The following is a 288,358-nucleotide window of genomic DNA, read 5'->3' as shown; positions in this document are numbered from 1 at the left end:
AGGAGCTAGTGCTGTAGAAGGGCTTTAACCACGTAAGGTTTTAAAAGTTCCTACCCTCTTGCAGCTTCTCAGGGCTGAAAGCAATGAGGAGTTTACAGCCCTCTCCTTGCCGTGGCAGAAGTGCACATTTCTAGGCTAAAGGATTACGAAATACCTGAACTTACTCAAGTTGCCAGTTTCAATACTTTGACATTTCCTGTCCTTGTGCAATTGCGGTAAAGATGAAAATTCTTCTGAGTCAGACTGTCAGTTAAATAAATAACAAGATGGCTGAAACCAAACATACAAGGCCTCGTCAGTTAAACCCCAGATTAAAATGGTCTTAGGAACAAAGTGGATGCTATCCGAGTAAAAATGCGGTTTATTACAGGCACCACATTTTTATTAAACACATACCTACTCCTTGATAACCTGTACAGAACATGAATAAAATCTGTTCGGAAGAACCCTTCTTAATACCCAGAATCAAAATTAGCTTCAAGGATTAACTTTTCCTTTTATAGAGCATTCAACTTTGAAAAATATAATTTATGCTAACCATCCTTGGCAGATTATCTTGCATTTAAACCTGTTCTGGGATGAGTTAGGGGCTCTGGAATTTTTGGTATGAAATGCAAAGTTAATGTCTTTTGATAAAAAGAACAGTCTAAACATATTTATGAAAGCATCTTTTTGATTTAAGCAGAAGAAATAATTACATTTGCTAGCGACTGATCTATTACAGTATCCACTCTGCGCTGACACTTAACTACGTAAAAGGTGCAGAGGAATCTATAATAAAAAAAAATAATCTGTGAAAATGCCTGTACCTGTTTCTAGTAGCATAAAGGTAGGTACTTACTCAGCAAGAGGGGACCAACCGTGCTACAAAAAGCCCCCAGCCCTCCTCTGTCCTCTCAGTTGGAAAACAAGTAGCAATAACTTCATAAACTTCGCCTTTGCAACACCAACCCCATGACAACATTTGCCTTTATTTTAAATAAGGCGTTTCAGCAGTAACTCTGCACACACCAGTAAGCGCCCAGTTCACTGCACGTATGACACACACGCCGCTGTCCCCCCAGCCCGGCCCTTGCTCACCGGAGGCACATGTCCCAGGCTTCTCGCCCCGGGCAGACAGGCTTCCACCTTTGTAGCCCCTTTTCCCTACCCTCCCGCCCCGTTACTGGTAGCAGCTCATACTGGGTGAGCAGACTGAGGGAGACAGACAGGGCAGAAATTCCAAGGGGAAAAATGACCGCCCCAAAGCCGTGTTTGCTGAGCAGGACTGAGCCCGCCCAGGTGCCGTCCCGCTGAGGCTGAGCTCTGCTGCTGTCCGAGTGAAAACCCTGATGCTCCTGAACTCTCCAGCCTAAACTGCTTTTTGGTGAGGCCACCTCATCGAAGGGCTCTTGCTCAGCTGCCTGGTTTTGTTTTGGGATTTCTCCTTGTAGAAGGCGATACACTGCACACTCTTCTTTCCTTTATGCTCCCACAGCAAACCATTAGTAAAGGTCCTTAATCTCCCTGCTTTTTCCTCAGCCCTCTTCTGAAAAGCTGTCAAGGCTTTTTTTAAAAGACATAATCTATCTTGGTGGTTTGTTTTTTTTTTTTTTGTTTTGTTTTAAGTGCTGAATTTAATAATTGCTGAGTTCAAACAGTTTGATAACTTCAAAAAGCTTTGGCTACAGAGCCTGCTACTGGTGTGTGTGAGTATACGTACATAGACTTTTTATGTATTATCTATATATACTTTTTTATATGTATGTTTGTGTGTGCGTGTGACAGATCACGTAGTTTCCATAGACACATAGCAAAGGCACTACACCTGAGATCCCTGTTGTTCCTCGGAAATACCAAGAATTACTTGTGTTGGCGATAAGCCCAGCATCACTGAACAGAAACCTGACCCAGGACGCAGGTATCCACAAGCTGCAGTAACGAAAGCCGGAGCAAGTTTTTCACAATAACAATCAGCCATTGGAATAGTCTCCCCAGGGAACGGTGGGTTCCCCAGCCCTGGACACTTTTAAGATTGTGCTGGGCCATCTCGTCTAGTCTGTGCTTTTGCCAAGAAAAGTTGGAGCAGATGATCCTTGAGGTCCCTTCCAACCTGGTATTCTACAATTCTATGACTGAAATACCAAAACTATACCTGGCCCTGCTGGTTGCTTCTAAAAAAACCTTGCAGCTGCTTGGCAGAGGTTGCGTAACCTTGGCAGTGATGACAGCAGTACTGGCTGCTGCACCCAGATGACAGTGACGTTGAATATGATCCATGCATTGTCTCTTCTAGAGTTAAACAACATTGCTTTGCCTCCCTAGAATGATTTACTGAACTCTGCTAACTGGCAGAGATAAAGTTCCTATTCTGTGTCTCTGGATAGCAGGAGCAGAGCAGCCTTCAGGCATCTTGCACTGTCTCTACCAACGTGTCCGGGAACCACCGTGTGCACAAACAAAACACCAGCTCATCCTACAACTCTACCTGTGGCACTGTCGGCACCAAGCACGGCCCCTGTGGCTCCAGCATCACCGACCAAGCACTAAGGAAGTTGTTCCTTACCTCCACACCCTGGGTGCTGCAGGATGAAGGGAACAGTGAGAGATGAAAACTGTCCGGAATATTGCAGCTTCTACCTGTCCTCTGTTTCTCGCCACATTGCTACACCGCTGTTCAACCACAGACCTGAAACTGTACCGTGCTTGACTAACACGAGATAAACATTTTTTTTTTTAAATTTTTTTTTCTTTTCTTTTTTGAATTGAAGCAGCCCATAAAGAGAGCGTGCAGGGAGGGGTTGTGACTGCTTTGTTTTGTGTTTTTTCTATAAAATAGTCAAGGAGAGATAAAGCAAGTAGAATTCAATGCAATGCATAACTCTAAATAAACATTTTGCCTATGTTTAGCCAGCAATGAAAGTAAGTAGGTCCAGAGATTTAAAACCCCCAGAAAATAATGGAACGCAGCCCAGTCCTACAAAAACATTGTTGAATTTGGAGCAAATGCCATGCAGAATTTTACCTCAGTGCAATACAGATATTTATTAGCTCTGTCGCTGTTCATAAATCTTAGAGACAGGGATTGACTGGGCATGTTTTTAAAAGTAAGTATTTGGTGTTTGTTCTTTTTTAATACCTGAAGCAAACCTAGATAGCATCTTTTAAAAATATCATTCAATTAAAATACTTGCCAATACATGCTTTGCACATAATCCATCACAAAAAGGTATTTGCAGAACACAATGAGAAAAGCAGCAAGTTCATTTCTAGTCTGTTCAGGTTTTGTGTTCGTCAGTGACTTTTCCAACCATTAACCATTTTCCTGTACAGCAGTAAACAACATGACTCACCTCTTTATCTTCTCCTCTTCCTCCCAGAGAGGGAACTGTGTGGAACACATTGTTTTGGTCATTCCATATACATTTGCTTTGCTGCTGTTTTTTTTTAATCTTTTTTGCTTGAGAAGGCAAAGAAATGCATCTCGCAGGTGGAACTGGAGGCTGAGGGTGTTGTATTTAAACTCTTAGGAGTGTCTTCTGCATTCTGGGACTGACCTCTAGGAAAGCCTTGTTTCACACAGAGCAGCATTACTTGATGCTTCTGTTGGGCCAGAGGCATGCAAGCTGTCAAAAATATCATTCCATCATCTTTTAGTCATCCTGGACCCAGGCCGCAGGTCAACTGAAAACACTAAGGCACTCAATATAGACTTTAATGTCAAAACCACTGTGAAATGGGAGAAAATGTTTGATACGATCCTGTCCTATGCTGCTATGTTTTATAAAAGGCAAAGTTTCCTAAGCAAAGTTTGCTGTATCACTGCAGCGTGAACAACTTAAGGCTAGGCGCTGTCAGAATGGGCCAGTCTTCAAACTAACCATCCACGGCAGAATGCGTTAATTGTAGCTTGTAATAGAACTGTGTATGACTAATAAATGAAAACATGCTTCTGTGCTACTGGTTTTAGTTGAGCAATCGTAAGCAGGTGTTTCCAAATAATAGTAGTTGTATCATGTTTGTCACTTCATCAAAATAATCTTCTGATCATCAAGAAATCCTGTGACCGGATTCAGCTTCAGCCCCTGTTCTTCATCCAGCAAGTTACCTTGCTTGGTGGTATTCCTAGGAGCTGGGTGTTGATGCAGTTACCTCTCGTTAGACCTCAGTATAAGCTGCTGACTTTTCAGCCCATATCCTCCTTCAGTTTAATGAGATCCACATATCACATCTAATGATAAAAGCGATGCTCATTTTACTGCCTTTCCTTTCCTGGCCCCTACCACTCTGAGGTGACTTAGCAGTATCACAGGGGGCACCACGGCAGTTGCTGCAGACATCCAGGAAACAGAGTATGAATTTCTATCCTCAACTACTGGCAGGAAGCCACTTAGCAGTGTTACTAAAAAAAATACACAGAAAAAGAAATACAGTTTGTAAGTTTTACCATAAAGGTCCTACCAAGTGCAGAAAACTGTTTTCTGCTGTATGAGTTAGTCACCTGCCTTTGGCCGAGGACTGAGAAGAGTTCGTACCAGCAACTGTGGGCTAATGCCTAGTAGGAAGAGTGGGTTTCTTTAGCAGTAGTCTGACAGTTCGGTGTTTGAAAGCAGAAGGAAGTGCTCCTGCAAATGAGGTGCTGGCTATATCCATGGGAAGCAGTCCTTACGTTTCCTGAATCTTAGGCCATGCTGAAACCCCTTGATTTGTGATTCCATTGGAGTATCTGCTGTTTGCTGGTAGGTGGAAGATACCCGACACTGAAGCTGTTTGAAACCTCGCATCCGTTGTGCTTCCCCTAATTCATTGTACTTGGGACTCGGGACTAATGAAGCCATTTACCAATCTGGAGAGCAGCTTCAGGCAGAATGCAGCAGCTTCAGGGGAAGCAATGGAAAAACAATCCCAGCACAGACCTTCCAGCCCGGACTGACACTGCTGAGCTTTTGATCCCTGCCACAGAAGAGCATCAAAATGAAGTATGCTGATGAACGAAGAGTAACAGTGGGCAATTCAAAATGTAACACATTGAAAAATGTATACAGTGACGACGTACCAGACCTTCCATTCACCCTTTAGCAAGCAAGGTGCTACTTTCCTTTAGTGAGTTCAGAATATTACAGTCCATACATCTTTGTTGCATCAGGAAGGTGAATATTCCTTACTGGTTGGGAGCTAAAAAGTCAGAGTGAAAGCACAGACTGCTTGATCGTGGCTAACGACAGAGTCCTCACCTGAAGATGAGGTCCACGCTGTGACTGGTGTCGGTGCTCGACCAAAGATCACTATGAAAATCTTAGTGTTTTCATTGCTGCAAGGAATCAGAGAAGCTGACTGCATATTGCACAGTACGCCCTTTGTGCAATGTATCTAACATCAGGCGAAGCTCAGTTGTGGGTGAAATTTCACTGAAAGTTTCAGTGAGTGAGGCCTTGAGAGATGAATCTACAGTCAGAAGGATTGTTCACTTTCTGCAAAGTATAATTTATGCTAATTTTCATGGCATTGCTTGCTTCAAAGATGCTAAGACTGCCAAAATATTTGAAAAGGACAGAACTGGAAGAAGAGGCGTTATATGCATGAAATAGAACAAGAATCTTTTTTATTCTATACAAAGAATGACTGAATTTTTACACTTAGGTTTTGATGTGCAGTATGTAAATAGCGTAACTGTTTATACTGAATTTTATCTGAGTTGAGAAATTTATCTGAGAAAGTCACTTTAAAAAAATGCATTCTTCATCTATGATTTTAACTTGGGCAGACTTTTATAAAGGATGTCTATTTTTAAGATAATGTAAGTTCTCCATGTTGAGGAACAGGTGGTTCTGTCTCCTTGCATGTTAATTCGCAAATATAAAACAATGTCATTTCCTTAAAGGAGGTAATAGCAGAGCTATAAACTGTCTATTTTCTCTTCAGCTGGGAACAATCGCTTTAGAAAGAATATTCACTGTGAGGTACATAGATATGAATCTTCTTGACAAGCATCTCCGTTGGAGAAGAAGGGCTGTCAGAAGACCTCCCATCTCCACATACCAGAATGGGTCATGGGGAAGAAGCTCTTGCAAAAGGGAGGTAGAAGTATGCCCCCAAAACCCACAGGCATATAAACGTATAAACATGGAGCTAACACAGAGAATGGTAAATACGAGTCAAGTACACGTTATGTCTGACTTCACCGGTTTTGCAGAAAAGCAGCAATTCTATGGCAGGCAGCACTGGAAAGCAGACTTAGCTCATTGCTCTATCCTCAAAGTCCCTGACACAGAAATTCCCCCCAAAGACCAATAAAGAGCAAAAAGATAAAGGGCTCTCCTTCGTAAAAAGCAGAGCGCTGTGCCAAGGGAGCCTACTCCAACCCCAGCTTCTTAACACAGGAAACATCGATCTCTTTAAACATGGACATCTCAAGTCAGGCAAACATTTGACCAATCATTTGAAGAAGGAATTGACTGTCACAGTAACTCCTGTACTGCTGTGCGGCCAATAAAATATTGCTGTTTCTTAAGTGACCTTCAAGGACTTGTGCTTTAGATTCGACATAAACTTCAGATCAGGTTTGTTCTGATGAAAAAACTGTTTCCTAAGGACCTCCTGTTTTAAAACTTGTCAAAGAAGCAGTGATGCAGTTTTATACTGTCAGCACCTTCCCCCTGCCCCAAATCCTCACTAAATCATTCAGCTGCTACGAGCAGCAGACTTGACATGAAAACCAAATTAAAGTCAAGATACTTGCACAAGGGAGACCATTTTTTTCACCAGCAAGTTTCTTATAGAAGCAAAAATGTGGCTGGTAAAAGCTAGTAAAGAGAAGCTTTCCATGCACAACTTGAAATGCCCAGGATTCAGAGCTCCTCCCTGCTGTGTTTCTTGTGCACCGAGATTTTCTTACACCATTTTGACTAAGTACGTACTTGGAAAAAGCGATGCTTCCTTCTCAACTGCTATCAGTATGAATTCAAACAAACATTTAGAGGTAACTGAGATTAAATCCATGAATCTTTAAAGTTTCGTTGTTTGGGTTTTGCCAGTCATTCCCCTTTATGTTGCAGCTTGCTTAGTAAATGTTGCGAATGCAAGAGAAAAGCACACGATTGAAAAATGAATTACACAGATGTAAGTATTCAAAAAGCCACGGTTGGAAAAACCAGTATTTTTCAGAGTTATGGTTGGTTTGAGAGGGTTTTTGCCATGTTATTACACTAGATTAATGTTTTATGCATCACCTTTAAAATTTTAAATTATTTGGTTTCTCACTGACTTGAAAGAGAAGGAAAAATAATTCTAAAGTGTCAGTAATTTTCTGCACCAAAGTTTGCAACAAACAGGACATCAAAGGAGAAAAAGTTACGACACTGCTGAGGCTCCGGAGTGCATTCCATTTTCTGGGGCGGATTTGGCTTGGTGCAGGGCAGCTTGAATTCTGAAATGTGTTCTTGTTTCCATGGAGTAATTCTTGTAGTTTTGTCTAAAACAAAAGCAGATCCACTCTGATGAATATATATATATATTTAAAACATTTTCGAGTTATCTTTATATTACTGTTATAAGCAAAACAACTGTAGACAGCAAAAAAGCCTTTCTTCACAAGCTCCTTTGTTGCCTACTCTAAAATACAAGGCATGTGTTCCTAGCCAAACAATGCAGCTCTTTGTTCTTTATTTGTAGTTCACTGTCTGGCAATTACCAGAAAAATATAGCTTAATAAGAAATTGAATCTGGCCCACTCACAAAATATTGAGTCCATATTAAATATCTGTAAATCTACTTAGTTTACATTCAGAAATTGGACTATTTTTCCCTGTTCTCAAAGTATAACTGACAAATTTGAATACAAAAATTTTAAGGATTTTTTTAAAAAAAATATTTCAATAAGATGAGCCTATCTTAATTCAGCAGATGGATTCCAAGGAAGCGGATAAGGGGGGCAGGGAGGGAAAGAGGGCAGCCTTTCCTGACCCAGAAGAGGGAAATACCCCATCTGCATCCTATGGCTGGCAACGATGTGTACTCTGTGTAGAAAATAAGGCCAGACAATCTGCTGCCCTAGAAACTTGGAAAGAGAAAGGGGCTAGACATGAGACTGCACCAGCTTCCAAGAAGCAGTTCACCAGCCTGGGGAAGGCTGACAGGGCTTCCTCCCCAAACATCTCCTGGCTGGCTCAGCAGTGTCATCTGCCTAGAGTTTCCAGTGGCTATGTCATGCTCTAAAGAACTTACAGAACTCTAAACGAGTTACAGAAACATTAAAAGAATCTGTATTTTCACGGAAAACCTAAAATATTTATAAAAAAAAAATTGCCTCTAGGACCACGTAGGAAGTGAAGATCCTATTTCATCGGAATTAACATGTCAGCTCCTGCAGGACGGATACAGAATCCAAATACCAAACCCGATTAGACACACTAATTTTCTTTTAGAAGATATTTGTCATCTTTACAGAAACGTAACATTAAGTACTAAACAGTCTGTATACCTTAAAAGCATTTCAGTTCAAAATTTGTAATTCCCATCACGCATGGAAGCAGGTACCTGTCACTATGGCAGTGGCAGTCTCTTTGGGAGAACAAGGAATTCCACACCCATCCTACACAAGCTTGTAATTTTAGGTATGCAACACCCAAGAGGCTGACTGTAAAAAGGGTGATCGGGTTCTGCTGTATGCTGATCTGAAACCCTTTGGAGTTTTTTTTCTTTAGATTAAGTAGATTTTTATCATGCAGATATTGTATTTCTCATCAGTAGGCTGATATTCTTGCTTGTACCTTAAAGTTGTACAAAGAGAAATATTTCCACGCATGACCAAGCCAAAACCGTTTCTCATCTCATTCCACTCTTTCTCCCAGAGTCGAAACATTCAAACCAGCAGCAGCATGTGGATTTAGGTCAAGCAAATCAAGCGTCATGCACAAGCCAAGTGCTCGCCTGCGCTCCTGCCAATTGCACACATCATTCTGTAGCCCTGACACCCAGCGCAGACAATGTGCTCTCCCTCTGGTGGCTGCAAAGACATTCAGCATTTTTAGCTGAAAGCTTATAAACCCCGAGCATTTTAATGCAGCGTAACAGCTACAGGTGGAAATGTAAAGGACTGCACTTTTGTTTTATGACTGATTGAAAAGAGGGGTGGTGGTGTGTGCGGTGCGTTTTTTTTGTGTATCATTACAGTTTCCATGAGTTCCCTGAGCACAGCAGGCCTGAGTATTAGCTTTTCATAAACTGAGTAACAATTTTTTAAGAGCTGCTGTCTGCTGGTGCACTTATTTAAGCCAAACACCTTCCCTCGAGGGGGCCTGTGACCACACAGAGCTGTCAGGGGAAAGGTGCAACGGCTGAGCAGCAAGTAACACAAGTACCAGCTGGAATGAGCAGCTCTGAGTCATTAATTTCTAGATCTCTTCTTAAGAGAGGTTTGAAGAAAGGAAATGAGGACAGGAGGAGAGGCGTGATTTAAGGAATGTGAAACCAATTGAAACACTTTCCACTGCATTTTGCTAATGCAATTTTTCTCTTAATATCTTCCACAAGTCTACAGAGAACCAGGCTCACAAGCCTAAGAGATTAAGAATTGCAATATTTTAATTTTTGTGTTGACAGGCTTTTGGCATAATCTTCGGTAGGCTGATTTCACCACTCTGTCTTACACAGTGGACTGACTTGGAGTAAAGCTCAACACACAGACTTCATCTGACCCCTCCAAAACTTTGGGCCAGACGTCAGTTTTGTAGCTGCTCACACCTGCGGCAGTGACCGGTGTGACTCTCTGACTTGGAAAGACGCAGACATCTGGACCCATTCAGGATCCAGGCAGAGAGGTGAACCACCCTGCTGCAGGATGCTTGAAGAGGGCGAGGATTGTTTGGTTTGGATTCCTCCCCTGCCCCTGAAATTTTGGCTCTGCAGAGAATTAAGGGCTCGGAGAGAGGCAAACCCCGTATTTAGTAATTTTGTAATAAAGAACATACACAGTCAAGTCCAATTATTCCTGATAAATCTCCTTTGCTAGAAAAATTGATCACACAAAAAAGTAAAAGCAGGTGTTTCAGTTGCCTTTCAGCTGCAGATGAAACAACACCAAGATACTAAATGCAACCCGAAGCATTACCTTAAATGTATTTCATCACGGAAAGAAAACAGCACTGCTAGCCACCAATCTGAGTAATGCTATTTTAGCCATAACTCAGGGCTTTGATTTAATTTAAGACATCTTTTATGAATAAGTAAATAGACTACAAAGTTTATTACATTTTGTTACACATGGGTTATTTCTTACTGAAGCCTTTGACATCCTATTAACATCTTAAATTTTTTTTTTCTCTTATCAGAATGAATGGGTAAGTCACAGGCTGACTGATCAGATAATGCCTACCACTAGAAAGGCCCAAACCAAAACTAACGCATGCATGCTTCCATGACATTAATGAAATGTTTGTGCTTCCCGCTAACCAGTAAAATACCATAAAATACCCATCAGACATCAGCACAGGCTTTTTACTTGCTTACTTTGCTCTTTCCAGTAGTTTTGTCGCTTCTTCTCTTCTATCCTGGTCTAGATAAAGTATCGCCAGCTCCAGCAAGGCATTTGGAATTAGATAATGGTCATATTTTATCTTCTTCTCACTGCATTGGAAAAGAAATAGCCTCAAGATCTTGAAATTATATGTTTCCCTCATTTAACAGCCCCAAACACAAATAAATAGGAGATTAGCTAAGATCAGAAGGAGCAATCAATCTCTGTTGCGACACTTGTCATGTTCTCTTCCAAAAGCTACCTTCCAGGTTATGCAAAATACACATTAAATAACCATCCTACACAACATGTTATTTCTCAGTATTACAAAACATTGCCTTTGTTAACACGGAAGTAGTAGAAAAGATGACAACATTATGAGCTCTATCCACGTGAATTGACAAAAAGAGATGCCATTCATTGCATGATGTATAGAAGTTCCAAGTATAATCATGCTGCCACCTGTCTCTGCAGACTACATTTGGCTTTTTGGGTACAGCTTCTTCATGTCTGGTAAGAGGAAGGGGATGAAAAGAGAGAAGTGGTATTTCAAAAATTTTATGCACCTATAGTCCCCCAAGAAGAAGATACCTCAGTTAACAGTGCAGATACGCAATTCTTCTTCCATACATGGCTAACAACACTGGCAATTAAAATGGCAATTCCTTGATATCAAAGCAACTGAAATAAATACTAAAGACACTGCAGTCCTCTCCCTTCTATTCATATTACAGTTGCATCTCGTCTTACTTGAAAGGAAGAGTTAGTAAGAAATTCAAGAGTTCTCCCATATGCCAGGTACAAAAACTTACTTTAAATAAATGTAATTAAAATGGTCTTCCGCTTCAGAGATCTTGCCCAAATGCTTGAGGCATAAGCCCTTTAACAGTTTTATCACACACTGGTCATCTGCTAGTAATTCTGTAGCTGCAAGATGAAGAAAACGGCACGCTTTAGAGCAGCAGAGACTTCCCTCCCTATAGGGAAACTTTTACATAGGTAGATGTGAGCACAATTCATTTTTTGGAACACAGTACACAAACCTCTTAATCTTATGCCTTTATTGCCCTTTAGTATGTATAGTTCTTCTCTTTCCCTGACTTCTCGTCACGTGACCTATTTGTATGCAAGTGTTTTATCACTTCTCCACCTTTGCTTGGCTGGACAAAAACATGCCAAGCTTTGCTACCTGCACCTCACATCCCCTCATCTTCTTAACATACCTTCTTTTCACCTCTTTTGAGTTTATGCTTATGAGTGCCCAGAGTCCTACCAGCCTTAGCAGTGCCTAGTTCAAAGTCATTCCTGTCAACACCCTTTCTCCATCAGAAATTTTGTGCATAATACATTTCAAAGAAAACATGTGGCTTTTTCATAGCTGTTCCATAAGGGCAGCTTAGCCTTAAAGTTTACAAGCAAAATCTTCAGCTTGCTTGCTCATTGCCAATTCATGAAATACTAACTAAAAAGAATTTCTGCCAAATGCGTGATACGATGTCTTGGGCTATTAAATGTTACCCTGTTCTCACTACTCTAAACCTCACCTGGATCTTCCAGCTGTTCAAATGCTGACACATACTGCATGAAACAGCTGTTTCCCTTTGGACTATGCAGTTGGAGGCCTTGGTCCTACAACTGGAGTCACTTTTACTGCTAAGTCCCACACAGGCCCCTACATACATGTGTCACCAAAGCAAATCCCAGGGAAGATGCCCAAAGACTATGCGGCAAACTGACATAGAGGGAAGAGGACAAAAGTTGACACACTATGTATGTGCACAGTGAGATGACTCAGGGCCACAGAAGAATTATTTCATAAGAATAAAATGAAGAGCAGATCAGTTGTCTCCTCTGGACTTCTGTCCCAAGAACACGTTCACACGCGTGTATTTCCTCTACTTGTAACATATGTTATGAACTGCCCTGGATTGTATAACCAAACGTTTAGGGACCTATCCTCGACGGAAATCTGATAGGCGTAACTGTACTTCTAGATGTTACTTCAACTAACAGACTTCCTTTTACACCACACATCGTCAGATTCATAACCTTACAGTGTTAGATTCTTGCATGTAACAGTAATACAGAGAAAATACAATAGTTTAGCTCTAAGCACTGTCATGGAAGCTCAAGGAAAGTATGATGCCTGGAAACAGCAAGTCACTATTTGGAACAGGTAATACTTTAGATTGTTGGTGTGTTTAACATATATCTCACTTTTCGATTACATGTGCTCATAGTGTTTTATAAACATGAATCAGCTTCTACAAATCTCTGAACGAAGCCAGCCTTATCCACAATTTACCAACTAAGAAAAAAAGGGAACAGAGAAATAATTCACTTATTCAAAATAATGTAACACAATGGGTGATGAAGAAGGTGAAAGGGTCAAAAGCCTTCTAAGATGTCACTTGCACTGAAAATACTTTTCTATTCTCTTTTTCCATTCATTAAAAAAGAGATAGCTTTAGCCAGTCTTTCAAGCAACTCTTTCAAATCTTGTGTAACTCAATGAGCATAGGAAGACCAAGGTCCTCGAAAAGACTGCAATGCAGTGACTTAGCCCATATTCCTTTGTCAACAGGGGCTTGATTCTTTTGCAGGAAGGTAGTATATAATAACAAGATCAAATATTTAGTAAGGGAAAACTTTGTGAGAAAAACTGTGCAGACTGGTTGCACTCCCGTAGGAGCTGGGAAAGACTGGCAAGAAATAAACATCGATTCAACCTTCTCAGGGATGGCTAATTAACAGACTGACAGTGATAGCAGAGCCTGTTCCAGTTCAATACTCTCTTATGCTCATTCACAGTGCAAAGAAAGCCCATCCCTGATGTCCCAGCTTTCTACTGTTGATGTCCCAGCACACAGTTGACACACAAATACCACTCAGCCCAAGGTCACATCATAAAATGACAGAAGTTTTAAAACACAAGACTGACCATTCTATATATCCTTCAAACCCACAATATATCTGAGAATAACAAAGCTTCATGATCCAAGTAACCAAGCCAATGCATATGCTGATTTTGAGCTACCAAAATAAACAGTCCTTTAATACATGTCACAAACTATTACTAATACACGTGTGTGGATGGAAAATCACTTGCTAGAATTGTAAGTTCTTGCTATATTAAAAAGGAAAAATATTCCTATCTGCATAAACAGTTCATGGTTTCATTATCTATGTTCCTCCTACGATCAGATTAACTTTACTAATGAGTGTCTCTATTCATAGATAATATCTTTAGCTATTGCACTGTAAAATACCTGTTTAAACCCTATCACTGATTACCTCTACTTCTTGCCAGTGCTTCTTCTGCTTCAATTAAAGTCTCCAACATGCCTTCTGTTAAGTTGGGACATTTTCCAATTACAGCATAGCCATTCCAGATATACATCATTTCCTAGGGTCAGGAAGAAATGACAGCATCATTAGTTACAATACTGGATAAATGTGGTTATCAAATACTTTAGTTTATCTCTGTATGATGAAAAAGGTACAGACTCCTTAAATAAACAGTCAGTTTGTCAAAACATATATTTTCATTGCAACTGAAAACCTGTTACAATGGTTTTCAGAACAAATTAGCCCTGGAAGACAACTAAAGAGCCAATTACTACACACAATGCAAGGAAGATTGCTTGCACAGAACGCAAACACAATCTCAGTTATAAATCAAGGCAAGTGCCAATAAACCAGACTTAGAACATTCATGGCACATGGCTAACCATCCCTTGATTAAGGTCTCCTCTTGTTTTCCAGTTCTATCCTACCAGAGCAGTAATAACTATAATTAACTACAATGTATTGCTTCCGCAGAAAAAATATGAGCACTCAGGTAACAAAACAAAACAAAAAGAAAACCAAACCCCCTACACTTTAAGCCAAACTTCACACAAACCAACAGAATTTTAGAACCAAACTGTAAACCCCTTAAATTTCTCAGGTTTGTCTGATGTTCCCATAGGAAGTTACGTCTTTCTTATTCAACTGTTCATAAAGTAAATTTTATTAAAAGGTATTGGTTTAACTCCTATTTATTATTAGGGTTCTCTCAGAGTATATCACCAGACAAAATGTGACCATTGCCACTAGCAATCACACAGTTAAAGATGGAAACACTACATAGACTTACAGCTGGTCCTCATGACAAGTTATTCCATTTATTTATATAGCCTAGTCTGTACTTGATAATTTAACGCTTTTCGATAAAATTTCTGGATAGAATAACTGACTTCTGGAACTACAGTACAAAAAGCTGTCAGGTTAGAATAGATGCAACAGCATGTTGTCCCCAGTCACCGTTGCTTTCACCGCCTGCTCTCGATTGATTGGAAAACCTGGGCAGAACTCCTGTACTTTGCGCAGATTTGTTAACAGGGTCTTGAAAGAGAAGTATTCAAACCACATTTATTCCAGGCTAAATCCCTGAGCTAAGGCTTGCTGGAGGACTCGCCTCTCCCAGCAAGTATCTTTACAAGGAAAAGGAAGATCCTAGGGATGAGATTCTGCATCCAGCCCCACACCCTCGGAGTGCTTTTCACTGTTGAGCTGCGGCATCTGCTGCCTCAGGAATGCAACTGCAGCAGGACCCAAGGACGCCACGCCCGGCCCTCCAAGGACAGAAACCTCTTCTGCTAAAATCCCACCAGAACAGCCCAGCCAAACCCCAGGCGTGTTACGCTCTACAGTCTCTGAAACCTGAAAGGCAAATCAAAGTAACCTAATTATTTCTGTCATTTCAGTCTTAAGACTTAGTGGAAAGCGGTCCCCAGCGAATACTCACGCTGCGCTGTAACAACTATATCTCTTCGAGCAGCGCTGTGTCACATACTCAGCTGGTGGGCTGAGAAATGACTACTCGCTGGTGTCTCCAAGAGGCTCTCCTTGTTCAGGCGTTTTCTTAAAAGAGTTTTTACTAATTATCCAACTGTTTCTCAAACACAACATCTCAAAGCACTGCAAATGCTAACACCACTGCACTTGGCAAACCTCTGGACCCCAAATGCTTTCGTGTTCTTTGAGGTGTTCTCTGCAGACAGATTTTTGTAAGTGCACCACGAGTGAGGCAACGGGTGCCTTATGCAGCTGTTCTCATCTGGCCACAGGGAACTGGCCAGCATTACAGGCAAAAAAGAGAGGAAAAAAAAAAAAAAAAAAAAAAAAAAGAATCAAAGCATGCAATGGTTTTCTGGAGTGGCTAAAGGATTTGTTTGTTTCAACCGGCACCCATGAGTTGCTCCGGAGAGCACCAAATTGCAAGCATTCAGGGGCACATTCAATAGATGCTTACATGCAGTCCCCAATTCCTGTATTGTTTCCTTGATTGCCCCCTCCCCCCTGTAACTTGTACCTTGAAATCTTCTTTTAGTAGTCTCAGTAAATGACACATGACAGAAGAGACCTAGGGCAAAGTTCCTCCAAAGGGAATCAAAAGAAAGCTGTTAGGAGCATGCTAGTCTGTAACCGGAATAATGAGTTACACATGCAACACATTTACGTGTCACAAACAACTGGCTTAGTTCCCTGTGGCTGGTGCATGCCCCAGTTTTACAGCATTCCTCGCATTCATTTGGCTTTGCTTTGGGAACATTCCAGTCTCCTGCAGAGGTTTTACCTTAGAAACACGGAAAGATACTATTCCAATTATCTCGGGTTTATTTCCATATATTAAAAAAATGTTAATAAGGGCAGGGAGGGGGGAGATATTTCTAACTTACCAAAGGTGGAACAGGCAAAGGGATGGGGTTTGAAGAAAGATACCGTCGAGCCTTCCGAATTGCAAACTTTTCTGTAGGCAGAGACTTCCCTGCAATTTTCAGTTTCAAACTGGGAACAATCCTGAAAGTTGAAAGGAAAACGTTAAGAATTTTTCCCTCTGTGAACCTCTGGGAAAAAAACCAAACATTAAAACTTAAAAAATATCAAAGAGAATCTAAAAAAGCTGTTACACACTGAGCTATTGCTACCTCTGGGGAAGCTAAGCAATACATATTCACAAAAGCTGTCTTTATGCAGGGCACGCATATCTCTAGGCTTCCTCTTTAATCAAGCAGGAGGAAGAGGGACTCCTCCCCACCCAAGGAGAAAATTAGATGATGCACCTAACTTACAAAGGGCCCATGTCTCATCACAGACTAAGAAAGAGGCAAGCTACCTTGCCTCTCATTCTCCCCAAACCCAAACCTATTCACTTTGTAATGGATTCCAAATCCAGTGAATTCTGCTTGTAATGATTACATAAGATATGGAGAACCTGAAAAAGTATCAATATAATGTAAGCACATAAAAAAGTGATACTTAGTAGAAAACCTGTAAAACCCAAAGCAATACATTTTCTTTTCCTCAGCAAGGTTTAGTCATTTTTGAGCTTAAACATTAAAATCAGGTTAACGCACTGTGTTGATAATGCATATATTCACTTGCACATTTAACTATTCCATATTCCTCTCAGACTCAAACCTCAAGAATCAAGTCGTACTGATGTCTCCACTAAGGAGGCACACATCTTGTCGCATAATCCATTGAAGGCTTTCATACCTTACATGCCATTTTGATTAAAGAAAACAACTGCAAAAGAATGTGAATATTACATGCAACAGCAGCAGCCACTGCATGGCTGACAGACCTAATATCCTACCCCTAAAGTACTTCCAGGCCAGGAGAAATCTGCTGTCTGCACTCAGGCTCCACTTTGGTCTGTTTCATTCTGCAATTTCTTATCAATCCAATGCTATTTGCGCAGATCTTCCAAACGGCACAATTAATTATTTTGCCTCTCTTCCCCCAACACTGTGACGTGAAGAGACAGGAAACTGTTGTAACTGGGAGTTAGCAAACATTACCTAAATAATTCAACTTTGCTGTCTCCAAAAGGACTGCAGTCATCTGGTCCAAACATACTGAGATAAGCAGCTTTCATGTAAATATAAGTGGCCTGCAAATGCAATCAAGAATATCTATACAGAAAAATGAATTTACAGCATCACCATTATTGATATAAAGCACAAAACAGCAACAAAGAGGAAGAAGTTCCTGCTTTTGCTCATAAACAGACATAATCTTACAAAATTTTAAGCGGGAAATATGTACTTTAGAACATGGAGTGTATTTTTTTTTTTATAAATAACTTGTTTACTTTGTATCGGTTTATAGTTTATGTCTAAATTCCAAGAACAAATGTTGTGCTTGTGTAAAGTGAATTTTTATCACTCTCAGGAATACATGCAAGGCAACTTATGAAAAAGTCATGCTCAGAGAAAAAAAAAAATACTACTTTATAGTTTATGTGTCCAGTCACAATTTGGCAGCATGTCTCAAATACCAGGTTCTAGAAAGCAGTTGCTGTCCTGGAGGGAAGAGGCACCCAAGAAAGCTGGTTAATATTAAAGGATCACCTCCTCCAAGCTCAGGAGCGAGGCATCCCAACAAAGAGGAAGCTGGGAAAAAAAGCAGGGAGGCATGGATGAACAGGGAGCTCCTGGACAAAATCAGACACAAAAAGGAAGCCTACAGAGGGTGGAAGCAAGGACAGGCAGCCTGGGAAGAATACAGAGAAACTGTCCAAGCAGCCCGTGACCAGGTTAGTAAAGCCAGAGCCCTGAGAGAATTAAATCTGGCCAGGGACGTCAAGGGAAAGAAAAGCTTCTACAGGTATGCTGGTGATAAAGGGAAGACTAGGGAGAATGTAGGCCTTCTCCAGAAGGAAACAGGAGACCTGGTTACCCGGGACATGGAGAAGGCTGAGGTACTCAAAGACTCCTTTGCCTCAGTCTTCACCAGCAAGTGCTCCAGCCACACTGCCCAAGGCAAAGGCAGGGACTGGGAGAATGTAGAGCTGCCCACTGTAGGAGATCAGGTTTGAGACCATCTAAGGAACCTGAAGGTGCACAGTCCATGGGAGCCCAGTGAGATCTGGCTGTGGGTCCCGAGGGAACTGGTGGATGAAGCGGCTAAGCCACTATCCATCATATTTGAGAAGTCGTGGCAGTCTGGTGAAGAATCCTGGGCTGCATCAAAAGAAGTGTGACCAGCAGGTCAAGGGAGGCGATTCTGCCCTTCTATTCTGCTCTCTTGAGACTCCACCTGCCGTGCTGCATTCAGCTCTGGGGCCCCAATAAGAGGGACATGGACCTGTTAGAGTGAGTCCAGAGGAGGCCACAAAGATGATCAGAGGCTGGAGCAGCTCTCCTGTGCAGACAGGCTGAGAGTTGGGGTTGTTCAGCCTGGAGAAAAGAAGGCTCACCTTACAGCCTTCCAGCACCTAAAGGGGGGCTACAGGAAAGCTGGAGAGGGACATTTTACAAGGGCATGTAGCAATAGGACAAGGGGGAACGGCTTCAAACTGAAAGAGGGGAGATTTAGATGAGATATTAGGAAGAAATTCTTTACTGTGAGGGTGGTGAGCCACTGGCACAGGTTGCCCAGAGCAGCTGTGGATGCCCCATCCCTGGAAGTGTTCAAGGCCAAGATGGATGGGGCTTGGAGCAACCTGGTCTAGTGGACAGTGTTGGAACTAGATGATCTTTTAAGGTCCGTTCCAACCCAAACCATTCTATGATCCTATGATGATTCTATGAAGGGTTTTATGTTTTTCAGATTATGAAAAGTATTGATTTCATAGGGGTTCCTGAGCAATCATAAATTCAGCAACCCAGGAAAGCAAAGCAGCAGAGGATGTTACAACTCTTGCAACGGCAGAGAATAACAGTTGGTGAGTTCTTGGTTACCACTTTAAGGAGTCTATAGTAACCGTAAGTTTCAGGTGTTTTTCAGACTATTTTAAGCTGTGATTATTTATTTACACTGGAATCTAACTGCATATACATGGCCATCTTTCATTTAGCTCACGTAGTTACTACTTTGCTACTGTCTTGTTGCACTGTAGATTACATTACAGAGAAGATGCATAGGAAGCATCTTCTCCACTTCTCTAAGGCCCCTGCAACATAGTATAAAAATCTACACACAGTTTAAAAGGACACATGTTAATATTAATCCCACAGCATTTCAGAATATTAAAGCTTTTAAGCCAGGTGGTGCTCTCCTGGCTGTGGGACTCAGACTAATGGACCTGCTGAACATGTTGCTGGAATCCCCTGGGAATCCATACTGCGTGGGAGCACAGAGAGAGTTGCTCTCACCTTATGTAGGCTTTTGTTCTACCTGGCCAATACATACAATGTGTAGTAGAAAAAAACAGAGAGATATCCTCCTCACACATAGCCTGATCACATTAAGAAGAAACAAACCTCCAACCAACCACCACCAACCCTGCCCTGGCCAGACTTAATCCCTTCTGACAGATTTCCCTGGGGCTCAGGAGAAGATGAAGGGAGGAAAGCTACCAGGAGGGTTCTAGATGGAAGAGCTTCTCCCTTTCGGATGCATGGGGCAAGGCACCTCTTCTAATTAGATTTATTATCCTGGAGGCACTATCATGGCTAACCTCACTCACCGCCAAATGAGCTTATATCCATGATGTAATGAAAGAAATAGCAACTTGTGCCATTAATTACAATGTGTTGATGACACAACCAGTCAATACACAGCAGAACATCTTTAACAAGCTGTTCTTCATCTACAAGTCAGGCCCAAAAGATTTTTGTTTGCCCACAATCTGTTCAGATTTGAATGTCTGCAATACACATTGTTCTAGAAGAGCCACAGCAGACCAGGTTTTGTTCTACAATCTTAATCTTCAAAGCTACAAAAGCTTCAAAGCTACAAAAAGTCAACTCAATCTGATTGAAAGTTAATAGACACTACAGGGCCTTCCAGTCTCCTGTTCTGCTTAACTTACCTTTGACCAAGTGTTTTCTTTGCTTAGCAGGTCTGCGTAGAAGAAAGCCATCTTCCACTGGCGCTTGTAGGTGAAGCACCACATGAGCTCCCAGTAACACATGTGATGAAACTGCTTCCAATATTGCTGAGCCTCGCAACATTCTTCATATCTATTAACTGCCTGAACAAAGAGATTTCCAAACACTGCCTTAATCATGTGTAAATGCTCATACACCAGTGCCATAATAGGCACTGGCACTCCATGATCTGCTGGCACAGCTCCTGCAATTTCCAAATTATTAACATCCCAGTATTCCCCAAAATCATGTTTGTTGGATTCACGCAAAAGATTCTTGGCTCCACAGTCATCCTGGTGTTAAGCAAGCTTACCCCTGCCACAGAGCTCCCCATTCCTGGAAGCTATATTAAGTTCTAAGCATAGGCAAAATGAAAGTTTGTGTCTAGGGAAATTAGGAAACTAAAGTCAGAGGACAAATGCTCAGCTGACATTTATTGCTGCAGCCCCACAGATTTCAAGGGAGCGACCACGCTGCACACCAGCTGATACTCTGTCTCAGAGTACTTTGGACAGGCATTTTTCACCTCCCTAATTCTCTCAAGTCTTGTATGGCTCTCCACTCAGACTGAAGGCAAATGATTACCACTGGATGTTATTAAAGCTACAGCTTTCTTCAGGATAGGAAAGACAACGAGAAAACCATGTCATTAATACTGATAGACCAGATTATCATGAGAAATTCAGAAGAGTAGCAAAATAAGCTGGTCAAACAAGCCAGTCAAAATAGTTTTCAAAATTCCTATTTGTAATTCATAAACTATAAATTACATATAAGGCCAAAGCCACAGGAAGCATAAGCCAAAAAAGGAAACATTGCTCCCAGAGGAGTTTTTCTAAAGCTTCTGAAACATAACTTTCCCAAGAGCAAAAGGATTACTTACCGCATCAATATTACCCTTTAGTGTTTCTATCCTGCCTGCAAAAAACAGGAATATGGCTCCCTGTAATAAATAATAATAAAAATACAAGTATTCTATAACAGTTTTCAAGCTGACCACACAGTCTAGATCTTTGTTATTTGGCAAGAAAACATTAAACGATCACACCAAACTAAATTATGATTCATTTTACCTTTGGATAGCGAGCCAAGTAAGGCTTAAGTAGTCTTTCTGCCTCCTCAACATTTCCTTTTCCTGTCCCTAGAATGCATAAAAATGCAAGTGATAAAAACAGTAAGAAAAAAGAAAAAAGAACAGGAATGCAAGGTACTGATTAACCATTCTCATCTGGCCAATAGGTAAGTTCCTCTCCCTGACAAGTAAGGCATAAATACAGGTTGGTATTGCACTAAGTCAGCAGGTGGGAAGACCTGAACAACATCATGCTTACTGACTTGAAAACTCACTTATGCATAGACAAACACGTTTTGTAAAACGCTTTAGCAGGAGATAACAGGTAAGTATGTCTCAGCGAGAAGGTATCACCTCCCAAAAAATTGAGGGATGACATATAAACATGAACAAAGTATTAAGGAAGCCATCACTTACAGCCATTATTTTAACCTCCCAAATATTGCACCTGACTACTAAAGACAGATTTAGTTCTCACAATTTCCTTTGCTATCCCCATCATTTCCCTTCTTATGTGTTAAACAAATCTCCATCTTGAAGATTAAGACACTCCCTTCAGTTATGACCACTACTGTAAAATTACTCGCGAATGAGTTATGTTTAATCTGGTCATGAACAAACTATTCACCAACAAACAGGTGACGGAATCATCTTTTTCCCCCTCCGTGTCCCACAAGAACTAATCAAATCCAAGAGTTATTATAAACAATCTTACCTAACACAAAGGTCATGAAAGTATGATAGCAAAGCAACAGCATGGTACACAGCACCGACCTAAAGCTGTATGATGATGCTCCTTCTTGAAGCTGCAGCAGACCATGCTCCTGTGCAAACAGAGGTGAGGAGGGCAAAGTATTGGAAAGGAGTCCAAGTTGTGTTTTGCTAGTTTGGTAACTTCTGCAGTGCCATCTACAGATTGCTCAATCACCAAATTCCCTAAATGCACTGACATACATTGCTTACATAGCAATCAAAGATGAAAATATACACATGAAGTTATCTAACAGTTTTTCATGAAGTTACAGCTTAGCCTGGAAAACATCAGGTGACAGAGCAGCAACCTGGGAGGTATTACATGATTAACATAAGAGAAAGTGAGCCAACTTATCACCAACACCCAAGTGCTGCTAAACAGCATTCCCGAAACAAAAACCAGTTTTGAAATGCAAGGCAAATAACACATATCGCCATTGCGCAGTGTATCCATGTTTGTTGTTATTCACTACATAAGCAAGTTAAAGATACCAAGGAAAAAAAATATCTGCAACCAGCAGGGCAAAAGATGACAGGTCAAAAGGCTGGGTTTTAAGTATGCTAAGAACAAAAGAAGCTTTGCAATGATGTTGGCTCACTACCACCAGTGGAAAAATATGATGAAAAGAAGAGTATTTCTGTTGCCTTTGGGGAGAACTAAAACAAATACAATGCTGTATTCATATCCAGTGAGAGCATGACTGATAACCAACCTTAAGGATTCAAGCTCCTGAGACAACAGCATTTAGCAGTCCATTATAGGACTGGTTCCATGGTATCAACAGCAAGAACATAAATATGCAAACATACTAAACATGAGATCTGCCTACTAGTAAATATGCACAGTAAGACATCCACTGTGAGCTGGGGAAAATTCTGCCTAAAAGTTAACACTGTAACTGCAATGGAAAGTTACTGGAACATGATGTATGTGACTATAAGGACATCCTTTCAAACCAACTACACTATAAATAGGGGCCCTGAGGAATATCTATCGGAGCCACTGCAGAAGGTATCAGAGAGAGCGCTCAGAGCATGACCTCAAAACAGATTTTCATCTTTTGGGCGTCCTTGCCGACAGAGGGATGTTACACTACCTCACCCTTACCACTTATTGTGTAAACCCAGAAGCCTGTAATTATATTCTAATTTTCATCATACATGTACTTTTTCACTTAACTAGTGTGTTTAAGTGTTTTCACATAAATCAGCTATTTTGTGTTGGTTTTTTTTTTTTTTTTTAAATCTTACCTTATTACATCAATTACTGTTCCAGGGAAAGGTACCATTAACACACATATTTGCATGTCAATTAGTACAACAACTAGCCAGGACAAAATAGTGAAAATTCTGACTTGCATGCCACTTCAAAAGAAATTAGAAGATAGTAAAATCATTACTGAAAATCAATGACTTAATGGAAATCAAGCACTCTGCAAAATAAAGCCAACTTCAATTTCTGCCAAGAGCAAAAAGTTTGATTGATACAGGTAAGTAACAAAATATGATCTATCCAGCTTCTTTAAACTGGCCAGATGAAAACCACAAATATTTGGATTTTTTAAAAAGAAGTACCACTACAACACTCTGAGGTAAAAGTAAGACAAAACATTCTGTGGAATGAATTTTGGCAGAAAAAAATTCCAAATTAGATTTCCAAAGTACATTTTTTTTGAAGAGAAAAATCTTCAGGCTGGATATTTCACTGAGCCTTCACTGACATCAGTACCAGGCCTTTACAGTGTTCGTTATCTTCCATAGAACATAAAAATACATATAAAATGAAGGCTGATCACATCTTTGAATAGCACAAAGAATGATACAGAAACAGATTTTATTAGTCATATAGAATAATTTAAGCTTTTGTCAAGTTGATCTCACTTATGTATTTTAGCCGCAGAAATGTATCTTAGTAGAGAGAACCACAAAGTTATTATCTATACGGACAAGGAACGCGACCCACACCCGCCTACATGGGACTGCATCCTGGAAAGCAGTAATTGTGAAGTCACTGGATTAAGAACATCTGTTCGTCAGAAGAGCGTTGCAAATCTGGCATATTTGGGCCTGAATTCCTAAGAGCAGTAGTTACACAGGAGGTACGGGAAGCTCACCAAGCCAGTTAGTTCACTCTGTGGTACGTTCATAATCCTATGCTGCCCAGTACAGGTGCTGAAGAATGCTTACTTTGCACTCTGCCACTTGAATACTCCAAACCTTCTATATTAAAGCAGCGTAATGAGTGGACACAGTGTGAAAAAGAGAGATCCAGAAGCAGTTGTTACTAGTACTACAATGCTTGCTTGTAGAAAAGGCTGTAACAAAGCTGCTTCTCCTCAAAAACACACTTGTGAACTGTTTCTGTTACGAGGAGATCCCCAGGAAGATGGGACGATGAAGGGTGTCGCTGGGAAACACGTTTTAGATCCCACGCTCAGCCAGCCAGCCCCCCTGGGCCCCCCCTGTGGCTGGTAGAGACAGAGTATTCCTGCAAGGCACAGAAGCCTAGGTCAGACAGCACGACACACCTTTACAAGCACCTACTCTTTCTCCGCAGGGAGCCTACGGAGATTAGCCGGCCAACCTAATCAGCTAGGTGAGGTGTCATGAGTTGGGCAATACCCCCATGTAATCCTCACCTGGGATCACATGGAGGATCTCAGAACCAGATCACAAGCAGCGACTACTTGAGCCTAAGGAGAAACTCTGTAAGCAAACTACACTCACTGGTGCCAGTCACTAAGTGACCATCCTGTATTTGTCAGGACACACCTTCTAACCATAACCAACCCAGAAGTATCTCCCACACCTGTGCCACAGGTGAAGCGAGCAATCCCAGAACACCAGGAATGAGCTTCTGAACAAAGTCGGAGCATATTTGCTACATATTTGAACAAAGTTCCAACCAGAAATATAAAACAGGTGTCAAGGCAATGAGTTCTAGTAATTTCTCCAAAATACTTAAATGCCATTAACACATTTAGCATTTGTTTTCACACAAAACGTAAATTACTCTGAAGGGCATAAGGTATAACACAGAGCAGGGAGCCATGACACTTCTTAGAGACAAATGTGATCCAATATGCTAACTCTCACCTTTCCGTGCCAGTTGCTCATAACATCCCACTACCTCTTCATTCCCCAGACTGCCACTACATTACATTCCATCAGTATCTCACTGACTTAATCCTTGTCCCAAGACATCCAGTGCTCTGGCGTTCACATGAGCAGTGGGGATTCCCAGAGCGAATGCAGGATGAACACAGACAATGCTCAAATCCATTATCAGACCACGCTGAGGCTGGTCTGTACTTATTTCAGCTGTCACTGCCCAGAATCCATCTACTTTCCTGAAGTGAAAGCTCTTTACTGGTATTTTTAAATGACTCTCTTAATTAGGGATCTTGACAATGAAAGCAAAGCAAAGTCCCATAACCTGATCACATGACTGCAGGCTTAGCAAGGAGGATCGTTACTACTAACAGCTTTTACGAAGAACTAATGAAACTGGTAGACAAGGCATATGAATGTATTGTTTCAAGTAATTTTAGATTTAATCTTCATTTAAAATTTGCAGAAGAGACCAAAACGCAATTCTGTTGGTGATAGTGGAAAAGTGAAGTCGATTTATTACAAATCGACACGTATTCTTCGGCTCAGCTGCTTTGGGAAAAATGTCCTCCCACATCAAAAAGTACAATCTGAAAGAAACTGGTTCCATCTCAAAGTTTCCCTGTCTTCACCTGAAATCAGGCTGTCATCTGACCCCCTGACAAACTGCACTTAACATATGGTGGGCTCATGTCAAACTTTTCTACAGTTTAGCAACACAGGATTTGAAATCATTTCCCAAATAAGAACAAGAGTAAATACTAGCCTGAGACCTGGTGGAGTCAGTGAGAAGGGTTCAGTGCTTTCATGGGAGATACTGCAAGGACCCTTCTGATCTGACACCAGAAGTTAGTTATTGTTAAACACACGAAGTCCAGATGGGACACACACTCCATCTATTGCCCAGTGAGTAAGGCAGGCATGCCTCACCAGCGCAGCATGCCCAGCGGTGTGTAATACATACCTCTGCCCACAAAACCTCATGAAATTGGGCAAAACTGCATTGAACCCCAATGCCCAAACACTGGCCCTACGCCACTGAACACAAACAAGCCTGTATTTTAACTAACGATACCGGTGAAAGGAGCTTGAACAGTGGGAAGGGCACAACTGGCACATCTTGGACTGGAAGGGAACAAAAAAGGCCTCAGGCTACTTTTATAATTTCTTGATCTTATCCTAGCTACTATTTTGAGACTCCAGACTGCTGTTAAGTTGATCATGTTGTCTACAGTGCCCACAAATGGCTTAGGAACTAACGAAGCTTTGGGCATGTCCTCATTTACCATCAGACGTGACATGTCCAAGAGACAGGAAGAGTCCCTAGGGGCAAATTTGTTGGCTTCAAGGCAGGTTAGTATCGTGGAAGATATCACAATGCAATTTTACATCCAGTTTTAACAAACACATGATCCACAACAAAAGCAAGCTGTCCCCCAGTGCACTGTAGCTCTCTCAGGTAACTGTAAACAGCCCAAGGCATTAATCACAGCTCTTTTGTTCTTTGCACAACCTGATGGTCACCACGAGCATTTAATGGAAAAGACTGCAAGATCAAACACAGATGTATTCCGAACTCCTTTCATCTGGATGGGGTGCAGCACATGGCACGCATCACTTTCGCTCTTCTCTGTCACTGTTCCTTTCACCCTCTAGACTCCTGCCTGTACTGCAGGGGACAGCTTCCTCTTGCAAGCTTTGGAAAACCACCACTGGAAAGGATGGCAACGGCAATTTTGCTTTTGGTTTTAGGCATCTGACTGACAAATGTTAAATGCAGAAAGCCTTTGTTGGGATGTTAAAATAAACGGCCACCAATGAGCTTTGATCAACATGTTTAAAATACTCCTTTTTTATGGTGCACAGACAACAGGTTTTTGCTTAAATTTATGGTAATCTAGGTCATGTCTCAGTGAGTTATTAAAAATCTGGAACAAGAGCTGACTCACCAACACAAATATCAGCCCACTCATAGCCATACAAGAAATCCCAGGGCCAAAAGAAAACAACAGAAATTCAATTAGAGGGACAATTTTCATCTGCAGTAATGAGTGTTCAGCAAAGTATTCTCAGAACTCTGCTGGTATATGAATTTGAATTGCCTTTACATTTCTAGAAGAATATTTTGCTTTAGATGTTCTTCATTTTTGTAACTGACAGGCAGAACTATTTGATTTTTGCCTCTACTGCCTGTGAAACAGCTCCTGGAAATTTCCAAGTTCTAATCCACATTCTGCCAGAAGCTCCTTGCTTTTAAACAAGATATTTTATTTTCATATAAATAATCATAAGATATAAGATCCTTCCTGTAAACAAATAAAATGGTGATGACACTCATTCACCTGTCACATAAGGTTGCAGCCCTGATTATGGAAACATTTTTCTCCTTGAAACTTGTTTTGTAAAGAGAAAGCATTACAAGAGAGTGACATTTTAACTTGTTTATACAGTTTTTGTTGTGTTTGCAGGACATCAAACATTTACCTTACCTAGCATTTAGGAAAGAAATGTGACTAGTGGTTTAGGTTAAACAAACTGTGTTTTCTTAATCCAGGAACCCAAATCTGAATGCATCTCATGTTCTGCTGGTAGAATGAGAGACAAGGGCAGGTGCAGGGTATCAAGGCCAAGATATTCTCATCAATTCAGCATCCTATTTTGAAACAAATCCACAAAAAACTAACACAGCACTTTGTGCACCTGTCCTGCAGAATAACTGAGGTTCATGTGAATTTATTGGTGCTTCATTACTGAACTTCTGTCCTTAAACTGCATGCACAAACAACACAGGTCAGACTGGTTACTCTCTAGGCAAAAAAGCACTTTTTCAGGCAAAGAGAATTTCGGTGCCACACTCAAGTTACCACTTGCTATTAAAGACATGGAGGAAAAAAAAATATCAGAAATGAAACTGAATTTCTTTTTTCCCAACTGGATGTCACACAGGAACCTGTCAGGGACACTCAGATACCATAATGACAGTAACTAATAAGTAAGCTAATATATTAAAGGTTAAGAATACACTTTTGACAATGGATTTCTAAGCACAAGCATACATCAGAAGACAAGTAACTAAAAAATATGTCAACATAATTGTATTTAACCATTGTATTTATGTTTCAGAACTGTAACATCCCTGAGCAATGGTATCACAACCTTCAAAGTGTACCAGTTCAGACAAAAACACAAAGGAAAACTGAGCTGCATGAAAGCATCAGTGCCAACGATGCGCACGTGTGATCCCAATTGGAGTGTTTCAGAGGGTTACAGCTAGCGTGAGGAAGAAGAGAGAAACTCCTGTCTCCATTTTTTAATTTCAGAGTGAGGGGAATGTACCAATACTATTTAGTTCACATTTACCTTGTTTCCAGAAAATCCAACAAACTCCAGTAATCTCAGAATCCGTGCAGGAAACATGGACAATGTCTATAGAAAGAAATGCAACAGTTATGCAGTAACTTAGACTTTCTGCCTCTCAGCTGCCAGCTGCCTCCTGATGATTTTCTGGGTAAATATATACACCTACTATATTTTGCATGCAATTTGAACATAAATATCTGTTTAATATAGGGACCTTGTGCCTCCAGGATTCCCCACACAGAAATACGTTTACACAGCACATGCTTAGTAACTCTACTACTTCTTGGATGTTTCAGATACTGGATGCATACCGCACATGACAGATTTGTCATTTGTGCAGTAAATATAACATTTGGGCATGTGCCAGACTCACACAAAGTCATGCAAGCAAGGAGAAGCACCAAGCACTTTCTGCAGCCCATCACCTGAATAACCACATCACCTCTCACCATCTCTCGGTCAATGCCTCTCTGACATAGCAGGAACCATCCTGTACCATTTCACCACCTGCTTTCCAACCAGAACACAAACACCAACGGCCAAAAGTGGCCTGAGCAGCAGCCCAGGCCCCATTCATGTCCCCTGTCCCACCAGCTGCCCTGCTAACAGCCAAGTCCCTGGTTGCTTCCCAAGTGCCTGTTAAACAGTGAGTGGAAGTCAACACACACAGGCAACAGCTGCTTCTGCGCAAGGCTTCTCCTGGCCCCCATCCCAGTGGGTCTCTTCTCATGAGATCGTAACATCTTCCCTTCCAAGTGCCTCCCAAACATTGGTCACTTGGCTAACGAACACCCTGATAATCTCCCCATGAAGATGCGTGAGCGGGTCCGCGCACACAAGGCGGTGTTGTCCATGCTGCAGGTAGTAGTCTCTTTTATTTCTAAAGTGTATTACTACCTGGTGTTCTTAGACCAGGCACTGGGATCCTGCAAGTGTCAGTGCATACACCTGATTTTAACCATATGATTAGTAACACTGATTAAACACATACTTAAGTTAGGATCATTTTCAGGAGGTTGCAGGACTTCAGCTCAAGAGAAGAACAGTTAGGACATACCAGATTAAATGCTCCAACTCCAAGTTTTACACCTCCCTCAAAATGAAGATGGTTCTCTCCTTTGACATAATGCGGAGACTGTATGAGACTGTCCAGCTCCCTGAAAACGCGCAAGATTCTGTTACTTTGTCAGTAAATAAAATGATTAATTACAATTCAGTAAGAAAGTAACCCAATTATCTCAAATGACATAGTAGTTCAAAAAAGGTCAATTTGCCATCTCATCCATGTGAACAACATTTTGTTGGACTTATCTACAAAACATTTATGTCACATTACTATCAATTTAAATATATGGAGTCCTGGAGATGAATTCCTGTCAAACAGATGCAGTATTTTTGCCTGAAAATATTTCTACAGTGGCTGCTGGGAGCAACACTAACCGTTACAACTGTAAGAAGATACGATGGGGCAATGCAGGAAGTTTAAACTAGCAAATTTGATTTGAGTTTCACAAATCCCTGGATTAGATGTTCTCTTTCTGTGCATGTTCATTCAAAAGAACATTTTGTTACCTACAGGAGAAGACAATTTTAAGAAATATTTTTAAACGGGCAGGTATAGCGGAATTTACTTTTCACTTATTCTTCTAACTTTCATAGATCTCAACTTTGTAGTGTTCCCTTGTAGTTTCCCTGTGTAATCCAGCTGGATTTGAATCTGTTTTGTCTCCAAGCTTTCTGTAGGTATGTGTTTTTCACACTACTATTTTAATTTATTTTGTTGATTAGTAGGAAAAGAAAAACACTGTCGTAATGGCAGCCATATACTTGTGTGCAGGCTGTCATGTTTTTATCTGCTGGTTGTTATCAACAGATATAGGACTATTCATTGTAATTGCAGCCTTTACAATGGACCTGCATTTAGAGTTGCCTTCAACCCACACAAATACAGACACTGTCACCTCTCTCCCTCTTTCAGTATACTTCTGGAGAAACTGGACTGGATGCTGTTTTGTGTCTGCTAGACATGTGACTTTTTGTGGCTGTTCTGAGCCCAGATTTAAAGTCCTAAAATAAAACAAAACATGATGCATATTTAGCTTTCAGTTTTTAAAATTATTCACATAAATCTGTACTACTGTGAAGTTTTCTGATACTTTTTATTCACTGTCAAGAAGCAAATGTTCCATTCTGAATTTTGTTCTATTTCATTCCATCTTTTTCCCTCCCTGAAAGAGAGTTTTAAAAATTGTATCTTTGCAACATTTACTCCTCCTGTCTTTGTAGTGTTACTGTTGTTGCAGATTATCAAGCAGTACTGCTGACAGTGGGGAAAGGAAAGATGACTTTTTTTATATCGGAAACTATGTTGTAAAAATACCGATCAATCAAAACAAGTGAAGTCCCATTTCCGTATTTCATTGTTTTCTCTGTAACCTGTTGCACCATGCTCTCACCAAAACGGCAAACAATTATTTCTTCCTACATCAAAGGTACAGTACAAAAAACACAACTGCCAATCTCACATACAAACTTTCCCTTTGTTAAAATACATGTTTTAATAATATGCAAGTTACTAGCATTCTTTTGCAGAAGACCACCTAAGGGCTACTAGATTTATAACACTTTGCTTTTACATATACTAATTTACTGTGGCACAACTGATTATGCTTCCCATGGTGTACATCTTAATGTAATTTTCAGAATTTACTACTGTACTTCAAAAGCTTTTGTGTATATTGAAAGTAGCTCTCCGTAACTTCCTAGATGAAAAGAAATCTGCTTAAGCAGATGTTTTTGGTTTGCAGACACTAAGTAATGGGCATATTGTGAGTTCAGATAAGCAACTCTGCTTATCATTTCCAATAGCACATGCTTTCTCTTTCGAGTAGAACAACTGCCATATTTAAATAGATTAAAAGCCCAGCTAAGCAAAAATTTCACTCAGACAGTGGTATATGCTTGGAAAAGCAACCTCTAGGAATTGTCTGTTCAGGGACTTCATGATGCAGAGAGACTGCATCTGCTCTACTATGCTAACTAGCCCCTGTAAATCTGTTTCCTGGAAATTTGTTTAATCTTTGTTTGAAGCCACTTACACTTTTCATTGCAAGCTCTTCAGTTTATTGTCTCGTAATTTTCTTTTAGTTTCATGCATTTATTATAGAATTACTTGTGCTTCAGCTACTGGTTTTGAATGTTCCAAAAAGTGCAGCTTGAACTATAAAGAAATGTCATTACTTGTGCCTAATGACTGCAAGACCTCCAAATTGTGCTATACAGACACAGAGCACTACATCATTTAGAAAAGTTATTTTTTGACATAATTTCAAGGATATAGTACTTGAAGTAGGCAAACCTTGGGAGTTAACAGCGTTAGGGTCCACTATCTTTACAATCCAAATCAACCATAATATCAATGTCCTTTGTTAGGCAAAGGAGGAATTTGTGTGGGCTGAGAAAGGCTATAGACATGAGGCCCACAATAAAGGCTGCAATAAATACAACAGTAATTAATTTGCAAATTGGACTATTCGACTGTCAGCATTTTTTACTGAAAGAATACACTTATTCACATCATCACTCTAACTTACCTGTATGTTTGGTAACTGTTTCGGACTTTGATGCCTCCTTTTATGAAGCTAACCATATTCTCATCCTGTTAGAATGGAAACAGGTTAGCAACATGGATTTGTAAGCACATAAAGGGCTTTTGTCTTCTTGAGATGAACGTGTCTTGAACATAACTGTCATGACACAGACAATGTAAGTCTCTGAGAAACAATACACAGATTTAGGATTTCCTTTCTATATTAAAATATTTTTCACTCTGTTCAAACATGTACACTTTATTTTGATGTCTTCTGTGATTAGTTTAGCCCTTGTGACCTCTGGACCATCTGAACTTGCAGTACTGAACACAGGTACAAAGCTAATGAGCGGCACCTAAGTTACATGCATTTGTGGCTCTTTCAAAAAATACCTTTCTGTCATTTGTCCCTCAGCACAGTTAAGGTCTGAGCATTTCCTGACTCAGCACCAGATACGAATAACTGCCCATCCTCAGGAGCCTACAGAATATAGTTACACATCCTAAAAAGGAACAAGGAAAAGTAAAGCTGTGCAGGATATGCTTTTTTCTGGTCTCAATACTCAAGTATCTATGAGATCCATACTAGCGTGATAACATGTTACATTACAAGCTATAACGCACCGAGAACTTACAGTAAAGCGTATCTGGGGGCCCTTAGTTTACAGTTGTAACCTGAAGAGAGAACTCTTCAGTCTTGAAACTTTCTGGTGTCAGTTTCTTGCCTCACTCATTGCATATAATCTGTCATTCTGGCTTGTTTTGATACTTGCTGTTACTTTGGGATAGGAAGACTACCTGTGATTTAGGAGATGATCTTTCTGTGATGGTATTTTAAGAGGCTGTATAAGGCATTGTGGAGAAAACAGCATAGGTTAGATGAACATTTGGCCCAATTGTGTTCATAGGTATGTAAACAGAGACAGAACCTGCCTCCAAGAGCTTTCCATCCTTCCGTAAGTCAGGAGGATAACTCAATCCAATCAAAGTTAGTTCAACATCTTCTGGACTTTGCTTTCTGTAAACTAGTATAGGAAGCCTAATGACCCGAACTGAAGAGCAGGGCTTACTCCTGCAGCCTGCAACACCACCACCAGCCTACGTCCTTTACAGTCATCCTTCAGCAACTTTATCAAGAATGATAACTGAGGACAGAAACTATAACCATAAATGAGCATGTAATTTCTGATGATACATCCCCAGAGACTTGAATCCCAATCACATGCAAAAGAAATAACCACAGAAAAATGGCTTTCCTTTTTCCTTTGTTCTGTAGAAAAAGAAAGTCAGGTTTTAACTAGCAGCTGGGGTGAGGTACAGCATACCTAACCGTATGTAAAGGTTCAGTTCTATTTTCCTTTGAATGGAAAATGGAAAGAGGAAAGAAGATGGTTTAAAAATGTTTAAGTTCAGAATACTCATGATACCAACAACAGAGATAAATAATGTGAGAATAGTACAGCCCTTGAAAAATCCTGAAACTAATTTTAATGTGTTTTCAACTGGATGTGGTCATTGACACTAAGCTTCAAATCTAACCCACTTCAATAGCTGTTGGAACCAAGTGCGTTTGTTTAATTTTTAAAACCAGTTCATGTGTTCATGAAAAATTAAACACAGAATAGAAGAGGAAGCAAATACACAGACATTCTTTATGCAGAACAGGACAAGAAATTATTTTCTTACTCTTAAATCTTTCACATACCTATAAATGCTTTTAAAAACAGACGCCTGTGAAAATAGTGCTTAAAAACAAGAGGCACTGCCTTGAAACACTCTTTTCTTACAGGCACAATGAAGAAGTTCTGAAAAACCTTGCTTCCATAGCTTCTGATATCAACCAAACTGTGCTCAGTGCTAGAGGCTACTAATCCCAAAGGATCCCAAAGGAATATGGAAATAGGTGGCTACACCCTGGCCACTTCAAAGTCCATCATCCTACCATAAAGTCACCATCGTCAGCACTCTAAAAACCTTCAGAAGAAACTACTCTGACTACTGTTTTTTCTATGAAGCAGTAGTTTCCCAGCAGAGGGGCACGGCAGATTGCTGAAAAGGGTTACATGGTTCATAAATTATCATAAACAACATAAATCAGAGCCCATCTGGCAACTCCCAACAACTATAAAATCACCACTTGCATTTCATTCTCAATCAGCATCTTTGATCCAAGAAGCAGAAGCCCTTTGTGAACGTGACTTTTATTATCCCTTCTGCAAAGATGGAGCAATCCCACTGTCATGTAGCAAGTACAGCCAAATCAGGAAGAAAAAAATCAGTTATTTCAACTATGATTAACAATCTAAATCGCAAGCTGAAGCCCAAGTAAGTATTGCTAATGTTGATCCATCAAAAAAATCAAGCTTCATTAGTACAGACAGATAAAATTCAAAGAAGAGGGAGAGATCTCCTTCTTTTAAAGACAGGCAGCACTGTTTAGCAAAAAGCATGTGTGGAGCCTATTAGCTATGCAGACCGTACTAGTTGTTCAAGAGCAAACAAGTGAGGAAGTAGCCTTGGGAAAGCAAACCAACCTGACTGAAACAAAAGTCTTGAAAGTCTTGCTTGCATTCTAGCATAGCACAGCTTCAATGACCATCTCTTTTTTTTTTTTTTTTTTTAATCCGATATCTCAGCACACAGTGTTTGAAAATCGGTGCTTACTGCCATTAATTGCACACATTCAAAAGGGACTGGAGAAGGGCATCATAGGGGACTCAGTGCTACGTGTATCAACATAAGGATTTTTAGATAATCATTAGGGATAAAAAAACCCACATTCTACTATCTCATCAGCAGATGGTCCAGATAAAATCCAGATTTAAAAATCCAGGTGAGACTCCTACACCACTAGGTCAAACTAGGGTCTTCTACCATTCCACTAATTTTAAGAAAAGAAACCTGTATAGTACGCACTTTTTTCTTCCCCCTCCAAAAAAGCCACACAGGAATCCATACCTGGAGGAATGTGAGTGCTGCTCTCTGAAGTAAACATTCAGCATAGCAGATTTCTGCATGGATTTCCTCTAGCATCACGTGACGAGGGTAAGAAAACAAATAAATCAGACACAAAGTAATTAAAAACCACTTATTAGCTCATTAATATAGATAGGAATAAGATCACAAAGCTCAAACTGAGAAAAATCTTTTCAAAATTTGCTATAGTGCTTAGTTCTAGACTGCTGAGGTAACCCCAAACAGAAATGACACACAGGTACAGAAACTTTACAGGAATTTCTCTGGTGCTTTCCAGGAATTCCTGGATCTAGAAACTTTCTAGACATTGGTAACACAGCAATTGCCAAGACACTGATCCAGCACATGCCAAATAATTGATTTTGTCAGTGAACTCACAATCTGCAAAAACACTCTGGGTGAACAATTCTACACAATTCAAACTGCAGATTGAAAAGAAAAAAAAAAAAAAAAAAAAAAAAAAGAAGAGGAAAACATTGTGTGTGTTAGGGACGACGTTACCTTCAGTGAAGTGTTCAAGGCTTTGCCTATGCACAAGGTTGTTGATAGAATCAGCTACTGTAGATTTCTTCCTAAATCTGTAGAAAAGTGAGTTTGGTCATTCTGAACATGAAGCATCAACAACAGAGAACCGTATCATTCAGCTGGCCACCCATACACTCACTAACATATTTCTAGTGCTCACCAAACCTCTGTCATGTTACCACACACACAAACTTCAGCATATTTCATACAGAACTTAGTCAGCGTGGTCCTCCTGGGATCCGTCTTTTACCTTTCACATGCAGAAATCTGCCTTGGTGAAGGAAGGGGACAAGGGTGCTTTTTGATTTATTTTCTGTGTGTGTACGTGCGCATGTGTGTACAGAAGTAGGAGTACAGTTGACTCAAAGACAGCTAGCTACAGTATAGCCATCACCAAATGGGAAGATCCTGCAGTGTCTGTAAACCGTAAATAACTTCCAGACAGTGCAGAACTGGGGCTACAGATATGACAAAAATCTAACTGGCAAAAAAAGATACTGCAGTAAACTGAAGTTTTCAAGACTAGACCACTGAAAACCCTGTTGACCTCATAACTGAACCTCCTTCAAGCAAGAGGCTGGACTAGAAGACCTCCTGATGTCCCTTCCAACCTCAGTTTTCCTATGATTCTATGAAATTACGTGTCCTTTTTTAGCCTTTATGTCTTTCAAAACTTTCCCATGAAGGGACTATTCATTGACTGAATTGCGCCACACTTACTTTTGACAGGTGGCTTGAGCTTCCTTCATTGTGTTTCCTGCATTCAGTATGTCCTGAGGATCAAACGTCATCATAGCTTGCATCTCCAGTATGGTGGCGTAAGTCAGCGCGTGATACATACTGTCTTTAGTTCTGAAAAAAACCACAAGATGCAAAGCACAGCTGATTTGATGGTATTATTACTTTTAAAAAACAAATACAAATACAATTCTAGAAGTGTATTTGCCTGATGATCAAGCTCTACATGAACTAGAAATCAAACACAAAGGACATGCAAATTAATCAAGAAACATTATAGACCGAGATTTGTATAGGAAATCATGCCTACCACTCTGGTTTCAATAACTGTGATAATATGTTCCAATCCTGAGGTGAGGATAGGTATTTAACATACATAAAGCACAGGAACTAACCATGTGGCTGACCGTTCAGGAATGACAGAATCGTGTGTGTTTGTTTGTTTTTTTACTGGTGTATTTAATGAATACTGCAACATGCGACACAAATCCAGACATTCTTCTAATTTAGGAGAGTTACTAAGGACAGACTCAAGGAGGTAAGTAATCCAATACTATAACCATGGTCAAAGTAGAATCTTCTTCAAACAAATCTTCCCAACAGAAGCATTCCAGTCTATGTCAAGCATTACAGCTTTTTCTTCCTCGCCCTTTCTGCTAACCCTCCACCCCAATCTGTTCAACTTCTGTATTATTCTTTGTGATTTCAGATGGTTCCCCTTTTGAAGAAAGCCAAAAACTTTGGTATTAGTGCAAGGAAAACAATTAACTCGCACATCCAGCCACTGCCAGCATCTTTCCTCTGGCAGGAAGAGGTGTTTATATATTGAACACATTTACAGCATTCAGCCAGTACCTATGTACAGTATAATCCTCTGCAAATGAATCAAAATACCTTCAGGCGTACAGGCCCAATAAAGATGACTTGGGAAATATGTTGAAGGGCAAGTTCAGATGGATTCCTGCCACAGAAACTCTCTGTTGACCTTGCTAATCCACCCCTGACAAACAGCACAACTTAGACAAATACTACTAAAGCGACAATTGCTATTTCAACTGTGTACACTTTTAGAATAGATTGGGTAGTTCTATATGGCAGGGAATATTCAAAAATACTTGCAGTCAAACAAGGATATCCTTTCAACAAAATCTCCACCCTCAGCACAGCTATCCTCAATACGTGTACTTCAGGTGGTTTTTTTCTCAAAACGAGACAATTCATTTTCTTTTTCTTTCAAGGAGGAAGTGCAGTGCCAGCAACGTGTCCTTGCCACAAATAGGGCTAGTGGGCTGCATTAAGAGCAGCGTTGCTGCCAGCAGGTCGCAGAAGATCCTTTCCCTCTGCTCAGCACTGCTGAGGCCACACCTGGAGTATTGCGTCCAGCTCCAGGCTCCTCAGTGCATGGACATACTCAAGAACGTCCAACGAAGGGCGATGAGGATGATTTAGGGACTGGAACATCTTTCCTATGAGGAAAGGCTGAGAGAGCTGGGACACTGTTCTGCCTGGAGAAGAGAAAGCTCAGGGGTTTCCTATAACACACATATATATATATACACACACACCTGAAGGGAGGATGCAAATGGGACAGAGCCAGACTCTTTTCATTGTGCTCAGTGACAGGACCAGAAGTCACAGGCAAAAACTCTGCCTGAACATCAGGAAACACACTTTTACTATTGGAATAACTGAGCACTGGCAAAGCTTGTCCAGAGAGCTTGTAGAGTCTCTATCCTTGGAGATACTCAAAAGCTGTCTGTACATGGTCCTGGGCAGCCATGTCCAGGGGGCCCTGCTTGAGCCTGTGACCTCCAGAGGTCTCTTCCAACCTCAAACACCCTGATTCCGTCGGTTTGTTTTAAGGGCAAAAGCCAAACTATAAAGACACCTCAATTCATTTAATTCCTCCCCGGAAATAGACTTGCCTTCCCCAGGTTTGGTATCTGTATTGAACTGAAGGATGATTTTAAGGATAATTTAAGACAATCCTACATTAATCAATGATCTAAGAACTCACTGTGATGACGTGGATCCCTTAAAGTTTTCTACCAATCCATACATTATTATGCATTAATTCTTTTGCTTGATGGAGTAAAACACCCTTAAGTATTTCTCAAGAGTCCCTGATGTTTGGTTAGTGCTTTCCAGAACCAAAACATAACATTGTCTACATCTAAAGTAACCCCCCCTAGATGACATTATGCAATAAAATCATCAAAGAAACATTCAAGTGATGATACGAACCTCACTTTCTCTGTATATATATATATTTTGAGATGTAGGGATTAAAATAATACCTAGCATTGGTGCAGACAGTGTTACACACATATCTGGTGCTTCCCTTGCCAGCCTTCATAGGATGATGGTTACTTTTTCCAATACACACGGCACACAGCAGGCTGAAGAAATTTGCAGTGTACATCTTTAAACTCCACTACAGTCTGTGTTTTGTGGCTGTCCTTAATTCCTAGTTGCCCTCATCATGTCCACAGTTTACCTAACAAGCTGGTCTAACCAACATCTAAACAATTTAGCAGAAAAGCCAGTTTGGGAAATCACCTACTGCCATAAGTGCTAGGAACTCCAGACTATGCTAACATCCATCTCATCTCCAACGTTAGAAGAACAGACATAGTAGGGAAATGAGTTTAAAATCCAGTGGAGTCAGGACAGAACTGTCTTGGCCTCCTATGTCAAGATTCTTTCAGTAAGCTGATAACGTAAGGTAGAAAATAAAAAAAGAGCATACTATAAAATGCCAGCCTGATAAAAGCGTTCCTGTTCATTTGATTAATCAGCCTCAACAGGTGCAGAAACACACACTTCATCTCATGTTAATATAAAACCCTTCCAAAGGTTCAAATTCAAAGCACAGGGAAGGCACTAAAATAGTTCCCTTCCAAAATTCTAGAAATTTGTTTTCAAAATCAAAGCAGATAAAAGATTAAATTCACTGCACTAAAAGGAAAATTGATACTTTTCACATATACATGGTGAAGGATTTCCCTCTCCAGTAATTTGCTTAATACCAAATCACCCCTGCCCTAACCAATGGTTTCATCTATTTTGCTATTAATAATTAATGTTTATCATTAGTAAACTGGTGTTTATCATTATTCAACTGGTATTTATCAACAATCATTAGTCAACTTGTATTTATCAACACTCAAATTATTCTTTTTTTTTTTCCAAGAGCTGGGATGTGGGTAAAAGTGCAACCAAATGTAACAGTTATCTACACTATTTATACTAACCATGCAAGTACTGTTGCCAATAACATCCTGGCATATTGCCAGAAGTTTTAAAGCCTGCATTTTATATGGATGGATACAGAATGAAACTTGACAGTTTTTTTTTTTTTTTTGTTCTTCTTTTGATTCCTCAGCAGCACTTTCCCCAGGACATTGTTGGATTTAACAAGCCTTTATGACATAAACACAACTAATATTCTGATTAATGACTTATCCCAGTACTTGGTATCACATGACTGCATAAGAGGATTATAAGTAATATCTTTAGGCAGTGATGGGAGTTATGCCACATGCTTGTTCTCCAACTACAGTGCAATCATTATCGTCTTGTAGCAGTGCGCTTTCTTGAGAGCTGTTGCAGAACGCTTTTATTCCTGCTTGAGGACAGTGACAGCTCTCCCCTCCAGCTGAAGTACGAGAATCAAAAACCTCGGCTTGGTTTGACTTCAGAATTAACCCAGGGGCTGGTATTTTTTGCCAAAAGCACAGTACCAAAAATATTTTTGTGGATCCTTTTACAGTAATCCAGCAGGCACGACATGCATCACCAGGTTACAGAAATCCCAGGTTTAAGTCCATGCCTTGATTTAGTATCAAGATGATTCTAACAAGTAAACCAAATTCAACAGTACAGAGTGAGAGAGACCCTCCCGCAGACCAGCCAGCAGTCCGTTCATCCAGGCGTACCCAACAGTGAGACATCAAAGCCCAAATCTAAACCACATCAGGAGAACGTGGTCCCCCAGAGCCTGAAGGCTTTCCTCACCTTTGATCAGAAGTTCCACCCACGTCTAAACAACCCGCTAGACCTATTGCTTGGGCTTCCATAAAACCTCTCTGTTTTGATGAATCGTTTTCCAATAAAAACCTGCTTCCTATGAAAACTCCCCACCAGTATTAAGTTCACAACTAGAAAAGACCACTCTGATCGGCCACCAGGAGGTTCGCTTGTTACCACAAGCCGCCAGAATGGTCTGGGTCTGGCCTATGCCAGAAAGCTGCAGTTCGAGAAGAGAAGCCCTGAGCCTTTTTGATCTAAGCCATTCTCCAAAATCCACAGTCTAGTAAGTTCTTCCATCTAGGAGGTGAAACCAACAATTAAGTCAGGTTTTGGCAGCAATGTATTTAATTACAAAGACTATAAAAGTCACATTCTTCTGGACTCCAGGCATAAAAGGAGGAAAACACCCCTAGAAATAATGACCTTCTTCATGTTCATGATATTCTTTACAATAAATAGCTAGCTTGAGCTTTCTGCAGAACTGTGCACCATCAAACACTGCCTAGAGCTTCACCCTACCTCCGTGTGCTTCCCCTTACTCTTTTCACTCCTCTCACTTTGACAATCACACACTACCTTTGTTACATTGGTTTCCAGAGAAAGCTCCTCCATCCCACTGAACAACCTCATACTTGCTTTTTTTCTACAGGGGTAAGAACATTTCACCACACTATGAAGACAGCCCTTACAAAAGGCTTCCATTCCTTAGTAACCTCTTTAGACTTTTTAAAGATCAGAATATATAAGATAACATTTAATACTGTAAATTAGTTTTATATTAAAAATTCCAGTGATAGTAAATAGTACCACAGAACTACACTATTCCAACAAGAGTTGCACAAATAACTAGCACAGCAGTAACACAATCTTTTCACACCTCCCTGAGACACTCCCACATCAAAGGACTGAACTTACCCCTTTCAAACAAGGTCATTCTAGAATTAATCTAGAATTAATAGAATTAAATAATCTAGAATTAATAATTCCACCAAACACCACCAAATGCTTTTTGGAGGCTATTTTCAGAATAATGTCAACTGCCTGGAATTAATCATTCTCATATTGTTCTGACAATATTGCAAGCAGCAACACAGATGTGTTGCAGCTCATCCAACGATCCAGACTACTCTGTGCCATGAATTTATTTTTATTATTTACCATTCTCCCAAGTGATTTGACATATGCAATCTACCAGGTGATTATGTCATACTTTCCTACAGGATAATTATTAAAATATTAAACATTTGTCTTGGGGAAGGGAAGGGGACATCTCACCAGAATCAACTCTTTCATTAACAATTACCTGTTTGCAGTTACATAAGGGCTAAAATTAGTCAGCTTTTCATCAATTTACTGCATGTACCTCCGAGTTGAGAAGGAAGATGAGATTTTTTTACCCCACTCCAGTGACTGGGCAGTTTCAGTGTCACTCATTGTCACAGTTAACAGGTTACATATTGAAAATCACTGCTGTGCTTGGTGACTGATTTTAAGAACTCTTTAAGAAATTCCTTATGTGAATACTTCATATAAAACATTCATTTAATTAAACTTAAAGCAGAAACCACAAGGAGTCCACTACTGTACTGTGATTGTTAATGACAATAAAAAGAAAACTGACTGTAAAACCTAAAAGGCGGCTGAGGAAACAGGAAAAGTTATGTAACACACAGCAAAAACACCAGATCAATTTTTTTTTATGAAACAAGATCTCTTCTTTATGATGGATTTGCTTTTCTAACAGGAAAAAAAGAGCTCTACCTCAACACAAGTCTAGACACCATCCTCAGATATTTATTTCTAAGCTGCTAGGAAAGATCTTCTGATTTTAACTCTCATACATTGCCAAATCTGCTCTCAGTTACACATGGTACAAATCAGTTGAAAATACACTTATTGTGGAAGCCAAATGTGAGTAATTTAGTGAATCTGCAATAATGTAATACAGAGCAGAGTATGTCCTACAACATAAGTGGCAAAGCTGCAAAATCTATGATATGAAATTCTTTACAAGCATGTAAAAACTGAAAGTATTTCTTTAAACAAAGATAGTATGTTTACGGACTGTGAAAACCAATTTCAAATCTCAGCACGCTAGAAGGCAATAGTGAGGAACTGATGACTCCTAAAGAAAATACTCAGTATTACCATATGTGCCCACTCTACAGCTCTTGTCATTCCCTAAAGAGATGGAGTGTGTCCATAATGGATATCATCTGTGGGGAAATTTAGCATCCTGTTTCTGCATTACACTCACGAAGACCATAAGTCTGTATTTTCCTCACTGCCAAAGGCAACAGGAATAAGGGCCTCCTCATAACAGCAGGCTAACATGAAAAATCAGTTCCAAAATGGTTTTGCAGTGTGGAATACAGTCAGGTACAAAACCAGAGCATCAGCTCGTGAAATATGTTCTGCAGAGCCCAATAAAAGGTGAATGAAAACCATATGCAACAAAAGAAAAATGGATTAACAGACACCACATCCCTACACACACCCTCCCTACCGTGGCCTCACTAGCTTCTGCAGTTTCGGAAACCTCCTTCAATAAAGCATCTCCCTATTTTATGCTAAGCACCGAGGAAGCATTTCCAGATGGGCACAGGGGCTCTACTGTCAGAATTTAATGAAACCACAGTTATTCTTCTTACCATTTTAATGATACCTTCTGATGACATAAAAACACAAACCAACACTGCTGTGAATAAAACCAGTATTATTAATATATCTGAGCCTACAATTCATCATGAATGTCACAGAGTGTAGTTCCATGGTTAAGCTACTGATTCTGACACTAAAGACTGAGGCTGGTATCTCAGCAAAGCAGGTATGTCATATTCACTATAGTTACCCCAATACATATCAAACACATACTACTGCATTACCTATGAATTTTACTCATTTCATATTCCAGTGGCCTGAAAGAAGGCATGATGTAATTTGCTGACAGCTCAAAAATAAATGGAGCAAACTGGGGGAAAAAATGCGAATCAACCACAGACTTCAACAAGCCAAGAGCACAGGTAACTTCAGGACAGGGTATGAAAAAATCACAGATGCTGTAACACAATGGTTTTTAAAAGCTATTTTATAACCACACTGCTTGCAGCTGGGCCACTCATTATATGCTGGGCTGCAATGCATTCAGGAAACAGAGTGCATGACCACTACACTGAACTGCAAAAGCTGTGAGAAAGTTTCTGCAAGTGGTTATTACAAAACAACAAAACCCCAAGAATTCATACCTAATGGCTCTAACCTGGCAATTCATGGTCAGTTGCTCATTTAGACACAAAGCTACAAATTCTCAAATTCTCACAGTGTACAGAAAAATATGGGGTGGGTGGGTCGGCCGGTGTGTGACAGAAGATTGTTTTTATTCTTCCAGGAACAAGAATCTCACATACTGTACTACAGCTGAGGGGCCACTTCTCTGGACAACAGTTCTGTACTTCTTGTACTTACCTCTGATCAATCTTGTTATTTACTCACCCAGCCATAAAGCACTTACTCTGTCTTCCCCCAGACTTAACACGTGAACTTACCACCCCCTTCTGAACTAAACCTATGCAGTCTTATCAACTGTGAGAACTAGCTGTCTCGTCAATTCTCCTGACAGACAGTGAAGCAAAGAAAAATAAACAGAGGAAAACTAGTAAAAGTAGCCAACTTACTTTGCTTGTAAAGAAGCCAAAGCATCCGAGAACTTGTTGTTAAGAAATAGATCCAGAGCTGCCATACATTCATGCAATGCCTTGTTGAGGTCTGATGTAGGTGACCTGCCAGAAGAAGAGAGAATAAACTCAGCACATCTGTCCTCCTTCTACCAGTGCATTACCGCTACGTTCGAACCCCGCCTTCTTCAGTTCTAGTCTTATGTATAATCTTACATATAATCTCATATATAATCTGCTATTCCTTTTCCAGCAATTGCAAAATATGAAAGTGACTTCCATTATGTTTGTGGGGATTTTTGTTTTGTTTTGTTTTAACTACACTCTTATCCTGTGGAAAGCAATTTAAGTTTTGTACTTGCTGAAAATAAAATAGACTGCACGTACTGTAAACAAGGACCCAGACATGCAGAAGTTACCATGTGGGAGCATGGTAATTTGATGAGCTCAGGAGTCAGGAACACAGAAGCACTGGGTGACAATGCACATCTGACTGAGCGTAAGGCTGACAGAGACTGCAGGCTAGTGACACGATGATCATGTTGTCACTTTAAGGATGAGACATTGCCAAACTGCATCAGATTATTGTATCGACTGCTGCTGGAACATCAGCTTCAGTTCAGCTCATGTCCAGTATGGCTCCTGACCAGTAGACCACTACAGACTTGCAGGTGAGTTTAAATTTCACATTGTGCATGCTCCTGGAATCATCACTGTCCCTATGAAGTGCTACTGCACTCAAACAAAAAACCTGCTGCTCCATCTCAGCTCAGAAGATTCTCAGTGGCTTACTCTAGCTGTACTTTCCTCCTGTACAACATTCAGATGTCAGCCTGACCTGTCACAAGGGTTCTCATCTGGTCTTTGGGTTACTGGCAACAGGATACTGCAGACGAGCCGAGTAAGTTTAGTTCAAGTTCATCACCACCAGAACTGCTGGACAAAAAAATCCACAGAAGGAACAGCAAGGCCTTGCACTAACGTTAAAGTCACCTGGCCAATGTTAAGAGAGTTGAAACATCTGCATCTAATGCTCAAAGAGTTATACTGCACTAGTATGTTGCATACAAGCCTGTACAAAAAGGCTCCCCCAACGAAGTACAAATATCCTCATCATGTTCTGCACTAGGAACAGCTGTAACTGATGTGATCTGTCTTGTGACTTTGAAACTATGTTACTTCCTTTAAAATAGCACAACATATAGCCTCCTGAAAGGAAAAACAGAAAGCAAAGTCCTGGTATCATCTCAAGGAAAAGACCGGGAGCACAGAACAAACCCATAGCATCAGTAATAACCACTGACTGCAGCAGTGGTTTGGTTTAGGTTTTAAGAATAATGACTGCAAAGAAAAAGAGCATAATTATATATATGAAGAACAGGATTATAAATTTGAGAGAAACATTATACGACATTGTTCATAGTGTCTGTTGTCATCACGCTTCAGATACACTGCAAATCCTTCCGCACCCAAGACACCCTCCAAGTGCTTTGCAAACATTGATTAACCAAGTCTTGGCATTTGTCCCATACAATAGGCAATATCATGTCCACCTAACCATTGTGAGCCTTACTTACTGTAACAATTAAAACTTTGCCAGTTACTGTTTACATGTATTACAATTCTTACCTGCCTTTTTTACAGGTCTGTGTTTCTGAACCAAATAGCATATTTAACACTATACAGAACATATTCTAAAACATTTTAAAATATTTAGACTAGTAACATTTTATGTGGGGTTTTTTTGTTTGTTTCTCGTCATGCAGGAGCATTACCCCATAATAAGTAGAAATAAACCTTTTCAAAATACTCCTTTGAAACAGAAAGATGGCAAAGAAAAAAATACTGCTGAAGCTCAAAGCACAAATAGGATATATTAATTACTCGGCATTTTTTCTGGAATAAGAATTATTAACACAGTGCCACCTTCAGCAGCAGCGAAAATAGAAGTTGCACACTTCCCTGATGCTCCAAGGAAACCTGACATTTCCTGTGGCTCCCAAGTAAAGGGCTAAGACCTGAACACAATGCACACCTTACATAAATGCTACAAATCAACGTTTGTTGCTGTTAACAACAGGGAAGAAATCCTTTAAACCAGAGAGTGCTAAGCATTTTAGCAAACTGATTAGTCATGCTTCAGTGGGCTGCAGATTCCCTCTTGCTCTCTCGACAGTAAGATCTGAGCTGCCTCTGAGCCAAATGGAAAATGCTGTGCACTGCTCTTACCTTTCTGTTAAACTTCTCGTGTTTTCTGACATAGTCATTTGTATGCCCGCTCAGCATTTAGGCACGAACATCCAGCGGCGGCAGCAGCACTCGGTGATACTTACCCAGCTCAGAGTGACAGTCACAGGGCGAGCACAGGCTGGGGCAGCGCCTGCCTGCGGTACCCCACCCTCTGATTGGTCACTACGGATGGCACGATGAGAGCTACGAGCATCGAGCACCACTGAGTCCCTTACAACATACTTCAAATGAGCCATGTGAGAGCCAGCCCGTGACACATGAAGCTCATGTATCAGTGGATACTACCAAACGTGGAAGGTGCAGTCAGCTGTCAGCCTATCTTTGATCTACAGACCTGCCTGACATCAGTGGCAGCATCAGCTGCCTCGCACTCAGTACAAACTAGGCAGAAGTCAAACATCCCTGTAATTACAGATCTGAAACAACAAAAATTACTGTATGTAGCTGTGGACCACGTCAGAAACCTATGAACCAGAATGGAGAGTCAAATGAGGCCAGCTGACATGCAGGAAAACTGAGGCAGTAATTGCTGTCAATGTGAGGAACAGACAGGTGAGGGAGACAAGAAAGGACCTCTTCCCAGCAAGGATTCTCCACAAAACACGCTTCAATCCACCAGTCAAACTGCTGCTTTTTGTTGGTTCCTGTAACTCTCGGAGGTAGTGAGGCTTTACATGTTCTTTGTAAAAATCTCACTTGGATGCCAAGCAAAATGAGGCAAGTTGGCATAGACAATTTAATCAGTTGAGTGAGCTCACCTGGCTGATTTTGCCCCAAATAAAATAATATATACTCCCAAACTGTTTTGCTGGCATGTCAGCGGTACTGGTCCTGCATGTAAGAAAGGCAGCTACAAGCAGCAAAAGCAGTCCCTTCTCCCATGGCAGCTGGACTGTGAAAGTTGATCATCTATGATCAGCTAAATTAGTTTCTCCAAGAGCATCTACTGTTAAAAATGATACTTCTCTGTTCTCCTATATACCGTCTTATTTGTTATGTTATGCAAAGCAGTACCAATAACAAAGGCATCAACTGATGAAGTACGACCCAAAAATGATAAACAAGCAAGGGATAATTTCAGGAAGATGCTCTGAAGATATTAACACACCTGATTGAATCTCTTGCTGTTTTTATGACATCCTGTACAGGAAAAGCCTGTGCTGCATTTGGTAGCAAAATTATCGTAATAGACCCACAGGCTGCCCCATTAACAACTCCATTACATGTTCCTAACAGCACCATGTACTTGGGCCACAGCAGGACATAAAAGACATTACCAGGTTGGTTTTATCTCCAGTTGGGTATAACTACTGGTTGCAACTTAAAATAGGCCAGGTTGCTTCCGTGGTAGGATTGTGAGCTACTCTGAAAAAATTATTCATCATTTTCACTAGCTTTTTATATAATATTTAACTGCACTGTATTTCTCCGAATAGTCTTTAAAGTTCTGTATGGTGAAGGCTCTGGCTGTTTCTGCCCAGTTCTTCAAGACTTGATTTGGTAAGTATTTATTTGAATACCACTTCTCTGGAAAACATATACCCAGATGACCTTCAGCATGCAACCTGTCTTTCCCTACACGTATCAGTATTTCCTTTTAACCAAGGAAAACAAATCTGAAAAATTAAGATCTGAAACCTTTCCAAATTTGGGCCACTTCCCCCTTGGTTTCAGAAGCTTCTTTCCTTTTTTGCTTTTTGGCAGCATGACTTGCAAGGACAGTCATATGGTTCTCACTGTGGTTTTATTATTTATGAACTTTGCCCTGGGGACCATGACTGGGGGTGCTTCACAAAACAGAATTATAGTATCTCCTGTGACTTAAGGTAAGACATGAACTCACTACTCCACTGCATCTCCCTTGTCTCTACTCAGAAGTGCAATTACCGGCAACATACTAGACAATGCCCTTTTTATTTAAAGATCAAATCCTTTTTATGCCAACAGCAATATCAAACAAAATGAATAAGGAGAACTAAGCAAAATTAAATTTCTGAGTATTAATGAAAAGTAAAGCATTTTCAAAAGTAAAGACTCATGTTTTCCATGATCAAAAGGAAGGGGAGAGAAGGCTTTTTTGAGCACGGGAGTCACCACATTTCCACATAGTTTTACTTCACTGTGTGCATGATGTTGACTGTTTTTTTACTGTAAGTTTGCAGCGCACATGCTTTATGACTTGCCATTGGGTTTTACAGATTTCTTCAATAAAAAGGGTCTTGAACCTTGTATTCTGCAAGTGCTGAACTACGGATGCATTTGACTTCAGTAATTATCAGAACTTTGCAAAAAAGGGGAAGTCTGAAGTTTATGCCTTCATAGTAATGCTTTTAATAGTAATTCAAGAACTCCTTCAGTATTGTGAGACATGGAAAGCAAGTTAAATCAGTCATATCCTAAAGTATGGATGAATTTCTCTGCCAAATCTACATTATCTGCATAAGTCAGGTGTGGTAGCTTGGGTAACTTCATTTGGAGGAAGCGAATAAAATACAGAGTCAAGCACAATTGAGCTAAACCAGTACTTGACGACAAACCACCAGAGAAGACCAAGTGCTAGTGACTCAGGAGTTGACTTTCTTCTCATTATCAGGAGACTGGGAATAGGGAGCAATGGACGCACACCCTGTTTTCCCAAATGCAGGCTAGTCCCAAACATGTAAAGCAAGTGAGATGCCAGAGCAGAGAGAAGAAGCATCTCATGGAATGATTATATTCCCAAAGAAACTTCTCAGCAAAATCTCTGTAACCATACTAGAGACCTTCTATCTCAGGGCCTTGAACAGCACCAGCGCAGCCGGGCTCAGTAATGACTGACACTGCTCTCTCATCTGATTCAGACACATCCACAAAGCTACTCTAGTGAACACCAGCCTGAGTGACCTGCTGATTGCTGCGACAGCTCCCCCCACACCGCACAGCTGGCTCCTGCTTCTGCTGTTACTCCATGGAGCATCCTCTTGCCACAAATAAGAAACCATTCAGCACCCAGCCTTACCACTGGAAGGCAAGCAGAACAGAGCTGTTTATCCGAAGGGCTACAATTTCAGCGCAGAAGTTTCCTGTTAAATAATTTTGTAGTATTTGCTCTTGATTTTATTTTATATTTAACAACGCGGACAGCACGGTGTTCTGGCCTCCTCTGCACCCTTTATGTCAAGGGCTGTCTGTGTAACATTCAGTTTCAATTTTTACATGATAATACTTATCTCATGCTGTTAAAAGGCCGCACAAACACTCACAGCACTGGCAGAAAGGACTGGGCTGAACTAACACATAATTTTGCAGCTACCTGCATCAATAGTGAATACACCTGGCAGCACACCTTACTACTACGATGGTGGAGAGCTCAGTATGTATAGAGAAATAACGAGCATTAGTCTCTCTATCTTTACAAACAGATTTAGAGACGGTTGCTTCTAGGCATGTTGTCAGAAAGAAAGTAATAAATTCCTAAACAACTTCTTTACAGAGTATGAAATAGAACTGAAAAGAGATTAGTCTCACATGCCCAAAGCAGCTTCATTTTTTCCGAAGAGGACAGTAAAATCATATTGCTCCCTACAAACACCATGCTACTCAGGCTATCGGACCCTCATCAGTGCTAACACTTCAACCATTCACAGATGTGGGGAGCAGCCCAAATCACATTTCCAAGGTCTAAATTTCAGTTCTTAACAAAAAAACCCAACAGCTAAAGACATCTCAAACACATGAACCTCAAACACCTCAACCAACCTGGCTGGCTGACACACAGCCCAATATGTATGGTAAATACCGTCACTGACACCAGGCATCCTTCCCATTGCACCTTTTCAAAAGTATCACCACTGAATACAGAAATTCTTGCCATGACACCGCTTTCCATTCTCATATTGCTAGCTAATCACAGAGATGTTAGGATTTACCAGGATACACCTGGGATTACTTCCTTTTCAAGTTTGCCACGCCATTCCTAAATCAATGACTACTACTCTTCTAAACAGACGACTGCTTTGAGCAACATTGTGTCACAATTTTTCTGAGCCTGACACTGAAAAAGATCTCTACATTCAAAGAAAACAAAAAGCACATCATTTGGGAAGAATTATTTTCCTCTTTTGCAAACATTTCCCAAACCACACGAGATCAGAAATAATCTTGGATGAACAGCGCTCTCATTACCATGAAAAGGAGAACCAGTAAGCAGTTCTCACAATAATTTGTCACTATTCAGGTTTTAGACAATACAGAAATGTCTTCATAATTCAAAAGCAAATAAGCTAATGCAAGAAAATGAATTCTGCCGTATCCTTTCCTGTTCTATGTGCCAAGCTACTAATACCTCAGCATCTATCTTTCTGTGTTCTTGAACACGTTTCTGGCCTGTGGCTAAGACTCCTTGGTGCTGCAGAAATGCTGCTACTTCTAACAGCAAAGCAATTGGAAAGGTTTAAATATTCATGTTCTCCAAATATTCTGCATAGAGACACAACAGTGATGCAGTTCTGGAATTCAGGATATCTTAGTATTTCATGCTGTCCATGGACAAGATGTACACGTACATGGTAGCAGACTATTTTTGAGGTCAACTCAGCTCTCAAACCACCAAGCTGTTGATGCCTTAGCCATGTCAAAGGTCTTTTGTTAAAAAGGTACTCAAGCTTTCAGTCATTCTGTGTCAGCGAAGGCTCACAAAACAAAGGGATGTGGCAAAGCAGTCAAGTGAGCAGAACAAAGTCCACAGAGTTGGTAGGATTGTGTTCTGCCCTTGGTTCCACCGCTGTTTAACTTGCACCAAGCAGGATCTAGGTTGCATTATATTCACAGCTCTCATCCTGTATCTGAATGGGCAAACAATGCAATAAATTCATTAAGATAAGTTTGTTCAGACAAATAAAAAGTGTTAGTGTCATTTTGCTCTTCCCTTTCCGTGTTGTACTGCCATGACTGCGCACAGAGGGCTAAATGCACCATTGTGGGTGATTATTCCCAGTCAGTAGAACTGTCTGCATCAAACAGAATGAAAAATATAGTCTGGCAAATTACAAATTATCAGCCTAAGCATCCTGGAACTGCATTAACCTAACAAATTAAAAATTAGCTCACACAGGGTCAAACTTGAAAGAAAACAAATACATCCAGCATTACAGAAATTTACAGGATCACTACAATTAAGAGTAATTTTTCATCATAAATCAGTCTGTATTAATACTTAGCAAGTTTTAAAAGCTCTTCTTTTTCACTTCAAATGCTCTACGACCTTTGTCACTTTGAAGGACAGATGTGATCAATATTTTGGGTTTTTTAAGAGTCTTAACGTCTTTAGACAACCTTATATGGCCCACTTGCTCATTTCTCAAAGTCCTCTAACTTTTCAGTTTTACTGTCTCTGGTCAATCTACGCTTCTGACACAGTTACTTTCAATTTTTAAAGGTCTAATCCTGTTCATATTAAAAATAACAAGAAATCCATGAGAGCTGCACTAGACCACTGTCATGCACTTGCAATGGTGTTGAGCACATTTAGGTACCCAGGAAACATAAAAGAAGCATTAAGCAAAATGTAAGCTCATGTCTGCCACATTCACGATAAGAAGTCAGACAATCCATGAGATTTGTTTTTTTAAGGACTGCAAGATCAGACTAGAGGTCTGTATTATTTCTGAAATAAGATTCAGCATGAATTCAAGGAGGGATGTTATGCAATTTCCCCTTTCGGATGGATTCTGCATTACCTAGCAATAACAAACGCTGACTGGTAGGTAACAAAATAGTTACCTATGCATCTTACCTCAGCGCTTTGTAATTCTGGTTTGTACTTTTTTACGCTGACTTACACTTCACTTCAGACTTCAGACGGAAGGGATGAAATAAACATTTTGGCCCAAAAGGCATTTTCCTGTAGTACTTAATCTGAGCTGAAAAGTTTCTTGGTTTGGTTTTTGTTTTTATTTGGATTGGGTTGTCTCGGGGGTTTTTTTGCATTAAATCTATGCAAAACGTTTTCAAAATAAAATAAATTACCCTGTAATATGTTTTATTGTAACTTAAAAAACAACAACCAACATGCTTTTGTTTCAATTGCATTGCTTGACAGTATTTTAGGCTCTCATAAAAAAGAAAAAAAAAAGGAACGACACAAAATAATTGAACAAATAGGGGATTGCTGCTTTGCCCTTAATCATTGCTTTACGTGAAATTTCAGATTCTATTTCCCTAAGAGCTTCCCACAAACTGACTTTGTATTTCAGAAGTCATCTGCAAAGCATACTTCACAGTACCTTGACCAATAACAATGCCACTTTCTCTCCAATGAAATAAAAATTCAAGCACAGCACTTCAATATGCCTTTGTAACTGTCTCGAACCTGCTTGTTGAATCAATACTCAAGAACAGAAAACAAAAAGCACTAGTAGCAAGTTTTCTTGGCACTCTATTTCTAAAGACATTTTGAAGAATTATTCTTAGGTACAATAGCTTCAAGAAGCAGACAGTTATTATTCTCACCATTTCAGAATGCAAAAACAACTAAGTGAGCTACCTGAGGATAAAAAGCCTAAAAAAAGCAAGGCTGAATTTGAACTTGGAATCTGAACAGTCTGGGATTTCTTTTTCTTTTTTTCTTTCTGACAAGAAATACAGATGTGTCAAAATTAAAAACTTTGATGCAGACATAGTGAGATTTCATCAACTCAGGATGTCAATTTTAGTTAGAGCCAAAGAGAGAGAAAGATAAAATTACATGCAACTCCAGTACAGCATTCCCTTTGATTTGCATTTGAGATTCAAGCTATTAAGTCAAGTATACCTGAATGACCACCCTAACATTCACACTCTGTTCTGGCAATTGTTTTTTCTACAAAAGATGACGCAAAGGTTTATTATCAAAGTGAAGACAAAAGCTGAATATCTGCAAAATGGGAGGTCATTTTTCATCACCCCTGCTCAAAAAATCTGGCAAGTTTTCAGTTCCAACCAGTCCACTAGACCATCATGTCCTCCAACTATGAGCTAATAATTTCAATCTATTCCTGAAACATATCTGAAACCTAAGCAAACTCAAGCTCAGCCCTGAGAAAACATGGGGTTTTAAAGGAGCATTTGAAGTAAAATGTGATCTACAATAAGGGAATATTTTTTTTTTCCAAAAATTAGCAAAAATCCTGATATATAAGTTTTCAACGTTTTGTAGTACAGTAACCAAAACACCTGAGGCACTTTCCACCCTGGTGCAATGGCACACTGGGCTGTGACAGCTGGTTCCAGTAGATGGAGCTGCGGAAAGGACACGAGGTCCCAGCACCACGTTCTCCAGCAGCTTCAGCAGCAGTCTGACTTTTGGGACAACCTGCCCAATAATCTAGCAAAATTCAGCAAACTCCTTCCTGCTTCTGAACATTTGTGCCAACCTTCTTCTGCACATTCAAAACCTTCTGAAGAGCAATCCAACGACAACCTCTCAGCCTTTGCTGCTGCTATTAGGGCAAACAGAAGACCTAGAAGTCATTTAATATCATTATTGTAAACATATGGCCCACCTTCCCATGCTGGACAGCAAAAAAACCCCGCCCCAAATTAAAAAAAAATAATTTGTTGGTTCATTGAAGAATTATCAAGACAGCTCATAGAAATAAATCTGTACAGAGCTATTACAAATACTAACACATGTATCATTTTGCATCATTGGCAGGTCTAACACACCGTACTTTTTAATCCCACAGGACTTTCCTGCTTTACGTGACCTCCTACCTCCATTCTCTGTTCTAACATTAATAGAGACACCACCAAAAAGTGAGCACTATTGTGTAGCTCATGTAACCTAAAGTTCAGGAAATATTTTTCATCATGGTTTCTGCAAACAAATGTCTCAGGCTGGTATTTGCTGTTTTCAACTTTAAGATGTAGGGGAAGCACGCAAGCAAAGACGGAGCGCACCAACACTTCATGGAAAGCCACAAACAGGACCCTTTACCACTCTTCCAGGCAGAGAAATGGTTTGCTGACCTCGCAAAAAACTGCACTAAGTTTCCAGTCCTGCACAGATGATAGTGCAGACTATTTCAACGGCCTTATGTCAAACAGGGAATCCGCAAACAGGCCTTTAACGCAGCCACGTCTAAAAGCGAGCGCACCGTCCCACCAGGAAAGAACAGCTTCTGAAGAAACAACTCCCTCACATGCAAACAACGGGAGTTTGTGTGTTTTAGGGGCAGAGGGAGCGCACACGTGGGCAGGAGAGGAGGAAGGGAAGCCATCCACCTGCAGCTGGCTCCGGAGGGCCAGCAAAGGCGGCGCCGAGCGCCCGGCTCTCCCGGCCCGGGTGGCTCCGGGAACGGGCCCCGGGCCGCCCCGCGCCCCGGCCGCACGGCCCGGCCCTCACACAGCACCGCGAACCAAAAGGAATTTGCGTAGAGCTGCTAAAGGCTCTCAGGACAGGTATGCAATTAGCTCAAGCTAATGGTTTTGTCTAAGCAATGAAAAAAAACCAACAAAACCCTGCAAGTGCAAGAACCAGTTTGTGCCCCGCCGGTAGCTGCGATGGGTGGGTAAGGGGAGGGAGGGACGGACGGAGCCGCCCCCCTGGACGGCGCCGCTCTGTGCCCGAAGGGCCCGGGTCCGCCCCGCCCGGTGGTCCCGGCCCCACGACCGCAGCGGGGGAGGCGCCGGCCGGCGGGCGTTCAGCGGGGCTCCCGACCCGACCCGCCGTCCCCGGAGCCAGGCGGGCAGCTTACCCGGGAAACCAGCCACCCTCACCCGCTCCGCCGGGGCACCGGCGCCTCCTGCCACCCGCCGCCCTGCTCCGGGATGGGCCTTCCCGCCGCGCCGCGCCCGCTTCCCACCCGGGACGGAGCGTTCCCGCGGCCGCGGGGCCCTTGGCCCGCCCCGCCGGGAGAGACCCCGCTGCCCCCGCGGCCTGAGGGAACGGCCGCGGCCCCCCCGCCCCCCCCGTACCGCGCGTCGCCGCTCCCGCTGTTGGCCGCGCGGGAGTCCATGGAGGCGTCGGGAAGGGCGGCCCCGGCTCCCGGAGCTGCGGGAGGGGAGGCCGGCGCCGAGGGCTGGCGGCGGTGCTCCTGCTGTTCCCCGATGCGGGCGGCAGCCGCAGCCACCTCGCATGGTGTGAAGCAGCGGCGAGCCTCGGCGCATGTTCGGGCAGGGCCGGGCCCCGGCGGAGGGGCCGCCCCCGCAGGTGAGCGGCTGCGGCAGCGCCCGCCCCGCCGCCCGCCCCGGACAGGCCGCGGGGGGTGCCTCGGGCACGGGTTACGGTGAGGCGGCTGGGACCGTCCGGCACGTCCCGCCGTGCCGGTGCAGGACGCGGGGCCGCCGCCGTGGGGGACAGCGGGTTTGCGCGGCTGCTGGCGGAGGAGAGGGAAGGGAGGAGGGAGGGAGGCCCGCCCTGAGCCCAGGCGGCCCCGCCGGCCGCCCGGGGGGAGTGCGCCTCAGTGCTGTTACCTGCTGCAGCCAGAGCCATTAACTCCTCCTGAGAAAGAACAGGAGCAAAATAAAACCCGTATTTAGCCAAGTTCTGAGTTACCCCGCACTCCCTTACCAGCCTGCTTCCAAGAAGTGTTTGCCCAGGTGGAGCCCTCAGCCGGCCACAACGCCCAGCGGGCCTTGCCTTTGCCATGCACCTGTATTTTAAAAAAAATTCTTCATAAACTGAGTTAAAAAGAAGTTAAACCAATTGAAATTAGAAACAGATACGCAATAGTGGGAAAAAAAAATGGTTCTGATTTGCCCATGATGTGGATTATACCAGCCCTGCAGCCCCAGGGTTCGGCGGTGAGGGGGCTGAGCAGCCTACGGCGGGGCGAGGAGGCCGAGGCACAGCACGCAGGGAGCGGCAGGGCAAACAGGAGGGCTGGGCTGGCATACGGAAACAATGGGCAAGTTAATGGGAACAAAGGGCGTGCTACGGTTAAAAAAAGAATTTATTAGCTGAACACTGAGAATGTGGCTCGTGATGTGCAGAAGGAGAGGCAGGCGGCGGGCCCACCGCACGCGCCAGTGCACGGGGCGCAGCTGTGGTGAGAGAGAAGCCCGAGACAGCTGATCAACTTAAGCATGACACTTTAGCATGACAACAGGCAAAAAAAAAATCATTATTTTCTTATTAAACATTTTAGATTCAACGAGAGATGTTTAGGTGCAACAATCTCAAACACTTAAGATCAATGAGGGATGCTGTAAGGAGCGGCGACAAGCACCTTCACACAGCTATTATGGTACAGGTGCAAACCCCACATTCTTCAGCATCAAATACCTAGTCACATACATCTCGGTTTTTGAATTGTGAAACTCATGCATTCCAGCTCACAGCTTTCATAATGGCGAGAGACTTGCTGTGTAGTTCTGCACTTTGGACACAGCCCATTTGCAACAGCCAGTCACATTTCACCTAAAGAACATTTTTTATTAAGAACCACCCTAGGATATACTCTAAATTGCTTTTTGCAGCTTCTAGGAACTCTATGTTTTAGGGACAAAGCTGAAAAAGCTAAAACAGAAGGACAAATTTGCATCCTTAGCTTAAACGCAATTCAAGTTAGTTACTCCCCTGAGCATATTATTGTATGTTCACTAACAGAATGATTATGCTTTTAATATCAGACAGAAAAATAAATATTTTAAGATAAATTAATAGCATATTAAGGAAAATGAGAGAATTTAATTCTATGACTCTAACATTCAACTAGTACTTTTACATACATCCTTTTCAGGATTCTGGGCCACTGGTTTCAACCTCAACCAAGTAATTTATTCAGTGAAAGTTATTACTGGGTGTGGGACCAAGATGGGATTCATACTCCAAACTCCTCAGAACTGTCTGGAACCTGAAGATCCTAGTCTATATTATAAAAGAGCATTTAAGAATAAAGAGCTATTAACAGAGCTTCAGATAAGTATTTAAATAATCTACAAGAAGGATTTTAGCTAAAAAATAAATTGAGCCTTTCAAAATTATTTTTTTTCTGTGTAAGTCACCACACCTGTTCATGTAACACCTCAAGAGAGACTGCATTCCGTGGGAAACAATCCTAAAGACCTTTTGGCTTTGAATACAAGAAATTAAATGCTACATAGTCTCAACAGAATAAATAATGATCTGTCCACACAGGAAAATCAGTCTAAGTGGATCAGGATGAATCCTTTCATTGACATGGGAACTGTCACTGACAGTTTGCAGACACTGTTACAAGGATCTCTTGCTGGCCAGTGCCAGGTGGGACAGACCTCTGAAGTCAAAAGGTAAGAATTTCACCCTGTATTATCACCAAAGTAAATCCTCCAGCAAATATCTTGTGCAAAGCAGCACTTTAAATTAAGTTAAATTAAATTAAGATTAAATTCCTAATCTGTTTCCAGTTATTTGTATAGTCCTGGCGTGCAACTGGCTGCTTATACTAACAGAGGAAACGCCTTATAAAACATCTCTCCTACCTATAGGATACACACAAGTAAAATGGGATAAAATTCATTTTACTCTCCACGAGACTGTCTTTCCAATTACAGTACTTACATAACATGCTATCAAACCCACTGCCTCTTAGAAAAGAGGAAACAGATTAGCATTAACAAGTGGTTTGTCCAAAATCATTTATTAAATCAGCAAGAGATAACTAGAAACAACATCCTGACCTCTTGAACACACATCCAAACAATGGAGCATTTCCCCCCTCTATCAGATAGCTACCTGATCACCTGCTTTAAAAACTAATGCTTTTTGTTTGCAGTTTAAAGTCTAAGGTCCTACCAGCTCTAGTTCTCTCAATTTCAGCACAACAGGAATTCTTAAGTATTCTGAGCAAGGATGGCAGGCAATGCAGCTGGTAGTCTATTTTTTGATATTCATGTTTCTTTAAACAGACTGCAGATGAAAATGACTTCTGTTTCAGGGTATTACTGACCTAGACTTGAGGGTTTGTCACCTGACAAATTAAAAATTCTTTCCCATCTTTTCTACGATAACAGACACAGGCCAAAATTCACTGTGAAGGTTCCCACAAAAAACCACAAGGGATTCTCATCCTCATCTATCAGTCCACAAGCGCAAGAGAAAAATATTTTTACTTTCTTTTTTCCCTTCCCTGACTTATCTCCACATAAGAAACTCCTTAACATTGTCCTGTCTTCCCTTCCTGCATGGGTACTGAGCTACAGTTCTGCAATGAGTGCAGGCAGCAGCTTTCTTCATTTTAGCCTCATAGCTCCCTGGAAGCACAATACTGCAGAGAGTTCAAGAATTCAGTAACACTCATAGAGATAACGAAAGCTCCACTCTACCTACCAAGACGGTAAGTTTCAAACTTGCGCCAAGAAAGTTCTTCAAAACTGTTGATTATCTGCTTTTAACTTGACATTGTCTTGTGTTTTATAATTGCACAAGGCAAACAAACCCTCTTCCTTGTTATGATAAAAAGTGGATGCATCTGAGAGCCAACCTTTGTGTTCACTCTAATTAACAGTGTAATTAAATTCAAGAGTATTCACTGACATGATATGGAACTCCATAAAGAGAAGATGTATGACTTCCATGGCTAATGTTTTGAACAGGCCCGTTCCTTTTCCAGTTTTAACCTTCTATAAATTAAACCTGTAGACTCTATGATATCTAAATATGTCATTCTATCAGTACTGCAAAACCACAAGGTTGCACTTCCGTGCACACAATCACTTTGAAGATTCAGGCTAAAGCATGACTAAAACATTCCCATACTGAAGTTATAATTTTGCTCAATATCCAAATTCAGAAACAGTCAAATAGCTAAATGAAACCATTGAGAAGTTAGTGGGGAAAAACACTTGGCCACATAGCTCTGACAGCCGGATGTTATTTCTGTGAAAAGGTGACAACCAGCAGGTGTGTCAGGTGGCAAAGGATGGCAACGAAGTCCACATAAACCAAAGAAACTAGTAAATCCAACATCAAGGTCTAACACAACAGCTTTTAAGTAGTAAGCAGAAGGGTTAGTATTCTCTGTGACAGAGAATACTGTCTCCTGGCTTAAAGTCCACCATGCTGAAGCAAATGGCATTTTAGGGAACTCCACTCAACCTGGTATGTCAGTTTCCTCATTAAGCACCTTTAATGCCATTTTATTCCTTGTCAATACTTCAGACAATGCAACAGACTTAACATTAATGCCCAGTATGTTCTTCCAATAGTTTCTAGTTAAGCTGCTTCAGCTACATTTCCAATGCAAGTTAACTCAATTGACCAATTAATCTGCTAGGCATTAGATAATCTCTTTACTCTTTTGAGTGCAATGCTATTCTGTGAATGCAATAGAAACTTTCACATGACACAGAACTTCACCATATAGGAAGTTAGAGAAAGGCAGTGAGAAGAGGATATCAGATTATTCAGGATGATTAGCAACCATCTTCAGTTTCATGACAAAGAGCTAAATGGACTGCACCCGCTTTGGAGGGGGGAGAGAGGGTTGAAAGCAGCACAATCCAAGGCAAAGTGTGCCCAAGACGGAAACTTGACGCGGCACAAAAGGAAAAAAGTGGAGAGCCCACAGAAGGTTTCAAATAGCCTCAAAATTGTGTGTGAACCTGGAAAAAATAATGAAGATATTACGTTGCCTAATCCAACTGATGTCTCATTAAAAGAAAATAGGCAAAGCAATTTAGGTCCACTTAAATGGGTATATTAAAACCTAACACTACTGTAACAAAAGGATCAAAGACACATGTAAATGGTTGTTGGGACTCCTAAACCTCTATTCCTTGGTACTCTATTCCTTGACATAGAGGAGATACTATGCTGCCAGACATACTTGGAACAATCACATATGCTGGGTCAAACTAAAGGTTTCTTAAGCCCAGTATGTTGACAGCAGCCAGTAAAGGACACTGACTTATCTTCACAGATAAATCTTAAGTATCTAAACATTTGGGCTTTGCAACCCTTGTACAGGCAAAAAAAATCCTTGGATGAGAACAGCCTCGGTTTTCTTTGAAGCTGCCACAACTCCTAATGAAGCCAGTGACAGCTGGGATTAGTGTGCACTTCAGCTGACCTCAAGATTCAGGGAACTTTTTTTCTCTAAAAATTAACCTGCTCCCATCAGACCACAAGTCAGAACAGTTTATACTGTTTGCATTACATTTACATGTCACTTTACAGCTCATGGCACCCTTTCGAAAAGATAGGCAAACAGGTCACACATATGTACTTAAACTTTATTTCTTCATAATTACAGGCTATTGTTAGAATTTTTAAACAAAAGGGAAGTCTATAAATAGAGGCTAATCCCACCTGAACAAATTTAAAAAAAACCAAAACAAACAGTTAAAACTTCATAAAGTAATGCCATTTAGCTCACAGCAGTGGTTTGTTGGTAGTCTGGGTAAAAGTACTATAGTCAGAGTCAGTAACATGAAATGTAACATCAAATGACTCAAAACTTTAAATTCCATAAAGGAAAGCAGGAATATATATATAATATATACATATAATATTGTGTTGGTCCACTGAGTATACATTTTTAACAAAAGATAAGAAAGTATGTAATCCAGTTAAGCATACGATTTGCAAGATTAGTGTACACTCATTACAAAGATGTATAGATAAGTTATTAACTATTTAATACTTGCAAAATTTTAAGTTACTTTTTTGAGCAGGTGTTTAAATGCTCATTTCCCAGTGCAAAAGAAAAAAAAATCCCAGTCCGGTTACCCATTTTTCCTGAAAAAATTGAAAAATACAAACTTGTGCAACAGCAGCATTGATAGGTAACGGGAAGAGCTTTAATATACTGAAGCATGGCCGAGTTCTCCCCCTTCCCTCCCCAGTGCTGTGTGTTGAAACACTTCCATTTCCTCTACAGAAATACCACAGGTTAAAAGTGCAAGAAAAAAACCCACAAACAACAAAACAATCTCTTGATGTTTATGCTGCTGCCATTTTTCTTAGATAGGGCAAAAAGATTATTCTTTGGGGAATTAATTTAATGAAACTGATTCTCCAGAAAAGAGTTCTTTCAAAATGAACAATAAGTTATTTTCATTAAGTTACTTTCATTAACATTCTATCAATCCTACTCTGACTCAGTGACCATTCAGAAATTATTCAGTTTAAGGTGCAACTATCAGTTGGCATTCAATAAATTACATATACAGAAAACAAACGTGGTAAAAAATAAAATAAAATCAGACTACCTGTTTTTTCTTTCTATTCTCAATCTTATTTCAAATTGAACTTATTAACTTGCCAGTTCAGCTGCATATTTCACAGGCAAAAGTGGCCCAAACAGCAGTGAGGTCTCACAATTTGACAGTCATCTTGGCAAACAGCAGATGCACGTGAATCTTCAACTTAACTGCTTTATAAAACAAAATAACAGGTCTGTTCTTAAAAACTATGACCATGCAAGAAAAGCATTAAAGTTTTCAGAAAGACACACCCTTTCTGACTTAGATTCCATGAAGATTGTTATTTCAAATCCAAAGGTAGAATCTTCAATAAAGAGAAAAATCTATATGCATACATATAAAATGAAGCACTCCACAACTCTGACATTACTAAAATCTCTTTAGAAGGACAAAAGGTTTCAAATGACTAACTGCTTGATGGGAGACAGTCAGCCACGACAGAATAATTGCTATATTCACTTTATGCTCAATTACCAACTGCTGACAGATTACAGTCCAACTACAATCTCACTATCTGCATTTTAAACTGATTTGCTTACAGCTGGGAAAGTACTTTGTTCGCCTGAAAACTTGAGAGAAACTGAATGCTAAACTTAACAGTTATTCAAACAATAACCAAAAGGATTGAATTCAGCAGAAACATTCACAACACTTTCAGAAATTAAAAACCTTTCATAGTTTTCTTGAATATATGTATTTTCTGATTAACATTTAAATACGTTAGGTATTCAGGAAGAGGGACAAAACAGTTGACGTAAGACAAAAATCTTATTCTAAACTTCATGCTTCTGATATTTCAGATTTACTGAGTGCAATAGCCAGTTCCAAGTCTTCTTGCTCTTGCTGTTTTAGTCTTGCCAATCTTTCTTTCTCTTCTCTCTCACTTTCCCTCTTAGCCCATTCAATCATGTCTTCCTCAGTAGAATACTGCATTTTTAAAAGACAAAATAAACCAGATTAATAATACAATGATAACCAACACTGCCCAAGTCCTTGATTTAAGGTACAATTATAGTTTTTTAAAAAAATTCTATATAGTCTAGTCTTCAAATATTACCTGTTTTTTAATTTTAATACACTATTAAGATTAGCTTAGTCTAAGGTTTAACATTTAAGAACTGCATTGAAGCCATCCAATTGATGTATTTTTATGAAATACGCCATGTTTCAAAAATTCTGTATTGTTTCAAAGAAGTTACTGAGTCAAAAGTGCTATAATTAAAATTTGATTTTATTTTGGATTAAAAACAGTCTATACAGGAAATATTTTGAATAAATCGGGAGAACATTTTGCAAAATACACCCCTATCCATACAGTGGGACATCCTGATTTACCCTTCTTTCATTAGAGGTGATTTTTCCAGGTGACAATGATTGCAAAGAATTAGCTGTAGAATGACTGTTTTAGTTGTGTAGACAGAAAATAATTCTGCCAAGAAACAGCAAAATAATAAGGTAACCATACGGTTAGAAGCCTAGTAGTAATACAGAGAAAAGTCAGTGTGATACAAGAGAAAAAAAAGCAACAAAAGAACCGATTATTTCCACGTATATTGATGTGAACAGAACGTGAACTAAATTTCTGCGGCACAATGATTATAAATCAGAGACAGTTAAGGGTATTAGGATAATCTTTTGTATTTTATTTAAGACAAAGTTTGTTTCTTGTCAGCATGCAGAAAAACTAAGAGGTAGGTGAAGCCCTTGTCTTCATGAATGTCCCCACGTTAAGTTTGAAACAGTTACAACATACTCCAGCTAGTTTCTGCTTTGAGCTGCTGCTTTGGCAAATAAATGTAGAAAAGCTTGAGTTTTCTCCATAGTTCACTTAGTATTTTCAGTAATTGCAGCTGGAAAGGAATACTTTTTCCTTCAAAAGACAATGAACATTTTTGCTTTCTCCTCCACATTTCACATTCTCTCCTCCAAACTGGCTTCTCAGTCCCTCTCACTAATAACAGCAATCAATAACAGCATTTCAGAAATTATCATGCTACAAGACACATCAACCAGTGCAAGTCAATTTTGAGAGCCTGTCAATCCTCAGTTTACTTCAATCAAGCATACAGTTTATTAGGCCTGAAAATAAAAAAAAGCAGTATGATCAAGATACTGTAAATGCAAATGGCATTTAACAGGTATCAAGCTTGAAAGTGAGATGATGCCTTTCAAAACTCCTACTTGCAAAAGCCCAAAAGAAAAAAATAACAGATATAGGCATGCACAAACCTTTAGATTTGCTTCTACTGCTTGGACACCACGACTTCTATGAAATGGATTCTGGTTATAAAGAGACACTTACTACTTTTTACTTCATTGTACATAAGTTTGGAATTTACTAGCCATTCAAAACTTCACCAAATTATATTTCATTAACTTACACTGTTATGAGGCTGTTTATCAATATTTCAGTACATTAAAATTATGACCAAACAGTTCAGTGACAGCTAAGTTAAACTCACACCTTTTAGTTTATTTTTAATTGGATTGTTATCAGTGTTCTTGTTTTAGATGCACAATTTAAATCTGCTGCATGCTTTAAGAAAACAGATAAACCCTAGAACACAGATATTTTAGAAGTCCTATTGTCTAAAAGCTAGGAGGCCTCCATGAAAACACTCACAAAACCAATGCAATTTAAACATTAAACTACAACATTTTGCAGTATTTTGTTTTAGGACAGCCTCAGCTGTAAATACTGTTTCAACTGGAAGCAAGATCCCTTTTGTACATGGGATATGTTTTAATATTTTAAATTAGACTGAAGACTTCAGTGTGAACAATTCAAAGCTGTCATTATACTGAAACAAATGTAAAAAGTGTTTACTCACAGTACTGAAGTTTGCAAAATTGTTGGGGTCAGCCTCTTTACTGATGCTGGTGGGAGCAAATGGATCACAGAATAGATCTGCTTCTTGTTCTTTGGGAATGTCTGGGGTAGGGAAAGGCTGAAATGGATCGCTCGGTTTAAAGGAATCTGAAGAGTCTATTTGATTGATAGGTCTTTTCCCTTAGATTAAAATGAATTTAAAATGAATTTAAGATAGCAGGTAATAACATGCCAAAAAAAAACAAATTCAAAAGCTACTTGGAATGCAACCTCTTCTAGTGAACTTAGTGGAGCTGCAATGACTTCAGAGGAAGGGTTGCCAATTTAAAAAAATCAGGGCATGGTCCGGTTTCTTAAAGGGTAATCAGGTGAAAAGGAACACACATATGTTAATGGTTCAAGAACACAGTTCTTGAATATACTAATTCTAAGGAATAATGAAAATACTAGTTATTTTGGGAAGGGATTTCTAACAGTTTTGAGCCCCTATTCTATCAGCACAGTATTTTTTTCTTCTGCTTATCAACTGCCAGTGATCATTCCAACAATGCTCTTTTATCATATTTGTTTGGATCAAGTTAACACAATTCCATTCAGAGACTAGAAATATATTTGTAAGTCCTTAAAACACTGTGTCCCCTCACTATGCTAACAGCTGGAATCTCTATAGTTTTTAAACTAACAGAACAAAGGAGTATGATAACAAGCAATCACAAGTTTAACTATTTTGTTAATCCTTGCCTAAGTAGTCGCATATGTAACAGAATCAGGCAAAAGCCCCCAGTTATCTTGTTCTTTTTTCAGCTTAACCCCAGTCAGCTTTCAACACCTTTCAGGACATTAACCCAAATTCTTCCAAGAACAGTTGAGATGAATTTCATCCCACCATTCTCTCCATATGTTACTGCTTACAGAAAAGGTTTCATTGCAGTTTCTTGCATTCAACTAGCAGGTTCAGCAGGTGCTTCTGTTGCCATTTTACATTAAAACTGCAGAATCTAACTCAAGTGCTTCTTATTTTACATATCACTGTTGCAAGTTAGTCTAAAAATTCTTCCATAGACCAAAAGAGATTCTAATTTGACAATGATTTAGAGAATACTCCCTCAGGAATATACGATTTACTTGCACACTTCCCAGGTAAGCTTGCCATGACAGCTCTCACTCACTGATCATGTTCTAATAGTGGCAAACAATGTATGTCTGTTTCTTGAATAATGTGGGAGAAGCAGCTCCATATGACATCCTGGGAATTTTATTTCTGCATGGGAAGGCTTAATAATTGTAAGAATACAAAACAGTCTCCAAATCTGCCCATTTTTTGGTGATATTTTTCATGAAATGGGGGTGTTTATAAGTATTTAGACAGGAAAGGGATTTCAGAAGCAAGTAAATAGCCCTTCTGCACGCTTTCCAGCAGTGTGAAGAATTAAGAGAAAGATATTGGGGCATTTATTTGAAAAATAAATGTTTTGAATCACACCAAGGCAGTAATTAAAACCAAAAACACTTAAGTATCTCCATTTTTTATTTCCATTAGGAAAAGTTTGTTGGGAATGGTTATCGAGATAACCACAGTATCATATTTAGTATGTGCCAATCAAAACAGGCTACTTCTCTCTAGTTATCTATTGATAAGGTTGCTGTTGTCCCACCACTAGAAGCTTTAGAATCCACATATTCTAAAAATGGATCTGTACACCACATCATAGCCACTCCCATACCATGAAGTCAGAAATCCTCTTTTTGTTTTAAATAAGGACCACAATAAGAGGAAACACTATCAAACATTCAGTCCTGAGTTAATGGTTGCACTTGATGATCTCAAAGGTCTTTTCCAACCTAAATGATTCTATGATTCAATTTATCATCACTTGTCACGTCACCTGTTTTAATTTTGTTTACAATGAAACCAATTAATTGCAAGGCATAAGCATGAACCAGATCTCACACCAACATTAGAAACTGAACAGCTGAGTTTAATACTAAATTTTAATACTCCTATACTGTTCCTCTTTTGAGAAGGAAAAAAAAAAAGAAAAAAAAAAGAATACATGTTTAAGTTTCACACTACAGTCTTCCAGACACCCTGTTTCATCCATATAGCATAGTAGTGGAAAAAAATGATGCAATAGTTTTTAAAGAAAATGAAACAAAGGACAGAACCTTAAAAAGGAATACTAATAATATAATTTCAAATCTATGCAAAAGAAAACCCTGAGAGTAAGGAGTCTGTTGTACATGGGCTTGTTGCAACTGCAAGAAGGTGGTGTTATCTTTGATAACCATGGCCTTTTCTGGAAAGCAGAATGGTTTGTCTCACAGAGTAGGCCAGAGGACCCTGCTATCACTGAACAGAATACAGCCAATGTATTAGTAGTAAACTCAGGTTTCCTGTGCCAGGTTTACTACTACAGACCTCTGGCAAGGCCACCTGTAAAAAGTTAATTTGAAAACCCAAGACAGTCATTTACCCCTACTTAATTCATTTTGCATTAAAATCAGAAGTTTTGAAGTGGATAAAACACACTGTAAGCATAACTTAATGCAAGATTCACAGTGTATAACATGAGCGACCATTCAATCTGCAGCCATGCTATGTTCTTGCAGATACTTGTAGTAATATCTCTATTTTTTCCCCGTTTTCTAAATCCTTTCGCTCTTCAAAAAACCTACAATCCCAAACATTATGCAAAATTTAACTCTGAGGAAACCAGCTCAGGAACAGGAACAGACTTGTTTCACATTTTGCTCATTCAATCCTAAATTCAGATGCTTCACCATCCCCTCATAATTATTGTCTCGCTGCCAATATTGAAGCAGCTAACAGTTAACAACATCTCAGTATCAGCTCTTACCAGGTGGTGGTGGACAGGGCCTTGTGGGAGTTCCTGTTTTAGGGGGCAACGCAGGAGGAACATCCTCATTTTTAGCTGGTGGTTCCTCAAATAGGTTTTTAGTTATGATCACATGGTTGACAGAACCTGATGTGGAAGAGCTAAAGGGATCTTCATTGTTGGCCTTCAACAAAGAAAACAGCAACATAAACGTTTTCAGTACAATTCTGTTATACTTTCCTTTTTCAACAGTGCAGTATTTATCTAGAACTGAAAATCTGGACTACGACAAAAAGAAAACAATCTTGTTTGGTTTTACACATTATCATCCACATATTCCAGGAGACTTGAAAATAAAGAAAAGTCAGGAATGGTTAGTGTGTACAGCAATATAAAGTCAAGTGTAGTTAAACACGCAAAAGTCATACTTTTGCTGTTAAACTCAGCAAATTAAAAAAATAACAATAATTATAATATCACTTCAAATATAGAGAAAATACTTGTAAAGCCACAAGAATTACATTGCATTCTTCACAGTGGAATTGCAGGATAATTTACTATAAACACTCTTTTTTCAAGCAAGTCAGCCATTGTAATTCTTTTATAGTGGCAAAACCATAATGAAACTGTTGCTAGAGAGAGTAAGCTATGTCTCGTCACTGCAGAGTTTCATGCATTTTCTATGAGTAGCCGTAGCTTCACATTACCTTTGACAGCACGCTGAAGTCAGCAAAGCCACTTCCAAAGGATTCGTTTCCAAACAGAGAGGCAAAAGGGTCTGTAGCTAAATAGACATACAAATCAAGCAAAGAGAACGAAAAGTTAAATATGAAAGAGACTGAAAAAAATCCCACAACAAGAAAAGTGGCTGTTACATATTTTGCAGCATAGACTAATTCAAGTGAAATATTCTGAGGTGGGCGCTTCAAGTTAGTAAGTAGCTGTTACAAAAACTCTTAAACTGTTAACTACCTATTAAGAATAATAGTTCTCCTGAACAGGCAGCAACTCAGAAGAAATACTGGTATTCTAATTTCCTACATGAAAAAAAGTTACATTCCACTGAAAGTAATCACATAACCATACTACTGGATGTTCTGCTGAAATACATGCATGTATACACACAGAGGTATTTTTTGTGTGCATACACCCATAAATATACATATGCAGACGTATACATGAACACGAACAACAGCTCACCTCTGACTGTATGCCCACTTATGGAATGAAGTATCTAAACCTCCTATCTTCTCAGTCTAATTCAACAGTACCCTGTCATTCTTCTGTGCCTCAAAATATGTAAAACCTGCTATTCTACTGTAAAGTAAGGAATGCACTGTCTTTAGCCAATGCTCGCTTCTACATCCTAGAAAACAGCATTTTTTTCCCCTACAATCAAACTGAACAGGTTTACAATACGAAATCACGCATGCATTCATGTTTTGGATTACCACTTATCAGTGCAACTTGGGGAAAAATGGGAGATCAGTCTTCCTTAACGCACCTTTAGCCCTCAGATAAGAGAGGGTCATCACAAACTTTAACAGTAAATGTTCTTGACAAAGTAGTTATTCTATCCCACATCTCCTCTTGTAGTACAAAGTATCTTGTATGTTACTTAGAAAGTAACGTGGAATTTCTAAAGATAATTCTAATGGGAAGCCGTACAAACCACTCAGATAGTCATAACACTCAGATCACGATATTATACCAGTTTTAGGCAAGGCAGAGGAACATATCTGTGGAATCAGTCTTCAGTGATATGCACTACAGATAAGACAGTTTTGTTTTCTAAAAACAGCCCCTTGCAAACTTATGTCATACTTTATAAGAAAATTAATAAAATGCAGGAAGCCCCCAAAAATGCTCCATTGCAAATTCAGTTAAAAAAGAAGACTAGAAACACAAGTAAGCAAGAGCAAATAAAAATATAACCCAAGAAGCCTGATGTGTATAATTTACTTTTACCTGGATCACTTGATGTAGTAACAGTTGTTCCACCAGGAGCAAAAGGGTCATTCTTCTTTGATGTCTCTGTCTAAAATTAAAAATTCCTTTGGAGTGAAATGTGTTTTTCAGCTTAGAAGAGTCCTCATTCTAAGAATATAATCACAACTTATTTTAGTGTAAAAGTTTTAAGATAAAATATTTTGGAAGTAGCTTTTATCAGCATCAGTAAAAGAGTCCATTAACAGAAAATCCTCCTCAAAACAGTGATTAATGCTTTCAAAGGATGGAAAAAAAAGGTACAATATGTGCAATATACTTGGTAACAACTAATGCAAAATTTCAGAATATCTACCATTCATTTTGGTCTCAGATTTCTACAACCAGAGCCATCTTCATGAAGACATAATCACAAAGCATTTAGGATGAATACAGAATTCCAGTTCAGCAATCAAGAATCTCTCAAGAATCTACTGCTAATCCTACACCACAGCTCTGACCATGCCCCTCACTCTTCCCCGCGCCCCCCCCCCCCCCCCCCCCTTCTGACTTCTCTTATTATCAGACTGCAATATGACCAAGAATTGGTCATATTAGAATATATCAAGACTTGGAAAAGGATAGTGTGCTAAGTACTGAAGATTGTAGAAAAGTAATGTTTAAGATTGGAGGTACTGGCTGTGGTGTGTAATATGACCTTGAGGCCTGCATGATGTGCACATCACACAGAAGGACACGACCACCACTGTTAGGTGCAGAGATTTCTCACGATCTTGGCTTCAGTTTGTGGGTTCGCTTCAGGCATTCCACAGCCACTTAACTTGCTTCCTAATCCCCCATGTATCTTTAATTTTTATACATGTATACACACGTTTTATACACACACAAAATTGGAAGTGAGGCATGAACAAAAGCAGCACTGAGAAGGAAAGGAGATGGCAAAAGGATGGAAACAAACTTATGGCATGAAGAATTTCAGCTTCTTAGATCATTTGTCTATCAGCCCTAAAAATTACTTCATCTTGATCAAGTTCTATCCTATATGAGAGAAGGCTTCATGCCCAACCCTACCTTATTTTAGGCTCAAGACTGATCAGTAACTGCTCAGTTGCAATGTGAACAGCTAAAAGTTACATTGAAGTACACTTGAAAAAAGTGAATTCAGTAAGAATCTCTGTGTTATGAATGGGCATCAATGACTTCTTAAAAAAGCACAGCAAAACCTGAACATACACCTACAGAACAATTTGACTTTTCAGGGGGGAACCCCCATACCACATCAGATTTGAGATAAGATACACAACATACTTATTGATCCTATAAGCCCTAGAGGCAAAAATCAAGCCTCAACAAAACTTGGTAAGATTAATCTTTGGTTTCTTTCAACTTTTAGTAAGTTCCACCAGCTATCAACAGAGCTTAGTTCATTATTCTCAAATGTTCTTACCTGTGGAGCAATGAAACTCCACACTGACACATTTTAAAAATGTTTTTATTTTACTTCTATTTAATCTTTGACTATTTCTAGTAAATAAGACACAAAAAAGACAAGATAGCACCATGACGCAGGAGACAACCTTTTATCTATATGATTTCTAAATATCAGCTTTTCAAGGCATTCCAAATGTACAAAATAGTTTGTCCACATAATATAAGGAATTAAAAGGTGTGCTACCAAACTTACTGTGGTATTATTACTGTTGTCTGCACTGCTAAATGGATCAATGCCAGCAGTCACAAAAGGATCAGTGGAGGATTGTTTGAAAAAACAGTCAGCTGCAAAAGGATCTGAACCTTTGAAGGGATCACCACCAAAGGGATCTAAAAAGTAAACATACCATTAATATTTCCCCTAGCTTTAATGAGCTTGATATCTTAAAACCTAAACAATATATTGCTTTTTTTCATACTGCAAGGTGACACATTTAAGACCAAGGATCTCTGACGTACAAAATTAATCTGTAAATAATTTGTATTCTGTGATTCAAAACATTAGACAAGCCAACATCTTCTGCACATCATGAAAACTTTGAATTGTGCCAGTGGTTCAGTTCCAGTCACCTGAGCATCTAAGTTCTTTAACCAAGCCCCCTAAAAATGAAGCATTTTACAAAACCTAATGCTTCTCAGAACTCCCCTACCTTTCTCTTCTTCACTGTTTTAATATAGCATTCCAAGTGGCCATTTTGCTTTTTTGTCACCAGTTAACTCCATCCAGGACCAAGCGAATAATGCAATGACATTGCCTATACAGCCAGTCTAAATAAAGACTTCCCACCTTTTTCAGTACTTAGTTCTAAAGAAAGCTGAGAAGTTAAGAGCTTTTAAATGAGTACACTCCCAGTTCTTTACATACAAAAAAGGCAGCAAAGTGAACAAAAAATGTTCACCACTGTCACATACTTAAATCCCAGCTAAGGATACTTCCAACAGCAAGAGAGAAGCTCATTGGCAATGGGTTTCTCTGAAAAGCTTTAACATAAGTAGCCAGCTGATACTGCCATACATCTGTCTATCCTATGGTGACTTTTTGGGTCACGTCCACCTTTTTTATGCTGAACGTGGTGACACTTTCCCCCCACATACTCTTCTACTAAAAATCATTTAGAAGAACAAACACATTAGAAATTAAAAAGCCACTTACCAATTTTCCCAAAAGGATCATCTTTGAAGGGATCACCTGTTTGTTTGTTTAAAAAAAAAAAAAAAAAAAAAGTTACTTGTCATGAAGCATTATCAGTTGAGGTCTTTTGGATACAACCTCATTTCTAGAGCTAGAATTTAAACAACTGTCTCTGAGGAACACCTTCCCTATTTTCAGTGGAACTACAAGAGCTAGTATCGGACAAAGCAAATATCCTTTAAGTAGCTCATTACCATCACCAAATACACACAAAAGCAGCCATCTCAAAGATGCATTTCTGTTGGCTTGTAAACACCCACATTATGCAGTATTTATCACCACAATAATCCAGGCTAACCATGGATAGAAGCATAGCCCAGTTTTGATTAATTCTCATAGGTGCCATGGATAGTAGCTCCTAAGTGCTCATTTCTGGACTGGATGCATGGTCCCAATGGCATCAGTTCTAGTCCCTCATCTGCATCTGATAGACACAGATACACTGTCTCTTGGCTGTAGGTATCTACCCCTGAACACACAGAGCACACAAAGCCCAAAAGGTTAACAGACATACCCTTCACCTCTGAAAGGCCTTGTCATGTGCTGTAAGTAGGACCACTTCAATATAAACAAAGCAATATCTACACAGAAACACTCAAGCTGTTTTAAATTAGTTTAATTTATTCATCAGAAGTATTAAATTGGCACTGACATTCTTCCAGAAGCCAAGGGATCTGAAACAAATTTAGCTTATTTTCCTTTCAAAGTGATATGAGTAAATTGATAAGACCATGTCAATTCTGAAAGCATGTGAAATCATATGTGGTTGAGAACACCTGCTTCACCAGTTAATTCAAATTAACTCCCTTTCTCCAAGTGCCTCCATATAGACAGATCACTTCTTCCAACATAAAAGAAAAAAATAAAAGCAGAGCAACAGCAGTCATAAGTAGCAAGTTCTTAAAATAAAGCATAGCACTTGCACAAGACGAACAGATGGAGCAGCTCCACATTACCTTTTTCTGAGTGCCAAACTCACCACAAGTAGGCCACAGCCATTCATTCTCAGCCACCCACACCCTCCCCACACCACAGCTCACTGAACCCTCAGTTGATCCATTCGTGGATCTGTGCTGCAAATTAGATCAGTGGCACCACATGTATCACAAGTTTGTCCACACCTTTAAGGCCAAAATGCAAACGAGGAGGGAGATAATATAAGTTCTTAGGCAAAGCAGTGAGGGAAAGGTGTAATTTTCACAGCTAATTAGAAACTCCACATGAAGGAAGGAGAACCACCCTGGAACTCTCATTTCTATCACGTCTATTTTTGTAATGCTACTGGCTCCACACTCCTGTCACTCAAACATCTTCACATTTATTCTATAAAGAGCAGTTCCAAGGTGAAGATTAGCCCGAGATGTGTTTATATAAGACCTGTTTCTGCAAATCTGCACTTAGAAGTTTACTTACTGCCAACAAAAGGGTCAGACTGGAAGAACTCTAAGTTGGCTTCAGAAACTAGATCAGGCAATGGATGAGATTCAGCATCAAATGGATCTTCCTGGGCAATGCGAAAGAAGTAGAGAAAGGTATTAAATTTTTAAAGACATACAGGATAAAAAACACTTATGTCATCTTGTATTACCATTTAGTAGTTTCTTAAAGCTGAAAAAAAGAGACAGCTAGAATTCTACATAATTCATCAATGGAGATCCAAAATATTTCTCAACAACTACTTGTCTACTATATGAGATGAAATGTTTTTGTGACATCACACTAAATAAAGTAAGTAGTGACAATTTTATTTCTCTGTTCTTTTCTGTCCATGGTGCAAGCCTGAAACAGTTTAACCGGGATTTTTTTAATGTACTTTTTCCTCCCCCAAATCTGAATAAACTCACTTTTTTGGTAATTGTTGCAGCTGGGGTCTCTTTCTCCTCTTTTACAACAGAGGCTGTTGTTTCAGGACTATTCCTCATCTACATAAGGATAAAAAGAATTCACCATAAATAAATAAAAATTATATTGTGTAGTCTTCTGTTAAGTATTAAATAGCTAAAAAAAATATACTGAGGGATACTTCAAGAGGTTCATACTTATTATGGAACACACCAAAAAACCTCAAGACATCAAGAATCTACTGGGACATAAGGAGGGACATGTGAGGCAAGACAGCTTTAAATTTTTAGTACTATTGCTTATTCCATCTTGTTGCACCAGCTGGAGACAACTGTTCTCCCTTAATGTTAATTCTACTATTCTGTTTATGGTATTTTACTTTGGAAACAAATACATAAAAATTTCTATTGATACTTTCCAGCCAAGCTAAAATTGACTCCTTTTCTGCTTATCAACTTTCAGATTGCAGAAACACAGTCCCTTAGATCACCCCCCTGAAATTTCACTTGTGCAAGTGTTTAAAAACAATCAATCTTCAGCTTCACAGCTGCACTGCATCATGATCAAGCAGAGAAAACACTACTCACTGGAGACACACTGCTTATTTGTTCATCTTCTGCTATACTTTCAGCATTCTCATTAAGGTTAGCAGTTTCACTACTGCTGTTGCTAAGACTAGAATGATCCACAGTTCCATTAACAAGTGTATTATGTGGCTGAGAGTGCCAACTAAATTGATTATTTTCCAGTTCTTTCAGCTCAAGAAGTTTCGTCTGCACCTGTAAACAAAAATAATGTATATGCATCAGTATGGCAGCACAGAGAAGCTATTATATGACCAGTCCCGATGTATGTCTTAAATTCTTCCTTTCAAAGGCAAAGACAATAAACCCCATGTTCTTTCAATCAAAGGGTAAAATATGACAGATAAGCACAAGTCTGATTTAGAAGAGGTGCAATGTGGTTGAAGGACAGACCTGAGAACCTTCTCATGTCAAGGAAGTAGACTGCATCCCTGGCAACATCCAGACTTGTTGCTTTATTTCTACTCAAACTCAGAAGAAGAGCTGCAAAGCTTTCAGGGGGGGTTGTTTGTTTAGTTTTGTTTGGCGTGGTTGTTTTTTGGTTTTGTTTGTTTTTTTAAATTATGTATTTGCAATTGCCTTAAAGTCTAAACTAAAAAGGCCACTTTATCAGAATTCTCATCTTCCAAGAAGGAAAATCACAAATTCATTACCTTTTCCCACATGACTTTTGAAGTCTACAGAACCCACAGTATATCTTCCTAAGCAGTTACATTCACATGCTATTATTTCAGCAATATGCTTAGTGCAGTGCCTCACAACAAACATTTACAACCAGCCTGCCAGTTACGAAGAAATTACTGGATTTGGCAGATTATGCAGAAGGATAAACATAGTTCAGGTATTCAGGTGTCTAAATCCCACCAACTTCTGCTAGGTCAATCACGTAATAAGAGTTTTCATTGCCTTGTACATGTCACAAATCAGGTGGCGGCAAAGACACCACCAGGTGTCTTTCAAATACACTGACCTCAGACCAACCATTAGATAATCTTGCCTAAAGCACCAAAGCACCTACTGTTGTGAGCCAAGAGCAATAAAATCAGGAGTACTGATATAAAATCTATCAAAAAAAATATATGTTTGTAGTACAGTCAAACATAACCACTTCTATTATCAGCCTCGAATCTGTTCACTGCAAGTACATTAATAATGAAACAGCACAAGCTTCTCTCTACCTGTGACGAAACGATGGAAAATCCATTTGTTTACTTCTAAGTTTCTAAACCTCAAAGCCAAATGTAAAAGTTACAAATATGTTATAAGGCTCAACAGAAGTGTTCTTGCATGAACACTAGCAGCGGAAGTCTTAAGAGAAAAATAAACAAATGTTAACAAGTTACAGATAGTAACTGTGTGAAATGACCAACCCAAAAGCCAGCCATTTCTGGCGTTCAAAGTTAATGGGAAGGATTTTCATGTTGTTTTAACTTGATAAAGATGTGACTGACTAATAGACAGCTGGCAAGTCAGAGAAGGGGAAGAATGATGAGGAAAGGGTATACAAGCTAACGCATCACTGAAGTAATAATCACTGATTACAACAGGAGCTGAAAGTATTCCTTTAAAACAACAGCAGATGTTTCAAAGCACGATGCTTAAAAACCAGTGCAGCCACCTCCCTGCTTCTCAGTATCTAGTCTCAGCCCAATTTATTCTTACATTCACCTTACTTTCCCCCTTCAGCAATACACTAAGTAAATGATATTAGCAATTTTATACCAATTCACATCAATTAAAGAAAAGTGAGAGCATGCCTCAGGCCACAGCTGAGGAAGAAAGCTTAAATAACTACTGGACACAGAATTTAAACCTGCGTTATCCATTTTTCATTCATTACATTAAGATAAATTATTTATGAAATATAATAAATTAATCCCTTTTTATTAACAACACAGAGAAAAATCATGAAGTATCTTGAGTGACTTGAGTCAGCCTCTAAGAATCCTAACAGCTGCTAGCACAGAACACATGTGTAAGCAGCTAAAGCCATGAGCAAACAGTGAAGGAAAAAGAAAACAACGCCTTCCCCTTAAGAAAAACCACACTAAAGGTTGTCAGCTAAAAAAAAACCCAAAACCTTTCGGGGGGGTCTTTCACATTGCCTTACTGAATTGATTTCCTGTTGTGAATCCTGCAGATGTTGCTGAAGAGGTCCCAGCTGTGCTTTCCCAGACTCTATGCAATGCTCGAGCTCTGCAGTTTCTTGCTGCAGGCGACTCAGCTCCTCTTGAGCTTTGGTCAGTTCATCTTCATATGCTGAAATCTTTGATTCCTGGCTTGTTATTTCAGCCTTCAGCATGGCAATCTAAAGCACGAACAATACTTCAAAGCCAAATAAAAAACCCAAACCAAACACACGTCCAAACACACCCAAATACTATTATTTATGATCAGAAAAAGTAAAAACCTCATAGCTATTGGAGAGATTATAAATCATACCTGAAGGAAACATTAATGCCCTACTAGTGTCATTAAGATCATAGTATTCTAGCTGTTTTCCTGACCAGCTCAGATATTTAAATCTACATAACCGTAAGATTTTTTTTAATGACTAAGAAATCAGTCCCACTAATTAGTGCTAATTACACTTATTGCATTATAGTTTTGCCTTATTTGTTTGCACTTGACCTTATTTTTTTGCAAGTATATCTGTATATTTGTTGACACACTGGTACTGAATCAGGTCACTGAAATGAGTGACGTATTTCCTATAGTATTATGGTTCCAAAAATCTTGACACTTAGGCTGTTTATTTGTTAAAGTCTTTTTCTCTTGCCCCAGCAACTGTAATATTGCAGGGCTGCATTCTTTAAAATGAGGCATTTACTCTTCCCAGGGCCTTAGACACTAGACCTTACCAAATGGGCCTCCTCTGCACACTTCTGCCTGATATCATTCAGTTGTTCTTCCAATTTGGCCTTCTGCTCATCGAGATCATTAAGGGTTTCTTGTGCTTCCTGTTTCTGAGCTTGCAGCTTTTGCAGATTACTGCTCTCCCGCTTTACTTCATCTTGTAGATCCTGTAATAAAACAGATTAGCTTTGCATTTGTTCCCCCTCTCCTCTTAACTCCTAAATCCCACAGTATAAGCTGTGGTACTAATTCAGATTTCAGAGTATCAACAAATTACCTTTCAAAAGCCAGCATTTATAACATGTCAGACAGGTAAGTAACCTCAAATTCTAATTCTAAGACATTAAAATAATGAGGTTGTTTACTTTTTCTTTAGTAAAAATAATCTCACTGAAATATTGAAGATGGTGCATCGAAACAAGAGACCCGAAATATTGAAGATCGTGTATCAACACAGAGATTAACTGTTTTACAGGAAGGCCAGAGTTTCATTTTGAATTTACAAGTCATCTTTATTCAGGCTGTTACATTGTCTCTCTCCTTTTTAGCAATATGTTTTACTGAGTTCCTTAATGATAGAAATTATTTATTCTGCTTCTTCCCCCTCCAAAAACACATGGCCAAAAATAGGAACTTGTTTTAGCAACACGGTAAAGAACCAACCAGTGCATTATTACCCCACATGCACCCCCTTCTAGAGCATCCCTGCCTCTGGTTTTGCAAAATTCAGTCAAAAACTTATTTTCCATTTAACAGTACTGGTAAAAAATGCACATTCCATACACAACACTACGGCATCTCTTAATTTATGAAAGAACAGTAAGTATGTATCTTGCATTCTAAGTTCATTAAGTAGCATCATATAGTAAATTAGTTCATTTCTGAGCAAGAAGAATGGTTATACCTCAACAAACTCCAGAGATAACATAAAAAAAAGTCAAGAAAGAATTTAGGAAGAAGAAAGAATTGTCAAAGTCAAGAGGAAGAGATAACACAGGGAGATCAAAAGGGCTTAATAATACAGGAAAGTACTAGATGAAAAGAGAAGATTGCAGCCTTTCTGGGAAAATATGGTAATGAAGGAAGAATCATGAACAGTAAAAGACAAACAGGGATAAAAGAAAATTACAATTGATAAGAAAACAAGCAGACACGAATTTCTGATTAGACCATACATTCATGCACTGTTCTAAGCTAAGACTCTGTTGCCTTTTTTTAGAGGCGTTTTGTTTGGTTGGGGTTTTTTTTGGTGAGGGAGATCACTTATCCATGTGTGCTAACACCTCTGGTTAATCGGGACAAAAAAGCCAGACCAAAATACAAAGGTATACGGTGCAGCAGTATAGATGCTAGGGAAACAGGTAACCTCAAGACAACTAGGAAGCAAACAGGAGAAAAACAACAAAGAAAACATTAACAAGAAAAGAAACATAGATGCTTTTATGAATAAATAAAACACACACACCCCCAAAAAAACCCCAAACAAAACACTGAAACATCCCCACAAAAATCCCCAAATCAAATTTGAAGTTCATTAAAGAGTATGAGTGATGTACAGCAGCCAGACTAGGTGAATTACTGGCTATTTCTAATCTATGAAAGACAAACCGTGTGCACACGAAAAGCCCTTCCAGCATCTACTGACTTGGATAATTGGGACACTCTTGATCCATTCATTTTTTACATCGCTTTGAAAAGCAAGTATCAGCTGACACTCAGCAAAAGAAATGGGGGAAAAACTAACAGCTTAAAGAGATTTCAGTCTCCTTTCTCCAAAAGGAAGCAAAAATTCACACACAAGCTAAATATAGATCACCTCCACTCTTGCTGCTGTTCCTTGAATACCAATGTCTGTCCTAGGCACTAGAGGATCACTAAAGAGATCTGACTAAGCCTGATGGCTCCCAGAAGAGAAAAGAAGGAAAAAAACCCAACCAAAACAAAAAACTAAACATGTTCACATAACCACTCCAAAATTAAAGGTCAGAGTAGATACAATGCACAGAACTGGGCATACATCTTCATGAAGTAAACCAGGCTCCAATTAAGCTTTGATTTCAAAGAACACCCTCAGCAGAGAAGCAGCATCTTAAAGTTCAAGCACTGAATGAGTTGCTATATGAAAACCACTAACATATTTGAGGTGGTACAAACTAGCATTTTTACGGTAATTGTAATCCTTGTATTACATTTACAACATTGTAACTCTCCATGCTCATGTAGCATAGGCCAAGGAAAGTCCAGAGATCTGTATTTGCACAGACAGGCAACGGATTCAATAGCTTGCCAGTCTGTCCTTCACCAAACAATGCATGTGCTAAGAACTGTTAAGCCTGAAAGCGCACAGAAAAGTTAAAACTTCACTGAGTTTCTAATGGCTTTGGTATACTGCAATAAACAAAGAACAGAGAAAATCCAATGCTGAGTAGAATACTCAGGGCATAAATCTGTTTAAGAAAACTCAGGGCAACAAGGAGATCAAAAGGCTAGAAGGCCAGAAACATTCTGCCCTGCTTAGAAGGCTACAGTCCCTAAATATATTTCACTCCCCCCCACCCCACCCACCCCCACCCCTTATCTGAAGCAGCATCTCAAATGCAGTGACATTTCTCCCCCAGTGGTTACAAAAAATATTATGCTTTGTTCAGGACTTACGTGCATTTGTTCTAAAAATTTCTTTACAAAGTTTCAGCGGTCCACTGAAAACCAAAATACAGACCTTCTTGACTTCATGTCAATAAAATTCTAGGGGCCATGTAACTGCTGGGAAAGCCAGGAGGATTGCTTTTCTTTTCTTATCAGGTAGACTGACAAACCATGCTTGTACATGTGAAGTGCTAGACAGAAGATGACAGCCTTGTGAATGTGTTCAAAAGCCCACTGCTTGAGGCAGCATCTAGCTGCTGAAGCACACTGTGCTCCAACACCTGTGTCTGCATCAGGCTGGCGATGAGGGTGCAAGCGGACAGCCAGGTAAGGGCATTTTCAGATGCCACCTGCTCAAAACTTAATGTTTTAGTTACACGTTAACTCTGTAAGACAAAGTTCTCTACTGCCAAGTGCAACACTTTGTATCAGAGTTTTGTTACTTCCCTATTTATAGGAAAATGCTAATCCAATCACAAAGTTAAGGCAACGATGCCTTAGAAGTGGCTTGAACTTTGTTGCTATGCCTGTAACTTTAAGAAAAAACAGCCCTTAACCTTTGCTACTAAAGAGCTGATATTTTAATACGCCCATTAAAACCCATCAGTATGCTATGTCTTCCTCCAACACTTTTCCTGTCTTTATTATTATTATTTACATAGTATATAAATTATTTTATATGAGAAAAAAACCCTTGTAATTCTTTCCCTCCCCCTCTACAAATCAGTTTGATCCATCACAGACCACAGCTGTATTTGAGATCATGACTTGTAGTAGTAATTCTGTAGAAACTCTGGAGTGGGATGCCATGGAACTAGCTTGATCCAAGGTGGCAGATTAGAACACACTGGTTTTGTACATCATCTTTAGAAATGCCACCTTTAGAATAAAACCAGAAGAAAAAAAAAGCATATTAGTCTGTCACCACTATTCTCTGAAGTTCTAGAAAGTTTCCTGAAACATGCAGCTCCTCCAACATTCAGGAGCCAGAAAGGGCCCAAGATAAAGGGCCACCAGCTCAAATGCTGCAGCCATTTCCTATTTGATCCTGATGGTTTCTGTTTGTCTGGCAAGCCGAAAATAGACTGTTCCATCTCCGCAGACTGACAGAACTCTGTATTTAACAAGGGACAAATAGCTGGTGTGATCACTAAGAGGTTAAAGACCAGAGACAGTTGCTTCCAACATTACTGCTCTAGATACGACTTAAACTGATTCTGTGATGCTGCTGACTATAAAATACTAAACCCATGCAGATGGCACTAATACTATAGATTTAAGGTTTTTATTTAGCTTTATATACCTTTTGTGCAAAGGCACCAGAGAACTCAACCTTCACATGCACACACACAGATTCCAGAACACACCAACAAAATCATCCTATGTACAAAACCAGGAATACCCCTAAGAATTTTTAATAGTGTGAAAAGGCAATCTGCAGAGTGGGGAGGGAGAGCAGAGAGACTGCTGCGTGCATGGACAGAATGACAGACATGGGCAACTTCTGCATGCATTCCTGCAGCTGCTGAATCTAGCTGCCATCCTGACATACAGGCCAGCATCTGATTATCTTCTGAAAGGTCACATTATTATCATCCAGGCTCTAAGGATATTAAATAGCCAAGCACAAAATTCACAACTGGTGTAACACACCAACTCTTCTTCTGCCCAACATAAAGCAAAATGCAGAAATCTTGCATTATTTGCTCTTAATCAAATAAAGATTATTTAAAATAAAGATTCCTAAAATAAATGTAGAAATAAATGTAAAGTAATCAGATATAACACTGAAGGTTTTTTTTCTTAGAGCAGCAACACCAGCTGCTTTTGCAGCTTAAAATTTAATTGAAATATTGCTTTGCAGCATTTGATTCAGAGCTTGGCTAGACTGTTAGCACCCTGAACACTGATGCTGACTGTATAATTTTTCATCCCTGTAAAACACTTGCAAAATTTAAATTTTCCAATATTCTGGAAATTCAATGTCATCCTTTTACATAAAATTCAAACAGATTTTTTAAAAAATTCATTTATGGTAGACAAAATTCACTTGAGGCAACATTCCTCCCAAGCTGGTAATTACTGCGAGTCTTAAGAAGCAGCCCCATATACAAGCCACTTAAGTTTATTAATTTGCGATGCTACAGTATTGTCTTTGGCTTTAATTATACATTAGATAACCTTCCTAAAAAACAAACCAAAAAAACCCCAAAAAACAATTAAAAAAAAGAAAGAAAAAGAGGAAATCTATTCTTTTGTAATATTTTTCATTTAAAACTCCGTGCAGGCTACATATCCTAACAGCTCACACATTTATATAAATATACACACCTACACCAACCCACATTCATATAGAAAACACACTTCAAAGTACATTCTTTTTCTTAGCCACCAATTTTTTTTCTTTTTACTACTTAAGTGATGTGACCTAAAGACTCAGTAATCCCACTGCCATTAAAGAACCACATGGAGCAATATCAGGTGTCCAAACAATAATTGTGTGTCTTATTTACCTGGACCTCACTTGTCCTCTGCTTGATGGCATCTTCTTTCTCCTTCAGGTCTTGCTCTACATTATTCTTTTCCCTAGAAGACCAGCAAACAATGCAAGAATACTTAAGAACATCAGCTACAGCAGGTACAGTTATCCAGCCCCCTAAGACTGTATCTCTCTTTAAATACATAGTGAAACATGAAACACAAAAGATGTAAGTGACTTCTGCTTTCCAAATTATTTACAACACGTAAGTGTTCTGCATAAAAAAAAAAAAACAACCCTGTCTTTTCACCCAACTGCACTTCAGTGATAAGAATGGCTCAAAAATGGAAGGGGGCGGGAGGGAGAAATCAATGAAATACTGTCTCCAGTGATCTCACTGTTGCTATGGAGCACTTGTCTAATGAAAACTGCTGGGAAAAGTGGGAGGGATTGCATCAGATTCCATCTCTTAACCCCTGCAAACACAGTAATTCCTGCACTAGCAGCAGATAGAAAACATTTCCAGCAGGCCAATCTACCTGATTAATGAACTTTGCCTATCAGATTTTAGATATATCTGTTGGTAAGCTCAGTCAGAAGAAGAAAGGTTAGCTCCCTGTAATCACTATCTGCTCAGAGACCACATAGGTAGTTATTTGCTGTGTCACATTCAAGTCTGTCTCTACAGACGTTTATTCAAGTTTAAAAGTGACTACTGATGACAGGGGAATTATCATCAATAAATTCTTGGCAGTCAGACAAAACAACAGCTTTAAGAAAGAACAAACCAAGAGACAACTCAGAAGTGTTACTGTTTTAAAAAAAAATAATGTGTTTATCTGTGACAGTATATGGAATATTTTCTTGTTTCACAGGTGCAGAAAAGCATTAAGCTCCATTTTTAACACTATCTTCTGTATACAGATGTTTACTTTCATAAAGATTTTGTTAATAAGCACACACATTAAAAGTTAGAATTTCAACAACGATAAACCTAACATTTCTAAATGAAATACCATAGTGAAAAGCTATCAAATTATATTACTAACACATACTTAAATCAAGGTAACTTCCTATTTTAATAGCAGCAGATTGGTATTGAATCTAAAACTATTAATCTTACTGTTTACTCTTATCTAATACAGACGAAAGGATTTCCAACTCCAGAGTAAAGCAATTCTTTTTACTGAAGCTGAGGAATTCTTGTTTACCTCTAAAGCATGCACAATGGAAAATAAAAAAAAAAAATCCAGATGGCACAGATCTTAAATGAACATGTACTCGGAAAAAAATTATTATAGATTATGTTCTGCTATTATTTATCTCAGTATCTGATTAAAGAGCAACTTGCTGGCTGTGCCCAAAGGGAAGGTTTAAATGGAAGGAAAAGGAAAGACATGGGAAGAGGAACTCTGAAGAACAAAGCTGGTTATTTTGTTAAATGTGAACCTTCGAGTTTCATAAAATTACCCACTCTCCATTCATCAGAAAAAAAGCATCATGGAAATTCTAAGCAAATCTACCATTTCCATCAAAGCTATAGCACACACTTATAGCTCAATAAACCAGTATTTGTAGCATAGCTGTACTTAGATATTTAAAGCATTGCAACACAGGGTTGAAACAAGTTCTGTTGATTTTGCTTCCTGTAACTTTTCATGAACAAAGGGTATCAATTTCAATAAAGCACTTTCACAGATCTAAATACAAGTCAGGCTGAAAAATACCTTCAAGCTCTCAGACACCCATCTGAGAGCTTGCAAACATCCAGGCTTATTATTCCTGATTGAAGATAAAAGAGAATAATTGATGAGGTAAACAAATGCTTGTTATTTTTCCTGCTTGGGTATGAAAACTGAGTAGGAAATAGAAATCCAAGCAGGTATGTATGCTTTAATATACAGCTTTTCAACATTACTGTCACTGACATGCCTGAGAGTGTCAGAGATGACAATCACTTCCCTTTTACTTCAACAGAAGCCAGGTACCTAAATCTTGCAATCTGGACTATGCTAAGCAAGCAACAGGATACAAAACCCACCCACAGGCAGCTTACGCTGGCTAAATCACAACACAAACAATGAATTTGAAAAACTCAAGTGAAAGAAGTATTGTCAGGCAGAACAAGAAAAGCTTAGGCAGCAATCTCAGGCAAAGGAAAACAAGCTGAGTGTATATAGTCTACACATAACACATCCCCTCCTCCCCCCCAGCAATGCCTCTTTGTTTCAAAAAAAAAAAAGACAACACAGACCTACTTAATTCACTAATTCTTCTGAATGCCTCCATTTCTTTTACAAACTATCTGGTATGCCCCTGTAGGAATGCTCAGCAACTGAAAGAACCAAAAACAAGTAACAAAATTGATTCATTGGATATGACAGATTTCCTGGATCATAAAGTCCCTTACCACATCAGTACTTGGGGGAGGGGGGGGAACCCCAAACGGAAAACAAAACCAAAAAACCCACACAAACAAAAAACAACCCACCAACAAAAATACCCCAATGACCCAAAAAGCACTGTGGTCTGCCAATGAAGGACACTCGTAACCAATTCAAGTCTATTTACGAAAACAATACAATTTCCCTATGCATTTTAATAGTAGTCAGGTCAGGAGAACCTTCTAAAGAAACTAAAACCAATCATTAAAAAAATCCTCAAAGCTAACAGATGGTTCCTCCAATGCAGATACTTCATGATTTACAATCAAATAATCTCAGTAAATCCATCAGGTTTATACTAATTTGTGCATTGAGCAATTTATAAATGGGATGGCTCCCAAATGGCACATTGCAAATATTTGTTACAGCTGACAGCTGTGGAGTCCCTGTGTCAGTAGAGGCATTCAAGACAAACATAAACCGACCCTGGCCAGGCTTCTTGATGCCTAACACTTGGAATAACACTTAGTTACAAAAGCAAAAAAAGTAAAGAAATCATAATTCTTTTCCGTAATAGACAGATGACTGCTCACAGAGCTGGTAGCATTACCTACACTCACAGTTGCCCAACGTTTCTTATTTTCACAAACATTTGTAATTTTGGGAATTCATAAGTGTAGTAGTATTTCAGTTCGGCAACACTAGAAAAACCGCCTAGGGTAATTTTGCCTTGTTTCTTCTTGTTTCCCCTTTGTTCCCCTCAACCTTTTCAGCTGCAACAGCTCAGTTACTTCCAAACCACAGCCTAAAAGAAATCATCTAACCTACAAAAAGAATCTTACCATTGCTTTGCCAAGAAGCAGTACATCTCTCAACTTTGAAACAAAGGCTTGATGCAAATGTATGGCAGGGAAAGGCTGCCCTGTTTTTCTGGGGACGTTTTGCCATTTCCTTACTTTAGAGAGACCAACGTAGCAGCTTTACGCTCTCTTTAACCCAATTTATATTCAAGACAATATAACTGTTGCTGTCCAACGTATGCAAAGGATGGCACCGCTGGTGAGATACACTAAATTAAGCTCAACTACTTAACATGCTTAGAGAGGAATGTAGTATTGGTAAAGCTTGAAGAAATTCCCCTAATTTGCAGGCTGTAGCTAGCTTTGAATACACAAAAGCAAAGCAGGGTTTGCTGGGGAAGAAAAAGGTTTTATAGCTCAAAAAAAGAATATTAAGAACATCTGGTCTAGACTCCCACAATGCTGATCAAAAAAGCTTCAAATAGCTTTCTAAAAATATAGTACAACTGAAACAGAACTTACAGGCAGCAGTGCTGACAGGCTCAAAATGATGCAGATTCCACAACGTCCCTAGGCAAATCAATCCCCTACCAGTGGGGAATTATCCTCACTAATAAGTGTTCTGCATTTTAGTCTTCATCTGATCTTCAACCTCCACCTTCCTGACTTTGTTTTCACTGAATTAGATTTAAAAGCTATTGGCTACCAGAAATCTTTCCCACACAAAGTGTTGAGCCACAAACACATCACCTCTGTATTCTTCACTCAGTCTCTCAAAAAGCTGTGTTTTCCACACATTGTCATTCTTTTGGGCATTTCCTCTGCTGCCTTTTTGTTATTTTTCCCAAGTGCACTTCAAAAATAGATTCAATTTCTATTAGTGGGTCTCAGAAATGCAGCTCTCATGGATACTTCCCAATGGAATCATGGACTAGAATTACTACATATTGAGTTCAATAGCTGAACAATGTATCTTATTTAATAATGAAAAAAAACCCACCAAGTTTAAATTACATTTTTATATGATAACTGTCAAGACAAAGTGTACTTCAACACTTATAACTGAAACGTGGATTTGCCAAAAGTGAAATAAATTTCCTACATTTACCTAGCGTTGCTACCTGTGCTTAGGAAAGGTACAGAAAAGTAATATTTACTCTGCTATCGAAGTAACTCGTCTACAGTGGCTAAAGGATTTCCAAGTAATAGTAAAAAAATAATTTTATTGAAAAAATAAAAATGAAAAAAATTTTACTTTAGTCACAACTCACTTTATGACATTGAGAGTTTGCTTATCATTCTCAATGAAACCGCACAAACCTCTCACTATTATACTTCTGTCACTCAGAAGCTTAACCCTCTGATTGTTAATCCAGTTCTGCTCTGAACCTCTAAATCACAGGCAGAATTTCCCCTTTCCAAAAATAAATACATACAAATAGCTGCCCCTACCGTATCTTCAACAATCCAGTAATGCGCCTTAAATAATTGTTCGAGTCTATCTGCCACTGAAGAAATGGAAGCAATGACTTTCCAAAGGCCATGGTTCCTTCATACCTCACAGCAAGAAAAGAAAACAAGACAACCAGACTGGCTTGCATGTTAGGCTGCAAGCCCACCCAGTGGAAACCAACATTACCTAAAAATTCGTGCTAGTGAACAAATCATTTCCCTCTAAGATACTAACGTCAAACATACAGGGTTGTAAAGCATTCTCAGGCCAATAAATATGAAAGTCCAAAATTGGAATTAACACAACCTAAAGAACAACAGAGGAAAACATAGCAGGGGGAAGTGAAGAGGCAGTGGGAGTAGTAAGAGGGAGAATAAGCAGCTGAAATGAAAAAACATTTATGTATTTAGGAAACAGACTGTGCTTTGACATACTGCCAAAATTAAATCATTCGTGCAACCGACATGAATAAGACAGGCAGATTTCATCGTGACAAAGCACCCTCACTTCCAAAATAGTAGAATCAACTGTTCTTAATAGAATTTTCAGTAGATTTATGGTATCACACACATGCAAAAAAAAATCACTACAGAAAACTATGCTATGCCTTGGGAGTATGACGAAGGCTATACAACATACATGAACCTGATCTTCTTAGTCACTTGAAATTATTTTCATAATTATCTTTTAAATAATTAATGGAACCCAAGGGTCTGCAGATCTCATATTAAAACAATTTTTCTCAGTGCAACAGTTTATTTTACTAAACAGAAGAGAAGCATGTCCATCTTCACCACCATCAAAACCCTAGCAGGGGTCCATATACATGCATCTTCCCACTCTCTACCCTACATATTTCTTGATCTTTCTCATCTCGCTTCCTCACGGCCACTAGAAAGAGAGTCCTTAGAATTCCCTCTACAAATCAAAGACAACTAATACCAATTTATATCATCACTCCAGCATCCTAAACACCTGCTCCATTCTCATCCGCTAATGAAGGTAACAGGAGAGAATAGCTCCATATCAGGATGCTAAGATATGCAGCTCTCAAACATACCCAAAAGGCATGATGGACAGACCTTTCACAGTCCTCCTGTTATTAAATGCACTCATCTGAGTGAACAAAGGGTAAAAGAGTTAAACAGTAGTACAGACATGCTAACCATTTCTTTTAGCAAAGCAGACTTATTACCACCTGTTTTTCTCTTATGCACTGAACTTTTTTTTTTTTTTTTAACTGTAAGTAGCACAATTGAATCTAAGGCAACTATGACTACTCCTCTTTTACCTACCTCTGCAGGTCTACTATTTCATTGTTTAATGTATCAAGTTCTTTAATCGCAGAAAAATCTGCTACAGAATTCGGTCCTTGAGCACTCTGAAACATAAAAAATAAATACCGTTAGTTTATCGTTTATGCTGACCAACAACTATGTTCACTTTACTTTTTGTGACAGCATGAGCTATCCTCTTGTAACAACTGTTTGTAGCATTGTATTTCAAATCTTCAATCTTAAGAAACCCCAAACAGTCCAGATGCTGCATTAACAGAACAAAACATACATCCAATGCATCCAGTATTTCAAACAGAGCTTGTCTCCCGTAAACTCTTGAAGACCATCCTCAACACAAGCACAGGACCACCTGATCGTACAAAAAAAACCCCACCTAGTTCTAAAATGAGATTTATCTTACAGTTAACATTTAGCTGGCTTCCTAGCATTCATTTAAGAGTGGTTTGGTTTGTTTACTGCTTCTGTATTTATATTTCTTCACCCTGGTAATCCTCCTGTTGCAGAGTATCGACACTTATTTGCAACACTAAGTGGTATCGAGCTAGCTGAATGCGATCCTCCAGAGTACTGAATGAAACTTTGATAATACAAAGTCATAGTTTAGTTACACCCATGAGTTCCCATTTACTTAATGTCATTGTAAGATGATGACTGTAATACGTATTACTTGTTTTCAAAATGTACACATAAATGACTAAAGAACAAATGCTGAAGGCACAAATTAGCAAGTGTTGTAATTGTTCTACTGTGCCTTATCACAAGGTGAACATTAAGAAGCCGTAGTCACTGGAACTACCTTCTATAAATACATCACTTCCTTCAAGTCTTGAACAAAACCATCCAGGAAAAACACAAAGTTCAGAGGAAAAGTATATACATATAACTAAAAAAAGCAAGTGATAACCCCAAAATAACACAAAAGTTTTCAAATGCTGAAGTTTCTCTGAAGATCAATCAAGATACTATTCATTATGTGTTTATTCAAGCTCATACTCTGAGAAAAAAAACCAACATACACAAGAGCCATGAAAATACCTAAACAGTAAATCTGAGCACTCTGTGGCAGACAATACTATTCAGCAGAACTATGGATTATTCATGCATATTTTACTAAAACAAATGGTATGAACTGAGAATAAAAAAATCCATACAGCTATTCTTAAACTGGTTAGTGTACAGTTTCTCGAGTAGGCAAAATAACTATGAAGTTCAATCCTGTTCTAAAGGAATTAAACCAGAGTTTTGCAGAATTGCTCATGGTGTTCCAGTGCCAAAGTTTTTACTTCTCCTAGGAAGGGGACAGAAGGAAAACATGGAGCTACTAGCTACAAGTACCAATTCTTTCCTGGCCTCCTTTTTTCATCAGTTAAAGAAATTCTGCGCACTAACACCAGCAAACTTGAACAAAATACAATTCAATCTTATTTTCAATTGTTCAAGAGAACGGGTGTGGGGAGCAACATCAAAGCCAACATTTTTAGCTTCAACACACTAGTTAACAAAGACAAAAGTTAGAACTATTTGCTGCCATTTACTACACTGCAACACACATGCAAACAATGCTGCCAGTTTTTAATTCAAAATCGTAATAAAAGTGAATTCCTGACAAAATTCTTTGAAAGGAACTCGCATGTAAGTTTAAGTTTTACGGCTAGTAATGCAAGTACTATTTGGTGATTACAAACAATTAGGTGAAGAAACACAGCAACAAGTAGTAGACTGCTGCTGCATCCCATTCACAGGACCGGCATTCAGGCCTCAAAACTGAAATAAAAATTACACTACTGTGGTAACAAAATTCTGTAAGGAAACCAAACATTAGAAACAGCAAGATATATACATATGCATTCTGAAAATCTACCGAGAAGGATCACAAATTAACTTCCTCTACTTTAAAAACATAATGGATTAACATTATACTTACTGATATTTCTGCTGCTACCTTTATATTGGTCAATTCAGAAGACAAAGCCTAAGGTATTTTTCTTGGTTTGTTTTCTTGTGGGTTTTTTTTTGTTTGTTTGTTGGGGGGGGTGTGTGTTTGCTGGTTTGTTGGCATTTTTTTCCCTATATAAGCCACACCACTTCAAGAAAACCAGCAAAAAGCCTATTCCTGCCTACTGCTCTTATCCTTTAGGTTCAATTCTTTAGCAATAACTTTGGACAAACAGGTTCTTTCATATCAACAAGACAACATCTCTTTTCAAAAAGCTCAAAATGAGCTGAAGATTCAGCTCAATTTAGTAAAACAAATGGTAAGGACTTACAGAGCTAAAAGCTAACTTACCTTCTTTCACAATATTCTTACTCAGCATTTATGTTAGTAATGCAAAAAAATAAGTCACACTGATGTCTGAGAGTTCTCTAAGAACATTTTACACACACAAAATAGCAGTAACCAACATTGATCTCATCCAATGTGTTCTAATCACTAAATTTTCTGCAATATAATCAGTAAAACCGAGCTGTTAGTCATAACGATAACTGTCAACTCTCACAATGGGCTACTACTCTGTCACCACTTCCCCAACAGTTTCAACAGGGTAAGATGTAGCATTTTCTCCTTTAAGTTCAAGTAGCATAAATTACCAACAGGTAACAGCCACAGAGGTCTGGGTTCAAGGAAGAACCCTGGGGTTCTTCCAGATGAACAACAGTGGAGATCAGCAACAACCTGAGATCAGTACACCCTGTGACACTTCAGAGAAGTGCTGTGCTATTCCAATGATTATGTAAGAGTTTTAGAAGGATGTTCATTATTAAACCAACAGACAGTAAATATTAGAAAAGCAAAGATTCTCTAACCTTGAGAAAGCAGAGTTAACAAACTGACAGAATAATAAGGATGAAAAGCAGAGTGGTGCAGAATGGAAAAAACAGTCCAAACTAGAAAAGAGACATAGAAAGGAAAGCAAACATACAAAAAAGATTAGTAGATTTGCAAATAAAGCAATTACTTTTTAAAAACAGAATGTAAAAAGAAATTAGATATCAGTTACAGAAACTCAAAAGTAGTGCCAAATTTTGAGTTTCACTTTTTCAAGTGCAAATTTTTCATTCTGTTTAAGAAAGTTGTAGTATTAGGTCAATGTTTTGCACAACCAAGAAAAGGTAACTCACATCAGACTTCATGATGTGTAAAACAAGTAAGAATTTGTGATGACCTCTACCCTTCTGATAAATACAACTTGAACTGCTGAGGTACAGTCTACTGCTGGATTAAGAAAGATGGCAATCAACAGACTATGAAGACATTTAAACTATCTGTGAAGCATAAAATGGAGGACCATTTACTTTTAAAACTTTAAATATATAATTCTAAGCTTTATTTAGTTCACCTTGTTTCCAGACTTCTTAAAAAAGATCTATGTAAAAAAGGTAACTGCGGACACATTCAAGGAAAAACATGGAACTTGTGCACACTATTTCAGATGCAAACTAAAAGTTCTTTAGATAGTTAGTAGAAGGGCTTATTCTTTCAAAAATAGAAAATAATGCTTTCTCCACATAAGATCTCTCCGCTTGGTTGGCAGGCATAATAAATGACAGCTTCATTTTGAAACATGGATGGAACAGTTTTTTGTCAATTCTTTGCACCTAAGTCTCATTTGCTTCTTGGTATTATGATAAATTTAAGGTATGCCAGTACTTGAGGTGCTTCTTGCATAGCCTTTGAAATTAACATTCTTTTTTTGAGATTTATACCAAAAATGTCAAACCCATCCTTACCTTCTGTAAGCCGACACCCCTGTCTGAAGGTGGAATCATCTCCGGAGTCAGAGCCTGAGGTGGATCAATGCCCTTCATTAACTTCTGATTAATTAAATAGAAAGCCAAAGCAAACTGTTCCTTTGAAAGCTTTCCACAGTCCTTTGTGTCACAGAGAGCCCTGTACAGAGATACACATGAAATAAATCAAATCCTCATTTCTGCAAGTACAGCCCTCTTTATTGTACTTGCTGTCATTTAAAAATGTGAAAATTGCTAGTGTGTATCTCCTCTTCTAAAAAAAGGCAATATAGCAGCAAGGCATGGTAATAAATAGAAAACATTACTCAAACATACACGGCCACTTTCTTTTGGTAGGCTAAAGGTCCACAGCTGTTACAGTAGGTTCTGATCCACTGAAAGGCAGAATCAGGGCTGTAAGTCATAACACCTGAGTATCTGTAACTGAAGTTGCTTCTACATTAAATAACTTTTCACAGCCAACACAATTTCATCTGCATTTTCCTAAAGCACAAGTTGCAGCAACCATACCTGGGCGGGGTGTCTGTGTTTCTATCAGAGTGCCCTGCAATATCTTACAGTGGGGAAAAAATTAAAAAAAGCAATAGCTGTCACTACTAGCTGTAATAACAGACAAGTTGTCGAATAAGATGGGCCATAAGTCTCAGTCTCATGTGATATTACATAGGTAATTCTCTTCAGCAGTATATGGATAGTATCAGTGTTTAGATACACAGCAACACAAGGATGCATTAAATACACTGGTTTAGCTGAAGTGTAGTATTTGTTTATAACAATCTGTGTTCAGGCACTTTACCTCCTCCCCTAAGACATAAGGCATAGCACAAACCCCCATTTCTGTCCAAAAGCAGAAGTAAATAAGTTACCACTACTTATACAGAGGCCATGCTGTTATATAAAAAAAAAAACCCCACACCGTTCATTTTCCAGAAATGTCAAAATAGCACTTTTCAAGAAAAGTGCTAGGAAGGAGCGAGAACCATGCCATCGTCTAAACAGCTGTCATGGAAAAAAACCCTACCAGATATGTGCAAGAAGAGCAGAAGGCAGTCCTGTCTTCAAGAATAGTTCTCTGGCTTCCACACCTGACACAAATCCATCCATGTCCTTGTCAGTTTTCACAAAGATCTCATCATACTTAATTTTGTCTGCAGGCGATACAACCCACTGAAGGGGGGTGGAGATGGAAGGAGAAAAAGAAAAAAACAAACAAACCAAAACCACAATACTAAGATATAGGCAGTTCTGTTTTCAGATAGCTACTTTCAGAGTTACATAAATTCAAGGACTACAGCACAGATTTAAGAAGTGATATCGGTGCCTCATTCATGAGCAAGTTTTATCCTCCCAGATAGAGACACACAGAGATCCATAAGCAATTCCAAAAGCAGAAGCAAAGTATTTACATCAGTGAAGCACCAAGGCTGGCGGTACTGCTCTACCCCTTTGCCTATCCACTGAAAGTATTTCCCGGAGCCCAGACCTCCTCCCAGCATGGGGCTGTGCCCTCATCACTGTGCTCAGTCACAGCCCTGCTTACTGTCTGGCTCTGTCAATTTTATTCCCCTTACACAGCCAGGGAGCTTTAGCTGGAGGGACTGAAGAACTGCTCAAGCCCTGACTGTTAATTGTTGGCACATTCTAAATTGTAGAATTTACCTCCCATCAAGGTAAACACATGAATTGGTGCCGCTTCTGTTACTTCAGCACTATTTCTAAACACTAAGCTACTTATAAAGATGTTTGAGTTTGAGTGAAAATGGCTTCAAGTGCATGCTTTTGAACGCTAATTAATTTCAGCACACAAGGACATTGAACAGATGAATCCCAAATGGTGCTGTACATAAAGCATACACTGAAACACTCACCCAGAACGGCACTGATTAGTAATACATACAACAAGATTTGCCATCAGTGCGTTGTCAGATGAAAACCTTGGCACCTCCAGAACTAAAATGCCAGTTTCCTACCGATCACTCAAATATGGGTATCCAAATGTCCAAGCAGCATCTTACGCATTAAATACTACAATGCTTACCTTAGACCCCCTTCTCACTTTCTTCTTATTTTGAATAGAACGAGTAAATTAGAAACTACTTGGAAAGACATTTTCTCAGATTCTGGATTCTAAAATGACAAGGATTAAATAAGTTGCTTGGAGGGCCTGGGAGGTGTCAAGCTCAATCATCATATTCAGAACAAACACCAAATCCTGTGTGTTTAGGTGGATATGCCAGACCTTTTGTTTCCTTTTCCTATTGCTTGTGCATCTCTCTAGTCCATTTTCATTAATGTCTTCTTCAAATTGCATGCACACCTGCACATACAACTGTGCATACATGCCTGCCATAATTTTTTTTCATTTATATATACTAATATATATTATTTGTCCTTGTTGAAATCGGTCTTCAGCCAGGAGACATGTTCTGCAGATGTCTACCTGGACTACATTTTAAAATCTGTTTTCTTAATATTTTGACCTCTATGTTTAGCTTGATGCCTTGAAATAATTTATTTTAAGAATACCTTAAAAAATGTTACTAAACAACATCTTTTTTATCCAACTTTTTATATCTGAAGACATCTCGAAAAAGCAGAAGATAACTTTCACACTTGTCCACCTGGTCTTCCCATCAGCTGCCTCAAATGCATCAATGAATCAACAGGGCAAGAAGGAAACTAAAAACCTCTATCAAGACTCTTCATACCAGCAGCTTCCAAAGTACAGCATTAAAAGAGCAGAAATCTCCTCACCCCAAGTAGCTTCAGCACTGTACCTGTGTTAATGGTGTTTTGGCAGCTAAAATGCCTACAGGTGGCAAGGACTGATGAGACTCTTTGGTAGATGCTGAAGATGGAATTAATGGCATTGCTCCTGGAACACTGATAGGTTTTCTCTTGGATGGTGGCACCAAAGCTGCAGGCAAGGACATTGGCACTGGTTCTTTCTCCAAAGCACAGTACACCAGAAACATGGCCTGAACAAGAAAATAAGGTGCGTGGATGTAAATATCCAAGAAATAAATATATATCTATAAATTAAGGAATTAGTTAATGAAGAAATGCTCCGAAGTTATTTCTTACCTTTCTCCTTTACAAGCCCCCTCAACTGAACTGCAGCTCATTGCCTTCTGACCTGTGTTTTTCATTACTACTTTCTTTTGAGGTCCAGTGCTTAACGAAGGAAGTTCAGTATCTTTTAGAACATTGAAATGATTCTCCTAAGCTTGTACCACCACTTGTGGAATTTTGAGAGAACACTTCGAACACTTAATTTTAATGTATTTATGTTTTTCCAGGAATCATTCCACTTAGTGTCTATTCTTTTGTTGAGGTTGTATGTTTTAATGATTTTGACTGTTGTTCAAGCCTCAGAACTGCATCTTATATAATCTATAAAGTATTATAAAATTTATAAGTTCATAGCTTAATTTAACTCAAACATTTCCCTAGAACATACCAATACTCTGAAATCAAGGCTGAAAGTTGGAAGAATTACAGCATAAACACAGGAAATCAAATATAGTAATAATTAATTACTAGGATCTTAAAGGAATTGGTTTCAAAAGAAACTGAAGTATATAGGTGCCTGAAGAGGACTAGAAAAATATTCAAAGAAGCAGTTTTTATAATTTTATTCTTTCTCAAAAATATAAGTGACAAAAGAAAAAGGTAAATTAATCACATTTATATTATGAAGGAAAAAAACACGAGGTTTTGATGTTGTCCATAACATCAATTCTTGACAATTACACAGGTATTCCTTATTTTATTTTCATTTTATTTTTAAACCTTGACTCTGAAAGGATGAGCAAAAGTTTAGTTTGTAGAAATTAAGGGCTGGCTTTATTCCCAACTGAGGACAGAAAGGTCACATTACTTTTTCAAGATTCTTGCAATGCAGAATGCAGTTAAGAGATTTTGTTAGCTTTTCCAAACCGTTGAAGTTAGGTTTGGTATTTCTCCATATAAAATGAAATCTTCTCCTCCAGACTGAATGCAGAATTCCTTCCTCTCCAATTGACTTACATGCAAAAACATGCTAAAAGTTTTGAGAAAAAGATGATGCATGCTTACTATCACATTCAAAACTTACAGAGTCTTCAAAAGTAAAAGCCTCCCACTCGCTTCTCACTTGCCATCTCTTGGGGAAAGCGAAACTTATTACGTTATTTCATCAGTCCTACATTAGTAGTGTTAAAATTGCTATGAGCTTTTGAGGAACTTGTACGTAAGTTCTTTAAAACTGGCCTCCTGCAAGCTCTATAAATGCTGAAGTTTAAGGTAAAACTTAATCGGTGAAAACTCGAGCCTCTCATGCGACAGCAGATCACAGGTAAGGGTTTTTAATGGCTCATTTAGCCTAAAGAAAGTTACTGCTGTGTATTGAGAGACATTCAACAAACCAACAGAAACATTAAATAGTACTAAAACTTGACTAAGGTCTCTGGACAAAGGCAATAAATGAACAACAGAAACAGTCAAAAATTAATACACAATGCATCTATTTAAAACCCTTGTCATCAGACTTTCAAAATCCCAAGATACTTACAACTGCAAATTCATCTCGATCCAACATTCCATCGCGGTCAATATCACTCAATTCCCACACCTACCAATAAAAAGCAGAACATGGGGATGTTTGCCTGAACTGCAGCAGTTTCCTATTTAAAACCTCATTAGAAACAAATGTGGGAACAGCCTCCCTCCACCATATCCGAATTTTTATTAAGATGAACAGCATTCGTTTTCAGTAAGCAACATACTTTCATATAAACCATGCAAAAGAAGAGAGATTACCTTGGAGACAGAGTGCACGAAGGGCACCCTGCCCTAAACCAAGTGTTAAAGACTACAAAACTGATACATTGTAGTAAGAGGTGGTCTATCAAAATAAAAAAATAACTTTTCTATTTTTTTACAGTTTAATGTATGGCCACTCTTGAGATAGTATTTAGTAGTTTGGCTCATTACTAAAAAGCATTAATCTGAAAAGGAGGTATTACTGAGTGTAGCACAGTTGTTATTTGTGAATTAACGATTAAGAAGAAAGATATTCTTACTCGTCCTAAGATATCCACTGGCAGTTTTGAGTTAAGGAGTACAGGTTTCACCTTATCACCTGACAACAGTCCATTCACAGGATTTAGGCTGTCAAAAATAGCATCGTACTTGGCCTTGTCTTCCAGCTGCAGGGGCAGAAAAAAAGGTATTACTTATGGGAAGTCACATGCGTAGCCTAAGAAGCAGTAGTTCTTTCAAAAGTATTAACTGGGTTTTTTAAGTTACACTTTAAAATACACACATTGCAGTTCCTGATGTTTAAAAGAAAATATGAAAAATATTTTCTTTCTAAGGCAGCTAGAGACTCATCCAAAACCCAGTGAAATTTACTCTTCAATTATTTTCATGCTTCAAGTAACTATTTTTTTTCCAATTTTGTAAATATGAAGAGGTTTCCCAAGGGTCAAGTTTTCTTTATCAAATTAAGTCTACTAGCCTGTTTACAGAGTTGAAATGAATGGTAATTTATCATACTTTATAGCTACCAGTAGCATTATATTTTTCTCAATCAGATACATGTTTTCTTGCAAAGCACATCAGAGTTCTAGGTAACAGCCTGGTTGTTATTTACCTTAACTGCCCATGGTACATCACTCGATGCTGTTCCGCTGAGTAGCAAAGGACTACTAGTATCAGTCTAAGGAAAAACAGGGGAAAAAACCCAAAAATATTATAAAAACGAGACCTTGCAAAACCACTCCCTTATTTGAGAAGGTGTTCCTTCTCAAAGCCAGAACTGCATTTTAGTCACACATACCTTCATTAAGGATACCAATATTTAGAGTAAGAAATTTAAAATGTTTCTTCCATTAAGGACAACACTAAGAGAATAAATACCATATATATATTTTTATATACATATATATTCCAATTACCCACAATTTTATATTCAAATCCCCACTAGGGCATGTAGCACCTTATTCTCAGCCCACATTGCTTAATTTTCCCCTGTTGTAGGCTCTATTGCCCTACAACATCACGTTCAGAAATGTTTGGCATACCAAACCTTCCTAATTGTTCACTTAAAAGCAGTTCTTATCAATGAGTTGATATGTTCAATTAAAAAAGAAATCTTACAAATCTTGGTGGAGGAACAGGCAAATTAAGACTACTCAGGGAAACATCCAATCCATTCTGTGCACATGCTACAAGTCGTAAAGCCACAAAAAATTCCTACAGGAAAAATGAAATTTTAAAGGATTTATTATATAAAAATACTCAAATTTCAAAATAAATTTCTAGTATTGCTATATATACAAAGGGTTGCAAATGGCTTCAAAAGGGGTCACAAAGTGACAGAAGGCAGCAGCCTTGGAGTTCTTGGAGGAACCGAGTTGATCCCAAAGGTAGCAGTTGATGGAGGGGAGGAAAGAAAGGTACAGCACATGAGAAAAATTAATCAAGAGTAGCATGAAAAGAAATGAAATTGTTTGGTAGATGCTACAAGCTCCTCATTTTCCTACAATGAGGTGAAGCAGTTAGCTCTCCACAGGCCGTTATTGAAGTTACTATACATCAAACCAAACAGCAATGCACATTAGAACTTTCCAGCAGTACCACTGTAGGAATGTACTAAAGTCAAGTCCACCAAAATTAAATAAATAAGAATTTGGAAGATTTTACTAGAATTTTAATTTCTGCATTAAATTTCCTCCAAGATTAATAGGAAAAGTCACCTTTGCAGTAAATACAATACATTAACCCTTAAATTATTTATCACTATATTGTTCCGTACAGCTACACAGCAGCTCATTTTACTACTTGAAGAAAAACTGATGAGGTAGCTGAAGGCTGCTTAGTTTATTGTAGCTTACACAAAGTGCAAAGTACAAGTCTACTACAAATCAGAAAAATGTGAGGAAAAAAAAAATCAGTTAGAAAAACTGATTTCCTGAACCAGAAATCTTAACTTTTATCTTAATTCAAGGCTTGCTAATGGTTAGAGTAACCTCATACACCATATAAACAATCATACCTGTTTGTTCAGGATACCCTTGCCATCAGTATCAGCTAAGTCCCAAATCTAAAACACAAAAATAATAGACACCAAGTGTTCCACAGCACTGAGAGGAAGCTGGCAAGTTCTCACTCCATTTAACAATGCATTCTTGGATGAAAGTTAAGATCTGAACTTATTTGTGGTGATAAATTTAAATATTGTTTTAATTTCCAGTACAAGCGATATACATAGTAGAACAAGCAAGAAGACTGAAGTCGGAAACTATTGGATATCACAACTGAAAACACGTTAGGAGATGTATCTTGTACTATCACTAAGCATTTTCATTTACACAGGATACTAACTGAAGCAAGAGACAGGATAATTAAATAATTATCATTAAATACCTTTCTAAGTACCAAATCTGTCAATCCAGACTTCTTCAAGAAAACAGCTGCATCAGAAGCTAACACTCTTCCAGCATTAGCAGAATCAACCTGGGAGAAGAAAAAAACCTCACATGACAAACTAGCTTTTGAATTGATGCAATCTCTTTAAATATTTTCTCAAAAAGCCAGCAAAGAACAGTGCTCAAGTTAATGTAGTCACTTTGAGACCAATCTTTCAGACTTTTTTAAAAAAAGAAAAACTCCCTTTCATTTAAAAAATCATGTTATGTTAGAATTAAGACATTTTGAACTAGCTGCTCCAGATTTAGTAGCAATAGGCAGGCTTTGGAAGCTGATATTTTACACTAACACTGCCAAATTTAAGATATATCATGCATATATATCTAAGCATCTTTCACACTCTAATTAATGTTTCACAATGTTCCAGAAAAATACACTATTATCCCCATCTGTCTGTACACAACCAAGACAGAGAGCTAAGAATTTTGCCTAGATGACCCAGTTTGGGGCAGAAGCAAGGAAGGTAACCCAGGTTTCCCAAGTCACAAGCCAGCACCCTGATGCAAGCCTACTCTTATAGGTCATCAATGAAGATTTAGGTTAATTCCACATAAAAACTAAGGAAAAAACCTACTAACATACATGCAAACAATCAAGGTCCACTGCTGTAAGTTTCTCATCATTGACTATGCCTGGATTTCAGGGTCTCCAGTAGAAGTTTCCAAGTACAAAGGCCCAAGAATTTCTCAAGTTATGCTATAGACCAGGAAGCTTGTTCACAGTAGGCCATCACCTGAACCTAATTAGCCTTTTGTAATCAGGGATTTCTTCTTGATGCCCACAAAAAAATCTGACTTGCAAGGACAGAGAAGTCCCAGAGTTTGATTACATTTAATTGTGCAGCTCTGAATGCATTATGTTATGGTCCGAAAAAGAAGGCTTTGCTTGAAGATACCTTTATCACCCTAGAAGAGGGAAATGCTTACTCCCTGAAGTGAAACTTACTGACACAATGAAGAAGCTGCTGATAGTTTTGGCAGAATATCAACCAGCATGCATTTCTCCCTGGATCAATAAGGAGATCGTTAAAATAGATCACTGCTCAAGTTCCTAAGCAAAAACAGTGCCTCGGTTATATCTTCAACTGGAAGAAGCAAGCAGTAAAACTTACATCACCTACATGCGGACAAGGGAAATCGAGAAAAAGCTACGAGTCTGAGAGCCTAAAGCAAAAGGGTGCCTAAAAAGGGCACAGTACAGAGAAGAGGACTAAGGGTATCTTCAGTCAACTCAAACTGTCAGACTTACTACATCAGACAGGTAGCAGTACAGGTGTTCCAAGATTTTGAGATCAAATTATATATTACGATTTATAGATAAAAATTATATCATCCTCAGAAACAGTCTTCCCATCTATGACCAGCTGGGATGCCCTGAAATTATGAAGAATTTGCAACATGATAAACATTTCGAAGGACAGGAAAGAGGTAAGAGAGGTCACTTTCCACACTTCCTGAAGAGCCAGAGAACCAAAACGGAAATTGTACAAATAAATAAGCATGCATGGAAAACCGAAGTACACACACAGGAAGAATAGCTTGATGCTAGCGTTAGATCTCCCAGTACCCCCTTTTCAAGATCAATGCTTTTTGAGCACTTGCCGAACACCGAGTCATCATGGCTGTCTTCAAAATAGCCTAAGAATGCCTCGTGAAAACTAGTGCTTCACACAGAACAAAAAGTTTGGGAATATATAGCAAAATGATGATAATGATGCATTGCATCATTTACAGTCTCATAGCTTTGCATTTAAACAAAGACCACATTCAGTATTTTGTTTGGAATGCAAGACCAACCTCCCAAGTTTACAGGTGCAGCACACACAAGGTGCTCAAAGCAAACAGCTCCCAAAGGCGGGCTTAGAACTAGCTAGTGAGAGACCGTGGAGAATTTATCATTTGGAAAGCATGCGGCAGGAGATGAAGGTTGTCTGATAGACACTTCTTCTAAAAGTGAACAAAAAACTGAAAGCAATCCCAAAGGCATCATTTAATACAAAAGTGAAAATATCTTGTTTTCAGCATAACTAATATGATTTTAATTAGGAGACATTGTTTCCTATAATTGAGGATTCCCTGGTCAGGGCAATAAAATTACAAACACTACAGCCTTGTAGTTAGCCTGCTCCTCATAATTTTAAATTATCTAATTCAGTCCGTATGGGAGAGCTGTTCATATTATAAGCAAAAAGCTGCCAAAACACTGCATCAAATCCCCTTTTCAGTTAGTGGAGTCGAGCTTGCACATTAAGCACAGTCATCTTGGCATCCGCTCAGAAAACCTCCAGCCCGGGACTTCACTACTCTTTCGGGAAAGTCACAAAGCGATACAGTATCAGCTGTGTTTATTTTTTATCTCCCCACCTCCAGCCCAGAGGGAGGTGACTTTAAAGGATTTAAGCAGGAATCTTACTTAATCCGATATGGATACAGGTTCCTTTTGTGCAACTAATTACCTATATTTTAGTAACTTTTTTTTTTAAAGGGCTAATTTAAATTTCTTGACCAATTACAGAGTCTTGTATGCTGGGATGGGGGTACTTGCTAAACATGATAACACTGCAGAAAATTGGCTTATGTTTGACTATTGCACTGAGATCGCTGGCGTTTGTCAGCTACACGCCGACTTGTGATGTGCAAAAAGCAGTTTTCATAGCTGTATTGGCCAACAACTCTCTTGTTGGAAAATGTCATTTGTAGGGCTAGAAATGATTAAAAATTACAAATGTAAATCTGATGTCAGAAGTTAATAGCAAGAAGTACTTCAACTCAGGATTCATCAAGAACGCATCAGCAGCTCAGGCATACTGCTTACCTACTACAATGCATCACATGATTAAGTAATTCCCTACTACCTCATCACACATATTTAAATTTGTCCTTTAATCTCACCCCGTTTTGAAAGAGTCTAGAAAAGGTTAAACACAAAAACTTCTATTTGAAAGAAAAATGTCCCTATTGAAAGGTTAAGATTTCAACTGCATTCCAAATACAAAGCCCAAGACTGATACCCACCCGTTTCACAACACACATTATGCCATATGAATTACTTAAAGATTGTGATAGAACTGGAAGCGTACTAAGCATCAGAGCTATTTCAGGTGATGAACTTTTATTCTCAGGTTGCATGGAACACTCTGAAGTGCTTCTGGTATGAAAAAAACCCAACCCACGCTCTACCAGCACCACAGGACAAAGTAGGAAATGTCTTTCCAACATTTCTATTCTGAAAGTTGACATCTCCTTATCTAAGGGAGGGAAAGAAAAAGTTATCTACTGCAACTGAAAGTCTTTAGACGCTACATTTGAAAGCTACTCTTTAGGACAAACACTTGCAGAAAAGAGTTTGGCTGAGCAAGTCAGAAAATGAATCCTCTGAAAAATAAATCCATTGGCACAACTTCACTGACAGTAACATCATGTTTAAGGAATCCCTGTTCCTGTATACTATTGAGACTGCTGGACAACAACTAGTACTCCAGTTTCACTAGGCTATATATTCCAACGAATGCAAGATGCTAAGTGACTTCAGAACCGGTATCGCATTTGTGCTTAAATTCAGTTTCTTTATCCAACTTTTTGCTTAACACTTGAGTGGTAAAGCAATTGCAGTCAGGAGAAAGACAGGCACGTGGCAAAGATGATACATGACAATGATAGTCAGTAGTATTTAGGAAACCTAACATGCAAAAAATATTAATTCCTTGCCTTTTCTTGGGACCTTACAATGATCACCATACTATGGTATTCTCCTAAGGCTTTTAATCCAATGCCTGGAGATAAACACAGTGGATTTGTCCATCAGACTGAAGGAAAACTTTGTGAGGGTGATACTATCTCCCTTCAACCTTCAGGAGCCATCCGAACTTAGATCAAGATAAACTCACTCTTCTTTAGCAATTTCAAATCTGCTACTCTTCTGCAGTGGAGAAAAAGCTGTTAAAGTAAAACAGAAAGCTCAAACTTCAGCATCACAGGCTGATACACTTTAACCACTGTTTCATGTGCTTGATAATGGGACTAACCCTCTAAGCGCAATCCAAAAACAGAGCGTGGATAGAAATCATGGTCTTTGCTCTTCCCCAGCAGATAAACTTACATTCTAATGTTGACACTCAAAGAAGTTGCTAAATAACAAGGTCATATACACTATATCCTGTCTTAGGACAAACAAACAGGAAAATTACCCGTTGCACAAAGGAAAAAACCCAACTTCCTACAGTCATTTAGTTTACATTTCCTTTAAATTTTCACATTAACTGTGTTTGCACAATAATTTATATTACACGTGATACAAAATATTGCTATTATAGAGTAGTTCAAACAGCTATTTTTCAAAAAAGTTGTATTTATAGGAATTAATACACCTTATTTTTGCTGAGCCTAAATATAAAAGACAGTTGATATATAAAACTTATGTTCTTTTTATTTTGGGGGTTTGTTTATATATTTAGTTAGTTTTTACATTATAAAGTCAAAAGATTCGTATCGCTTGAGTGAAGCTGCAAGAACTGCACACATTCTTTTGGTATTCAGTGGCCTTCCATCCAAATTTCACTCCTCGCAGCATCCTGTAAGAACCTCTGGGGATATGCAGAGACACAAGTCTTACATAACACTAACTGCATTACAAACACAGGAAATTCAGCTTCACGTGTAAAAAGGAACAAAGAACATAACAATACAGTACTTCACTCCATTCCAAGAGCTAACAGTCTGTTGTAACTCTAAAGTGATGTATGTCATACATACCTGGTAGCTCCCTAGCAAATTAAATAAGTCATCTTACAACCAATATTATATTTACGATTATATAGTTCAGACCCAAGTGTTAGTTGCTATAAAAATATTTTTTAAAGCAGAATAATATTCCTTGAACTTTTATTGTTTACACACTGTTGGCCATGCTGAAGTCTATAGCAAATGAATATTCTTTCTTTTAAATAGAAAACAAAGTTTGTTCTCTCAACAAGAACATACATACCTGTCGATAGAATTTCTCATACAGAGGATTTGCACTTGATAGCTGTAAAAGAGAAAGAGAGATAAAATTAACCCTGAAGATTTCCATTTCAATTCCCCTCTCCCTGGATAAAGAAAGATGTTAAACACTTTAATGGTCTTTAAAGACGCATTAAGCATTTATATAATTCTATTTATTCTGTAACACAATGGGGACTATGACAGCTCTTGATGCTGTAACTTTTGGAAGACTAACTTCTTGTTTTTAAGTCAGTGATACTAACCACTATCAGATTACTATCAGGTCACCAGCTTAGGCAGTAGGAAACAAGAATTCTTAAGCGAGTCCATCTACAGGCAAAAGAAGAAACCTGAAACGGTACAGGCTAGGAAGTACTCTCTAATGAGTACAAAGCCATGTAATTTTATTTTGTTATCCACTGCATAATTCTTTAGAATTCAGAGTCATATGCAACTCGTCTGTACAATTTTCGGGTATTCAAATTAACTCCTGCATTCACAACTAACTCCACAGCAGTGGTACCAAATTAAGAGAGAGTAAAAAATTAACTTTGTTTTTTGTAACTTGAATCCTTGCCAGTGGTAACTTCTACCTGATATTCCACTGCCTCCTACCAGACATTCAGTGCTCACCTAAACTGAGGTGGACAAAGATAAAATAGCTTCTTTGGAAAAGGCCCTTTCTTTATGAATTTGTTTTTAAGCGATTCTTAAAAACTCTAAAAAAGCCCAAGGCCTGAAACCATGCAAAACCTGGTGTCTTGGCCTACATCAAATACCCTTGCCCAAGAGATTCCCAAGAAGTGGATGGTTAGGGTTACCTCTCTTCCCTGACGTAAAACCAAGCACAAAATCAGATACCATTTTCATGAAGCGCACGTTGCCTAAACCAAAGATTGTGTGCATGACTGGGTGCATTTATGCAGAGGCTAACCCTAGAATTACCACTATGTGTTGCCCTGGCAAGCCCTGCTGGAACAACTGAGCATAATGCAAGTTAATCACACAACACATACTAAAATAAAAAACACAGAGCCACATAACTTTGAATATCACCCAAAACCCAGAATTCTCTCCCTTAAGAGGAATATGATTTTAAACTCCAGGATTTACAGACCTTTGTACAAAGTGAATCCAATAAGGTAGCTTCCTTGGCTTTAAAATTTAGAAATTTACATTGAAATACGGAAACCCAACAGTATTCTAAATGTTGTCAATCATACAGTTGTAGAAAACACCTTACTATAGCATGTACACATGGTGACAGCTGAAATGAAACCGCATACATTTTCCTAGCAACAGCTAATGCAGTTGCTCTTTTGGCCAAGCTTAGATGTTCACAGATGCTGATTATCGAAGAATATAAAGCACGGAAGTTTGCTAGAAATTAGGGGTTCAGTGTGATACTGCACGGTTTCTGTAGTTGAGCAGAATTATCAGAACACCCTGAAACAGAAATTACCGAGAACAGCTAGAAATAATAGGAAAACCTTCATTTGGACCTTGACATATGCTTGTTCAGCAAGTATGCTGCTCTAGAGACACCCAGTTTCTTCTAAGAGCCACAGGGCATTTCTGATTCTCCACTTGTTTCTTGGGTGAATTTTGGTTGGTTGGTTTTGGCTGGGGTTTTTTGGAGGGAGAGTGACGATGGGAGGGTCTGGTGATTTTTGTTTTGTTGGTGGGTGGGTGGGTAATGACTCTCACATAGACAGACATTAAATATTACCTATGCTGGGAAACCATCATCAGTATTCCCTGCAATACCTCCATGCAATACCACAGCTTAAACTTGCTCTGGCTTCGCTCTGGTACCCCAAGATTTTTATTATTTCAGCCATCAACTAAGCAGATGTTTACACATCCCTTAAAATAGCCTGATGAAATATATTCAAGTTTTGCCAGACCTCTGACTACTGTAACACCAATATAACAAACGCTTTCAATCACTTCCCAGCATGCTCCAAAACATACTTTATTTTCTTAGCTAAACCTCAAATGCTGTGCTTACCAACTCAGCTACACTTTGTAGAGCAATCTAGAGGGACAGTTCTAAAGGTTCAAGTGTTTTACTTACTACGTATTACTTCATTATAATGTAAAAATATAGAACACAATCAAATTAAAGCTACAAGCAGAAAACTAGGACAGAGTTGGCCAGCGCATCCGCTACAAGTATCAATTCTTATGCATCATCCTTCTTGCCCAATACCACCCTTTGTTCAGCCAAATGTTTCGTTATTACAGCCAAACTGATCATTGTCACTCCTGGACAGGAAACACTGTGCTTAAGTCCTGCAATGAAAGACCAAATGCAAAACAATCTTTTCATTCAGTACTCAGAGTACAAGCCAGTAATTCTTATTTATTTCATTAGTGTTTCCAATATTCATTTTAAAATCAGTATCATTGCAGTAACTGGAATTTCCTGTGATGCCAAATAAAATAATAGCAGGTAAAAAAGTTCCCCAGACTATTTTACTAGTAACAGACTTGGTTTTCTTTCAAAGTATACCCCACAATAAAACAACAGATACAAATATAATCTAGGATAAGCAAAAAGTACTGCTCAACATCTTTCAAAGTGGTGCTGTAGAATTTACCTGGCAAAATTGTTTTTATGGGACTTGTAACAACCAATTGTAGAGAGTAAACTCAAGTTGTTTTCAATGCAAAAAGGAAGGAGGAAGGGAGAAAAGGTCAGATTCCACAGCATATAAAAATAGAAATACAGTATTAAGATTCCATTTAGAATTTATCACTTCATAAGATTAACGTCTGCTCTAGTAATTACAACCTTTCGTTACAAACCTATGAACTTTAGCATATTAACCTAGGAAATAAAAAACACCTTCAGGGTCACCTGTCTTTTTCATCTTCTGTTGTCAATCAAGCCTTTATATCCCCATGTTTTCATCCCTCTGGCACATGCACATTTAGATGTAACAAGATACTATTCCCAGTCTGTCCACCCCAGCCATCCACAACCTTCCTTCTCAGAAAATGGTTTAAAAACAAACAAACATAAAGTTGTCAATTGAGAAAAACAATAACAACTTCCCATTTGAACCCAAATGAGATAGAAGGGGAGAAACAAGCTATTTATCTTGATTAAAATTCAAAATACTCTATTTTATCATGACTAGCTCTAGGATTCATTTTAAGAGTTTCCAAGCCAAAAGACACAATGTGGTCATAAGCAATCTTCACGTACTCAGACAGGCAAAAAACAGGTAAGTTTAAGGCAAGCAGGTTTTCTTACAATGCCGTTTCCAAACAATAAACAGCTTGTCCCTTTTTCCCCCTACTGAACTTCTCACCTGAAGTGTTTCACAGCAAAGCTTCCTACCACTTCCCATTAGAGAACCAAGCATGTCTCCTACAGCACTAGCAAAAGTAAAGGTAAGAAAACATTTACTGTAAATTCATACAAAAATATTACCAAGTACTTCAAAATTCAGCACTTGCATTCCCATTGAAGAGTTGAAAACAAAACTGAACACAAAACCTCTGCCATCATCCCTCTGCGTAGACTGTCACCATGTAATTAAGAGAATGGTTCAATTTAATTTTCAAATCGCTACAGGAAACCTCCATCATCTTCTAATCAGTACTGAACAAAGCCTATATACCATGAAAGAGTAGCTTCACTGCCTTTTTAGATGCAGCTACTCTCTAACATGGTTGATGCAGTATCAATTAAAAAAACAAGCCTGAGTTCTATCTGCTTCAGCGGCAGTCAGCCCCCTCTATACACCAGGTTAAACACACACACACACTCAAGATTTCCTCACCTTTCATGGAGGACAGAAAGAGGAACAACAGATTTCTCACTCCAGTAAAAAGAACAAACTAAGATGTTAATTTTACCATTTTGCTGATCCCTTAAAAAAAAAATATTAAAAAACCAGACATTTGCCAGAGTCCTCACAAGATTTGGTTCTACATTATATATAACATGTATTACCATGACAGTATCATTCATACCGTAAGTATTTGCAACTTATGTATTCCAGTAGGAAGACATCAAATGCATGCATTGCCAGGATTAACAAGTATCTATCTAGCTTAGCCTCAGTTGTAATATTTGATGCTTCCCTTCAACGACAAAGCACGGTGTTCTGGACTCCGTGACACAACGCTGAAGTTTAAACTGAGACCTGCAGCTAGTTAGGATACAAATTTTACACAACTGTCTTGTTGTGCAGCTATAACTGCTTTAAGACCACTACTACATTTTTCACAAAAAGCATTTCAGGACACCAGGAAAACAAACACAAAAAGTTATTTTCCTATTCTCCTCAAGTATTTCTTTACAGTCCTTCCCCGAACCGTGGGCTTTCCCTTCAATCACATATAGGCACGTTTTTCAGAATACACAAGTTCAATTTTCAAGAGCAACAATAAGTTATCACACCAGCTTTCAAAAACGCTGTCTTCCCACTCTCAACATGCATTTTCCGCACCTTCAGTTTCCTGTTCTTCCTCCCTAAATGAAATAGGCCAGATAAGCAACCGTCCTTCGAAGGTAAAAAACACAACTCCTCACGTTGGCTTATAGCTTAATTTGAGTTTTCTGACATCAGATGACAATTTGTGAGATAGGAACAGTTCCTTCTCATTGACTTTGCTAGCTTGTTTCCAAACGAAAGGCAACCACAACAAAACATTCCCATGGTTGAAATTTCCTTAGAAGTTCTCTATTAAATTCAGTTATGCTCAGACCATAACACTTGCTGAGCAAATACAAGTGGCAACAAGATGTTGCAGAATGGGTTCAAAATGGGAAATAAAAGATACTTCAGATTATTACTAAACTGGGGGGAGGAGGGGAAGGTTAATCACCTTCAGTTTGCAATGTTCTTTCAAGCATGCATGGTGTAATAAATTTCACTACAGCTACATGGTCCTGAAATATTTGTACTGATCAGTCAACTGAATACAGTTAGCACCAAAAAGTCTCAAATTAGTTAAGCAGTGTTTCGATATTCAAATAAAGGATGTCCAGCCCTCTCAGACACTGCAGCTGCAGAGTCATCTGAAAATACCCTAGTTTCACTTGGAAACACCCTACTTCCTAGCCATATTAAATCACAGTTAAACCAAACAGGGGAAGGGGAAAATAAAACCTGACACAATTGTGAGCTTGACTGCAAGTTAATATGCCTCTTATTCTCTGCATGTAGGTACAACAGAAAGTGCTGATCTCATCCTTTTTATTGCTGGTGTTCGTAACTGATCTAACTGCAGCTGGTAACTGTACCCCCACCCCCTACACTGTCTTTTTCACTTCCTCATGCTCATCTGAGCAGATTTAGAACATGTAACTATTTGTTGTAACTTTTCATAACACTGAAATTCCAGAAGTTAGAACCTACAGTGAAGAAATCATCTTTAGGCTGCATGACTTTCTAAGACGGTTCTCACGCAATGCGAGAAGAAAAAAATACACAAAAAATAAATCCCCACACAAACTGTCAACAACAACAGAAATAGCTTCCTCAATTTAACCACTGGTGGAAAGCTGTAGTCACAAAGGCTTAAAGGATACTGGCAATTTTTCTGCTTGTGTCAACATTATCACGTTTGTATTTAGTCCCCCTTCCATGTGACCAAAAAAATGTAAATTCTACAAAGAAAGGATTACACAGCCTGTAAGCAATAATGTCTTGCTGTAGAACACACCAGAGCGGACACTCCTCCCCTCTCCCCAAATAACGAGCCTTTAGACCAACAGAATTAAGGCTGCTGGTCTAGGAAATCTTCTTTTCTCTTCAGTAAGGGGATGTTTTAAACCTTTTTCTTTTGCTTCAACACTGCTGAAAAAAAGAGACACAGAAAAGGCTAACCTAGTATTTTTTAGTATTAAAGCAAGCTTTCACAGAAGGTGCTGTACTTCATAACTATACCTTCAGACCTTTAAAGACACGCTCATTATTTACATTCTCTACATATTTGAAGTTTGTCTTTTCACAGAACTATCCTCCTTCCTTTCCTTGAAACATGATTTTCTCAAAAGTCAACTACGTGAGTGACTGCAAATCAAGCCGCCTTGCTGCCAAATTTTAAGTTTACTTCTACATGATTAAGTGATGCACGTTTATTGACCAGCTTTACTTTCTGTAAACATGACAAATGATGATCAGATGGAAGCATCCCAAGCCAGGAGCCTGTGCACCAACAGGCCTGCCTCCAGCTTGTGGCAGGTAGGAATGCAAGTTTCTCACGTCACCGCTAAATGAAACAAAAAAGTACCAGAAAGTGCAGTTTATGAGCTATGAAATCTCTAGACGCAGCCCTGAAGTATACAAGAACTTGCACGAAGCCATGCTACTACCACCGAGGAAAAAATCCCAGCGGCAAAGGCTTGGCAAAGGGAGATCCCCGAGCACCACAGGTGCCAAGGGGTCTGCAGGTGCTCAGACCCCCGCCCGCAAAGCCCTTCACCATGGGCAGCACGCAGAAACGGCGTCCCCGCACCGCGGGGCCCACAGGGGGACAGGTACGATGACTTCCAAGCCAGACCTTCGGAGTTACGTTTCTGTTCCGACAAGAACCAGGCTCCCCCGGGCCGCCCCTCCGGCAGGCTGCCCGCTCCCCGGCCGCCCCCCGGGCCCGCTGCCGCGCCCCGCACAGGCTCCTCACCGGCCCCCGCCCGCAGCCAGCGCGCCCCTCGCTCCCAGGCCGCCCCCTGCCTCCCCAGCCCGGGGGGCGGCATTTTTGTGGTAATGGTGTCGATTTTTTTTTTAATAGTTGTGTAAACCAGGCGCCCTGTGCTTTTACGGAAGACAAAAGGCCAAGAGCGACTACAACCGCCGCAGCCCGGACCCCCGTGGGCTGCCCACCCGGAGGGCCGCTCCCCGGCGGCGGGGGGGGCCGCGGCCGTGCCCCGCTCAGCGGCACCTGCGGCCGGGCGGGCTCCCTGCGCGGCCAGGGGCTGCCTGCCCGCCCCGCCACCGCGGCGCCCCTGCCCCAGCCGCGCTTCAGCCGCCACCTGACAGCGCCGGTCGGCCGTTAGCGCGGCGGGGCAGGGCTGAGGGGCGGCGGCGGCCACACAAAGCCGCGCCGCCCGGGGGCCCGCCGGGCTGCACCGAGCCGCTCCGCCACCGCCCGGGCCCCGCTGCTGTCCCGAGCACCCCCCGCCCCAGCCCCGGGAGGCGCCGGGCCTCGCAGCCGGCCGGCAGAGGGAGACGAGCGGCGGGCAGGAGCGGGGAGCCCCCGCGCCCGCGGCGGGAGGTACCTGTGTCAGGGAGAGGTGGGCGGCCATGCTGCTTCCATCATGCACCGGCCGGGCCGCAGGAAGGACGCGCCGCGGCCCCGGCACCCGCGGCCCAACTTCGGCAACTTCCCTAGCCGGCCCCGGCCAAAACCCGGCACCGGATCCGCGCCCGCCGACGGCCGGAGCCGGAGCCCGCCCCGCCACGGCGCGCGGCAGCGGGGGCCGCCAGCAAAACCGGGCGCCGGAGCCGGAGCCCGCGCCAGGCAGCTGCAGCAAAAACCCGGAGCCGGAGCCCTCGGCCCGATGCGGCGCCCAACGCTGCCGGCACCTCGCCCTTGTCTGCCCCGCTGTCGGCCCTGCCCCTGCCGGAGGGGCTCGGGGCGTTCCGGGTCAGCCGAGGCACGGGCGGGGGAGGGCCCGACCCGGAGGTGTCAGGGCTGGGCTGGGCTGGGCTGTACGGGGGCTGGGCCGCCCGGGAGGAAGCGGCGGGTGGACCCCTCCGGCTGGGCAGCAGCGAGGGGCAGCCCGGGCTCTGGGCTCTGCCGCTGGCCGCCCCGCTCACAGGGAGCTGCAGGCCTGGGGCGTGCGGCCTGCCCCTGCCAGGCCCTGCCGGCGGGCCCTCGGGAGGGGGATGCAGAAGACAGGCAACGGGCAGCCCTTGCCACAGGAGAAACCCTCAGACAGGACAGGGGGCAAGAGGAGCCAGCTGCAGTGGGAAGCAAATTGTACCGTGTTCTCCTAACACATAACAAACAGTTGTGTACAAACAGGCTGTGAGCAGTACTCGTGCCACCGCTTACTCCTGCTCTTCCTCCCGCTTAGGGCTCCGGCTTGGCCCAGGCAAACCTCCCTGTTCTGCCAGGGAACAGGAGGGCACCGGCGGCTCCTGTACCTGCTCATTCCCACCCACGGGCTGTTCCAGCCGCTCTTCTGAGCATTTTGCACCACCACATCGTCCATGTCACCGTGGGCGCAGGGAAACATGGCTATTTCTTTACTTTACCCCAAGGTGGATTAGGCACAAATTTAAACTTGAAAAACACATTCAGACCAACAAGAGGAAATTACCTGGAGTCATACTTGATTATTGGAAAGGTTTCACAATGCGCTTTGGTGTCTTTCACTGTTTTTAATTTGCTACCACTCTGCATATTTTTGTCTTCAGCTTGGTTTCATGCCTGTGCTAATGCTCACGCCCCACCTCTGCATCCCATCATTCCTCAGCTGGCAGTCATTCTGAGCTGCTATTTCTCATCATCTGTCACGAAACATGTGGGATCACTCCTTCCCACCTATTCTCTAATAAAGGTTTTATAGAAGCTCTGCTTTACCGACCTGTTTCTCAGTCATTTCAGCAAGAAAAAGCAGATATGGAGGGGAAGAATATAAAAAGAAAACACAATAAATATAAAAATATTCACATACTCATTGTCATGCCTCTATTTCACCTCACACTCATTTCCTACTAAGTAAAATCCCTAGAAAACAGCACAGGCAATTATATTTCTAGGTTGATTTTTTGTCTTCTTTGATTAAAATTGGAATACTATCCCACAATAATTAATACTTGGAAATTAAACCAGAAGATTGTAAAACTATAGCTGTGTCTCCTGGGGACAGCAATATTTGAGTCTGTTAGTATTTGGGAGGTGGTCCCTCAGTAGAGGTTTGAAGGGCCTGGGTTTCTGTTAGCTGCCATGACCTCACGTGGATGCCCTTTGCTCTCCCAGTTGTTTTCTTCTCTCAGTCTCCTCTCCCTGGGCGAGGAGAACAGCTACTGCTTGGTAACGGCCTCTCAGGAGAGAGGCTACGCCCAGGGTGGTGTTTTCTCATTGCAAATAGAAGGAAAATGCAAAACCGGGTAATGGGACCTGGCTCTGGAGTTAGAGGCTTGATGTTGAGAGTTGTTGTGAGCAGGATTTTGTGGGCAGGCTGTCTGACTCAGCAGATGTGTTCTGGCTGCTGCTTCCTTTCCCTCTGCTGGGTATTGATCATCAAGCGTTTCCCATCTGGTCCAGGACTAGACCCACAGCTGCAGCGAGGCTACTGAAATAAGGGTGTTGAGTCAAGGAACACCAGGGACTTGTATAGGTACTCGCCTCTCCCATGAGAGCCCTTCAAACAGGGCAGCCTCACCCGGAGCACGATTAAAGGTCTCATGTTCCCTCTGAGCAGATGGGACCTCTGTCCAGGAGGTACGCTTGCTCTGGCCAAATGACTGCCCCTGCCAGCCTGACCTTCCTGAAGTCTCTGAGTTAAAAAATAAACGCAACAAACCCCACCATTTTGCTTCCTCAAACTGTGAGGTGCACAGCAGTCTGCTGATGCGGAGAGCCTTTTCATACTGCTGTTGAGCTCTCCTAAGCAGCAGCAGCAGCGGACTATGAGTTGCACTTGCTGCTTAGGAACTAGCAGGCAGTGCCAGGAATGTGGTTTATGTACCTTCACACCCTGGCCACGCATATAGCACACCTGGCTCCTCTGAGAGGTGGATGGACTTTCAAAACACACAGTCATCATGCATGACCACTCTGTCCACAGTCAAGAGTGCAAGAGTCACTTACCGTAACCACTGGGGCCTCTGCAAATTAAAATAATAATGACTTCCATTCAGTCAATGCTGGATTGGTGAGGTCATGAGGATCTTTTGCTGTTGTTGAGTATTCTGTGCCTCCCACAGACAAACATTGTCCTGGATGCCTCCAGCCACCTGAGTTAAAACAGCTAGCTCACAGCCTCAGACATCTCTAGGACAATTACAACAGTACTTGCCAGCCAGCTGACAATAAACTGTTACACTGCAGATTTGTATGAATCTAGAATGGCAGTTCTCAGAAGGAAATAGGTATCTGCATCTAAGCTGGAATTGAAATGTCATCACCTGGCATAGGGTCATAAAACTGGACTTCATACTTATTTTCTGTCAAGAGAAGAATTAGGGTTAATAAAATTTACCCTGAAACGGTTGGCAGGCTTGCAAAACAATGCCCTCCAACTACTTTCTTGGCTTAGACATGAGCAGCTCACTAGGGCTTGGCTAGGATGGAGGAGCTCCAGACATCTGGAACTAGGAGGCTTACTAAATGTACCTCTCCCCTTACTTGCTCCTCAGTGGAAACCCTGTTTCTCTGTTTCTCCCATTGCTGATTCCATGAATCTTGCCCTTTTGCATATCTCCTGAACTGAGAATTGTGTAAACGTTGAGGGCATGGTGGGACTGTGTGCTGGGTTTTTGGGAAAGCTTGTTAAGAACTTAAAGAAATTCAAAAGGTCCATGAACTAGGTAAAACAATTTAAATTAACGGTTTCATTTTATACCTTCTCACATTCAGTATGAATTCTCCCACCAGAAATATGTTTATCTGTAATCTGCTCTGTAATAACTGCTATAAGTTGAGCTATTTGTCCTAAGATCCTCTAGTACGGGACACTTCTGATAACAAAAGGACAAGAACAGCATTAGCATGCTATTATTTGTAAGTATAATAGGATTTTCTATTATTCTAAGTACTGACATTTGTCAAATGGGTACCAGATCTCAGTGTTCTTTACTTCGTTAAAAGTACAATGCACAAGGTTAAGCCTACATTGGACAAACAAGTGACTACTTGTCAATCAAAACTTGTCAAATGGCTTGTGAAGAATGGAGCTTGCATCAATGTAGCTACAATGACAACAGCATAACCGTTTTGGTGCAAGTGCCCATTGTAAGGTTCTGTGTAAGTATATAAAGTGACTTGTTCTAGTACAGTTGACTGGGATTTGAAACCTGTGCTGCAGCCAGACAGCGTGGAAAGGCCTTACACAAGTCAGAATCAGATACTAATGACTTCTGTGTTTTATAAATCTCTTATGATCACCAAGTATCTTTGTTAGTAAAGCTAACACCATTTTAATCATATCCACTGGTCTCCCTGGAAATAACATCTTAAGTGTTCATCCCTTCCTTTATCATAGCTTTGTTTACATCGGCACACAGGAAGCCCATTATTTTTTTTTCCAAAACAACACTTTGGCATTTAGTATGACTTGTTCTGCTCGTTCTAGGAAAAGTATTATTACAACCCATGAACGCTTATGAGGCCAACTAGAGGAATGACTCACTTCTGCCTTCTGCATACCTGAACATGAAATGATGTACCCAGCTTTCTGGAATTTCAGTGCAAAACAGATTAGTAACTCCAGTATTACACACACAGAACTAAGGATCTAATTGTCAGAAGGATTAAACCATTTTGAATTTTAGTGAAAAAAAGGAACCATATGCACGAACACACAAAATCCTGGCAAAAAAAGAATTACTAGTCTACAATCAAAGAATGAAATGCAAGGGAACAGGCTCACAGGTAAACAGAGACTGATGTTGCACAGGTTTCAGAAAGCCAAGCAACAGCCGTGCTCCTACTACAAAACAGCGTTTTCCCACATTTAGATTATTGAGAGATCCCTACTGAGAAATGAGGAAGATCATCATACAAAACTTTGATGACCTTTTGGACTGAAGGTACCTTTTATCAGAAATCTCAGAGTACTTTCCAGGACTAGTGACACAAGTTGTTTTAGGAAGTCACAACTGCAGGCATGCCTTTTACTAGAAATACACCCCAGGATATGCTTTATGTGCTCTTTACTAGGATATTAAGGCATGTTTCTTCATCTGAACAGTGGTTTCTGTTCAGATGTTCAGAAATACTTGAATATATCTGAATTTAATTTCTTCAACTGGCAGTCTTATGTCACATAGAAACAAAGTACATTATGCAACAATTGTACCTCTTTGTTTTTGTAAAATGATGTAATTTATATTGCACTTATTCAGAATCCCAAAGGACAAACTGTTTTTGAGCTGTGATAATTAGAAAGAACAATCTTGAATTTTTATTAAGAGATTGGAATGTTACAGTTGATAATAACCTGAATAAGGCTTGAGTAAATCTCTCCAAAACATTTGATGGAAGAGTTGCAAATTTAAAATGCAGCACTACAGACCCATCTATAACATTTTAAAACATACACAATTTATCTTTTCATTAAGACTATTAAGCATATTTTCTCCAACTAGTTTGTACGAGCCAGTTTCACGGGGCTGTACCTCATGCCCCAAAAGAATTAGAGGAAATGTGTATATAAATATATATGTATACACACACACACACACAAAAGGTCATTTTGACATTTTTGTAAACTAGAAAGGTGACACCACAGCAGAGTGACATTTTTCACATAGGATTTAATTTTTAATTCAAGATCATAGTTGAAACCCAGAAAAATCTTCAATAGGCACTAATCTGACATGATGTCCAGCTAATATAGCAGTTGGAGATTTAGCTGTTCCTTGTACAGCTTAATATATGTTCTGACAGAAATAGAACAAGCAATTTATACCACTGCTGAAACAGCAACAGTCTTCATTATAAATTAAACACATCAGTATTGTAATGTCTACCTGAAAGGAAGTTGCAGTGAGGTGGATGTTGCCGTCTTCTCCCAAGTAACAAGTGATAAGATAAGAGGAAATGGCCTCAAGTTGCATCAGGGGAGGTTTAGGTTGGATATTAGGAAAAAATTCTTCACAAAAAGGGCTGTCAAGCACTGGAACAGACTGCCCAGGGATGTGGTGGAGTCACCATCCCTGGAGGTATTTAAAAGACATGTAGATGTGGCACATAGGGACATGGTTTAGTGGTGGACTTGGCATTGCCAGGTTAACGGTTGGACTTCATTTTAAAGGTCTTCTCCAAACTAAACGATTCTATGATTTGACCGAAATGATGGAACTAACATGTTTACGAAGTGGTGGGCAGAAAGGCTTCTACCAACAGTTTCTTCTGTTCCTTTTTTCTTTAGTTATGTTGTCTATACTATAAATCCAGGGAATGCATGGCTCACCTTTCTAAAACAAGTCTATTACATTTTAAGTAAATAGAAAAAATAAAAATAAAAAAGTCTACACACTGAATTCAGAGCATTCCCCGAACCTCAAGCTAATTCACTCTGCACTTCACAAAGGTTATTAATTCATTTCAGAATTATAAGACATGTGAAGTAATTAGGCAAAAGAGCATGTTATTGACCATTTGAATTTTTTTCTTTTCATGAATTGATTTGTCTTTAAGACAAACTCATGACAATTTATGGCATGATGCCATTTTTATGGCATTACTGTAAATCTTGATACTAGCAAGTGTTTCTCCTTGAGACTTTCCTTTTTCTCAATTTTCTTTCATTTTCATCTAGTCTTAATTACAATCATAACAATGGTTTGGAAATTATGAAAATAAAATAACACTGATGCAATAATGTTGGTCATAAGTCCCAAACCCCAGTAACTTTCCCAAATCACAGTAACTACTACCTACAACCTAGTCTTCAAGGTGAGCAGTGACACTTGTGTGGCACTAACACAGCAAAACACTTAAACCACACATTTAAATTCATCCTTATTCAGGACCCCACAATAGTCACATTTCGTTTTACACTAGTAGTTAAAAACATTCCTAAATTTAAATCATATTCTGCTTGATTTCAGCAATAACCGCTCTCATGTGTGTGAACTACAGTGGGAAGCCCACTGGTGACAGAACAGAGACCGCAGCTGGGTTATGGCACTGTGACTGCCAAAGGTGCTGTGAGGAGCTGACTGAAAAGCCTTAATAGTGGAAAATCAATTCCATTTGAACAAGTGTTAATGATTTTGCCCTCAGAGTAAACAAGGAAGGATGACATGATTGGACCATGAAAATGGTACTAAAATATGTGTTTTGACACCTTTGTTTCTATGGGGAAGATCACAAATTATAGACAAATCTAGTGAGAAGCAAGAGCAAAGCATTACTTGGGTGCATCTGTATCAGTCCTGTGTGCTGTAAAGGAGACGGCAGGCTGCACTTTGTGAAAGCTATCAGATACCATATTGCAGCATTCTTTCTGCAGACAAGGCATTTGGTGTGAGTCTGTAGGAACTTCTACAGATACTCTTTTTGCGGCACTCCCCCTTTGCAGAACCACAATCCTGCTGTATGTCCACAAATAAGAAACCACCATGTGGGATTATTTTTGATTTACAGCTCTGTAGCAGGGAGAGGAATCTGTCCTGTTACTCGGCCAACTATTGCACAACACCAGCAGGCAAAATGTTCCTTTAAGTGCAAAACATATAATCCCACTGGTGTCAACATGTAAGATGGAGGAACGTTGCCTTAAAACCTCTTTGTTTTCTGGACTCCTTAATTATTGACATGTAATTAAATTGTTTCATTCTCCTACATCAGTTTAGTACTATCTATATCAGTAATGTAACTTGTCCAATGAGATAGCACCTAAAATATTTTCCTTTATGAAAAATGTTTTAAATACATACAATAAGTATCACTGCTAAATATCAAAGACTGAATGTTATCTCATTGCTGTAAAGTATGGATACAGTGAATAATTCACAATTTAACATATGTTCTCATTTAGTTGCACACACAATGCAATTGAAACATGAAGTATCCTTACAGATGACCAAATTATTTGATTAATGACTGATTTGTTTTCTGGTTTTGGGTTTTTTGGGGTTTTTTGTTTTTTTTTTTAAGATTAAGTTGCAGAAGTAATGCAGCAGAGGTTCAGCCTTGATGGAACTAAGGTGTGCACATGACTGATCAGATGCAAAAGAGCATTAACAGAATTTGAATTCCATCAGCTGACAAGGATTTGCCTGCCTCTGTGTCACCTTATGTTTCCTATTATCTGTAATAAAAGATATTTCATCAGCTTCAGCTATTGTGTTCAAGAGGTGTAGCTACAAAAGTCTGGTGACCATTCATAAAAAAAGCTTCTTCAAGTTTTAGTAGCAATTAAAGCAGCCCTGGAAAATACTTCCAGTGTGACTATGAACGTGAAAACTGCATCATGGATTTCAGTAGTTTCACAACAGCTTTTCAGACTTGCTCTGTGCACATATAAAATTACATTTAAATATTCTGGCCTTAAGAATGCACTCCAGAATCTGAAAGACAAGCCAAGTAAACTCCCGCTGTTATTGGTAATATTAATTTAAATGAGATACGCAAAAGTTGAGAAACAATTGAAGAATGCATCGGTATATTTATACGTAAATATCTATATCAGATTACAAAATTACTGATGATGATGCACAAGTATCAAACCAGTCAGATTTTTCTGATTCCCATATCAGTTTAATTTGTGTAAACATGACACACAAATTTGTCCTTCTTTAGAAAGACAAATCCCCCAAGGTGCTCACAAGACGACTAGATATGATGTATAAAAATGACACATAAGAACCCTGAGATCCAAAGGAGAAAAGTATGGACGTTTTAGGTATATGACAGAGTAAGAAGCCATATAAGCTAGATAAGATCTGATAGCTAGCTGAGTGTTGCAGAAACAGAGGATATATTCTTCCTAAAAGAATCTCTGTGACTCAAAAGGCATTTAAACTGCATCCAAAACTGAAACATCCTTGATTGTCAGTCTCTTCCTGTTTACTGGGGAGATATAATTTGTTCCGGCTCAAATCAAGTTTACTCTAGTGATTTTCCTTAGAGATATATTTGTAAAATATGATTTAATTTCTGTCTCCTTTCCTTGTGATAGCATTAGATGACAGTAAATTACATATATACAGACAAGCATGAGAAAAAAATACTTCAAAATCATCAGTAGAGATATTTAGTTAACTGTAAAATGAATATATAGTTTAGTTACTTAATTTAACTTCAATTCTCCTAAGCAGGGAATAAATCCTAAGCTAAAAAATAGCTGCGGGTCCCCTACATGGGAACGCAGAACAAATCCATTAGCTAGATGGCACAAGTGTCAGCCCCAAAATACAAACCATACAGTTACCTTGTCAAGATCAAGGTCAAGAAAACCTACATTGTTGTATTTCTAAATACAGGTATCTGCTGTTTATTATTGCTTTTCAGTATCCTTATTTTTGTAGTTGGGATTCTCAGGTATGCAAAATACCTGTTAACACTACACAGCTAAAGTTTGTGACAGGGCTGGATGTTATCACAAAGTTTACTATATTCAAATAAAAGTCAAGATAATATCTAATTCTTTTAATTTCAAATCCCTTCTTCCGGTATAAGGAGTTCCTACAATCACAATTAAAAAATCTACAGTTATCTTGAATACAGGATTGAGACTTGTGTTTACAGAATAATTTAAAAGATTAATTGAGTTACCAACATTGTCACACAGACACAGGCTTTGAAAAACACTGGTATGATAGATCTCTGTCTTTTCCAAAAATAAAGCACAGGAAACAAAGCTGATATGCATGGCATCTCAGAAGAGTAGTTACTAATTAAAAGAACAAGATAGAAGACTGAGGGGTGGCGGTGAAGTATCTTTGGGGGTTTTAACTATTGTTATTATATGCATTGGACAGCAAATTGGAGCAATTCCTATCGCCAGGTTTTCTTTGCTGCCAGCTAGTCTTGAAAGGAGAAAAGTATAAAAAATTGCTTCAGGACGTGGATGAGGAAACTTGATCAAAGTCTCTGACAGAAGAACAGAAGCTTCATCATTTCCCTGAATTTCTGAATCACTTAATAAGTATGTTTCCAGTCAGGTAATTGGGAATTACTGTATTTTTAATCTCATTCCTACTTCCAGTACGGTAGAGGCAGGACAGGGGGCTTGGCCTATGTAACGACTGGCACAGATGAAAGCCAGCCAGATGGTATTAGTCTAAAAGAGTTATTGCCCAAAACATAGCACCTATGTCCTTGGCAGATTCTAAGAAGAGCAGAGAATATCTTTCTCTCCCCTTTACCACTATGATACAGCTGAGTTTTTTACACATCTGTAGTTCTGTTGCCTGCCCTTATAGCTTTGTAATAACCTAAATTGTTCATATGAGAAAAGCATTTATTCTAACAAGATTCAAAAAGGCAAAATTTTGATCAGACTTTGTTTTTCTTTCATGTACCTCAATTTTGTAACATTGTTGAAATAATGTTTATCAATTCCTGTAGCTCTTTTACGATGGCTAATTGAAAAAGTAATACAACTTAATACTTGAGTAAGCAATGTAATATAAAGAACTACTTTTGATCGGATGAACAGGTTAAGTATATTACAAAAAGTAAAATTCCTAAAATTGTGGATATGCAAATTATGCATATATAATTATTTGATTAAATGAACTATGTCTGCTACTTCTAGTGGAAAAAAATATTTCCAAGCACCTCACTTAAGCTAATTTCATAATTAGGCTCTTCATGCACATTGAATAAGATCTGCCCAAACAATATAAATATCTATATTTGGTCAATGGTCTGTTCAAAATTTTCTATAAACTATATTACTTAAGTGAGATCCTCATCACCAGAGGATTCAAACTTTGCTGATAATGCAGACAGTCTGGGGTTTTGGCTGATGGGAAAACCTATAAAAAGGAAATAAAATAATCTAGAAAGAGAGCCTGTAACAATTTATCCCTCAAGCCTCTTGGCTGGTTTTAGATTTACCATTACTTCCATCACTGCATTATGTGAGCTAGATTTCCTTCATTCATACACAACTGCCCAACTGCTACCCAAGTCCATCATGTCAGTGTATTCCATGAAGAGAAGATGGTCTTATGTCAGTACCTACTGCTTGTAAAGAAATCTCTTCCATCTCCAGCCAGTGTGTTATTCAACAGCCACAACAGAGCTGCACAGTGCTGATGAGAGGGAAGTAATGTGTTCCACTGAAAACTGGACAAGGAAATGCCTAAAACTGCAAGCTGCCTGAAAGAGTAAAAGGAATTGAGTCAGCATTCTGGGGCAGGAAGGAATAGGGAGGGGTGGAACAAGCAGTATATTCTTCCAAAGAAAAGTATGTTCAAAGCAGATGACATACGAAAAAGGTAAGTGCTACTAGTATGCCATAAGTAATACAAAATTTACCTAGTGCACTATTAAAGTTTATGGATCAAATCCCCTTTCCTGGCCAAGGCATAACAAAGGCTCTCAGAGTGTTGGTTATAGCTTTCTGATTCACTCCCCAGTTCATCTCTAGCACTGTGATGTAACTGGAGATGATTCATTAACAGAGGGAGCCAAATTTCAGTTTCTCTACCCTACAATCCCTTTAAGACACTGATTAAATGGGCTGTAAAACTGGTTACTATATTAGCTTTTAGACCATTAAGAACTTTTCAGTCTAAAAGAGAAATTTCCTAGCTGGGGACCTTGGGTGGTTTTCTCTTGTTTTGTACTGCCTGGGCACTGTACAAGAGACACAGGACAGTGAATATGGCCTAAGGCTTTCCACTTATAACCTTCCTCACGTTTCTCCAGCTGTATGAATGCTTCCAATTTCTCCAAAATTATTTAGATGTATGATTGCACATCCATGTTTACAGATCACTAAACTGCAAATCCAATTCAAATGTCTTGTGTTTGGGGGAACTGTGTCCCTGGATGCAATGTGCCCTCTGAGCATGCATAATTTGAAACAGATGGCTCAACAGATGAGCTGCCAAACACACAAGGCCAATTCAAATGCCATCCAAAAGAAGAGTGCGATAAAAGTTTTTCTAGTCCCACTTTAGATAAACAGGGCCTACCTGCTTGGAAGATGCTTTCCTCATTTGCTGCCTTTCTACTTATTCTTTTCAAATATGGCATGCTCTAGAAAACAAACTCAGTTTTACCAGCTACCAAGATTTTATCATATATTTTCCAATTTTTTCTTTGTTTATTTTTAATAAAGCTCCAGCCTCTGGAGTTAAGAGCTTGCATGGGTTATTTGAGCTTTAATTAAAAAAAGCCAACAAGCAAGCAGCAAAATATAGGACCTTTCTGGCCTTCAAGGTTGCCAAGAAAAGCTTGAAAATGTGAACCCTGAAGGTTCAGAAAAATTGCTCTTTAACTTATGGTTGGCAAGGCTTAAGTACAAATAAATAATTTAAAATGCCCAGAATATGAAGGCTACTAATTTCGCATCTAAAAAATCCAATACAGAAATTGCTACCAGAAAGTTCTCCACAGCTTGTAGTACTTCCTTACCTTTCCACAGGACCCCTGACAAACACTTGGTCCATGGCTGGCCTAAGTGGAGGCGTTGTTCCTGCTGGCATTATCATGCCTTAGGCAATACCTTCACTGCAAAGTAAATCTGATTTAAAGCTACCATGTGTCTTGATTTTCCCAGATATGCCAGTTTTTTCCACCTGGATTTTTTCCTGAGGGCACACACACATCTGTGTACATGTATATTCGCCTATTAATCTGTCCATCTCCCCAAATGCTGTATCTAGTTGTCTGAATTTCTTAACTTCAGGAATCCTGACATAGTACACACGAAAAACCCAGGGAATGGCAGATTGTGTACTGCAGCTTCTCTGTGCATGAAGAAAATCAATCATTTCCAAGAAGTAATTACCCTTGGAATACATCTGAGCACTCACAGCACAGAATATGCCCATGTTGCTACTGGGAACAGAAATGACAGCCATTACTTGAGTCAGCCAAGCACTACTAAGAGCAGTTACACTGCAGAGCACTACCTATGCTTCACAGAGTCACTGCATTAGCTGACACTGCGCTGATAATCCCCAGAAATCTTTAAAGTACTACAATGCTACAATTAAGGATTTGTGGGTATACCAGATTCAAGCTAACAACCACAAAGAAATTGTAAGTTAACTCTACAGCCAAGACAAATATTCGGGCTGTAAGACTGGTCCACTACCTACAAGAAAAAGAACATTGTCCTTCTCATGTTTTAGAAATTCAGTGCAATGACTAAATATAATGTAGTGACTCTGTAGCAATTGCATGTATGAGACATCACCCTTGATATTTAACAGATTAAATTCCCATCCAGAAGTGTAAAGCTAAGTAGACATAACATTTTACAGATGGAATGGGTTAATGTTATCAACATGTAAATGATAGTTGGATCAGGGAAAACTGTGGGTAGGATTTTCTTTCGTCTAAATATGTAAACCAAAATTTGAAAGACTGGTAAGACAACAGTTCAACTGCTACTGATTTTGCTGTATTCAGAAGAGCTGCATCTTTTCTCTAGTTGGCGTACTAGAAACAGCATAATTAGAACTAGTCAGCATAAGCTGGAGAGTGTAACACTAATGAAAGGCTCAGCTCTTCCTCTTTTCCTATGCAATACGAAGAGCAGAGCTTAACTTTGGGTATTTACATGCTTTAATCTTTAAGTCAAGGTGACAAATTTATGCTCTTTATTATGTACCTGTAACCACATCAACACCAATGGAACACACAAGCATGAACAACTTTTGGCCTGTTTGACCTGAACTGGCAACACCTGACTAAACTCATGCTTTCGTTTGTTGGTATCTTATTTCCAAAGACTTAAGGCTGCTAATCTACAAACTATTGTGAACTTGACTAGCAAATTAAAATAAACTATTTACTGTGTATACACCTCAAGTAAATACACAACTGTAAGAAACTATGATGGCCTAAACATTACCAACTTCAGCTTACGCTATGGAATCAAAGTCTCACTGTATACTGTAGACTATTTTTATAGCTAGATTTACTTGTTAGTATATTCCTCACAAGCTTATTTTCAACAATTACTTCTCCTGAGCAACAGAAAGCAAATGATACAACTCTCTATTTTGAAAATGTCCAGAGAATTCGGTTAACTCCAGCAGAATTTGGAGATTTTAATATTAATGTTATTGTAGCATTTGCTTAGAAGTTACATTGCAGTTACTGTTCAAATTAAATAGTTTATCAGGGCACTGGGAAGTACGAATAGAACAGAGTGAACTTTTGAAACTTGGAAGCAAACAGATGCAACAAGGCCTGGATTCTCATCAGGCTCTTGGCTTACAAATGAAGTAACAGAGCCGCCCTGTGTGTGCTGCTGCCTACGAGCTGAGTAGGATTCCCTTTGTTTCAGTCCATGACATCTGGGTGTATTTAAGCAGTTCTGAGCAACTTCAGCTTCAGTGAAAGTCAGTGAAACTGCTAATGTTAGAGAATGGGCAAAATAAGGTTCAACTACTAAAATGTAAAATTAAGACTACATGACTAAAGGTCCTCACAGACATTCCACTCTTTTACTGGAGAAAAGCCCACCAAACAACCCAAACCCCTCATTGAGAGGATACCTATACAGTCTCTTAGCTAACTCTGTGAAAATAAGAATATAAAAGAGCAGAGATAGTGTCTTAGAACAAAGGTCTAAATAGCCCAGTGTCCTGTCTCCAGCTGTGGCAATAGCTAGGAGCTATGGAAGATGGTAGGAGTAGATAAGTATGTAGTGACACTGCCCTGGTGTACTTCCCAAACCTCCAGTAATCTACAGTTCAGGAGCTACCTGAGCTGGAGTTGTTTAATTGGTGTGAGTGGTTGTTTTAGTCTAAACAGCTGATGAATGTGTCCTATAATACGTCCCAGGCTTTTGCCTTCATACTGCTAAGGCTGGAAACCTAGCCAGGGTGGACTAGGGCTTCCCCCTGATCTTTGAACCTGGGTTTTCTTCCTGCTGATACCAAGCTGACGAAACTGCAGGAGGTGCTGCTGTGAACCGAAGTCTCACTTCATCTGGAAATCAGATGTGCATTCTGCACATGAGTCTGCGAGTTCACACATAGCCGGAATAGTCTCATGACAGCTCCTGAGAGCTGTCAAAGTAGAAAACCACCCATCTGCTCTCTAAATTGAGGTCCAAGCGCAGACTGTGATTTTTGGGGAGCAATTTGAGTTTATTCTGCCAGTTCTGGTAGCTACTTATTTTTCTTCTACTAAATCAATTCTCTTGCTTCTTTCTCTGTTCCTCATGGAAAAGGGCAGAGGGAGAGAGTGAGTTGAGTAGGACGAAAAAATAATTTCTGCATTTTCACTTCCATCAGAACAAGAGGAAGCAAATCCTTTCAGCAGGCGCCAAAAAGGATTATTTTAATTCTCAGATAAGAAGAAAAAGAGTTCTCCAATTTTTTGTAGGATAAACCTTGCTACTTTTGTCTCCCATCCTTATACAAGAAACAGTAACCCTAGAGAAAGATCTTTTTAGCATCCCTAAATCAGAGCAATATTGGATAAGGGATTACACTGTATATAGGGCTCCTCCTACGTACAAATCACTGGGAGTGATTTTAGATCTCAAGAAAAACAATTTGGCCTTAAATCCCAGAATGAAACACAGGGGGAGTCAGAAACTGATTCTAAATTGACACATCTGAAACTTAGTTTTAACATATACCCCTTTAGTACTTCTAGCTATGGAATTAAAATGACTGATAGAAGCACTCATGGGATAGTGCTCATTCTGTAAACTTGTGTTGTGTGATGGATTGCACAGTTCTAGGTCTCTTTGACTTTACTTTTATCCTCCCTTTCATGTCCTTCGTTCTCTCACCTAGTACCCTAAAAATTACCATAGTCAGATTTATGCCCAAGTCTAATACGTTATTTCTGCTATTTACCTGGGGTGGTGGGAAGGGGAAGAGAGAGAGAAGGAAAAAGGTATTTTTCCTCCAGATTTTAATAAGATCTTGTACCAGACAGCATGGGTACTGTTCATAACGGCCTAATAATATGCGTATATTTTGGAACCTACTTGTGTAGACTAGCTTTAAACACTAGCTTTGATATTGCTGTATCTATTAACACCAAATAAATATAGTGTATAAAGAAAAAATAAACACTCCTTACTGAAAGTAAACATAGCATATTATCCTTATGATTAGGGACAATACTCTTTAAAATATTGTCTCAGTTCTTACCTTTTCCCTTGCTAAATTTGCTACACATTAAACTCTACTGTAAATAGTCTAAATTTTGTGAGAAGATAATGTATCTATTGCATTCTTGCAAAACAAATTTACTACAAAGAGCAAATAACCTTATTTGAAACATATTAATAAGCCAAACACTATGAAAAGAGGTGACAGTGGGAAAGCTCTGGGCAAAGAGATTTAGCTTATTCGCCTTTTTGTACCAGTGGGCTGCATACCACAGCTGCAGTGAAGTAAACATTCCAGTTGAGCAGCATTCCTCTGTATCTTTTCAAAGTCTCTGTGGAGACTAAAGTAGAAATTACTTATTTGCGGTTGAGAAAATAGCAAGGACTTCTGCATTAAATTTTAAATAAAATCAGCCCACATGATGATAAGATGCTTAAATCAAATGATGAGATGTTACCCATCTAAGCAATGCATTAGGAATTAAAATGTGATTCAGCATGCTATGAACTCTAAACTGGTGTATTCAGCAAAGACATCAGGCCTGTTGTTCGCAAGGTTAAATTATGATGTTGTAAGTTTTATAATATAATAATACTAAGATTACAGTGAATTGTTCACCCTGCAAAATTCATTCCAGCATCTTCTAGTTGCTAAATTGATTTCCAGATTACCAGACCTCGGTCTATGTGCAGATGGAAAATAGCTCATATGACTGTTTCTTCAGTATAAAGGCTTGGCACGTCTTGTAATTCTTTTGGACTAGATTTATGGTATATTTAAGTTACAGGTTTTCTTTGAAGGTGCTTTCCTTATTAAATTTGTATTGCTGTTAATGCCTTAATCTCAGAACACTTAAAGATCTCAAGTGTGACCGGGACACGTGGGACAAATTCTATGCCCTCTGTGTAAAGGCAGTACAGAAGATACCCACACTTCTAAATGGCAAAGCCCCTCACTAAGTTCAGAAAAGTACTTCTTGAAGAAATGTTGAGTCCTAAATTGTCTATTTACATCTCTTGCATCTCCCAGATAATGTCATAATGTCAAACTGTCCTGCAGAACTGTAACCTGAATTTACTCTTTGATGAGACTATACCAAAATTTAAGTTATGTTATTGTTACAAAGCTACTCAAATTTATAATGCCCTTAAAATGTGTTTTTCTGTAGACCTTGTACCAAGATTGGGTCAATGAGTCACTTGAATTGCTAAATGAATACCATCACACCCTATTTTTAACACACGCTGCAACCTCTGACAAACTTTTCTTCGTCCTGTAAAGTATCGGTGCCGGTTAGGTGAGTCAGCTGCATCTTTGCTGCATCATCCCCCAGACATACAGCACTACTAGAGAGGATTAAATAACTACGGATAAAATAAATCTTAGCTTCAGAATCATCTCTATCTATCTTAAATGCAAGAGAGATTCTCCAGTCCTTTCTTAAATGGTACCACATTTTGGCTGAACACATTCCATGTGTCTTTGGGAAACGGCTCCAATATCCTAATACTCTCCAGTGTAGCTCTAAACATGCCATGAAAGAAGGAGAATCTGGACAATCTTTTTCAGAAAGAAAAAACCCTTCTCTTGTGAAACCTAGTCCAAATGCAGCCATAAGCTACAAGCAGCAACGGAACAGGCCTCTGAGGCCTGAGGACTTGAATTCCATACAACCTGTGGTGGTTTGATTTTTTTGGGTGTATGCTAATATGAAGTCATTTAGAAGACTCAGAAAGGTCTGCTTAGCCCTCAACGAGGTTCCTCATCCCTGATCTACAGGAATTTATGACAATTCATTAAGATCAGAGGAAAACTAGATTAAAATGGACAAGACTGGGAAGTTTTATTGCTAATGGCTTTTATTTGCTGGGATCGTACAGGAACTGCAAAGAAAAGGCCAAGATAGAATTGTTTGCAGAGAACCAACTGCTGTCTTCATTTCACTGTATTGCTGATTTTTTTTCATAGACATTTGTATTAAAAACAGAGACAGTTAAGAAATCTATTCAGAAAATGTACTTACGATGGCACATACTGGCATACTTGATTTAATTATCCACTTTTAAGAATGACTGCTTGTAGGGTTAAGTTGATTCTCTCCCAGCTGTCTTCCTCTCTGTAAGCCCCTAAACCAAATGACTCTGAAGAAATGAAATAAAAAATGTTTAGGCTCTAACATTGTTGCTATTGTTAGTGTAGTCAGCATACGCACAGACGGACCAGAAAATACCTTTAAAGGACAGTAGCAGGACACTGAAGATGACACAGAAGGCTTCGTCTTCTACTTGGTTGTAGTTTATTAGTGCATTTGTTATCCACAAAAAAATCAAATTGAGGATTTTTTTCCCTGAAGATACAATTATAAGACATTACTTGCTATCAATAAGCAGAAAAAGCATCATCCACTATCAGGCTAAAACATAATTTCTTAATTATGATGCTTATGTTGTCACAGTGACCTGATAGGACAAGACTAAATGAAACTACCAGCCCATTTCTGAAGTGGGAAAAGGAAAGGAAACAAAATGTCATTTGTTCTCTTCTCAAATGGCTTATGTTCAACAGAACCCCAAGCAATTGCAGCTGTTGGGAGAAGTAAAGCTACTTTCCCTGCTGCCAGTCACACTCCCAGACACCCTTAAGGAAACCCACAAGCCACGCAACTGCATCACTGAGGTTCTTCAAAGCTAGTTCAGCTGTAACTTCAGGAAAATTTACAATAGAAAAGCGTTTTCCTCTTAAAGAATCAGACTTTCAGTAGACTCCTGCTTCTCATTGCCTCTGCCCTGGCCCTTCACTGGTATTTACCCTAGATCGGCAGTGCCTTCCTCTTGACTTGAAACCATACAGATTTAAACTGTAATGGCCAAAAAAACCCAGATGTAATTTGTTGGACAAGCTTGGACAAAGGAAAGGAACATAGAAGACATTTTAAAAAGTAGGGTGCGAGCTGGGATGTCCTGGAAAATGCAGTAAGGATTGGGCGTATCTGAGGTTTCCCCCTACATTCCTGCTGGGACAGCCTGAGTAGTCCAGATGCCACTTTATGGGATAAACTTTGTGGCTGATCAGCAAATCTGCTTGTGGCTGGGACACTCCAACAAGATAATTTAGTCAAGGCCTCTCTGTGGCCAGAGAATGGTGCTGGACAGGATTTTCAGCTGATGGAGCAGTGTATTAAACGAAGGCAGCACAAGGTAACAGCTGCTGCTTTCTGCCCATTTCTGTTGATCTCTCTAGTATATAATTCTCTCAGATGACAGTAAGTACTCTACTTAATGTTAAAGAGTGTGACATACCAGTCTAATTTAAGTTTCGTAGAATGTGGAGAACATCACAATAAAACTGTCTATAATTACAGAAAATAACAGCTTTTTGTAACTGTTCCAAATTGGATACAGACAGAACATGTTAAAGCAAACTAAATTCTTCTATTAAGGAAGTAACTTACTCATTTCTAAGTAATTTTTTATTCAAAATCATTGATGCTGCTGATGTAACATAGAAAGTATATAAAGGTAGGTTGTATCACAGTGGTAGCTGATTTCAGTTTGTTGGTTTAAATGAGCTAAAATGTTTGCACTGATTTTTCAAAACAATTTGAATGGGCACCTAGAATCTTTATCAGAAGGATCTAACTAATTAAGCCTATAACCCCTTCAATAATGCCCTCATGAACCATGTTCAATATATACCAGCGTAATCTGATATACACATAAGACATATCATCCCGGCAAGTCAAGAAAGTACATAAACCTGTATGATACTGTACCCTGAATGCTAGGAACAGGCTGTAATTTCATATGTATTTATTTCAATTTATGTGTGTTTTTTTGAAGAACAATGATCCACTGACCTCTGCCAAATTACCTAGAGAGAATATCCACACTACATTTCTAAAAGAAACCTTGAGATTAATTCCCCTTTAACACCTGTTAACACAACTTTTCCTTCTACTCTAGGGCTTTTAAGGTTTAGCTAAATTGAGCTGGCTAAAATACACGCTTTTTCTAGGGGAGACAAGTCTTTGGCACATTTCCCCTCAAAAAAGCCAGAGAACAAAGTAGCAGTAAGATATTCAGTGTATGCCAAAGTTCTGCAAATGTAGCCCCTGGCAAACCAAGGTGAATAGAAAAGCTCTTCCGTCAAGAATTTCTCATTGAGAATGCTCTGCCTGCACAGCCCTTTCCCAGTTAAGCCAAGAGGTTTTTTGCACAAGCTCTTTGCATTAGTTTCAACTCTTGTGGTAGAATAGAGTCCAAGTAGTGATCTGAGATCATAAAGCTCCAGTCCAACTACAGCTTTAAGCGGTAGTACTAGTAATGTTCTGGCACCATCTGATGTTTTTTGTTTTGCTTGCCTGGGTATAATCTCCAGGCAGCTGCGCTTAGTTTAGTCAGTGAAACTGAAGAAGAAAACAGACTACTAAGGTCATATGCAGCCTGAAAAAGAATGTTATCAAAATCAACAAGCTGGGTGTCAAGACTGAATTGTGCATTATCTAGGTTAAACTGGTAACACCATGCATAAACACACTACCAGGTGACTACATAGGGTATTATAAAGTCAACCCTGTAAAATCCACTTGGTAACAAACTAGTAAGCAATGTGACAGGAGAAATGGGAAGATGAATTAGAAATATGGTATTCCTCATTTTTCAAAATCCAACACAGAAGCTCTGCCTTTGAGTGATTCTTTTTCACTAAAGGGCTAACTGGGATGATTTTTCTATTAAAAACAGTTTAACTTGGTATAAAATTGTGGTATTGCAAGACCCTAGACCTACTTCAACCCTACTATAAAGGGATTTTTATATTAAAATCATACAAAAAGAATGGGTTTATATTTGGCTGGGGTTTATGTGGGGGCAGTTACGCCATGAATATGTAAATGTTATATGACAAACACAATCCTCATGGTAAAAGCACTATTTCTGCTGCAGTATTGTCAGTCCCTAGGAAGGAACTTGAGTATTTCTATGGGTCCTTTGAAGTTTTTTTGTTACAGCACAACCAAAATCCTGTGTTTCTGTCAGAGATGGGTGCCAAAAACACAGCTTGGACTGAACAAGAGATTTACAATTGTCCATAGCTCCTGGCGAATTCATTCCACATTCTTGAATCAGTTCACAGGAAAGCTGTGTCCCGTTTAAATGAGCCTTTTACCCTTAAAAGGTTATCTCAAGTCCTGAATGTTTTTTCCACACTCGGGCCACATAACCCCCTCAGAAGAGGGCCCAGGCCCTCGCACCCAGCTGGTGAGCCCCACCGGCGCTCCGGGCAGGCAAACAAGAGCAGAGCAGAGGGACAAAGCACCGCAGCAGAACACACTGAAGGTGCCGAGCGCCTCAGGGGACGGGGTAACGCCCTCCCGCAGCCCAAGCACCACGGCGCCGCGCCCCCACCGCCGCGCAGCCCTCCTTCCCGCCTCGTCCCCCACTCCCCCGCGCCGTAAGGGGACGCCTCGCTGTCCCGGGGTGCGATCCCGGGGTGCGGATCGCCCCGGCGGCACCCACCGACCAGACCCCCGCGGCCAGCCGGGCGCCACCCGGCCCCCCCTTCCCCGCCAACCCCCGCTAACCCCCGCTCCCCTCACCGCACCCGCCCGGCCCCGCCTTCCCGCCGGCCGTTAGGCTGCCTGCTCCGCCCCCGCCGCGCGCCCCCGCTGCGCGCGCAAACCCCGCCCCCTCCCCGCCCGTCCCCCGGGCCAGTGTGGCGGCTGGCCCCGCCCCTTCGCTGCGTGCCCCGCCCCCTTCCCGCCTGGCGGCAGCCGTGTCTCTCCCCGGCTCCCCTCACCGAGCGGGCGGTGTGGTGCCGGTTCGGTGCCTAAGATGGCGTCTATCATGGAGGGCCCGCTGAGCAAATGGACCAATGTCATGAAGGGCTGGCAGTACCGCTGGTTCGTGCTGGACTACAACGCCGGGCTCCTCTCCTACTACACGGTGAGGGGCAGCGGCGGGCCGGGCGGGTGAGGAGCCGGGAGACCGGCTGAGGCGCAGGGTGGGGGCGGGGAGGGGACTCGGGGCGGTGTGAGTGCCCGACTGGCCAATGGGGAAGGAGGAGGCGGCGGGAGCAGCCAATGGGGTGGCCCTGCGGGGTGATTTATCGGTGGGGGCGAGCGGCGCTGTTATTGTTGGCGGCCGGCGCGGGGGGAGGGCGCGGCCCCGGGGCGGGGTGGCTGGGCGGGAGTTGCCGGTGCCCCCACACGGGGCTTCCCGGTGGCGCCCTGGAGGGCGGGGGCGGCTCTCGCGGGGCCTCACAACCCTCGCCCCGGGGGTGGGGCGTGGCGACACCTCCGGCCCGGTGGAGCGGGACCGGCCCGTTGATGGCGGGTGGCCCGGAGCTTGTGCTGGGGGCCGGCCTCGGCTCCCGCTGTGCTGCCGCCCTGCTGCGGGCGCTGTGCCCCGGCGGCGGGCCCGCGGGGGTGCCGCCTGCCGGGCGGCCCGGCTGTGCTCGGGGCCGGCCGCGCGCTCCGCCGCCGCTCTCCCCCGGGGGGTGCGGGCGCTCCCGGCGGGGGGCGGGCGGGCGGGCGGGCCGGTGCCTGCCCAGGACTTCACTCTCCAGCCCGAACTTTTACGGCGCGGTGTGTTAAGGGACAGGGGTGTGTTCCCAGGCTTTTTGCGCAACCGCTGACGGATCCGGACTTGCTAGCTTGTTCGGCTGCTTATGTAAAAATGTGGAGTAAGTTCCAAACGTTTTCACAGTACAAATTCATCTTTTCTTCAAGGATATGCCCTTAAATGAGAAGGCTAACTGGCTCAACCGTCTGCCCGCAGAGATAAGTTTTCTTAGCATGGAGCAATTTCTATTTAGGGTGTCCATCCGGATGAAACTTGTACAAATTTAACCTGTAGTAAGCTGTAACAGATTTACAGCAGATAACTTCGCTTGAGTATTATGCTGTCTGTGAAGGTATATTCATAGAGAAGAATTGCATAGAAATACTTTCCCTAAATTTGATTTCCCAGTCCTACTAGGAGGTGGTCTTTCTCTCCAGAGCTAGGAGATTATAAGGCTCTCGGTATCACTTACACACTCTCAGTTTTGGTTTGTGGAGGTTCAAAGTCCCTCACCTGGAATATGGGTGGAGAATTAAAAGTGCTTTTTAATGGCTGTTCAAATGTCAGCTGTTTATGCTCACTAATTCACCTCAGTCAGTCTTAAGTAGAGGTACAAGGTGTGAAGTCATTTAAGGCTCAGCTATGGAAATAGAAACATTTGCTGATGGCTGGTCCATATCGTAATTCTGGTTATTGCACTGACTTCGTTCTATGGTCTTCACATGTTTAATAAAAATTAGTTTCATTATTTCCTATGATTAGGAAATATGCCTTATGCTTATTTTCTATGATTTGTCATGTTCTCTCTTGTTATGACTTTTAGTTCACAAATTTTAAACCCCCTTTTTTTAACCTGTCCTCAGAAATTCAAGAAAATTCAAAAGAATAAAGAAAATTTCAAAGCAAAAGTTCAAGAAATCAAATCACGTTCTCTGCTTTGTCTTCCTTTTACCACTAAAAAATGCCTGCAGTTAACATTTAGAGTGCTTTTGATATCAGTGTGCTATCTTTTCTGCACATATGTCTGTAAAGTACTTGTTGCGCCATTCTCGAGGCGTCCGAATTCATTCTTGTACCTAAGGGTGCGTATCGTGTTGGAAGACTGGCTGCCAAAAGAACTGGTCCTTCAGCGCGCGTGCTTCTTCACGTGGGCTAGCATGATCCTCGTAGGGTTGTAGGGTCAGCTGGAACGTGGGTTTGAAGACAATTTGATCGTGTCCCAGCTGACCACATGCCTCACTAATATTAGCATTTGAGAAGGTAGGGGGACGCTGTCTCGTTCAGCTCTGCCATTTCATTTTCGCATAGTAATTCCTGAATTGTAGGGAGTTTATAAAGCTGTGGTACATAAGCAGCGGTAATTTGGAATGTTAGCAGGGTTGGGGGCTTTATTTAGGTGGAGAGATGACCTGTTGTGGTTCTGTATATACAGCCTTGTATTTTGAATTAAAGGCGTATCGATGTGACCAGGTACACAGGGTCATGTATTCCATTCCCTCTGAGCCAATTTCAGCCTGAAACAATACAGTTGTCCTGCTGTAGGTGTAACTGGGTGACATTTTGAGCCTGAGACTGGCCTTTCCCTGTGAGCATAATGCAGGGGTGGGGTTGGTTTCAACATGGTGACATAGACATGCAATCTGGAAACAGTTTTGTGGTTAACCCATCAGCATTTACCTGCTCATCACCTCTCTCAGACTCCTTAGCCCATTTCAATCCAGAAAGTTGCGCACGCAGGAAACCAAACCCTTTCTCCAGCAGATCCAATAGCCAATTAACCTTTGGCAGAGGAGCTGTGGAAAACTGCAGGGTAATAACTTCTGATGCGGCTGAACTTTCCATCAGAGAGAGAGCCAGAAATACACGTCTCCTCATAAGTGTGTCCTTGCACTGTTGCATTTAGCCTTCTTTGGTAGTAACTTAAAATAGAATGCAGTAAAGTAACTCTGCTCGAACGCTTATTGCACATTAAGGATACTGTGCAGTAATATTGTACTTGTGGGGGAAAAAAAGCAGCACCTAAATTAGTATGCTTTGTCTTTTGGTAAAATGAGCAGATGTTAACCTAAATATGTTTTGGATACATACATCAGATGCAAATTAATTAAGTTAAATTTACATTTCTGACATAATTAGGACTTTCAAGGAGCAAGGCAAAAGAATTTACATCGTCTGAGTCAGAAAGAAAATGAGAACTTAAGGTTCACACATTTCTGTTTTCATTGGTCTATTCCTTCCCCTCTACTTAGTTGTACTAGTAACACTACTTGCAAGTGTGAATGCAGATGTTTCTCACATGCATTTCCAAGGTGTTTTACAAAGCCGAATTGTTTGCTTTTTCCCCACTTCTTTGATAGTTTGTAGTGTTTTTTTTCTTTTTCAGAATAGAATGCACATCCTCAAATTTGCTTGTAATTACATTTGTTTAAATTTATTTATGAATTACATATTTCAGAGAAAATGATGTGGACTTGCCATAAATGGTTTTGCTTGAATAAATGGTTGTCTGATAACAGTAAACCGTTAGTTTTTTCTTTCCTTTGTTAAGAGCAAAAGATGAAATAAATATGTGTGCCATTTTGGATCAGTTTGACCAATGGTTTGACAAATTACTTCTTCTTTCCCCTCCATATTCTTTGTGAATCCACCAGTGTTTTCTCTTGAAGGTATCACAAATGTAAGTCTACTGAAGTATTGTGGTTTTTTTCAGCATATAGTTGGCTGCACTGACAATATTTAACAGAAAAGTCTCAAAGTGGCTTATTTCTGCCTTCTGCTGGCACAGCAGCTGTAAAGTTGTTCCATGAGCCGGATTCCAGCTGAAAAATAACTTTCTGCTGTTTTATTTTTTCAGCTGAATTTGTTCTGTTGTTTTCTGCACGTCAGTATAAAAAATGTGTGTTGATATTATACTGGGTGATAGCGTGAAGACAGAGAAATGGCTAGGGAGGAAGAGGGAGTTGAATGCAATTTGCTTTTTGTTTGTGTTTTCTGTGCTGTCTTAAATGCACATCAGCCTTGATTACCCTTGGGAATCCTGTAGAAATAACCCAGAAAACCCCTCAAGGTTGAAAATCTGATTAAAATTCTTTTTTTAAGTGTACTCTTTAAATAAATATTTTAATTGTATAATAAATTGAAAGCAGAACTGGCATAACTGTGGAAACAATGCTAAAACCAGGGCCAGTAGATAGGAAAGTCAGTTCCTTAAAATATTTTAAAACTTTGTGGATATTTGACATGGTGGTATTGAAAGGAGAACTGTTCAAAATGTTGTAGACTTAAGCAGCTGCCTTGTATTGTGAATGAGGCTTGCAAGAAAATATTGTGTATGACAGCTCCATAGCGTGTATTATTGAAACAAAACTGAGCAGCCTGCCATCATGTTAATGGTTCTTGCACCAATAAGTGCCTAAAGAATACATTTAAATGTTCTGTTAAACATTCCATGAAACTACTTTTAAAAACATATGCTGGTTGAATGCCTTCAGGAGCAAAATCTGTGTGATAACAGTTGTTAGGAGGAGTAGTTGTGGTGGTGTAAAACTATTTTTCCCATCGTGCTTTTGAAAGATTTCTTGTAGTTAGCAACTTTAATACTTGTTGTGCTGTACTGAAGAACTGCTTGTGGATTGTATGATCCAGATATTGAGGAGGAGGGGGACTCAAATTTTGCAGCAGTTTCATGAACCTTTGGTGGTGAACTGAAAACAAATCTTGTTAACTTGATTTGAAATGATGCTTCTGAAGCTGGAGTCATGGCTCAGTGCCCCTGCGGTACAGACCTTCAGATGAATGCATTTTCCTGCTTTTTCCAAATACAGTTTCTCAACCGACAGCTGTGTGCAAAAATCCCAAGAAAACAGGAAAAAAGCCATCTGCTTTTGCACAAACATTCCCTTTGAGGTCTCTGCTTTCCATTCTCAGCCAAGGTGACACTTTTTCCTGTAATAACTTGATCTGTCACATGCACTGCAATTGCAAACAGCTCAGCGAGTCTAATAAAAACAGACAAAACTATAAGCAAACCAGGGATAGTAAGAAAAAGAATTCTGAATTTATGGACTCTGAAGAAAAAATATTGATAGCTATTATGCAACACTGAACTGAATTTAGTACATAGTTTTAACTTTGTATCACAGGTTTTGATGCACTAAGTAAATTGTTACAGGATTATGATTTAAGTAGTTGACTCCTCTTTAGTAGTTAGGCTATAGGTCTGGTTTTAGATCTCCCAATACTTGATCATCACTTTGCGGTGCACGTCATTGGCATTTCTCATCCAATATAAACATATTGTGCCTGTTCAGATTTGTTCAAGAATATTTGATGGGTTAACTTTGTACTGGCACTCTGAACTGCACGTAGTCTGTCCTCTCAAAGCCAGACATGTTGTCTGGTCCATTAATTTGATGAAGTGTAGTCGGGTGCTCATGTAGGACCTGGATCAAGATGGGTACAGTTTGGCAAATGAGACGAGTACAGATCATGTGCTAGCTGTGGATCCAAAGAAAACCAGTTTAGTACTAAATTTGTTCACTTACCTGCAAAATCTCATCTATTGCATGTTTTTTATTTATTTTTTTATTAGATGTGCAAAATAAACCCAGTAGCAATCTAGAGGATCAATTTTTGTTGTTGCTGTTGGATGACGACTTAGTTTAAGGTTTCTGGCTGTTTAAAAGTCTTTCCTTGATGCAGATTGGGAGCAGTTAAGCTGAGGCTAATGAATTGTCAAGCGAGAGAGACAATTTAATGAATAAGCTTTATTAAAATAACTCAGAGTTATACAGTCTGAACATTTAACAGCGATTACAATATTTAGAAATTTGAAAAGATTAACATGGTGATCAGATACCCAGTCCTGTTGCAGACACAGACTGTTTAGTCTGTGGCTGCACTTCTGGGGGAAGAGGATTGAAGAGAGGGTCCTATGATTGTGTTTATCTCTTTCACCTTGATCCAGTTAGGGTCTCTCATGTATTAATTTCTTGTAGGATTCTATAAGCAGTGTAATGCTTTTCTGTGTCAGGAACCATAAATTATTGCCTTACCTTTTTCAGATATACATGGCATCTGTTGGGGTTATATGAGCCCCAGTGGCATCATCAGTTATTCCTGCAGTGTTTTGGTTCCTGCACTATGACTGCATCCACAAAAGCCGAAGCTTTAGCTACAGAAACAACATGGCTGTTAGATGCTGTCCCTGTGCTTAAGGAGGTCTCCTCTGAGACGGGCATGCCTTGCAAGGGAGCTAGAGGAATGGTAGTTTTGAATTGTTGGTGTTTATTTCTGCTTGAAAAATAAGGGTTGCCTTAGCGTTTGATGGGAACAATGAACGTTATGGGAAGTGGTCCAAAATAAAGCTTCTCCTGTAGATGTATTTAAACACCAAATATCACTGTTTATAAGTAGAGCTTGTTCCAGGTTCTTCATCCCCAATGGAAATAAATATTGTAAGTGGTTTTGCTCATCTGTGTACTTATATTAGAGATTTCCTTGACAGGACTGTGTGAGTCAAAAATGTACTCTGAAAAGTTCTGTGTACTCCTGCACGAGCAGAACGTGGGCCTGAGAAGCTTTGGAGGCAGACAGCAGCTGGGTTTTATATTGAAATCTAAAACTTTCCATGCAACAGCTAAAATTCAAATGGAGTAGTAGTTCTAAAGATGAATGAGGGCTGGGTGGGGTGGGGTGTGTGTGTGTTAGGATTTTAATTTTGTTTGGTTTTGTATAAATAGACCCAGGCATTATTTACATTTCTCTTAAGAAGCTGTAGGTTACCTGAAATGCCTCATGTTAGATCAGTTCTGTATTTGATCAACTTCACTGGGGGGATGTAAAAAAGAAACCAGTAAAGGCCATATTTTTGGGGGAGATACTTACATTCCCCCTTCAGTAATACTGTATAGCTTTGCTAATTTTTACAGATTTTTATTTGAGTTTCAGCTTAAATTTATCTTGTGTTGCTGTCTGCTTGTAACCTATTCAAGTTCATCAGCATCAAAATCAGTGCACTGTGTACTGAAAGTTTATTGAAAATGTCATTTTGTCTGGTTATAAAACTGATCGCTGAAAAAAGATAGCTGCATATTAAAACTTTAAATATAAAAAGAAAGTAAAGTGTGACTTTTTTATTAGCCATTCAGAGATGTCTTTCTGCCGTATGAGATTTTATTCAGTGAAATGGAACCATTCCTCAAAACAGGTATGGGATGGCTTTATTTATCCAGGAATACTTGACGAGTCATAGGACATAATGGATACCCATGACAAATTTCAACAAAAGGGTAAAATGTAATGCTCTAAGGGAAAGCTGAAGCTGTCTAAATTGTGTTTTTTATAAAATCTTACTTTGGGGGTGTGTGGGAATCTAAAACGTCAGCTGAGTTATGTTGTAAAGTGCTGTCCTGTAGCAATCAGTAAAAGATTTGCTGCGTTCTGATGAGAAAATACAGCACTGTGCGTGATGATAGCTGCATGCTTTAGTGCACAGGGGGTTCAGATACTGGAATGATAGGTGCTTTATTGCACTTAGGTAGAATGAATTAGATTTACTGCTTCATTATAATTGGTATTAACCAATTAAAGCTCTGTCTGAAGGTGGCGAAATGATAAGTATATAGGACCACACCGTGAACCTGTGGTTTATCTTGCGAATCTTTTTGCAGACTAAGAATATCATAATGGTTAAACTTAATTTCCATTTCATTAAAATGTGGTGTACAAGAAAAAGGAAGGCTTTTACGGTATCTTTTGCAGTTGAGTTGATAGTCTGTCTGCACAGTGGAAATCAGGGTGGTTGGGATTCTGCTCTCCCTTGCAGTAGGACTAGCTCTCATCTTCCCTGCACTTATCTTGTTGAGGGATCTAAACCAAACCAAACCAAATCTCTCTTCTGCTACCTTTGGCTTTTATCCCATTTGTTTCCCTGCCTGTGCGCAGTACAGTGAGCTGGGAGTGCTTTGCCTGGCACGCCGGAGCGCCCGGAGTGTGTCATCTGGACAGACCTGATGCGTTTCCTTCAGCTGCTGCAGAGTGGCATCCTCCATCCAGATCCTGTCTTTCCTGCTAAGATTATGCCAATATTTCTTCTTGAAACCACCAGAGGGAGTAATAAACTCTCGGTGGTGCCCTCCTATCTGAGAACTCTGAAGGCAGTGAATATGAAAAATAAAAGTGTACTCTAGTGAGGTGTGTTCCAAGTATATGCAATTCCTGATGGGAAATTGTTGGAGTAGCTTTGTTTCTAGATCCTTTCTTGGTTTTGAACTTTAAAAAAAAAAACACCTTAAAAAAAAAATCGTCCCTATGTCGAAGTTTTCATTCAGGATATTTACAAAGAAATTATTTATCTGTAGAATACATTATGGATACACTGCTGGTATTTATTTCCATTTCATTTTGATCAGCTAACCTGTATTGATATGGAAACAAGTAGATTAATACTGATGGTTTCTAACATTCAGTACTCTGACAAATTAGAGATTGAGTTGAATGAGAGATCAGCATAAACATCATATGAAGCTGTGACTCCTGTATTTTTAAATTATCTTTATTGAATAGGACTTGCTGTGACTGCTTTATGCTTTCCTTGTAGCTATATCTCAAATATGTAGCAGATAAAGAATAATTTCTTGCTGTTACAACTGATACTTCTCATTCCTGTCTTTTTTCCCTACTGCTATCAGTAAGATTTCATTGTCTGATGGCTTTAGTGGAAAAAGGGCTGGCCATAATCACACCAATATATTGTCTAGATGGAATTGTTTAGATAGGGTTGGAAAGAAGTGGGCATTTCAGAAAATGACAGCAAGAGAATCTGTTCATGAGACACCAGTGATAGCTGTGTTTTCATGACCTGAAAGAGTGTAGTTTGAACATTTGGATGGTAAGAGAGAAGGGGTTGAATTAGACCAGACTGCCTTTGCAGACAGGGCTACAATGGTGTGTCATTTTTCATTTAAAAAATGGAATGTGTGTGTAGTTAAAAAACAGAATATGTTTTGCCTCTTGTCAGAAAACTTGAGTATTTAGGATGACTGAAATTTTTCTTTTTTTCTTTATCTTAAAGAGTTTGTGTGTGCACTGCTTGTGCTTGCCACTATTTGCCCAGTAACACAACATTGGCAGAAAGTTACTGACAAATCTACCAGAGTCAGTCCTGGGAATAGTTGAAAGTTCAAAGTATCACAACTTCAAGCTAGGACTGAGTTGGCTGTTGAGAGTTGCCTGTTTTGGGGGGCTGAGGGTTTTTTCCCCTGGAATTCCCTTGTTAGTGCTTTAAACAGATAATAAAGAGGGGGTTCAGTAGTTTAGCTGCAAGATGGGCTAATCTACAGGTTTGAGCACTGTTTATGGATGCAGGAATCCTGTTTTCTGATCTGGGTGTCTAAACATGAAATGTATATTTGTATGAAAAAGGGTATAGATCTGGGAAACTTTCTGATAGGGTTATAATTTCATTTGTACAATTCTGCCTGCACAGCTGTATTTTGTTATATGGACACTTTTCTGAGAGTAGGAGAGGAGGGAGGAAGATGTAAATCAGTATACTGCCAATTTTTACTATTTCCTAATTCCTTTCTTCTTCACTTTTTACTTTCTATAAAGGTGTGGACTGCATCTTCTAAGTATTTCTTCAAGGTATCTACAAAACTTCTTGAAGTGGGATATTGTATATTATTTTTTTGAAGGATTATTTTTTTCATACCATGGTGGTGTACTTTCTTTTCTGTGAGAACTAACCTATTTTGTAACAGAACTTGCATCTCATTTAATCAGTCAATAAAACATTATTGAAAAATTATTTATTCTTTTCTCAGTTGCTTTGAATAACTAACTTTCTGCTTGCAATTCTTACTATATTTGTTAATCCAGTGATCTGTTTTTTTCTGTTTCAGTCAAAAGACAAAATGATGAGAGGATCACGCCGAGGCTGTGTTAGACTCAGGGTAAGTGTTTTTTTATTCAGTACTTAATTACTTACTGTATATAATGTGGCCTAATGGAGAGAACTGCACGGAGACTTCTGAGGTTTGTGCTCTATTCCTGACTCTGCAAAATACTGAAATAGTGAAAGTATTTAAAGAAAGGAAATATTAGAGGTCAAGTGACATGCTGGGCTAATTGCATTCTATAATTTTATATACTGTATAAAAACTTTATATATTTTGTACATATACATTATATGACAGGGTAATATGACAGGGTTAGTAGCAGGCTATGAAAAAGTTGCTGCTTGCAGTTCTCATTTCTTTGTGTGTGGATATATATATGTGTGTGTATCTATATATATATGTTCTGTCCCTACAGAAGTCATTGCAAAACTGCTTTCTTCTGTCCTTCTGATTTGCCTGTAGTCTTTTACTGTGTCCTCCATTCTGCCAGTTTGGACAGTCTTTAGGCCTGCCACTTGGCTGCGCTTGAGCTTAGTGAAACAAAGGACTGGAAAGGGAAGGAGGAGCACAGCAGGCAAGGTTTTTGAAATATCAGCTGGGAGGGGGTACAAATTGGGGAAAGAGAGGTAAAAAGATGCAGAGTGGGAAAGCTCAGTGGTATTTGTTTGAGGCACCAGGGCTTGGGGCATTTATCCTTGAGTGCTACTGTTGCAGCGTGAAATGACAGTACTGAAGTGAGATGGGAATGCTGTGATACCTTTTCACATGCCCAGTTTCTACCTTGTGTTCATGCACGTACCAAAAGTATTTCTTGCAGAAGTCTTTTTTCTGTATTTTTTCCCATTCCTTACAGAATCTCTGGTTCCAATATGCAGCAGTCTTGTGAAGAGCTGATGTAAACAGGGGGATGGAGTCAGGAGTATGATGGGTATGAATGGGAGCATTTTGAGTCTTGGAATAAGAGAAGTATAGGCAAGGGGATCTGTGGTCTGGCACATAATGTGATGAGTGTTGCAGCAGAACTCTGCTTCTTCCATTACTCCTTCCTCTGTTGTTACTCCTTTCCAGTCTTTCTGTGGGCTTAATAAAGGGGTACCTACAGCCTTTGGAAACTCATACAAAGAATCTCCAATCACTTGGATTCCAGATGACTTTTTTCCACTTTCCCTTGTTTAATGTATTGATGTCTTAATTTGGAATTTCTTTAAGGGTAATGTAAACTCAAACCATTGTCTAGAACATGACATCCCCAAAGATTCATGAGGATGTTTTTCTATTGTGCAGAAAAATTTAGTCTGAAAAACCATGCCTGCTTTAATAGTGTTGTGAGCCTGTCAATGTGGAGGTTGGCCTCAGCGTGTCAGTTTGGGAAATACTAAAAGTGAACAATCTGTTCAATGTTGCATGATCCATCTTTATATGTGTTTAACATAAAATGATCCCTTTCTCTTCCCCCATCTGCCACTCTCCCACCTCAAATTACCCTTTGGAGTTTTCTGAAGGTTTGCTGACTCCTCCCTCCTTTCTCTGAATGTGTGTAGGGATTTTTTATGGAAGAAGGAATCTTTATTTTTTCTGCTTTTGTAAAGCAGCTCTTCTGGCAGATGACAGTGATACTGATAGCTGAACAGATGGGCTTCTGCAGTCTGAAATTCTATCAAAGAGGTTTTCTGTTTAGAGTAATTGTTGATTTGTAACTGTAAGTGTGAACATAAACAAACATGTAATTTAAGCAATTTGGCTAAAATACTTCCGTTTTTCTTGAACGGATTTTTAAAAGCTTGTTCCTCACCTTTTTGCTCTTGATACATGTTTCATAGGCCTGAAGTTTCATCTTCAGATTCTTTTCTTGACGGTCGTAGTGTACTTAGCAAGGTATATTCATAGAGAAATCTATGTCATCTATACTATGCGTAAGTCCTGCTGAAGTTTTCTGGAATATACACTTAAACTTTCACAGTCTAGTTTTTCTTTTGCTTGTTTATGTGTATTATCTGCATGACAACAGAAGCATCTTCTATGCTGAGGCTCAGACCCTTTGCCTCAGTGTTGTGATCAGAGCATCTGCACTTGATGGAGCATTGTGTGGCGATCACAGACAGCCCTGTGCTCTTCCTGCTCCTCGGTTCCCTCCCAGCACTTGGGATAAAGGCAGGACTTCGTTGTCCTAGTCTGACCTTTTTTAGCCTTACGTTAGTTTTACCTATAATCTTCGGGGAGAATATCTTCATCATGTTCTTGGTGTCTGACTTACAGGTTTTTGATATAGCTGGTGAGGAGAATGATATTGTACAACTTGCAGTGATCTGATTTATTGCATAGCAAAACATGTACTTAAAGTGCCAAACTTTTTTCTTTATCTATTGGTATATTTAAAAAAAAGAAAAATAATTCTGGAAAAATGAATCTGGCCCATCATGTCATGCTGCTGGCACGCTGTTTGGTTACCAGATAGTCTCTGAATATAATGGCTAGTCGGCTGGTTGTTGTTATGTCCTGGCACTGAAAGTATTCAGAAGTATACTGGCTTGGGTACACTTTTTGGGTGCCTCTTTTATAGTGATCACATAACTGTCCTTGCAAAGCCTGTATGGAAGATGCTCTTTTGGAGAAGTTAAGTGGTACATTTTTGGCAGTTGAGGGAATGGAGCTATCCTTTCCTGCTACGTGCCCTTGAATTACATATGGTTAGTGCTGTTCTTAAATAGGACCTGTGCCTTCCACTGTCTTGTGGTGCCTGTGACAGTCCCAGCCATGTATGAGCTGGTACCATTGGCCAGAAACCTCATACAGGGGCTAGGAAGAATATGTGTGAATAAGATTGATTCAGATCCTTCTGCCCCTAAGTCTGTACCAAAACAATTCTTATGTTTTGGCCGGTCTGATAGGTACCTGACCCCCTGCTCTGTAGTTGGTATATGGTACCTGGCTGAATGAAAGGAAGCACTTGTTGGAATTCACTCACAGCCACTCGTACTACTGTTACTTGCCGTTTACTCTGACAGTAAGAGCAAAATTTACCCTAGAAATATGTCCTCCTTCCAGTGATGTCTGTTTTGTCAGAGGGGGAAAGATAAAACAGATCCTGATGCCATGGCTCCTGGAGGAGAAGAGAAACTGAGGAAATTAATTGGTGATTTTTGAACTAAATGTTGTAATTTGTTGGAATTGGCAGAGGCCTGGAATGGTTCTTTTTTCACTGTCATCTTCTCCTGGGTGAAACTGTGTTATTTATTAAGTGTTTTAGGGGGGCAGAAATGAAGATGTGGATAGATTTTTAAAAAGCTAAGCACAGATGGCCTTTAACTCTAAAATTTATTTGGATTTCCTTCTAATAATTCATGAGGAATTAGAGGACAAAGCTAACTGGTTTTGATATATCCTGATGACTTACTGTTAATATTTACTTAGGGACTGAAAATTAGATCTTGCAGGGTACCAGTGACCCGACACGATGGGCCAAATTCATTCTGCTAGAATGATTTTTTTTTTTTTTTTTATAGACTGGTAGATAAAATCAGGTCAAGAGCTTCTTTTTATAGAGTATCTATGAATTAGTATTTTTATACATGGAAAGTACTTACACAATATTGTCCCCCACTCTTCTTTAAAATATAAGTTGGAATGTAGTAGAAAACCGTTTACTATAATGATGCTGTAGTGTTAAGCCACCTCCATTACAAAATTAAAAGATGCATGGTATTATCTAATAAATCACAGTTTTACAAATAATTACTGTTCTTATCTGCAACTAAAAATTTATTCAGGAACTGACTTGCATCCTGTGAGTAAACACAGAATCGTTCTGCTCTTTACTGTGTTCAGTTTGCTTCTAATTTGTCAATGCTGTTTAAATTCCAGTGGTGTAGTGCTGGAGTGTATGCTGCTGATGTCACTGCTTGCCTTATCAGGATTTTGTTCTTTGTTTCACAGGGAGCTGTGATTGGTATAGACGATGAGGACGACAGCACCTTCACAATAACTGTTGATCAGAAAACCTTCCATTTTCAGGGTGAGCTGAAAGAAGAGATTGTTTTTTTCTTATAATAGATTCCACTTGTATTTGATGGATGATTTTAAATGTTTGGCAACAGAACAGCATGAACGAGCACACTGAGAACATTCTGGATCCAGGGGTGCTGCAGGTTAGGCAGGGATTTACATCTGCAGTGGATACATATGTGCTAGAAAGAGACTGTAGCTCTAGCAGGATTTGGAGATTAAAAATGTAAAGAATAAATCACTCAAGGGGAGGAAGTAATGGGCTTCTGATTATGGGTTTCGCTTGCAAAACGTTTCTGATCTGCGTTATCAAGATACAATTATGCATTTCTGTATGAAGAGAATCAAGACTGGTCTGAAGGTTGCAATTTGTATCCAAATAGAACTTAATACTCAATTATGAGGAGACTAGAGGCAACATTTGGCTTAAAGGTGGAGCTTTGCTTCAAGATTTACCAGCTTGCATTCATTTCATCTACATTTCTGTGTCTTGTCTGCCAGTCACCATTTCTCTGCTATTATCCTTTTATTCACATTTACTAACACCAATGCCATCTGCCACTGCTATGTTTCGTCATTGCATGCTATGGTTCACCGGTAGAAAGGGTAAGGTACTATATAATTGTTATGTACTCCTTAAATTATTTTATCTGCAGCAGTAGGACAAAATACTGTGATAATATTGGCTAGAGAACTTATCTTTTCTGAATGTTAAAATCTTAGGGAAGTGTGATGAAAATATTTTTCAACTAACATTTGCTAGTCCTTTTGCTTTTCCTCTAAAATGTAGTGACTAAATCATTTAATTGCTTTGCATAGAGCTGGAAACTACATTTCCAAGAGGCACATTTGCATTTAACCAGTCATATTAATTTATGTAAACTGGAATAATTCATTCTATACCCTATACTGTACTGTACAGGTTTTAAAAATCAGTGATTTGGTAATGGGAGTTATCTTTAGTACTGCTGTGTTTTTGAGAACATTTCTAATGATAAACATTAATTGTACACCATATTGTCACTGGCATCTGTATTCCTTGTGCTACAGTTCTTCCTAAATGCTGCTTCCGTACTCTGGCTTTTCACTGCATTAAGCCTCATAAACATACCTTCATAATGCTGAGCTCACAGTAATGCTTAAATCTACTGTTTCCAGGGATAACTGATGCAATGCAAGCTAATTGCTAATGTAGTAATGGAATGCCATACTAACGGCAATCTTTCAGTACTATGAAGCTAAATACTGCTGAATATTTGAGAATTTGATACAGCTAAATCTGGAAGTCTGTGATCTATAGTTACTAAGATATACCTTTTTTAATAAGCCTTATGTGCAGTGATTTCTTATATGCTATATTCTCTTTTGGATAGTCAGATATCTTAAGCCAAGACTGGTACTATTTGATACAAGTAGTGTTCTGCTTTAAGTAATATTGATAGTTTTTGAACACCAGTTTTGTCACATAACGTCTCATGCTTTATAATCTCAATTAGTGTGCATTTCATACCAGTTCAGGATTCATGTGTGCTCCTTTAGTGGCGAACTAAGATCTTGTATACTATTTTCAGTATTATGCTTTTTCTATTAGCATATTATGAAGATAACATCCCTGCTATCCAGAAAATTATAATGACACAAGCACAGTATTAATATATGTGGCTGTAATGTGAAAATGTAAAAAGACAGGTAAGATATTAGTGCTGGGATATTTTGGTATAAAACAGATTTGTGGATTTGTATCTGTAGTTCTTACAGTCACTGTAAATGTATTCTCACTTCATGCAGCCCTTATCTCATATAGATATATATATTTATATATAAAATGTTTGGCCATTATATTAAATGAATTCAGTATTACACAGGCTTTAATTTATGTGAAATACAGGTCACTATCAGCCATGAATGGTGAATGGGTAATAATGTAAATACTACAAAAAGTATTCTGAGACTACACAGGATACATAGAACAGATTCTGGGAATAATCCAGGAAAACTTACAGTATTCTTAACATTTTTTTTCTAAGAGTTTTTAAAATACATGATCCAGATAGAGCTTTTGTTCTGCGAGATAGTCATAGCTATAAATATATCCACCCTTTATAAAAAAAGTCTTGTACAAGAGAATGCTGCAGAAATGGCGAATTTTTAAAAGGTACAATCTCTTCCTTCTTACTGCCTGCCTTCATTCTCAGAGACAGCTAAGGTTCCAAACAAACTGGAGCCTAGTTGGAAAAACAACAGAACTTTTAAAATTCCAAGATTTCAAGGATCTGCTGAGCTGTGTCTGCGTTAGGGTCCCATCTGCAGTGGAACAGTTTCTTTTTCAGCCTCCAAAAGAAAAATGCTTTCATGTACTCAGACTTTAAGTACTGATTGGTGAACACTTGAATCTTCTTGGTCTCAGTGAGATTTTGCTGATAGGCAGTGATAGAATTTGAATTTGGGAAAAGAAGGAAAAGCTTCATACTGGATTAATTAATTACTTCTCAATGTCAGTTGCTCAAAATTGTGCATCTGTCTAAAACTCTAGAGATATAGGTAATGAGATGAAGGGCAAATGAGTCATTTAAAGATGTCTGAACAACTTCTCACATGTTTGTTGTTCCTGTATGTGTATGTATGTGTGTAACTGAATTTCTGAAGCACTAAACCTCTAGCATCTCCCACTAAGATTTGCCAGTCACTGGATCTTGGTAAATTCTAAGTCTTCCCAGTGTGTAGTTCATATTTTGTTGCCGCCTGTGACAGTCTTCCTCTATCCTGTTTGCAGCTGTGCTTCCTAGTGGCCATCCCTGTATTGAACATTAGTAAAAGTTAAAAAGTTTTTATTACAAACAAAATATAGGCTTTGAATGATGACTGCATACATATCAAACAGTATCCATATATGTCATGCCTGGGTATAAAGGAAAGAAGTGAACTGAATAAATATGGGCAATAAAACCAACAGCAGTTTTGGTTTTACTGTCAGCTTAACTTCAGCTCTGCCAGAGTGCCCAGAAGATTATTCCCTTTATTGTACTGCTGTATCACACTAGAGGAGGAAGGGAGGAGTAGAATGTCCACCGAAATTTTAAGATAGGTTTAAAAGTAATGTATTCCGTCTCGTGGTTGGTCCTTGTTTGGTCATACCATATATCCAATGCCATGGCTTGATTCTAAGGCTTCTGAATTAGGTAGATCTCAAAGCACTCCCTCATGGGTTTGTTCAGATTAGATGTAAGAATCCATTCAAGTCATTGCAAGACATTTGGGATAATACTCTCAGTCTAATGTACCTTCCTGTCAGGAAGCTCGCTCTTGGTAATATATTTTTTCTTAATGTAATACTTGTCTCTGTTCTAAATGTTCCATAACCTTCAAGCACTGTGGGGTTTTTTTTTGGTTTGGTTGTTGGTTTTGTTGTTAAATTTCTTTTAACATCTTCATATCATCACCTAGCTATAAGCTCTTTCTATTTGGAAAGTCGGTTCCTCTACCCTTCATAGCACTTAGCTGCTCTTTCTGCTCACTAGCATGCTCTTGGCTTAAATTCAATAGTGGGAACGTGATGTTCAGGATAGTCCAGCAAGGGTATTGTTACCTTCTTGATATTTGAATTGCTGTCTAACCTGAAGGAATAATGGCTTTTATTTGGACTCAAATACTTCATTAAACACACACTGTATGCAGAAAGAAGAATTTAGATTTTTAAACTCCTACCTGAAAACCCAGCTCTTATTTTTACAGCCTGCAGCACAGTTCCTTGGAAGGAAAATCAGTCTTGTCTCCACTGTTTCATGTAATAAAGGACTGAAAGATTGGAAGCAGTCCAGTGCATTGATCTGAGATGATTTTGCTTTACCTTTTGTCTTTACTTTCCTATTCCTGCCACAAAAGTATCTTGAGAAATGAAGCATGAATGTTGCTGTGCAACTTATTCTCCTATTACATGAAAGCTGTCAGCCGGTAAAGGTAGATTTCTCCTTCTTCCCCATCCTGCCCCAGTTTCTAGCATGATTTGTGTCTGCTTACCATCCATCCCAGCTGAGAAAAGAGGGAGATATGCACAGCAAGAGGTTGTCTTAATGTTATAAAAGCAGGGAATTTTTGTTGGTGTGGGACATGGCTATTACTAAGGATATACTGGGGCCCACAAAGGCCTTAGCTGCTGAGCATATCAGAATTTGAGATTTTAAGTGTTCGTATTAAGTATCAAGATTAAGTATAATGGTTTTAGACCTGTGTTTCACAGCTACTTGGGGAAATAGTCAAAATCTAGTCTTCTATAAAACCTCAACATTGTCCACCAAATAGATGACAGGAAGCTGATTGCCCTTGTGGTATAAAGAGGCACTTTAGTCTATCAGATTACCCAGTTTAAATAATGATTCATAAATTGCAGCCTTTTCCCCAAAAAGTTTTGAGAGCTTTTTAAATTTTATATTGAAAAATGTCTATAGAGAGATTTTGGTGAAATCAAGATGTAGAAATTTTAGGTCTGTCCTGCTTTCCTCAGTGATGTTTATAACTGCTGTGACCGCATCGTTTATCCTAAGCTAAATTTTTCATGGCCTTTTGGGGTTCTGGTGATGCTGAAACAGTGAATTCCTCTATGCTATGCTCTCAATGGTGCTTTTATATTGCAGAGGAGCGTGAGCAGCTACGTTAAGAGTAAATCTTTCAGCCTTGTCTCTTCATACATTTACATCAGAGCTGAGCTACCTTTCCTCCTCCCTTTAGCTGACCAGGTCTGTGCTGCACAAAGTTCTGGGCTGCATCTTGTCCTCTCCTGACTGGCAAAACTGCAAAAAATCCTCTGTGAACCAGAACTAGGTTTAGATTTTGCAGTATGATTTTTCTGTCTTCTTCTCTCTTCCATCTTTCTCCTTTTTGCTATTAATGTGTCATACTAATATTTTGAGTAGTTGGATCTTGTAGCCAGAGCACAAGGAGTGGTGGGTGGTTGTGCTTTTGCTGTTGCACGCAGTTCCTTCTTGCACTCGTTGCATCCTGTGTTATAATTGTCTGTTTTCTAATCATACCATGAGGCTATCTGCACTTAATTTTTATGGTCATATATAAACACATCTTGGTTTTCCATTTCTTGAGGTTGAAGTAGAGATTTTAAAATGTATGTTAAACTTGAGAGTAGCAAAGGAAATACCTTGAAACAGTATTTGTGTGATGTGTTTTCTTTTTTCCTTGCTCTGGAAGATACACTATATTTATTGCTTGTTATTTTGGCATCAACATGAATATATTATCTCAACTGTATATGATATATGGCAACTATTTTGGAAGGGGAGAAATGGCCAGAAGAGGTCTCACTATAAGGAGGGGAGGGATACTGAGAAGTTCAACACTCTTTTCCTTCTGTTTTAACACGAAATTCCAAGTAGCAATAAACTTGAGTTTGACCTGTTAAATTGAGAGGTATGTTATCGACTAATGAAAATGGTTATATTTTTGTTCTTCTATTTTGATATTTTTTTTTAGTTCAAGCCTTGAACTAGTAGTTTCTGAGCTAGTCCAACATGATCTGCAGTGACTTTTAAAATGCAAACATACCTTGAAAGCCATTTCCACAGACTATACTATACAAACTATTACTTAGTGTTATAATATTTAAATATTGGCATTCTCTGGTGAAAACCCAGATAATTGCAGATTGTCCCACATTCAAAAATGTTTAATTACAAAATTATACATTGTGTATGAATTCCCAGAGAGAACTAATAGCATCTTGATCATGTGTCTCCTTTGTCACACAAGTTTCCACCTGAAGATATGTTTATGGGCTGATTGTAAAGCTTGCTAAAAATGCTTTTGAGCATAGGTAACAGTGAAACAGGAGTTTAGTTGGTTTCTCAAGATCACAGATTAATCTTACTAATACATTGTACACAGGAGACCATTTGATGCTTTTTCTTTGGCCAAGATTAGACTTTCTGTCTTGTGACTGCACAGGAGTCTTCTGTAGGTACAGGGAGATCAACGAAAGGAGGGTTGATTTATATGTGTAGGTGGAGAATGGCACCAGGAGGGAGATTAGTGGAAAGGAGAATAATGATTGTGACAACTCCAAAATTATGATATAGAGGAAATACGGTACTGAGACTATATGTTCAACCTACTGACAGATGCAGGAGCTGCATGTGTTAGAAGAGTATTTACAAGCAATGAAACGATAGTGTTTTGGTAGGTTTGTATGAAACCCTGCTTCATCTTACATGTTTTCCCATGGTTTGAAAGGCCTTCAGTGACTTTAAAAAGTTATTTGTTTAGCCACAGAACAGCCCTTTGATGTTTGGCTTTTCCACCTTATTAGACACTACTGATAAAATCTCTCTCCATTGAGATCCGTGGCAAAAAATCCTATCGATCTCAATACAGTCAGAATTTCACCTCTATCATCTGGTTATTTGTGTGTAAAGATGCTACGTCAGTTCTGCACTTGGCTGAGAAAATACAGGAATTTTGCATAAAAATCGGTGAAAGTTATGTCAGAATGAAGGCTGCATAATTGACTCTATTGACTCTGTGGGTGTAATAGACTTTTTTTTTTTTACTGAGTTCTGCCTGTAAGTAGGTCACAGTGAATGAAAATAAAATATGCATTTCATTTTGTGACAGTATGGTGTATTTATAAGTAATCCAGTGACTTTTTTAACTAATTCTTGAGGCTTTTCTTTCATCCTAGTGCCCATGTAGATGCACACAGGAAAAAAGAAAAACATCAGTATGCTAATTCTGAAGTGATATGTTTTTTATATTCTGTCTTCCAAGTACTGCTGTGCATGACCTAGAAATGCTGGTGGTAAATGCTGTACTGTGGAGCAGAGTTGTTAAACTTGTTTATATCTAATCTTTAGATGCCATCAAGCTTAGGCTAGAAAAAGTAATCTGTTTTATGTTGTACTCTAGCATTTGGTGTACATTATATAAACACATATAATCTCTTCACAACAAAGCAAATACTATAGAAACTCTAAATTACAAAATTTATTCTCTATTTGAGAAATTATTAGAGGCTGGGAGCATTTAATGTAGTTGCATTTCATTTGCCTTCTTATCCTCATGGAATAGAACTTTTACAAATCTCTGCCGTATCTGACTTGGCAGTTTGGGAAATTCAGAGATAAGGGACTATTTTAGGAGTTGTAAAACATCATTCTTCTGAATTACAGAAATTCCTCAGTAGAAGCAATGATTCTTGTCTTCAGTACTTTTTTCATTCCATAATTTTGTCCTTGGTAAAATAATTGCTTTTCTTTCTTTGTACCTCCTCTAGGAAAGACTTCATACATTTTTCTAGTATATAATGGATGTTAAAATATCTGGCAAATAAGCCCAACCAGACAGATCACAAAAAATGCACGACTTCAAAAATACTATTATCATATTAAATCTCACTGTAACGCAATTACATATTTCTCAAGTGTGCTTCTCTGACCTAGTCATAAATAGGACTGTGATTGTGTTAAGTACCCCGTGGTTATCTCAGACATGCCTGAGATGTCATAATAAATTATACAGGTACCTTTTGAAGGATGCACTGTAGACACAAAGGAGTGAAAGGTTAAGCATATAGGAACAAATTGTAATCTAGTTCATAAAAACTAATTCTACTAGAAAAATGTAAAAATAGCTTAACTGACATAATCACAGTAAATTTGCGGTGTTTCAGCCATTAATGATTCACCTCTTGCTTAAAGCATTGGGCATATAACTCTATGGGTATGTAGTTGGGTCTGTGTGCAAAAATATTCACTGTTAAATTGCAGTAAAAACTGAGTTAATGATTCTGGCACTTGAAATAGAGGAAAGTGCAGAGACTGTTAATGTTCTTTCAGCTGCAGACAGCATTGATATTTTCGTGGATAGCTGATGCTCTGGTCCATCTTGAATTTCAGCTGACAAGGTAGCTGTTGCATTAACCCCTCAGACTAAGATCCACAGTGAATATTTGTGTAGTGTAGTGGGCTTCTCTATTTAATTTCTTTTTCTAATTAGTATAAAAAAATTGAATCACTTATGAACAGCTGAAGTAACACCTTTATGTTTTTTAAGTGCCATGTAGATGTCTCGGTATTTCTTATTTGTTTGTTGGAATACTGATTCTGGAGTCAGCCTAGGAAACAGTAACTTGATGTTGTCTCTTGCCCCCTGCTCTTCCTCTTTCTAGTTTTGTGTCAGGAGGGACCAGGTATCATTCCTCCATTTTCATATAAGCACAGATACTAGTGAAATTCCTTGGACTAGGTAATAATTGCCATATCGCAAATATGTTGGCAGAAAGAAATTCTGGAGTAGCTTTCCCATAGGAACTGGGGAAGGGATTAACTTTAAAATGGAGCCTGATCAAATCATGAAAAAAGTTGGAGTGATTTCAGGGTACTTGAGACACAGGACTAACGAGCAAAACATTCTTGTCTCCTATCTGCTGAAGAAAGCCTCCAGCATTTGCTGATACAGAGTGGATATTATGTAGTGTGCATCACAAGCTTTTTAGCTGAAAAGATATTAGAGCTTTTTCTTTGGCCAGAGTTGCCCTCTTTAGATAAAAAAAGGCCTGGATATCTAGCTTTCCATACATATGAGTGGATAATGATCTCTGACCATTGTGCGTAGATTTTTCCCATAAATTTTTTCTGAGTGTGTTGGCTAATCTCTTTTTTGAATGTTCCCATTGATTTTTTTTTTTTTCATCAGTGATCTTTTGGCAGCTGTTCAGTTCTAAATTGCTTTTACCATTAGGGAGCTTTTCCTTGCACCTAATCTCACAGCAGCCATTTTGATTAGATTTAATATAACTTTTCTCACAGCTTGCTTTACTAAAAACTGCATCCGACTGTTTTCTCCATGGTCTTCTTAAAAGAGAGTATGGAGGAGAGCCAGGAGGATCTGCTGTTGATGATAGATGGTCTGAAAGTTAAACCAGTGTCCTGAACAGAGTGCTTAAAAGGTTACAATGCAGTGTGTTTCCGTGCAGTAAGCAGTCCTCTCATGGCAGCGTTCCTGGATCTGTCATGGCCAAGAACTTTGTCTTAGTAGCAGGATTGATGAGATTCATACGTTCTACCTAAGGATTGATCATTGCATGCCGTAAGTTTGCAATGTCTAGTATATGAGGAAAAAATACAGCTTCTATTCCTCCTGCTCAGCTGTGGTAGAAAGAGGGATGAAAGGGCTATTAGAGGAATAGAAGCTTCAAAAGTTTAGTTTATTTATGAGCACGGGAAAGTCAGTTCAGTTTTTGAACTGTACTGAGTGGGTGGTTTCTGGGTCTTCCCTGCTGCTGTAAGCCTTCTCTGTTCCTTTAGTGGTTCATATACAAGTCTTGATGCGATAACCTTTATTAATGGGCTGCTGTATATTGAGATTAGCATTTAACTAATACAGTGACCTCTCGTTGCTGGCAGCATGGAAGGTCATAGGAAGTCTGTCGCAGTACAAGGATTAATTCGCTGGTCTACAGCTTAATTGTTCCTTTTTTAGTTTAAATAATTGTGGGCAAAAAACTTGAACCATGGGATTTTTGTAGCCCGTGAATTACTTAGTAGCTCCTCAGCGACTTGTACCCCAGTTCCCCTGTAAGATGTTCTTTGGGGCTGGGAGATGGTCGATTAAAAAAACCCACCAAAACTCAGACAACAAACTCGAGAAACCTTACATATGTTGAAATACGTTAACCACCCGCACTTTGAACAGACCTTTGAAAAGTTGACGCATTGATACATTTGAAGTACTGATAGATTAGTGACACAAGTAACTTTATATGATTACTGTTCAGGGGTGACTGGTGTAAGAAGCGTAAGCTTGATTAATATGTCTGTCGGGACTAGGCAAAGGGGCCTGTTCTTGATAAGCAGAACCAAAGAAGTTAATAAGCATTAAAACTATGATCAGAGGAAAAGATATCCAATTCTAATTGACTAATTCAGTAATTGAAATTAGTGCTAAAGTGTAAGCTATGCTGTGAAAAAAGAACTGGGTGTTCGTGTGCATATGTGTACATAACGTGAAAAGAAAAACTATATTTTGCATATTGCAAAATGTATTTAGCTTAATGTAGTCATCTGGGCAGAGTTCATTTGGTTTCTGTACCTTCATCGTGTCTGGTTTCACGGCATTATAAACTTGTCCTCAGCACCTGCTTCAGCTTTTCCATTAAAATACAGAGAACTAGTAGGAAGAACCCCTCTAAGTTAGAAATTCTTTCTAATGAGTTTTGGAGAGTATTACAGATGGCAAAACACAGCTTTTTAGTATTTGCTGCAGTTCCTGCAGGAAAGTTACTTACCTGCTGTTCCAAGTAACGTTTAATTACTTTAACTTCTTCTTACAGACTTCCTTTGTGCATATGAGAGCACTTTGGGTAGTCACTTTCCCTTATGTCTAGTTTTAGTTTGTGCAGATTAATGGTAACATTACCAGAATCCCTGGGGCGATTGATCACACTTTACTATTTTAAAAGAATAATGAATAGGGATTGACTTGTAATATCTGGGAAAATATGTATTTTTTTAAAAAAAAAAAACTAGCTACATTTCAAACTGGGCTTTTACTTTTACTTTGCATGTAATGGAAGTTTTGCCCCACTACTTTGTGAGGCCACCTCATCAGTTAGACTCAGAGCAAGTTTCTGTGTTTAAAAGACATTCTGCATATTTCTCACAAACACAAAAATTGCCAATTCTTTTCTGATGGTTTTGCTAATTTGACATAAATAGCGTATATATACTGAAGTAAACAATGCAGTATATTTATGTTGATATTGATGGAGTTTTCTTTGGGGAGTCTAGAAAAACCTACAGCTTCTTCCTCCTAAAGGCAGGGAGATTTCTGATTCTCCTTCTCTAATCCTTTCCTCTGGCCAATGAAATAGCCTTGATGGGAATGGATGTGTGAACAAATCATAAATAATTTCCTGAAGGAGGGTTTATTTAACATCTTTGGAAAACCTGTGGTGGTTTTGAGTACAGATGGGTTTGTGCTGCAGAATACCAAAGATTAAAAACAATGGAAACATAAGGGCGAGAAAGGGAACATTGAAAACAAAGCATTTTGAGGCTGAAGGGAACATTTCAGTATAATAACTTACAGATATTTCCTCTGAACTCCATAACAAATAAGTCAGATAAGAATCTTAGTTCTCCGATTCATAATAGGTGCTAGCTCACTTAAGCTTTCCTTGGTTTTAGCAGGCTTCCTGTTGCTTTTAAATACCTTCCACTTGAATGAGGAACTAGAAACAATTGTCAATAACTATTCTAAACCTGTATATGGGCCAGTTTGTTTACAGTTTATTTAATGCCCTCTGGATTTTTCTCTTCTTTCTTCACCAAGAGTCCACTGGCTCGGTCAGCTGTTTGCTTTTTAAACACTCTTTAAATCTCAGCAAAGAACTCTTTTCAAACTAGCGAAGAAAAGCAGTATCGGTGGGGGGAAGGGGGTGTGTGTGATGATAGTCCCTACCTGTTTTGATCTGTTCTTAATCTTCCTTCTCCAGCTCCTTTTCTCTTCGTTGTCCCCTGAGTCCTGAAAACCATCCACTGCCTCCTTTAATCATGACTTAATAGATTGCTTTCTTAACTATCACCATCTGCAACTGAGAAGCATAATCATCTTCTTTGGTCATTACATCCTGACTTGGATTCTTAATTAAAACTGTATGGTGGTCTGTTGCAGAAGTATGACAATATTATTGTGTGCTGTTGTTTACATATGATTCATGTTCTAATCAGTTTGAGAGTTTAAAAAATGTTTATTATATACTTCATTATTTGTTGCGCTTCATTATTCACACTGGTGATCTGTAAGAGGTCTTTGTCCTGTCTTAGGAATCCATACCAGAAAGACTAACTTATTCAAAGTTACTATGTCCACACTGAAGTAGAATTACTGGATAATTTATTACAGGTTGAACAGCTTGTTGTAACTAAGAAAATTTAAAAATTACTTAATAAATTAAATGAGGAATGTCTGTGCAAACTCTCTTTGCATGTATGCCCCTAAAGATGAACAAGAGAGAGTTACAAATAGCAATAATGCAGAACTGTTCTTGTATTTGTCATATTCTTACACTTACAATTATTTTCTTTTTGATATATAATTCAGAGTCATTAGTAGAACAAAGTTTCTACCAAAGCTTAACAGCTTTTTGCACGCATAATTATTCAAAACATCTCTCCAGTACCACTGAGTAAATTAACATAATAATGTAACAGACCTGTAACCACAGAAGAATAAACAGGATATTAAGACAATTGTGGAATTATGTTCTTGGTGACTTAACAAAAAAAAATATGGTTTAACTTCCATATTTAGTAAGGACATCAGATGTGTTGGCTTATGACTTTTTAGTACGTAAGACTGCATATAATTTAATAATATCTTTTGAATACTTTTTCAGCTCGAGATGCTGATGAGAGGGAGAAGTGGATTCATGCTTTAGAGGACACCATTCTCCGCCATACACTCCAGCTTCAGGCAAGTTTTACTTTCACTTTTAACTTGTTTTTACTTTCTTTTTTTTGAAGCAATGAAATACAATGGCATGACTGCTAATATCAAACAAATCCTGTATAACACCTGGTCATTCTGCAGCCCATACAGTCAGATACAGTAAGACATTGGTACAGGTACCTGAGGTTAGGTTCAAGTCTTTCTGTTAATATTTTCTTGTCTTACTATCAGGAAAAGTCAGTATAAGACTTCCCTTTATTAACTCATATTTTTAATTGGTGGTTCCTGACTTATTGTTGTACATTTAGTGGTTTGGGTTTTGTTTGGTTGTGTTTTTTTAAACTAGGAGTTAGTCCTTTTTGGGTCAAGCCTGTTGTGTGCTTGTACACCACCTAATTTTGAAATTGAAATGAGACAGCAGCATTGAACCTCTTTCTCGATGACAAAAATGGTACATAGCTAATGTTTGAATCCACTGTGTAAGCTGGGTTTCGGTAGCTTTTCGGTTCTAAAAACCAATAATTGGTCTGAGGATGGTTCTTAGCACTAGTTATCTGAGATCAGTTTCTGGTGATATTCTAGATTTGGACATGTCTATAAGACTTGCTAAGCCTTTATCTTTGCTCTGGCAAGAAACCCTTAATGAAAGGGATTTTCTCATATTTGGTTTGCACCACGAAAGTATCTGATAACAGTGTAGAAACCTTGTAACAGGTTTTCACTATTTGTGTTGAATAAAGATTTGGTATGCTTTTGGAATACAGCAAGAGAATTAGGTCTTTTCACAGTTGAGACTGTGTGAAGATAAATTAAAATCCCTGATACCACAGAAAGAGAAGCTTATCAAGACTGATAGAGATGACATTTGCCCAATCTAAAGAATTAGAACAAGCCTGAATTTATCCCATCCAACTTCAGGTACTTGTGAAATCTCAGTCAATTTACCTTAATTTCCTGCTAAACAGCGGTTTTCAACCTTTTTTTACTTATAAAAGACCACTACAAATTTTCCAGTGAATAGCAGATCCCTGGATAAAAATTCAAGTTTGACAATCAGCTTTGTATCCCTAGAAACGCGTCACGGATATTTTAGAAGTAATCTCTCCATCTGGACACAGTAGCTGAACACAGACTGAAAAACTCTGCCCTGCACTGGATGTGAGGAGACAGAGATTATCTAGAGAGCACCATATGGATGTAGAAGGGCTGAGCTCCCTCCCAAGGCTTGCCTCGTTCGCCATCCTCAGCTTGGAGAAAGTGAATAGGTGAAAGTGAGCTGTCCTATTTAGGGTTTGAAATGAAACGAAATAAAAGTTGTTTTCTCCACCCGGGAGACTTTTTATGGCATGGAGATACAGCATACAGAAACGAAACACCAGAATATACCGTGGTTTTATTAAAATAAACATCTCCACGCTCTCTACAAATTGTGATTGTAGTTTTATTGGTAGATGTAGATTTTCAGGATTGTAGGTAATAACAGAACTGCTGCCTGTTATGTAACAGGTAAATGTTCCAAGAGTTTATCAAGTAAGGCAGACATATTTAGGTAAAAAAAAAGCCCAAGTTAATGATTTATCTAGTAACATTTGAAGGAACAATTAAGGATCTAGAACTGATTGCTAAGAACATATCCTCATCCCTCTTAGATAAGCGCACCACTGAGCGTAATACCTTGTGGGCCACTGTTCACCGTTCATTTTGAGGAACCCTCCCTGTGCCTGTCACTACCCTTTCTGTTTCAGAGGCCCTTATTTTTAGACCAGCTGGAATACCCTTCACTTACACCCTACTTAATGAACTGCCAAGGCTCACCGTCTTCCTTGACGTGAGCTGCTGAGCAGACAGCCGTTTCAGAAGGAAAGAGGGCCGCACCTCCTTGCAAAATACGTTTCTTTGACAAGTTAAGAAGGGTCTCAGCGACTGCTCTGCGGGCTCTCGTCCCTCGCCGGCGGGACGCGCTCGCTGCGGCCTGGGGGGCTCCGGGCGGGAGCGCGCCCGCGGGGCTAAGCCTCCTGCTGCTGAGGCCAGCCGTGCCTGTGAGGGAGTGACCCCGGAGCCGCCGCGGGGCTCCGCACAGCGGCTTTTTGTTGCCGTGACAGGACGCGCGGCTCTGAGGCCGCCAGCCTCCCCTCCCATCGGGGCCGCCATTTCCCGGCGGGAGGGGCGCGCCCCGCTCGCCCACCAATCGGCGGCCGCCTTATTCGTGATGCGGGCGGCGGGGCCCGGCCTTCCTTCCCCGCCCCTCTCCGCCCCGCCCCGCCGCTCCTCACGCCTCACCACACGGCGCGGAGGGATGGCCGGTGTGAGTACGGGGGAGGGAAGCGGGGCGGGGGGCAGTGTTGGGGCTGCCGGGTGCCGCCTCGCCCCACCCCGGCGGGCAGATCCCCTCCCCGCGGCGCCTCCTTGACTGGAAGCAGCGCGCTGCCCCCTCCCCGCGGCGGCCGGGGGGTCTGGCCCCTGCCCCGCCCGGGCGGCCGCCGGCGGGGGGGGGGGGGGGGCGTTGGGCAGCCCCCGGGAGCGGGGCCTGGGGCGCGGGAGGGCCGCCGGGGTTCGGGGCGCCCCGGGGGACGCGTTCAGCCCGTTACGGGAGCCGCTTTCAGCCTCTTGTGTACAGACACGCCTGGGCGCCCATTAGTATTTAAAACAAAACGCCACTTCGCGCACATGAAGTCCTTCGGCTTTCCTTTTTATTTGGGCAATAAAGTCAAATGAGTTCTTCGGGAGGATTATTGGCTCAGCGGGCGTGGATGGGTGTTTGTGGGCTGTAGCAGATTATTTTCTGTAACGGTATTTTCTTAGGTCCTTAGTTCATGTCGTAGACAGAAACATGGTTATCTGGCACATAAACATGCATCTGTTTTTGTCCAAAATGTCTTTTCAGAGTCTTTTTTTTCAGGTTTTTATGCTGCTTTCAATCTGCCCATTCAGGTGCCGGAGTGTTCCCGTTTGGAAAGACGGGCTTTGATTAAGTTTTCTCCCCAGTGTCAAGCACAGGTGTCCGTTAGACACGGGAAGGTGTACTGAAGCCTGGGTGGTCTGTGTGCTGTGTGAACCAAATCAGAAGGGATAAGGGATTAATGCCAGGTGGTGGAGAGGTGAAGTGATGTCTGGGTGTTCTGTAGTCTGATTAGGCTTGCTAATTTTGATTTTGCCTAAATGTTTTACTGTGTTGTCCTTCAGTCCTTAAAATGGAAGTGTTGTTGAAACACTTAAAAAGAGTTAAACACGCTTTCCCCTGCCCTGCAACAAACCTAAACTTGCAAGAATGAGCTACAGGCAAGGAACTGAGGAACAACTGAGTCATAAATATACAGAATGAGTAAAGGGACAGTAGCTGTCCAGAGGGCTGACAGTTAGTAATGTTGTATCCAAGTGAAAAAACAATAGGGAGGAAATGTTTCAGATACACTTGCAATTTAATTTTTCTGAATGTTGAAATTTTGAAACTGAAGTCTTTTGTTCTACTTGCTGTGGTTTTATATGTTCTATGTTAAAGTTATTACTAAAAATACACATAGTTCTAGTGTAGCTTTGTTGGAAACTTGAACAGTAGATGGTGCGATAGTATTTTTTTTGTTAGTGTTTTTTTAATTCTGAACATCTTCATAGTTCAAGTGGGAGCCACAGAAATACATTTCTCCAATCTTCACCTATTTAAGCTTCTCAGACAGCCACACTGATGGTACCTGCCTTCTCCAGAGGATACAAACCGGAAACAGCTTCTCTTTCAAGATTTTTAAACTTTAAGGGGTGGATTTTCAGAGGGTTTTATTGGAAGTACCTTTCTGAATCCACCAGTGTTTTCCCACTTGCCCCTCCCAAGATGTATTGTTGTGGCATTACCAAGTCAGTGGCTTTGCAGTGGCCTCATGTCAGTTGTCTCATGCCTGCAAGAGATAAAGGGAAGGGTGTGTATGGGGTGAAGGTATATGGTGACTTAGATTTCTTGTTTGTCTGGGCAGAGATAGGAGGGTGGTAAGTAATCTCAAATTTTCTTTTGTTCCTCAGCAGGATCTTACGTCAACCAGCAATCCCATTCAGACAGGAAGTGCTCCTGGTATTCTTGTTTAGTGTAAATGTCCTGCTTTCCTCCTCTGTCTTAGGTGGCATCTTAGTGCTACATCTACTTTTTGGCTCTGAAATGTGAAAACCCCTTGAAGATAATTAATGTCTTTTAGAACCACCGTAACTTTCTTCTTTGATCTGAATAAGTGCATGATCACTGTTAAAATATGAATCTACTGTAAAACCACCAGTAACTATACTCTTCTCATGCCTTACAGGAGTTCAGTAAAACACTGACTGAATTCTAAAATTTGAAATGGCTGAATGTGTGCCTGTATTCTGGTAGTGTTTAGGATCCCATCTGTAGGAGTCATGCTCACCCTGAGCCGGAGGGATGGGCTTTGCTTTTTGGTTTTTTTTTGGCCCCCCCCCCCTCCTGTTAGCTAAAGCTTTCACACTCATTCTTTCCTTAAATCCGGTGTCTTGAAATGTACTTTCCCTTCCTGTTGCTCTAGTGCTGCTAGAGCACCTTGGTAAGTGTCTTAGAGTGGCAACTAGAGAGGCTGCTGAGGATTGCATAAAAGACAACTATCAACTTGATTTAAAAAATAAAAATACCAAGCTGAAACTTGCGTATTCTACAAATCAGATGTCTTTTATGCTTCTTGAGTAGATAGGACAGTGATAATCCACATGAGAGTCTTTAAATACTTGCAGGCTACAGAGGTTTTTCTGCCCAAACTTAGGAAAAACCTTAAGGTGATGCCCCAAGCTATTTCAGCCTCTAAGTGGACCCAGTGTGGAGACAAAGGAACTGAAATTGCTGTCAATGCAAAGGTGGGCTGTTTCTTACCACATAAAAGTGAAAGGAATTAAAATAAAATATGAATGGCTCTGTAGCTTGAAACCTCCGTAATTTAAACAAGATGTTTGCTTCATAATTGGGTAATAGAAGGATAAGAAAACTGCATTTTAAGAAGCGTATCTGGGATGGTTGCTGTGAAGAGTGACAATGGTGGCTTAAATATTGAAGAGTTATACCGTGGCTTCACCAATAGAGTTGATACTGCTGCCTGAAGCAGTCCTGTCTTGCTTCTCCTAGGAAAAGGGAATAGGCAGTGCAGCAAGAATAGCTGAACTTGGAACCAGATTCGGAACTGGCCCAGATTAAAAACTACTTTTCCTGCTGCCCTCCCTTTCCGAGTTTAGTTTTAACCTGGATTAGTTTCCACATTGAGCTGATTTTATGGCAAGGTAAATGTTTATGCTGACTCGAAAGAGCAGAGTAAGGGTGACAATAAACAGGGGAACTGATTTGTTTCTTTTTCACTTATGCTGGTGTAAAGTGTGGAACCGTGTTGCTAGTAGTGGTTCGTTTGGTGTCATGTTAACCAGCATTTTTGATAACATTTCTAAAGGTGCAAGCAAAGTTTCATTCTATCTCTTATTCTTGTATGTTTCTCTTGATTATATTATATTGTTACTCGCTGGCTTTCCAATGCTGCATAAAACTAAGAACACATTCTTTTTGATTAAGACTATATCAATATGGATGTGTTTCAAGTGCTGGTGGAAGGGCATGGAGTTAACAGGTGTGCTGTCCTTTTTCAGAGTTTGCTAGCAAATTATGATAATGAACAAGCACGTTGACATAAAAAAATTACATAGGTAAAGGGATGGGACTCCAGGATATACTTAGTGTTTGTGAGGTTTCAGAATTCTAACATATGTTTTGACAGGATTTTACATCAGTATGTAAATACTTAGGTATTTTTTAACTCCTCCTATTTTCCTAGTTCTATAGCTACATGGTCTTTGCTAAGTATTTTGTGCTGTGCAAAGCAAAATTACTTTTTTTTTTAAATCATTTTTTTAATTATATTTTTTAAGGAACTGCAATATTCTGACTGTCTGGAAGGCTCATATGCCTTCCAGAACTCATACATCTGTTTTTAAACTCATTTTGAGACATTTACATTCTAAGCTTTAAATATTGCTTAAAAGTCTAGCAGACAAAAAAAAATATACAGCTTTGCCACAAATAAAAAGATAAGAAAGTGTCATTGTTTAGTGTCTTACTAGTTGATTTGGCATTTTTCTTCAGTTTTCTGTGTGGTGGTTCTTATAGGCATTGTCCCACTCTACAAAATCAAATATGCTGTAGGCAGGGGATATGTTTCTGTTGAGGTTTGCGTATGGAGGGAAAGCATTCTTATTCACTGCTTTAATTACCACAAGGTGGGTTTTTTTTGTTGTTGGATTTGGAATCCTAATGAGATGAAGAATATAGCATAAGTATCTTCAAAAAGGTAAGAAAGTCTGGTCTATGCAGCTTTCTCTTTTCCTTCACCAGTAAAGCTAATCTACAAGGACAGCTCATCAAGTCTTTGCTGTTGCCTCTGTCTATTTCTTTGTTTCCGTGCCTTTGTTACTGTTCTTTTTCCACAGAGGTCATTATTGTAATGCTTTTTTTTGAGAAATAAGTTTGAATTTTATTTTTCTGGTATGACTCTTCTAAGGATGATGCAGTCTTTTTGTCCCATCCTAGTTTGAAAGAACTGGTTTAAATTAGGCTGAAATTACTTCTTAGTGTGGACAAGTTTTGCATATAAATGCATTAGTGATGTGCATGACTTCTCATTTGGAGGACAAGGAAACAACACATAAACTCCCTTAGTGCTAGCAGTTCTGTAATGGAGATAAGGCTCCTAATACATTTTTTAAACTGGTTTATATGTTGTTGTTGCCCTCCTGTTCACCCCTTCCAAAAAAAGGGTTGTATCTGAAAAGAATAATTTTGCAGGATTCCTAGCAAAAGAGTTCTTTACTCAACCCCAGACCAGCATATAAACAGTTTCCCAGGATAACCATCCTGTCTGCTTGCTCCAAGTTACTGGATATCATGCAGATCACACTGGGAGACTGCTAATTGGGTAGGTCAGTGGACCCTGTTTTCTCCTTTCTACCTACAAATACTAGGATTGGCATGTGCCCTGTAGAGTCTAGCCTTTAAACCTTTGGTAGATTCTGAAGGGGACATCCCAGTAGTTGTGGGTGGTGACAAGAGATGAGGGAAAGAATGCTATGTTGCCCTTTTCTCTTTCTCTAGAGTTGTTGTTGATAGAGGTTTCTTTGTGTGGAGGAGTCAGATAACAAATGTATTGTTTTGGGAAGTGGTGGACAGACTAGAAGTTATATAAATTACTTGCTTCTGCAGCTATTTCATCTGGTAGTATAACTGCTAGTTCCTTAAAACCTGCATGAACACGGAGTAGTCGTTACTTGAGGGAAATAGTTTACTTACTGATAGATCTATTTATTCAGTGGAAAAACAGGTTATGTTACTCTGGATTGGTGCTGACAGTAAGAAATAGTGTATTACTGAAGATCTAAAATAGTCTGGATTCCTAGTCTTTTTTGTAATTTGAAGATACATATTTTCAGATTCACAGCATAATTTCAGCTGGAGAAGACCTCTGGAAGTCACCTGGTCCCAACCCCTTCTCACTGTGAGACCAACTTCTACGTTAGATCAGGTTGTCTAGAGTGAAATCTAGTTGAGTTTTGAACTCTGCCATCCAAGGATGGAGGTATCTACAGGCAACCTGTCAGTTTATGAAGGCGTGAGCAGCATATCATACAAGTTTCTCGTGGAAACCTGCTTGCTAGTTGAGATGTGCAGTTTACTAACTTAAATGTTTAACAAACTGTTAAATGCCATTCTATTGACTCTGCTCACCTGTTTCTTTTGAAGCTTCTGCTAAGTGGCAGGGGAGGGAAGAAAGAGGTGGGGTCCCCTTTTTTCTCCTACTGTGTGTTTGAGTGACCAGATAATTAATTAATAAGGATTTGTTACACAAATCTGCCCTTCTTATATCTGGTCTTTCTAAATTACTGCTGGGTTTGAAATATTGTTTGATTTTGTTGCTGTTTATACAGTGGCTTTTTCTGTGCTAATTCTAGTCTTGGTATTTTTAACTTTCCATTATCTTTTGAGTTTCAATCTGAAACTTATGTGAGCATTTACAGTCCTTAACGTAATCTCATATAACACAGGCTAGTAAATTTGCTCAGTAGGTTATTAAACTGTCTTTATACAAACCAGGAGCAATCTGGTGAAGTGCTACAGCCTTAAGTACCTGTGCTTTCCAAAATTATTTTCATGTTTCAACTCTGTGCTATGTCAGCTTGACGCTATACTTAGTCTTACGGTTTTCTCTTTACATGGATTGAAGTTTTAACTTTCTAATAAAACTTCTTAGGCCACAATTCTCACTCTGTGTTTGTTATGCCTGTCTGCTCAGTTGTAACACTACATGTTTTAATCAGCTTTTCCTTTAGTGCTAAGAGGCTGAAATTTAAAAATGGCATTTTATCTTTAGCTCATCACTAAAAATACCAGTCTTACATATTAGTAGTCATAGACTGATGACTGAAATAAAAATCAGCATTTTGATGCAGCATACAGATAACTTGCACCATAAACTATATTTCTGTGTGTGGTATCTTCAGCAGAAATTTTATGTATAGTTCATGCAGTTTTGGTATATGAAACCTGACCTCCAGAATTTTTTAACTGAGCACGCTAGACCATTTGCTGAAACAAATGTGTTGGCTGCTAGCTGTACAGAGAATTCTGTTTTCAACAAGGAAATATAATACTAATTTCATACGGTTTCGGTGTAATTTGAACTTGAGTAGTTTGAGGGACTGTCAAAAGTTTCTTGGTTGAGAGGATTCCACTTTCTGCCTATTAGTTTCTTTTTGGTAACTTGTTACGCTGGGTGTTCTTTGTTCTTTTGGTAACTTCTTGGCATAGTCAGAATGGTTGCTTGCTTCCCTTCTCCCTCCTCGTTTCAAAACACTGTTTCTAAATTTGTGCAGTGTGGACTGGCTAATACAGGGTGAAGTACCTTTTTTTTATGTTGGTTTACCAACTAATCTGTATGGATAGATTTACTCACATAGAAGTTGTCAAAATCTGGGTGTTAGTCTGTAGCACAGTTTAAGATTTGGCAAATGAATAAAGAATAGTGTCGTCTACAGTCAGTAGATGGCTGTATGTTTTTTGGTATGCGTGATACTGTGCACACAGCTTGTCAGGCATAAGAGCAAGTCATTCCTCTACTGCACACAAACCTTCATGCCTCTGAAGAGCCATCAGTAAAGCTCTTAATATGATGGCACATTATACAAAAATAAAATAAACTTCCCTGCATTTACAGAGCACACAATGTCAAAGAAAACATTATGCTAATATGGAATCTTGCAAATATATGGATTGCCTGTCTTCTCCCATACAAAATGTTTTTTAATCACTAGCTAATTTTTACACATTCAGACTCTTGAGATTCTTAGCAGCCAAAACAGCACAGCTGATAGTTTCCTAAGAGTTTGAAGTGAAGATGCCATACTTTAGATCAGTGTAAATACAGTTAAAAGTATTTAGGCTAGTAGAAAAGTGTTGTCACTTCTGTGATGTTCTCAGGATTATGTTTCTGTTATAACTGATGTTTGCTCCTTTATCCTTAATGGGTTTTTTTTTTCTTCCTATATGTTTAACTTGCATTGTGCAATTTTTATTTTTTCTAAGCAGGGAGTGCCTCAGTATTTGTTTTGCAGTTCCCTTTGCTTTCAAGGTGTTATGTAAATAAACCTTAAATGTGTTTACATAGCATATGTGTGTGAAGTCAGAAGTAATCAATTTCAAGAATCCTGTCTTTTCTTTCCTGTAGTTAAAGATGTGGTAACCCAGTGGGCGTTTGTTCAGGTCTTTAAATACATGGTTTATCAGTTTAAAGGTTGGGATTATGTTACATGCACAAGTGTGCTTTGAGCCTTACATTATTAAGAGAAACAAATTTGCAAGAGAGAAAATGCAAAAGTAATCATTCTTGCAGCAGTGGTACTTTGTCCTTGTTGTCATATGTGCAACGAAACATAAGAAATGAAGTACAGTGAGAAGAATACATATCATTAAAACTGTAGAGGATCTAGGGCAACCAGGAATAATAATTTTGAATTTTTTAGCTCAAAGGTAGGCCTATATTTAAGAAGAGATTTAGCACTCGTTAGTTCAGTTCTTTGCTAAGAAGTTGTGATTTGAGCTGTCTTTGTCTGAAGCGTGAAGAGTGCAGTCATGCGGTTGGGTGTGGGTTTGTTGTCTTTAACTGAAATGTTAGAATATGGAATTATGGATAGTCTTGAGGAAAAACTTTAATTCTGTTTTATATTTCCCAAAGAAACTTCAATTAGTGTAATTTAAGGGGATTTGTTCAATCGTAAGTAATGAAATACTCTGCTGTGTGATGATTATACCCCCACTGAAAATATGTGGCAATTTACTGTTACTGATTTAGCCGTAAATAGAAGACAAATGTGTTCAGCTGTGTGCTTGTGTTTGCATATGGCAGGATGAGAGGCAAGGCAACATTTTATCAGTCAGTTGGCAGGCAAAACCATATTTTTGTTATCCTTTCTCTTCCTCCTCTTAAATGCTAATTATATGTTTTGGTTTTTTTTAATTTATTTATATATAGGGTGTGGATTCAGGATTTGTTCCCAGCGTTCATGATTTTGACAAGAAACTTACTGAGGCTGATGCTTACTTACAGATCTTGATAGACCAACTGAAGGTATGGTAACTAACTGGTGTATTTAGCGTGTTGGGAGTCTGCTTGTCAGTGTGGAATTCAAGGTCTGATTGAACAAAAGCTCAGTGGAGGGAGGGAGTCATGTTTGATGCTTGGCACGTTCTGGTAAATGTGGGATGCAGGGAGAACTCATCTGGCTGAGCTGACTGTGAACTGGAGAAACCATACCGTTTTTTATATATGAAGTCTGATGATTGAATTTAATTTTTTTTCTCCCTAGCTTTGGGTGTTTTGTAAGTTCTAACTACTTCTGAAATAAAGAGATTTTTTACTAGAGGTTTAAAAATTAGAAGTTACAAGCTCAGGGCTGAAATAAGCTGAAAATGGCTCTCTCTTAGAATGGATTGTGGGACTGTTAAAATAGAATTAGAAAATTAGAGTAACTCAAAACAGATTTCATAGAATGGTTTACAATGGCTAAAGCATTCTTTTGTATTTATAGTTTCATGGAAGTGACAGATTATTTATTTAATTATGTTTTAAAATTAAACTTCATTGTATTGCTCATAGCATTTTAGAATTTATCTTGAGAAAATTTTGTCAAGTAATTGAAACTATCCACAACTGTAGTTACATGACTGTTGCAGTAGCAATAGACACTCTGCACTTTGTCCTTGAATGAAAACATTCTGTAGAAATCTTGTACAAACGTGGTTCTTTTACACTTTGTATGTGTATTTTAAGAGTAGGTGGGAAGGTGAGGAATGATAGGGTTGTATTTCTCAGTACTCACCTTATTGAGAAAAACAGTTTTTGCTGCTGGTTAGGACACTTTTTTCCCATGACTCAGCATGTTAAAATTGCTGTTAAGATGGCTTCAGTTCTGCTGGTTTGGATTTTTTTTTTTCCCCCCTGATACAATGGGCAAGTACTGCATGTGGGATGGGATATTCAGCAAAAATTCAGTTGCAGGGGAGGGTGGAGAGGGGGAAGAGCATACCAACAAAAATGGAGGTAGGCAAAAGAGATGCAAACAAAATTCAAAGCTGAGCTGCAAAGGCTTGATCAGGAGTTACCTTTGTCTCCTGCTCTGGACCAATCTAGCACACATCGCTAAAGGAAGGTATTTAAATCTTTACACCTTCTAACTGTTATTTCAGGCCAGCTTGGGGGGGGAGAGGGTATAGGAATTAATTAATAATGAAAGAAAAGTGAATTTTAGGAGGGACAGTAAGAATTTGCTTCAGTTTGCTTAGCTGCATCTCATAGTCCACTTTTAAGAACATAAATAGAACTTAATGCTGGGAAATCACTGTGTATCTTCCCAAAAAATGTGCTTACAGATCTTGTGTGATTTGAATCAGGTACCTGAATAACAAGGTACCTTGATGGGTCGATAAAGGTTGAGGCCGGTAAGCATATAGGTAAGCACTCTATATGCCCCAGAGGTCTTTGCTGAAATAAAAGAAAGGCGGTTAAAGTTCTGATGAGTGTCGCTTTTATTACTTAACCTCATGGGTTTTGTTCCGACCATGGTAAAATCATGCCAGGCTGAACTGTGGAGCTAGACAGGATCTGAGATTGGATCTCTTGCAGGATGGGATAATGTGGGGGAGATTAGTTACAAATTTGTTATATCACAAATGCTGTAAAGAAATATTGGGCAAAACCAGCTTTGGGTCATAATACCAGCATTGTGTAACTGAAGTACTTACTAAATGCTTTTGGCTTTAAAATTTTGGTGTTTCAGGCTGATTTTATATGAAAAAATAACACTTTGCAGTATTTTCACAAGTATCTCTTTCTTTTAGCTCTTTGATGAAAAACTCCAGAACTGCAAAGATGATGAACAGAGAAAAGCAAGTACATTTTGTCTTAAATATTGTTTATTTTGCCTAATCAGATGGATTTTGTGCATCAATTTTCTGTAGTCTATAGGAATCTACAGTTCAAATTCATCAAGTTGTCAAAACCAGTTAAAGCAGTTTGAATAGTAACATCATTTGTGTTGTGAATAGGTTGCAAACAAGAATTTTTAGTAATACTGGGTGTAATAACATTAAAAAAGGTTTCAGTATGTAGGAAATTATTACTCCTCTGTTACCCAACTATCAAAAGCATTTTTAACTTAAATGTGCTTTTTAAAAATCTTTAACAAAGATGAATGTTTAATGTTTGTAGGAGTCACAAAGCTATTCTGAAGGTAAAAAAAATACTAAGAATCACATACTTCACATAGTCAGTCTTCATCTTGTGTAGTTCTGTGACTAGCATACCACATGTTGGATGTCTGAGAATACCATAATTCATTCACCTTCGGTCAGGATGCCAAAAATGTAACTTGCTATGTGGGGAGGGCTACTTATTTAGTGAGGCTCTAATTCACTTAAGTGTTGTGTATTTTTTTTTTTGCATCCCCTCCTATTCCATTTCAAATTCAAGTTTGTATGTCAGAGTTCAATCGCTTTGTTCAAGACAGGCTAGCACAGACCCTTTGGTGGTGTGGGTTTGGCTTAAGTACCATGCTGGTTTTGTACGTTAATTTGTGTGGTATGGAGGAGGGATTTATCAATTCCTTATAAGGGGTTTATTGCTGAGGAGTTGCTTTTGTTTTCAGCAAATACGCTAATTTCAGTATCATAAAGTAGTGGTGTATTTCATCATAGTTCCCTCCCCCATCACACTTGTGAAAAATGAGCTGACCTTCTCTTGGTGTTCAGTTTCAGTTTTGAAAAGTTCATTCTTTCTGTGGTTAGTTTACTTTGTAACAATGGTTGTGTCCTTTCATGTGTCATCCACCGTGTTTGATATGTTATGTGGCATCTTAGGAACTTCACAAGTGATAAGTCTCTCTGGAGTTCTTTTGCATGTACAGGCTTTTAAAGTAACTTTGGAGTACAAATGTTCTCTGTGTAAGCATGTTTAATCTGTAGGCAGCTGACCAAGAGAGCAAGATCTAATGATTTTGTATTTCTCCATCGGTATGTCTTACTGGGAAGAGTTCTCCTTCAATTTTGACCTCCCTCCAGATGCTACTTTGCAGATCAGGCAGTACTTTCTTTTTTCCTGTGACAGTGCTTCTAATCCCTGGAGACTTTCCGCATGTTGTGCTGATTTTTCTTTATCTCTGCAAGGTATCTATGGAACAGGCAGATTGACTTTACAGAGAAAGCAGGAGGCTTGTTTAGAAGAGGTCAGCTTCCTCTGGTTTTAAATCTTGATGAGGGTTGCTATTACTATAGATTCCATTTATTCTCTCTTAAAAATGAAAAGACTTGGCAAAGCACTTTTTTGATTCTGTCTCTTCCTGTACTAAAGCAGCTAAGAGGTTTTTTTGACACTGCATTTAGCAGTTTTCCTATTTGTTTATGAAGGTATGGTTCAGCTATCAGACTGAGCTGAGTGTAACCTGCAGCATACTTCCATCCAACCCACGGTTTTTCCCTCTGAGGAAACAAGATTTGGTAATTTTGTGGTGTGTGTTTCCCAGCTAGCTGAGTGCTGTTTTCTTTAACTGTTTATGGTTTTTAAAACATGAGCTATTATTTGTGTAAGTGTAGAGAGCATTGGACGAGCTGGTTTTTAGTTACAGAATACTTGGGTTTTGGAGATAATGGTGTAGGGTATAGGTGTGCCGAGATGCTTCAAGATCTCTTGGATACCTTCTTTGAGACTGCTAATCTGTTGAACTTGGAAGAAGACAGTGCAGATGTAGATGATTTATTTTGAAGGCTGAGAAACACTATGATTACCATTGATTCTCTGTGTCATATTAATACTCCTGGCAGAAGTACAGTGAACATTGTATTGTGGCATTGTACTGTCTTGCAAATGCTATAGCAGTGCTGCTGGTTTTGCTGAATCTACTGATGGAGTCCAGTATTTATATCCAATTACGTAGGAAGTAAAGGAAGGTGTGTGACCTGAGGGTACTGCTGTTTCAAGGTGAAGTCAAGATGGGACCTTGCTTTCGTAAAGTGTTACCAGTGTTACTGGTGAGAACTCAAGCTTTTCTGTTTGTTTTGTGAAACTTGACCCCACATATCGGGGAGAATAAAACTGTAAGCATTCAAAAACATCAGAACAGCAGAGATGTGTATATATGGCAGGCTAGAACAAAGCTGACATTACTTAACAAGATTTTGGAGGGAAGTGTATCCTGCTTATGCTGTTTGGTTCACCACAAGTGCTTTTTGTGAAGTAAACCCAAGACTGAGCACACAGATTCAGGTCGCACCTTACCAATTCTGACTACAAGTCAGCTACTCCCATGTGCTTCTGCTGCCTGTCTCTGTGGGATGAGCTGATTCCTCTGTAGTCACATGATTGTTGAATGAGACAAAAAACATGTTCAATGAAACAAAATTAGCTTACTATTGGATCACCAGTGGCTTTGTAAAAAATCAGATGTCAAGGAGGTGCAACAAGCAGCCAGTAGATGGAGTAGTTTCAGTAGCAGCTTGCAGTTTGATTAGATTAGATGTAGCACGTGACTGCATTCTGCAAATGTAAGTCTACAGGAAATTGATTCTTCATTTGAAAATATGTGTATTCATTACCTAAAACTAGGGAAACTGTCTTACTAAAATTTTATCTTCGTCAGTTTTCAAAGAGTAGGGATGTTGAGGAGAGAAAACTGTGATAACTTTTAGTAGTGATTTATATTCCTTGATACTATTTTTATTAGTAATGCTTTTTATCTTCAACATCCCTCTTTTTACCTGCTTATGATTTTATTTATGATTTTGTATTTTCTAAATTGTCTATATTGCTTTAATGCAAGTTAAAACTAAAGATAATAAGAATAAAGTTGCAAGGTTTGTAGCAGCGTGTATACATAGCAGTGTAGTCCTGTACAATTGGAGAGATAAAAGCATTTTCCTTACTTCTTCTCCAAACCGGCCACTCTTGTAAGCATGCCAGTTTTGTTGCTACTGATTGTCCACTTGTTTTTCTTTCCCCAGTGTCATGTCCATAGTATGTTTGTATAAGATCTTACAGGGGGAGAGTTCACAAACTGTATTTTATACCTGCTTACGTCACCATTCTAGAATAACATTGCTTATGAAAATCCAGGGACTTTGATATCAGTGATTAGCCCTAAAGAACAGGGCCAGTGCTTTTTAGAAGGGTCTTGTCAGGGATTGAGTCAGTCTGATTTGCCTGCGTTATTCTCATAGTTTTGTGTACGTATGAAGATGATGGTATTCCAGTTCAGCATGCTGTATTCTTGCAAGGTAGCCGTGCAGCACAAATCTGAAAAAAACTGAGTTAATGTGTACTGTTACTACTTAAGTTGACCAGCTCACAGAGGACGCATTTCCATAGAGGAAAAAATAATGATTGTATGATTTGTGGAAACTGGGTGTCCTGAGGTTTCTCCCATCTCAGATCTTCTGTGTGCCATCTTGGACAAATTAGCCTTTTGTCTGTACCTGTGTGTAAGAGTAACAGTGTCTTAAGCCTATTGTTTGGAAAATTACAAATGGGTAGAGGGAAAACAGTGTGATTGAATTACATTGTATGGCCTGACATTGCTTTCAGATTTTTGACAAAGACAGTATCAGTGAAGAGAATGAGGTATCAGTTTAGTTGGTGTGTAAATACTCTATAACATGTTGGGGGAAAAAACAGGTAAGGAATAATCAAAACTGCTGACAGCTGCCTACAGTTGGCTATAAAGCCTTGAGACTGAATTATTTATTTCAGCTGCATAATCGCCAATTTGGCAAGATCTGTATGTTTGGGTACATTGCCTAGTTTCTTTTGGTACTAAAAGACTCAAAACTTCACTGCTGTCGTATTTAAAATGCTCTTTTCAATATGTCTTGATGAAGTTTGGACTGGAAGTATAGTAGAGACATGAAAAACAAACAAAAGCAAAACAAAGGAACTTTTAGCTGTTGTTGTATTTCTCTGCTAGCAGCAGAAGTACATATAACACTGTGATACAGCATCCCTGATATGCTGTTTCCTAGATCAGCATGGTCCAGTCTTTCCAGTGGAAAAGGCAGAGGCTGGGTGCTGTTTGTCCACCTCTTGCCAATTAACAATTAAGAAAATGCGTAGCATCTTTATGAATAGTATATAGGACAGGGTATAACTGAAAAAATTTTGCCCGGGTATTGGCTGGGAAGTTGTCACTGCATTTATTTTCTTTTTAGTCTGCAAGCTGAGACTATTAATTCCTGTAGATTTATAGATGCGTGTTACTCTTACGGTGTAGAATTTGGCTTGCAATGTTGTGTGGGGAAAAAGTTCCTTTACACACTTTGATTGTTCAAGAATCAAAAAGATTGTGACTCAAGACATGAGACGCTCATATTAATAAAAAAGAGGTACTGTAATTGAGTTAGTAGAGGTTCAGTGCTGAGTCCAATGTAGTAATTTTGCTTTCTGCAGACAGACCCAAGGATGTCAACAGGATGCTTATGCTTCTTAGATAGGTCATACTTATGTGTAAAATGGCATGTAGACACCTTTTGCATGCGTGAAGTGCAATTCTACGCAGGAAATCTTCATGAACCGGTGTTTCTAGATAAAATTAAGTAGGCAGATTTCCAGATGCACTGTTACTGGAGGCTTAAAAAGAGCAAGAACGTGTGCACTGTTATTTTTGGGGATTTAAAAAAAAACACACCAATAAACTGTGTGTAACTGCATATGTTTGTTATAGTTGAATTATGGTTATATCAAGTAATATTGATCCTTGAAATGTGCCACCGTTCAGAATACTATATAAGGATATAAAACGTGCACTTAGACTTAATCTTCATACTGTATTTTGGTTTTGTTGATCCTATGCAAAGCTGACATGATGTAGACTTTGATGGGTAAATATGTATAATGTCACTGCTCAGAAATTCCTAATTTTGTCATCTTTAAGCTTTAACTGTCAGCTTGACTTCTATCTTGTCAATTACAAAATGAAAATTGTGTCTATATACAGAAATAGTCTCCAGCATGTTGGTCGCTTTTATTCCCTCCCCCACTTTAAGATTAAAATGTGGTGTTTGTACAGTATTTAGGTCAAACTAGATGCTGGAAATTCTGTCTCTAACCACACTGTTTTGATTTTTCTTTTACAGAAAATTGAAAGTCTCAAAGAAACAACCAGTGTAAGTGTCTTTAATTGTCATCTCTATTATGTATAGATTCTGAAATTCACCTTATTTTCTTGGATAAGTTCTTGGGGCTTTTTACAGAAAAGGAGGAATCCATATTAGGTTCAACAGTGTGATGGCAGAGGCAGCCTGATTCTGGTGCTGTATTCGGATTTTTGTCTAGCACTTTCGAGTCATAAAATCATAGGATAATTAAGGTTGGAAGGAACCTCTGAAGGTCTGTAGTGGTGCTCAGGGCACCATCAGCTGGAGCAGGTTGCCCAGGACCAAACATAGTTGGGGTTTGAGTATTAACTCCATGGATGGAGGCTCTACAACCTCTCTGGGCAACTTGTTCCGGTGTTTGATCGTTCCTGGAGTAAATTGTTTTCTTGTGTTTAAGGTGAATTTCCTGTATTTCAATGTGTCCATTGCCTGTTGTCCTGTAGCTGGGCACCACTGAGAAGAGTCTGGCTCTGTCATCTTTACACTCTGCCATCCCAGACAGATACTGATGCCCATTGACAAGGTCTCTCCTGAGCCTTTTCTTGTCCAGATTAATCAAGCCCAGCTTTCTCACCCTTTCTTCAGCTGGCAGTTAATCTGCTTGCAGTGCTCTGAAAGTTTGAAGCTGACCTCCATTTCACCCTGCAACGTGTGTTTTATGTGGCTTTTGGAAACTTCAGTTTTCTACTGCTGTGCTCTTGTCTCTGTGGAGAAAAAAAAAACGGGGGGAAGGGAAAGTAGGCGTTCTACAGAAGTGAGTGTCCATTTAGTTCTTGCCCAATATTTTAGTTAATATTCTGTGTAACTAATAAAAATACTTGTAAATACAAAATATTGTAATATAGTAATAGAAGTTTTCTCCCCCCCCCCCCCCTTATTTTTGTTTTCCTAGAGCATGGTAGAATCAATAAAACACTGCATTGTGTTGCTACAGATTGCTAAAGTAAGTACAATGTAAACTACTTTGCATTTTAGTAATACAGCATTACTCTGAAAAAAAATTGAAATCTAAAAGTGCCTTCTATATGATCCAGGAAATAGAGATACACGTGTGTGTGTGTATATGTATAAATACATGTATATATGAAAGGTATAAGATGATTTATTTTGTTTTGATAAAATTTCTTTGATATTAATTAATACTATTAATTGATACTATTTTAATGAAGTTTCTGAAGTACTGAGTTCCGTAGCACAGTCCTGTTAATGTTTGTGGTAACAGTTGTGTTGATGACATAGCTTTTCTTTTGAGATAAACTTTGTTTTGCAGAGTTTGCTATTAAATAAGAACTTAAAACATAAGGGTGACGGAATAGTAACTTCAACAAAACTCCTCTTTCTGCTTAAGAATGTGACTAACAAATAGAAAAGGGGAAAATTCTGATGTTAATCTAAACCGGTTTGGCAAGGCTTTGCATAGGTCTGAAGTTCAGGATGATGTTGGAACTTATTGAAGTAAGAATTGTATTATTTGAGAATGCAGTATGGGTAATGCACTTTTCATTTAAATGTTTTTTTACTTTTTAAAATTTAGTGAGATTTGGATTTACTTTTCTTTGTCAAGTCAGGCTTTCACATACTGTACTTAGAATATGTTAATTACGAGCTGCTGATTTATATCTTGTGACCAACGATGAAAGAAGTCAGTGTTTTGTGAAGAAACTAATTTATGGTATGTTCAGAATTAAAGGCTGAATTCAATCAGAACACATTTTGATTTATTCAGAAATAGGCATAGTCACTTCAATTATTTTTTTTTTTTTGTAGTTTTCAAGTGCATTGCTGCTGTTTGTCTTCATTCTAGATGCCAGATATATTGTGGATAATTTTGAGGCCAGTGAAAATTGAAGTATCTAGAACATTGCAGGATCTGCAGTTGCTCACTAAAAGGATCAGTGCATAATTTACAAAATGCAAATTTCATTATCAGTAGCTTAAAAATTCTGTAGAAAAGGTTTGTTAGTTAACAGGTTTCTGCAAAACAAAAAGTATTTTGCTAGTAGTAGGGTACGTAGAAATAGTTCTGTGCCACATGTATCTAGAGCTAGAACAGTCTTTATTTATAAGGACATGCAGTGATGCTATTTGAGTCCTTCACTGTAGTGATAGCAAGATAAGCCTTGTCAGTACTTAATGATTTGCTGTTATTTAGTACTGGCTATATTTAGAATTGTTTTAGTACAGTGAAACCAGTAGACTATATGTCATTCTGAGGGTTTGGTGGAGTCAGTTACAGACAGATTAGATGGTAGTATGGTAGTATGTTAGTTTTCTTATACAGCTGTATGTGACTTGCTGTATTAAGGTAGCTGTTGGAGAAACTGTGCAACAAATGACATGCTCATTTTTTGTTAATCACTATATAAATGTATTTAATAGTTGTTCTTTTTGCAGAGGTTTAATTCCTATGAAATTTTGCTCTTTTCTTAAAAAGCTCCGCTATGTAATTAGCAAATCTGAGAAAGAATTATCATTTGCTTCTCAGGTTCTTGATCAAAGCTGGGTAGTAGGTGGCTGAGTTAGCTTGCTTGTTTCTGTTGAATATCAAATTCTATTTCTGCTGTGGGTAGGTTTATTGGGAGAAAGACAAAAGTGATTGCTTATCTTGCACTGATGCTAGAGGTATGTTGAAGTTGGTTAGGTGGTTTGCTGATAATGGACAAAACTGAATTTGTAGCAGCAGATGTAGTTGTTTTTTATTAGGTTCAGTGCTTTACTGCTCCAACTACCATAGAAGCATAAAGGTAGGTAGAGTTTGGGTTCCCCAGAGACGCTAAGACTTTTGCTGTTACATTAAATCAGACCTTGAAGTCCTCCTTTCAGTACCGGTAAATATTAACCAGTGTATATAGATGAGCTTATCCATTGAGGAGTGGGATTCTTTTGGTTTTTTGCTAAACCATATCTAAAGCTGTTGTAGAGCTATTGAAGATAATGTGGTTTATGCACAGCTAATTGGAAGATGTTGATCCACATAAAGTGAAAAATACCCTCTGTAAATCTTCCCACTATTTCAATAACCTTTATTCTGCTTCATCTCTTCATCTTCCGCTTTCGTGCTCGCTCTCTTAGGCAAATATATTTGTTGACTACATGGCAATTCTGTTTGACACTCTCACCCCTCACTCCCTTTTCTATAAACTGTGTTGGTATCCTGGTGTCCTACTGCTGTAGGAAATCAAGAATACGAGGGGGGGGGTGCCCTTTTTTTTTTTTTTTACAGTTCTCTAAGTTATGTGTGTATGAAGCATTATATATGTAAAAATGCATTGTGTCTGACTGATAGCTTTCTGTTCTCCAGTGTAGAACCTTTTAAGATTCTGCAAGTTTTTTTCCCAAAGCTGTAAGGCAAGTATGGCTGCTGACTTACTGCTGAAAATAAATCATATTAACACCACCCCTGCGCTCCGTTTTGACTTCTGCAGTGCCTTTCTCATTAGGAGACAGACTTCACAATTAGCTTCTGGTTGTTTGTTATCATTTCTCTGTATACTCAGAAAATCTCCCTATTTTAAACACACAACCATTTATTATTTGGATGATTTTGGTACATTGAGGCAAATGTGGTTTTTTGGTGTTCTGGTTTGTTTTTTATTAATTGTGTGTTAAGTTGAGGTGTTTCATGAACTTTTAAAAGAACAGCCTGCTTAGGGCGTGGACAGTTAAATTTTCATTAAACTTACTGGTAAATCTAGAGTGTAATGATGGCACTTGTACTTGACGTGACCCAAAGCATTTCCAAAATAATGAAGTAAATACCAGCTAAACAAGAATATGTTAAAATACATACATCACTTATCAAAAAGCAATAAAAAAACCCTAAGTGGGATGGATAGGCAGCGCATTTGGCTTGGGTTGACCCCTTTGTGTGTATGGCAGTTGAAGATGTCCAGCTTTGATGTGGGTGTTGTAAAACACATGTAATGGTCTGTCGGTGATTTGGTAAACTACAGTCTTAGAAATATATATGTTTTATGAAGTATCTTTTATATTTTAGATACTTATTTTTGCATCTTTGCCTTTTCTTTTTCACTCCATCACTTCTGGTTGGTCTTGCCTGCCTAGTTTTGTGGCGTTTCTGCCTTCCTTACCTCATCCGTGTGCCATGTTGTTGATGGTGCATTAGATAGAATAGCCAGCTTCAGTAAAAATGCAGCATCTTTGTGATTTATAGGTCTTAGAGATGATAGCACAATATGGAAATTTTGTATGTTGGGGAAAAAAGATAATATTTGGACTTCAGTGTTACTCTTTCTTCTTCATAAGTTTGCAGCCCGATGGAACTCGTTGCCCTCAGTGGTGTTTTTGTCATGGAAAGCCTTGCTTAAGAAACGTTAACTAGCAGACATGAAATTTGAGCAGCATATTGTCAACTATGTAAGCTAGGGAAAAATGTATAAAGTATCAAAATACAAGTATGTATGTGCCAACCTAATACTATTTACAGCTTTTTTTTCCCTCTTAACTTTTAACAACTGGAAATCTGGGGGAGTACTCTGCAGACAAGTCGTAAGGTTTACACTGAATCAAAGTTATGGATTGATATACTGGCTAATACGAGCTTTGCAGCGGAAGTGATTTGGCTTAGTGTTCTGTAAAATTTATACTTTTGCTGGTACAGTGTTTAAACTATACTAACTGTAGATTGGCATTACCTTGTCTGTTGCTAGTGTCATTTCCCCTGATGACTGTTTTATTCCATGCATTGCCTGCTCTTTCACATATGCTTCTAGGCAAAAAAAACCCAAACTCCTAGATTGTAAATAATCTAAAAACATTTTAAAATCTAGTGGATACCAAAAAGCAGAAGTTAAAAATGTTTAGCTTTATAAAGGCACTTCTGCCTTTCAAAAGCAAAAAATACTTTTGAAAATTTGACCTCTAAAGTTAATCGCAGTCCTTCAGAAACTGAGAACTTCATGTCCTTCAGTTTTCAGGGACTCACTGGTGCTGCAGACCATGTTTTGGGATGTTCCTAGCTATTTGGGAAGAACCTACATTTTAAAGAGTAACAGTATTCTGCAGGGTAGAAAGGATATTTTAGAATTTGTTCAAAGTTGTGTGGACAGATCCTTGGAAACCACTGATGTTAAGAGGTGCGGTCCCTATGTATAGAATTGTAACTTCTAAGTTTAGTTACTGTATCACATGATGAGGAACATTTTATGGCTGAAAATGTAAACATTCCTGAGAGAAACTTGCTGTTCTCGCTTAACACACAACTGATAAGTCATACAAGATTGTTGATATTTTTAACATTTTTTCCTTAAGGACCAAAATAATGAGGAGAAGCACGCAGATGGACTTATAGTAAGTTTACATCTAATCTTTATCTCCCTTTATTTCTGCAGAACATGTGAACAGAGACCTGAATTTCCACTCACTTTGCCACATGCTTCTTCCTTTCTCTAATTTACTGCTTCAAGTGTCTTGTTAAAATTACTGTTGAGTCATTAGCTTCTGAGGTTGGCTAACACCCTTGCCTTTAGAAGATCAGTTATTAGTTTTATGCTCAGTGTCTTACATGGCAGTGTTATGACTGAACACTTAGATAACAATGTGAACAGACAAAAGGCAAATTACTGGGATAGAAATGGTTTTGTGTTCCATCTAAAGTATCTTTACGTATGAAATAGATCAGCTATCCTTGTGCTTCAAGTAGTTTGTCTTTTCTACAGTGCTACTCGTTTGATGCAAAGTTGTATTGTGTCTAAGCAATGTTTCTTTTTTAATAGAACTTCTGCATTTTTCATGTAACTTCTGTCATCTTTGGTTTCGGTCATGTGTGACTTCTTTCTTCTCTTTTTGTCACTTGAGTACATTTCAGATACTTTTAATAGGAGATTGGTTTCTGTAAAACGTAACTCTAAAAATCAGTGTGTTTTCATTACAGCTGACAATAGTTCCCAAGCTTTATTTGTCTTTCTATTATATACAGCTATAGCAGTATGATTTTCTGGTATGAACTTTGGAGTAAAGGTGCACATACAGATTTTGGTTTCGTGCTTATCATAAATAAGATAAATTATTACCCTGTTGGATAGTCCCATAATTCAGGTCTTAGTGTAATGGAGTAGGTTCTGTTACGTGCCCTGGAAAGCAGAGGTTACGCAGCTAGACACTGCCACAGGCAGAGGTGGTATGCACATTAGATCTTCAACTCAGAAATTTCATATCGCTATTACAGCTTACGACTATAGTCTGAGTTTGATTAGCCGCTATCCTAATTATCTGTGGGCTGGCTTGTACTGGGGAGGAAAAAAAAAATGATTTCTGTAACAATATAGTAACTAATGCATCAGTGATTGTGAAGACTGAAATTTTGTTGCTGTTGAGGTCAATGTAAGCTTGGGCTGAAGGTCAGGATTTCACTTTAAAATCCTGCAGGAATACCATCAATGTTTGATACAGTGTTGTTTCTGTGTGGTTGTTTTTAGGTTCCTGAGCTCAGAGTAGGAAACTTTCAGGCCTGCCTTCATCTGTTTCTAACCCACAAAGGCACACCCCAAAATACCTAACAAGAAGCTCCAGTTCATGTTGCAGTATGGAGAATTGTTTTGAGGATAAGGTTGCAATCCTGCATACGAAGTTAAAATTACATATTTTTTTTTCTTTATCGCAGCAGTGTTCTGTATCACATACATTATTAGCTTCCCTAAAGCCCAGGGGAGTTACAGAGGATGCTGTTGCTGTCTCTGTCATAGGACCCATCTTGATTTTTAAGTTGATTTTTAACTCTGAAAAATGGAGTCATGATTTTAAACTGTGAAATACATGGGACAGGGATATACTATGCACAAGCGGTTGAAGTAATGTATAAGGAACGTTGATTTTATGTTGGAATACAGTGGAGTAACAATACTGGGTTATTTATTTCTATTCTAGTTAGTAACACCAACGAAAATGTAGAAAGCATTTTTTTATCCCTTTGTTTTTAAACTGGAGATTTTTTTTTAAGATAAACAGGGAATAATAGTTTTGTTTTCTGTTAAATAAATCCTGTGCTATAAAAAAGTACAATCTTTGCTGCTTCACTGATTTTTAATGTAGGATAAAGTTCAGAATTATAGTTAACCAGGAAAGGAGGCAAGGAAGAAGTCTTCCTTTTGTAGGAAAATGGGAGGAGGTAGGTTAAAATGACCCTGTTTCCCTCAGTCTGGAGGCAAGTAGAAATTAATAGACTAAAAGGAAGGAAGAACAGCTGGAGACTCTTCTGTTTTAAATATTGATCTAAAGAGATGATAGGAATAGTCATACTGACTAAATTTAAAGGCAAAGCTCATCTACCATTTTTACAAGAACTTTTTTTAAAGTAGAACAAGGTATTGTATGACTCTCCCGTGCTTGATATTCTTCAACTTCAGCACAGTAGCAAGATTCCCTAGCAAATTGAGGCAAAGATTTTCACAGTTCTGACATAGATCAATGGCTTTAAATTACAAGTTGTTTGGAAAGGGGTTTTATGTGCCTTTTTTCCATTTAACCCAGAACAATGTAGAAGTTCTGGGGTTTGTGTGTAAACATATATAGCAAACAATGCTTAGATAATAACTAAATTATAAGCCAGTGAAGCAAGGCAAAAGCATGCTAGTTTGGATTAAAAGACATTGTAATTGCAATTCCCAAGGGGCTTGTTGTATAAAAGCCAAGAACATACTGAAGTCAGTGACTTTGAGTGTTGAGTTGAATTGGTGCTTACTTTTCAAAGTGCCCATGTTCATAAGTAGATTGAAATGTCCTCTACTGGAGACACACTGAAAACTGTCAGCTTGCATTGGGAAGCATTTTGGCAGTAAAGCCACTTCATGGCTGTGAGCATGCTGATGATTCTTGTTTTAATTTATGGGTTGATTTACTATGGTCTGGATAAATCAATTAATTAAAAAAAAAGTTTTAAAAATACATATTACCTGTCCTAATTTTTGCCAGATAACTTGCATTTAACTTTCACTCTTTGCATGCGTTATTTTTTTAATGGATATTGGAAGGAATACCAGAAGAGAACTGGAAATAAGAATTCTTTATAGGACAATCCAAATCTCTAGCAAATTCAGTGTAGTGTAAAATCTGTGCGAGGAATTAAGGTATTACCACTTTGAAAGTATTTCTCATGTCCTCAACTGTCAATTTGTGTTTTACTTTCACTCTCAGGAATTTGCTGTCTTGCATTTGGGCATTTCTTGTGCTCATGATGTTCTTGCTATCTATACTTTATTTGTGTTGGGGTTTTTTTTTGTATTGAGGAAAAAATGTGCTTTTCCTCCTTTTGTCTCAGAGCACTATAAACCCGGTTGACGCAGTATATCAGCCCAGTCCTTTGGAACAGTCCGTGATCAGCACAATGCCTTCCCAAGCGGTTATACCTCCAGGTATGGTGTACAAAAAGAACCTCAGCAGAAATACGAGCCGAGCAGGGCGCAACTGCAGTCTGGATGGAGGGACTGCATAATGGTGGATAGTTCTGGGGTCACGTAGGCAGTACCAGTGCACACTCGCTGCAGTGGTGCAAAGGCAGAGAAAGGAGTGGGAGGCACGGGGCTTCCTCAGCCATCAGGTCTGTCTGCCTCTAGTTCTGTGGATAAGCTGGTATATTTCACTTGTTCTAAGTTATTGGCTTACATTTCTAATATACTTTCATAAAATAAATGAAACTATAACTTTCAGAAAAGTGCTTTCTAGCTAAATAATGGCAATTTTTTAAATGCCGTCCTTCCTTAACAAAAAGGAGCTAGCTGATAACAATGGCAGAAACATGTTTTTCTGTCTGAATGGCTTTTCTATAAAACATTTAATTTTTGAAGGTGAGGTGAAATATGTGGAATCTCTTTCCCAAGAAAACTACAATTCTCATATTTAAATGTGAATTTTGGGTTTAATTTATAAAAATATCCCCTAGAACCTGCTCAGTTGTGCAAGTCGGAGCAGCGACCTTCCTCTTTGCCAGTGGGACCTGTGGTAGCATCACTTGGAAATCAGACTCCAACACCAAATAGTACAGGTATGGTTCTGTTTAATTGTCTTACTGAAGTACAGGAAACAAAACCTGAATATATACTGCCTGTAACCTAATGTAATTAGCTATTAAGAAAACAATGTATTGGCCTACACCTTGCTTCTAATCAACACGTTTCAGTGTTGTGTTAAAATCCATTATTGTGCTCTCCCTCCCCCCACCCCCCGCCCTGCAACTTTGTACTTGGTTTCTTCTCCACATCATTGCAATCTTGTAGTAATCAGCACAAGAACTTTGCGTTCATACATAATGTGTGGCCTGTCGGGTTTTTAATTCATTGATTCCCTCCTCTCTCCTTTAAATAATAGCATTCTTTGGGCTTTTTGTAACTACAATAGATGTTTTGAAGCAAAAATTGCTATTATATACATAAAGTTGCTGTAATTATCTGTTTAGAAGTCCTATGATATTTTGTTTGTGGTTTTTTTTAAAACCATAGCTACTTACTTAGCATATTTTTTTGTCTGTGTTGATCAGTTCTATTGATTATATTGTCCAGTCATGCTAAACTCTCTCAGTTCCTTCCCAAGTTTTTTTCTAAGCTTGTGTGTAACTGATGTGTTGTTACTTTATTACTACCGTTCCTTCCCAGAACACTAATACCTGTGTTAACCAGCGTTTGTCCCAATGTGAAAAATGAGGGAAACCACTGCTGGCTTTTTCTCCTGCCAGGAAGTTCCTTTTCTTAGTCTTGTTCTATGCGTCTCATGTTCTAGTTAGTTTCTGGTGATTGTTGTCTGTGTAAGTACCTAAGTTTGCTTAATAACCTCTGCTGCGGCATCGGCTTCCACGAAAGGTCTGTGTCGGTGTTAACCTGGTTTGTCTTTATTGCGGTGGCTCTTTTGAAGGACAGCAAGTAAGTGTTGAGACAGGATTCATGTAATCCATTTTAGAAACTGGATTCATTAGATTTTGTCACAAGTATGTTTTGTGGAATTGGAAATAAATTGGAAAAAGATGTTTTAGGTAAGTAGAACACGAGTGAAAACTGGCTGGACTGCCAGGCCTGAGGCTTGCGATCAGCTGTGTGAGGTCCAAATGGCAACCAGGTGGCTACTGGTGTTTCTCAGGGGTTGATACTGGGTCCGATACTGGTTAACATCTCTGATAACCCGGACATGGAGCTTGCCGAATTGAGAACAGTGGGTAGGACAGGGCTGCCATGCAGGAGGGCTGTGACCGGCTGGGGAAGCAGGCTGCCAGAAACCTCGTGAAATTTGATGAAGGCAAATGCAAGGTCCTCTGCTCAGCTAGGATGGGCATAGCCCTCAGCCTGCCCTCAGCATGGTGTGCGCTGCAGCCTGGCTGAAGAGGAGCCAGGGGTCCTGGTGAGCGACAAGCAGAACGTGAGTCAGCAGCCTGTCCTTGTGGTGGCAAAGGTTTTGCTGCATACTGGGCTGGACTAGTGAGGGGGTAAGGAGCAGATGAAGAGAATTGATTGTCCTCTCTTTCTGGGATCTGTGAGACCATGTCTTGAGTACTATGTATAGTTTTGGGTTCCACACTACAAAGACGTGGACCACCAAGACTGGGAAGCTGAGGCCCGTGATGTACTTAGAGACTGACAGAACTGGATTTGTTCAGCCTTAGGAAAATCAAGCTAAAGAGGGATGTAGCTGCTGTCTTCTGCCGACTTTTGGGAGGGTATAAAGAAGGTAGAACTGGGCTCCTCTTGAAGATGCACAGCAAAAGGATGAGGCAATCTGTTGTAAGAAAAGAAATTCCAAGTAGGTATTAGAAAATGTTTGGTTTTATAATGAGGTGGTTCCAACTTTGGAATAGGTTCCCCAAAAAGATTGTGGATTCTTCATCTTGAGAGATTTTTAAAACCTGACTAGACATGATCTGGGACAAACTGGTATAATTTTTGAGCTGCCTGGGCCTCTAGTGGGGAGTAGACGAGATGACTTCCAGACACGCTTCCCAATATAAATCATACTATGAATCTATACGGGTTTTCAGCATTGTTGTTTTGCCTTTAATCCGCAACACTGGGGAAAACATGTCCTTATAGTTTACTGTTGTTCTGTGTTCCTGATTTTCCTCATGGTCTCTTTTCTGATAGCTGTTAAATGAAACTCAGTATGAACAGACTAATTATTCCTTCTAATTTTGCAAGATACCGTACCTTCTGAGTTTGCATTAGTCTTTATTGCTTTGAACAATCATGCTTGTAAGTTAGAACAGGTGGATTTTGAAAGAATTTGGGGTTTTGTATTTAGTCTTTAATTTTTAATACTCCACAGGAAGTGGGCAGTCGGCACCTAGCAGCAGCCTCACCTCTCCAAGCCATGTCAACCTGTCTCCAAATACAGTCCCAGATTTTTCTTACTCAAGCAGTGAGGATGAGTTCTATGATGCTGACGAATTCTATCAGAGCAGTTCTTCCCCAAAGCGTTGTATGGAGTAAGTACCTGAAGTACTCGGTGCGTGCTGAATGCAACTGTAAGCTACAAGGGCATGGCTTGTCTGCTTGTAAAAGTTAGTTAAGCTAAATAAGTGAGTAAGCCACATAGGCTGCCCCCGCCCCCGGCAAGCCATTCTGTGTAACAGAATAAGATTACCCCCTGCCCCAGCAGGTTTCTTGAGGCATGTGGTTTTTTCTTCTGCTCCTTTCCATTCCATCAGGTGTATGTTGACAAAACTCTTAAGATAAACCAAACTTGAGAAGCCACCATCTCAAATATAATCTGAGACCATGGTGTCTTTCATGTGCATTCATTGCAGTGTTTGGTAAATGGCCATTTCCCTCTCACATCTACTAAAAGAGATTTTTTGAAGTTGACTGCCTTTTCCCAAAATCTAGTTACTCTTTTTTTCTGAAGCAGAAAATTAATTTTAAGAGATTATACAAATTTCAAAGAGGAATTAGTTGTTTTATGCCTTCAGGTGTTACTGTCTTAGATTGCAGGCTTTCCCACTTGTTTAGCTACAATTCATTTTAAGTTTTCTATGAATTAGCGTGCAGCACTTATATTAACGTCTACCAGTAAATTTGTCATCTGTGTACATTAAATTATAGTAAATTGGTCTGAATTAGTTCATTGTGAATTGTGAGAATTTATTACTCTTCTTTAGTTCTTCAGGGTCTGCTGCAGTCCTGACTCGGAGCAGCACGGGAAGTAGTCTGAAACGTCCAGATACCACAGAATCCCTCAATTCTTCCATGTCTAATGGGACAAACGATGCTGGTGAGTGGACTGTGTGAACTTCCCGTTTATTTGTGTTGATTGTCAATCTGTATGCAAGCTGTGTCAATATATGTATGATCTTATATATATATATATAAACCAAGGTATTTGTACTGTTTCTTTGCTAATGGAAGGTTGTTGAACTGTAGGATTTAAAAACTTTAGTTTTTTAAATAAGACCTTTTTGACAGCAAATCAAATACAATCTGTCTCTGAAGGTTTAGAGAAAAACAAAAGCAATTTGGTCTTTCTAGATCTCTTCGATCCTCCTGATGATCGAGATGATGATGGGGAAGGAGAATCAGTGGAAGAACATAAGAGTGTTATTATGCATCTGTTGTCACAAGTTAGATTAGGAATGGATCTAACAAAGGTAAACTTGCTGACTGTTCATGGGGAAGGGAGAGGGACTAAACCCTGAATTCCGGGTAAATCAGTTCAATGTTAACGTAATTTAACTGTTTGTTCTGAAAGCTAGTTAAGCTATAATCTCTTTAGCACGTTATTTAATTGGGATTATTACTGGGAGTGAAAAATGGATGCAGAATAAATGTATCGAACTGCTAAAATCTGTTTGGGAAAAGAGTTTGCTATGGAAAGTAGCTGTTTGTTTTCTTTGAACCTGATCCTTAGAGTGCCTGCAAAGCTGAGGTAAGAGGAATGCTGTGTGCAGTAGTAGTGTTTCTGCATGCAGTAGGAATATTTATAATGTCTTTAGCTTCCTAGAACAGAGATCTACAAGATCCCAGTGTATGGTGACATTCAATAAAACATAAATAAAATAATAAAGCATAAATAAATAATAAGGCATAGAATGCAATGCTTTGCTTAATTGGGATCTTGTTGAGTAAGTTGCTTGTCTATTTTAAAACCCTACATGTAGGCCTGGCAAGTAAAGAGCTGGATTTTCCATGAATGTGATTCATGTTGGTGTCTGTCTTAAGGTTGAAGGAACAGCATTCTGAAGGTGTTGATCTTTCTAGGCAACTCGGTTAAATTTAAACAAGTAATTCCAGATTGGAAAAGAGTAGGAGAAATCAATCCTATCATTAGTTTCCTTAATTGGATGACTTTTAACTGCCCAGTCTGGAACTCACAATAGACAAGAAAAAGATAAAGTTAAAACCTTTGTGGAGAAACAGCCAGCAGGTCACAAGCAAACTACAAAAGATTTCTGACAGTCCTGAATAAGAATTGATGCAAAGTATGTCTGTTTTGGGAACTCCTGGAATACTTGAAAATTACTGATCTCAAATTAAACTGCCAAGAAGCATCAGGAGCACGCATCTTGTCTACATCAACTTTAAAGTCAACAACAGCAATCAACACTGCTGCCAGCAGTGGTCTGTACTGCAGCAGGCAGCAGATCCACAGGAACGGAACCTGCAGATGCTGTTGGGGAAGAATAGTAGCAGAGATGAGAGAACCTTCGTGTTTGAGAGGCACACAGGATATATAACTGAAATTTGACAGTGTACATATAGATGAAATCAAATAATCAGCATTAACTAAGAACAGCTTCTGGTAATAAGCTCAGCCACGTAGTGGACGTGCTCTAAGTGGGACTAGAATAGGTGTAAGACAAGAGACAGTTCCTCTGAACTCTTTGGTTTTCTAAAAGATGCCAACTGACCTGCATATGTCAGAACTCATCGGTAAGTTTGAGAACACAATCAGCTTTCAGGCAGATGAAGCCTTGGGTGCTTTGTGTGCTATTTACAGTTAATGAGTGGAATGCTTTTGTGTGGGATGTTAAAGTTCTCTTGATCTAGAAGAGTTGTTTTTTCTTCACCCAGGTGGTTCTTCCAACTTTTATCCTAGAAAGAAGATCATTGTTGGAAATGTATGCTGACTTTTTTGCACATCCGGACTTATTTGTCAGGTATTTGGCTTTTGAAGTAGAGCATTAACTGGTTCTGATATTGTTTATGGGCCTTGTGGGTGCTAAAAGTCAGTGGGTTTTGAGGAATGTTGCATGGGGTTTGATCTGAACTTGAAAAATAGTCAAAGTAGGCAAACTTCTAGTTGTAAAACAATTGAACATCCAAAACGCTTTCCTGTATTTGAGGTACCTGCTTGTATTTCATTTTGCCTGTCCTCTTCTCTCTCTTGGTGCATATAGCATTAGTGACCAGAAGGATCCAAAGGAGCGAATGGTTCAAGTGGTTAAGTGGTACCTCTCAGCTTTTCATGCAGGAAGAAAAGGGTCAGTTGCTAAAAAGCCTTACAATCCCATTTTGGGCGAGATCTTCCGATGCCATTGGGTATTACCGGGCACTGAAGGTGAAGATGATATGGTTAGTTTCTTGTGGTATGTTTTTTTTTTTTTTGGCGTCTCTGATGCATGCGAGTGATTGCCAAAGCTTTGATAATTTACTGACTGAAATGGCTTATGCTATGTTTAAGTAGCAAAATTGACAAACTACGGCAATTTCTTAACTGATTTCACCCCTTCCTCCTTCCTTTTCTGTGAATAGAAGTTTGAAATATCTTGTATAACAAAATTTGAGCTATTAAGTCTTTTAAGAATCATTTGACGTGAAAATGTTCTCTTTCCTTGTTTCATAGCACCGGGTATGAATTCCTTTCTTTCCAAAGTTCTGAAATTTTTTTTTTAAATAATTTCTCTAAACACTGGTGGTTTTATCACTAGCGTTTCTTTTCCTCAGTTACAACCTAGAAAGCAGTGCAGTTTCTCCCGTACATTTAACCTTTTAAAATATTTTTTGTAGACTTCTGGTCTGGATTCTGAGCTTGGATAGTATTTTAGTTCTACATCTGTGTCTGGCCACTACTTTTCCTTTTGTACTTTAGCAGAGTGTGTCCGGTGGAGTGAAGGACACAGTAACAAGTTGTGCCACTCTCGTAATCGGGAGACATCACCTACCAGTGTGTGAGCTTTTAGTGAGACTGAAGGATTACTCAGGCTTCCGCGCCGTGTGAACCACAGCCAACAGTGCCCCACTGATGCCAGAGAAAGCTCTAGCACTTGCAGTGCAGCCTGGTGCAGCATTTTTTTTGTCACTGTTGGGTTTGGGTTGTTTTTTCTAACGCCTTGTTCAGGCTTCTCACCTTGGAAAGTTGCAAACGATGATGTGGGAAGTGCTGTTGTGAGATTCTTCACGTAGCCTCGGTGTAGTATATCTACTAGTGATCGTTTAGATATAAAGTATGTATTTTTTCCATTTAATTTGCCCCCTCTCCCCCTGCCCCCCAGCCTGTTGCTTTGCTCAAATCTTTCTTTTGTTCCCGAGGTGAATGTTTGGACTTCTGTTTGCTGGCATAAAGGCAATATTTGTACTTCCGTTGCTTCTAACAATGAATTCCACTTTTCATTATTTGCCCCAGGAAGTGAATGTTGTTTTATGGTTTTATGATACATATAATCTGATCATTATTAATATGCATATCAGACTTTCTCAGAAGCAAAGAGGAAAACTATTTCTGCCACCCATTTCTTATTAGTTAATAAGAAATAAAGTGGATTTAAATACTATTTTGTAATTAGGTTTATACATGGCTCTTTCAGTTTAACTGTTTCATTTGGGAACATCTCCCCAGGTACATTTATACCGGAAAACAAGAGAGTAGAAACTCTTATTCTTTAGAAAGTGTCATTGTTTCAGGAGTAAGGAGTTATTCCCCATGAAACCAGCAAACTGACAATTAAGTTAAAATCACTGCAATACATTTTTAGAAGCCTTTAAACATGGAAGCTACTTCTCTTGGAAGCTTTTGAGTGTTTTGTGAGCGCTGTCAGTGATGAAGATCCTCTCTCCTGTCATGCAGGAGCCAGTTTCAGAAGGACCAGTTCCTTGGGTCAGCAAAAGCAGTGTAACGTTTGTGGCAGAGCAGGTGTCTCATCATCCTCCAAGTAAGTTGACAATAACTTTGCTAATAGAGATGGCATATGGACAGGAGAGACAGTCAAATCAGCTCTGGGTGTAAATCTTGGATTTACATTTTCTCTCCAAATTTAAAAGCTGAAAGTTTTCTCTCTGAACTGTTTTTGTGGGGAAAAAAATTGCAAACTCTGTTGCCACGTAAGTATGAGGCTTTTTGAGATATTTCCTGATGAATGAATCTGGAAACAACAGCACTAATGTCTTATGCTGCTATTTTAAATACCTTTTTCTTCAGTTTCAGCATTTTACGCGGAGTGTTTTAGCAAGAGGATACAGTTCAATGCTCACATATGGACCAAGTCAAAATTCCTGGGAATGTCTATTGGGGTTCATAACATAGGGCAAGGTACGTACATGCAAATGTAACAAGAGAAGGGAAATTTGTATTCTGCAGCTAGAATTCTTACAGAAATTATCTAAAGTAATCCTATTAAATGTAAAGGATGTTTGGATTTACATAACTAGAGCTTATATATCTACGAATCGGAGACTCCTTCTGCCCACTTTGTGCGCTGAAGTCACTTAGGTCCCAGTTTTTCATGTAAATGCAGCTGGCCCTGCCTTTTCTAGAAGCTGGGCATTCCCCGCATCGATGAAAGATAAAGCTTTTCACCTTTCCTTTTTATGGTACCCATTTTTAACGGAAGTATTTGAGTATATTATTTTTTGTAAAGGTTTTGCTTGTGTTTTTTAAATCTGTTTTTTCTTTAATAGGATGTGTCACATGCCTAGATTACGATGAACACTATATTTTGACATTTCCTAATGGTTATGGAAGGCAAGTAAATGCTCTATTTGGTATTTTCATTTTTAATGCCTTGTAATATTTCATGCTTAAAATGTATCAGTTAAGAGGCTACAAATATACACATATTTATAATTGCAGGTCTATTCTCACTGTGCCATGGATAGAACTTGGTGGAGAATGCAGTATTAATTGCTCAAAGACAGGTTATAACGCTTCCATCGTCTTCCACACAAAACCATTTTATGGAGGAAAGAAGCACAGAATTACAGCTGAAATTTTGTAAGCCAGTTTCTTCAGTTAAACCTCTTTTTTTTTTTTTTTTTTTTCTCTCTACTTAAATGCTGACTGTTTTTTCAAGACAGTCAGGAGTGTAAAATACTGAAAGAGCTGCACTCAGTAACTCAGCTCATGGCTGCCTGTCACAGGGTGCCGTTTTATAGCCACAATTTGAGAGAGGGAACCTGCATAGGCTTGCCACCCTGCCTTGCCGTGCTCTAAAACATTCTATGCTGATTACCAAAAGGAACTTAAATTTTCACTCCTGAATTATCCAGACTGTCTTCAGCATTAGCTCTACTAAAAATCCTGAAGCGGGCCTTGCAATACTGCTGTTAATTAACGGTTCTGCTGCAGGCCTTGACGTATTTATTTACACCTGTGGTTTGATGGATTTTGGTCAGACCCTGTGCACATGCCCAGAGCAGACAATTCAGTGGGGATTTGCATCTTATTTGGACAGCTGCTGTGACGTCAGTAAGTGGATGCTGACAAAATGAGGTTTATAACTTGGTTTTAAGTAATTTCTAGACACACATTGATAGATGTCGTCTGTGAAGCAGTGTTTTGTTTCCCAGTAGTCTGGCGAAGAAGCTATGGATTTGTAAAACCTTTTTAAGCTTAAACTTACTACTAAATCTGTTTGGAAAGCCTGTAACTAGCTTCCTAAAGTCTAAATGTAGCCCTAAAGCAAGACCCGTCTTACCCCAGAACAGCACTTCCTTTGAAGGTTTTTCCAACTTACTAATGCAGAACTTCTCACTCGTAAACAGAACCCGCATCTTTTCTGGATTGGTGGTGGGTGTTTTAAGGGCTGATAAAAACCAGACTCCGCAGCAACTAGGACAAAGGTTTCACCCTTCAGGGTCTTTCAGCTACTGTAGCACAACTGAGAAATGACTGTTTCTTTCTGTTTAGTTCTCCTAATGACAAGAAACCCTTCTGCTCAATTGAAGGCGAATGGAACGGTGTCATGTACGCAAAATACACCACAGGGGTAAAGCAGCTTTTTTTCTTTTTTCTTTGGTTGTTTTTGTTTTCATCAGAAATGGAAGATTGTGCTTCAAAGGTTTTTTTGGTGGTTTCTTTTTGGTTTTATTAAAATAAACATTAATAGTTGGGAACTCCTGTGAAGCTGCCCGAAAAGATCACAGGAATGCTGAATTTGGGATAAAAGTCCCAAATTTACTTTGTTAATTTATTCTTAAGGTAACTTGATTTTTATAGCAAGAACAGAATCCAGTGATGACTTTTTATGTATTTCCTGACAACCAGTGTACTAGAGTGTGAGGCTATATAAATTTTAAGCCTAGATAAAGAACTGAGTTGTGGTTTGTTTTGTTTTTGTCTTTTTTTAAAAACCTCACTCTAGGAGAATGCTGTCTTTATAGATACCAAGAAAATGCCTACAATTAAGAAGAAGGTAAGGAAATTGGAGGACCAAGACGACTTTGAGTCTCGCTGGTAAGAACTTTAGTTAAATGGGCAAATTAAGACTTGTTTTCGTTAGACTCAAGTTGGCAGTACCCAGCTTATCCGTGGGCAGCCGGGCTCGGCGCTGGCCTTTGTGGCCAGAGAGAGCCCAGGTACAAGCAGGTTGGGGTTTTGAAGGGGAAGAGGAGCCCCTGGTCACATCCCTGTTGGGACCAAATGTCCCAGGGAGGTCCGGAGAGCCTCGCTGCAGCCGCCGTGCTCCTGGCAGTAGTGCAGCTGTGGTTAATATATATTGAGGGGTGTCTGCCCTTTGGATAAAGTGAGACCTACCCTAATTCAGACTAATATTGATGCTAATTATTAGCCAGTAATATGTTTCTACAGCCTTGTAGCACTTTGCTTCTCTAAAGCGGTCTCCATTCATATTTCCTTTTTAAGCTTATGGAAAGATGTAACCTACAACTTAAAAATTAGAGACATCGACGCAGCCACAGCTGCAAAGCACGCGCTCGAAGAAAGACAGAGAGCTGAAGCCAGAGCCAGAAAGGAGAATGAGACCTCGTGGGAAACAAGGGTGAGCTTTATTCCAACAGTGTAAATGCCCTCTAACCTGTCATATTGGTTCCTTTCCAACTGAGTCATAAAAAGCTTACATCCAATTATTCCCTCTTCTCTTTTTCCTAGTTATTCCATGAAGATGGCGAATGCTGGGTTTACGATGAGCCGCTACTGAAACGACTCGCTGCCAGTAAACATTAAGGGGGTTGTAAAACCAGAAAACATTCAAGCCTTGGCTTAGCAAAGTTTACATCTGATACCAAGATAGTCATCAGTTAGCACGTACGCTGACCCCTCCAGCTACAGTGGTTCCTATCTCAGGGATACTGGACTTACTGATGCAGATAAGCAATTAAACGAAACAAGAAACGTCTTGGCTGTGCAGTACCTTTATACTGGACTCTGCTATACTGGTGGTGTATTCGGGCTTCAAAGGCAGCTCTTGGAGCCCTGTTACTGCTGCTTCTAAAGCAGGGAGAATCTGGGCCGTGAAGCGTGTACACTTTGTACAACCACTGTGAAGGCCATGGCATTGGTATCAGTTGCATTATATTCCTGGGTCCTACATATTTAAAAAATGAGAAACAAAATGCAAGACGTCATTTAAATCTAGCTGATGTTTGCAGTGTGTAAATACGAGGATTCCTTTGATGGGACAATTTGTTAGAAAATGCTACGTAAATGTTATCTTCCACCTGTATGATAATCAAATTTTTGGCATTTCAGTGTCTTGCCCAAAATAACTTTGTTATTTTGAGATTGAAATGTAACCATAGATAATTCTACTCAATGCATCTTAAAGCTTCATAAAATAGATTTTTCAAACTTATCTTATGGACTTTTTATTTATTTCATAATAAACCTTTGCAGCAAGACTTTATTCAGCTGAGTGATGATCAATTGTTTTATGTAAAATGTATTGGTTTTATTTTTTCCCAGCTGGAATTCTTGCAGCTCAACCTGCTTCTTCAAGCGGTTCATTAACGAGCAAAAGGAGCAGAACTTGCACCACTCGCAGCAGAATTTTTCTGGAAGCGCGTAGCACTTCAGGAATCTTTGCATTTCTGTGCTGTTGCTTTAAAGTTAAATAAGGGTTGAGTAAGTAAGGAGCTGTATGTAGCAATCAAACTATTTTTCTTGCCACAGTTACATCTAGCTTTTATTTGATCTGAATTTGTCTGTGTTACACATACAAAAAACCTAAAAAAAAAAAAACCCCAACCTGTGTGAGATGGAAGCCTGAGGCTTTTTTCCCCCTCCCCCCAGTCTGTATCTCTCTGGGAGGAGCGCAGAATACTTCCTCCGACGAGCTGCAGCTGCTGCAGGAATGATGCACAAGACAGACTGAACGAAAAGGTGCAGCCCACCCCTGCAGGCAGCTGGAGAGGAGGACATCGCATCTTCCCTGTGGCGGGGGGGAACTCTCCCCTCACTCCAGCTCTGTGGCAGGGCTGTGCCTATTCTTAATGAGATTAATGAGTAAAGTTGGCTGGAACCTTCCTTGAGAACAGCTTCCTCATGTCTGAACGGGCACCTCATCCCAGCTACCGCTACAGCCCTGGTTTAGTAAACCCAGGTTTGTGATGTTCATGTTGCAGAAAGCACCTGTATTACACATCACTGCAGGGCAAGGGCTCAGTTTTATTTTAGTATTTTATGGTAAGGGAGAACATTCAGAGTTGATGTGTAAGCTTTGATGTCTTTGATGGAAGTAACATTAGTCATCAACGAAGATGGGGGCAAGAAAATCAGATGAGGTATTTCACCAGATGAAGAATTCTGTACTTCTGCGACAGCTGCTGTAACCTCCGAGTCCCCTTCATGTTTTCCATATCCAACCACCTGGAAGAAAGTTACCAAAAAAGAAATTTGGCTCTAAGCCTGTATAAACTTGGATTTCTTTCAGTGTTCTATCAGCCCTGACAATTAAATACAGATACTTAAACGCAATTCAAATGCCAATAATAATTAGAAATGTAGAAAATAGGAACAGTGAGTGAGGATAACCACCCCGTTACACGTTTTAATTATGGAGCTCCTCTACCGCACCCTCACTGGGCTTTCTGAGGTCAGCAAAGGGTGGCAGGGTGGAAGCTGACACACACTCACGTGTACACTGAGCACTTTCTTCTTGTTGCTTCTGTGAGCTTGGAACCAGGTCACCAGGTCTGATTTTGAAACAGACTTCAGAGCTTCAATCTGAAACCACAGGAAGGAGGTTTAAGTACCAGAGTGGCAATCCAAGTAATTTTAAACATTTAAAACAGCATGCAGTTTTAGAATCAGTCTGTCAACTAGTAGCATAAATCCCTCTATTTATCGCATTTAAAACTGCTCCAGAAAGCGACGTGTGAGTGTCCCCTGTGGAATCACTGACACCCCCCGAGGGCCCACCAACCTCACGGGCAAGCCGGTCAAAGAGATACTGCTGCGTCACCACTTCATTCCAGTTCCTGTCTACTTCTTCTCCAAGATGGGAGTCTTCACATTCCTTAAGTTTTATCAAAGCTGTAACCTACCATTGAAAAAGACAAAAACCAATTCATTTCAAAGCATTAAGAACTACCTTCATTTACCACCGGGTTCACTGAAGCTGAAAGAAAGCCCACCTGACATTGACAAGGTAGTTCGAGGCTTTTGAGCTTAACTGTGAATGGCCAGAGAGCAAGTGCTTACAGAGTGGCTGCTGGGTGGAGGAAGGGGGAGGATTTAAAAGTGAGTCCTTCGTCCAGAAAACCTCAGAGATATGCAGGATCCCTGGAACTGAACCCACCGGTTTAGGTGTCATATAGCGGTTCAAGGAAGAGCTTTTCAAGAGCAAGTGTTTACCTGGGTGCTGAAAGCATCTTCAGTTAAATGCTTGATTTTCTCTTCAAAGCAAGAAAGAAACTCCTCTATCTTCTTGTCAACCAATTCAGAACTAAAAGAGAGTTAAATAATTAAATCGGGCAGGAAAGAGGAAAAAACCCATAGTGAGGGCTAAAGGAGCAGCACGGCCCCAGCTGAGGAGGGAACGTTTGGGACAGGCTTGTTTCCCTCCAGCCCTGAAAAGCTCACGCATCTGTCAACACCATCTTCCCTAGTACCAGGAATAAAACCAGTGCTCTGGTTTGGAGCTGTGTGACGTATTATTCAAACACGGGGACTTTAGATAACCAAGCAGCGAGAGGAGCTGCTGCTGCGACGATGCTGTCGGGGACCCAGGCCGTGGCGCGCCCAGCTGCAGCCCCAAGCCCTGCAGGTGAACAGTTATGTTCTGCTGGCTTGAGACAAAAAGAAAGAAAAATACCGCGATGTGCTGGCCTCGTGAGGTTTCCAAGGCACAAAACCTTCCCTGACGCTATTATTTTTCATAAGAAAATTGCGTATTTTTCATCTAACCCTGCAGCTCTGGCAGGTCAAATACCTGTAGTTAGCCCCAGCTTTGAATAAAACCATAATATTTTTATATATATTTATATCTGCCTGCTGAAGGGGAGCCAGAACAGCCGTTTACTTGGCAGCAGCCGGAGCTCTCCTGACGGGGCACCTTCAGAAGAGCAGCAGGGTATTTTACTTCGGTTTTGGGTTACTTATCCCTGTTCAAGTCGGGACTGCCGCAGTTTTTAAGATGCTTAAGGCTACCTTTATTTAGGCGTTGGTTTTCAGTCTTGATGTTGTGACTGTCAGCAGTGTCACGAGCTGGGGCCAGGAGCACTCGCTTTTGACTGTTTCCATAACTCCCCTCATAAAATAAATCAATCCCTCTGTGGCCTGAAACAGCTGTGAGCTCTGAGAGCAGGTGCGCGGAAAAGCTCCGGCACAAGCCAACGGAAGTCAGCTGGGACCTGACCTAACACAGCAAGGAGAACAGTCAGCGAGACTCTCGGTAATAATTCTTGAGCTGGACACGGCGTAAATTCACCACTGGCGCAAAACGTGCCATGTCAGCATGGTCACGGTTAGCTGGACACCTCCCCCCCCTCCCCGGGGCTCAGCCTTCAGTGCCTGCACACACGCCAGCCCCACTGGCCGCCTCGGTAAACCCGGCTGCCGTAAACGTCCTGCGCTCGGGTCCTCCCTGTTCAGACAACAGCAGCAACAGCTGCCAGTTACGGAGCCGCTCTGCACCGCAGCACAGGTGAGGAACGGCCGGCCAGCTCCACCAGACCACTCCACTCCAGCCAGCTCCACCAGACCACTCCACTCCAGCCAGCTGGTCCGCATCAGCCAGGCCCTGCCTGCGCCTCTGCCGCGGGGGCACGGCGGTAAGGCCACCAGAACTGGGTGCTGGCAGCTCCGGGGTGACTCCGGCGGCCCAAGGCCGGCAGCAGTGCTGAGCATTAACCACTGAGCACTTACTTGTATTTAGTTGCCTGGGTTGCTACTGTGACAGAGAAGCCAAGAATCCCAGAAGTATTCCTGCAGGTAGGGTACACGTGGTAGCTTAAAAAAAAAAAAAAAAAAAAAAAAAACACACAAAAAAAGTAATAAAGTCATTCCACAAGCACAATTAAATTTTCACTTGTAGGACACGCTACAAGTTAAAATAGTGTTGGTACTTCAGAAAGAAAAATCTCAGATAAAAATTCTCAAGTCTTAGTTCCTTTGTTTTCTGCATCAGTGCACTTCAGCGTTTTCTCATTTTTAGGAAATCCTTTTAAGCCTGGCAGAGTACTTGTGTTTGTGTTCCTGCAAACTAATTCAAGCAGAGTGACAGACCTATAGATGTGAAAAGCTTGTTCCAGTTCCTGAGGTAGAAGGGTGCCTCTGCGGGAGGCTGCTACGCGCCGCAGAGCTGCTGTGAAAACAGCCCTGGGGAACCAGGAGCTGATTTGGAAAGTGGAAGGAACAACTTTATGCCGAATAATTTTGGGAGTTCACACACTGCTAAAAGCTGCAATTCTTACAGGACTCAAAAGCAACGTGACTGCAGCTTGTACCGATGGGTGCTCTTGGGTGCGATGCGTTTATGTTTCCATTACAACAATTCAGGAACTGGCCGCTGTGCAGGCAGGGCTTCCAAAGTAAAAACAGGAAAGAGTAAAAGCAGGTGTGAGTGAACTCACCCGAGGGTCTGCTTGGTTCTCAGGAAGTCGAAGCAAGGCTCCTCCATGTGCATCTGAAACGGAGCACAGAGGCGTTACAGCAGGAGCGGGGCTCCGCTGCAGCCAGCCCGTGGGCTCCGTCTGGACCTGTGACGGCAGCACAGCACGTGCACCCGCTGCAGCGCTGCCTCCCAGCCTCACCCGCTGCACCAAGAGGTCTCAGCCTCCCGGGCGGGCAGCTAAGAACGGCCTTCCACACTGCCCGTCGCTGCGGCACGCCGGGGATCCTGGCCCAAACGTTCGGGTTTAATCAGAGTGAGCAATGGATACACGCTGTCCCCCGGTACCATTTAGCCCCGTGGCCTTATCCCAGCTCCCAGCAGCTTTCAGGGAAGACACTTCTGATGAGGGAGGAGACACGAACACTAACTTACCACGAGCAGTTCCATGAGGGTATATTCCCTTAGGTTCCTGGCACCTGACTAGAAAGAAAATGGAGAATTTAGAGTGATTTCGTGGATGTTCTGACCAAGCCGCCAGCTGCGGCACACACCTCCGCCTGGACTGCGGCGCTAAGCTACAGTTCACAGCGGGGACAGGTGGAAAGTCCGTGTTTTCCACAGGGGCCTCAATACAGCCCTCAGAAGAGAGGGAGGGGCTCTCACCCAGGACCGTGAGATCCGTGGGGGACACACCAGGAAATCACCAAGGCACAAACCCAGCTCCCAGCACTAGCGCAAGCCGGGAGGGGGAGATGCCGGTTTCGGGGAGCCCCACAGGCTGCGAGAGCCCACCTGGGTTCAACCTCCCAGGCCTGCGCTTAGACGAGGATCCAGCATCACACCCCCGCCCAGAGACTGCTCCCGACACCGTGACGTTACGTACAACGGTAGCACCATCCGCTACCCCGGGGAACAGGGCAGCGCACACCCAGCTAACGCGTTACCTGGTAATAGACCGTCACTTCCGAGTTGGCGTCGCCTTTGTTGAGAGTTTTCACCTTGCACAGCAGATGGGAGTTTGGCAAATCCACCACCCGGAACTGGACAGGGCAGGGATGGGCCAGGGGAGCGAACTGGAGCTTTCTGAAGGGCGGACAGACAGCAAAGTGTCTGACACCCGCTCACGTCTCAGCCAAAACCAATGTAACACCCGGTCATTTACACTCACTCTGACATCATTTTCCCCTCTCCCAAACCAGAACAATGCCCGAGGAACAGCCACCGGCAGCGCTGTGTCCAGGAGGCGAGAAGGGCACTTCTGCATCGCTCCCACCCTGACCCCTTCCACCGGAAAATTATAACCTGATGAGTTTTTACATCATGAGTGGTGCCTAAGTCAAGAGATACTTACTGAACAACGTAATTCAGAAAATCCTTTGCTTCCTAGGAGAGAAAGCATAAACATAAGTTTTATTTAGAAGAGAATTACTACCCCAATTTACAACCGCACACCCCAGTGCATCACTTGAGAAAGTGACACACACCCCTCCCCCCCAAAGAACGAGCTCTGTCACATCACCTACGTCCCTGCCCCCTCGCCTTATTCCAGGTCCCTCTGGACGCCCCACACCACAGTCCCCAGGCAGCTTCTTGCCCTGTAACTTCTGCAGAAGGAGAATGCACAAGGCAGAGAAATGGTGCCAGCCATCGCGGCAGCAAAGGGGGGACATGGGGGAGAGAAGCCCCCCTCTTGCGCAGGAAGCTGGAGCTCTGGGAGGACAACCCTGGGGCTTCTTAAGTGAAAGAAACGGGAGGAGATAAGAGAAACGGCAACACTGATGCAGGAGTTACAGGGCTGCACGTGCCACACTGTGAAAGGAGCTCAGCCCGCAGAGGCTGCAGCGAGAAAAGCATTTTGAATGAAGACTGTTCGCAAATCACGATTAGGTTCTCCGAGCTCCTTCTGTTCCGCAGCCCAGGAGGGACAGCGGACCTTACAAGAACCTCACCTCCCGCAGGACATTAGCACATTTTATTTAGGGGGCTTTAAACAGTTCCTGGACAAACTTCTTGGCACAGACCGCAACTGCTGAAGGTTTCTCTCCCATGCCACGCACCGGCACTCAACGACACCGGACACAGGGAGCTGAGCCCCATTACAAGGCTGCTTTTAAAAGCCTGACAGGACTATGTGTGACCTTGGCCCAGGCTGGAGTCTTCAGTAAACACTGCAGGTGTTTGACAGCACCGAAGGTGCCTGAATCTCAGTGAGGTTTGATCAAACCATGCAGGCAATCCCATTTCCAGGATAAATGTACTTGGAGGGAAGCCGCCTCCTGTGGCACCACCACGGAAAATTCTCGGTATCAAATACATCAATACACTAAACAACATGAAAAATGGTGGCAACAGGGCAAACCGGTTACAGGCATATTGCTACCACGTTTTTCCCTCTCTGCAGTTTAAATCTAAATTCCTGGAAACTTCTGTTTGAACTGGCATCTCTGGACTCCCGAGTGGCTTATCCAGACAAGCACTCCTGAGCTGTTAGAGGTGAAGCTGCCCTGCACAGCGAGCACAGAAGAGGCAACCGAGTCACCCGGCAGCTGAGCACTGGAGTTGCGGCGTTAAAGCCCATTTTAAGAAGAAGCTGGAGCGCGTGCCAGCTGCTGAAGCTGTACTTACTCTGCTCGTGAAGTTTCCTTGTACGAGACCCTCTACAAAGAGCTGTGATTTGAAAGCCTTAACAAAGGACGAGAGAGACTCAATGGAAAGGCCGTTCATCAGCGTCTGGTATTTATCTATCATGGACCACCTGCCATGCTCTAAAATCAGGAGGCGCACATCCCTGCAATGCAAGAAGGAAGACAAAACCACAGGCCGTCAAGAGCTGTTTAACGCACGAGATCCCATTTCTGACTCGGGGTCGTGCTGGAGACAGGGAGGCGGTCCCCAGGAGGATTGCTGTGGGCTCTGATGCTCCCCCAGCACCTGCTGTTGGCTACGGGTCACTTCAGCAGCTACCTGGATGTTTGATATGCTGGGCACAGAGCTGCTTGAGCTCTCTAAGCTACAAGCAAACCCTGGAACAAGCCTCTGTGAGCGCAGAGCAGCGATTCCTGAGCTCTTCAGCTCAACCTCGACACCCACTGCACAGCCACTTTTTGCCCTCCCCCGGTACTCACTTGGCCAGAGTTTCAGGTTTGATGAGGATGTTGAAGTACGTTTTCTTCAGCTGCTCTGTTATCATTTCAAAAACTGCTGGAGTAAAGCTGAAGTCAGACAAGTAATCAATGATGAGCTGAAACAGAAGCTGTAAAGAGAACAGTTTTAAGTCAGGGGTTTGTTGGTTTTTTTTAAAGAACCAATTTAAACTTCATCCTATATAATAATAATAATAAAAAAAATCATTGTTATTTGGTCAACGCAGGAGATGCGCAGTGTTACTAAAGCACATTCCTCGGTTCCATTTGATTTTCTTCACTACGCAATTTCATACCAAATTACAGTCAGTTTCAAAAGGACAGCATCTTTAGAACGCAAACGAAATAAGCTCAATATCCCAAATCAATAGGAGTTTCCACATTCTACCGGAACAAACCTAGCCTGTAGCTCCAACATTTCTGTACTAGATATCTCAGTTCTTACTTTTACAGCTGACCAGCACAATATCATTGCGACAGAGGAGCTTCCACGATTAAAAAAAAAGAATATTCAGATCACGCTATTTGCATCTCTGGCTTTTTCTGTTAAACCTCTGACGTGACTGACAGTCTTGTTAAAGCTCCAGTCAAGCTCTTGCCATGACAGTCTACGGAAGCCTGGTGGCTCTTTCCTCTTCAGTCACTAAATCCCCTCTGTTTGGGCTTGCCACATCTCACACAGCCAGCGTTTAGGGAATGGGAACAGGGATCCCCAATCCTCGTAAGATAAGCTCTTGGCAACCCAGCAAGAGAAAACTGCACCCAAAATGAGGATGTTCGGAAGCTGTATCTCTACAGTCAAACTGTAAACAAAACCTATTTTCAGACACGCTTCCCCAGACAGTGTGCAAACAGCCTCAGCTTACAGATGGAGAGGCTCTCTAACTCTCTATAGGGACATGGGAGACTCACAGCTCTTTTTAAAGGAAAAGCTGTTAAAGTCTTAATGGAGATACAGCTATTAATTAAAGGAAGATTTCTCTTAAGTCAGCCTAAGGTCAGTAATTTGAGCTTGTGTAAGTGAATAAAACTACATCTCTATACATGTAAGCACATGAAAAAGCATTTGCTGCATTATCCTGTATCTGAACAGAGATACAAATTTTCCAATGTAAAATACCCCACCTAAACATTCCAAGCTCCAGCCAGCTAGGCTCCAGCTGCTAGGACAGAAAGCACATACACTGCAGAGCAGCATGCATTAAAAGTACTTAGAAGATCAGCAGCACTTACAGGTAGTTTATGATTGAATCCTTTCACTCGAATGACCAAGCCATGCTCTCCAGCTACCAGCTTGTATTCCAACTGAGCAACGTCTGCTTCATAAGCTGGTTCACCGAGATTGTGGGAAAGGATGCTCACAAATGTATCAAACAAAACTATGCTGGATGGAGAAAGGGGCAGAGGGTTAAAAAGAAAGAGAAAAAAAAAAGGATGGAATAGAAGATAAAAATCAAGTCAAATGAGTTTAACGGTACACACAAAAAGTTCTCCAACAGAAATGAATACTCGAGTACAATGAGATTCAAAAAGAAAGTTTCAACAAACCCAGAAACACAAAATGCAAGTTTTTCTTCGTTCAGAAAGCACACCATACTAAAAAATTATTTTGACATTCAACTGTTCTTTGCAAAGAGTAAGACTCCAGCTTTACACGATTTAAGATTTCTTCTAAGACAGAAATGCACATGGTAACACGCCGATGCTCAAAACATCAAACCATCACAGAAAATGAGATTATTGCTATTTGTGTAAGGGAATGGGGGACAGATGGGCTCAGTTATGCTGAAGACTTGAGTAATGAGATGACTATCTATCAAGACAAAAAAATAATAATAAGCTAGAGCAAAACAGGCTACACAACGTGGAAATCGCAGTCCGTACTTCCAGATCTTTGATATTGCCTGGATTCCAAATCGAAGGACAAACTAACAAAGCCCCGTTGAAAACAGATTTATAAAGGCTTTCCCAAAGCATCAGTTATGCAGGTCTCAGCAGGCTTGCGATAAAAGTACTATGAAGTTTGTTACAAATGGCAATGCTAGCCTAGACTAGAAGTGCAGCCCGTGCAGAGCTGTCACCTTGAGGTCTGCCTAACCGCTGGTTCCTAACTGCTGCTGCTGGCCTTTCCACCTGCACCCTACAGGCTTCCAAGGTGCTGGTTCGGGACATGACTGCTGACTGCTCTTTTCAGGATCGACTCCTTCTCCAAGCACTTCCTTCTGGCGTGTGCACTGCTGCTGCTACGTTATTTTTTCCAAAACTTGCACTGGGGAATAACACACCATGAAACTCCTATGCATGTGTTTGCTGCAGTAATGATCTGCTGCACAACCACCCTCCCTGAACTACAGAGAAAAGCAGAAGAGAAGTGTAAGAACATGAGAAAAGGAAGCCTTATTCTATTCCAGCTTAAAATTAATCTCTCTTCATGGTTTTTTATAAGGTACGGTAATTTAGTTACTCTGCAAGATAAGCACAAATAATATAATCCTCACTTCTCTGCAGACTGCTGTATCAACGGAGAGATGAGATGGAATCGAACATAACCTGGTAGGGACAAAGAAACTTAAATGAGTAATTGTACAAAAAATGACAGCTTTCAAAAGTCAAACATATTTCCATCAGGTTTTCTTTGGTCACAGTTTGAGTCTAATGAAAATGGTCATTCAGCTCTAAGAACGCATTTTTGCTTATATTAACTCATCATCAAACGTCTTCTCTTTTTCATGCCAAAATCTTCCCTTAAGAGTATCAAATATTAGAACAAAGCTGTGCTTTGCAGAATACTAACTCCCACGGTGCAACCATTATAAATAAAGAAAAACTCCACAAAACGTCTGTTTAACAGACATTAAAAACTGTCACGTTCTGCTTGAAAGCAGCAATGTATTTTCCACATTTGACTCGGATCCAGGTTGTATTTTTCTCTTTCTGTAGACGAGACTATAGTCTCTTCTAATTAACGTTCCTTCATTCTCAAGCCCTTGTCTTAGTATCATATTCTGTCTGTCCATAGTCAGATGTCCACAAGTCAATATATTTCAGTGACTCACATTTTTAACCTGAGGTATCAGCAGGGTATCTTTGTTGCAAGGTAGTTTCTACCTGCTTCTCTTATTATTGTAGCTAATAAACATATCAAAAGGGCCATGGAAGAGCTGACAGTAAACACTGAGTTGAAATGATGAACCGTATCATGGGTTATTTGCCTTCAAATAAATTTCAGCTGGTAAAACCAGGGACTTCCTACTCTTCTGAAAGCCCTACGGCATTTACCTTTTGGGATTTTGAATTTATCATCCTTCCTGTACCAGAGACAGCCTTGTTGTGTGCTTAGTGTTTTGACTGGATATTCCGTCTCAGGGCAGTCAGCAACTTTCAAAGCAAAGTCAGTGGCTAACAAAAAGAAAAACCAGACCAAAACCAGAAGTGAGTGGGTTTCACAGCCAGGCTACCTGCATGAAAGTCTTTAAAATTATCAACAAAGTACATTTCCCACCCACCCCCGCAGTTTGCTAAATTATATGTGAAAATGCTTTCCTGGACCCAAAGAACATGTATTTTTCAGTTCCACACCAGAACAGTGGCTCAGAAGCAGTGCGGAAACGGTGATGTCGCATTCCACCCAGGATACAAGTTATGGGTTTATTTTCATTTGGTTTTGGCAACAAAGCCAGATGGTATTCAGATGCTTTCAAAACCAGCAGGATTAAGCAAATTAAATGCTCTTTTAGGATTCCAGAGAACTGTGTTACCTCTCATTGACAGTGTGAGGCCTGCTGTGTTACGGCTCTATGATCTGTAAGTTTACACCTCGGGAAGACTCAGTTCTCAAGCTTATGAATAAAAAGAATATTAAATAAAATTCAGGTGAACAGACCTCTCATATTCTTTAATTCGCAAAAACAGGTTGTTGTCAGGTGAAAACTAAGATTGTTGGTAAACTACAGAAAATATTCAATTAAATTCTTGGGGGAAGATTTCACTCATGCCCAGGTGCCTTACCTATGTATTTGTTTTCTTCTGGAAGGTGCAAATCCTGATTTAACTCAAAGTCACTGGCCCATAAATCACTCCAGTACTTGTCAATATCTATTAAAAAACATAAAATGCATTTAGTTAAACAGGAAGGTAATACCCTATTCCCTGGCCAGCTATCTCACCTCTTGCTATCTCTGTGAAGATCTGCAGTACAACAGGGGTTTCTTAACACCACCTGGTTCACCGTGACTCTTTCTAAATCCCTTCCTACAAACTCTCCTGGAGGAGGAATGAAGCAGTCCTACTAAAAAGTAAATCAAGCCTGCCTGAATTAGTAATCCAGCTACCAACATGCCCTTCCTTCATGGTTTGTGTTCTTTTCCCTGTTCAGGACTTGAATGGCAGTCAAGTGGAGGGCTCGCTGAGATCCCTGCCTCCTAAAACAATTGTAAACTAGGGAGTGGGAATCAACTGAAACCAAACAAAGAAAATTGTGGAGTAGGACAGAGTATTTGATTAACAATGAGGTCAGTAAAACACTGAGGCTTCATTTCCCTACTTCCCTGCGGCTCTATCTTGTGTTGTCATCCTCTTAATATCTCTATTGCATGAGTCAGACGTTCTCGGTTGCTGCTGCTGTTTTACCTTCCACGCTGTATTGCGTTCCAAACCACTTTTCTTTCAGGTGACACTGGCCTTCATTGGCAGCAGACAGCAAAACGAGGTTGGCTCTCTGGGGACTGAGCTGGTTAAGGGCATCAGCAATGATCTGCAAGTTCAAGACAATACCTCAGTTCAAATGCAGCCCTGGCTCTGCCTGACCCAGCAAAGACTTCTCAGTTTGCACATAGGAAGAATAAGACATAACAAGCTTACAAAAAAGGAGACTGGCTTTCTGAATATAAAAAGTGTGTGTCAATTAATACAGAACCTGGGCCTGTATTATGCCTAATTATAAATGCCTATATACGTGCTTCTATTATACAGCGTGCCCGTATTTTCCTTACGTCAAAACATGTAATCAGAGTTCAAAGAGTATTTACCTCAGGCTTGTATTCAAACAAAAGCTGGTCTCCTGTCAGAAAATCCTCCTTCTGAAACAACTGCATGTTCTCACAAAGGCTTTCCACATAGTCAACTGGATCTGTCTGTAAGCAAATAAATAAAGCTGTTTTTCACGTGGTCAGAAAATTAAAATGTCAATTTTCTGTTCTGAGAAGAGCTTGACTGGTTAGGTATGTTGAGCACAACTTGCATGCTGTGCTTGTTATGGTGTTTAGTTTCAGTTATTGAACTAAATACATTTCATAACCACATGTAATGCTCAGGACTCCTCTAAGAATCCTGAAATATCAGACACATCATCTTGGTAGAAGAAACCTCGAGCGTGCAGTTTACAGTCATTGAACCTACTGAATTGCAGACCCAGCAGAATACACTGCGTGCCTCCAGGAAACACAAGCAGAGTCCTGCAATTCAAGATTTAGGGTCATCTGGAACCCGGAAAGAGCAAGCCGAGGAACTGCTGCTGCTGCATGAGTTACCTCTGATTCTGCTCCTTTCCTAAGTTCTCTGCCATGATGTACAGTGTAAGGAGGAAGAGAGTCTCCCATTCGGACATGGAAGTACAGATCGCCTTTTAACGATATACGACTGCCTAGTGGAGAGCTTCTCACCGAGTACTTTTGGCTTTTTCTGAACCAGCCAACATTATATTCTAAGTCCAGATACTGACCACAGTTCACCTGGAAAGAGTTTGGACACGTCTGTGTCTGGTAAATGTAGTGGAAAACACAACCAAGGATTTCTTAAGACACTGTACACGTGAGGAAACATTAAACCTCTCCTGGGGCATGTAACTAGTTGCTTATCCCAAAACCATGCCTCTGTGACCATTATCCTTTAGGATGGCCACGACCAGCTCTTCCCGTCAACCAGAAGAGTGGGCCTGCCATGACTAAGTCATTCACCCATCCCTAAGGTACACAACCCTGTCAAAAAAGCACATGCATCCCCCTGTTCCTTGCTTTTACCTTTCTTCACCTTTAATAAAAACAAGTAAGCTTTTTGCTAATTCCTATTTCAGCAAGGCAAGGAGGACTTGACACAAAACGACATTTAGTTTTGTAATGTTGTACCAGCAGGCAAGGGGGTCGTCAGCACCCTGGCCTTTGTGAGGCCAGGTCACCAGCAAGCCACGCCTCTCACACAACCCTGCTGTTCTATTCCCAGAAATCAGCAGTGCCAAACCAGCTTAAAAAAAGTGAAATTAGGCAAAAATACCAAAAAGCCCCAATCTGGAGAGCTCCATGAATGGGCACAGAACTTCACACACAAGGGCCTAATGATCAGAACTCGAAAAGAACCTACCTAGTAGGTAGAGAATTGTAAAAGTAACATTTAATTCTGTTATGAAAAAAAGTCAACACTATTTCTCTGCCTAGAATACAAATTCTTTCAGCAAAATACAGCCTCATTAAGTGCATGATCTATTTCTGGTTAAACAGAACTTTGAAAATGTGTTTCAAAATCAAAAAGAAATCCTTTATATGGTTTACCTATATCAACACAAAACAGTGGATGAATACCTGCTCTTGATAGTGAAATTCATTAGCTTCAATCTTCTGTATTTCTTCCCATATTCTGCAAAGGAAGGAGAATAGAATAGAAGTGGATTTCTTCCATTATTCCACAACATTTATCAAGAATCTGAAAAAAAAAAAGCAGTCTTCTAGGAAACGCATCAAGGGTGAGTTCAGTGATTCACTTCCCTTCCATCCAAAAGGGTGTTTCTCAATTGGCAGAAAGTTCTGCTGTTTTCCAAAGAGGAAGAGACTCAACTACAAAGAGGCAAAATCTGATAGCAAAGTAACATAAAGGTTAACACCAGAACACCACAGCCCTGACTTTCACAGATTTGGCTCGACAAATTCATTTCAATAAACACAAAGCTGCACTAACTAGTTCAGCTTATTAAAATTAGAAATGAGATCACAATAAATCAAACAAAAAGCACCAAGAAAGGAGCATAAACATTTAGCAAATTCAATTTTAAGCTTTTTTAAACCGATACGTTTCCCATGCAGACAAGCTTTACTACTGACTCACCGTTTATGCTCTAGTAACTCAACAAAGTGCAAACACTACAAATAAAAGGCTAACGGAGAAGGACAATCATGCCAATATCTGGATGTAGCGGCAAACACTTGCCTTTTATCTGGCCCTCTCTTCTGCAGCATCTTCACATACTGAAATACAATATGGGCCACCTGCAGACAGAAAGGAACAGATCAGTTTTTCCAGATGTTAGGAAAACAGTAAGAAAATCAAGTTGCAGCAAACCATACCTCATAGAAGTGCTTGTAACCTTCATCAGTCAAGGTCACAGAAATGCTGAAGATGGAGTAAGTGGAGTTCTGTTCAAATCCCGTTTCACCATTTCCTCCATATAATGCAAGAGCCCAAAACCTATGGAAGAGTTAAAGGTACTTACTAATTACTCATTTCTGCTGTATTTGAGCTTAATTACAATTACCATATCACAGCTTTACTTTAAAGGCTTTCAATCCGTTTACGGTTCACACAAAGCTTTTCCAACATAAAGGTGTGAACCTCTGGCTACAGGGTTTAAGAAAACAGTGGAAAAGCTAAGTTACCTTTTGGGGGTCTCTTAAAGATCAGTCACAGATACCGCTGACCCATGGATCAACAGACCAAACCCCACTTATTTCTTACTTGGGTTCATCATCAATTTAAGCAATATCACTAAAAAATGCTGACACAAGAAGGCAGGCTTGGCCTGGTTTTATATAGATAGCAAAAATGTATACACAAAATAGAGTTTGCCTTTATTAGTGATAGCAAAACATTTAATAAATATGCTTAAAAAAATACATACTTTTTCCTAAGGAAAGAAAGAACACTGCCTTTGCCTTCATGTCCCACCAGCCAGGAAATATAATGAAGAGGCTTCACCCTAAAAGAAAATTTGAAAGAGATTAAATGCCGGGAGGTAATAAGTTTCACAGAAAGAACTCAAATCACTAGACAAACGACTAAAATATACACTGTGTGCTTCTTCACGGCAAGTTTTTCACTTTCAGGCGCCGTAAAGATAAGCTACAAATGTGGCAGCTGAGAACATAATGACTGATCAGAGTCAGTGAGGAATGACATTGAACCAGCTGTGTACCAATTCCACTCAATTTGGAAAAGGAACCATATCTGCATCAATTTGATTAATTTTAAAAAAGTTCTCCTAGGGAAACAAAGCGATCTGTAACACAAATAAATGAGATTATTCGGTTTGTTGTGAAAGTCAATGAATTATTCACAGCATACACGTGGCAGAAGTAAAATGCAGCACAACTGTACCTGTAATACTGTTCCTGTGGGGGAAGCGCCCAAGTGATACTCAGTGAATGAACTTTCCTGATTGGAACAACTGAACACAAATAAATTTAATGAATATAAATATACTGATTAGACATAGATAAGTTTTACATAATGCAGAAGGAATGGTTAAGGTATTCAGAACCACACAGAATTATTCTACAAAGTATCCAGATCACCCAGAGAAAATATGAAGTTAGGTATTCAAAACATTTAAACAAATTATTTTACTTGCCTCTGTAAAGCTTGTGAAATTCTGGTGTGTCAAAAGGCTGAGTCAGATGGCCAAAGCTGGGTTTGGGTAAACCACTTAAAAGCAAAATTAGAAGTGTGATGTTACTGCCAAGGATTCAAAGCTACACTGAGATAATCACAAGACGTAAGCATCCATAGCTCTGACGTGACAAGAGGCGATGGCCTTTAACAAAGGGCACAGCCCAGGAGCCACCCAGCCCGAGGTGGAAGGCAGCCTGGCATTCGCTCGCACTCTGCCCGCGCAAGAAAATAATTACTCAGGATATAGACCCCCATCAGCTCTGCCCTCTCCTTCCATCCAAGGCAGTAAGAATAAAAAGTTTGCTTTCCTAACAGAGGAAAGGAAAGCCAAGCACAGTAAACAATTTCCTTTCCCTGGACTCACAGAATCTTGAGGGGTTGTCTTGTGGGGAAGGAGGAACGAGAAGGACAGGGGTCTGGAGAGACAAACTTGTCTCTATGGTATTAGACTTACACAAGCGCATTTCCAAGCGCCACAGAAATAAACACCTTGCAAAACCAGAAAATAAAAGGGGAAACAAAATGCTTTTCAAGTTAGTAAAGCTTTTGCAAAACCCCCTTTTCAGACAGTACGTTGGAGTGAATTATTAAAAAAAAGACCAAGTTCTAACCAGTTGCTGACCTAAGGATGACACTTAAATGCAAGCAATGGTGTTAATTTATTTTGCTGCTATTTATTTTTGACCCAAAGTAACGTAAATTGACAATCTAGGTTTGAATGATTTATCATAAAATCAAGATATCAGCACATTTTAAGCAAACGCTGCTGCAAGGCTAAGTAATTGCTAAGCAGAAACAAAGTCTTCCTGAAACAATTAATGCCAGGCTTTAATGTCCCAAGTTGCCCTTTTTTTTCCTGGGTAAGGATGTTAATTAACAAATGTTAATTTCCCTAGTTTCTCCAGTAAAGGAGATTTTTTTTTTTTTTTAAACCATCATTTTTAAGAACAGATAATTTTATAATTTGTAATGCCTTTATGCACCAAAAGAATCTTACTTATTTGGGATCTCAGAGAAGATTTCCGTCACCCATTTTTCCAATGTATCCAGTGTTTCTAATAAGGAGAGAAAAAAAGAAAGCAAAAAATGCAATTTCCTGAAGATCTAAGATAAATTCTTTATCTTATCTCACCAGTTCCGTTATTTGAAAGAGGCTGCAAGTCAGTATATTTTAAAATTGCAAAGTTCTAAATTACAAGCTTCAAAGCTGTTGGTTTGAGCCAATTCTTAATATTCACTGAACTGTATCTTTGGTCATAGCTCTGGTTTTGTGTATAGTGCTGAAATCTCAGCCCGATACAACTGGGATTTAAAGTTCAGTAGTATTAAGTGTGACTGTGAAAAGGGATTACTGACTTAGGGATCTACAAAACCACCAGTACTTGCTGGACTCATTCCATCACACTATGTCCAGAATACACACACCAGTTTTCACACCCAAATGCAGTCCTGCAGGGAGAAGTCGTCCTTCTCCCCATCCTCTTTTCTAAAGGAAATGTGTCAAGAACCAGAAGTTTAAGTGCTTTTTTTTTTCTTAAATGGCTGATTGGAAATTGTTTGCAAGCATTCTGAATTCCTGAAGTGATGCTGTGTGTACTGAACAACATCAAAAAAGGCGGGATGGGGTGGAAGGAGGATTCATGGTTGTTTTTGTTGTAACAGAGATTGAAATACAAAGTTGACCCGGCTGGCTATCAGTTACCACCAATTTTCTTCACAATGACCAGTAACGGATTGTAATATTTCTTCTATGTAAATGATTACTCAAGAGGCATTCAATGCCCTAAGTAGTTTACGCTCTAGACAGAACATAAAAGCATAGGAGAAGAAAAGAATCACCACTTCTATTATTACCGTCACCATTTTACAGACGGGAATTGCAATCATTTTAACATTCAACAAAACCCCTAAGCACAAACCTAACTTGAATATAAACAACTATTTATTTTCAGCGCAGGCCTCTACTACATGCATAATTTCTAAGAAATTTCCTTCCTCTATTCTCAGTAGAAATGACCCATAGGTCTGAAGTTCTTTGCTTAAGTGAAACTCAGTTCCATTTGCATAGAATTTTCCAGTCTGGGGGAAAACTTAGGATCTCTGTTCTTCCTAGAGAAATGGTTTTTATTTTAAGAACTCTTTTGAAAGAGTCTCAAACAGAACAAGACAACTGGGAGGCCAATTTCAGTCTCCCCATCATTTTCTGTGGAGGTTCGCTGTTGATGGCAGAGAAACCAGCAGCATTAAGTCATTTAAGTGGTCTCACTCTACATTCCTACAAGATTCTTTCCTTAAATATATCGTTGAGATTTTACCTTCTGCATTAATCTGGAACCTATTCGACAGCTTCAGTTAAAAGTTTCTCAGGAAGTGGCAGGATGACAATAACACAGCACAATTACTCAAGCCTTGTTTCATTTAGAAACCAGTCTAAAAGCTACATAGAAATACTTCTTGCAGGACTGGGCAGTCCACTAAAATGGCTTGGGCTACAGCTGAACTGGTGCCAAAAGCACTACACTAACAGCAGCAACGAGCCTGTTTTTCAGGAACAACTGATGTTACCTTTAGATTGGACAACTAAAGTCATATAGTGAGCAGAGTAATGGCGCTGCCAGAAGTCCCTCAGTCTGGTGTAGGTATCAATATTCTTCATTTTAGGCTCATGTTTGAGTGTATCCGCATTACCTGTAAACATTAAAAGGCGGTTAGTTATCTAGAGACTGGGTACGTCAAGATCCAATATACTGAGAATTTCTTTTCCTCCCCTGGCACTGAGTCTACTCAAGATAAGCACATTAAAAATACCTAATAGAAATTTGGCGTTAAAGGAATGTTAACTGAAATCATCATCTTTAAATTCCTAGTTCCTATTCTAAGGACAGTTGATATTGCTATGATAAGGAAGGTCAGAGTCCTCCTGCATTATCAGATACTGCACAGCTCACGTGTGCTGCCAGCTATTCCCCCACCAACAGAACTTGCAGAACAGGGGAGGAAAAATATGATGTTCAGTACATGTCTACAGAACTTCATAAAAACGGTCTACATTTCAAAGCTGGGTAACTATTACCCGTCACACTGCAACTTACATGCTCACAGCACCACAAGGGTGAGGGAGCTAGGACTCTATTGTCCAGGAGAGGAAGGACAAATTTTCCTTCTGCTCCACTGACATGGCTGTGAAGGTCTACTTCTGCAAGTTCAACAGTGAATTATTTACTTTGAAAGGCCTCCTCAGACACAAATCCAGAAACACTTGATTTTTCCAGGAAATTTTAATAGCAAAAAACAAGCTTAAGCATGACAGAGATGACTCAGAGAGCTCCACCTTTACATTAACAGAAAGTTACGTGATTACGCACCTAGGGCAACCTAGCTTTAACATCAGCAAAAAGCAGTACCAGAATGAAAAGTAGCTTAAGAAGCAGACAGCTGCTTTTGTTCCCAAACATTTTACTGTAAAATGAGTAACTGCTCTAATAGTTCCAAGCAAGGCTAGTGTTTCTGTGGTGAGAAAGCTCAGGTCAGCACATCTAGTCGCTTAAACTTTTAAGTGGTTAAAAGTATCACCACCACTTTATAACAGAAATTAAGAACTTACCCCAAAAAAATTTCTTCATAGGATGTCCAGGCCTGGCAAGACTTCCAAACAGCATTTCCTTTCTATTTGCATCAGAGGGTCTTGCTAGCTGATACTCTGTTAATTCAAAGAATTTGCAGTGGCATGCATCAAAATTTGAGGTCGTGTTCGAAACAAAACAACACAAAAACCCCAACCACACTGAAAAGGAGACACACCACACAGATAGGGCCCAGAACCTGTTCTGATGTATGATGAAGTAGTGAAACAGGCTAAGAAATAGGACTTGCTATCAGCAATGAATGTAAGTCAAGAGGAAAACGGAGCTCATTGCTGAGACTTAAGGAAAGGCATAAGGAGGAAAAGCATGTAAAGCCCCAGCCCACCCAGTCTGAATGCCCTCAATCTGTTAAATGTAATGGGAACACAAGACCATCAATATTCTACAGGGTCAGGCCTTGCAGAAAGGGCCAGAGAACAATTACAAATGAGGCTCCCCCATATATCACACAGAACAACTTCTAGACTAATAATGAAATAAGAAAATGAAAGCTGAGCAAGGAGTTTCCAAAAACGCAGTTTTACGATCAGTTTACACTGAACTAACATGGGATCCTGCCCAAATCGAGAACTCACCCTCTTGAACTGCATTTTCCTGTTCCTGTTTTTCTGGTAATAGGAAACATGTACAGCAGAGCTGTAAACTAATTCTTTTGGCTTCGTTAATTCCGCAGCCAGTTCATCAAGCTGACATAATGTACTGTGCAGCACACTACTACAGTGTCAATACAAGGAAGGAGCAGATCTGCACGATGAAGGCAGTGCAAGTGAAGGCGTAAAGTGGCTTAAGCTGTGGAAGAACCACACCTATACTCAAAAACAGGTCCTTGTTTATGCTGACACAAACCTAAATTCAGGGATCAAATTGTCCATTTTTCCTTGCCAGAAAACAGATGAAGATGACGATTTGGAATAAATATTTGCAGCAATTGGTACATCTGCCGATAACAGGGTGTTTTTTTCTAAAGCAGTGAAGTTTTATAGGCAGTCTGGAGGTATTCATTAAGTATTAGAAAATCAAACAAACGCTCACTTCTACGCCTGGTTCAATTGCCTTCTGTGAAGTGACTTTGTAGCTATTAAGGCAGTAGAATAAGGAGACAAGTTCAATCACCTCAACTCACTGTGTTAACTCCACATCAGACTGCAGAGAGCACTGGGGCTATGCTAGAGCTACAGGCATATTGTTCATTGAAGAGCATCTGCATGCTCATGTAATTGCCCTACCACTTACTGCCAAACCACTTAAAATCATTAATTTCTAATTCAAGAAATGAGACTGTAAACTCCCACAGTGATGGCACTACATTCAGTCCTTCTCCTCTAACGATATCCATGGAAAAAAAAAATTGAAGAATTAAATCTCTCTGTCAAGTTAGGTGACCTTGACTGAAGTGCTCAGAAGGGTAGTCCAAAATGGAAACCAATAAACAGTGTTACAAAATGGGTTTTGTTTCTTTAAGAAGACAGGCTAAACACCCAGGAAAAGCTGCTCTTACTTACCACTGTCTACAGCCTCGACTTCTCGGTCTATTGCATCCCTGATCATCAGTGGGTGAATAAAGAACTGTGCCCACCTACGAAACAGAAAATTTCATATACTTTTCTTCAGTGTCTATATAAACTAGGGCAAAAAAACCCAGCAAATAAGCCCAACATCTATTATTTTAGTTTATGAAGTTGCTTGCCTTACTACAAATTATGTAATTCTTGTCTAACCTGTCTTAAGGAAAGATAAAAGCCAGTTTTGTGATACCGTCAAAAACCAAAGGGCTTCTCTGTTCCATAGAGTGAGAATTAATTGGTTGGATGCAGTAGGATATAACACTAATGGGTGCAGGATTATCTGCCTTTACATCCTGCAGACGATCATACCAGATCAGACAAGTGATCCAGCTAGTTTGGTTCCTGGCTTTAGCAGGGATCTGTATCAGATGCTTCAGAGAAATCCTTGGCTGTTCATCAGGAACAACAAGACCATAGGGAAAGTTTCACCTTAACGCCAGGCAACAAATTCTTGATTTATGTCCTGAAACATAAGCTTTTACATCCATTACAATTTTACTATCTACCACAAAAGTCAGCATTGGCATCCAGATACATCTCTTCTCCTATACCCACAGAGAGCAGAGCAATGGAAAGGGACAGATCTGCAAGGAAAGGAGACTCTGCAGAAGGCTGGCAGAGGATCTAATGTTTCTATTTTATTTGCTGAGGTTTTTAAATGATGCCTGAACTGGTTGAAGCAAAAGGTTAACAGTAAACACTGCTGCTGAAGTTCTACAGCTACAGGACCCGTGAGGCTAAAGACTACTAAACGATGATGTCTTTCAATTTCTTTTGATCCACAAGGGCTTGAAATGAGCAGAAATCGTGAGCAGCACCTAGTTGTCTTCTTCTTATGAGATGGTGTTCTATGGAACTCCTAACTTCTGTGTTTCCCCTCCACTAAGCTGTTGTAACAAATTGCAATTGTATTTTTTTATTCTTTCGTGATCCCAAACATCTAAAAGGACTGGACTAATCTACAAACGAAAGCTGAATTTGGCCTGGTAAAGTAAAATTTAGGCAATACTTGGTAAAATATGCAAATGCTTGTCCTCGGCATCATCACAGTATCAAAGGAAGTTTGCAGTGGAGTCCACTGTCCTCATGAGATATTTTATAGCATCAAAAATACTCAGCTGCCGTGCCCCCATGAAGGAGTAATTTTCTCTCACTGCAGGAAACCATGCCAACAGGTGGATCTCTGCTGTCCCAACACATCCCACAGCACAACAGAGCAAGTTAAATACTTCCTGGCAAAAGATACATACTTCACTAAATAACCTGGATGAGGTTAAACGTATCCTTTCGAAGCATGGATTGTACCATAACTTTCAAGGCTGCCCTCCCACCCACCCTAAGCGACTAGGCTTGGAAACAAACAAAAAAAAAAAACAAACCACTAATTCTGTCAGGACAGATTTTTCAAACAATGAGTCACTGGGATTCTGGGAGCACTTCCCCTCTGAACAGCTGCCACATTGCGTAAGATTTCTCCTGTCATCAATGCTACTAGTTTAAGGGTGCTATAACAATCAAAAAGCTACGTGCATTATCCATGGATTCTACGTAATCGCGCAGCGGCTACCCGGCACTATCTCAAAAAACCAGCAATGTACCCAAAGGGGAAGACTATTTCTTTATCTTCAATATCCACTCTGCGGGTAGCTATGGAAGTACAGCAACAGCTTTAATCATCCCAAAATGAAGAACAGCCACACCGAGGCTCCTGAGGCACGCACAAACATTTGTTAACATTTAATCACCGTTTAGATGAAGTTACCTATCAAGCGCTTCTTTGAAGTACTTCCTCTGCACATCAAACTGGAAGACCGTCCGCTCACAGTCCGTCGAAGCGTTGTCACTGCCCCCGTGTTTCTTCAGAAACGCATCAAACCCATTCTCGTCTGGGTACTTCAAACTGCCCATAAAAACCACTGGAACAAAAAATCACCAAAATTACCATGATGACATTAATTTGTTATTCCTAATTGCAGCTATAGCAACCCCTCTTCAGCCCAGCGTTACCTACAGCTGACCCACAGGGGCTGGCTACTAACTAGCACCAGTCAGTGTAACCTGCCTTTAGCAGAAGCCCTGAACAGACTGGAAACAACCGCGCCGGTCTAGGCATGCCTGGTCTCAGCCAGTCAAGAGTAGTACTTTGAGATACATCTGGTCAGAAGCTTCATGTGGTTTCTGCACCTGTATTACTAATTCCTCACCCTTTACTAGAGAGATAAAGGTCTGTAGCTCCAGCCTGGTTTATAAAGCCAGAGGTAACATGCTTCCCCCCACATTTAATGGATAACAAAGAATGTTAATACATGTTAATGCACAGCCCACCAAAGAGTATGAGAAACCTTCTCCAATATTAAGAGTATTTAATAATATTTAATAAATGTATTTAACTAATAAAAATAAATTCTTGGCTAGGTGAAATAAGAAATGATACTGAAATACTACAGAAATCCAGAGCTACATAGCACTAATTTTGCACTGAAGCTGGAGAAGATGAAATAGGAGCAGATACATACTATGTTCCAGGAAGTGTGCTAATCCAGGCAGATCTTCGGGATCAGAGAAGCTGCCAGCAGCAACGCAGAGGGCTGCTGCAGACTAGAGAAAATATGACACACTCAGTAAAAGCTGCTTCAAGAAACTGACAGAAAAGTAAGATAAATTATTCAGGACAAAGGGTACAATGAGAAGGTCTAGTCCGAACCCCTAATTACAACGTTTCAGACCACAAGAAAGCTCACTATTTATTTTTTCACCCTACAACTTTAAGTACATACCTGCTTTTCCGTACAGCCTCTCTTTCTTGTCTCTTCCTTGTCAGCTAGCTCTTCTAATTCACTGTCATCGGGATCATTGAAATCCTCATTACCTCCATCATTGTCCTCACCCTCATCCCCCTCATCACAGTCCTCGTCATCAAAACCTTCTCTACCGTCTTCGATCTCAGCTCCAGAGTCATCATCTTCATCGCTTTCCTCTTCAGATTCACCATCATCATCTTCCTCCTCCTCCTCTGAAGATAAAGCAGCTGGGGCACCATCCAAGTAATTCAAATCCGAAATCAAAAGTGCACATAAGCCGTTTTGCAGTTTGATATACCTGAAACAAAAACATTTATTTGCCATGAATATGTTCCTTTCCCAAATCTGAATTTTCAGAATCACGAAAACGTCTGTGTTTCCTGTAACAGTTCTATGCTCTTCAACTGAGGTTTCCTAATGAAAAATCTAATGGCAGCTAAGAAGGTGAGCAGTTTTATAGTGGGAAAGTAAACACATTCTTCTGCTATTCAACAGCTATAAGAATAGGTAGTAGCAAAAGCCCTTCTCCCCATAAGGTCCAGGCCACTGATTTGGGCTTTTATTTCCCTCTGTAAAATATTCAAGCTACCAGCACTCAGAGAAAACTTCGTGTACTCAGAATAGGCAAATCCAAACTTCAATAGCCTGTTATGCTTGTCAGGCTCTTGGAAACATGTATTATGTGACAGAATTAAGATCTTAATCTTTGCCTCTAAATAGGCCCCAGAGACTCCAGTTTATTTGATTTGCTTTGATCAATGCGGGTCCACAGACGTAGGAGGCATGTGTTAGAAAGGAGAGATCTCCTCTGCAGGCTTAATAAAATAAGACACAGAAGACAGAAGCTGGGTTACTATCAAGAAGCAACACAGAGTTCTCTCTGTGTGAGTACATACATACATAGAATTTTTTACATATGTGTGTGCATCTATATTAAAAAAAACAAAACAACAAGAACAAAAAACCTAAACACAAGCCCTCTGTCCAGCACCATTCTACAACTTTTCAGACTGAGGACTGCAAGCACCAGTGCTCTGCACTACATCTCAGCGGTATTTGTTTCCCAACAGATCCAGAATAGACAGTCACAATTTCTCACATTAGCCAAAGCACCCCTCCTGGGAGCTTGCATTGGCTACTATGCCAGCTGCAGAAAGGAAGGAACGCTGGATCCAGAAAATACTTGATCCAGCCTAAGAACTAGTGTAATATAGGCAGGTGGTCTTTGATCCAGCAATAAAAAAAAAAAAAAAAAAAGCTAGTATAAACCAAAGCCATGGTCACATCCCATATTCCCTGAAAAAAAATATATCTGACTTACAGAGCATAAAATCACAGAATAGTCTGGGTTAGAAGAAACCTTTGAAGGTCATCTAGTCCAAACCCCAATTTTATAACAGATCAGAACTTTGCAATGCAGCCACTGTTGTAATTAGGTAGCAGAAATTTCAAAGCAGATTTCCAGCTCAAGCTACATGGTAAGCACCCAAAAGATAAACAAAAGGTACGTTGTATGTTTTCCAACTGCATGGTTCCCAAAGTTTCTCACATATTTCATTCATGGTTACCATTATGCAATTCCAATGTTTCCTAACAATAAAAGTTTTTGTTATTATCAATATTCCAATTAAAAATATGAAGTCGACCTGCTACGGCTCTGCAAACCACAGACCAGCCTGGATACAAACTACTTAGAGTACTTCTCTCCCAACTGAATTTCACGGGGCCGTATTCGGAGGAAAGGGATAAAAGGGGCATTGTGAGAAGAGTGAAGGAGTTCTGAGACAAAGAAAAAAGCCACACTTCTTAGACAACCAAGTCTATGAAAAAAGCTAAAGAACAAATGTTTAATAGTTGTGTTAAGATTATGAATTACGACCAAGCAGTCAATGGGAATTGATAGCACCTACTCTGGCCCAGGGTTTCATAATCGTTAGCACACCTGTTCGGCGTGCTGCAGGACCACTGAGCAGTTCAGATTTGTTCCAGTCAAAAGCACAAGTGCATTTTTGTTTGTTCAAAGTACAGCACACAGTGTATAACTTGCAGAGACGCTATGACTAACTGCAGGAGGTACAGATAGTACTAGATCCACGCTAATCTCTGGGTACAAAGTTAATCATCCATACATTCTGAAAGCCCGTTTGCATCGTATACGTATGTTGCGTTATGCAGCTGCAGCACTACTGAATGCGTAACAGGCGTCCTAAAAACTGACATACTGCACACTCGGGCGCTTCAGCCTCTGGGGAGCTCAGAGCAAGAGCCTCAGACAGCAACAGGTTGGTACAGCACGTCTTCCAGCACAACCACCATATTCTTCACCTCTGCATGTAACTGTCTTCTGCAGGTTTTCATGGCCCAGAAAGAACGCTGGCTTCCCAGCGATCAATAGCTAGACACAGAAAGCTGAAAACAGACTAGTGCTATTCTTCCAGAAGAACGACTGGCCGTAAAGCTGCTTAGCCAGATGTATCCAGTAGCTCTTGTTGATCTCTTCCGCATACCTCCATTAAACTAATGGAGCAGAGGATACTGATTTTACATTACTCATCTTCAGGCTTGTGGGTGTTACATACAAGGACAAAAAGCACCCTGCAGCAAGGCAACAACTGAACTTAAGCTGCTGATGAAGACTATCAGATTTCACTTCAGGAGAACACAGAACAGTTTAGGTTATACTGAGCAGAGGCACCCCCTGACATAGGTGTTCTTTACTTTTTCCATGTTTCAGTCTGATGGAAAAGGACAACTGTAATCAATACGTCAGTATGCATTCGTATGCAAAAAACAGTACAAAAAATGCACATAACATAGAAACAGAAACAAGCATAGTCCAATTGCTTTTTAGAAGGATTATACAGGTATTGACACAAATAAGGCTTAAAAATAAAATTAAATTCAAATTCTTAAAAATACTGTTTAAACGTCAGGATAATCTTAAACAGGATTGCTCTCACACAAAGTTTCTTCTTGTGTCAATGATAATTGTTTAGCAGTGAAGTAAATATTGATATACGTATCAATGCATAGTAAATGCTTAAGAGAAATGCTTTAATTTCCCAAATTACACAAAACAAGCAATACAAGCCCATGAAATGCCATATGCGGATGCATTTAAATAAAACATACATTTTGGTAAAGATAACTACCCACTCATAGCTCTAATGAACAAAATCAACTTTCATTACGATGATAGTTTTTGTCCCAACAAACTCACTTTTGAAAATACATTCTGCAACTTCTGTCAGAAAACTCTTTTGTTTTTATAAACGCTGTATTTGAAAAGATAAAATGTAACATTTTCCACTAAGTTAAGAGGGATGTCACCAGATGGACACATTAAGCCTGTGACTGGTCTGCAGTATACATCAGCAGTGATGTATGAACAGAGGAGAAAGCGTATATGCATCACCAAATCACCCGCCATCACCTTTACTTAGGAGGTTTGGTACATAGCGGATGTAGGTATTCTTTACTTTCAGCCACACTGAAGTTCTCCTTCCTGGGGGGAATGTTTGTGTCTGTGCTGTGCAAGGCTCACTGCCCACATGTGGAGATCAGTCTGAAAAGATGTGACTCCCTGCTTCCAACTGAAATAAATCTGTTAAGAGCGGACAGTAGGATTTCTGGAAGATTTTGATATTAGTTTATCTTATGCTACAAGCAAACACACTCTCCAATTCTCTACATGCAGAGGATGTCTCTGAGCCTCAAAATAGAGAGCCAGCGACAGTTTTCAACGGCTTTCCAAAGCTTCATCACTGTGCTGCTTTAGGTAGTAAAGGCAGAAGTTTCCTAAGCTGACAGCACCTGTAACTGTGAACTCTGCAGGAAGATGAGCCTCCTGCAAAGTAGCACGGGTAAGAATACCAGCAGGAGAGGCAGGCAGAAATCCAGAGGAAGCAGCAAGGAAGTAGGGCAAGAAAGGAGGGCGCACGTTTCTCCCTAAGCCAATGGGCACAGTCCTCTTCAGGCAGCCAGCAGGGAATTTCACTGTCAACCAACGTCACTGCAAACGCAAAATTCAGTTCCAGGCTTAGGCAGATTCTCCACTGGCTGCACAGATTAGACATTATGAAAAGTAAATTTAAAAAAGCATCTCTAACAAGGGCTGAATAATTTTTTGCCGGCCAGAAAGAAGTTGTAACAGCATCCCTTCAAGAATGACTGTCTTACAGAGTCCTCAGCCGAGCCTGTCTCCACCAGAAGGCCACAGATGCTGCACTCAGGAAAGGTGATCTTTTTTAGCACTTTCAGGCCTATTACTCAGAAATATATAAATGCAAACACAAGCAAAATGGCAGCGACAAAGTCATTTTTGCCTCGACTCACAGATGTATTTGTGTTAAAGCAAGGAAGCTCATCTAAAATAATGCAACAGCCTTTTTTTAAGTCGGTATCTGCTCTATAATACTTCAACCGCATTTCACACTTCAGCTTTACACTGCTGGAAGGCAGCTGCCTGGACGAGGGCTGCAAACTAACGATTCAGTACTGCCGTGCCCTGAAAACACGGCATCACAGCAGGGGCTTGGAACTAGCACCGATTTGGAGCGTCCACGCAAGCCCCAACCCTCTCACCGCACACACACCAGACGTCCCCCCTTAGACGGATCCCACCCGTAAGCCCCCGGTCTCCGATTTACACAGAGCGGCTCCGAACCGCCCCGGCCACCGGGCTGAGCCCGACTGTCAGCACCGGAGGGTGCCCAGCCCCGCACCCAGCCTTCCCGCCGGCCGGGGCCGCTCTCCCCTGGGCAGGCCGGCAGGGAGGGCAGGCCCCAGGCCGGCAGGGCAGGCCCCAGGCCGCCCCACAGACCCACCGGGGGCTGCCTCAGCGGCACCGGCTCGTCCTCCCCTCACACACGCCCCGCCTTAAGCCTCCGGGGGGAGGCTGGGCGCCGCCGGTCCTCACCGGTACTGCTTGGGGTCGCTGGGGGACTTGACGATGGCGGGGTCGCCGAGGTTGGGGCCAGGGCCGAAATCCGCGCGGTCCTCCTCTTCCCCGTGAGGCGAGCGGCCTCTGGCGTCGCGGCCGCCCTCCCCGGCCTGCTGCCCCACCGCCAGCTCCGGGCAGCTGTAGCTAGACGTCGCCTTGTTCCTACCGGGCATGGCGGCGGTGACGCGGCACCACAACGGCTGGGCAACGGCGCGCACCGGCCGGCCGCGCCCCGCTAGGCCGCGGGCCCCCGCCCGCACCGCTCGGCCCCTCCGTACGAAGGCGGCGACGAGTCTGCGCATGCGCCGCCCCCGCCCCCGCCCCGCTTCCGCCGCACGAGGAAGCAGCAGTGACGGCTGCGGCGGTGCCGGCCCGCGCCAGTCAGCGCCCGCCGCGGTGCCGGGGCGAGAAAGCGGACCAATCAGGGGCCCTCGCCTGGCCGGGGAGGGCTCTGATTGGCGGAGAGTATGCCGAAGGCAGCGCGGGGGGAGGGGAAACCACGGAAGGCGAGAGTCGGGGCGAAACGCGGCCCCTGGGATCAGACCGACCGGACGGAGAAATCAGGGGCGGAGGGCAAGGCAGAACAGAGCCGGATCGCAGGAGCGCCTCCCTGTGCCGTCACGTTCCGACGTTTACGTGCGCCTGCCCTGTCAGCTGTCCCCCCTGCTCTTGCGGTGGAAGGTTGGTGGGGGCCCGCCTTCTCTCTCATTTCCTTCAACCATTGGTTCAAGTCCCTGTCGGTCACTCCTGACAGACCCAATCAGCTGGCGCAAGCTGCCCTAAGAGGAGCGTGAGGCGCAGTTCCCTCAGCGCGGGCTGGGGTCGGTCCGTCCCCGTTCCCCCCTCCCGAGGACGGGCCGGGAGGTGCCGCAGCCGAGAGCCAGCCCGCAGGCCCAGCGGCCATGGCCGGAGCCGCACGGAGGCCGGCGGCGAGACCCGTCGGCGGGGCCGAGGCAGCTGGGCCGAGCTCGAGGGCGAACCTTGGCGGGAAGGAAGGGGGATCGCGGCCCTCGGCCTCCCTCAGCCGCCGCTAGGGACGCCGAGCGCTGACCACGCTGAATCAGTTTAAAGAAATGCGACTGTTGTGAGGGTTCAAGAGCCCTGGCTGCGCTGGTGCTTTGATAGCCACAGCAGGTTCCAGCTGGCATGCTTCCACCGTTCAGTCCAGCTCACAAGTTGGCAGTTCGATCCCGAGCATTCTGAGAAATCCAGTGCGTGCTTACTGCTGCTGATTTTTTTTTTTTTTTTTTTTTTTACATTTTTTTCTTCCCCTAATGGTAGCCCTAACAGCTTATAGTTTGTGCCCATGACCGCTTACCAGAAAAGACTGCTTATTCCCAATGCAGCCTGGTCTTCGCAGGTCAGTAGGTCTCAGCATTTTCCAGTTTGTGAATACATCTCTTTCCCACTATGAAATGGCAGGGCTGATGTAGCAGTTCCCCAGTCTTGACCACAGGAATGCTGCTTTTCCTCTTGTCCTAAAGCTCTTTGAAGCTCTCGTTCCCAAACGCCATACACCACCAAGATATTTTTTCTTGTAACTCTGCGAGCTGTCAGGAAGCCTTTCCATTCTGCCTGTCACACCCCTTCTGCACCATTCCACGCTTGTTCACATTTTCTGCTACTCCTGTAACACCAGTGCTGTTAGGCTTACACACATACACAAAGTAACGATGTTGACTGCAAAAGAGATGATGAAAGCAAAGTTAGGGGAGCAGAGGCTAATACAAATGAGGGGGCTCTCTGAGGTACAGGAACAATTAGACTGGATGTCTAGCTGGTATTTTACTGCTTCGTTTCTCCACAAGATGGAAGCCAAGACCCATCTCTAACCCGGGCCCTCCTGCATGGCTTTTCCTGGAACTGCACACTTGGTGCTGTATTGTACAAACCATAGAGAGAAGCTTGTGACCAACAGTCAGCTCTTCCCGTTCACATTCTAGTACCCCTTTTTTTGTGTTGTAACCATACTGTTTATCAAAACTACTATCCCAGGCCACTGCCAGTCAAACAGAGGCTCTATACAAGACTGCACGAAGGATTTTGTGTTTGTCTTTGGCGCAAGCAAGTTATTTCCCCTTGTCCTTACAAATTATTGTCTCACATTCTGCCATTACCTCTTAAAAGTTCATACAAGTAACAATTACTATTGACTCACTGGTGATACTGAAATCAGCTGCATGCCACTTAAGGCTAAAGGCTTTCTCTGTATTCATTCACAGCTTTTAATGTAAATGTAAGATGACGAGACACATGAAATATATATTAATGGAGAGATGTGTCAATTGCCTGTGATGATTTGATTCCTTATTTGAAATAAACTCTGCTGGATTTCTACACCAAACACTAGGTTTCTCCATGTATGTAATATAGGGCAGGGTATAATTCGTAACTGTCTTTTCCAGTTCTTCAGACTATACTGTCATGTAGCTACTTGATGGCTTTTTCTGTAAAAAAAAATATTATGCCCATCCTACCTTGAAGGGCCTGGAATGTACTTGCATTCTTCTGGAGAGGAGAGGAACAAAACCACAAACACATCTGACCTGACTGGAACACAATGAAACACAATTATATATCGGATAGAAAAGGGAAAGGTCTTTTTTTTGCTAGGAAAAAGAAAGTCAGTAAATCAAAAGAACTTAAAATCCATTTCTGCTGAATCCATTTTCTTTCACCATTGAGTTGAGCTGAAAAATCATTATTTGCACTGAGATTCTCCATTATACCAGCACAGCTCAAAATCATCGCTCCCTTCTGTAGAGGTTTTTATTTATTTTTTTCTAGTTATACAAGTTGCCCTAAAAACTGCTTCTGCTACAACTAGAACACTGCACATTTATTGGCCAAATAATCCTTCTCTTCACTGTTTTATATCATAGTGATTCCAGTTATTGGGCTCGAGGATCATCACCCTGTCAAAGAAGATCAATGTAGTTCGATGTATTTTTAAAAGCATTAAAAAGATACTTTCTTTATCCATGCAACGTGATTGCCCAACGCTGGCAATGCAGCTCACACAAGCTCTCCAGCCACACCCGGTGACTACATTTCGCTTTATTTTGCAGTCTCAGGGGTTTAGATACAATAACCACATTCCTAGCACTGCACAAATCACATTTCCAGTACTAGATCACACACACCCAAAATACGTCACAGTAAAGATTTCTGAAAGCAACATACAAAGGGATCAAGCCTTTAGCACAACGAGCTCTAACTACATCAATGTAGTTGCATTTTTCTCTAGAATATTGTGCTTTTTTCTAAAAACCATTACACTTTGAGAAACAACAGAATGAAATTAACAAAAGCATTTGCTATTGTCACCACCCAGCACATTCCATTGCAGTGGGCTGGGGCATCAGTTCCTGGCATCGCAAAGTCTCCTCGGGCAGAGGAGTTCACAGGCCTAAGGTAAAGCCATAAAACTTTCCAGAATTTTCACCTTAAGACAGCAAACTTCCCTCCGTATTCACTTAGTTTACATTTACAGACACAGTTTGCAGTCACCGTTTGGCGCTGGGATGCACAAACCAATGCGTGATCATCAACAAAGGCACACAGTGTATGCAATTTCACAGATTCGCAGTAGCAGTTCCTCCATATATTTCAGAGAAAGACCAGCTCTGTGTGTGGCTAATGCACACAGTTCTACACGCAGATGTAGAAGTTTTGCAATTTTAGCAATGTTGGAATATAAGAATTTTTTAGATGTTAACTATTAAAAATTGTTCCTCCCTTCAAAGAATGATGCAACAAAATCCATAGAATAAGTTTACATAATAACTCTAATAGGAGGTCTTTGCCACTTTTCATTTGCAGTTATGTTTGATTTATCAGTCTTCCTTTTTTAAAATTACACTTTGTGGTTGAATCTGAAACCAGAAATCCTGTTCCCACACATGCACCGACCTAGCACAAAAGGGAAAAAAAAAAAAAAAGGAAAAAAAACCACAACAAAATGCAGAAAGGAAATCTAATAATATCAGCACTAATATTGCCAACACTCACATTTTGGCTCCTGCTATTTTTATCTTTCTGTGACAGTGCTGTTCCAAGTCAGATTTTGCCTCCAACTGAGCATGCAGCAGGCAATTCCTCCTCCCCTTTGTCCTGCAGCTCTTGGGCTTCTAGAAAAAAAGGATTAGGGACAGCAAGGTGCCAAACCCAGCGACACCCCCAACGCTCTGCAAGCCAGTAGTGGTGACTGTGGAGGAGTCTGCAAGCAAGGGCAGTCCCTGGAAGGGCTCTCGCTCCTTCACCCAGCACCAGCCAAGAGCACAGGGAAATGCGGGTATGGCTGCAAGGCCTTCTCCTCCTCCTCCCCTGCCTGGCAGCTTTGATTCCTCCACGTGCTCTTCCTCTATGCAGTGGCTTGACACAAAATCCACCCCCCTTCCTCTTTGCTTTCTGGAGGACCTCAAACTGTCAGAAATGCACTGCTTTCTGCTCCATCATACAGAAAAAACGAGGTCCATGTCTATACAGGACAGCAACAATGACTCTCAAAAATACCTAAAGGGTGCATATTCTTGCTTTAAAAAAGATTTCCACCCCATTTTCTTTTAGACCTGGTCCCTTCTAATTGGTTTTTATGTTTCCTGCTGTTCTTGACAAAAAATCTCTTTCTGCAGTAGAGGAATTTATAATTACAAATGCAACATTCTGTGTGGAAATAACATTTGCAACACTAAACAATTCTTTTTCTTCAGCATAATTCACATTAACACTAGGTGCACTTACAATATTTATTCAGATTTTCATTTTTTAAATTATTGGATGAGGAAATACATAATATTAACACTCCAGCACAGTATACAAACATAGCAGTTTCCTACAACAGAGACTTCTGCCTTTGGACTACATGATAATGCACCACCACAAAGGAAAAGATAAAATTTCATCAGGAAAGGAAAAGGACATTTCTCAGCGAGAAAGGTCACTAGCACGAGCAGTTCTGCTGCGAAGGAGGTGGGTTGTCCGAGAGTCGCATGCTCCTTCCAGAAGTGCCCCTGGAAGGGTCTGATTCTATACTCTCCGACATCTTTTCACAGATTACATCCACGAGACGCTCAAACACCTGCCTTACATTGATGTTTTCTTTGGCACTAGCTTCAAAATAGTCAAAACCTGTGAGAAAAAGTGGGGGAAAAAAAAATCAATAGAGACTAATGATAATGGGAGATGGTTTTTAAAATATTAACCATTTTTTTCCAGGATTCACCTTAATGAAACAAGACACAAGATAATTCTTAAGCTCAGCTGATTCCCACAATCTCAGAATAGTAAGCAGAAATACTTGCATCAATAAGAGTGAAGGGGATACAGGGATCCCTACCATCGCTCTGGTAAACACATCTGCAGGTGACGATACAGATCTGAATAAACCCAGGACAAGGGAGTTGAACTCTCCCGCTTAGATCAGTGGGGATCCCCTGGGCAGCAGCTGCTGGTGACACACCACGAACTGGTCACGTATGGAGGGGCCTGTCTGTGCTCCACACCCCCGTGTGACAGGGCATGGCTCGCTCTATGAACCGGTTTTGCGGTCTGACAAGAGTGGACACCAGGGGGAGAAGCCAGGTCGTGGTTGTATTCCTTCTGCTGACCAACTTCTGCACTTGTGAGCAAAATGCTCCACGGCTTTGGTCTTGCTTTTTCCTGTTCTTTGTCTGTTTAGACAGAAAGCTCTTCAGGGTGATTAATCCTCGCACAGCACACGTCAGGACTGAGGACCCTTCCCAACAAGGGCCACTCACCACTGCTGAATTACAAATGCTGTTGTGTGCCTCCTACGGAGTAATTTCGGTGTCGCCAGCTCCTAGCTGCAGTGACGGGTACAGATTCTCAAACACTGACCCTTTCTGATTTAAAAAAACAACAACAACGAACAACCATCACAGCTGGAGTTATGTCAAGGTGGGGGTGGCACAGACAGCTATTCCTGCTGCCTCGTGTTGACACCCCGTGCTATGCAAGAACCAACCTTCTCACAGACAAGCCTGAACCCTGCCTCAGCCAGCAGAAACTCACTGAAATGTGAAGCATTTCTTTATCTTTCTAACCCCAGGGGCTTTAAAAGCCAACCATCACTTCCAGTGGCTGTTGCTTCTGTTTCTACCAGGTTATTACAGTGCCAACAGCGACAGCTCAAGCACCACAGCGAGTTTATTTTGCAATAAGGCACATTCTATTCTGCTTCATTTGGGGGATATTCTGCATCACACCGGTTTTCTTTGATTCTGCCACAAAGGAAGAGAAAGACAAGCTATCTTAACTGATTAGCCTGCCACTGCTGGTAGACTGAGTCACCTTGATGTGTGAGATAACGAATAGGTATCTACCAGTTCCTAACACTTTTTAAAAATCATGGGACAATGAGTGAAGTGACCGTGGAGATGTTTGCCTCATTACTAAACAATGATGGCCATCCTGCATCAGACCAGGGTTCTGTCTGCCCCACTTGCTGCCTTTGATGATGATTAAAAATGTGTATAAAAGGCACAAGAAATCAGAGAACTGAACTTAGATATTTGTCAGTCCAACATTGGTTTAGCTTCTGCTGTAGCTCAATCTGTTTTGGTTTAGTTCACGTTCAGGCCAATAACAATTTCTTAATCTGATTAGGAAATTATTTCAATGATGTTAATGTCACTATACAAACCTAAATAAACACGCTGAAGGATAACCTTTATGTGAATCATTATGACAAAGCTAGCCATTTAAAGCAGTTGATAGTCAATTAATGAGATTCCTCCCACCTAACACCCAAAGTCAGTCAGACGATGCTGTATACATTAGCAGAGTTAACGTAAGGAAAAACTGACTGATAAAACCAGATATATTTTTCAGTCCTTTTAAAAAGAGCATTTAGTATTTTGGGAGGCTATGGAAGAGGACTGGGACACTTTCCAAAGGCACGGTTACCTTTTGTTTTGCTCTGCACTGGGGTATGTTTCTCCAGAGTGAGCTGGACAAGCATGAGGACAGGCTGGGGGCAGAACTGGGGATACTTCAACAGAACAGCTTCCTACTGATGGAGTCAGTTGCTATGGCAACTCTGTGCATGTGTGCGTTTTGTAGTGTCCCCTATGTAACGGATTCAGATTCTAGATGCTAGATTTTTATTTAAACAAACAGAAAAATTTGGGGCGGGAGAAAATAAAACAACATTACAAGTCCAAATAGGAGTGGGAGTTCCTATACTCTCTCTTTGCTGTTACATTGTTCTGGACACACTTTCAACTACTAAGAGTGTAATTACTCTTGCAAAATATGTGGGCACACATGCATTCAAAACAGCTTTGAGTCTGCAAGCCAGGAACCACGTTTATTCAGATTCATATTTTGAAAAGCAAATTAAATTCTGACATGTAAAAAAGAGCCCACAACTGATATTGCAAACTAACCATATCTTTGTTTGCTAGTCCTACATGTAAAGGATTATTATTACAACAATAATAATGATGGGAAATTAGGGGGTTTAGTTTGATATTTGCTCTTTATTTATGATGGCAGTGCCTCAAGGGTCAAGTCATGACTAGAACCCCTTTTTGCTTAGCATACATAGAACACTTGAAGGCTCTAAACCTGCAGGCATTTGCAGACACGCTTATATTTCTTTGCACATGAAACATGAAAAAAGAATCTGACTGCTCTTAACTCTTTTGGAAGAGTAACCATCTTTTTGTTTATATCTCAGAGGTCCCTATCACAATACCATACCTCATACTCATCTATGAGCAGGGTTTCTGTACCTCCCCTTCATAAAAAACAAACCAACCAACACCAAAACAACAATAACAAACCCCCCAACTAATAAATACTCATTATGTAAGATTTAACCATGATCAGCAATGTGATCAAGGTCACACTTTAAACTACAGCAATGTATGCAGCATGTACTGGAACTCCAGTTCCCCCAGTTTTACAATACATTATGCACCCTCCAATTACTGCTTAAGAATTGATAACAATGTAGGATTTTATAAATTGGGGGTGATGGTGATTCCTTTGAGTCTGGGAAGAACCTCTACTCTTACAAGCTAAACAAATATTTACAGTGTGCCCACCGGAAGGGTCTCCACTGTTAACTGAATTAAATTTTAACAGGATCTACTTGCCACCATGAATTCTTTAAGAGAAGATGACAGTATAGTTAAATCTTAACACAGAAGCCCATATCAAAAAGATCATCTATGCTATAAAGTATAATAAAATAATATAAGTAATTGAGTAATTAGGATCAATTTATTTTGCTGTTCATTCTAAAATTTTCATTGCAATCCCAGCTTCTTCTCAATGGATCTGTTTTGCATTTTCTATCCCGCATCAGTAACATGTCATTTCCCTACCTGGATAGAGAAGCCTGGTACATTTTTTAAATCTGCTTTACTCAACTCTACAGTTCTGACATACAAAACTCTTTTTTCATTGTTTAGTTGCAAAAATAAAATTTCTTCTACAAAAATGAATGTTTGCATTCTGAAAATGACTATACAGCACTTAGAGACCTGGAGATAGAATTGTGTTTATGAAAACTTTTTCTCTTTTCATTCCACTGTGCTAATAATAGTTGTTTTTACATCTTTAGATATTAGCTTTACAGATACAGCAACACTACAAGGAGGTAGTATTCAGCAGTAAGCAAGTAAAACATGGACCTAGAATATATTACACTTCTCAGTTGTGATACCATTATTAAAGTATTACTGCTGTAAGGACTTTTTATCATACAAATTAAAAGTAACACTATAAAGAAGCAGAGGAAAAAGAGTAGAAAGAAAAGCTTTGACAGGTACCTAGCTGATCTGCCAGATTTTTGCCCTTCTCCACAGGAACAATTCTTTCATCCTCCATGTCACATTTGTTCCCAACCAGGATCACTTGTGCATTGTCCCAGGAGTAAGTCTTGATTTGTGTGGCCCTACAGCAGGTCAAAAAAAGATTGTTACGTTCCATCAGCTGTGCCAAAATACAATTATATATTATCTATGAGAACAAGTACCACTAATGACAACATCAACATCTCAAGACTGTGTGTTGGTTAAAAGACAAACGACCAAGCTTACACATCAAGCAAGAATGCAGACTTTATACTTTATAGCACCATTCTATTTTACTACTCTTTGATTTTGTGTGACTTGTTTCGACTTTGCAGTGTTTTAAAGTTCATGAGATCCAGACAGAAAGCTGAATCAAATAATTTTTGACGTCTAGGAACAAAAAAAGCATTCTTCTAAAACTTGTTTTCCTTCAGCTCTAATCTGTCCGAGGAACAACTACCAATTACACCTCTTAAGGATATTGTCCCTACAGAGAAAGTCATACAATAGACACGCACTTCATGCTAGATTTACAACTTCTTACAAAACACATAACAACAGTAATTCAGTGCAGACAGAAAAGATGTTCATTTGCTGTAGCGCTTTTGCTTCAGAGTTTTAGCAACACCGTAAGAAATTGTGTTTTGAGTGTCAAACAGATGGAAGCTTCAACTCATCTTTGCTTGAACAGGAAAACTGGTCCACAGAGACTGAAAATTGCACAGAAACACGGAAACAATTGCTGGAGAGAAACAGAAATTTACCAAATCAGGAAAATACAGGATCAAAGTAAGGCTCTGTGAGCTAATATTTGAACCCAGCAGGATTAAGTGATACCTAAGGCAGGAAACAGCAGATGCAATGACAGACAGAAAGTATCAGACAAATGATAACTTCAGTGACAGAGGGATCAAGTCATGGGAGCTTAAGGAGAAGGACTGGGATGAACTCAAGACCTCTAAAGCTCTCTGTAGCTCGTGTGCTGAAACTGGATTGGAGCTAGCTGTGGATCCCAACAGTCTGACCTTACATTTGGCCTCTTCATAGTTTTTCTATGACAAAACAGAAGATATTCCCCCCGCTATTTATCCTGGCAGTCCAGTCCTTTCCCACCATCCTCGGTGAGGTGTCACAGAGCCAGCAGCAGAACAGTGCTAGTTTGGTAGCATTCACTTTCATCCTTTTTTTTCGGACTGGCCCAACCTATTTTATCTTCTCCGAGTCAGCCCAATCTTTTAAGACTCCCTCCTTCCCAAAGGCTGCTCTGCCAGAAGCATACACTCCTTCCCTCCTCCCGTCCTTACTCACCTTTCCACGCTGTCCCTACTCGCCACCCCTCCATACAGGACACTACAGTTTCAGGCAAACCTGCCATTTCCCAGGAGAGCCAGGAGTCCCCTCAGATTTTTAATTCTGTGTAATGTGCTTGAACTCTCTTAACGATAAAGCACTTGATTCCTTCTCTTTTGAATTAGCAGCAGCCTCCAGATCTGATCTACTAACGATAATTTTTAATTAGTTTGAGTTGTTTACTTGCCTTTTCCATGGAAAGCAGCCAGTCATGTCACTCCATGGATATCTGTGAAAAAGGGGGTCATTTCACTGTGCAACTTGCCTTTAAGCAGCAGCCTGTTTGGATTGCACTGGAAAACATAAACCTAAACCAAGCCCGCCGCAGGAGGCCAGACCCATACTGCAACACAAAAAAATAAAGGCTTTGCACAGTGAAACTTTTCTAAATGTCCTCCTGGAAAGGCACTCACTCCAATCGCAGTTTCCACTTTCACCCTTTCGAGTGCCTCCACGTAGACAAGCCCTGTGAGAGCTAATTTGAGCCTGTGATGAGTTTATGCAGTACTCTGGGGTTTCTCAAGGCTCATCAGAGGAGGGGGTGACCTCAGAAATGAGCCAAAAGCCCGGGAAGAGGAAATCTTTCCAGACTCCCTCCATAAGCAATAGAGAGAAAGTAAGTCTCTCTAGGTTCAGTTTAAAACACCCATCACCAGGCTCCTCTTCTGACTCCCAGTCCTCTCTCTGGATTCATTTCAGCTCCCGGGGAGCATATGGGGACATAGTGACAAACCTTAACTATTTAAACGGAACTACTTAGAAAATTAAAAAGAAGGATCTCCCACAGAAACTCATTTTTCTCCATGTTTTGTACAAGTTAGTGGAAAACCTATCTTGCAGAACACTGACATTTACACTTATTAAGAATAAAATGTCTAAAAGAAACCCGATCCCCATACAAAAAGAAAGGCAGCACATTTCCAGGAGCTTTTGGAAAAGTAAATAAATAAAAAGGCTTGTGCAATTGGGGTGCTTCAACAACGGTCAGGGCAGTCCAATATATACACTGGGAAAAATACATTTCTGTGGCACAGTAACAATGCTGTGCCTTATTTGTGCTCAATTCCCCAAATTAACGATAAAGCATGGTTTTTATGCTTCACCCTGAGAAGAAAAATAGTCTTAGGTTCACAGTTACATGGATATATAAACAACCTAATTTGAAGATCAGCCTTAAAGATAAATAAAGCTAATGATTTGTGAACTCAGCTGTCACTCTAAATCTAAGTTAAATTTAACCAATTTTTTCTTCCCTTCTGTGAAATTGACTAGATAGTTCAAAGCAGAGCTTTCATAATATTTTCTTTTTACTTTAGAGTATCAATTGCTGAGTACATTCTAGTTTCAGTACAGTTTTAAATGAGGTATAAACCACTGATTTAGCTACGCACAAAACTATCAAGCCAATGTCAAATAGTAACTGTCAAAGAAGCCTACTAAATAAAAAAAATCTAGAAACTGAGCTGGAAGCCATGAAAGCTCACTTAACCCTTTCACTCACCCGATAGGAAAGAATTCTTATTATTCAAACAAAATAATTATTTTCAAATATGAGGAAAAGCCCATCTTTGCTTTTGCATATTTATGTTTGTTCTTTTAAAGTAACTTAACTGTACTCTTGCCACACTGCAGTAAGGAAAATCCCTCAGGCTTAATCTTTTAAAGACTTGTCACACAATCTGTTGTACCCTTCCCAATGAAGGAGCAAGACAGGTCATGTCCTAGACATTCCCAAACGTATTTAAATCGTGTATCTTACTCTCTCAGCTGCTTTAAGATAATTATAATTGAATGGGGTGATTCATGTGAATGAAGGAAAAATTGTACTTCAAATTCATACACTACCTGGAGAGTTTGTCTAAATACCTGACATACAGCCACAATCCTCCCCCTTCAGGAGAAAGAGTGCCTTTACTTGGTTTAGAAGAAGTGTTTCTGGATGGGCACAAAGCAAATCAGAATCCTCTTTAGGACATCCACCCATAAGAAGGGTGTGGCAACAAGATCACCCAAGGAAGAAATCCTACGGCAGACTGGAAGAGATATTCTTATTTCCCTTGTGGGCGGGTGAGGCCAGGTCAGGAGGCTGTTGAAACAGTCATATGCCAATGAGCCAGAGATGAAAGGTAAAGTGCACCGTACATACATGGAAGGAAGTTTTAAAGGGGATGTTGGGGCTTCACGAAACGGCTCAGAGAATAATAAAGCTAGTGAGCACAACCTCCTATGGCAATTTGCCAGAGGGAGGGTATAAGCTCTAAGATGCTGGAGAGGTCTAGATGGGAAAATGCTTCTCTCTGATGGAGAGCTGACTTTGCACAAGGCTACTTTCCCATAATTTCAGTGTAATGCTGAAAATTAATTTTGAGATCTAAGCACACCCCTGCAAGTTCAACAGAAGGTAAGGGTTTGCCATGGGCAAGAGCTTACTTGGAGTGTTAGGTCTCTGGCTCAGCTGTTTTTGGCTTGTTTTCTGTAGGGAACTCTGCAGGAAGAGACGGTACATGAGAACGCAGTGAGATGGGCTAAGACTCATGTTGACAGCCTGCTTACACAGCATCTTCAAAAACCTGAATCACTAGTGGCAGTAGGCAGGGCACCAGCAAGTAACAGGCTTTAGGACTGGAGAATGTTCTGCCTCCCATGTCTCACCTCCCAAACGTTCTGGGTCCAGCCCTCTCTTATGGACCTCTTGGGCACAGCAGGAAAGCTGTCCTATCCGCGTGTGATGGATGAGACAAGACAGGACTGAGTACCCGGGTATCAAGGGCATGCCATGACTTTACAGCCTGTGCAGCCTCCCGACTGCTGCCACTCCATCCTCTCACCAGGACCAAACAGAAGCACTGCAGGACCGCTAGGGCTCTGTTTTTATCATTAGGCGTGCTGCTGCCGTCTCACACTTGACCTGGAGAATGGACTAAGCTCATGGAGATCAAGGCTCTGAGCTAAAGGAGTTCAAGTAGTAAACACCTTAATTTTCCACGGAGAGTACACTTTCCCGACTAAAGACCAGAATCCAGTGTAATGTTTTTCTGAAGCATAACTGTATCACCCATCATGGTGACAAAAACCCCAAGATCCTACCTACTTGCTATGCTAGAAGATGGTAGAAGTTGATCTAACAGCACCAGACCAAAAGCTTTTTTGTTTCCATTTCTTGTCCCTTCAGAAGTTTAGAAGGACAGCAGTTCTGCAGACTGAGAAAAAAACATCTCTTGGCTGCATCGCCACTAGAGGACTCTGCTGGCACAGCGATGCTGGCTTTGCTACACACCTCTCCCGTGGACAAGCCTCTGAAAGGAAGGAAATGGGGTACCACAGACCGATTTTTATCTGACCCACTACATCATTTGGGTTCAGAATCTTAAAATCTGTTGGCAAGATTTCTGACATACGGAGCAAAAATAAACTGATAGTTCACCTCTGTCCTTTGGCTGACAAGGTGCTCTTAGCAAAGATATTCATGCAGCCCCCGTGGCACAGGAAGACATGAAGTCAAATACACAAAGCTGACCTTTCTTAAATCTTACTCTTGCACTATTGCCTTTGATGGAACAGGTTAGACCACTTCCAATGCAAAGCTTCAGGTTAAAATTCACTTGCATAAACTTGAAAATAGTAGCAGCTCAGGTGATTGAGATTTGGTATTTTTTGGCTAACAGGTAGATGGACTGTGTGGTCCTATGTACCTTGTTTCATCGGGGAACCAAGCTGAAAATATTTACAGTTTAGTGAAAGCTACTGCCCCAGCTCACATGCAGGCACTCCTATGGAAAATGCTCCTGTGCAGACACTTGCAGACACTTCATCTGGGCTTGGTAGAGGGTGTGCCATGTGGAGAAACCTGTTTTTGGCAAAACCTTTCTAGCAAGGAAAAAATGTATTCCTCTGTCACTAGTTGCTGAAGGACAGCTCAGGGAAGGCGTTGCAGTTCACTTTCTGCAGCATGGTGTCATGATACTGGAGATGGGGTGAAAGTGGAGACTGCATCTTTAGATGTGATGATCACAACCAACTGCTTCAAAGGACAGTGAGAACAAATAATGGGCAGCCTTGGAAGAAGGCCAAATTACTAGAAACAATAAACCATGTTGTTGCAGCTTTTGAGTTGCAACCTAGATCGGGGATATAGAACAGCTGTTGAACAAAAAGCCAGACCGAGCTGGGGTGCTAAAAGCCAGTGCCATAGCCATCATATGTCACATGCTCCCGGTAGGTCACTGAGATCACTGCAAATCAGTCTATCAGGCTTGAGAGAACACATTAACCACCGCATTTCCTTTCTTTGCACGTTGACCATACCCATCTGCAGTATACAGCAACAGGGTAACCAGCAGAAATAATTGCAGGACATTTGAGGGGAGCCACAGGGGTACTGCTGAGGATAAACGCAGCCTTTCCTCTGCCTCCCCATTCCCTGTATTTCCTACACAAAGCCTGGTGTCACTTTGAGAGGATTCCATGTCTGAACATGAGCTTCAGCAACAGTGTCCAACCTTCTGCTCATCTGTGCCGTGCCTGTGGACACTACCTCACAGCAGCAGCCCAGATGTTTTCACTCCAGACACTGTGCTGGATCCCTGCTGAGAAAACACGTCCCCTCAGCTACTACTGAGGGGGCTGCAGGCACTGCCCCGTGGCCACAGCAATGACATGTGCTCTGGCTCTTCTAGGAAGACCACTGCTCTTCTTGCTCTGTACGTGTACTTCTCTGGAAAGCAGGAGAGCAGGAAGGCAGTCTGGGCCACAGCTCTGCTTCCAAAAACAGATCAGCGTGGGGTGAGATGGGACACTTCTTTCCGAGGAAGAAGACAGGTGGCATGAGCTACAAGGGGACCCCCCAGGTGGGGAAGGGGAAATGCACACCAAAATGCTGGGGAGACGAGCCTGGGTACCAATGCAGCTTTGATACTACCACGGAGTTTTTTAAGTGACTGATCTGGTGCGTGCTTTATTGACTGTAAGCCAAATATATTTCCTGACCTTTTGTCACCGGGAAGTCCAGAAATTATTTTCTGGTGTTATTTGCATTTGTACTGAATTCACGGGGGAGACAGAAGAGCTTGTAACAGCTGAGAATCCATTTCATACCTAGTTTCAGGGCTCAGTCCCCACTGTTACCATTTAATAGGTAACTCCTCCTCCCCATCCCACCATTCCACACCGAGCACTACCTTACAGAGTCGTTCAGGTGCTTTCTGCAGTCAGTGGTAACACACAGGCCCCTTCCAAGGGGTGTGCTTGCTTTCTGTCCTACACCGCGCTCTTCCTCCTATTACAACTACAACTAATATAAACTTCACAAGTTTTAAATGGATAAAGTTAGGTTTTTAATCATCTCAATTTAGGCAAAGTGAATACTGTTTCATACACTTGCAGGCTCCAAAAAAATTAATCCCTTTTCAAGGCAGCTTGGAAAGATTTAGCATTATTAGATTCTAAATGAGATTTGTCTCAAACAACCACTGTTAAACTGGATTGTTTAGCAGCACAACCAGAAACTTCATAGGCCCAAATAATGCATTAAATGATTAGAACTTTTAAAAGCAACAACTGCTACAGTATGCTACTATATTTGAATTGTAACTTTTTCATTAATGTGAAGCTGTAGAAGTTTTTCTTAGGAGAGTTTAGAAAACAAATTATTTATCCCAGAGTTTAGATGAAGAGAAAGGAACATGGTGATGCAAAGCACTGTGGAGGTTAGGATGTCTAATGTTCTCAACAAAAAAACATGAGGAGAGAACTGGCCAAAACCCAACCCGATCCAACCACAACAACATTATTTCATACCAGTCCTGCACTGCATTGAAGGAGTCTTCACTGGTGATATCATACATGAGGACAAAGCCCATGGCTCCTCGGTAGTAGGCTGTAGTGATGGTCCTGTATCTTTCTTGTCCAGCTGTATCCTGGAACAGAAAGGAGTATTTAGGCTTTAAGACTTCAATTCTCAGAAACAGGAGTTGTAGTTAGGTCCTATATCTAAAATAAGGCAAACACTTCTTGTTATTATCCATTTTAAAATTCTCATTTACTCCCAACCAAAATGAACTCTACTTCAGCATTAATTGGGCTTTTGCATCAGCTATGATTTGTTAAATGCATTTTGACATGCGTACTATTAAAAAAACACCAAAGATGTCAACCCTTTAATTGCTCTTCTCTGCCTCAGCCTCAATGCAATAATAAAATGTTAGCAGAGTTCACTGGAAGCTGACACTTCAAAGCAGAGGCAATCAAAAACAGTCCAGGACTGTACCAGGCACAAGACATTTACGTGTTGCAATTTAGTTTCACAGTCAGGAAAACATCCTTGAGAGAGATGCTGCAAGTGACTCGGTTCTTACCTGAGGTTAGAGACAACAATTACAGACTTGATGCAATGAAAATTATTCTACAAAGTGAATTTAATGTGGAATATCCCAGTCACAATGTCTGAGGGGCACATACTAATTTGAGATTTACTAATCCTCTTCTGTTGGTTCAGCTTAATTTTTTTTATCTATAGAGTGCTGTAGAATACTTCTACCTGCAGCTGTCATTTCTATATTCAGCCTGGCAGCACAAAGGTGAAACTCTGGCATACGCAACAGAAGAATTTCAAAAGACTTGTGACAGCTGGAAAACATGTCAGCTACCATCTGCTAGATGCCAACAACATTTATTCCTCACATTTTGGGTGCCTGTTCTCAAACTGAGGAGTATTTCTACATCAGATCAGCAGTCCTGGAGCCAATCCATTCCCTCTGGACCTGCTTTCTGAACTCAGAATTCATGTGCTTGACGTACCTCTGTCGTTCAGGAGGTATCTATCATTTGAACAAATACATTTCATGCATCTTTTGGCAAATGGTAACTCTGTGAAATAGCTGCAAGGGAAGCAAAAGGCCTTACCTGCAAAGTGCGTTCAGCATAAGATGTTGACTGCTAGTTACCCTTATGGGTTAGCACTTCTGAAATGAATGGTCCTTTAGTCCTGCAAAACCCACACCTAAGAAAGCATTTACTGCCACTGCTTTAAAATGTGATTAAAGTTTCTCTTCTCTAGAGAAAAAGAACCTAAAGGACTTATTAATCATATAGCTAGTTGGAAGTGTGAAATAAATCCATGTAGAGCACTCTTGTGGGAGTATAGAGCCAGTTTCTGATCAGCCACAGCACATCACCACAACCCCAGAAAATATACAAGGTGCAGTGGGGTAAACTACTCTGCTTCAAAAGGCTCCTGTCTATCATTCCCATACATGCAGCTTTGTTTTTGCTGCATGAAAGAGACAGAGTTGACCCTTCCAGAACAGACGCTACCCAGTCTATGAAAGGGAAAAACATCAACGATCGCCTCTTGTTCTGCAACAGAGTATCACAGAGGTTCTCTGTAGGAGGAAAGCGCTTGTAAATAAGCTCCCTGCAGCTTGCTTAAAAGGCTCTGACTATTGCACTACCGTGAGACTACCCACAGGTGAATTTTCCAGTGGAGAGAGGTTATGCAGCAGGAATCTTGCTGTTTCTCCACCAATCCTCTGGAAAAAGAAGGAATTTTTTCCTTGAAACTTGTGCATTTATTTCAAGACAGGGTAGTCCACTGGCCGATCATAGCAAGGCAAGAGAAGTACCGGAATGAGGTGGCCTACACCTTGCAGCCCGAGGGACCATTCCTCCTCCTGCCATTGGTAAATACAGCACTCTCATATTCACTGACACTACATCCTCACTTAGCTGCGGAACAGCTAAACCAGCCACGCCAACTAGATCCTAATTATACTTCTTCAAGTGGGGAAGGTCTCAGCAGCACCAGTATTGTTCCATTTGTTTTAGCCCGATTTCCTAAGGACGTGACGCTTATTGAATCATCAGCTCCACACATGCACATGTATAGGCGCATTAGAACTCTACTAATTTTTGATCAAATTTGACCGAGGGAAAACGCTCTTACAGGTACGTTCTTACAAATGTCACAAAAATAGTTGGTAAGGTGAATAAGAAAGACCTTAAGCATACCTTAGCTGGGAAGAAAAGCTTAAGTGCAAGGCTAATCCTTTTCCAACACCAAACGATCCACAGGAGAGAGGCTTTCTTCATGCCTCATTAGGAGAAAGCCCTAAATCAGTATTAGCAACTTCTCAGATTCTGCAACCAACAAAAAGCAGCAAATCCATTGGAAGTCAGGCTTCTTCAGTTCTCATGCTTACAGTGTTACTGTTTTACACCTGCATTCCCAGGTTCTTCTGTATCCCAAATCTCATCTTTCATTTTCTGCTCTGTGCTTAACCAGTGCTCATTTTGGCTCAGGGCATGAGGCTGCGACCAGGCAGTAAGCAACTGCAAGACATATTGTCTAGCTGCATACAGAACACTTTGGAAATAAATTAAATTTGACAATGGCTCGGAACAAGGACTTGGCTCTGGAGGACAAACCTCCAGGCTGTCCTGGGAAGGAGCCCCAGCGGGACTCCCAGGGTGGCTTCCAAAACCTGTCCTGGTACCATCTCAGTGCCTTGGCTCAGTGAGGAACTGGACTCAGCCCAGAGTTCATCTGTGTCAAACTGTGCTATTGCCTGAATGCTCTGAAATTTACTAGTTCTGGTTTTCTGGTTTCAGTATTCTGCCTGCAAAGCCCCTGGGCAGGGGGGCGGTCCATGATTTATATGTTAGTGAGAGACAGGAACGTGGCTGCAGGAGGTACAGAGCTCCAAAGAGCTACATGCATTTGCTTAGTCATAATCCCTCTGGTGGACAATGCACTTACCTCTTTAAGAAGGTAATTTGCATATCCATTAGCATATACCTAGATGCCTGCCCTCTCAGGTTTTCAAAGGGAGTGCATGTGGGGGAAACATATCCTGTATTTCCCAGTATGTAAAGTTTATTCATACCCTTGCCCAGGTAGCCATGTGGTACAATGCAGCGATGTGATTCATCTGCGTCACTGATGGATTCCTTGCTCTATTTTACTGTACAGGTACAGAGCATGCCATCTCCCCTTAAACGCATTTCCCCAAAATCCATTTGAATCTCTGTCATACCACCCTGAAGTGATTTTTTTCCTGAGGTTATGTTAGCTTCTTAGCTATAAACTGGCTTAACTTTCTTGACTCAGAGCATGTTTTATGCTAGCTACAGCGAACACCCCCCAGATACTTCAACATAAATAAAATAAAACAGGTTGGAAAATCTGAGCTCAGTTTCCCCAGCATTTACAGTAGCTGTCCTTACAGCAGTTTAAAACACCACAAACCTTAGGTAATTAGGCATTTCAGGTTTTTATGTGCAAGACATTTATCTAATGAAGAAAATAACCGAGGCAGATTGCTTCCACCCCACCTCCCCCCCCCAAGTTGTTTGCAAGATTTCCAGGTAGACCACAGACTCATTAGAAGACAAGTAGATGAGGCACTGGCAGGGATCAGCAGAAACCCAGTGTAGCTCTAATTAACAGTCTAGCCAAATGCGTAGGAAGAATAGCCTGAGCCTTCAGCATCCAGAAGCCTGTTTGGCTGTCCCTGATGAGGAATCAGAAAGCCTGGTTGTAACCAAGCACGGAAGGGTCTCTTCTCTGTGGGGTATATTTATGCTAATGTGCTAACAGCTCTGTTCTTTTGTAGCTTATGTATGCACCTGTCCTTGATACAAAAAATTAACACACACCCCCCCCAGGACCATTAGTTGATAGCCTGAAACAAAAATCTGAAGGTTTTGCATTAATGAGCAATCAAAATTCAGTGTTTTATCAGAGAAGGAAAAGACCTAAATACATTTGCATTTTGTGCAGATGCCCTCTACTCACAAGATCCATCACATAAACATTCACGACAGGAGCACAACCAGCTTTTCTTAAATTTACTTGGCTGTCTCAGCAGAAAAGCAAGGTACTCACACGGTTTTTTTAAGTTTTAAATCACAACAGCTCTTTGCTGCAGGTCTGAAAAATCAGAATCCCTGATTCTCGAACCATTGTTCTTCTAGTGAAGCTTTCCAGCCTCAAGTTCTTTGTTCCACATAAAATGTCACTAAAACTTCTTATCTGTACTGGATTTAATCCACTCAGCACCATGACTGTTCTAGCAGTGTATGTAACAAACAGCCTCGAAAGAAATAAACCTTTCAACTTTTTAAAAGGATTATGGTTTGATTTTGGTTTTTCTTTTTTTAAAAGAATAACATGTAAGAGTCACCTGTTGTCCAGCTGCTTGGCAACAATTACAAGACGCATGTACTTAGCATTGTCCTTGCTTCGGCTGCTCAGAGTCAGAACAGAGGTTACGTCAACCCCAATATCCTGCACCAGCCACAGCTTCGGGGCTTCATCAGCTGTGGTAGCTTCATCACCTCTTCTTCCCTGCTGTTCAGTGTCACATCGTGACACCTACGCTATAGCTTTCTGCACCTTGTTTGGAGTTTGGTCAGCCTCGGAGACAGGATAATCGACTTCACAGCCCCATGGTTATAGGGGCAGCAAGTTGTTAAGACATCAAAGCGTCAGGGAACATCTGACCCCCTGCAAATGCAGCTCAGTTCTCAGCAGGACTGGCCACCTCAGCTCCTATTCTCTACACGACAGAGAACCTGAACAAACAACAAATAAAGGCACATCCTGAAGGCAAAGGGCTGTTTGTCCTGCTACAGGCCAATCCAGAGCTCAGTAATACTCAACTCCTTTACCTCCAAGACCTGTTTACTTCCCCATCTGCAAGGATGAGGAAACATTCATGTTGGCATGGAGCTATACTGGTGCCTCTGTTGTGAACAGTGAGAGTGACATTCTGCCATCCATAACCTCTGTCCCACCCCGCTGTCCTCCCACCTCCAGGCAGATCTCCCAAAACTGTTCATGCAACCTTTGCTGCTGCCCTGTTGCGCCCTCCTTGCTGGACCTAACCAACTTCTCAAAGCAGCATTTCCTTACCTTTCTGGACTGTTGTAATACGAAATGTCACATTTCTCATGACCTCTGGCAATTCTAGTTGTTTTGGTCAATATTATTGATGTCTGCTGTGAGACGGCTGCTATGTTCCCATCCCACTACTCTCATGTCAGGACGTGCATTTCAGACTGCATGCTCTCCGGGGCTGAGACTTTCTTAGCCGTGTGTCTGCCCAGTGTTCAGTGCAGAGCGCACAGGTTTCCTTTGCAAGTAAGTGAAGAGAGTGACCTGGGGCAGACTAGTATGTGCCATTAATAAGAGAATGCTAATGTTGAGCTTACTGTTCTTGCTGGCAGCTAGAAATAGCAACAAACAGGCAAGCAAGATGAGTCACTGGTTAAGACATGGAAAAGATGTGATGTCATGAAAAGCCTGTGAAGTTTCAATTGCTGCCAGGAGCAAAAAAACACCTGGTTCGTTCACAGCTCAGCTCTGATTAAAATGCTCCAGTTCAACAGATCCTATTAAGAATGCTTTTTTCCTCTCTCATTATTGAGTGCTCCTATTACCCAAGAGTCACTGGAACCTACTCAAGACACATTTAGATACCTGGAGAGCCAGTTTCATTTCAGCAATATTAGCAACATGCAGCAAAACATTTCTGTTGGGGGAAAAAAAGAAAAAAACAACTGTCTTTTTTGATAAAAGGCTCTATCCTTGCAAAGTGTATTTTAAACATTTCCCCACTATGGCTATCTTCACTTCAACTCTTTAGAGGTAGTAAAACCAGAAGCCTTGGATAATTTCAGTACTACCAGTTGCACAAGCTTCACATTTCCCACTCTATCTTGCATACCCTGTACAGAAGCTCCTACCACCCTATTTTCTCTAACATTCCCACACTAACTGCTCCCACTAAGGAGATGGAAATTTCATGAAATGACACATTTAATACATGCACAGCCTATAGGAGCTCACCAGTATCTGGTCAGTCATCAGAGACCTCAGTCTTCCCGACAAACACACACACACACCTTTGAAGTGTTCCCCGATAACGCAATGGCTGAGTGTCCCTTCAGGTGAGGCACTGCACTGACTTTTATTTTTAAAGTACTTTTGTAAACTAAGCTCATGGACAAGGAGGAGAAGTTTGTGTAGGCTGACCTCATCCACCATTAAAATCCACCAAAAAAAAATGGTTGGGAAGCCCCAGCTCTTTAACTTTGCTCAGTAACTCCACACTATATAAGACAGAAAGTGAATCACTGAAAATGCAATGGGGTGCATTTGCTCAGCAGAATGTAATTTCCAAACTGCAATCAGGTCGAGATACTGTAATTAACACTACTGCTCAGGACCCACTAAGATGTTAAAAAAACTATTTCCATTTTCCTAGGTGCCTTGAGATTAGCGAAGATTAGCAGCAGTTGTCCTTCCTGATCTATCAAACAGTAAGGAGGACTGAAATAGGGCTGCTCGCTTATGAATGTTATCTGCTCATCTTTTTGTAGGATGAGCTTCTCTGTTAAGAGTATTTAAAAGACAGTGCCTGCAAAAGAGAAAATCGCATGAAGAGGAACAAAGATTCAGTTCATTGTGCACATTTCTTAAGTCTTATGGAACTGAAAAGTCTTATTTTTCATGACTTAACGTTAATATGAAGATCAGTCTGATTTTTTTTTTTGTTCTTCCTGATCCAATTACCTTGATAGAAAAATAAATAAATGGTAGTAATAAAAATATGTAGCATCCACACCACATGCCTACTTCCAACTTCCACTTCTTTAGCTGCAAATAAACAGCCAAGAAAGTTCAAGAGGTATGATGCATTTGAAAGCCCATCCACTGTGGGTAAGTGACAAAACCATCACTGGTATGATAAAAACACATTTACAAAAATTTTAAGAGGCTGAGATCTTAGAACAAAAAGCATTTTAGGCCCTGATTGCTTGTTATGTAAGAATATTTTGCCAGTTTATTCCTAGATTTTTTTTGTTGTTTTACACATATGCTTTAACTCTGTTTATCAACCACTGTAAGAACAGCTGTACCACACACAGATGTCTGAGCAACGTTAGCCACTATAAGCATTATTAATTAGCTAGAGTTGTTGAGAAGCAGATGAATTAATCACAGCCAGAGTACTTCAGAAGCAACAGCACAGTACAGTGAATGAGCAAGCGTGGACATCCTAAATGGTCCTGCAGTGCAGCGGACAGACGTGCTACAGCCCAGCTGCCACTGTGTGGGTCGTAACAGCAGCCTGCTAACCCATAGAGATGTACAGCAAAGAGGAAAACCTGAATGCATTAGGAATAAGCTGCCAAAGCAACAAATGCAAAATCTGTGAGGGGGAAGTTAAATGATCTGTGGTACAAATCTGTCTAAATTCAGTAGCCTAGTTCTTTGATGTGGAAAGGAACAAGGACAGGTGAAGGGAATTGGCATTACCGTGCTACCCGCCTCCCTGCCCCTCAAACACAAGCGAAAAAGAGCGATACAAGGCCCAGACGTCCTGGAGCTTATTTCTAGGGGCTCAAATGTCATGGTAACCAGCAAGAGAGCCAGGCAGCCAGAGGGGCTGCTCAGGTCCGTGCAAGCCCTGGCAGCACATGGTGGTGGTGCCCAGCCCGGACCACGGTGGCACGACTGGGCAAGAACGCCAGGTAACTCATTTACAAAGCAAATGATTACGTCTGAAGGTGTTTATGAACTCACTCAATGATTTTGTGCCTCGAAGACCTGTTAGTAGCCCCAACTGTAAGAAAACAGAGTACCCTGCTACAAACATCGCTCCCAGGGCTTGTTCTTATCAAGGGAAGATTTCAGCTTATTTAGTAGTGTATTAGGGCTACATCCGAGCCTCATGTTTCACAAGAGCCCCCTAGAGTTATTATGGCAAGGCGGTCAATTCTAAAACAAAGTGCTCAGAAGTTCTGGGAAACTGTTTATGATATTTCTAAAATTGAATACCAAATCAAATTACAACCATGAGGTAAGAACATGTGCTTCAAATTGAAGGGCAGCAGCAAGACAAAAAACAAACAACTAAACATAATTTATATTAAGAACCACATGCCAATAAAAAAAACCCCAAAATTTCTTTTAAGGTCTTTAAAACCCTAATCTGTAATTTTTCAAGAGTTGGTTGAAATGAAGAGTTGACCAGGCAATTTGCCATTTATCATCTCCCAAATTACAAAAAAACCTTCACTGCTGAATTCAGGTAAGCATTAAACAAAAATATAAAGACATTTCAGGTTCTAGCACTCAAGAAAGTAGATTGAAAGCTTAAAGTCAACAAAACCCAAGAACAATCTGAAGCTCATAAATCAGAAGATAAAGAAATAGGTCAGTAGAGTTTGAAATACATTTTCCAAATGCTGGAATTGGAAATAACATAACTCCTCTATCTCATAAGTTTATATTTGATAGGAATGTGCACATACTTTGAAAAGCAATGCAATAAATAAATCTGATACAGTTCTTCATGGGTGACATGAAGGGATTTTTGTTTAAATTCACAAAAATATAAGAAAATCAAATGGAATTTGAAACTTTCCAAGTAAACCCAAAGCCCTGCTGAGAATAGGAAGGAAGACTTTCAGCTAAAGAAAAGCTATTTCAGAGTAGTTGTAAGCATCTCAAAATAGAGGCTTAGAATTTAAGTTCTTTGTCAACCACAACAGTCCATGCATGGTGATGCTCAGTAATAGCACAAGACAAAGAAAATTATTTGCTACGATTTACTGTAATATTTGCTATTGTAACTGCACAGTCCAGGTGTTGAACTAGAAATGTCATTGTGTAGCAGCTACAGATGGCTCTGCTGCACTCCTGAGGCAGTTCAGTAAGCAGCTGTGGGCTCCCTTTGGGGCTGTCATGTGGTTATGTGCCTATGAACGTCTTCATGTGAGGTCCTTCTGCACACTATTTTAAGTTCGCCTACCTTTGTGGTGATGCCATCTCCTCCTTTCCTTTCGGAAAAAGCAAATACTCCTTGACACATGCAAAATGTTTTGCTGTTTAGTGTTTTTACTGCGTATTAATCACTACAACACCTCCCTGCTCTGTCTAGTCCACGTACTGCTTCCTAGTCTTTAGCCAGTGGACACACAAAGTGCCCGAGTGGCTCAAATGTTACTGATGAAAAGCGCATCTTCCTATTTACCTTTTTAGAAAGACAGAGGAAAACCACAGCAGATTTCCAGCTGAAGAAAACATGTTGTTGGCATCATAAAAAAAAAAAAGGAAGGGCATATGACTAATTTATCTGACATTCAAACAAATTTCTAACCCCGTTCCAATCCTTGTCCAGCAGTTCTATCAAGAACTGCTTGTCCCTGCCCTAAGATCAAGAGGGGCTACAATCAGATTTTCCCCACCATCATTACCTACTTGAAATGTCCCAATTACTTCCTTCATCAGCTGTTTAGAAAACTCATTTTTAGCAGCTCTTCCTGGCAAGAATCACTTTGCATTTCTTCTAAATTAAAGATACTGCATCTAAGCTCATTTAGGAACAAACCAAGCCAAAATCCATTCCTCTAGTCTTTTTTTTTCAAGGACAAATGGTTTTGCCAAGGAACCCAGCAAAGAGAGAAGGAAGCCCTTTTCCCTACATGGGAGAAAAAAAAAAAAGAAAAAAAATCTTTGAAGACTTGGCTTATTGAAAAATACTCCAATAAACCAGATTACATTTAAAACAGATTTAGAAAGCAGACTACAGCTGGGTCAATCACAGTATGTTCTGCAGGAGGTCCCCAACTCTGATACTAATGAGAATATCATGTCAGCACTTCAGATGGTCAGGACTTCAGTGAGTAATCCTGACCCAAATTGAAATTGGACAGATGCTGCTGCACCCACCTTACAGTGCCTCTGAGTATAATGAGCTGGAAAACGAGCATTAATGGATGCTCGCACCAGTATGAGTCTCGTACAATCCAAGCCAACCAATATAAAGAATGAATACTGACAAGAAAAATAGTGCTGGAGAACTCTATCATATTTCCAATGATTTATTAAGCAATATGAGGCATAAAATAAACAGACCATTTCAAATCCAGCTTGTTGCTAGGCTAATATGGTGCACATACACACAAGTGGTAAGGGTCAAAGAATCCTAGCAAGAAAAACATCAGCTACAGAGAAAGTTTGCCACAGCAGCACTGTCCACACTTTTTACAGGATCTGAGTGACCTTCTGCTGAAGGCTTTTATCAGGGGCAGGTCTGTGGGGCAGAGAAGACTGTGCTACCGGGCCTGCCAGCGTCCCACATGGTGCACGTACCTGCTCTTCTGACAGAGAGCAGCTATGTTGCTGCGTGCCTCCCCGTCCATCTGTCCCCAGCCACTCTCAGTGTGACCTTGGTCAGGCTCTGAAGCACAGCCTACTGTCTGTACTTTCTAGCACCACTCAGTTCAGCCCAGATTTGGGGAGATGCCGTTTGGTGACTGAACTTGGATGTAAAATAAGGCCTGAAGAATTGTAAGGTCCTGCCTGCATCCAGTGACCTCAGTGAAGAACCCTGCATAAGCAAAGGTCCTGAATTCTCTCCAATGAGACTAAGTTTCTAGATAAGAAAAGAAGATGCAGCGTTTTCCCTGTGATCTCTTTCTCAAAACACAGACCTCAGCCCAAGGAAAGAATGCTGTAAAGAGAGCTGTTAGTGACAACTCCAGACTGCCTTATTTAAAGTGAATAAAAGCCTCATGCGCAATAGGGACAGCATGAAATCATATCTGTACAGAACACTAAATGCATGTGATGCTTTAAAGATGAACAAAAATACAGGGGCATCATTCTTCATTATAGTCTTTCAATTTTGCATTAATATAGCTTCATAAAAGAGGGAAACTGCACAGCATCACCCCAAGCAAGCAAAGGTCTATCAACAACTCTGTAATTGAAGCAATCGTAGCATCAGGCACAATACAAGCACAAGTTCATGCATAAGCATTATGTGGCTTCCTAAATCACCCAGACTGTCTGCCAGCAGAAAATTGACAACAGACTTTCTGGACCATCGGCTCAGTTCAGCAAAGGGCAATTCTACACTCCATTGCCATCACACTTTTAGAAACACTTCCCAGCTTAGGAATGAATTTCTCTTGTTACGTTGGGGAAAACTCATGCTGAAATATTTATCAAATGAAAACAGCTTCCTTAGTGAGAACTAATCTCTAGGCAAATTGAGCTCCTCTGCTTTCACATACAGCTATATGATCTGTCTGGAGAAGGTGCAACAAGTTGATTTTTTGAGGAATACAAGGTATTTACTACGATAGAGACAAAAAGAAGGCCCTTGGGACTTGTTCTTGGTCCCACTCCAGTCCAAATCACTCCCCTTGACCAAAAGGGTGAAGAAGCAAACTTTGGAGCAAAGCATTAGGTACAAGAGAGCAGAATTAGACCTGCCAATGAGCTAAAGACATTTTAGCACTAAGAGAACGTGACTTCAGTGACAGCATAACAACTTCAAAACATTATGAAACTACATTAAAATGAATTGCACTTTCTACCCGCAGCTATTTTGTCTTACTCCAACACCAAACAATTACAACTCAACCCAACTTTGGAGGCTCTAGAGCAGCAGGGGAAGCTTTGGCGTTGGCTCTCTGGACCTCACCCTGACGCTTTATACCATGATTCAGGCAGTGACAGTATCTGGACTTTCTGCAGAGTAGAATGATTTCTGGTCTTGCAGGAAACCGTTTCTGTTTCACTAGTATACGCATACTACAATCACGTCTCAGAAGAGTCCAGAGAACAAAATGTATCCCATTTAAAGCATTAATAAAATTAATACAAAGAGCTGAAAGGAAAAAAGACAGCTTCTCTCCTCAGTGGCACCCAGGTCTTCTTTCTCCATCCAGCGTACCAAAGGGAAAGTAATTTCCCTTAACCAAAGTTTTTCATCTTGCGAGTCAGTTGAAAAACTGAGACAGCCACAAGCAAAGAGATCAGGATATTGTTAGGTGTCTCCTTTTGCTAGTTCTTTGTATGCAGCCTGAAGGGAAAGCAGAAGACTTCATCCCTGTCCTCCCAGCACTCACTGCACAATGACAAAGCACACGTGTGAGGTCAAATGCATCCTGCCTTACAAACTCATAGACCTCAGACAACCATAGCCAGGCCTTTTTGGCAGATTACGTGGTACCATCAGAGCTCTTCTCCTGCCAACACCTGCAGCTGAGAGAAGGGAATCCTAAGATCTAATCCTCAACAAAGTGTCTCTGCCACAGCTGAGCAGCACTTTGTGCTAACCTTCCTGATGCCTAGTGACTAAAAATTTCCTAGATTCTAGTTATCCTCATCAAGTGAGGCATAAATAACTACGCTTCAAGTTTCATCCACAGTATGTACGCTTCCTGGAGTCAAACAATCAGCCAGTAAGTATTAGATGATAAAGAATATACACTCTGTTCTAATCTAAAAGTGTCCTTTCACATCACTAACGATATCATATCAAATCAGCCCTGCATTCATTAGGACAGCCGTATCAGCAGACAGCAAATGTTACATAAAATCTCTTAGATAAGAACAGGCAACATTCTGGTACGTGTTTACTTTCTTTTAATTAATGAACAGACTAGTTGCAGTCTACCTCATGAAATGAGATGTAAACATAATTGACCTCCGCATATGACCTTTCAAAACAGCTTATTGAGGACAGCTGCAGGAACCACCTCTCATCCACACTTGCCTCAGTGCTACGTCTATTGCTCTGCCACTTCAAAAATGGAAGAAGCTGCATTGTTGTGTGAAAGAAGAAAACCAGCAGATATTAAAGGGGTACCTCACAAACACAGAGGTACATGTCTGTGCCCATGAAAGAAAATGGGAGGAATGATACTAGAAATACACTGGGACTTCTCCAGAGGGAATGGGATCTGTCACAGAGGCTGCACTACTGGGAAGGAGGCACCTCATGACACATCAGAAAAAGGGACACACTGAAATAAGCCAAAAGAGCAGCAAAAAGTTGATAGGTCTGGCTTATTAAAAACACAGGGGAAAGGGGAGCTGTGTTTGGATGAGCTAAGTAACAATGATCATCCAGGGATGTTACAAGGCTTGTTTCAGCAAAGACAAAACAAGCAGTTTCCTTTGACAGGGGACAGGATTCTTCAGCTGTGCCAGAGACTGGTAGGACCAGGTATTCAGGCACTCTCCCTTCAAGCTTGAATGAGACCCTGCTTCTGCAGTTCCCAAGGAACATTAGAAACTAAAGATAAAGTGATATTATCCTTGTCATAGTTAACACAACAAAAGAACTGCTGTTGATCTTACTGGGTCTAGGACTTGCGCCCATTCCACTATTTAAATTTTCAATGGAGGAGGAAAACTCTTCAATCATTTTATTTGGTAATCACAGACCTCTTCTTCTGCTGGTGTTTGGTGGGGTTTTTTTGGTTGTTGGGGGGTTTGTTTGTTTTTTATATCTTTGTGTAGAGTTTCTTCTTTCACATCCAGGGGTTTGCCCAAACTCAGCATCCACAGACTTGTGAAAAAAGCTGGTAAAGCTTAAGATATTCAAAGCTGAAGATGCATTTTGTTCGTGCTCTGCATCCAAGAGACTCAGGCCAGGATTTGATGCCTTGTGACACGTTTGTGGCATGCAGCAGTATCCTTTTGGAGCTTTTCCATCTTGTCAGCTTGTGACATAGTCTGAACGTTGAACAATTTCATAGCATGGTAATGCAGATTTGTGTACAGACTGCACTGAGAATTATAACCACACTCTGGAGAAGCAGAGTTGTCACCACCTCTATGTCCACGTGGTTACTGAGAAGTCATTTCTCAGACATCATGCTCAGATTTCAGGAGCAAATTATGGAAATACAATTAATGAAATTATCTAATGAAAACAGAAACTTAATTACAGGCTTCACATCATGTCTCAATTAGACTGTGCTTAGGTCAGAATTCTCAGGTGTTAATACGATTGTTAAAACAAAGGAAATGTGTAAGTGAAGGAAAAAATCAACTAGGTGCAATAATAAAAATGTTCATAATTAGCATCTTTGTTGTACTGAAGGTATTGCAGAGCTCCAATAGCAGTATATAGCATCAGAGAGTTTTCAAACACACTATTATAATAAAAGGGAAAACAAGAAATTCAGAAAGAATGTGCTTTATTAACTTGATATTGCTGTGATAAACAGTTTTACAATCTTGTAAGAAAGACTAAAAAGATCAGAAGTTACCATGGTACTTTGTTCCTTCCAGCTTCACATTTTCAATACAAAACTGAATACTTTAAAGGCAACATGGAGCTGTACTTTCTCCACTGCAAACTCGTTCATCCTTTCCTGCGGGAAGCTGCAATAACCAGCACAGGATTCTTACAGAATTCCTTTGTTCACCAGAGTCACCAGCTTGTTACTCGTAATTCATTGGAGTTTCCACAATTTGAAAGCGAAATAATTACACTGGAAAAATGCATCTGGCAACTTCTGACAAAGCATCTGAACCAGATTTTGTTCTCCAGCATGCTGCTGTAGAAGCTGGAGTTTTCTGGATTTGTCTGATCTCAGCCAAGATTAGTAGCTGATCTGCTGTTTATTCACTTCCTCAACAGCAACAAAAACCTGCCAATTACAAAGCATGCTCCTGTCACTCCAGATGGACAGTGCTTAAGGGGCAGCTTGGAAAATGAGAAGAGAAAGCATGTCATACAGTATTAAAGCAAGGAAGACAAGGGCACATCGTCAGAACCTTTTAGGAGTCCCGCTGAGTATAAGGACCCTTCTCTCTCCACTGACCTTTTACTAGCAAGTATTTTCCTCCCAAGTATACAATCACCTTCCTGCCTCCATTGATTATTTAAGGCCACTTCCAGTGCCCTAGACCTATTTGTTTCCCAAACTGTCCTTGCAGAGATGACCTGAATTTGGGGCATGTGAGACACAGACATCTATAGACATAGGCATGACAAAGCCATGTCCAGGACTACCTTTGTGTACTTCCTAAAGTAAAACAGGAATTCAGTTGACATGGAAAAGAAAAAGAAAAAAATAAAAGTATAAGAAACACCTGTCTGGAAGTAGATATTAATTTATATTGAAATACAGATTGGTTTGGCCATAGAGAAATATTGGGTTTCATAGGTGCACATTAAGAGTATACCTCATTTGCCATCACTGCCCATCTGCTTACGCACCCGCATCAATACAGGTGTTAACTAACAAGCTATACCTTCCAAATATGATATACAAACTGCCTCATGGACTTATCAAGGCTGTCATCTGCTACGTCCAGGAGGAGATGCCACCCTGCTGCTTGACAGGAGCAGATTAAGTATCAGGAAACTTCTTCCTGATCTTAGCAACTGTGCACATGAATCACTCCTGCAAAACATACAGTGAAAGAAAGCAGAAAAGTCACATTGTGTCATTTTGTGCCCAAAGAGAACACCACGCTTAGCTACAGAGCAACCCTTCACAGGAGTGCCTAAAGGCAAGAGAACTCCTCACAGGAGTGCCTAAAGGCAAGAGAACTCCTCACAGGAGTGCCTAAAGGCAAGAGAACTCCAGAGGTTTTTTTCAACTCCAGAGTCCCCAAAGCAACTTCACTGGCATTACTGCCAGCTGTGCTGCCAACAGTACAAGCAGCACTGTACTCACCTTGGAGCCACCCTGGGAGAAAGCAATTACAGCTCTGCCATCTGTGGGTGCTCACCAGCTTCCCTCACCTGTGAGTTTCTTCTCCATGGGGAATCATTTCCTGCCTAAGCACAAAGCTTGACCCCACTGAGGGACTTTGGGGGGAAAAAAAAAGAAGCACAGGTCTCCCCTCCTCCTGGTCCGGCTCAGTACAGGAAGCTCTGGTCTACTTAAATAAATATTCTTTGTATGGCTCACCTTGGTAGCACAGGCAGTGTAATTACTCAAGTGCTGTATCAAAAACATCGTGCAGAGATAGCTATAAAACATCCCACTCTTCTCCTGCAACAGCTGTGTCTACAGTGATTATTTGCATAAGTCACTCAGATCAGTTGCTATCAATGACTATATGGTGGACTATCATTTAGTGTTCTTGGTTTTATGTAAGGTTTTTTTACCCTCTTGACTTTTTTTTTACCTCAAGTATTTCTGGGTAGGTGGAAAACACTTCAGGGCCTAGACATCAGCCAAGTCTCCCATAAGGAGAGCGGCTGACTTGCTATGACACAATTTCATTTACTGGCCATTTGGAAAGGTTTTTATTTTAATACCATATTCATATGGGTAAGAACACTGGAGCTGGTTGTTCTAACCTGTATATTTAGAGTGGAGCATGTTTATTAAGCATTTGCAGGATCACAACATAGATAAGATGATGTGACCTTTTGGGAACACGAGAGGAATAGCTACTACCACTTTTAGTTACTTCACAAAGAACAGCACTTTGGACCCTGGGTAATTTACACCCACACAACAGAGCAGGAAGGCCTCCTACCTGTAACTGAATGCTGACAAGAAGAAGTTTTAGCTCCAGCTTTGAGATGTGGCACCCAACAATTTGCTTCCTGTTAAGATTCAGCACAAAGCGTGGCAGCTGAAGGCTGCTGCTATCCAGCAGCTGGTGGTCTTCACACACCTCAGCATGGGGTTGCAAAGCTGTGGGCCCCCAAACCCAATCCTACTGTCAGGTTAGCAGGTTTTTATGTTGGTTTGGTTTGGTTTTTTACAGCTAGCAGGATTACCAATTTCCTGAGGCAAAGAAGAATATATAACCTAGCTAGATATATTCCATGTCTTCATTGGCACTGACAGAAGAATGTTGTCAAGCTGCAATCAGAATAATGTGTCTCCTCCTGTTCATCAAGGAGCAACCACTGAGAAAATTTTCAAAATAGACCAAAACATTTTTTCCTCTACTTTTCATGCATGTCATACAAACATTATGTTATCAGCTGTGCTAGAAATTGAAACAGACTTTCAGATATACTGGACTGTTTCTCATTAGCATGTCCTCATGTCAGTAATCAAAATCAATCAACTTAAATCAAATTAATTCTCCATGTGTTCAGTTAAAATGTATACCATATGGTGACTGAAACATAAACCAAAGCAAGACTGTGCTGCTGTAGAAAGCTTCTCTGCAGCTACATCTATCAGCAACATAGGTTCAATTTCCATTAAAATACCAAGAAAATCTCTGTATAACTATTTTTAACCAGCCTTATGTAGCTCCAAAGGATCAATTAACCGACTTGCTGAAGTTGGTCATTAGTGACACATCACAACACGTGCTATCTCTGTTGGGTCCAATCAAGGGTTAAAGACAAGAGTTTACTCTCTGATCAAACAGGACCTCTGAGAAATCACGATTCACAAGGCGTATCTGGAGTCTCAGTTTCAGTAGCATTTGCAAGATTGCGACGATGGTATTTAGAGTCATCACTTACTCTACCTAGTTAAGCATCTGGCTGCTGTCAAATTTTCAAGGTACGCTGAGCTGGAATGCACCTGCTTACAATGCCAACTACTTCTTAATATCATCTGTATTACAAGAACGCTTGGGACCCTTCATCATGAAGCCACTGCAGAAAGGTAACTCAGATCAGCCGAGCAGCACCTCCTCCAGCTGCTGTTGGAGGTCCGTTTGGGCAGGACCAGCAGAATGTCCTTGCAGCCGTGGGGCTGCAGGAACCACCCCCCCTATCAGCACTACAGTCACCTCCTCCCTATTACACCATCTACTTCACATCACCAAAAAATGCTGGACGGACCCCGTTTGCAGATCTGTGTTTGGTTTTTATCCCACAGTTTAGCTGCAGAATCAGTATCAAGTGTCAGATCACACACCACCAGTGTGCTCGTGCATCCTGAGGGACCAGGCAACAGCCAAGCCACCCTACAGTCCACTCAGTCCTCAGCCTCTCTACTGCAAATGCCAACAAAACCAGCTGTAGTGGACTGCCTGAAGTTGGCTGGGAAGTGCACATATAGCCTGTTTTTACATTAAATCCATTTCAGTTATTTTAACAGCCCTGTTCTAACTAGATTTCAAACAGCAGAAAACCTTTGCTTGCTTCTCCACTTTCCTTAGAAGGTTCAATTTATACTCGACGAGATGACTGTTTTTCTCTCAACCGATCACTGTCATATGCCTAACTAACTGTGTCAAGGAAACAGTATTGTAAGAGATTCATAAATGCTAAACACCTAAGAGGCTTAGAAATGAGAAACATAATCGAGTGTCACTGCCAGAGGCAGAAGAGTTGTTTAGGAATTCTGATAAGCACCAGTTCAGCGGATAGTCATTTTTATGCCAGTTAACCAGAAACGGGCAGCTTCAGGAGACACAAATGCTTCTCCGCCTCTGTGCTTATTCACCATGGGGCAGAGAAATCACCACAGGGTACAGAAACCACCATGCCATCTCAGATCAGTAGCTGAAGTGTTTCAAGCATCTGGTCCTAAGCAGTACAAGCTTCTGATCCAAACAGCAATCAGAAATGGATGTTTCTGGAACAGATACAAAATTGCAGTGCAGTACAGTTACGTAAAACTTTACCAACAGGGGAAGCATCTTCTTAACCTAGAACCAGTCACCAGTAAACCAGCTTGTAGTGGACCTCCTACTGAATACCGTTTTGTGCATAACTGAAACACTGAAACCTCTCCTCCACCTCCTCCCTTGCCTGTATGGCCAAACATGCAGAATCAGACAAATTCCACAGATTCTTTTTATGACATGACGCTCTCAATGTAAAACTTTTTCTTCATCCTATAGGTGTGATTTAAAGGTCCCTTCATCACTGGTAAAAACTGTACGTTGTGACTACAAGATGCCCGTTGATAATTCTTGGTCAGAAGCCTTAGAAATCCACTGTCATCACATAAATCAGGCAAGTTATCTCATATCCCACTGGCTGATAAATTTTCAGTCAAATTATCTATCATCATGGCCTGCCTCTCTCTTTCAATGGCAGGAGGACTGTAAATGGATGGGGTTTTTTCCCCTTCCCAGACGGGCCCTGTGGCTGGAGACTGAGCCCTGGGAAGGGCTCGCTCTGGTGTCCCCTGCAGCTGGCAGCAGCACCAGCTCCTGGGGCTGCTGCTCTTTGGTATTTCTGTTTGCAGAACACTGTGTACAGACCCCAAGAGCCAGAACCTCTTCCCTTGCCCTGTTCTCAGCTCCAAAGCAAAAGTACTTTTTGCACCGAGGAGCCAACTAGACAGCTCCTCTTCGTTACTTTCCTACTGAGCTCCTGCTGGCTACATGCAGGTAAATCCAGCCCGTATTTAATCTCTAAATTTGAAGCAATGTTTCTACTTTATTTTCATACCGGCCTTGACAGCAATACTTCAGGCAGAGGTACATGCCATGCCACCCATCTGTAACCTGACTTCCCACAGAAATCTGTCGAAAGGTCGTTTCCCAGCATCAGAAAGGCACCTGAGCACAGCAATACAGATAACCTGATGGAGGCATTCACTTTGCTGTCCTGATTGAGTTAACCAGCAATTGCATTACCTTGCTCCTTCAATACCTATGGGCTCACTTCAATTCACTTTGGTCTCTCTGAACTTGATGCTATTGTATTTGCTGCTGTAAGATACTCTCCAAAAATAGAGTTTGATTTTACAAAGGGCTGAACATCTTCAACTCCTATTTCACCAGCAAAAACACACCTTCAGTCAAAACACATCTAGAGTCAGCAGGATCACTATCACAGCACTATTAATTAACAATTAGATGAAGGCTCCCAGTCTGAATGGAGGTAGGATAAAGTAGTCAACAAGTATATATCAGTTACCTGTCAACTTTGAACTGCCATTATTTGTTAACACCAAAACATGCACACACATAAAAACATCCTGCACTGATAAGCTAATAGTAAATGACTTCTTTGTGGAAGTCACTTCCCTTAGTCACTTTTTGCACTTTTCTCACTACGCCTATAGGAAATTTCAATAGCACCATCAAATCAATACAGATATGCAATCGCTATGCATTTAACTTTAAAACCAGTATTGCTAACTATTTTCTAAAAAGTAAATTCCATGTTATCAAAATAATTCTTAAGACATACTGATTTTCATGACTTCTTGCTACTTTAAAAATTCAGTGCTCTCCCATAGAGAGTCAAGAAAAATCTCTGAACAGTTTCATAGCCTTCTGTTCATTAACGAAAACCCATACTTTTCAATGCTACTTTGAAGGAGGAATTCTGCAAAAACAGAGCTGGAAAACTAAATAGTATTACAAGTTCAGAAAGCACGCTTCCATTCTTTTTAGTCACTGCTGAAGGCAAATTTCAGCGTAAAGTATGAAAGCTCAAGATCATCTAGTTACTAAGATGAATGCCTGTTAAATCTTCAGTTGGGACTATTGCCTTCATTTATAAAAACACAATTTCTGCTCCAACAACAGAATTAGCATAAGTGCCCTTACAGTCATGCTCACATAATCTACCAGCTATGTATTCTTTCTTATTTCAATCCGAGATTGACGTCAGCAGCATTCACAACCTTTTGAGAACTCATTCTCCAGTTTCTACTTAATTTGATGTCTCAGAACATTTATATGACTCACAAAGTTTGGTGTTTGCAGCTTCAGGGCACAAAGACAGAAAGAAATCCAAACGGAAAAAAAGACTGTGTTTAATATAGTAAGATAATAGTAAAGAAAAAAAGAGCTAGAGAAAAATATAGTCCAGTGCTATTTTTGGCAAGGGTTGTGCAGTTAAAGAAGTGCAATTTTCTCTTTCATTACTCAATAAAACAAAGAAACAATTTTCTGTTCCATTCATTACCCATAGTGAGTGAAGAAGCTGGTCATAAAAAAGCTGTTAAATATATAGGGGTTTGCAGCAACCTGCAAGGGTTGAGTGATACTTTGGGAACGCCAAAGCAAAGAACCAAAGCATGAAGCCTCCCAACAGAGAACATTTGTTTACACAGAACACACGTATGTGACTTGGGAAGAAAGCTCCTCTGGAGTCTCAAGTCCCTGCTGGAAACAGCTCCAAATTGCAAGTCCGAATTCAAAGTGCAAGCTGTGCTGCGCTGAAGTGCAAAACTTGAAAAGAGCTCATTTCTGGGGAGTAGGAAGTAGGATGTAATCACTGACGGCAACACAGATTTCACTCCTGCAAACCCCTGTCCCTTCCTCTGCAGATACAATGCAGATGATGCTCTACATCCTCTGGACAAAGGGAAGACCATGCAGATGGGGGGATGCATCCCTGACTGCACCCCACAGAGAGACAATCTACTGCAATGCCTCCACTCTCTCCGATGGTGAACTCTCATTCCACACCTAGATCTGTGCAAGTCCAGCTCTGGTAAAAAACAAACTATCCCTCCTTGTCCGGAAAGAGATCACTAGTTATATTGAATCCCTCAAGCCTTGACACACTGTCAAATTAACATTTACTGTTATTAATAAAAAATTTAATAGACAAGATCTTAAAATTAATGCGTCCTGGGAATCTTTTAATTTAAAAAATGGAGATCCAATGAGTCATGACTGAAAAAGTCATTCAGAATCTCCCTTTGAGAGACTATTTTGAACAAATATTTTCTTGAGCAGATGGATTTTAGCAGAACACATGACTCACCTGTGACAGGAGGTCAATGAAATCTTTATCAGTTTTTTTAATATCCACAAAATAAGTAGACAAATTAGAAGTGAAAAATCTCCTGCTTCTCGTATTTCCTAGTAACAGTCCCAGAGTAGTTAGCAAATACGATAGCCTGAATTTATTCACACCTTCCTTCACCAAAAATATATTTTAAAAGGAAATCAATGCTTCTTGGACATGTAGACTATATTTTAAAAAAAAAAAAAAAAAAAAAAAAAAGAGGCTGGGGGGGAGGGGGAAGAGGGTCACGTTGCAGGGATCCTGACATAATGACCAAGAAAACAAACACCACCTCTTCTCCACCTTCATGATAAAAAGCAGTTTGGTTGGTTTGATTTGGCTGATTTCTTGAAAAAAGGTCTATAGGGATCAAACTGACTGCACTGACTGTCTTGCAGTTGTAGGGCAACATAATATTACACTTTTGGAGGGCACATTCTCAGGCAGGATAAACGGCCACCATTCCAGAAACTTTAAAACTCTGAAGATCCCAGCTGGAGTAAAAGGGATGCACAGGTTTGGTACTTTCAGTACCACAGCGAATAAAAACCTTGTACACAGTTAGCAGAAAATAAAGCTATTTGTTTCCTTCTATTTAAGCACTTGGATTTTGTAAACAGTATGGCAGGTGACTACCTTGCTATCACTTAGCAACACCAAGTTTTGATATGCAACTGGAGCTGCTGCTCTTCCTGGTCTCCCAGCTGTGTGGAGAGGATTTCCACGGCCTGCACTGCAGATGGGAGAACTGCCACATGACTTCAAGCCAACGATGCAGTGATGCAAAGATGCTGTTTTGTCTAAGTTACAGCCAGAATCTTGAAGTACCACTGAATCGGGCGAAATTTCCCATTAAAACAGTAACTATCTGTAAGACCAAGGTCATTTCCCAATTTAGGAAAGATTATTCAAATCACAGTTTTGCCATGACAATGGTGTGGATGATTTTTGTTGAATTTGTCCCCTTTAGATTTCTTGCAGTCTCTTGACAGAATCCTAAGTAGTTCCTATGCATAATTACATCAGAATTTTAGCAGGAGACCTGAAATAATTTCAAACGTGTCCCAGACTTCAGAATGATGGCCAGAGCTTTGAACATGCTACTGTGGAGCAGGGCATATGCAACTCAGAACAGTAGCCAGTACATCCCCAGGGGCTGAAATTTATGCAGCCTTATGACCAAACCTTGGAAGGGTTTGCTTTTCCCTAAATAAATGATTAACAAGCACAAGTGAAAGGAAATTATTGATTTTACACCTCCAATCCCCAAAGACTCAGGGGGTCGAAGCAGTTCTCTCAAATTTATCTCATTTAATATTTTTGCACAGTAGCAACTTTTCCTGCATGCTATTTTCAAGATGAAGGGCATTCTTATAAGAGAGATCCATTTTAGCTAGGATAAGGAGCCTTAAACAGGTATGGATTTTCAGCTGTTGCACAATTACAGCACAACAGTTGGAATGAGCATGAGAATAGAAATACCCTTCATCTGAAGCCCAGAGTTCCTGTAATCAGCCAACCCACTCAAGTCCTTTCTGTGCTTTACACCACGTTTCATGCTTAGGCAAACAATCTGGGAAGGGGGTTTGGTGAGGAAGGGTGTATAAAAACAGGCTGAAGAGCTTTGCCAAAGGCATACCTTCCTCATCTTGGGAAGTGTTAAGCCCAGACACCACCCACCTCACAGGAAAGCTGGAATCCAAATGGTGTTTGTGCAGACTGACACTTCTGCAACAGCAGTTCCATCCCTGCAGAACTCAGCCCTCCTGGGCTTGCTGCTCAGGGCCACTCCTTGCTGCTTACAAGCCTGCACTTAAGAGCACTGCTTCTTTGGTGTTGTTTTCCACCATAGTTAACATAATCATTAAAGGCACTGGGATTTTTTGTTTTTCATTTCATGGTCCTGCTTTAGTTCTACTCTAGTTTTGTGCCAGTTTTCACTCCACAGTTCTCTACACAGGCCCTCGCTTAACCAGAGACAAGAGCTAGCTCCATGGCACAGCTGTGTCAGCATGAAGCTGCACTTAAGCTAAATGAGGCTTGCTGCAAGCCCCCTGCCATGCTGCACCAAGCACAACCTTCTTGCTTTCAGACAACACATCTGCCCTCAGTGTTTTACTGTACTGATGAGCAGGTGGATGCACTGGGTCAGGTTAGTGCAGCATTAAACCCTGCATGTGATGTAAGCCCATCCTGCAGATCCTCCAAGTTTACACCAATGTAAGAGACTAGAACCACATCTTAAAGAACGTCCTTACTTTTCTGGTAACTGTTAGCACTATGTCTTTGGGATTGGAGATGGGAGAAAAAACACTGTAAAACCAAATACTCAATGACATTTCAACTTCTGTACCTTAAATTGTCACTTAAGTGTCTCTCTCTAGTGGCTGCACACAGCCAAAACTTGCTCTCTGGCAATTGTGAACGATTTTCCACAGTTCAAGCAGCTACTTCTGAAACAGCACAACATCCCCCAACAATATGCAACACAAGCTTTTACCCTTGGGCACCTTCGAAATAACACAGGAATAAACCAGACAACAAGGCAGGACTGAAACTAACACTTTGTGGTTGTCCCATTAGGAACTGGAACGGAACAAACCCTGCCATGCTGCGCTGCAATGGAGGCAGTTTGCAGTAGTTAGAGAAAGGAAGTTCAATCATCCCTTCTGGCCCCTAAATAGCTCTTTCCTTGTTTCCCAATCCTCTGTTGCCTTCTATTTAATCAGCTACGCCTCTACAAAGGGAGCAGAGAGCAAGCTGAAAAGACTTCCAGCTGAAGAAGTTTGTATTTTACAGCAACACTGAACAAACAAAAGTGTTTGTACCTGATAATTGAGACAACCCCAGAGAGGGTCGATTCTGTCCACCTGTACCATCTACCAAGCTGTCAAGAAGTTACATGACTACACACCCCAAATCACACTTAGCCTCAGTTAACCTCTGCGGGACTGTCACCATTATCGTAGCTGAAGCTGGTAACAACAACAGAAGTTAAGAACGTCTCTTTAGAAACTGCATACACAGATTTTCTTCACAGTTCGACAACCCAGCAAGGGCTGAGAGAGAGTAAGAGAAACATAAAGGTTAAGGTCCATCATTGCACTCTTAGGCAAGAGAGACTTTGAAAATACATTCCTTAAATGAGCCTTGTTTGGCTGTAAATTTCCAGTGCTGTTATTCCATGCCATCATCCGATGCACCAGCACACTATGGTATACACAAAATTTTTCTCCTCTAAAAGCTTTTCTCCTCTAAAAATGAAATAAGTAAATTGACTTCCTCTCTTTTCCCCAGCTGCTCTCGTTCATTCTTGCACACAAATCCATTATTTCAAATTATTTCAAATTCTGTTATGACAGTGCTGTGCTAGCACTATCCTCACAGTAAATGCAGAAGTGTTCACAAAAGTGCTATTTGATTTCACCAAGAGCAAGCCAGGGTGCACAACACAGAGCCAAGAGAGAACTATAGGAAAAGCGGTACAGCCTTACAGGAATGTGTGCAGCATGCGGCTAAAATGCACAGCAAGGAAGCAATTTAGTATATGGTGGTAATTCCAACGGGAATGCATTTTTTAGCCTTTCAACGATGTAGGACAGGTTTAGACCATTTTAGAGCTCAAAAAAAAAATATTCCAAAACACGTCTGATGGGAGTTATTTCTCTTTCTTTTCTCAAAAAAAACGGACTTATCAAAGCTGGTTCATGCCAGTCTATCACTATTTGGCACTTGGGAGTACTTGCTTCCTTTCAGAACTGGAAAGGGCTCGGTGCCTGCTGGCAGTCAGCCGAGCGGGATGCAGTTACCATGGCACTTGAACACTCGGTAACTTCAGAGCTGCCACAGCGTTATCACCGATGTAGGGACCAAAGGAGAGGAAGCAGCAGGTGGATCTTTGAATAAGCACATGCAAAAGTAAAGACAGTATCAGGGTGAATATCCTGCCTTGTAAACATCCTATGCACTGATCCCCCGTATGTTTTATGTTATTGCTGTGGCTCCAAGAAAAGCAGAGAGACAGTAACACCTGACAAGACACCAGTAGCACATGCACATACGCACCCACACACACCACTCCCTCTCCATGACTTTACCCTCTAGCACTGGTACAAATGTCTGTATCGGTTTGTCAGAGTGATTAGCCAGCCTGAATCCAGCTGAGAAAATACCATCACTGAGCCTTCTTTAAGTAATACAGAAGTTTAATTACTTGAGTCTTACACTGTATGAAGTTATTTCAGTTAATCAAGCACAACAGCTCATAACAGAGTGTGTTTATCTGCTCCGCTTATGCCTGCTCCCCCCAATTTTCAAACACTCTGCTGCCTCCTGTTTCTGCTAATTTGTGCTAGAAAGTAAGCACTATCTGATCTACGATTAGCAAAGAAATGCATGTGAAGCAGAATTAGCAAAAACCAGAGGACTTTTCAAACAAGATCGAAGTGCACAACAGGAGCACAGGACACCATGTCTGAACTAGGTAAAACACTTGAGACTGGCAGCTCCATTTGGAAAGAGGAACGTCTTGGCAACACAGCAAAGCCCAGGCCGTGACAGAAGCAGAGAAGGATACACTAGAATGCCTAGGATACACTTTCAGACTGCAGTGGCTTCTGACTGTAAAATGCAAGGTGCTAAGCTGCTATTGAAAGATGTTATCTACCCCCAAGCAGGATTTATGTGTTTCCCACTTTACCATTCTCATTAGTATTTGCTGGGTAGCCAGAACAGCTGACCAGAAATCTACGTTGAGATCAGTGCCTCCTGGGAAACATTACATTGTTCTACAGATGGGAGAACCTAACCAGCTAGCCATAGGCCTCCCAGTTCTCCACAATGCAGGAGAGCATGCTTCATTTTTGTCCAGTTTCTGGTGCCTCTCACCAGTGTTTCCTTCTGTCAGCCCCATAAACATCTGCTGAGTCCTATGCCGGTGCCTTCCAACACTACGCGCAGCAGTCAGGTGGATCTCTGGGCATACTGTGGTTACACTGCAGCTTCAGCACAATTTAACTACAATAACCAGGTAAGAGGTCATTTTGGGAACCTTAAAGAACCTTTGGGAACTTAAAAGAAAAAAAATATTAAAAAAATAAAAAGTAAAAAAAAAAAACTAGGAAAAAATCCCTGTGCAGAGGGATCATCACCATTTCCTCTGTGCTGGAAGGATCAGCACTTACTCACCTTTCTAACAAATCAAAAGGTGCTTCAGAGATACTCGTACAACCTTTCCTCCACATGTCTGCAAATAGCCTTACCAACAGAAGCACAGAAAATCAGTGCTCAACATCTGGGAGCTTAGTTCATGCTGTTTAATGAGTCAGGATGACATTAGATAGCTAGACAACAGAAAATAAATTACAAAGTACCTACTTCTAAACTCCCGGGCACTCCAAATGTGCTACAGGGTACAATTTCTCACATCTTAAAACCAGTTTTTGTGGTCTCAGGTTCCTGTTTTTATCTCTAAAATCAGCCATTCAGCCTATTCATGTGTTGCATAAACATGACACTGCAGTAGACAACACAATGCATGAAAATTATAAATGTGAATAGGCTCAACAAATAGTTATATTTTTTCATTTGACCAAAACCATATGACACTGTTAAAGTACACGCTCACTTGAGACAAATACTATGAGAACTCATAAATTCCACCCACTGTATTATCTCATAACTGGTCACAGCGTAACCAAGCATATTTAAATATAGAATATACCTAGTCATTATGCAGAAGATAACACTGTGAAAGAAAATCATACTAAAGGTGATTCTGATAGGACAAGGACAACAGGAAAACATTTCGAGGCACATGAATCAAAGACCTTATATAACATGATAACAAATATTCTGAATTTGTGGCATAAAATGCATTAAATGCAAAATGTCAAGAGAACAGCAACTGATTTGTCCTTTCAAAGCTTAACTGGCTTACTACATCAATCAAAGAATTTCCCTTGAAATTTCCCATGTACACCTCATCCTCTACTGGACAACCGGTTAACATTGGCCCATTTTCTCTAGAAAAGGTCCAAAACTTTGAACTATCAGCAGCTCTTAGTCAACTAACACAAATACATTCCACCCTGCTCTTAGATAAAGCCTGGTACCACTGAATGCAGTATCGTACCTTTTTAATTATACTGAAATGCACAAAACAAGGGCGATGCTCCACATACCTAGTAACTGCAAAAACATAGCACAAAAAGAGATACTAAGCTTCACAGTGAGAGCAAACCCAATATTGTAAGCAGGAATAAATCCAGCAGTAACAGAGCTTTAGACTGAAGCTGAATTTGGCCTTCACTGTAGAGTTATAATGAGATAACAAGGGGATTGAGGTGATTAAATATAAACAGAAATAACCCTTCCACGTCACCTGCTTCACTGCAAACACAGGAATGCCCTTCTCCGTAAGCTTAGGCTGTTAATAAATTCAATAGTGAGTGGAATAAAAATAAAACCCTGGGTGGTTAGTTAAGTCCTTATTTCTCTCACTTGTATCACTCTTGCAACTCTAATTTTAAAGACTATTAGGAGTGACATAAGCACCAAGTTCTTCCCGAAAAGTATTATTACTTGAGATATAACCAAGACCTTGGAACTGAATTACAGATACTGTTATTGCATCTCTTCTCTGGTCAAATATTCTGCATCGTATTTTAACATCAGAAGTGGTGCTTTACGTCCACTCACCCTTGATGATTTCCATTCCTGGGACCCAGTAAGTCCTCAATGCTACAAATAAGATGTAATCCTTGCCTCTTTTACAGAGATCAACCTGTTCTTTTCACTATCATGACTGCCCATTTTAGTTCTTTCTCTAAACACAACATCAGGATTTCACAACAGCTGTGAATCTACTGAGCAGAATCAGGTCCATTAGATCTTTACAGACATCCATTGTTACTGCATCTACATATTAAACTACAGAACTCTATGTCTTTTTTTTCTAATAAACAATTTTTGTGCAAGCATTCAAGTTTAAAGCCCGTGCTTATAAGGAACTTAACAAAAACATGATGGGAATGAGATGCCAGGGGAATAGACAGATTCTCTCATCTGAAATGCATAATTAGCTTTTGGTTAAGTATGCAATTACCATTAAAATTTACAATCAAGTATGATGGTGTTCTAATTTTAGCTCCTCTAAATTTAAAAAAAAAAAAAGAACTTAGTTACCAGCATTACTTCTTTGAACCCCTTCCCCATGAGGCAAGCTGCACTGTTAACATCCTCTCATCCAGGCAACAAATGATACAAAAATCTTTTAAAAAACACTGCACATTTGCCTTCTGGATGGTTACAGAGCTTGGGTTTTATTTTGGTTCGCACTTTTTTGCTTTGTAATGGTAACTGCCACTCAGCATAATTAGCAGTTGTCATATTTCTGTTTGTAAGATCCTTCCCACAAAAACGAGCAATGTTGCTTTGTGCCTTCTTCCCAGCTGTGCCTGAAAGCTGTAACATGTGATTCAGACATTGACTACAGATAATCTCAGACCCCTACAGGTTTCAGCAGTTAAGCCACAGAAACATTTTTGTTAATGGGAAAGAAAAAGCTATACTCATCCTAGCAGTTCAAATTTGCTAAGCAGCATCTTAAAAGAAAAAACATACAGCAGTCTAAATATACTGTCTCCATCTGAACATCACGTCCTTTTTCGCCTTTTAACCTGAAGTTAAATTTAACCTCTATATGCCTTTTAAAAGGGGGGTTGAAAATAGTTTCAACTACATCAGTTGCCAAACCCTGAGTTTAGTTAAGTTTATTATTAATTATATATGTTTATGTGTTCTGTTTGGTAAGTGCACCAAAAATGAGACTCCACAGTGTAGGGTTCTGTACAGAAGTGTCATGGAATCCCTTGCAGAAAGCACGCATTGTGTGGTATGCAAAGCGTTGTGATGTGCAAGTGGCTAAACACTGCCAATGATTTTCCTTCAGTAAATTTCTGTTACTATCCAAAGAGCTCATGGAATTAACCTAGACTGGGCCGGCATGAAGGACCAGAATTTGCCCCTCAGCAGTTAACAGCAGAACTCTTGAGCAGCATAGCACTGAAGTTATTATTACTTACCAATAGACACGCAAATGCAAGGAAGGAAAAGGGAAAAAAGAAATCGTACATTGCTCTCACCTAAAACCCAAATTGCTTTTATTCATTCACCCTGTTTCCATCTGGATCTGGACAAAGTGGCCTTCTCTAGCTGCTAGGCAACCTGAACACCGCACTGAGTATTAACTGTATGCATTTGCTAAGGAAACAATAATGTTACCTTTGAGGTTTATTTATAATAAAAAGCATACCTAGCTGAAAATATAATAGCTTTCCTTCAGTAATTAACAACTTTGGGAATACAAAATTGTTGGTCAAAAAAGAAATAATCCACATATACAACCCAAATGCACAGAGATATTATAAATTGGCTTCTTGCAAATATATTGTAAGGGAAATGCTTTATATGAAAGCATTATTACAGATAGCAGTGGCATAAAAAATATCTAATTCAGGAATTACATTTATGTAGAAATTAGAACATCTACATAATATATTAACATATTTCAGTTATGTTTTACATTAGAAATGTTTCAATTACCAAACTTCATCCAACTACAAAATGAACTTTCTCAGTAAATGCCATTTATTCTATTTACATAAAGCCACCGTTCCTAAATAAGGCACAAAAGACTTGAAATTAAACCACAGTTAACTGACCTTGGAGTTCTTTTAAAAAAAAAAAAAAAACCTCCACCAAAAATACCTGCAAAACAATGTTTCACATAATCCATTTCTGGACCATTTTACTGTTTTGTTCTCTAGCAGCAGAGCTATCCTTCTACCTTAAAAACACCATGAATCTCTTTGCTCTATCACATTCCTCCCAAAATCAAGAGATACTCCTTTTAAGTCTTTTCAAAGGAGATAATTTCCTAGACTGCTAGGTCACTAGCACAACTGGAAGGACTCTTTTATTAAAATATCAATTTGGGCGATTGAAGTGTCAAGAAAGGAAAAAGCCCACTAATGACATCAAAATTAAGCAGAGCAGCAGTCTTTTTTGATCAATACATCTGACAGCTTGTCAAAACCTGATTCACAAAACAGAGACTTCTTCATCAGACTCAACACAAACAGCAAAGCTACATCTCTAGATAAAAAACGCTCATCAATTTCTACTGGAGATATTAGTGATGAGACAGGTCAGAAAGACATTTACTGACACAGTGACACACTGTTAAGTCTGTACGTGCAGCCGCCTGGCACTTGAAGCCGTGCCAGTTTTTCTTGGCTTTAAGAAAATCCAAGGAGTTCTTTGTAGCTAGGGTCCTACATCCAAATATTCTGCTTTTCTGTTCAACACAGGCAAAAGTCTATGTAGAATGTCCCACTGATCTCTATGGATCACAGCACTGCAGTAATAACTTTCCCCCTGCCTTGAGATTTGTAGGCCACAAAACAAGGTTATTTGTGCACAGCCCTTGAGCATCTCCAGTTTACCACAGCTGCATACATTTAAGGTCTCCACAAGCATCCATGAACTGAAAGAGACTTGGCTCCACAGAGCAGAGAACATTAGAGGTTCCTAGAAGTGCTCCTCTCTGGATTTTATAAACACATTTGAAGTGATTAGTGATTAATTTAAACACTTGTGCCTTTTCCTTCTTCACTTTGCTTCACATTAGTTTCACATTAAACCTGATTCAGGTAAGACTCAAAACCAAGCTCAGGGGGAGCATAATTAAAAAAAAAAAAAAAAAAAAAAAAAAGGTCAACATAACCAGAAAGTTGTAAGTCAAAGCAAAGCGTTCAGTGGAGCTGCGGGGTCCCACACTCACAGACACTCCAGCAGCTGTAAATCATTTAAAACAAGTAATTGGAAGACAGACTGGTAAGAAAACGCTACCTTCCTACACACAGGAACGCATAGTTTTGGTATGCTAATGGTCCCCACTACTAGTACATGTACCCTGAAGTATACATTAACATTACAAGTTTAGTTTCAGGAGGCAGGAGGTAAACAAGTTCAAATACTGTGGTTTTTATTGAGGTACACACTTAATGTTTTTGTTAAGGTCTTTAAATCATGACTCACATCAGGGATCCATGCAAGGAGCACAGGAAAGGAGAAGAAAAGAACACGAGCCACTCTGGAAACTGTCACTTACATGAACCTTTTATTGAAAATAAATTTTAAATCAACAGTGTTGCTGGTAACTCCAATACTACAGGTCCTATAGATACCACTCTCTAAGGAATCCACCTGACATCTCTTTTCATAAGAAGTTTAACGTTGTTAAAGCCTTTTCCCCCCCAAAGCCTACAAACAAATTTAATTAAGAACATCGCTTAATTCATTTTAATCCCAGTATCTTTGGGGACAAAAAACCCCAATATTTCATGGTGCTTTCTGTCTTGCTTTTACGCAACTTATTGGAGAATTTCATATTCCAAGATTCAGACAGACAGACTGGATGGAAATCATCTTTAGCTGCTTATGGGGCCTGAAGTACAAACATTTTGATTACCTAATCCCTAAATTAAATCAAACAGCTTCATGTCAGGTTATCTACCTTAGTTTCAATGCCAGAATTTTGAAACATGAAAAGGATCTTTCATTAAATAATTTGTTGTATGTTGTACCCAGTAACACAGAAATAAAATTAATCATGTTGTTGCAGTAAAAAAAATAATCCTCATTTTAGATTCTAATTTATTATGACTATTCAAGATAGTAATCATATTGGGGTTATTTATTGTGACTAAAAGACTACATTTATAATTAATCTTTAATTATTGCATTTAAATCAAGGGTATTCAGATCAATTAGAAGACTATTCTCTTAGCTGGAGCAGGATTTGCATAGAAATACTACCCAGTTTCAACTTATCTTCAAATCTGAACTTTAAACTTAACTTGGAGAAACCACTAAGGAGGCAGCTACTTTGAGTTAGTGAGCTAACTCCTTTGAAATTGTTTAAGAGAATTATTAGCCTCATCTTCTGTTTGAGGTCTTGTCTTTTTATGCAAAAACAGAAGAGAAGAATCTTGCTAACCGGAATTCCAGCTGGAGCCCAGTGCTACTTTAAAACACAGCAATCTGAGCCTAGGTTTTTCAACCACACTGAGTAATTCACTGGGACACAAAGAGTTTAAGCACCATCAGGATAAATTGCATTTGCACCATAGGGTTTAAGTCACTTGCCAGCAAGAAGAATAAAAGAAAACACTTGCTTTCCCTAAAAAGGAACACCAGGAGCTACTGACAATTGCTTGGCCTTGGTCTGCCACTCTGCTGCTCAGGAACTTTATTTTTTTTAACTAGGTTAAGATTCTGTAATTCAACAAGGCTAAAAAGGTGCCATGACTGGATGTTTCAGGAGACAGAGCCTCCAGATTACCTGCACAGGCTCTCTTCCCATTTGATTTACCAAGAAATTGTGTCAACATAGATCATTAGAAGCATGCCTCTGTCTTCTGCCTGAGGAATCCTGGATGGATGAAGTGAGCTGTCTTGATGCTGCTGAGCAGGTACATGAGTTGCAGGAAGATACAAGCATCTTATTTGGAGGACATAAGCTGATAATAGAAGCTACGTGTAGAGTTCACTCGTTGAACACTCACTGAATTTTTTCACCTACTAGTGTTCACTCAAAAAGTGCTGCTGAAGGGCTCCAGACCCGCCTTGGGTTTGTCGCAGTGTAACAGCACACTGACTCCTGGGAACACATGCAGCTCCTTCAGGTCATATCAGGAGTCCCACTAGTTGAGCAAGACAGTGATACAAGGAGAACTTACTCAGCTACACTGCAGGGATACACATGATACAGCCACACAAAACTTATGAGCAATCAAAACCTGTATTAATCCAAAATTCCGTTCCCAAACAACCTACTTTTTTATCACCATATCATTGCTGGGATTAATATAAAGTATTTTTGAAAACACTGGCACTTACCCAAATCTGCAGTTTCACGCGCTTGTCATTCCTGTAAACGGTTTTCACTTTGAAGTCAATTCCTACTGTGCTAACGAAGGCTGGTGTGAAAGTGTCATCAGCGTATCTGAAGAGGAAGGATGTTTTACCCACGCTGCTGTTGCCAATGATCAGGAGTTTGAACATGTAATCAAAATTTTGATCTGAGGTATCTTTCTGCCTGTATCTGGTATCTGTTACTGAAGCCATCTAAGAAAATGACAAACATTGAAAAAGAACAGATTTAAGAGCAGTTCAGCATTTGTTTTCCTCAAGTGTGTACCATATGTTTAGCTTCTCTCTCTTCTTTCTAACATCAAAACCACTATACCTGCTGAATGAAAAGGAACACACCTTGAAATCTTTAAAATCCTGGCTTTAATTTTCTATTATCTACTTGTAATGTTAAGATTTCCAAATGCAAGAAAAACACCTGTTACACAGCTTTGTGTTTAAAAGAATAACAGATGGCTATTACAGATTGTTCAAATACTAGTGGGGAAACAGCATTCTTTACTCCTGTGGCAGCATGCCACTTCTGTTGCTCCAATAAACTGGAGTACTGCAACCAAGAACTAAAATCTTTGACAGTGAATCCAACTATGCAATCACTAAGCAGCCTCCAAGGCAAGTAAACCTAAATAATTCCTTCCATGACTACTAGGGGAAATCTGCATTTCTAGCACATGCACCACCACCAGAGAAGTTTGGGCCTCAACATTTACAGAAGGAAGAAAAAAGAAAATCAATGGGAGAAGTTGAAACACCAGGAATCTCCGCTGAAAACTCTGAATCCATCCAACACGTATGTACTCTCAAGACTGCAATTAAAATAAACAGCACCTGCATGAAATGAGGGTCCACTGGGGCTGCAGGCAGCATTTGGAATGGATAAATTACCCCTTATTACGGGGACATGAGAGCTGGGGATATTAGTGGGGTGGGGAGGGGGGAAGATGCAGCCTCAGAGGTCCCTCCTCCTCTTGTGACCCTGAACTGGCTTCACAAACCAAAAACACAGCTGCATAATCAGAAGTATCCAGACAGGTGGAACTCACTGCGCAGCCTTGGCTGCTGTAATATATACAGCTTAGACACTCCAAGGGAGAATGCAAGGCCCCAACTTTTCATCTCTGTACAGAGCAGGAGACAACTATACAGACCAAATTACTACCAAGAGAAGAAAAAGGAAACTTTACCTTTTATCAGATATGTAACACTGTTAGGTGTTCCAAAAATCTAGCCCACATCAAACAAGCAATGGTCTCAGCTCCTTAGAACTGGTCATAGGGTTGGCAAACCGGGGCAATGACAGCACAGGTCAGATCAGCAGCTACTCGTGCAAACTAGGACATGTGCTACTTGTGTGCAGCGTCAGAAAGCACCAAGTAAGTTATTTTTCCCCCTCAACTCAGATTCACAGGCACCCTGGGGAACAAAACTCACAATGTCTACTATCACCACGTGCCCAAATACTTTCCTTCTTGGCAAGTCTCACTTGCACACAGGACTTCACTCACTCACTGACACAAAACAAAGCAATTCAAAACTCATTGTAGTTGAACAGTTATAAACCAAAATGCTGTCCAAAGGCAATTTAAATAGGGAAGACAATATGACTTAAATTCCCAACACAGGGTAAGGAAATCAAAACTGATCTCGTTTAAGCTTCAGTAAAATACGCATGGCTGTTTATCTCTGATTAAACACATGCAACTTTCTCATGGTTTCAAGGGCTGGTGCAGCAGACATTTTGTTCAGATTGCATCAACAAGTACGGTTCCTAAAGAACTTCTCTCAGTGGCTCAACAGTCAACAGCTGCACTAAATGCAGTAAAATCTTCCCACAAGTGATTCTCTGTAGGATTCTATGCAATTCGGATACACACTCTTCTGAACTTCAGCTGCTATTCAGCAACGCTACAGTCCTTTGCAAGCACTCCAGAAAACACAAGTACAGATTTCCTTCTCACCAGTGTATCAGAAAAGGGCTCTTTTACCCACGTCTTGTGGTTCATAACAGGAATTTCTAAAATGAAGAATTCAACATCCAACTGACTTTCATGCACTCACTCAGGCCAATCCACTCACTGCCTCAGTTCAAATATCAGAAATCTCAGCTGCAAAAATTATGAACCCAGATGATTAGTTCATTTGTACCATCACCAAGCTGGAAGACAGTAAGTTATCTCTGAATAATTTATCTTCCTCATACATATATGTATCTTCCACAAACGCCACTAAGAACACGTGTGCACTTCCTAAAGAAGGAAAAAAAACCCCACTATTAAAAATCTCTACTTCTCCATTCCACTCACAAAGGCTTAAAAATGGGATCCCCTCATCACCTGAAGCCTGGTCATTTAAAGATTCAGAGGCAGACCTCTAACAAATCATACAGGAATCGATATCTTCTTTCCACCCCTGCCTTTGCAGAATCCATCCACACACTCCAAGCTGATCTTTTCAATGAAACACTGCTGCTTCCATTAACCCCCCTAGACTGCTATAATCAAAAGCGTACCTGGCTACAAATGCAACTTTCAGATCTCAGTTAAAAAAGCAATTACAGAATGTGGCCAGCTAGAGCAGCTTTGTGAGAAGCACAATGCAGAAAATAAGATCAAACGATACTTGCACAGAACGCAGGGCTGTTGTCATAGAAGCACAACACTTGCTGGCCTGTGCGTGACACTGTGCTACACTGGAGATGCTGCAGGTCGGCTCCTTGAATCATAGAGACCATGTCAGAGCACAACATTTCCAAAGAAAATTCCACCCCCTTGCTTAAATTTGGCTTTCCCCTTGCCCTTCCTCTGGTCAACAAAGTGAAACTGAAAGGACTTTGGTACTAATTACTGATGACTCCTCTAATGGCTTATCATTACTGAAGCTGTATTCCACCAGGACTGCCCCTGAATTTATGCTTGAATCCTGAAGCCAGAAATCAGCAGACCTTTCTCCCAGTTCTCCTCCCCTCCTTTCCTCTTCCCCACTTGTTGTCCCACCCCTGCTCCAAGCACTCCCTAGTTATGCCACTCCTGAGGACCACGCAGAGAGCTGGTTCAAAGAACAGAGAGATCCCAGTTAAAAATAAATCCTCCTACAACTTCTCCTGTTTTGCAGGGCTGTTTTTAAAGTTGGTTCAGTTCCTGAACCATCACAGCTGAGGGAGCCAAGTGGAGGGGACCAAGCAGTGGGAAGCAACAGCAGTTGCTATGCTACTGAGAGAAAGGTCCACAAATTCACATCTCCTGCAGGCCCTCCGCACCTGGCAGAGATTCAGCAGCAGAGGGAAAAGACAACTACATGTCTACGTCAGGGAGCTCTTGTCCAACCTGTTGGAACAGCTCGCGCAGCCATCACTCCTGGAGGATTTTATTTCCTCCTTGGTGGAAGGACATTTATCTGGCAGTGTAACCCCCTGCTCTCTGGGTACACAGCCACACATGCTCTTTGCTTAGGATGTCTCCAAATACAGCAGCATCTCTGCTGTTTGACAAGGACGTGCAGACTAACTAGGGTTTTGTTACGGAAGACCAAGTCAAACACAGCTGGCAATGCAGAGTTCAAAAGAGAGGCTCATGACTGTTTCCATTTTGATTGCCTTGGAATAATCCTCAAGAAAATACTTACACAGGGAAGATTTAGCTATGTTACAGAAAATCGATTACCCAGGAGAAGAAAACAATCAGACTGCCCTTGCGAACACTTCAGTATAAGACCTTGCATCTTTTAGTTCTTTGCCTGCGCAGCCTAATTCTTTCTGGCTAAGAGCATGCTAACATTGACAACCTGTTTTCCCCACATGCTTTTGCAATGGGAACAAGGTCTCAAACACATCCACTTCCAACTAGTTTTGCAAGAATCGGCAGTTATGTAGCTATGAGATACCTTATTATTTCCCTATTGAGCAAAAAGCCTGCAGTGTGAGCTTGTCTTTTATTAGACTGAGAAAACACACAGGAGGAGGATGCTACAAATGCTCTAAAGCAATAAAATCTTAATCAGAGCTTATTATCCACCAAAGAATACGTTCTTCAGTCAAGGTGGCTCTCCTGCCTTTATTTTCTATTTTGGTCTAATGAAGTTTACAGAAAAGAAGCCTGTTGCCCTAAGACACCTCCATGGGAAACCAGCCTTCGCTGCCTTCAGTACCCACTGAAATGTGTCATACAGATGGCTCCACACAGCTGTGCTCTTTAATTTGTGACCAACATCATGGTGAAGAATCAAACTGTTCTGTAATGCAACACAAACCAAAGTGTTACAGCTCTTACAAATTACTGAAAGTGGTCACCACTGCCCCTGTTCCGCAGTATTTACTGCCTACAGCAACTTCAGCAAAAAGCAGTACATGAGCTGTCTAAAGCTGAAGGTGTTGGGTAGAAATCAACTGGTGTATCTTGCCATCCATTCATTTCCAGAAAAAAACCTAAGGCTGACTTCAAGTGTTGCCAGCACTTATGGTTTTGGCTACCAACTAAGAGCGCTGGTCTCTACCCTCTCACAGACAAGAAACAAGAAACCTGATCATTACCCTTGGAAGTTTAAATATCTCTGTATTAGCAGACACATGGGTCTGCTCAAAGAGGCCATTTTCACATCCCATTCTCTCTCACAACATCATGAGGAAGAAATCTGAATTTAGGAATGAGTCTCATTGTCTGCTGTCAGTCACCTCAGTTAACTATGGAAACACAGTCACACTGACAGAACTTATATTTCAAACTACACCTATGACACATCTGCAATTTCAACTTGTTATGAACCTGTATATTACAAGTTATGTGCATTTGTAACAGTAAAAACATATTTAATATTTGTCATTGCTTTATTTTTAAAGCCAAAACAAATTTACTGCATATGTTGTGAGTTATATAGGACCAGCAGCAATTTAAATGTGATTGTTTAACTGTTTCATCATCATCTGCTAGCACACACACGTTTCTTTTATTAGGCAGGTGAGAAGATGAGGGAGAAACTGCCCTTCTATATTTCTAAGAGTCAAAGATCTTACAACAGCATGCTACTCCAGGCTGGGTCCAGCCTTCCTTCACATGTGTTCAGCAACTGAGCCTCTGCTGTCTCTCCTAATGGACTATTTTATTGCCTTACAGGGCTATCAGTTAAACCATTCCTTTGACTACACCAAGTTCCAGTGCTCAAGATCAGCCAGAGAAAAATTGAGAAAAAAGTTAACAACTATCAGTCAAGAAGGAAGAAGTAGTTTACAGCAGGCAACAAAAGAAGGGGCACAGCCACAAACACAGCTGCACCTATTAGACTCCTGGCTAGCCATAGGCACTGAGGAGCGCGGAAGGAAGAAAAGAGATTACTAGATACATTCATTTGGTAAAAGCAGGAATAATGAGGCTAAAAAAAGGTAAAAGTTTAAACAAACCCACCCACGTACATGGTGCTAAAGTCAAATAGATCATACGTGCACCAAGGCTCTTATAGAAACATAGGACAGCAGCAGTGTAGACAGCTCTGAAGGTGCTAAAAGGCTGTGGAAACTATTTGGTAAGTTATGTGGTAGGGAAGAAACAAAAACGTAGCTAAACCAAAAAATTTCTTCATCTCCAATATTTACAGCTTAGCAGTAATCCATGGGAGGCATTACTGACATGCAGCATAACTTCCTTCCAAAAGGAGTTAATAACTTGTGGGGTTTTTCCCCAAAAAGTCTTAAAATGTGCATCCACATCAAAAATATTCCAGTTCCCAAATTGCACATCTATGTCAATTTTCTGTTACAAAAACTCACTCCCTTTCTGTGTTCTGTCATCAGAAAAAAAATCTTTTTTTCCTTTTTCAGGAACTGTGTTAAATCCTGAACCAGATTTTTATCAAGTAATGGAATCTTTTTACAGCCAACATATGCTGCCCTAAGAAAAAGTATGTAAAGCAAGTAAGGCTGTGACCTGAATGAGTCCTATACAAACACTTTACTACAAGAGATATTTAGCAGTAGCAGAAAACACAGTATGAGCAATTAACATAACCGCTAATAAATACTGCAAGCAAGTGATAGTTACCAATTTAGATCTACAATCCATGAGACAGATGGAGGCTTTGCTGTGAGTATACGAATCAAGAGAGTGGTCACACTGTTGAACCTGCGATGTAGAAGCAAAAGGATTACAATGTTTACAATAAAGATGGATAATGGAAATATTATGTAAGAAACTAATGGGCAGGCAGGTCATACTGTGAACACACTGCTGTGTAAAGGTCTGAACCTCCTTCACTGAAGGTGAAGTAGAAAGCCCTGGTGTACAAAGAGAATGGAAACTTGTGCTTGGTTAGTAATGGACATTAAGATAACATCAGATATTCGGAGCCCCCAGTTTAAAATTTATTAAAGGGAGATTATCTAGATTAATCTAAAAGTTCCTGATCAATCCTACAAGTGGATGCAAAACCTCGCATGGGAATCATTATGTGTTTCCTGCAGAAAGGCAGCAAAGTAAGTAGAACCAAGGAGCAGCTGAAATACATCTGTATACACCGGTGTTTTGCACAAAGCCTGCATCGAAGTCTCCTGTGCTGCAATGGCAAACTGCAGTAGAATGTGGAAATGTCTTCAACTTACAAAATGTCTGCATCTACACAAAAATAACTACCTTAAAATAGTAGTTATTCCAGATTTAGAGCAGAAAAACATAACAGAATTTGGTTCTCTTTTTCATGGCTAATACAATCTAAAGGCCAACTCTGTCTCTAGTGCATTTCCCCTCCAATAAACAAAGGTAAAACCCCATTTGTCATCTTGACTCACATTATCTTGCCTTGTGGAGACTGCCAAAACACATGGACAAATTCAGACCTTATGTAAATAACAAGCTGCAGCCACCTATTCCAGATCAGAATTTGGATCAAACAAGGGCAAATCTGTTCTCACGATCCACACAATTGATAATCATCTCACTTGGCAACAAGACAGCACCTTGCTCTTGCCCAGAGTATTGCGCATTTTTCAGCATCCGTTACGTTTCCCCCTGTTCTCACACCCCTGCCCTCTGCAACAGTTGCTCCCTGGGACAGCCTCTGGATTGCACTTCAGTACTGTCCAGAACTTGATTTTGAGGTGTCATCCAAATAACTCACTTGATAGATCTAGAACAAAAATAATTCAACAGTGTAAACAGAAAAACAATTAAGTCTATGTTTATTACTTTAAAAAAATAAGCCCCTCATCTTGACAGCAAAAACTAAAATTGATTTATTGATGAGTCCAGAAGTCTTTACAAGAAGATGCTTGTAGTGGATTTGGTCTGGAATTCACATGCTACAAATGAGTTCAATATATGCAACTGAACGATAAAAACCTCTAAACAACATAGGTGGTTACTTGTTATTGTTACTACCCATTCAAATTTGGAAACACAGGCTTTAAAAAGTCTTCAAAGAATTTGCTGCGCATGGAACAGAAGTCAAGAACCTGCAGATATCACCCTTTTCTATCAACTCTCTACCTTTACAACTACACTTTGTTAGGCAGCAGGCAGGGACTGTTGTTAGATTTCCTCAAGCCAAATGTCTGTGTCTAGAGCCATGCCTCTCCCATTTCCTCCATAACCTTCAACATCCTTAAAGTCCATTTTAGAGCCACAACAAAACCCTCAGGAAGGAGGAATTAGTCACTCTAATTTTACAGTGTCCGAAAATGTAAAGAAATAAAAGTTCTCACATTTTTTACTCTCTTCTATGAGCATTTTCATTGCAGCTCTTTTATCGTCACATAGTTCCATGCCTGTTGACAAACACGCTACTCCAGAAGGCATCGAGGAAAATACTTAACAGTACAAAGACATCCTCTTCTAAAGGGGAGCTAAACCAAGGCCAGCTCAGCTCTCTCCCAGATGATGCACAGAACAAGAGACCTACATCCTCCTTATGCCCTAGAAAGCAGATGCAGAGGAGATTTCCGCAATTCCCTGAATATTCCATTGAGTTTGGAAACCAAAGGAGCCAACCAATTTCTAGACCAACAGAACCGCTAGCTGAGGCTGACCCTGAACCGGCCCTGACTCCAGAAGACAGTGCAAGCTCAAGATGTTGATTGCTACTATAAAACTCACCATCATTAAAGCTCTTGCTTCCTGTTACAAACATTGCAGCAATGGCCAAGATAATGGGCATCAGTCCCTTTCTCATCGGCTCTCCACCCTGGCAGTTCTGCCTCACTTTCTCTGAGAACAAAATGACAATAGTGAAATACTTCTGAGTATCCAACTGCTGAATACACTGAAGTAGCAGTGACATAAAAGCACTCAGAACGAACATACAAGACAAACCCATACCAATTCTGCTGCCAAGACATGTGTAACTCCCTGCTGATCCCTCTCCAGCTGGAAGGCAGGGCACAGCTATGTTCTGTTATGGGATAAAGCCCTCCACAGAGAAAGCCGTGACCATGCCTTCCCACAGTGGTAGAAGATAAGGCAAGATCAGGCAGATGATAGAATTCATACTACTTGGAGCTAGTCAGGCCATATGCAGACTCGGGTAGACACTCCCCCACAGGTGTGCAGGAGACAGTAACAGATTTTTCTGCATCACCAGGCCTAAAACCTTTCGTTTATAGGTAAAAGCAAGCTGCTGTCCTAACCAAATCAGGTGGTTGGAGACTAGTATTGTCTTGTGGTAACCACCTGTACAGGGCCAGCTCAGGATGCCTCTGCAGCACAGAAGTTTAATTTGCTGCCTTTTGTCCTCCTCCTCCTCCAAGCAGAAAATCTGTGATCAACAAGTTACTTCGTTTCTGTGTGCTATGATGTTCTCCATGCTGCGAAGTAAGACCCCTGCTAACCAGGATTAGAACAAGCACCCTTGCAATTCCCATACTTTAATTAGTTAATGCTTCCAAATATATTTATATTCCAAATGTAAGTCTTACTGCTTACGTCAAAGATCAAATACTACCGCCCTGCAGTAAGCTAAGCACACATTTGCAAGAGCTCACTAAACACTGCAGAACTTTAAGCACAAGATATATTTTTACAGCAAGAAGCATACCTGAGATTACCAGTTCAGGACATTTCCCCATGTCAGCCGCTGAGAACTGCCTCAGAAAAAACTACTTCTTCGGGCCAAAGGAGTAACAAAGAACAGACATTGACTTACCGGGGAGGGTTAAGTGGACACAAGTGCCTTTCCCTGGCATTACAACCAGCCAACATGATACAAGACCCTGAAATGTGGTGCTGTGACCTGCCCATTTTGATCTGGACCTGCGTCAGGTCACATGAAAATGAAAGTAGGAGAAACTAGCTGAACCACGCACAAGTCAACTAACATGACTATTACACGACAACTAGCATGCTAATGAATACCACATGTATCACTTCGCTACACCTAGATGTTGCAAGAACTACTGCTATTAAAACCTAAAGCTAGTAAGTCTTCTCCATTTGTCACCTGAAAATTTATCGTACCTGCCAAGAGGGCAGCAGTTTTGTCAAAACTGCAAAGGAAGCTTGATTTAAAGATCGGTTTATTCGCCTTTCTTCTGACTTACACTACAAATTGTCCTGATAAAACAGACCTGAAGGCAGTGATCACAGCAAGGTCTCAGTAAATGCATATACAACCACTTCCAGGATAGCAAGCACAAATAACAGGAAATAAATGCTTTTCAGTTACACACTTACATACAGAAGCACATGGATTTGATCTTGTGCGCACTATAATCCAATTACCAGTGCTCCCATTATCTGAGTACGGATTCAAATACACAGAGCAAGTAGTTCCACTGACATTTCTTACCATGGGAGGGAGAGAGAGGAGAAAAAAATGCTTAAAGGAGGAGGTTTATCTGAACCTAGCGCTAAGCCAGGCTACTATGAAACCCCACAAACTGTTAGTAGCACTACTGAGGGTGCAGCACCGGGTCAGGAGGGAGCGATGAGGAACAAAGCAGGAGAGGCTGAAACCAGGTTTGCCACCAAGGAAGTGCACAGAAACATGAATTAAACTCCCGAGGCCACGGTCTTACATTGTCTCAAGTCAAGGGATAAATCCAGGTTAAAATTAAACCACCCCCACTTTTTGGTTTTTTATTTTTTTTATTTTGGCCAGGTTAGTCTTAACTTAGGTCAGACCAACCTGATGCACTGCACAAACTAACCAACGCTCATGGTGTAAGAAGGACAGTGCAGAGACAGAACCTCGGGAAGCAGAAAGATGGGAACGCTCGTGCCAGCGTTAGCGATGTATCGCAGGCAATACCCACGGCGCAATGTTGCCACACGCACTAGACGACACAGCCTTGCTGCACAGGAGGAACGTCGGGGAAAAACAGCGCACAGCCTCAGGACATGAGGAGAAAAGACCACCGGTGTTGCATACAGCATGAACCAGAGAAATTGGGAAGTTTATACTTTTTTTTTTTATGAATTACATCCCAAAGACTGACCTGTTTGGGTCTGTGTAAGGGGCTGGCTGCCCACCGCGGCCCGTCCTCACACCCGTGGGGGGCAGCACCGGGGGGGGGAGGGGGGGGGGGCACGTCTCTGCCCTGCCCGGGGCAGCCCCAACCCACCCCAGCCCCCGCGTTTCCCGCCAGTTTGTGGCTTTTCCCAGCTGCAACTCGCTGAGCAGAAAACAACGGCCCAGGGTGACAGGAACTGACAGAGGTCGCACACCAGCTGGAAAACAGCCGGCGAGGCGCCGGCCTCCAGCCCCCCCTTCCCGCTCAGGCTATTTTAAAGATAAAGCAGCATTATACCACCTCTGACTGCTGGCAAATATTTATTTTAGAGATGTAACTGCTGTTACCGCCTCCTCCCCGCCGCTCCTGAGGGCCTGCCTGTCACACCGTACCTCAGGGGCGCACGACACCGTCCCGCCAACCGCTGCCCGCCGGGCACCCCCCGGCACCACAGCCAACGCCCGCCCGCGGCGGTCCCGGGGGCCGGTGCACCCCCTGCCGCCGCCCGGGCCTCCGCCCTGCCCGCCGCCGGCCGCCGAGCCCGGGGACGGCCCCGAGGAGAGTTTCGGGGCGCCCGGCGGGGCCGCTGAGGCGAGGCACGGTTCCCGCCCCGCAGCGGGAGCCTGAGGGGCCGCCGCCGCGCCGCCCGGCCCCCCTTACCGTTACTTTCGACGGGGGTGGCTGCGCCCCGACGGCGCGCCCAGCGCGGGAGGCTCCCCCTTACCTGAGGCGGAGGAGCGGGAGCGGCAACGCCGAGCCGAGCCAGTCCCCAGGCCGCTGTTCGGTTGGCGGGAGCCGCCCCCCCGCCGGCACCTGGGGCGGCCCCGGGGGCGGAGCCGCGGCGGGGCAGGGGGGGCGGCGGCCGGTTGGGGCGGCGGGGCCGGAGCGCGGGAGCCCCGGCGGGGCCGGCGGGGGGTCCCGGCCGGGCGCGGCTCCGCTCCGCATGCCGCGGCCGGCGGGAGGCAGCGGGCGGCCCGACACCCCGGGGGCCCCGTCCTGGCGTTTGCCCCCCACCCCGCGCCCCGCTCCCGGGGCCACGGATCACCTCAGGCGTTCCCGGAGCCCCGGTGGCGGGAATGACGTCGCAGGTGCCGCCCTAACCTGCCGTCCTTGTCGCACTCTCCACACGGTCTGGAATTCACTTCATAGAACTGTTAACTCTGAAGTCTAGTGTCGGCTGTGGCAGCAGCAGGAACTACCGATGGGAGGGCTGAGGGTCGGGTCTGCTGCTGAGAGGACGAAAAACCTGAGGCGGCAGCTGTGATCTCCCCTGTGATCACAGGCTGAAGATCCTGTGACCTCCTCAGGTGGCTTGCCTGAAGGAGGACTCATGAAGAGGTTCCAGCAGAGTCTTTTGGCTTTAAAATCCTACAAACAGACCCCAAGCTCAAAGACAGAGACCTTGTTGTGGCCTGTCCCTTGGTGGGAAACCCAAACAGTTTTCTTTCGGAGGTGATTCCTCAGAGAAAGTGAACGAAATCACGGGTGTTTTAAACGTGTAACCACGGAGGTGCTTCCCAAACAGCCAGCAAAGATGGCAGTGCCTCCCCGATGCCAGCTGTAAACAAGTGCCAAAGCATAACAGGAAGGATCGTGATGGGCCCGGGGAGAAGGTGACTCCTGTGAGGGGAGGTCGGAGCAGGAGCCACCTGAAGGTTTCAGGGTTCCTGCCTCCTCTTCTCGACCAGCTAAGCAGCCCCCAGGGACCACCTCAGGGCTCTAAAACTGGGGGGTGCAGGCACCTCTGCAGCCTGCCGCGGCCCCCGGAGCTCCATTCCCTTCCCACCCAGCCCCGTCGTGGTGTGCTGTGCTGTTTGATGTGCAGCACTCTGATGCAGCTCAGACACTGCCCAAACAGGAGAGATCGCTCTGGCTCCTTGTAGAAGCTTTTTGCACATCTCATGATCTTCAGTAACCACCTTTGGATTGGCTTGAAGGTCAACCAGCCCTTGGACAAGCTTTAGCTTTGTAACAGTTCAGCCACTTTAAAGGAGTCTGCAAATTGCTTTTATTGCTACATTTTCCCCAGGGCAGTTGACTAGTTAACAATATCATCAAAATGTAGAAACTCAGAGAGCACGGTAGTGCTATATAACTAGCATCTAGCCAAGGTGTGCATTTTGGGAACAATCACAGGAGAGACACAGAGAAGCTTCGAGGAACACCTCACCGCAGATCAGAGATGCCATACAGCTTCTCCATTTTACTCATTATACTCCATTATACTCAAGCCAGAGCTATCTGCCAGGTGGCCCAGGGGACAATTCTACACAGCACTGGAGTGATTTTATAACCTCATCTAGAATGAAAATATTTATTTGCCATCAAGACCCCAACTAAAATTATTGCTATATAAGCCAGGCCCTGATTTAAGCTGTAAGCAAGGTGTCAGCTTTGTGTAGGCAACCTGACATAACTGACAGCATAACAAAACCCTGGACTCATTACAACA

At 40.4% G+C, this 288,358-nt stretch overlaps 5 protein-coding genes across 20 annotated transcripts in view; 1 reads left to right on the top strand and 4 right to left on the bottom strand.

Annotated features, from left to right (window-relative positions):
* TTC39A (tetratricopeptide repeat domain 39A) overlaps window positions 1–55,548 on the bottom strand; it is a 58,462-nt gene extending 2,914 nt beyond the window's left edge. Inside the window, exons 1-18 of one of the 3 annotated variants that reach the window (XM_037403490.1) lie at window positions 55,370–55,548; window positions 44,186–44,290; window positions 36,462–36,593; window positions 35,718–35,794; window positions 35,199–35,266; window positions 32,245–32,309; window positions 29,709–29,808; window positions 28,652–28,717; window positions 22,143–22,251; window positions 21,429–21,496; window positions 21,239–21,298; window positions 20,298–20,459; window positions 17,341–17,432; window positions 16,216–16,336; window positions 13,787–13,898; window positions 11,305–11,419; window positions 10,486–10,602; window positions 1–7,450 (exon numbers count right to left, since the gene is read on the bottom strand). The exon at window positions 1–7,450 is cut by the window's left edge and continues 2,914 nt beyond it. In XM_037403490.1, coding sequence (XP_037259387.1) covers window positions 7,330–7,450; window positions 10,486–10,602; window positions 11,305–11,419; window positions 13,787–13,898; window positions 16,216–16,336; window positions 17,341–17,432; window positions 20,298–20,459; window positions 21,239–21,298; window positions 21,429–21,496; window positions 22,143–22,251; window positions 28,652–28,717; window positions 29,709–29,808; window positions 32,245–32,309; window positions 35,199–35,266; window positions 35,718–35,794; window positions 36,462–36,593; window positions 44,186–44,290; window positions 55,370–55,410 — 1,731 coding nt within the window. In that variant the 5' untranslated portion in view covers window positions 55,411–55,548 and the 3' untranslated portion in view covers window positions 1–7,329. Of the gene's footprint in view, window positions 7,451–10,485; window positions 10,603–11,304; window positions 11,420–13,786; window positions 13,899–16,215; window positions 16,337–17,340; window positions 17,433–20,297; window positions 20,460–21,238; window positions 21,299–21,428; window positions 21,497–22,142; window positions 22,252–28,651; window positions 28,718–29,708; window positions 29,809–32,244; window positions 32,310–35,198; window positions 35,267–35,717; window positions 35,795–36,461; window positions 36,594–44,185; window positions 44,291–46,414; window positions 46,524–55,369 lie in introns of those variants that run through there. The other 2 variants (XM_037403487.1, XM_037403488.1) reach the window with 2 other exon arrangements.
* A 5,038-nt stretch (window positions 55,549–60,586) lies between these two features.
* On the bottom strand, window positions 60,587–133,200 carry EPS15 (epidermal growth factor receptor pathway substrate 15). Of its 8 annotated transcripts, XM_037403711.1 has the most exons (27): window positions 133,130–133,200; window positions 129,357–129,474; window positions 104,425–104,466; window positions 99,379–99,468; window positions 99,008–99,055; window positions 98,110–98,205; window positions 97,604–97,669; window positions 97,032–97,157; window positions 96,521–96,580; window positions 94,746–94,946; window positions 92,990–93,135; window positions 91,948–92,107; window positions 88,216–88,301; window positions 82,318–82,390; window positions 77,164–77,325; window positions 76,413–76,610; window positions 74,306–74,497; window positions 73,721–73,798; window positions 73,290–73,380; window positions 71,838–71,873; window positions 70,878–71,014; window positions 69,215–69,284; window positions 67,954–68,030; window positions 67,268–67,430; window positions 64,411–64,589; window positions 63,809–63,859; window positions 60,587–62,506 (listed from the first exon to the last, which is right to left on the bottom strand). In XM_037403711.1, exons 2-27 carry the CDS (start codon window positions 129,372–129,374, stop codon window positions 62,360–62,362), a joined length of 2,793 nt encoding a protein of 930 aa, XP_037259608.1. In that variant the 5' UTR covers window positions 129,375–129,474; window positions 133,130–133,200; the 3' UTR covers window positions 60,587–62,359. The 8 variants fall into 8 exon arrangements, with proteins under 8 accessions (XP_037259608.1, XP_037259607.1, XP_037259606.1 ...); XM_037403710.1 differs by lacking the exons at window positions 129,357–129,474; window positions 133,130–133,200 and adding an exon at window positions 111,664–111,856; XM_037403709.1 differs by lacking the exons at window positions 129,357–129,474; window positions 133,130–133,200 and adding an exon at window positions 107,744–107,812.
* On the top strand, window positions 133,082–196,963 carry OSBPL9 (oxysterol binding protein like 9). 3 transcript variants are annotated; one of them, XM_037403717.1, is made up of 24 exons: window positions 133,082–133,275; window positions 142,797–142,847; window positions 146,727–146,805; window positions 159,196–159,272; window positions 169,796–169,891; window positions 171,661–171,708; window positions 176,938–176,967; window positions 177,851–177,901; window positions 182,230–182,268; window positions 185,234–185,327; window positions 185,855–185,956; window positions 188,218–188,377; window positions 189,050–189,162; window positions 189,417–189,535; window positions 190,959–191,044; window positions 191,285–191,459; window positions 192,952–193,036; window positions 193,303–193,413; window positions 193,782–193,845; window positions 193,954–194,094; window positions 195,010–195,088; window positions 195,464–195,555; window positions 195,964–196,099; window positions 196,210–196,963. In XM_037403717.1, exons 1-24 carry the CDS (start codon window positions 133,165–133,167, stop codon window positions 196,282–196,284), a joined length of 2,214 nt encoding a protein of 737 aa, XP_037259614.1. In that variant the 5' UTR covers window positions 133,082–133,164; the 3' UTR covers window positions 196,285–196,963. The 3 variants fall into 3 exon arrangements, with proteins under 3 accessions (XP_037259614.1, XP_037259615.1, XP_037259616.1); XM_037403718.1 differs by lacking the exon at window positions 182,230–182,268; XM_037403719.1 differs by lacking the exons at window positions 133,082–133,275; window positions 142,797–142,847; window positions 146,727–146,805; window positions 159,196–159,272 and adding an exon at window positions 161,492–161,553.
* Window positions 196,964–197,704: 741 nt separating this feature from the next.
* Window positions 197,705–226,176, bottom strand: NRDC (nardilysin convertase). The gene is made up of 31 exons (XM_037403708.1): window positions 225,836–226,176; window positions 220,894–221,215; window positions 220,633–220,714; window positions 219,879–220,032; window positions 218,054–218,127; window positions 216,512–216,607; window positions 215,473–215,595; window positions 213,905–213,962; window positions 212,867–212,940; window positions 212,614–212,683; window positions 212,138–212,215; window positions 211,587–211,707; window positions 211,450–211,508; window positions 210,828–210,882; window positions 209,283–209,387; window positions 208,885–209,008; window positions 208,264–208,350; window positions 207,535–207,654; window positions 206,754–206,805; window positions 205,489–205,639; window positions 204,238–204,365; window positions 203,738–203,900; window positions 202,464–202,495; window positions 202,057–202,195; window positions 201,545–201,592; window positions 201,132–201,184; window positions 200,425–200,508; window positions 198,913–199,003; window positions 198,482–198,598; window positions 198,193–198,282; window positions 197,705–197,925 (listed from the first exon to the last, which is right to left on the bottom strand). Exons 1-31 carry the CDS (start codon window positions 226,159–226,161, stop codon window positions 197,725–197,727), a joined length of 3,477 nt encoding a protein of 1,158 aa, XP_037259605.1. The 5' UTR covers window positions 226,162–226,176; the 3' UTR covers window positions 197,705–197,724.
* Window positions 226,177–228,886: 2,710 nt separating this feature from the next.
* RAB3B (RAB3B, member RAS oncogene family) lies at window positions 228,887–286,740 on the bottom strand. 5 transcript variants are annotated; one of them, XM_037403704.1, is made up of 6 exons: window positions 286,631–286,712; window positions 281,510–281,590; window positions 275,451–275,678; window positions 241,831–241,949; window positions 234,661–234,785; window positions 228,887–230,989 (listed from the first exon to the last, which is right to left on the bottom strand). In XM_037403704.1, the coding sequence occupies exons 2-6, from the start codon at window positions 281,528–281,530 to the stop codon at window positions 230,802–230,804; spliced, it is 681 nt and encodes a 226-aa protein (XP_037259601.1). In that variant the 5' UTR covers window positions 281,531–281,590; window positions 286,631–286,712; the 3' UTR covers window positions 228,887–230,801. The 5 variants fall into 5 exon arrangements, with proteins under 5 accessions (XP_037259601.1, XP_037259600.1, XP_037259599.1 ...); XM_037403703.1 differs by lacking the exon at window positions 286,631–286,712 and adding an exon at window positions 283,556–283,667; XM_037403702.1 differs by lacking the exon at window positions 286,631–286,712 and adding an exon at window positions 282,421–282,507.
* Window positions 286,741–288,358: the final 1,618 nt, after the last annotated feature.

The sequence above is a fragment of the Falco rusticolus genome, chromosome 11 (genome assembly GCF_015220075.1).
Source record: "Falco rusticolus isolate bFalRus1 chromosome 11, bFalRus1.pri, whole genome shotgun sequence".
NCBI lineage: Eukaryota > Metazoa > Chordata > Aves > Falconiformes > Falconidae > Falco > Falco rusticolus.
Note: the sequence above shows the minus strand (reverse complement) of the source record. Positions and strands in the feature narration are given on the sequence as shown.

Excerpts from the sequence above, each read along its gene's own strand:
- EPS15 (XM_037403709.1), bottom strand. The coding sequence starts at position 107,797 with ATGCTTGGTTCTCTAATGGGAAGTGGTAGGAAGCTTTGCTGTGAAACA. Across the intron at positions 71,015-71,837 it reads TGATCCTTTTGGGAAAATTG|ATCCCTTTGGTGGTGATCCC; the intron begins GTAAGTGGCTTT and ends TTTACTTTTTAG. Across the intron at positions 64,590-67,267 it reads GCCCTGTCCACCACCACCTG|GGAAAAGACCTATCAATCAA; the intron begins GTAAGAGCTGAT and ends TTTTAATCTAAG.
- OSBPL9 (XM_037403717.1), top strand. The coding sequence starts at position 133,165 with ATGGCGTCTATCATGGAGGGCCCGCTGAGCAAATGGACCAATGTCATG. Across the intron at positions 185,328-185,854 it reads CCAAGCGGTTATACCTCCAG|AACCTGCTCAGTTGTGCAAG; the intron begins GTATGGTGTACA and ends AATATCCCCTAG. Across the intron at positions 191,460-192,951 it reads CTGAAGGTGAAGATGATATG|GAGCCAGTTTCAGAAGGACC; the intron begins GTTAGTTTCTTG and ends CCTGTCATGCAG.
- NRDC (XM_037403708.1), bottom strand. The coding sequence starts at position 226,161 with ATGCGCAGACTCGTCGCCGCCTTCGTACGGAGGGGCCGAGCGGTGCGG. Across the intron at positions 215,596-216,511 it reads TATGAAGAAATTTTTTTGGG|GTAATGCGGATACACTCAAA; the intron begins GTAAGTTCTTAA and ends TAATGTTTACAG. Across the intron at positions 204,366-205,488 it reads GATTCAATCATAAACTACCT|CTTCTGTTTCAGCTCATCAT; the intron begins GTAAGTGCTGCT and ends TTCTCTTTACAG.
- RAB3B (XM_037403702.1), bottom strand. The coding sequence starts at position 282,447 with ATGCGCAATACTCTGGGCAAGAGCAAG. Across the intron at positions 275,679-281,509 it reads TGGATTGTAGATCTAAATTG|ATGGCTTCAGTAACAGATAC; the intron begins GTAACTATCACT and ends TCATTTTCTTAG. Across the intron at positions 241,950-275,450 it reads GCGTGAAACTGCAGATTTGG|GATACAGCTGGACAAGAAAG; the intron begins GTAAGTGCCAGT and ends TTTCTGTTCCAG.